The 237,098-nt window shown below is 40.8% G+C and overlaps 9 protein-coding genes across 36 annotated transcripts in view; 4 read left to right on the top strand and 5 right to left on the bottom strand.

The window, feature by feature from the left end:
- Positions 1-1,490: 1,490 nt before the first annotated feature.
- On the bottom strand, positions 1,491-37,863 carry tasora (transcription activation suppressor a). Of its 3 annotated transcripts, none has more exons than XM_074637644.1 (29): positions 37,581-37,863; positions 33,719-33,864; positions 32,842-32,934; positions 32,263-32,335; positions 32,040-32,131; positions 31,536-31,667; positions 30,310-30,440; positions 29,302-29,333; positions 29,102-29,207; positions 28,009-28,112; positions 27,620-27,723; positions 26,319-26,391; positions 25,962-26,036; positions 25,216-25,412; positions 24,819-25,109; positions 24,102-24,294; positions 22,051-22,179; positions 21,696-21,850; positions 20,590-20,779; positions 19,623-20,141; positions 17,072-18,498; positions 16,594-16,716; positions 15,063-15,222; positions 14,712-14,820; positions 12,736-12,914; positions 12,495-12,644; positions 10,566-11,379; positions 9,553-9,631; positions 1,491-4,601 (listed from the first exon to the last, which is right to left on the bottom strand). In XM_074637644.1, exons 1-29 carry the CDS (start codon positions 37,861-37,863, stop codon positions 4,203-4,205), a joined length of 6,558 nt encoding a protein of 2,185 aa, XP_074493745.1. In that variant the 3' UTR covers positions 1,491-4,202. The 3 variants fall into 3 exon arrangements, with proteins under 3 accessions (XP_074493745.1, XP_074493737.1, XP_074493753.1); XM_074637636.1 differs by lacking the exon at positions 1,491-4,601 and adding an exon at positions 4,757-5,816; XM_074637652.1 differs by lacking the exon at positions 1,491-4,601 and adding an exon at positions 5,673-7,662.
- Positions 37,864-41,096: 3,233 nt separating this feature from the next.
- LOC141769083 (ADP-ribosylation factor 4-like) lies at positions 41,097-165,771 on the bottom strand. 2 transcript variants are annotated; one of them, XR_012594258.1, is made up of 7 exons: positions 165,626-165,771; positions 164,319-164,399; positions 164,070-164,179; positions 163,872-163,943; positions 162,797-162,919; positions 160,776-161,699; positions 41,097-42,998 (listed from the first exon to the last, which is right to left on the bottom strand). XR_012594258.1 is itself a non-coding variant. In XM_074637792.1 (6 exons), exons 1-6 carry the CDS (start codon positions 165,690-165,692, stop codon positions 161,613-161,615), a joined length of 540 nt encoding a protein of 179 aa, XP_074493893.1. In that variant the 5' UTR covers positions 165,693-165,771; the 3' UTR covers positions 160,353-161,612. The 2 variants fall into 2 exon arrangements, 1 of the variants encoding a protein (XP_074493893.1); XM_074637792.1 differs by lacking the exon at positions 41,097-42,998 and having other exon boundaries at positions 160,353-161,699.
- arhgef3 (Rho guanine nucleotide exchange factor (GEF) 3) lies at positions 41,957-84,155 on the bottom strand. Of its 5 annotated transcripts, none has more exons than XM_074637723.1 (13): positions 83,854-84,155; positions 71,004-71,070; positions 68,056-68,649; positions 64,309-64,371; positions 51,201-51,308; positions 49,866-50,129; positions 48,613-48,675; positions 48,425-48,521; positions 48,177-48,253; positions 47,818-48,075; positions 46,637-46,807; positions 46,084-46,273; positions 41,957-45,444 (listed from the first exon to the last, which is right to left on the bottom strand). In XM_074637723.1, the coding sequence occupies exons 3-13, from the start codon at positions 68,086-68,088 to the stop codon at positions 44,654-44,656; spliced, it is 2,115 nt and encodes a 704-aa protein (XP_074493824.1). In that variant the 5' UTR covers positions 68,089-68,649; positions 71,004-71,070; positions 83,854-84,155; the 3' UTR covers positions 41,957-44,653. The 5 variants fall into 5 exon arrangements, with proteins under 5 accessions (XP_074493824.1, XP_074493834.1, XP_074493804.1 ...); XM_074637733.1 differs by having other exon boundaries at positions 64,309-64,368; XM_074637703.1 differs by lacking the exon at positions 68,056-68,649.
- On the bottom strand, positions 86,288-120,797 carry il17rd (interleukin 17 receptor D). Its single transcript, XM_074637626.1, has 16 exons — positions 120,581-120,797; positions 103,260-103,314; positions 99,723-99,845; positions 96,097-96,215; positions 95,783-95,903; positions 95,028-95,072; positions 94,265-94,416; positions 94,031-94,096; positions 93,703-93,757; positions 93,371-93,481; positions 92,282-92,466; positions 92,028-92,143; positions 91,173-91,442; positions 89,867-90,421; positions 89,221-89,498; positions 86,288-88,506 (listed from the first exon to the last, which is right to left on the bottom strand). Exons 1-16 carry the CDS (start codon positions 120,698-120,700, stop codon positions 88,391-88,393), a joined length of 2,487 nt encoding a protein of 828 aa, XP_074493727.1. The 5' UTR covers positions 120,701-120,797; the 3' UTR covers positions 86,288-88,390.
- On the top strand, positions 126,524-133,585 carry LOC141769002 (kelch-like protein 10). Its single transcript, XM_074637614.1, has 5 exons — positions 126,524-126,806; positions 127,968-128,457; positions 129,045-129,656; positions 131,399-131,548; positions 133,151-133,585. Exons 1-5 carry the CDS (start codon positions 126,610-126,612, stop codon positions 133,505-133,507), a joined length of 1,806 nt encoding a protein of 601 aa, XP_074493715.1. The 5' UTR covers positions 126,524-126,609; the 3' UTR covers positions 133,508-133,585.
- Positions 142,215-159,844, top strand: appl1 (adaptor protein, phosphotyrosine interaction, PH domain and leucine zipper containing 1). The gene is made up of 22 exons (XM_074637599.1): positions 142,215-142,405; positions 144,898-144,996; positions 145,175-145,234; positions 146,459-146,530; positions 146,735-146,822; positions 147,275-147,316; positions 147,956-148,014; positions 148,482-148,628; positions 149,150-149,232; positions 149,437-149,598; positions 149,798-149,986; positions 150,116-150,158; positions 150,254-150,310; positions 151,907-151,998; positions 152,626-152,805; positions 153,780-153,832; positions 154,824-154,998; positions 155,107-155,143; positions 155,267-155,407; positions 155,497-155,547; positions 155,660-155,749; positions 156,202-159,844. The coding sequence occupies exons 1-22, from the start codon at positions 142,352-142,354 to the stop codon at positions 156,352-156,354; spliced, it is 2,127 nt and encodes a 708-aa protein (XP_074493700.1). The 5' UTR covers positions 142,215-142,351; the 3' UTR covers positions 156,355-159,844.
- Positions 165,772-169,420: 3,649 nt separating the features above from the next.
- On the top strand, positions 169,421-186,307 carry LOC141769077 (uncharacterized). 2 transcript variants are annotated; one of them, XM_074637768.1, is made up of 6 exons: positions 169,421-169,724; positions 172,663-172,802; positions 182,834-183,083; positions 184,476-184,756; positions 185,549-185,676; positions 185,846-186,307. In XM_074637768.1, exons 1-6 carry the CDS (start codon positions 169,544-169,546, stop codon positions 186,042-186,044), a joined length of 1,179 nt encoding a protein of 392 aa, XP_074493869.1. In that variant the 5' UTR covers positions 169,421-169,543; the 3' UTR covers positions 186,045-186,307. The 2 variants fall into 2 exon arrangements, with proteins under 2 accessions (XP_074493869.1, XP_074493879.1); XM_074637778.1 differs by lacking the exons at positions 182,834-183,083; positions 184,476-184,756; positions 185,549-185,676; positions 185,846-186,307 and adding exons at positions 174,130-174,410; positions 176,062-176,189; positions 176,359-176,798 and having other exon boundaries at positions 169,422-169,724; positions 172,663-172,851.
- Positions 186,308-193,839: 7,532 nt separating this feature from the next.
- Positions 193,840-212,984, bottom strand: dennd6a (DENN/MADD domain containing 6A). Its single transcript, XM_074637755.1, has 19 exons — positions 212,530-212,984; positions 209,328-209,366; positions 209,029-209,071; positions 204,630-204,742; positions 204,449-204,529; positions 203,453-203,558; positions 202,951-203,030; positions 202,346-202,405; positions 202,183-202,238; positions 201,288-201,410; positions 200,118-200,213; positions 199,162-199,256; positions 198,741-198,806; positions 198,472-198,536; positions 197,943-198,032; positions 197,454-197,617; positions 196,946-197,048; positions 195,942-196,016; positions 193,840-195,144 (listed from the first exon to the last, which is right to left on the bottom strand). Exons 1-19 carry the CDS (start codon positions 212,764-212,766, stop codon positions 195,013-195,015), a joined length of 1,824 nt encoding a protein of 607 aa, XP_074493856.1. The 5' UTR covers positions 212,767-212,984; the 3' UTR covers positions 193,840-195,012.
- Positions 212,985-218,818: 5,834 nt separating this feature from the next.
- Positions 218,819-237,098, top strand: part of slmapa (sarcolemma associated protein a) — a 71,361-nt gene continuing 53,081 nt past the window's right edge. For 17 of the 20 annotated variants that reach the window (XM_074637500.1, XM_074637587.1, XM_074637450.1 and 14 more), the window contains exons 1-2: positions 218,819-219,258; positions 220,603-221,028. In XM_074637500.1, coding sequence (XP_074493601.1) covers positions 220,831-221,028 — 198 coding nt within the window. In that variant the 5' untranslated portion in view covers positions 218,819-219,258; positions 220,603-220,830. The remainder of the gene's footprint in view (positions 219,259-220,602; positions 221,029-237,098) is intronic. The other 3 variants (XM_074637526.1, XM_074637578.1, XM_074637415.1) reach the window with 2 other exon arrangements.

The following is a 237,098-nucleotide window of genomic DNA, read 5'->3' as shown; positions in this document are numbered from 1 at the left end:
GGCCAGGCCTTCTATTCATGGAGGAACCTTCGTTTGGTCAGCTAACATTACTGCCAAGCATATTAAATATGTAGTGATATTGTGGTTTTAGCTGGCTAATGTTGCTAACGTTAATCAACAGGATGCTGTTGTTGACTTAACGGCCATAGGTGTCACTGTTAACAAGCTATTTCTGATTCTTACAGAGTCCCTTTAAATGTTGTAAAACTTCCAAAAGGGACAGGATATGTTTTATAGGCATTGTATTTGCCTTTAGATGTGGTTGGATGCAGTTTGTAAAAACTGGCATCCCTGAGTGGGTACGGATGGAGGGGAGGGGAGTGGATTTGAGACGCATCATTGACAAGATATTGTGCGTACAGCATATAGTTGACGGGATAAAAAAAAATAAATCTTTCAGGATTTTTAGGACTCCGTATACGGTTAGATGACAGTAAACAATCACAAGAAGGCACACTGGTAAACATGGAAACCCTAACTGAATCAAACATACACACGTTTACAATTAATTTAGACCACGGCCCAATTTGAGTCCCTATCAGGTCTTGTTTATTAGGATCCAAAGCCGGGTTTCCACCAAAAGTTCCCAGGACTTTTAGTCGTCTGTTGTCTGCGTTTCAACCGTGGTCTAAAGACTTGCAAAGATTAGGCAAATTAGTCCGTTGACGTATGAAAAGGCAACATGACATGACGAGAGCCGCTGGTGGTCGCAGCAGTAAACACTTTTTCAGTGTTTCCACCCGTTTTATCTAAAAAACACATTAGAAAAAAATAAATGTTAGGGTTAGTCTCCCTGCGACGATATTTACTGCTGCATATATTTACTGATTCATGTTGGATGTGGAGGAAAATGATACTAACAGCGTCTGTCCACAGTAAATCATCTGTTAAGTGTTTGAGGGTTATTTATTTGTGCTTTTGAACATAACCGCCGTGAAACAAACAGAAAATAACTTCTCTCCTTCACAGTACCGTCGCGCTGCCTCTCTTCTAATGTTACTGCTCGCCCTTCATCTCTTTTCTTTTTTTTAATGAGTCGGGAAGCCGACAGCAGAGCCTAATTTTACTTTTAATGTTATCAAACAAAGAAAAATGTTCTTCCCTCGTCTTAAAAATGGTCCTAAATTGATACAAGAGTACTTCCTTGTTTTATGAATGAAGCGGTACAGTTGAAGCAGTGACGCTGTGTGTGTGTTTCACCAATCAGCGACGGTTCCTGTACTTTCAGAGAATACTACCCCCCGACCAGGGCCTTTTTGGGGGTAAAAAGGCCCTGGAACGTAATTTAGACCCTGGTCCCTGCGGTCGAAATGCAATGAGTTCCTCAAAAGGTTCTTAGTTCCGGGGGAAAGTTCCTGCAGTGAAAACGGGGCTCAAGTGGATCCGTGACTCAGACTTTTACCCTCCACTGTGCACTGCCTGTACAATGATTTCTCGTTACCATCATGCAGTAGCTCAATCTGAGGTCAAGAACATCTCGAGGCAAACTCGCCGGTTTACGCAGGCAACTTTTAATACAAAAAATGATGTAAATAGAAAACATAAAAAATGACTTAAGTTAAAACTGGTCTGTTACAGAGTCACCTCCTACTGTGCATACAACAGCATCTAAACAGAAACAGCTCCCAGGTTAGCAAACCAAACACTCAGTACAAAAAACTTTTTTTACAAGACATAAAGAGTCCACTGGAAGACAGTCCGTCCATCTTTCTTCTTCCTTTACAGGTTGGGTTTGAAGTTCTTTAATATTCTCAGAGTCCACTTTAAGAATCAAGGTGCATCTTGGTCTCTTCCACGAGAACAAATAAGCAGCTCACTGTAGAGATCGTCCTCAAGGGTTCTTTTTGAGAAATGAATTTGTTGGGTTGCTAGAATAGTTACTCGTCGACAGAAAACTGTCAAAACCGTCAAGCTGGTGGTGAGTTCAAGCCAGTCTTTTAACATTGTAGTCAATGCTCTTATTCAGAGCAGCGTACAGAAAGAAAACAGGTACATTTTTAGTCACTTTCCCATTCATTCATTTAGAAGATGATCTCTCTAAAGCACAGTTTAAAAGCACCTCCAGAAACTGACGTATGTACATGCCAGGTCAGGTCTGAGCGAGATTAAATAAAATCTCTGCAAACGTGTTGGAGAAACTTGAGATTTGCTCAACTGTTCTTTTCTTCTTTTTTGGGGGTGATATTCCATTAGTGTTTTTCTGACTTGTTCAGTACAAACAGGTCAACATGTAGTGGTTACAGTAGGTAGGAAACAGTCGGTTTCCACACCGAGGCCCAGCAGGCTGCAGGTTTCTATTCCAACAACTTCTTCTAGTCCACACTCTGCATACAGTACTACACAAGGGTCACTTTTTACTGCCATTAAATCCAAGTGATACCTATGTATCTTTGGGGCATTATCTACAGAGTTTCATAGGGAGTGAGAGTGTTTCTGAGCATCTGATGAAGAGCATGTGGGTGGGGAACATAAAATTAAAAGTTCATACAATTGGTTTCAGGAAGAATATTGAAAATTGGCAACAAATTCAAAAGGGTGATAGATGATCTTCTTAGTGACTTTAAAAAGGGTGGGAAAAAAGTGATGTCAGGAGAAAAGCACGGAGACGGGCGCCGGTCTGCATGAGCTGCCGGCGCTACGGTGTCGAGGAATCGGTCGGCAGAGTTTCACTTTGGGGGCATCATCAATCCACTTCACTCGAGCGGCTTCAACCACAGGTGCTTTCCCCTTGCGCATTTGTTTTTTATTCAGAGAAAATGACTTTTTTCCCGTTATGATATCAGTGTGCACACAGCAGAAGTATCCAGCCGGAAAGCAGACGGTCCGCGTGGCAAAGTATCAAGAAAGTAAAGTAAAAAGCAAAACAAAAATTTAATTAACGTTAGTTTAACATAGTTTTAAAATGTTTTTCCTTATGTTGTCATGTATGAAATGACCCAAAATGAACACTGTAAGCAGACTACTTGATTACTATAAGCAAATTATTTAAGCAGTATTTGTATGAGAATGATTCTGTCCCAAGCTTTTTGATCCATATAAGCGGTTGATCACTGTAACCTTGATCACTAAAAGTGGTTTCCACTGTAGAACTAAGAATGGTGCCTTCTATTAAAGTCATACAAATTAGGACTTTAGATGCTGGATGCTACACTAGCCACTATTAGCATTACACACTTGAATTTCCGAACAAACTGCCGGTCGCCGAGTTGCATTGTGGGTAATGTACGCAAAAAAAGAATGCGTACTAGCTTTCATCCAACATTTTATAGACCAAACAATTAATCTGCAGATTAATCTATAACGAAAATATTCGTTAGTTGCAGCCCTAGAATACGCATTACTTCTCTGATGGTTTGGTGTCGTAACTGTTCAGCGCAGAGAACAACAGTCCGAGTTCTGGGTAAGTCATCAATAGATCAAAGTGAGTATTTTCGGAAAAACTGTAGTTTGTATTCGCAAAAAAAGAAGCCCCAATACAAACCAGTGACTTTTAAGGTGGAAAAGAATCCATGTCAGGCAGGTTCAACACTATTCAGTAGTTACAAAGCTTCCGGTCATCAGTGGAAACACTGACTGCTGCTGAGCAGCAATCTTTGATTTTACATGATTTGTACTGCCTTTAATGGAAGACACCTTCCTGTCACAGTAAATCATGTTTTTGGTTACTTTACATCTGCCTGAAATCTATTTTTCTATTTTTGAAACATCAATTCTTTTCCAACCTAACATCACTAAGGGGGCATCTGTTGGCCTAGTGGTTGAGACGCCATGTAACAGCAGCGTTCCTGATTTGATTCCAGCCGGGGACCTCTTTTGCATGTTGTCTCTGCTGGCATTTCCTGCCTGTATCTCTACTGTCACTATCAACTAATGCAAAAACGTCAAAAAAAAAAAGAGATGAGTTTGTATTTTCCAACATTCTTCCTGTACCCGAGTTTATGAACCAGATGAAAAACGTCCAGATTCTTGGAGACGTGATTAGTATTATGACGGTTCCGGATCAGAGTCAGAAGTCACCCTGACTTTGTGATAAATAATGACCCTTGGGAGCTGCATACAGAGTGTGGTCACTCCTTCTTTCAGCCCAGCACCTGTTAATATTTGGGGTGTGCGTGTCACAACCTCCAATTATCTGGTAACAGGGTGGTAGTTTCTGGGAACATTACTTGGAGTTATTCAGCTGGTGCAGTTAAACCAGCTCTCTACATCCCATTAAAGCCTCCTCCTCTTTGCCCTCCTCTGTATCTGCTGCTGCCCTGACCTGCAGGGTTGTGGTACACCCCCAGCGGTCTAGGACCAGTGAAGTCCCTGCTGGCCTGTTGGAAGCCCCAGACCAGGGCAGCAGCACCTGCGGGGCCCAGGCCCCCTGGCCAAACAGGCATGGGCCCCAGGAGGCCACCCCCCAGGGCAGTCAGGGGCCCCAACATGGGGCCACGGGAGAAAGTCTGGTTCGGGAATCGAGGCAGGTGGGGGGTCTGCAGGTGGGGGGGCTGCAGGAAGCCGGCGCCCCACTGCTGCTGCTGGCTGTGTTGTAGATGTGACGAACTCGGCTGGAGCGGCTGGTTGTTCGGTTGCTGCAGATGTTGTTGGGGCTGCTGGATCTGTTGTAGACGGGGCAGAGCAGGATTTGGGTTGAGTTAGCCGGTTCTGATGGTTCTCTTGAGGGGCAAAGATTAGCATTTCTAACATTTCAGAGAATTGTAGAATACAAGGGGCCTTGGAAGAGAGGACGTAAGTGATCAACATAGACATCGTATTTGTCTTTCAGTAGACCAAGTGATCTACTTGGCTTTATTCACCGAAATAAAAAAGCATGTACAAAATCTCTTACAGAGTAAAAATAATACGCTCATTATATATATATTATATATTCATTGATTTAACAAGGTTTCCTGTGAAGGGTTCTCTCTTCTTCCATGTTCTTCTTTTCCTCTCTGGTACTTCTCCTGTTAAACAGTGGAGCTGAGGGGTTTCCATGCCTGCTGAAGGACATCTTATCTTATATATGGTTAAAAATTACTGAATGAATGAATAAATACAGGGCGTTTTATACTATACATTGTTTAAAAACTGAATACAAAGCTTCTCGTTGCGTGAGCAAGGTGAAGTTTCCCATTTTTGAGCAAAGCTAAGATAAGAGCATGTATTGTCAGCTGGTCAGTCTCTTAGGCGTGGTTTCCTTTTTGCTGGCTCATGTAGGGAGCACTGGCAGAATGCACTCTTGGCTCTCGCAACACACTCTCTTCTCCTGCATCCTGTCCCAGAGGTCTCTGCCTCATCTGAGCTGGGATCCGGGCGTTTGGCGGAGGGATGGCAAGGATACAGATCCTGGCACCATTCTGGGACTGGACCTCACACCAAGGGCCTTCTTCGTGGTTGTAACAGGTTACTCCACAGGCCATCCTCCTCTGACCTTTTCCATTTGGCGGTGCCATGCCAGTAAAGACAACCGTGCTGTTAGCCTTGAGCTCCAAATACTGGTTGCCAGGCTTGAGATATGGTATGTGGTCTGGTGTCCATCCTGGTCTGGCATAGGTGATATCCTTCCAGACAACGGGATTTGAAAGCTGTCTATAGCTGAATTTTTCACCGTTGCGGTTGTACAGCTGCAGACGTTGTTCATGGTTCTTGGCAGGGCCTAGTTGAGCAGTCCCCTGTATTTCCAGGTTGCTTTCTTCCCCCTTGTTTTCCGTCAGTGCCGGTGTGGTCGGTGAGACATGGTCGTGAAGAGTCAACTTCCTTCCGCAATCAGGTGGTAGAAGATGCACCTGGAAGAGGCTTTCCCTGTCGGGCCCGTCTTCCCCTCCGGTAATGGTCTAGAGGTAAGGCAGCACATTAGTGATCTGTGTAAACCAATTTCCTGTTCTATTGTTTTGAAACAATTGTGCATCCGAGTGGTGTAACCATGATACTTGGCATAACTTGGCCAATGACACTATGCCTATCAGTGTCCCATTTTGGCCCAGGTACCACTCCCCTGTTGATGGCTTTTCCCTTAGTATCCTCAAATCCTCTGGTTGTGGGCAGCAGTTGGGGCTTTTAGAGGAAAAACCTTGAGGGGTGTAAAGCTTTCTCCCATCACTTTTAAAAAGCCATCTGTTTGGTTCTGTTGTTCTTGGTCTTTGGCTTTTCTTTGCTCCCATTACTGCACAAGGTCAGATAATGCTTGGGTAAGGGGTAGTGAGGGACTTTCTTCTGGGGAATTGTTTGTTTTTGTTGGGGTGGAAGTCCCGAGGGACATCCATTACATCAGAGACCTGCTAACCACACTGCTCAATCACTCCTCGAGGGGAATGACAGTAATAAATATCCTGGTAGAAGCCCAGCACGATAAAACACCCGTTGGAAAACCTAGTAAGGCTGAGTATCCAAATAGCATTTCTTTGGGGCCGGCTGTGGCTCAGAGGTCGTCCATCAATCTAAAGGTCGGCGGTTCGATCCTCCGGTCAAATGTCGAAGTGTCCTCGAGCAAGATACTTAACCCCAAATTGCTCCTGAAGGCCGTGCCATCGGTGTATGAATGAGCATTTAGATTAAATCCTCATGGGCGGCACTTTGTCACTTTGCATGGCAGCCTCTGCCACCAGTGTATGAATGTGTGTGTGAATGGGTGAATGCTGACATGTAGTGTAAAGCGCTTTGAGTGGTCAGAAGACAAGAAAGGCTCTATATAAATGCAAATCCATTTACCATTTTCTGAGCACCAGTGTCTTTTTTCAATGGTTCCCAATGAGGAGAGAGCGCCCTGCCAGCGAAAAAAGCTATCTGGACACTCAGCTTAAAACAGACTCAGTCTCCCACCAGGGGTTGGGAGCTTGAAAAGAGACTCTTTCTCCACAGATGTGTCAGGGGTTTCATTTAGGCTGGTGGTGTTTCTGGTGAGCTCCAGAGTACAGATCATGGGTCACTTCCCGCTCATGGGGGTCCTTTCTGGTCATCCAGGATCTAATTGAGGCAAGGAGTAGCCTATTCCTCTATGGATAGAGGGGTTAAACATGCTTACGGTGGATTCCGTGATTTTAGTTCTCCATTAGGAGATGCTCCCGATTGAAAAAAAAATGTTTTCCCTTTCGGGGATAAATCTTTGATGTTTAATCCTGGCGGTTGGGGTATTTATTACGAGGGATGAGCTGGGTAGGGCGTCAGGCATCTCCCATATGAGGGTTGTTGAATCTTAATTTGCAAAAAACTCGTTAATAATTCAAGAGAACTTCAGAAGATGTAAAAAAGTGTCTACCCTATAAAACATATTAAAACAAAATGGAAAAAAAAGAAATAATAATAATGTAGTTTACGAGTTTTTTGCAAATTAAGATTTAAAGGACAAATAAATCACTTGATTTTAATATTTATTTATTTATTTTGGACCAAAAGTATTGGACTTTTAGATAACCTTTTTTGCAAGCCTTCCGATAATCAGAGAGCCGTACTGTTAAGGCCCAGACACACCAAGCCGACATCAAAGAACTGGCGGCGATGAAGGCCGACTCTTGCATCGCTTCAGGTCGCCTTTGTCTTGGCTGACAAGTTGCATTTGAACACACTGCAAAGACTACAGCCAGTTAGCACGTACGTTCTGCACCTGTGTGAGAGAAAATAACTCTCCACACCAGCAGGTGGCAGTAGTGTGTATTCGTCATTCAAAAAGGGAAACCGGAAGACCTAGGAAGGTGGATATACAAGCCGTTGTTATGATACGTACATGAAACAAAGTGGCGTTTGCCGACCTTTTTCACACCACTTTCACTCACCACTTAGCTTCATTCCAGATGGCAATGTCATTTTGAAAATATCCGTGTATCGGAATGATCAGAAGAGATGAAGATGAAAAATTAGAAGAGCCTTCTGTGTGTGCCCTCTTGACTTTACTCGTTTGCTTGCTTTTCTCACTTCCATTTCTCTTCTCATGCCGTGATTTCCTCACTTCCATTTTTCTTCTCGTGCGCTAATTTGTTTAAGCTGAACAGTCAGAGTGATTTCTCTCACCGACGAGCTCCGCCGCCGATTCAACACATTGAATCGGCCGAAAAACCTCAGGCATGTGCAGACTAGAGCCGACGGTGCAAGACACACCGCAAAAACTAGGCCGACTGATGCTCACTGACGGCACCAAACTGTCTGACGGCCGACTGTCAGCTTGGTGTGTCAGAGCCTTTATGTTTATTTTTGAAGAAGATATCTGTGTCTTAAGGTGGGGGTCCAATAAGGGTCAACTCTGAGGGCCCCTGTCTCCTGTCTCCTTGTAATTCTGGTTAATCAAACCATGTTCTAACACTCTTATACAGGTTAACGTGAAGAAAAATCATTCAAATCAAAAGGGGTGTGGTCAGAAAGTGATTTCTAATGGAATGCCCCATATACCGTTATGTCCGACTAGGTCGTAGTCGGGGGCTAGGCGTAAGTCTGTATTCCCTGATGGGGATTCCCCCCGCCGGTTCATTTTCCAGCCACTGTCTGCATTCTGCCTGGAGGTTCTCTCCTCCCTTTTCTCTTATGGCTAAAGCTACTCCATCTTCTTTGGTAAGATGGCTATTTGCTGGATTCAAAAGTATACCCTGTAGGGTGGGGGGGTTTGAAACTTTCCACCCGGCAGTTTAAGATATGGATTTCCCAGTTGCCTAGTTGGTATAGGCGTTCGTTGTCTCAAGGGGCTGACGTCTGTATGTACAGTCTGATCGTCGTCGCCTTCGCCAAGGCTATGTCTCCTTTTAGCTAATGCTTCATGCAACTCCTGAGTGAACTGACCTGCCTTCTCTCTCACAGCGCACGCTTTCTGTCCTCCTCTTTGGCTTGAATAAGCTACTCTGCTGGATACAATAATTTAGTCTGTACTCTGCGCTCTTTGAATACTTCCTAGCTGTGGTAATATCAGTTTAATGACTTCGGGTCAAACTAATTTTAGGACTTAAGATTTGTCGTTTGATAGAGTGCTATCGTGTTTTACCTCTAGGTTGGCCGACGGGTTTTAATCCCGCTTTGTACTAAGGTTTTGCTTGGATGGGCCTTACACTTGGTTACTAGTTACTTAACCATTAGTGGGGTCCCTGTTCGGGTGCCATGTTAGCCGGTTCTGATGGACTCCAAAATCCAACTCAAGAGTCAATATGGACACTGCTTAGGAGCCTAGGCCATGGTCCAATGAAGGATTGTGACTCTAACACATACTAATATTACTGATAATTATAATTACAGTTATCATTATTATATCCGGTGGTTAGAGACTGGAGTTTAGGTACCTGTGACTACTTCATGGTCATTTGTCCCGGGAATGAATGCCAATTGTAACCTTTCCAACTGAAGGCAAAAGCCAGATGCTAGTGGGTGTTGGTGGGTTTTTTGTCCAGTGGGAAAGGGGCTATAGTAACTCGACCCGCAAGGTAGTACTTGTGAACGGTTAAATATCACCAAACCAATAGAAATGGGACTACATTGGACCGTGGACTAGACTCCTAAGCAGTGCCCAGATTGACACCTGCGTTCGATTTTGGAGTCCATCAGAACCGGCAAACAGTTGCCGTCCTGCTCTGTTACTATAGTGATACTTCCTGTTACCTTGGTGCCACTGGCAGTGCTGTTGCCAGCTGGTGCTCCCTCTCCTCTTATTGGCAGTTCCTGGCCCAACTGTGTGTCTCTACAGGTAGAAAACAAGAAGAGGTTCAGCAGCAACATACAGGCAAACTGCAGGAAAGAAATCATGAAAGCAGTGTGTTTTGAAAACTCAAACAGTCAATATGGCTATATAGTCTTTTAAAAACAGACACCTCAGAAAAACAAAGACATTTCAAACATTTCATTTTCATGATTGAAAACTTTTGAACGGTTGTGTGCATCACAAGAGATACATAGATCAGGCTGGAGACTGTGGGTGTTGAAAATGACCAATGAAAGAGTGTTGAGCAGTTGCGAAAACGTAGAGACTAATTAAATACCATATGCATCCATCATGCACACACAAACGCACAGTTAAAAGGAACAGCGTGTAGGATCTGGCGCGGCATCTAGCGGTGAGTTTGAGATTGCAACCAACTGAAGCCTCTCCTGTGTGCAAAGCGTGTAGGAGAGCTTCGGTCGCCGATGCAGTGCATAGAGTGTGTGTGTGTACGAGGGAAGTGAGTGGTGAAGTAAGAGAGAGAGAGAGCGGCGACGGGAGCGAGTAACGTTATCGACTGTAGAAACATGGCGGTGCAACATGGCGGACTCCGTGGAGAGAGGACCCACTCCCTATGTAGATATAAACGGCTTATTCTAAGCTAACAAAAACAAAACAATTCTTATTTTCAAGTGCTTTACAACACAATCCAACATCATTAAAAGGAAATTCCCCCACTGCATATACGGACTAGTCTGTGCTGGTGGTCTTTTTATTAAGACTAAAACCAGTTCAGGTCCATTCACATTACATTGACCGAGAAGTTATGTACAGCGCGTCCCACAGTGCCCACATGAACCAGCATACATTATGTTTCAGGATGACAAAGAAACCTGCCGAGGGACAGTTTTAATGTTACAGATTCCATTATATTATAAACTAAACTGTAGACGAAGGGCAGTAATCATTTACTAACCTCAATCTGTCGCCATCTACAGGACAAGCTGTGGTACTGGAGGAGGCTGCAGCAGCAGCAGGTTCAGCTGCTTCTGGAAATACAGGTTCTCCTTGTTGGTCGGCTTTCTCTCTCCAGTCATTGGTTGAGTCTGTCTGTGTACTTGGTCCTGTCACTGCAGCTGTACTTTGACTGGGTGAAGGGGTGGATGTGTCACTATTACTGGGACCCCGGTTTCCTCCCAGTAACCCCACCACTCTTACTGGAGTACCATCTCTCTGATCTCCAGCCTCTCCTCCTCCTCTCCTCCGTCCCTCTGTGGGAGTCTTTGATCTGTCCTCCCTCCTTCTCTCCTCCACCGGCTCCTGTTGCAATGCTGAGTGAATCATCTCCAGAGTGGCTGCCACTGCATTCCTGTCATGAGTGACATTCACCAACTCGGTGGGACATCCTTGAGCTGAAAGAGGGGTGGTGTGACCGCTACCTGTACGAACGACTTCGGGAAGGAAGCTTTTGAGGGAGTTGATGCTCAACTCTGCCTGAGAGTCCAACTGCTGCTGCTGCTGCGCCTGACGCTCAGCCCGTAACTGTGAGATAGCCAGTCGAAGAACCTCAAAGTCTGTGTCTGAATGGTGCGGCACACCGTCCTTACAGGAGGCGTCCGGGACGAGCTGGTCGGACAGATGGGAGAGAGTGGGGAGGGTGGAGCCCGACTGCTGGAGGAGATGTTGGGGTTGGTCACAGGAGGAAAGGGGATGGATGTGTTCTGGGAAGATAGAGGGAGAGTGCTCAGAGCCTGACACAGAATCACTATGACTCAGCTGCCCCCCGAGACCTGAGGACAGAGGAGAGCACTGGTTAGAACACAAAGACAGTAAAACACAAAGACCACAGAACACAGGGAGAGACGGTAGAACACGGGGAGAGACGGTAGAACACGGGGAGAGACGGTAGAACACGGGGAGAGACGGTAGAACACGGGGAGAGACGGTAGAACACGGGGAGAGACGGTAGAACACGGGAGAGACGGTAGAACACGAGAGAGACAGTAGAACACGAGAGAGGGGAGAGACGGTAGGACACGGGGAGAGACGGTAGGACACGGGGAGAGACGGTAAAACACGGGGAGAGACGGTAGAACACGGGGAGAGACGGTAGAACACGGGGAGAGACGGTAGAACACGGGAGAGACGGAAGGACACGGGGAGAGACAGTAGAACACCGGGAGAGACGGTAGAACACGAGAGAGGTGAGAGACGGAAGGACACGGGGAGAGACGGTAGGACACGGGGAGAGACAGTAGGACACGGGAGAGACGGAAGGACACGGGGAGAGACGGTAAAACACGGGGAGAGACGGTAGAACACGGGGAGAGACGGTAGAACAAAGGGAGAGACGGTAGAACACGGGGAGAGACGGTAGAACACGGGAGAGACGGAAGGACACGGGGAGAGACAGTAGAACACCGGGAGAGACGGTAGAACACGAGAGAGGTGAGAGACGGAAGGACACGGGGAGAGATGGTAGGACACGGGGAGAGACAGTAGGACACGGGGAGAGACGGTAGGAAGGGGGTAGAAACCATAGAACGGAGCAGGAGTATCTACACCTTTCCTCTGAGAGCTAACTTGATAAAATGAAAGTGGCCGAGAGCTACTTATAGCACCAAGTAGTACATCACCAATAGCAGACAGAGGGCCCTATCTTAGACCCGGCGCAAAGCGGCCCACAGCGCAGCTAGTTTCAGACCGACGCAGTAGTCATTTTCACACCCAGCACCCACGTTTTGCGTGACCGCCGTGACCAGTGCACACACGCCTCTGTGGGATCTCCTCTCCTCATCCCTCTGTGTGTGCGAGTGTAGACATCACATTTCAAGCTTTTCATTTTTAACAGGATTTTTATATTTTCTAATCTAAATGAAAAGTTTGACATATTTCACATACTGACCTTTGGGAGCCAGCATGTCATCAATGATTGGCTGCCTGTCCTTGATGTCATGGTAACCGACCAATCTGGTGAAGTTTTGCAGAAGTTCTTCAAGTCTGGCCACGATGATGCCATTACTAGAGTGGGCAGGGAACTTCTCAAAATGATGCTCTGAGTAAAAAAAGACAAGTAACATCAGTACTACATCAGGTGGTATATGAAGTTTCCAAATCTCAGCAGCTAATTGGGTAATCACACGTACCGGTCAGGAAGACTGTGTGTCGGTACTGTGTGTATCGGACCTGGAGCTCCATAAGACAGTCTAGGTGAGGTGCCTCATGGTTCATCATGTCGCAGTGATGATATGGGAGGAACTCAACAACCTGCCGCTTCTGATAGGCTGACAGTACGTCCAGTAGGTTGGCTGCATCTCTCCTGAACCTGACGACCAAACGAACACACAACAAATGTTTAAAGACCTGCTTTCCTGTCTGTAATTCAAAACGGTCTGCAACGAATATGACCTGCATTCCATCTGCAGGATGTGGTAGCGAGTATGTTAACTGTGCTTCTGTTGGGTAAACAGGATACTGACTACGACTAAAAGTCAAACTCTCCAAGTTATGAATTAGTTGGAGAAAGTCACCTGGGCTTGTCGAGGTGGTGTCTATAGCCAGTTCCATAAGGTATGTGAGCTGACACTGGTTTTATTTCATCTACACTGTCTTGATCACTTCAGGGAGAGTCCATGTTTTAGGAGATCTTCAGCTTTGCCTGTGTGGGGCTGTAACCCTTTGAACACTGGTGACAATCACACCCCTTCTTCTCAAAGTCATAACACTGCTGGAAACATTGTATATCAGTGTCTCCATTGAGGAAAAATGGCCATAAATCCACTTGGAAGTCATATAAAATAGGCACTTATGACCTAAAATCTTGCCTCTTAATTATGTCAAAATGTTTTCCTCAACATCAAAGTAATCCAGTTGAAAGCTGTCTGTGTCCATGGTTATAGTGCAAACAGGAACTTGCTAGTGGCTAATTCAACATTACTTTTAATGGAGTAGATGTGCCAAAATGTAAAGAAATATGGGATTAGAAAAAACCCAGGGCTCTGGTGCAGCTAACAGACTGACTGCATAGCAAAAACCTATTCATTTTTATGACATTGAAAAGGCTCTGATCAACATACCAATATTTCTGGAACACTAATAAATAGATAAATAAATTAGGGCTGTCAATTGATTAAAATATTTAATTGCGATTAATCGCAAATTAATCACACCTTTTTATCTGTTCATTTACCTTAAAGGGAGATTTGTCAAGTATTTAATACTCTTATCAACATGGGAGTGGGCAAATATGCTGCTCTATGCAAACATATGTATATATTTATTATTGGAAATCAATTAACACAAAACAGTAACAAATATTGTCCAGTAACCCTCACAGGTACTGCATTTAGCATAAAAAATAGGCTCAAATCATAACATGGCAAACTCAACAGCTGTCAGTGTGTCAGTGTGCTGACTTGACTATGACTTGCCCCAAACTGCATGTGATCATCATCCCCTTTACAGCATGTCTGTAAAGGGGAGACTCGTGGGTACCCATAGAACCCATTTTCATTCACATATCTTGAGGTCAGAGGTCAAGGGTCCCCTTTGAAAATGGCCATGCCAGTTTTTCCTTACCTCTGTGTTTAGCCTCTTTCACAACAAGCTAGTATGACATGGATGGTACCAATGGATTCTTTAGGTTTTCTAATGTCATGTGCGTATCTTCACTCTAGCTTTAAAACTGAGCCCGCTATAACCTCTGAAAGATCGATTGAGTTAATGCATTAAAGAAATTAGTGGCATTAAAACGAATTTAACACGTTACCACAAAATGTGTAACTTTGACAGCCCTAATATAAATATGTTTTGTTTAGTGTTCTTTGAATAAAACTGTCTTACAACATGTATAGGACCACTGACATGCCAAATGATGCCTATGATGAGATATTCTGAAAATAACGATATGACATGCCTAGACATGCAGTGACCGACTACGCCTGTAAATCAAAGGAGAGAAAAACAAACAAAAACAGGCTACGCTTCTAAACTGTTGATAAATATTAATTCTCTATCAATCATAAATCCATTCAGCACAAGTCATTAAACATATTACAGTTTCATCTTGTGTGTGTTGTGCTACAGTGTGGGCCATTATACAGTGCAGACTCAGAATCAGTACCTGGCTTGTTCTCTTAATTTCTTGTGGGTTTTGCAGTGAATCTTCCACCTCCAGACGCTCTCTAGAGAGCTGTGCTGCTCCAGGAGCATCAGCAGTGCAGCCAGTCGCTCTGCAGAACAACATCGCATTAATCAGCACATCAGTTAAATGAATACAAACAACAAGTTCAATACAAGTGCTGCCTTTCACATGATAATACATTATTTTTCACTATGACAAAATTTATTTATATTTCCTGAAAGTAAGATTATCAATATTATGTGTTAAGTGGGATTAGTGTATGACTAGTTGCAGAAATGTTCCATTACAATGACCTAAAAAAATTAGTTGGATATGTAATCCCAGACTTACCGCAAGTGATGTAGTCTGGATTGAGGACGAACTCGTCTGAAACAATGCAGCCTCCAGAGACAAAAAGCTCGTTGTAGCTGTTGTTCCTGATGTCATCCAAAGTATCGATTCCCACAAACACCACAGAGGCTTGTCGCTTCAGAGACACCAGACCTGGGATCTGATGTGTACACAAACACATTAACACACCTCCTGTTACTCACCATCTATTTTTCACGCTGGACAGATTTACTGGATGGCTATGGTTATAATAGCGAAATGAGAAGAGTGGGGGGGGTCTCCCACTACAAGATGCAGGTTTACATGTCTGTGCACAAATGATGCATGTTTTGTTACAGGTGTGATTTCTCACTCTCTATTTATCCTCACAAAACACAAATAAATGCCTCGCTAAGTTTGAAAATAAGCAAGAGAGATAAATAGAGGAAGAAAAAAATGGGCACAAAGGGGAGAGGTGGACCAAAATAACTTGACTTGGTCCATATTTCATTGTGATTATTAAGCAAATACAAGAAAATACAGGTAAAGAAGCGGATGAAATGAGTTTCCCACGTAGGGTGGCTGGGCTCAGCCTTAGAGATAGGGTGAGGAACTCAGACATCCAGAGGTTACTCAGAGTACAGCGCTCCTTGGCGTCTAAAGGGGCTAGCTGAGGTGGTTCGGGCATCTGATCAGAATGTCTCCTGGACGCCTCCCTTTAATTTAAGTTCACACTATACGACTTTCAAAGTCTTCAGATCACAGTACTGTTCACACTACACAACTTGCTGTCTTGTAATCAGGAGTCTTTTCGTCGTTGTGGTTTTCACACTACATGACTGACCGGCTGCAGGGGGTCACGCACTACAGGATTTTTCACCGAGCGGAATCCCCCATGAGGTTTCCAAACTACGTTTTGTCATGAAAACACGCAAGAAATACACGGTAAATGATGAAATACCATAAACGAGGCACATTGCTATGTTGCTTTTGGCACGTGTTTACAAAATTGCATGTCTCAACACTCTTTTTTACTATTTATATCTCTAGGTTCAACAACAACTTTGCTCCATGTTGCAAATGCAGCACATACAGTAAGTTCCTATTGTTTCAGGCGACACAATTTCAACGCTTTGTCGGGGAGCTCCAAAAACTGTTGGGGAGTGGAAAATCCGGGCTAAAGTTGTGTAGTCTGAAGTAGGCATTAGAGGTTTTCCGTGCATGTCCAACTGGTAAGAGGCCCCGGGTAGACCCAGAACACGCTGGAGAGATTACAGTATATATCTTGTCTGGCCTGGAAACACTGCGGGGTCCCCCAGAAAGAGCTGGAAAACATTGCTGGGATGCCTTCAAACACTACTTTTCTACTGCATACAGAGTAAGAATTATATTTTCCAGTACAAGTGTTCAAAAAAAGAGGGTTGGATCACCTCTCATCTACTGCAGACCGCCGGTCAAGTCAGAGGAAGGTTGACAAAAAAATACTAAATTTAACCCTCCGTGGACCTGCAAGTGAAGCCAGTAGTTATTAAACTGATTATTCCTTAGGTACCTTGTGTATGTGTCCAGCTATGTCTTTGTTCTTAATGATGACCAGCAGTCTGTCTGTAGAGTTTTCTTGGTTCAGAAAAGCCTCAGGATTCTGCTCCGCATTTCCTTGCTTCAACAGGTATTCCTACAACATCAGAGCGCACACACACACACTGTATATACACAAATGTATAATAATTCAACATCAATAAAGTCTTACTTTTACACCATATTTTAAAAGAGCCTCTTGAAGAAAGCAAAACCAGATTTCAAATCTTCAAGTCTTTATGAAGCTCTGACATTCCATTCCATTTTTTAATCTTAATTACCTTTCTAACTTTTTAATCAGTGATTGTCTTTTCACCAGAATCTTCTAAATTATAAAGACATCGATATTTCACATTCATTGATGACAACTAAAACTAAAATATTAACATAGGTTTGGATGTGTTGAGGCATCAGCGCTCATCTATTTTCATTGCAACTGTACTGCCTATTACCTTGACGTCTTCATGGACCTGGTCCACTGACTCGGTGCTGTGGAGGTAGAACTGCAGGGAGTTCCTCTTGACGTCTTTGAATATCTCCACCAGGTTGTTGAACACTTCTGGCTGCAGCCGGCTGATCAGGGAGCTCAGGGCGGTGGCCGGGGAAGCGGTTTCTGTGGTGAGCACGGGGACGGACGCAGAGGCCTCACTGGAGACCGGCTCAGAGGGGTGTGACGGGTCTGTCGAGGGCTTAGAGACGCCACTGAACCCTGACAAAGTCACCTCAAAGTTTGCACCCGCAAAACTGCTCCCACCTTCTACACCAGGGGTAAAATGTACAGTCCTGGTGGTGCCATTGTCTTGTGTTTGTCTGATGTTATGCGCGACTGTTCTATTGATATCTGAAGTGTGACTTTGCTGGGGTTTCCAGTGGGACTGTGGGGACTTGTTAGGAGGAGGAATGAGGACGGAAGTGTTGGTAGGGTTGTAGACAGAATCAGACGCAGAGGTAGTAACAGATAAAGTGACATGAGACGTTGGGGGGCTCCTGTCATTTGTAGCATCAGTTACCTGTTTGGTGATTGTAAGTTGCTGCCACACTTCACCTCCTCTGTGGGGTGCAGGATTCTGACTGACTGACGTACCGACATCAGCAGCAGTCAGTTCATCACAGAGGCCGTCATCATCTTCGCCTGGTTTAGCATTAGCTGCTCGGATGCTGGACACAAAATCACTAACTCTGTTTGCCAGTGCGGCATCAACATCAGTCCGGTTGGTGCCAGGCTTGTGGCTCGGCCAGCTGTCATCAAAATCTGTTAGCATGCTGTCAATCCTGTCTTGTAGCGAGCTAACGTAGTCCTGGACTGGGGGGCAGGGGTTGTAGAAAGACACATACTGTGAAAACTGAGATATGGGGGTGTGTGGGAGTGTGTGTTGAGGTGCGGCGGTTTCTGTGTTTGAAGTGGAGTGTGGGGGCTGTGGGAAGCTGTAATGAACGCTCTGCTCCTGCAGGAGGAGCTGCATCTCAGAGGAGAAGTCGCCCAAATGTTTGTCCACAACGCTGTCAAGACGACAAGGAGGTAAGGAGATGGACGTTGAAAGCAAAGAGCCACTTACCAGTTCCTTCGATTCTCCTTTTTGCTCCTCATCACTAGCTAACACATGTATAATTTTCATCACCTCTTCTTCCCCTCGCTTTTGCACTCTCTCAACTGGCTGAGTTTCTTTTTCCTGCTCTAAAAGTTCTACCTGCACCTCCTTCACCTCCCCAGTTACCCCCTTTGCATCTTCCTTGTCTCGCTCAGTGGGTGGTGGTGGTGAGGGGCTCGTCCTCCTCTCTGCAGCTGGATGGATAGATGACTGGATGGATGCAGAAATGGATGGCTCTTCTTTCTTTTTTTCTTTCCACTGAGGTTTCTCTTCTCTGTACTTTGACACTCCTGCAGGAGGCACAATACACAACAGATGCATACTGAGTAAAGAAACAAACAAAGTCCTGACTGCTTTTTCATAGTGCAGAATGTGCTTAAGGCCTAACATGAATAATAATCTTAGTAGGTGAAGTGTAAAGGACTTGAGGCAAATTAAAGCTTGAGGTACTTTACTTACAGTCTTATTGTTGGTTTTCCCAATAAAGCTTTGTTTATACTCGCGCGAGACACTGTGGCGCGGGCCTCCGAGGCGTTTATGCTCAGGGCATTGTTCGTTGCAACATGCTCCGAAAAGCCAGGAGGCGCGCAAACAAAACCTTCTGTGGATAAGCAAGAAGTCAACGAGAGGCGTGCATACCGCACATAACATTGCACTTGTGTACTGTAATTATTACTATCGCTTACCTTCGAGTCAAAATTACTTTCTGTCTCAGCGCTTTTTTTTTTTTTTTTACTTTCACAAAACAATCTCTCATATTCTTTCACAGCCTGCAGCAAAAAGACCCTTCTTTCCTCAGTGTGTTGCCGATTTCTTTCTAAGTATTTAATGTCATGTGACTGTCCCTGTGGTCTCTCAATGAAATATTACAGTAGTTACATAATTTTTTTATATGCTACTTATTCAGTCTCTCTTTCAAACTCTCAAACCAGAGGTGGTGATTGTTGGAACAGTGGAAAGACTAACAAAGACAGTTTTTATTTATTTTGTTTCTATCGAGTTTGAAAGAAGTGTGTTTTACGATGATCGGTAAAATTACGGTTGTCTGACTGGAGTCTAGTGACTTTGAGGAGAGCATATTAAATTGTATGTTTGGATGTTAATAAGTTATTATAATTGTCCAAATCCCTGTTGGTTTCATTTATTATATATTCACTTCAACGCACGCCACAGCATATCGCCGGAAAAGTTCATGTTTCCATCAGTGCCGATCGGAGCTGGAGCCGATAAATATCCGTAACTACTGCAGAGTCATTTATTTATTTATTTAAATAACCGATGGACCGATTTTTAAATGTTCAAGTTCCAAACTCTGAAATGGCCAATATCCATCACATGGCAGTCCAAGCTCTAGGTGGCATTACAGTCTAAAACTTGAACAAATGCAACAAGTAGACCCAGAGGGTGAGGTTACCTGCAGACTCCCTGGAGGCTGTGGGGTCCAACTGCTCCTCGTTAGCACCACCGTGTTCCTTGTTTAACGAGCTGAGCTCATTAAGCTCCGCAGACTGGCACCGGGAGGAGAAGGGGGGGCGGCCAAGCAGAGGGTTTGGGCATTGGGAAGGAGAAGGAGAAGGGGAAAGGCTGGGCGGGGGAGACGGGCATTGGGAGGGAGATGGGGGAGGACTGGGCTCCGGGGACGGGCATTGAGACGGGGAAGCGGGCGGACTGGGCTCTGGAGACGGGCACTGGGAGGGTGAAGGTGGAGGGCTAGGGGGGGGTGATGGGCACTGGGAGGGGGAGTGAGGAGGGCTGGGCTCGGGGGATGGGCACTGGAGGGGGGAGGGTGGAGGGTTCCGCTCAGGAGAGGGGGTGGGGCTCTTCCTGGGAGGTTTGGTTGTTGTGGTGATGCTTGTTGCCATGGTGAGGTGCTGGAAGCGAGGGTCCTGAGGGATGTTTCTGTCTCTCTGGGTGTACCTCTGTGAACACACACCTGCATACAGAGTTAAGAGTTAACTTTAATTTTTCATTCTGGTCTGGAGCTACCACAAGTAGTATAGCAGCATATTTTTCTTGTTAAAGATTTAGAACCCTGTAATTTATGTCAGAGTTACATTGTGACCTGATGTTTGAATGCGGGCCAGAATACTGAGCTGCTCTGGTAATGGCTTTAGTGCAAAATGCATATTTGCTGCATCTTAAAGAAACTGGTTATAAAGCAGTGACATGCTCCTTATGCCTAATCCACTCCCATGTTGATAAGAGTATTAAATTGACAGATCATTCTGAACAGATAAAAAATTTGATTAATTTGCAATTAATCGCGATTAACTATGGACAATCATGCAATTAAATATTTTAATCGATTGACAGCCCTATAAAATACTTTAATACTGATGACAACTATTTGATGTACATCCTGACTGGGCAGACAGACAGACCTGTAATGGGGATTAGGATCCACGGGATCTCCCACCGGATCTCAGCTTCTTCCTCCTCCTCTTCGTATCCTCCTGCTTTCTTACCGAGCCCTCCTCCTCCTCTACCTGCTGCTGCGTGGTGATTCATCTCCCCGCTGTGGGAGCTGGGACTGAATCCCTCCAAACTACTGACGCTGCCCGCTGTCTGCTCCTACACACACAGAAAAGCACACTTTGTTAACCTTACCGGCTCCATTGCAAATATTTATGTGAGGAAATTCTGACTTACTATAAAAGAGGGTCTATAAAAGTGAAGAGGGTCAACTAGCAGAGGAACTCAGAGGACAAGAATTACCAAATTAACTACGTTCAATTGGAGATTTACAAAAAATGTATTAAGTAATGCAATAAATTCGGCTATTTATTTTCATGTAATGTCTTGTACAGTGTAGCTTCGTATACCAGCACCTGGACTTTTACAAGAAAATAATACAATATTCCCTCTGGGATAAAAAAATGAAGTGATATTAATAACATTATTAGCTTGCTTATGTTAGCTAAACTAACTTGCACAGATACATAAAAGGATAGGGGTGGGTCCTACGCCTCCACGATGACAATGTCGGTCGGGACAGCGTTATCAGCTGCAACCGCCGTATGAGAGCAGTGCAGAGTGGCGGCTGTGAGCTAGCCAGTGGGGCACGCTCACATGCACAAACATGCACAAACATGCACTAAAAGCATGCACGGCCGGCCTGGCTATGTCAACAAAGCATGGAGAAGCTCGGATTACAACACACACAGAGGGAGAGAGACTTCATTCTCTGCTCAGGTAGACATTACTCCGCTATATCTTCACATAGACAATAGTTGTTTGCTGCTATATTAATGCTCTGGATATCGTATAGAGCAACCTTTAAGTCTGTAGAATATGATGTGTAGGCCAGGACATCTCTGCAGCCTTTAACAAATATTGCGCCTCCTGCGATTTGAAAATTGCAGAAGGCCATATTGCAATTTCGATAAAATTTAGATTAATTGTGCAGCCCTGCTCTGTAAAATGATTTGCGGAAAAGACACCATGAAGCTAAAATATCACATATATTTACTTTAATCTTCACAGTTACCTCCAGCTCCTCCTGCTTCCTCAAGTCAATGTCACAGTTGGTGGGCAGACCCAGCTTGGTGGCCAACCTATCAAATGGACAGGATTCCCTTGGCCCCTCCTCTTGCACTTCACAGAGGCTCTGATTGGCCGTTCCCCTGGCAGCCTGGTTGAGGCCTGTCAGTGGAGAGGGAAACATTCATTTTCAAAGAGCTGTTTTCATGATGTCCTACGATCTCTGAGTGTTTTCATGCAACATGACCAACTGGAGTAAGATAACGTGAAAGAATAAAGGAGAAAAAGAATATGAATAAAAAGTTGAAGGCTCCACAGGTGGTGTAGTAGTTAAGTGTATGAAAGTCCCAATATCCAGTTACCTGTTAGCAGACTTAGAAGTTTAGCAGCTAGTTCAGATCCATCTTCCCTCAGATCAACATCCTTCAAACCCACAGAGCCAATCACAGACGCAAGAGAGCCAGGAGAGGCAGGGACTTGGCTTTCCTCAACTAGGAGCCAAATGCAGAGAAAAAACAGGTCAGTAAGCAGCACATCACCCTTTGATTGCAAGCTGAACAATAAATAAGACAAGTAAATGTGTTCAGACTGATAGCAAAGCAACAACAACAACAAAATGTAGAGGTGAAGCAAATGTCCACAAAGTTGATGAAAAGTCACAAATTGTGGCGAAGATGCGTCAGTACAAGTTGAAACGGATTCTCGACTTCACACTTAACCCAAAGGTTTATGGTAAGTTTTGAAATATTGAGTGGTCACACACATTCACAAGCAGACTCCTTTCATACAACAGCCAGAAAATTAGCAACACTTGCAGTCGGGCTGTAGAAAAATTATTTATGATTTTAAAAACACATATCAAATTCTGACTCCACTCACAGGCTTAATTATTTGTTCTGTAACATGTCTAAATTATTAAAAATTCCAGCCATCCATGGTAGAGAAGAGATTGTTTGGCTCAGGTTCTATCTGTTTGGAGTGTGATGGAAATTATTGTCTGCAATGGTATTGATATTAAGATGTTGGGAAACTATTAATAACCAACTCAGTGTGAAAGAGTTTTGACAGGAGAAGTGTTCCACTCCTCCTGTGTGTCTCTGTAAAAGAGGAAGTCAAGAAAAGACAGAAATACATATATCCCTGATACTGACATTTGTGGAAAGCAGAAGAACAATGAATACTATGTCAAAAGGTCATAAATCCTGTTATGCAGGGAGTTGATGGTGTATGTATCCTCAAGAGAATAAAAGCTGATCTATATAACTTTGTCATTTGGATTGTCTACACTGTAATTTTACTATGTTGGTCTATTCCTCCTCAGTTGCTCTTCCTGAGGATTCTTTAATTTTATTCCTTTTAAAGCTCATTTTTTGGGGTGTTTTTCCTTATTTGAATCAAGGGTCTAAGGACAGATAGTGTTGTATGATGTACAGATTGTAAAGCCCCTGGAGGCAAATTTGTGATAATGGGTATTATAAATAAAATTGACCTGACATCCATTTCTCACCAAATATCTGGGTCTGGGTCCCAGTGGCAAGTGGCAACAAGCTAAGCGAGGCAGTCAAGACTTCCTTTGCCCCGGCCAGGGATCCCCTGGTATTCACAGACTAGACCAGATATGTGGCCTCTCAAGCATATTCTGGGTCTGCCCGAGTCTCCACCGAGCAAGACGTGCCTTGGGTCCTTCCAAGGTGTCAGCCAGGCCAGTGCGCACATTGTTATGTACATATATTGGGAGTCTGAAACATCTTAAATCTCAATCAGAGGCCTGTACTAAGAAGCAGGATTTGAGGTTAGCGAGGGAACTTCAGGGTTAACCCTTGGTTTTCCGTCCTACGACTGTGGTTCAGTTCTTACCGAGGTAGATCGCTATGGTAACTTATGCTGCACACCTAACCTGCACCGCTCACTGACCAACCAGAGCTCGGTAAGGCAGATCGTAAGATAATATTACGCAAAGACAAAGAAGTTTAAGTCATAATCCAGGCTAAAAGCAACACAGTTTATACTGACAAATGCAGGAAGGACAGCTCGCTGTACGCTGTGGTTGCTTACCGCTTTGAATTATGTTTTTATATTTAGTTTTTACCGTTTCACACCGCCAGAGTCGGGGATGGTTCAAAGGATACTTGAACTCCTTTACTTGGGGCAGCAACTTGCTTGTGAGGGGAGCTCATTCCTGACTTCAGATGTTACATCCGAGCTAATTTCAAGTACTCAGGGATCAATCCACCAAAATTCCCTAACATTATAAGCCACTTGACTGGCAAAGAACAAAAGGGAAAGCAGTTGAATGTCTCTTATATATTCTATTCTTATCTTAGTGTTTCTTATAATGCAGTGAAAACACAGGCATTAAGCCCTCAATGAAGCACGTTGCTGGCAGGGGAAAAGAAGCCTCTAGTCTCCTCACCGGGAACTTTGCTGTGTCTTCCTGGTTCCTGTGATGCCTTCAGGAACTTCAGCGTCCTCTCTGCCGTCTCCTGTTCCAATTTCCGCTTCCTCCCTGGTACCTTCACCCCTCCTCCTCCTCCTCCTTCCTCCCTCCTCATCTCATTCTCTGCATTCCTCTTACAGGTCATAACCAGGTCTACCAGCTGCTGCATCTGAGCGACAAAGAGAACACATTTGAGTTCACTCTGGACTGAGAGGCCAAGATGACAAAATAAATCAATCACAAGAGAATAGTCTACATTACACCATACAGACACCATACTGGTGAAGAAATATTTGTCCACACTGTTATGTTTTGGTAGTCATTATGGCTTGAACAATACTATCTACCGATTCAGTACTATCACAATACTTGGGTGCCGATTCGATATGTATTGCGATTTTTAAGTATTGCGATCCTACAAGAATTGCGATTCGATATTACGATTTATTGCAATTTTTGTTAACTTTAACACTAACACTAAACTATGTGAAAAAGTTAAATCATACACTTCTAGGGACTTTTACTTTGGAAAATATCTAAATTGATACATTAAAAATGTTTGATTTTCAGCATGTATGTAGTCAGAGATGTCCTGAAGTCAAATATATCAGTCCAGCAACCCAAAAATAAAAGAATTAAAGAATTTTTTTCCCCACCCCTAGTGGTCATGGTTGACCAAATGTCAGTTTTCACCTTTTGACTGTTGGTCTGTCGGTCTCTAGAGTTGCTGGTCGCCTCCTTCCCCGCCGCTTCTCTCTGACCTCCACAGCTCTTCCTGAGTTTCACCTCCCGTTGCTCCTCGGGGCTACACAGCTCCTCCACCATCTGCTTGGCCCGGGCCACTGACAGCAGGTAGAGGGCTGGGTTGTACAGGTAGGAGCGCAGATAGCCGTCCATGATCACCCAGTGGTGTTTAGGAGCAGGAAACGGTTTTCCTGGCTCATCCTGTTTGGATTCGTACTCGCCCATGGGGTACTGCTGAACCTGGAGAGCAAAGACAGAAATATAGGCTTTAATCTGTTATGAGGAATGATTCAAGGAATAGACGCCTCTACAATTTAAATACATTTAAAATTACAATTGGTTGTACCTTGCAGTCGTTCAGGCCGTTGAGGTATTCCCGTGCCTGACGCTCCACACCGGCAGACAGTTGGAGAGGGGGGTCGGCACGGGCCTTGACTAAGGCATGGTGCAACGCTGGAATAAACTGGTTGAGCCGCGGCATCACCGTGCCACCAGACATCAACGACTCTGAGGCGTTGTGGGACGAGGAGGCACACCTTAATGCTACAGGGAAGAAATAAGAACGTGAATTTAAATGGCACTCAGAGCGCAGACCTCCGCCAAGGTGCGTGACTTTAAAAACAGATCACAGCTCACAGCTGGCGGTACCGTGAGGTGGTCGGCTTATTATAAACACGGTGTTTCCGTGTAACGTATCGGTGGATGCCTCTCTCATTCAGCAGCCTTGCTATGTCTGTATAACATTACACTACATTGTCTCATCTTGTCATCAGTTACACTGCACATGTGTTATACCCTGTAGTCTTAATGCTCAGGCTGATCAGAATTCTTAAAAAAAATCCTGAAACCGGATCATGATCGCCACCAAAATCAAATGGATTTTACATTGTCCTAAAACCCCATCCCTCCAAAAAATTTAATTCAAATTCATCGCGAACTTTTGGAGTAATCCTGCTAACAGACAGAGAGACAGACAGACAGACAGACAGACAAACAAACCAACGCCGGTGAAAACAATACATCCCTCACGGCCTTTGACCTTGGCGGAGGTAATGAATCACCCACACACCCAGCAGTCCCTGTGTTACTCACTGGATTTGGCCAGATCTCTGGACTCTGGGAAGACAAACAAGGCTTGAAGACACCTCTTCCAGCTCTCTCCTCTCTCTGAAAATACAAAAAACATCGCTAATCTCAGTATTATATGCTGTTGCACATTCGTCTATCTATTCATTTTATTATGCTTCATTTTATGTTACTACACATTATGTTGCATTGAATAACAATCATTTGAAGACTGCACTGTGGCAAGTGGCTGTGGTAAAAGTGGAACAATTCACACTACAAAGGCCTCAAAGGTTAATCTGCCTCACTGTTGTGCCTTATTTTTCAATAAACATGTGGCCTCTACCTAATTTGCCAGTACACCCTATCTGTCCCATGTCATACCAGAGGGTGTGGCCATCTGAACACTGGATATCAGCAAGAGAAAGCCTCTGTCTGGAAGTGGAGTCACCAGAACCTGAAGAGAGAACAGACCACTGTCATTCAACAATTATACTCTCATTTCCCATCTTTGCTTTCTTTACGCTCATTCCTTCATTGTTCTTGTCTTCCAGTTTTTCATAACAATCCTCCAACAGTTCATTGTCCTCCTGTTGCTTATGCTGTTACAGCTTAGCAAGCGCTAACTTTTAGCTTTCATCAATCACACACACATTCTCCATAAAAATACACTTGCACAAAAATGCACTTTCCTACTTTGTCATATTTTTTAGAAGCTCTTTGTTGAGGGAAATAATAGTCTTGTATTAACTGCTTATTATCATGCCTGTATTCATCTAATGTGTATTAGAGTTCTTATCTAAAGGCACAGTATTGACCTTGATGCTTCAGCATACTATCACAATGTAATTGCTAAATGTGAGAAGCTGTCTTGTGCATAATCAGCAAGGACAGAACTCGGTTTACCAAGCATATCAGAATATGTACCAAACATTTATTAAAACACAGCTGTGGACTGTCGGATAAGAATAATGAGATGAAGTCACCCACACTGGCCTTCATATCTGTATAAATAAATGACGATGAGTCAAAGACATTGCTCTCGCAGTCCAAAACCCTGTTCAAGGCTGTTGATTGGCCGCTTGCAAGTGTTAGACTAAAACTCAGAAAGGCCTCTGTTTGTGAGCCTTTAATACAGAAATTTCCACCACAGTCCCGATTATAGAGAGGCCAGATAAAAGACATTGAGCAGGGTAAAATTACCCACACTATAATGGATTACAAGGTAGAGTCTGTATAATGTGCATTTCCGCAACACTAACTCCATCAGTAAAACAACTGAGTCATGTCATACTCACCTCTCTGCTGCTCTTGCTTTCTCTTTTTAAACACTAATACTGCTTTCATTCACTAAATATTTCCAGTTGCTTCTACTTTGCTGATTTTTGAATCACTGTTAAGCTTCTCTCAGTTTTTCCACAATAAAAGCCTCATAAAACAGTAAAGATTATGGGATTATGCCCACTGAGCATAATATAATGGTTGTCTCTGCCATTGAGGAAAATAAAAGTCCTGACCGCTATTGTAAAATGTTTCACCACAATCATCACATTGTTGTTGAATGTCTTGTGCGTACTGTACATAAGATCCTCCTGTTATTCCTCTATAGTGCAGCTGTTCTGTAAATGTATCACCACTCTGCAAAAAACAAACCGATTTACAATATCAAAGCAAGCCAAACCCACCACTCTCTTCATCTCCAGTTCCTGCAGCAGTCTCGTCACGCTGGTCGTGGACCGACTTCTATCAGTCACCTCCAGAAGACTGCAGCAATGGCCGTTCTTCACAACTACACACACAAAAAATACAAAACCGTATGCAACTTCTGCTTTAGTTTGATGATATCAATAATACAGAAAAGGAATGCATATTCTGCTTTCACAAAAAAAGATGTGTGGAGTCCTGTGGTGGTGTAAATGCAGTTTCAGAAATGCTTATTTAAATCTGCAAAACCTGGATGTCAACACAAAATAAGGCCTATTTGTAACTCTGCAAATGTATGAGCCTTCAAAGTCCCATCAGCTGTATCCTGGTGTGTAATGTAACATCACTCTGAGGGTTAATTTGGCTTCACCTTCTTTGCTGCTGTTGTAGAGGTCGTAGGAGAGCAGGTCAGAGGGCAGGAGCTTGGTCAGCTGGTCAAGCCTCATCAACCAACCGATTTCCAATTTCTCTGGTCTGAAGGAGACACAAGGTGAGATGCACACAGAGTGAATCATTTTGAGGATGCATTTGTTTAACTCTGTTTAAACTGTATTAAAGAACATTAACTATTTCAACTGTTTATCCATTACTTTTAGCTGACGTTAACTTTTAGGTAACTATTTTAACTGTTTATGCCATATTCTTTTTTTTTTTTTTTAAAGTTATTTTTTGGGGGCATTTTTAAGCATTTATTGATAGGACAGTGGATAGAGTGTTGGAAAGGGGGAGAGAGAGAAATGACATGCGGAAAGGACCACAGGCCGGATTCGAACCCGGGTCCACCGCTGCTAGGACTGAGCCTTGGCGATACATGGGCGCTCGCTCTACCGACTGAGCTTACCAGCCGCCCTATGCCATATTCTTGAATTGTTTTTGAACATCTTTATTGGTTCTAATGACCGTTGGATTTATGAGGTTTACCTTTTCAGTTATTTTCTCCCATACTTGGTGTGGTGTTGCATCCACCATTTTTTCTCTTCTGTGAAGTGTCTTACCCATAATGCATTGTGTGACAGGCTATCTAAGTCAATGTTACATTAGTTACACATAAGGAAGCTTTATGCAACAGGTAAATTTAAGTCTCTATAGCAAGTCCGACTTAAAGTTTTATTTGAGACAATGACTAGGTCTATTTTTATGCAACTGGCCCCTGGTCTTATCAACACTTCCTGCAGCTCCTTCACAATGAAAGAAGATTGATGATGTAATTCAGTAGGTATTTCCTGAGCTAAACAAGGCAAAATTAGAGTTGGTTCACTTTAAATGGAGCAGACTAGCACTTTGTCCATTCTTTCTGATTTTGTGCCAAGCAAAAAAAAAAGATCCTGTTACTATCGCTCTACTGGACACAGATGAGTTTGATTTGATCCTGTCATCTAACTCTATGTAACACAGCAAACAGGCACATTTTGATAATATTACAAAGTTGCTTAAACGGTCAGAGAGGTCAGTTCATTACTCACAGTCTTTGGGGCAGGAAGGGAGGAAAGAAGGAGCGAAGGGAGATCTGGAAAAGAACCCGGTCACCTTTCACCAAATCTCCGGTCCACACTGTGAACTGAGAACGCTCTGAGAGAGAGAGAGAGAGACAACAGTTCATCAGCATTAGTGTGAACCATCTTATTCAAGACGTGGTGTGATTAAATGAAAAACAGGGACTCACCTTTACTCCCCTCTACTGACTGACTGCTCAACCTGTCCATCAAACACAACACACAAAGAACATGTGCAGGTATTTAGTGCTGAGATAAAGATTGTAACTCATACAGCATTTAGTGTCCGTCAGCTTCAACTTAAATTTGAAGGACCATCATTTGTAAGTTTGAGCACTTTTGTAACAAATTCTGTATCATTTCAATTACTGTTTTACAAATAATTCATAATAATCACCTTCCAGGTAACTGATTTATTTCAACACAGTAAAAATGTCTGCATTGCAAGGACACACAAAAATAATTTGACTCATATTTGCTGTGATTCAAGTCTTTACATATAAAATGAATTACATTCAATAATCAATGAAAAACTGTATGGCTATGTTTCATTTTATATATGGAAAATTTTATAAATTATTGTATTAAAACATGTGAAAATAACTGGCCAAAACATACATAGACACTGCGATTATCCTGTCAGACTTTAAGATCGTTTTAATGTAGAAAAAAAATCAATTGTTGACATGTCTTAAAAATGTCTGAGGTCTGCATGAGGTTCTCAACAGAGCAGCACACCAAGTCAACACAACACTTCCAAAGTTTAAGTTCAATTCTGAAGCTACTGTACATTGGCAGAATCATTTTATTTGAAAAGTTTTCTGGAGCTTGTTCCATTTTAATTACTATCCTGACCTACCAACTCTCTTGAACTTTGTTGGTGTGACATCACATAAATTTAGACTTCCATGAGAGCACAGGACAAAGAAAACTTGGCTTTCAGAGTTTGAAACATTACTATACAAACAATTTCAGTAACAACAAAAGAATGAAAAAAGAGCACCATAATGTCCTTGTAGAGCTCCACAATCCAGATGATAAACTTTTCAATGACCACCTCAGTTTAGTGTTTCTGGATGTCTTTATATTGAATCATTCAATCAGTTTTGGTGTTAGCTGCCGGGATTGTTCATCGGAATAACAGAGTTGAATTTTTGTACTTTAACCAGATATCCTACCTGATGGGGGCCAGAGGTTTGCTGGGAAGTGTAGAGTCTTTCCCTTTAAACTGGAAGGAGACGACGGCGTACGGATAAACCTGGCGAGGGCGCTGCCGCAGCTCGTCAAATGAATATTCGTAGAAGTATTGCTGAAATAAACAACAGAACAGCAGCATTCAAAACCATGCTTTACTTCTTTAAAGGATAACTCAACTTTAAATTATAGAAATATTTAAACAAAACAAAAAAATATAATTTTTTTCTAGGCACTTAAAGGTATAATATGTAAACGTTGTCGGTTTCTGTTTATAAACACACGGCATTCAAAGTTGGCCACTCCTCCACGGTTCAACGAGCAAGGGAGTGAGAGAGCAGCGATGGTTGAGTGAGCTACAGAGTGAATAAAGAGAGGGAGCGGTGTTAGTGAGAACAAAACAGTGAATTAGAGAAATAAAACTTTATTTTCTGATTGTTTCACGGCGGTTACGTTCTAAAGCACAAATAAACACAACCACAACTGTGCACAACTCTGCACAAGCCTGCAAGAAGGTGCCAAGTTGCCGGATTTTGAATTAATGCAGCCGAAAGGAAGGCTTCTGTCTGCTGGCTGCTCTCAGTCAAACTGACACACCGAGAGGAAGAGGAGTATGGGGGACACGGTGTCTCGGTATCAGACGTCGAGGGGCGTGACAACGCGGCGGTATTTCACAACCTGAACAGGCTGCACACCCTGCACGTTGTTATTGGCTGGGGGTTACACCCCCACGTGGGGCCCAAAGGTCTCTTCAGTCTATACATTATTTTTAAGGAAATTCTTGCATATTATACCTTTAAAGCTCTCACACACCAAGTCACCTGACCATCAGGCGTGTCATGTGACATGTGTGGCCTGGTCAGTGTGTTTCAGTGCTTTATGTCAGAAATAGAATGCTAACCTGACCCCCTGATGCAAACATGTTCTGTAAATAATATTTTTATAGATTTATATTTTGGTTTTATGACTTGACCCCAACATGAACCATACAACTAGAGCCTGATAACAACAACAACAATGGAAAAAGTTATGTTGATCACTAAAACAGCTTAAACCATTTAAAATAATGATTTTCTGTCCAACAGATAAAAATCTAAATAATTTCTTTCCAAGTGTGATGTCCAAGGATAACTGTATGTAATAATGGTTTCTGTAAGACTTGTTCCAAGCCTGCAGTTGCAAAGATGTTTTCCTGTGTTTGTGTGTTTACCTGTGTGAGTTCGAAGGCGCGGTAGGAGGTGAGAGATGTGACTTTGCTGGCGTTCTTGGAGATGTGGCTGTCGAAGCGAGGCGTTGGATCCAGAAGGTTCTTCATGTTTTCGTAGATGCTTTTCACTTTCCCCTGAAACCACATTTTAAATATAAACCATATATTATAAGCCATATTTCCATAGAATGCTACAGGGATAATGTATTTTTGTAGGCCAACCCAGAAGTTAGAAACGCACGGGTTCCCTCGACAAAAAGCCAATGGGATTTCCATTGGCTTTTCGACGGGGCTGTCAAAGCTAACGCGATATTAACGCACAGCCATATAATCCCTGTACTATAGTTAAAAGTAGCAAAAATAACATCTACATGAAAACAAAGCAGAGAGCAGAAGAAAACAGCATCTGTACTGCAACAAAGCAGGAAGCAGAAACTCTAGTTACATCAAATGTTTCCTGCCTCTGACAGGTGAGCATGTTAACAGGTGACCAACCAGCCGATTTACCTTCATCACTTTGAAGATGACGATCTCCCCCATGACTCCAGGGGTTATGGTACTGATCTGAAGCAGGTCTGAGTACCTGGACAGATGTACTCCTGAAGACACACACACAACAAAGGACGACAAAATTAAGAATGAACAATAAATAGATGAAAAAGGTAAAAAAAAAAATAATTTAAAAATGTAGTGCTATTGACTTTGTTTGTATTAGCATGTTCACTCCTACCTTTACTGGGGTTTCCCAGCACTGTGACCCAACTCGGACCCACATGCAGCCCCTTCTCACAGAGCAAAGGCAGCTACAACGGACAAACGATTCAGAAAAAAATGAGAAATTAGATTATAAATTGAGTAAAATATCAATCTTGAAGGACATGGCTCATTGACAGATATCAACTGATTCTGGTCCCAGTCTTAAAAGTTCATTACAATGGCAGTTCTTTGATTTTTTTCTTGAGAAAACCCAATCATTCTGTCCACAAGGCATAACAGAAATCGGTGACGTTGTCTTTTACTCCACGGCTCCAAAGTGCAAGCCAAAGTCAAGCAACGCCACGCCCCTCATTAGGACATAAACTCTGCAGTTTGGTTTCTTTTTCAAATAGAGCTATTGGTGCATTGATCCCTTTTTTCAGATCCAGGGAAGTCTTTCACTTAAGTACTGTAGATCAACTGGTACAAAATACCTATAGCACAGGATAAATGACAAAAAAAACAAGGATACTGCACAGTTAGTGCAGACTAAGACCTCTTCCTGTCCTCTTATACAGCAACAGTTAACAACACAACTCTGTATTAATCTCACTTTAACCGCATCAGCCAACAGGAAACAGTAGCTCTCCTCCAGCTCTTTGTCTGTCCTCATGTCTGCCTTCATCTCCTTCCTCTTCTCCACAAACTGAAACACACACACACACACAAACAAACACACACAAACACACACAAACACACACAAACAAACAAATAAATTCAGCTGGTCGTACAAAACATGGCCCCATAGTTAACATTTACAGCATATCCCAGTTTGTCTGAATGGCAATGGATTCTTAATTCCTTGGTTTAAAACAAATCATTCCTCCATAATCAGATTTTGTTTTTCTCTCAAAACACATTATATTCATCACCACTTCTCTATAATTAGATTCTAAATTCTTTGACATAAACTCCACAAACTCTTACATGTTGTGCAATTTAGATGACGGTGAAACATATCAACTTTGCTGGGATTTTCCAAACTTTGATGGCATTTCACTACATGAGTGTAAATTTGACCGTATATATGAGACCGATCAGCTGACAACTGTCCGGTTTCAACCAGTGGCCAATCGAACGGTGCATCTCTACCAAAGAACGTATACTGCGAAGAAGTGAAAGCCAATTGGTCGTTCCATTGCAACAGCAGCAAAGCTATGCTTCAGCCATTTTGGATTGAAAGCGACTGCTGGATGCCAGTATAACACTTGCCTACAAGGTGCCATACAAAAGTAAAACAAGATTATTTCTATTCTATTGTCATATTTAATGTCTTTCCCGAAATGAGAGAGAGAGAGAGATATGACATGCAACCAAGGCCTGAATCAAACTCAGGACTTTGCGGTTCTATGGCATGCACTGTAATCACTCGGCTACCAAGGCGCTCTGCAACAAGACATATTGAAATAGTCTCTACGTCCTTCTCTCACCTCTTTCTCCAGCAGCTCACTGTGGACGAGCCGAGGTTTGGAGTAGGTGAAGCAGCCAGCAGAGCCGGTGTCGATGTAGCTTGAGGTCAGGATGCTCATCATCTCTTCATACTCCCTGGACTCAATGGAGACATACTGAAACAGAGCTGAAAGAAAGACACAAAGGTCAGTATTTGTTTACACTCCCTGGACTCTGGGGGCTGACTAATAATCCCGTGACACTTTCTCAGTAATAATCTTTACTAATCACGAATAATTGTTTTCCCCTGAGCTCTCAGCATGTAAACAACACAACCAAACTGTTCAAGTTTGCTGTAGGATCAGTGATTCACTGGCTAACCTACATACACAGCAGGTTATGTTTTATCCGCCAGCAAGTGTCAAAAGCTTCTGACCAAGAAGCCTGATTCCAGAGCAAACGGCCACATACACTACATGGCCAAGAGTATATGGACCGCTGAACATAGCAGCCATATATGACTGTTGAACATGTCATTCCAAAACCATGGGCAATAATCATGCCAAAGGTGATGGATGGGGTTGAGGTCAGGACTTTGTGCAGACCAGTCATGTTCTTCCACACCAAACTGGGAAAACCATTTCTTTATGGAGCTGGCTTTGTGTACAGGGGACGTTGTCATGTTGAAACAGGAAAGGCCCTTCACCAAACTGTTGACTCAAAGTTGGAAGCAAATGTAATGCAAATTGTATGCTGTAGTGTTAAAGATGTCCCTTCCTTAGAACAAAGGGGGCCCAAACTTGGACAAACAGTGGACCAAAGTAAAGTAGTACCAGTAGTCAAAGCAACAGACCAAAAGTACAAACATACTTTTTATAGTGCATCCTCACTATTTGACCAAATCCATATCCTCAGCTTGTGAGAGTGAAAATCACAACATTCTTCGCCAAATAATGACAGTAACCATAAGCTCATTTACGATATTTCATTTTTTTAGTTGTTTAACAGATTTTATGTTTATCAAAAATCAGAAATAAATGTGCAATACATGTCCCAATAATGTCGACCTATTAACAAAGCTTCCAGGTGAGCCTCACCCACTCCCAAACAAAAGGTTTGGGCATCTGGGGAGCCGAAAAAAAATAGTTGTTAGCCCGCCTCAATTATAACAGGGCCATTGCAGCCTTTTTGTGCCAAATTCTCAGGAGACGAAAGAACCTGCAGCAGCTGTCTCCCCCGGCGTGGAGGAGGGGGTTCAGCTGGAGCGTCAAACACCTGAGAGAGGTGGGGTCAATGTGCAAACATATCCACTCATGACAGATTTAACAAAAGCACAGCAAAAGCACTTTTTCACAACCACTGGAACAACATTGGGCATCAAGAGCTGGTTCCACTTTAATAAAGACCAGTGATTTGTTTGTTTCACTTTGGTTTTCAGTGCCCGAAAGTAACAAATGGATTTTCCATCTACAATGGAGGTCACATAAGGCAACATATGTACAGTATGTAGTGTTTACAATATGGTGGACCCAAGATAGCCCTTACAGTGTGGCTTCGAAAAATTAGATTACAATATGAATAATGTTGTAAGATTACTTCTTATACCATGGGCTATTTGGGGATTTATACATTATTATATACTTTATATATAAACAAAAAACGAAGCATACTGATTTTGAGGTTGAATACCATGGCAACGATCGAAGCTTCGAAGCATTTGGGTCAGCCCTGCGCAAAATACAGATGTGATACAGCAAAACGCAATGATGATATTTCTGCCAATTTAATTTGATCTTGTAAGGGGGCCTTATATTACAGTTAATTTTATTCAACGACTGGTTGGGGATATGGGATAAGTTTGGCCTCAGGCTAATGTAAGGGGGAATATAGAGCGATGGGGAAACACACCTTTAACCTGAAGCTTAAAGGTCCCATATCGTGCTCATTTCCAGGTTCATACTTGTATTTTGTGTTTCTAATAGAACATGTTTACATGCTATAATGTTCAGAAAACACTTTATTTTCGTCATGCTGTCTGCCTGAATATACCTGTATTTACCCTCTGTCTGAAATGCTCTGTTTTAGTGCATTGCAACGGAATTGCGTTGCTAGGCAACAGTTTGGGTCCATTACTTACTGTCAGTTGATGTTATTTACATACACTGCAACAGGAAGTAAACTGGGACACATTTAGAATTTTAGGTTTAAAACCGTGTAATGGTCTAAATATTGTATATTTGTGACCTCACAAATAGACAGAAATCCTAACAGCTTGTTTCAAACGTGCAATTTACGTATTTACTGAATACGGGCTGTGTGTATTTCTCCGTATATATTGAGCGTTTCGATAGTTTAACAGTATTTATATAGCACTTAAAGGGACTGTTCGTAACTTTTTACACGTATAAATCTACCGGGTCGGTATCCCATGCGCGCTCGCATAGCGCTCGCGTGTGGCTACGCTGTTCAGACTCACACTCCAACACAAACTACACAGAAGCACCAAAACCGCAAAGTTATATCTAGTGAAGCCCGTCTGTTAAACAGTGTTGGCCGCGGTCGTAGTACGCGGGGGAGACCGTAGCTTTGGTCTCCAGGGCCGGAGTCTCTGCTGTACTCTGCTCCTCTGTCTGCTTGCCTTCACTCGCTCACCGCGCTCGTTCTCGTTCCACCTCACATTCATGCGCGCACACTACACACTGCAGAAGATCCCGTCGCTGACTTTCGTTGACTTAACGGCCACAGGTGTCGCTGTTAACAAGCATTTCTTAAAGTTACAAACAGTCCCTTTAAATCTGCTTTATAATGTAAAAGACCTGAAAATCTCACCTTTTTTTTTTTTACAATATGGGACCTTTAAACTACCTACAGTTCCCAAAACAACAGAACACACTTACAGCTAAACTTCATCTGAAACCTGTAACATTACATCAGACCAAACCTTTAACCCTCAACTATCCCAACACAGCTGACCATCCTGACTAGCTTAAAGGGGAAAGCAATGAAAACCTCCTCATTTAGTAGAAGCTTTCACTTCGTTCTGACAACATTCAACTACCCATAAACAAAAAGAGGCTGAAAGACACCCCACTGTGCATGTGCACCCACACACTCAGCTCACATAAATGTAAACAAACAGAGCAGACTTCCGCTTAAATGTACTCATTAACGTCACACTAACGTCAACATAAAGCTGCATTCAGACGGCAGAGCTGATTACACGGAGATTAACCGTCACTTGCTATCACAACTACAGTTGGCTGGTAACTAAGGTTAACTGAAAATAGACGTCAACGGGCACGTACATAACGTCAGCTAGCCAACTGCTAACGTTAGCATCCTTGACTTGAACGTTAGCCGCTCAGCTAGCTACCTCAAAACACACCACAGCTTGTATAAAGCTTGTTTAATGAATATATATATATATATGGCAGTTTAATTAAATATATGACATACACATTGGTGTATAGGATATGTGATTAATGCTTTGCCCTGTTACTAAGCTAACACAACAGAAACAGGTCAGACTTCAGATGTTGTCCGTTAAAAATACATTTTCAGTTAACGTTGCTAAGTTACCGACAGTTACTTGTCAGTTTCTAGCTTAGTTACCGACCGTTAAAAATATCTTGTCAGTTACTCGCTTAGTTACCGACCGTTCAAAATATCTTGTCAGTTACTTGCTTAGTTACCGACCGTTAAAAAGATATTGTCAGTTACTCGCTCAGTTACCGACCGTTAAAAATATATTTTCAGTTAACGTTGCTTAGTTACCGACGGTTAAAAGGGAACTTCAGACCAACGGCTGTAAAATAAACTAGTTAAAGTATAATGGTAAATACATTTATACAACTTCTGGTTGTTATATTGTGATGTAACTGAATAGCATGAAGACCAGCCCACCTCTCTTCTCCTTGGTCTTCCTCGGTATAGTCAACTTGAGAGGCTCCATGGGCATATGCCTCTTGTAGCCGGCTTGTGCTGCCGTGTTCCACCTCTCCATCCGCTCCATCCTCTCCATCCTGGCCGCAGCAGCGCTCGGTCTGTCCGGGCTCTCTGTGAGGTCGATGGGTTCCTCGCCATCTTGCAGCAGGCTAACGTTAGCGATAGACTCCGCGGCAGCAGCAGCAGACATCCTCCTCGGAGGACGAGCTGTCGTCTCCCTCCGACCCAGGATGTCCTCCATTTGTTGTCGGATTCTCAATCAAACCGTCTCTTCTTCTCTCTGAACCGTCAGTGTGTCTCTGTTTCTCGGCTAACAGCCCGCCGCGGTGACCCCGCTGTTACCTCCGGGTCGCTCCGCAGCAGCGCAGAGAGTCACACCAAAACACATCCTGATCCTGATGAGGCGCCATGCTCTCTCTTCCTGAAGCAGAGCTTCTTCTTCACTGAGGTTTAACTGCAGCTGGTGGTGATACCTACATGTTGCTCTACTGCCACCTGCTGGAGGTAACTAGCACATGCAGCCTCAATGTGGTTACTATGGAAGACGTTTTCTTCTGTCCCAGGGTCAGGGGTCAACCTGAGGCTCTTCAGCCCCTCTCCAGTTGCTCCCTGTGGATTTATAAACATGGAAATGAACAACTGTTTTTTGTTTACATTTTAATTTTTATTTATCAATTGTTGTAGGTCTATGGTACGACGGAGTATTAGGGCCACATTGAGGGAAAAAAAAAATCTGAGATTTCGAGAATAAAGTCATAACTTTACGAGAACAAAAGTCGTAATATTATGAGAATAAAGTCATAATATTATAAAGTACTAATTTTACGTGTTACGTGTCTTTTTTTCTCGTAAAGTTATGACTTTATTCTTGTAATATTACGACTTTCTTTTCTTGTAAAGGTATGACTTTATTCTCGTAAAACTACGATTTTTTTTCTCGTAATATTATGACTTTTTTTTCTCGTAAAGTTATGACTTTTTTCTCGTAAAGTTATGACTTTATTCTCGTAAAGTTATGACTTTATTTTTGTAAAGTTATGACTTTATTCTCGTAATATTACGACTTTTTTCTCTTAATATTATGACTTTATTCTGGAAATCTCCGATTTTTTTCCCCCTCAATGTGGCCTTAATACTCCGTCATACATTTGCACTTTGGCCCTCACTGCATTAGACTTATATACTATATACTTAGACTATAAACTGTGTTACCTTCATCACAATGATCAAATGTTTTGCGGCTCCAGACAGGTTTCTTTTTTTTTTCTTGCCTAAAATGGCTCTTTTGATAGTAAAGGTTGCTGACCCCTGTTCTAAAAAAAAAAAGATAAAATGTTAGGAGTGATAGAAATAAAAAATCAAAATAAATCAAAATTGTGAGATGGAAGGTTAAAATTAAATCAAACTAAATTATGACCTAGTAAATTATCTCCTAATTCCAGTGGTGGAAAAGTATTCAAATCAAGTCAATGCAATTGTATTTGTGCAGCACATTTTATACAGTGGAAAGCCTAATGTGCATTACAGTAAAACATTTCATCCAACCATACAACACACACATAGCTACATAAAAAAATACACATAAATATAATAATTTATTTGTAACCCCACTCCTAATCGTACTACTAGCACAAATTTAGCATAAGCAGAGCCTTTCCTGCCTTGTGATTACCTATTCTCTAAGGTGTTAGACAGGAGCCAAAGGCGGATATTCTGTTAAGTGCATTGAGGCCTCCCTGTGGACCTTCAAGGTAGTGAGTGTTTTTCTAAGTTTCACTTTCGTTTCTCCATGTTGTTTTCAGTGAACAAAGAGCCCACAGTGTGCATGCAAATGCAGTTCTCTCCCTTCATTTGAGCCTTGGAGTATATGTAAAGATGTGAATTATTGATAGATTGACTGTTTTGATGAAGAAATTGTCCTGTGGAAGGAAAATGTTATTTGATTGATTGTTATGAACTTACTCTAGACTACACATGTGGGTATGCTCACTTTTCAGATTGCTAGCTAACCAAGGGACATTTCAATGGAGGTCTTAGCTAATAACTGTACAACTTGTAAACTTACCTGAGTTACTTGCTTGCTGGATATGTTTGTGTCAATACTAACCTAAGTTACTTACCTGGTGGATATGTATGTTAGGTTAAAACACTTACCCGCCATGTTGTTACCTGTAAAAGAGAGGGGATGGAGCCGATCCCAGCTGACATTGAAGGCGGGGTACACCCTGGACAGGTCGCCAGACTATCACAGGGCTGACACATAGAGACAGACAACCATTCACACTCACATTCACACCTACGGGCAATTTAGAGTCAACAATTAACCTATCCTGCATGTCTTTAGACTGTAGGAAGAAACCGGAGAAAACCCACGCTAACATGAAAACTCCAAGTCAGATTCAAACTTGCAACCCTCTTGCTGTGAGGCGACAGTGCTAACCACTGCACCACCATACAGCCCTAACACCTTACATTCCTTTGATATTTTTTTTCACAGATGACAGTAATGATCAGTCGTTTTATATTCTGCGCTGAATCCTCACCTAAAAATGCATTTTAAATCACTTGCAATCTGATTTCAGACGTGGGTATTCAGTATTTCTGAGAAGGAATTTGATAGAATAGAACATTTCTTACATTACTTACAATCTTTAAAGAAACTGGCATTAATAACAGTACCTGTGACTGGTCAAGAAAATACCTGCAGATCAGATTTCAGTGTGTCGTAGTTGAGATGTACACTATGGTGTTTTTGACAACACGGGTGTTCCTCAGGGTTCAATCTTAGGTCCTCTCCTTCTCACAATCCACATTAACTCATTTGTGCCCACAACTGAAACTTTTGTTTTTGCTATAGACGCCATTATATTTCAGGACAAAACAGTAGTGCATGTGCCCAAATACTAGATATAGTATGATAAGAAAGTGTCTGTATCTCAGAAACTACAAGGAATACAATCAAGTATTTGGTATCTATGAACTCATAACAAGTATCAAAAATATGCACACATATGCAGTGAAAAATAAATTTCATACAGAAAACATTTAATAAACGCAATGCTCGCGTTTTTCCAAATTTTTCTAAAATCCTGACGTTGACTTAATAAAAGTGTGATTTTTCATGTGATCTAAAGATTTAAAAGTTTTACTGTTACTTTAGATACTTGCCCAAAGTATGTTCGTACCAAATTTCAAGACTTTTGACCAATCGGAACAAATATTGTGGCATTTTTCTTGATCATACTAAATATAGCCTTTGGGCACAAATGAGTTAATACTAATACTACGATTGCCACTACTACTACTAATAATAATACTACTAATAATAATGCTAATATAATTATTATATATATATATAATATATAAAAAATATCCCGGGGGTGTATGTTTATAACTATCATTTCTGTTCTGTCTTCATTTTAACATAGCTACATTTTCTTTGCAACCACCAGTAACCACACACTCACTGACGGCTTCTTTTATAACAATTTATTGATGCTTTGGTCTTGTGACAACCCACATATTAGTTGATACCTCAACTAAATATTAACGCTTTATTTTTTTACTCAACAGAATACAGAGCAACTGACAGAATCACAACTATCCTGACGAGGCTCATTTATAATATCAAACAGATTGTCTTGTACGTCATATTTCACGTGTAATGTGTAAGCACATATATAACAACCAGACGTGCTTGGCTTTGTTCCTACATTCATATACAAATAGACTTCATATACATTCTTTACATACATACAGTAAATACACAACAGGCTCCTCCTTCAGGGCTTCTCTGATTGTCATGACAAAACAATGAATATTTCAGCAGCTGCGAGCTGTTTCACTTTTACAGGATATTGTGGCAAGACTGTCGGGATAGATGGTCAAAACTGAAAAAATCCACTTAACATGCATTTAATGCATTTGGAATGCTTTAAGTTGCCTTCCTGCTAAAAGTACAATACTGCATCGGTAACCGTATCTCCCATGAATGCCTTCATGCACAACTATTTTGAATTAGCAAATAGAGTTGAGGGAAGTCATATTTTTCTTCATATAGTAAATGTCTGCAACGTTCACTAACAATATTTTTCAGTTATTTATTTTCAGCAATATTTGTGAGTAAACTATTGTAAACACTGCATTAATCAATTTTTGGCACACACCAAACAGGCTGACAGATACACAGCAACCGCCGTCTCATTTTATAAAGTTATCACTAACATGGTGGCAAACACAAAGCAACTCCATCCCACTGGAGTCATGTTTGTGTCCATCTGAAGACTGTAAGGACAATATCTGGCTTTTCAGTTGCGACATGTTCCATTTTCTTCACCAGCTAGTCTCTACTCTTATCCGCCTGCTGTTTGGTGCTGGGTAGGTAGTGTAAAGTGGGTTTATCAGAGCTTGTTTGATGAAAACAGCTTCCTGCTGCTGCTGGAAACACTGATATTGAATCATACAGTAAATGTGCCATAAACCAAAACAAGGTCCTAAAAGAGGCTGAAAAGGCTCAGTGGGTTAAAAAATCTAAAACTCTTTCACATTGTAGTTATTTGATTTAATGTTAATATTAAAGGACCAGTGTGTAACAATCAGGGGGATCTATTGGCAGAAATGGAATATAATATAATGAGTATGTTTTCATTAGTGTAATCTCCAGATAGTAAGAATCGTTGTGTTTTTGTTAGCTTAGAATGGGCCCTTCATTTCTACATAATAATAATAATTAATATTGATTAATGCAGGTTTGAGGCAATTGAAGCTGTTTTACAGAAAAATCATTGTCATGGTTACAAATGAGAGATAGAACAGGATCACTCCGGCCTGCATTGAAATTCAACACATACTATAACCACTGCAAACATTGCATTACTGCAGTATTACTGCATTACCTTTCACTAAAAATTTATTTGCTAATGCAGAGTAGTTGCATATGAATGTTGTCCGTAGGAGGCTGTGTTTGTTTAGGACACGCATTTTTTGGCAAATTCTTGGTGAATGTACATATACTTTCACATTCATTCATTCACACATCATTGTGAATGTAGACTGATAGGCTAATAAGTCATTTTTAAACTTTGATCATCCATCAGAACTGGGGCACAGCTCTGTTTTCTCCAGTGTTTTCAGACATTGCAACTGATTTTAAGACATTATTTAAAGGAATAGTGTGTAAAATTTCAGGGGATCTATTAGCAGAAATGGAATATAATATTCATAACAATGTTTTCATGAGTGTATAATCACCTGAAACTAAGAATTGTTGTGTTTTTTGTCAGCTTAGAATGAGTCCTTCATATCTACATAGGGAGCGGGTCCTCTTCAGGGAGTCCGCCATGTTTCTACAGTAGCCCAGAACGGACAAACCAAACACTGACTCTAGCGAGACCTTTCGCGTTTTTACCATACCTGAAGGCCACCGTAGTTCTCCGACACACTTGTGAAACAGTGGTTACGTGAGACGCAGAGTGCAAAACCGTGGTACCGCTGGCCGCCATCTGACTTCTGTTGCTCCTAAAGTAGTGTTATTATGGTAAGGATGGCGTCTGAGCGAGGCTAACGGCGTGACCGCGGTTTTGCACTTGGCAGTTCACGTTACCGCAGTCTTGGAAAGGGAGGAGTGAGCGGAGGGGTACTCAGTTGGTTGCATTCTGAAACCATACCACTAGATGCCGCCAATTCCTACACACTGTACCTTTAAAGAGTTTTAGAAACACAACAAGTCAGGAGACTTGCTGAGTAGCAAAGAATCCTTCAACTAACCTGAAGAACAAAAATCCCCAAAATTGTAGATTCAAGGTGCAAGGTTGAGATGATTACTGTTTAATTGGTTTTGGGAAGCTCTAGAAGGTTTACGCTCTGGACTCTGACTGACGTAGTTCTTGCCACATTCACCAAATCTGTACAACAGAGGTGGTAAGTGACCACTAGTCACAATACTGGAATCTTCCTTCAAGACATGAATATTCAGTTTTGTATTTTTCAATACTGCGTTAGAATTGAGTGATAGTTACAGCTGCAAGCATGATTCATTATCATTCATTGATAGCGTTTTAAATGCAAAAACTTGTTTTACTGTCTTCCATTGACCTGAATTCTGTGATGGGCTCACTCGGTCTACATGTTATAACAATTTGTGTATATTACCTGAGAATGCTGCTGATATTGTTGAAACAGAACTGTGGCTGTGAGGCTTTCTGAAAATCTTACATACCTGAAAATAGTTCATAAACAGAAAAAGTCCATAAGTGTCTTCTCTGCTTGTCAATTTAAAACTATTGGTAGAGCAGTGTTTTTAAAGGAGTTTTCTTGTAAACAAACAAGTCATGCAGGGAAACTTTAACAGCCCAAACAGCTGACACTTAATGAATAATAAAGAAGTGACAGCCGTGTGCAAAGGCCAAGACGATTGGCAGCAAACCAGTTTGTCCAAGGGCAGGTCAAGTGCAATATATAGGTACAGTAAGTGAGCTAATGTTACAAGCAAGGAAATGCTTTCCGACAAAAGGTAAAACCCCCTGGTACGGCGTTGGGCTGTGTGTGAGGTGATTTATGGCACAGTGGCCCCAGTTGGAACTGCAGCTCACGTGACAGCCACTGGCCCAAGAATACTTTTTCAATGGCAGTAAAACCATAATCATATTTTTCTGAGCATTACACACACTCAGAATTTGAGTCATTAGGTCTCGAGGAGCCGTATCAGTAAATCATTTTTGGCCATTTGTGTGTTGAGAAGTCCGCGGAAAGTTGTTCTACGGGCCCAAAAAGAAAAGGAGAGCCTGAGGAACCTTGAAAAACGTGAGCAGCTGGTGAGAAACGTTTACCGGAATGAGTGGGGCGCCATCTTTGAAATATGGTAATCCATCCGTGCAGTTAGTACAGTTACATGGGGCATGTTGTTTAACGTGTGTTGACAAGTTTGTCTGATGTTCATTTTGTCTGTCAGTGACATCATCATCAAGTCCCCGCTTTGATTGGCTGCCAGTCCCCTCAGTGCGCCATCCTCTGTTTGTTTGGTCCTAGCATCATCAGCACCTGAGGTTCAGCTCCTCGCTCTGCAGTGAGTCAACATCGCCGGTGTCCATGCCAGCATCTATGCCGGCGTCCATGCCGGCGTCCTCCCCCTCGTCAGCGCCACTCTGCTCCTCCTCCATCACCTCCCTCTCCTGCTCCTGCTCCTCTTGACAGGGAGAAGTAGAGGAGAGAAGGGAGGTGGGAACATCACTCAGAGTCTCTCCTCCTCCTCCATCCATCTTCCAGCCTGCTCTGGCTCCTGGCTCCACCCCCATCTCTCCACCGACACCCTGCCCTGTCTCCATCTCACCCGTCTCTGTCTCACTGGTTGTCTGCCTCGTCTCACCGTCCATCCCTGTTTCTCCATCTAATTCCAAACCCGTCCCACCACCCCCACCCTGCCCTGTCTCTATCTCCCTACCTGTCATTGTCTCTCGAGTCAAACCCACCCCAGCTTCTTCACCCAAACCCAGATCTTTCTCTCCTACCTCTCCTTCCACACCCAGCCCTGTTTCTATCTCCACCCACACCCCCTTGCCATCTTCATGCGCTGAATCGCCGCACAAACTCTGACCTGTCTCAATAAGCGGCCCTATCTGTCCACCCAGCGGCCCTATCTGTCCACCCAGCCCTGTCTCCAGGCATTGTCCTGTCTGTGGTGGCTGGTCTCCGGTCAGTGCTGCAGCTTCCTTGGCTTGTCTGATGCAGTTGATCCACTGCTGTTTGTTGAAGGCGTCGCTGGCCTGGAAGCAGTGGCTCTGCAGCTGACTGCCAGTACGGTCCGAAACCCGGAAGAAGTTCTTTGCTGTGAGGAGGAGAGAGAGACAGAAGGAGACATTGGTGGTTATTATGGCCAGACATCTGTGCCAATAGCTTTTTAATTTGTATTATAAGTTCAGAATCAGATTCAAATTTATTTGCCAAGTACATACATACAAGGAGTACAAATATTTGAGTCAGTCCACATCATCAAGTGACGCTAAGCCCAAACTAGCTAAATTGAGAAAACATGACGGGAGACCAAAATGCGTCATGTGTCTTCAGGTGCTAGCGAACAAAGCCATGATGCCAACCAAGCTAAAGCGACAAAGTGGTGTTAACATGATTTACATTGAAATGTGTTTCTGTTTGTCACTATCAAACAGGTCTGAAGTATTTAGGTTGAAACGTTTTAGAATACAAATAGCTCCAATGGCATTTACAAGTAAAAATGGTAGTAAGCATTATGCTTAATCTGTGTTACGATTATGAGGGGGTCCTTGGAACATTTTCTCCCTTTTAAGGGGTCCCTGGCCCAAAAAAGTTTGAGAACCCCTGCTATACAGTACTATAGTATGGTACTGGTACACAGCATTTGTTTTACAATGTAAAAAAGAAAAGTGATTTCATGCAAATGGAAACAATAAAATGTAAGGCATCTGTGTTCTGTTTGAGATCTACTGACTCCGCTCGTTGTTGCTGAAGGCTCCTCTGATGGACCCGCCCACTCTCATCTCTCCGTCTGATAGGTCCTCCAGGTCCAGCTGCCGGATGGGGATAGGCTGGCGGCAGAGCTGGTAGCTGACCGGATGGTCGTTCAGCGAGATGGACCTGGTGATGGCGAGGACGTCCTGGAACAGGAACACATGGAGCTTCTGGAGACAGAGAAAGAGAGCATATGAAAAAATGGTCAAATAATCAAAGCAGAAATGACTTTCTGTATGGAGAATTTTGAACGCAGGACTTTTACTTGTAACAGTATTTTCAGAGTGTGGCATTATTACTTTTACTTAGGTAAAGGATATGTGTACTACTACTTCTACTGCTGTGTAGTTCTCAGAGCGAGAGCTCCACAGGATCCAAACCATAACGTTTAACTTTTGGATTCATGGACTTTATAGACCACATGGGTTAAACAGAAGAACTGTGTCAGCTACAGATGAGGGAGAGTAGAACATGTATGTATAAGGGGGATTGGGAGGTTGTTGGTGGGTATAAAACTGTAGAAATCTACTGACGAGTCCTCTGTTGTTCTTCAGTACTCCATGGCAGCTGAGGGTCCTGGACCGGTCGATGAGTTTGTCCCTCCGTCCGTACTCTGTGTACAACAGACGGTCCTTGTAGTACTCGCACTCCGACTCCCCCGTCCGCCTGTTGATGTCCGCCACCACGCTCTGAACCATCAGCATCTGTAGACCAAACAGACGACACATTTTATATAATTTGATCTGTTGTCTCATCATTTAATGTAACAAATGTGGTCCACTGAGTTCAAAAAAAAAATCTCGTTCTGAAATCTGGCGAGGTGATGTGTCGCCGGGAGACAACGTTGGAATAGTGCAATACATCCATGATGGAAACGCGAGTGCCAGCCGGGCAGTTTGTTGTGTTAGAGTACAGAAAGCGTAGCTTAGTGTTACCTAAAATATTTTCAATGTCATGGCTTGTTAAGGCAAAAGCCAAAATGTTAAGATAATTGATTTTTATTTTTATTTTTCATATCTAAGTTGCCCTTTAAATATCATGTGTGTATTAGTAGGTCAATAATGAAATATTGCACAAAAGAGCGCTAAGCAGCTGAGTTCACCTGAGAAACATAACTGAATTTTACTGCTGGTGATTGGATGTTTCTCACTAAAATGCACCTTGGGAGTCGTAATTGACTTCAGTGGTTCAGTTTTTAAATCCTGGTAACTTTTAGTTTTTATTAAAGAACCAGATATTTTCTAACACAGTTGTTAATCTTTTGCGCTGACTATTCAACCACGAGTCTCATGGCCATCCAGGCCTTGACATGCTCCAACTGTCAATCACCTAAAGTTGTCTGAGAAAATGAATAGGACTTATAGAAGCAGAGGAGCCGGAAATAGATAGCGTCCTATTGGTCAACAGTGCAAGTTCACATGTCAAAGTCGAACTTGACGCAAAATTGGATTTACTGAAATTTTGCTGTTTTAAATGCTGTTGTGACCGAGTCATTATTCCATCATTTTTAAGGTTATCCCAGACTTTTTAAGGTTATTCTTGATATTGCAGGGTTAATACCAACTTTTTAAGGCTCTCTATGAATTTTCAGGGTTAGATCTGAGATTGATTCTAATAAATTCAAACACAAATCGTTTCATTTCCTACTACCTCAGTCTGACAGTGGGATGAGCCAGACCTTTGGGATGAAGTTGCACAGAATCTTAACACTTACAGCCTCGTCCAGGTGCTGCCGGTCCGGGTGGTCGTTGGCCGTGTGCTTCAGGATCTCCCTGAGCAGCAGCGGGTATTTCACCAGTCGGCTGCGGGGGATGTCAAGGAAGTTCCACAGGCCCAACTTCCTGCTAAAGGGTGACTGTCGACAGCGCTGCAAGAAGTCCTGGACCCGCCGATCCTGCTTCTTCTGGTCCAACAAGGACTTGGCCTTCACCTGGTTACTGCAGTACGAAGTGTAGGAGGAGAGACAGGGAAGCTACAGGGACACAGAAACAGACCTGGTTACTACACAGTGTCGGAGACAATGAAACTGTAATTATGCTCAATATGTTGTATTATGTTCAGAGAAACACTCACCCAGTCAGTCAGGATGGGTCCCACATTCTCCGTGGACCCGTCAGGTTTTCTGGCATCTCGGAGACGACTCAGCAGGTCTGAGGAGAGACGGACGGTTTTGAAATTATGAAACAATTTAAAGAGGTCAGGACCCAGAGCAGCATGGGAACATTGAAGACCACCCAGAGGCTGCTGCATGTCTGAAACTTTCCAGCATGTTGCACCTGGTGACCTTTGATGGACCCCTTCCATCAGATGCTCCCACCTACCTTCATGCGGGGGTATCAGCGAGTCCAGAGTGCCAAAGATCTGGTTCAGTTCCTGCTCAGTCATGATTTTCAGCTTCTGCATCGGGTCACGGTAGGCCTGCAGCGCACACAAACACACACAAGCACACTGTAGAACAAATATAGGAGGAAAGTCAGTTCTTCAAGGTAAAATAAAAGTTTTTATTTACCTTCTTTGCCAACTTGAGATCCTCCACCAAGTCTTGCTCGCCCTGAGCCAACTCAAATATAGCCTGCAGGGAGAGAGAGAGAGAGAGTTTGGGTTATCTTTAATTGTTAAGAGATGGACGAGTGAGTATCAGTGTTGTAGTACTCAAGGTTGGTCTTGGTCTCAACACTGCTTTTGAAGTTCTCAGTCTTGGTAGACAAAAAGGATTTTATTTCAAGACCGATCAAGGCCACGACTGCAGGGATATCACTAATTATAGATCAATTGGAGGAGTGTGTCTCGTTTGCATGTTTGACATTTTATCTTAAGTGTGTCATGTCGTGTGGAACTCGGGTCAGTAATTCTCAAAGTGGGGTCTGTGGTACTCTGTCACGATAAAATATAGCAAAATAATTTGCTATAAATTATAAAATTGTGCTGTATCAATAAAAAATACATATCTACAGATGGGGACCATTTGCACCAATAAAACAAGCATATTGTGTACCACCCACATTAGCTTTGGGCCAATAGACACTCATGAATCAGTCACTTCACTCATACAGTATACAGTAGCTTGAGTCAGTCCATATCGCCAAGTGACGCTAAGCCCACTCTAGCTAAATTGAGAAAATATGACGCAGTTAAATCGAGCGACAGCGATGGGAGACTAAAACGCGTCATGTGTCTTCAGGTGCAGGTGAACGAAGCCATGGCGCTGGCCAAGCTAAACTAACATCTGATTCAGGGCATAACAAATCAGTGTTAACATGATTCAACTTGAAATGTGTTTCTGTTTGTCACTATCAAACAGGTCTGAAGGATTTAGGTTGAAAAGTTTTAGAATACAAATAGTTTCGATGGCATCTAAGAGTACAAATGGGTCCCTGGTCCCAAAAAGATTGAGAAGCCCTGGTTTAGGTGGTTTTGACTACACTGATGAGTATGATGGGTTTTGAAAAATTTGTTTGATGAAACATGGAATTTGCTATTTTTTCACCCGCTGATGGATTCAGATGAAATATTGTTTTTGTCAAGTATATTCTCAAAAAGTTGGTTCTAATAATGTATGTTCTGTATTTATTGTCAGTTATATTTGTCTCGTAAATTTCTTTATCCATTATTCTAATAAGATGATGATACTGTGATACTGTTGTTTATAATTTTTTCTTAAATTACAACTGGACCATAAATAAGGAAACCAGAAACAGCCTCAGGCCTGATGAAAAAGAATAAAATCTAAATCTTTCAGGCCAGAAACAGTGCGTCTCTCACCTCTTGTCGTTTTATCTCTTTCGGGCTTAGAGGTTGCGTTGCTCCCAGTCGGACGTCGAACGTCTCACTCCAAAGCTTGCTGTCACGGCGCTTGGCGGCTGGGGCCGTTGCCGTGGAAACCCGTGGCGCAGTCATGGAGGAGGAAGGGTTGGAGACTGTCGCTGAGATAACGCGCATCTTCAATGTAGAGGAGGAGGAGGAGGAGGGAGGAGGAGGATGAGCTGCTCTCTCCGTCTGACTCACATTACGGGAACTGATGGAGCGCTGCAGAGACAGAGAGGTAGTGAAATACTAAAATAATAAATACACATTTCATTTCAGATATTTCACTGCTGGTTGTGAGGGCAACAAACTGTCTTATTTTCAGCATCTGTAGTGTTGTAAAGTGGGAAGAGCTAGTTTGGCCACCCCTTAGTTTAATGATTTTATCCACCATTTACACTTTGTTGTTCCAGAAGTAAAAGTCATTTTTCCCATAGACAATGTTACGTGACTAACAGATGGACACTTCTACAGCTTGGATTGGCAGGAAACTCTCCTGGTTGAATTATCAGTTCAACAGATGAGCAACTGTGTTAGAACATACAGTATGGGCATAAAAACTTCAGGTGAGAGGTTAATTACGACTCCCAAGGTACAGCACGCCACTAACGGCAGGCGGAAGCTGAAGTTTATGGTGATTTGAAAACTGATTTTACAATTTGCAGCTTAAATCACTTGATTTTGAATTCGGTGTCAATTTTGGATGAAGCCAGCAACAATGGCACTGTGTTTTATTCACAAATTCTACGACAAAGCTGCCTTTCTGATTTGCGACTCATGGGAATTTAAGTCTTTAGAGCTGTCTGCTATGCCAAACTGACTGAAGAAACAAAGTGGAAATCATTAATACTGCAGGTCATAACCTATTATCCTATAGAATTATAATATTATCCTAACAAGTCTCATGTTTCTTTGTTCAGTAACATGGAGAATATCGTAAAAGAAAAAAAACTGTAATGTGAATATAGATTAGGGAAAAACACTTCCAGAACCAGCGGCCCCTACCACTTAAAGCTGTGGTCGGCTACTTATTTTTATAAAACATCTGCAAGATTCCACCACGCCACGAAGGAAAACAACCAATCAGAGCCGAGCAGTCTCTACAGCACCAGTCTTGCAAATGCCATTAGGAAGATAAGGAGGAGGAACATGATTATCTGCCTCATGCACTACGGTCAGGATGTAGTGACAGTTTTATAAAAATATCTTTTTACCATATTTGCTCAAAGTTACAGACTGCAGCTTTAATAGACTTAAAGGAAAGAAACAGCGAAGACGTGATTGGAGGTTCACCTGCAGTGTTTCACCAATCCTCTTCAGCGGTGCGGTCTTGACGGGCGGCAGCAGGCTGACCAGAGACGTCACCCTGGATAAAAGTTTACTGCGCTTGGTGCTGGGCTCCTGGTGGAGAGAACAGAGTCAAACTATGTCAAACTACAACTACCAGAGGTGATGTTAACAGAGACAATCAGCAGCAGCCTGCAGCCGCTGGCTGAGCTTACAAAAGTCAGTTCAGGTCGGGGTCAAAGTTCCACAAAAAAAAGAAGCTATAACAAAGTTAAGTCCACAAAGTGACATATTCAAATTTTCTGATCAACCGTCCAACGTTAGTTAATAAGGAACTTCAATGTCTGTGGAAAAACTTCTTTGGTTTCACCACACAGTATTAAAAATAACATGACAATAAGACAATTAGCTGAGGATAGTCATCAAATATGAAACATCAACAAACATGACTTTAAAAGACACACAAACTCATTAAACCTTACAGAGAGGGACAATAGGAGCATTCAATGCTCTAGTTGCATTTGGCTGCAATGACTATACGTTATGCACGTTTAGAGGATCTTATTTTTCTACAGCGCCTCCCTAAAGGTAAAAGCACAAAGTGAGGAAGCAAAGGATGTGAAGGACAGAGTTAGATATTTGTTATATTAGCCTACTGATCATAAAATCATTTGACTTCCTAAGGAAATATAACCTCTACATGACTCGCTGAATGTACTGCAGCTGTCAATCACAGTTCCTAAATATTCAGTTTAAAAAGATATGAAAGAGAAAATCTGCAGATTCTCACATTGGAGAAGCTCCAACCAGAACATGTTTGGAGGTTTTAATTATTCAATAAAATTATACGATTAAAACAGTTTTCTGTCGATGGACTAATCGATCAATTGATGAAATGTGTCTGGAACAACTTGTCCATTGAGTCACAATGTTGTTCAGTCTGAGGTTTTTAAACAGCGGTGTGTGTGTGAAGATTGTTCTAGTGGTTTTCGGGAAAGTTTACTTTGGTATTGTTAATATACTGCAGGTTAAACAATAGTGTGACTCAAAGTCTTTTCCCTCTGTGCCAGACACACACACACACACACACACACACACACACACACACACACACACATCAGGCCTCCTTATTATCAGGGTCTCACTATGTATGTGAAAATGCCACCAGGCTGCTTGTCCTGGATACTGACTTACAATAAATCAATGTGTGTGTGTGTGTGTGTGTGTGTGTGTGTGTGTGTGTGTGTGTCTGTGTGTGTGTGTGTGTGTCGGTCAGCTGACCTACTGGAACACAGGAACCATCAAACTCTGTTTCCATCAACACGGTCAGGAACCAGTCGACCAAAAATAAATCAACCTCGGACTGTTTTCCTTTTTTCATCCAATCGCTCCGAAGTCACACAAAGATTTTCAATTTGAGTTCACGCCCCAAATCTGAAAACAGGTTTTCCACAGCTTTAAGATTTTTTTTTTCTTTTTCTTGTCTCTTGGAATGAACAGTAAAGACGAGACTAACAAGTTAAAGCTGTGACTTGGTGGCCTGTAAAGTTGCTGATGGAGGTCTGATGAGACTCTAAAATATCAAATGTAAGCACCAAAGTATGTAATTAAAATCTGTGTGTTTTCTCTCATTTAGTAAACAATACTTGTATTTATGAATAAATAATCGGTTAATTTGCTTTACACTTGAGAAGTTTCCATTGGACGTGTTGTAGCGGGTTTCTGTGTGTGATGGGGCTTCAGTTGATTCAATCTGACAAAGATCAATTCAGTGCAGTTGGTCAACAATAGACTGATTATCTGATTACAGCAGGTTTATAGAGTTTCAATTAAAACAAAACAAAACCAACTGTGGATGAGCTTTTTCACAGAGTCAAATAAATAAAAAAGTGTCCTACTCCAGGACTAAATATCGATGTTTTGAATCATCAGTCAAGAAGCCCAATCACTGTACTTTTTTGTTGGGTCATTTTACACAAAGCAATGCTGGATAACAGCATGGCAGGCTGTAAACCTTTACAAACAGAGTCTTGTCTCAAAAAAAACAACTACAAAACTAACTTTAATGTATTTTCACATCAAGGGATTGTAGGATAGTAGCCAATTTTCCCTCCAAATGTAGTGCAGAATTTAACAGAATTTTCAGAAAATCTACAAAAAGAAAATGCGAATTTATGCACGTTTCCATCCACTACTGTTATGCAAATATTAGGAGTTGGTTCAACCAGATAAACAGTAGGTGGTGGTAATTCTCCAGTCAGGTCTCATTAGACCTTTGCAGAAGAAGAGGGCACAATGAGATGACATCATTATTAATTAGGGCTGTCAAAGTTAATGATGCGTTAACACAAATTTCTTTTAATGCCACTATTTCTTTAACGCATTTATGCAACTTGCGATTTTAAGTTTAAACCTCTATTAGTACCAACCTTTCTGCTAATGGCATCAGGATCACAATCACAATTGGGATGATGATGATGATGATGATGTCATACTAGCTTGTCGCGAAGGAGCCTAAATAACACTCCGAACTTTTGCTAAATTTTGGCGAGGAAAACTGTCAGGCTCATTGACCTCTGACCTCAAGATATTTGAATGAAAATGGGTTCTATTGGTACCCACGAGTCTCCCCTTTACAGACATGCCCACTCTATGATAATCACATGCAGTTTAGGGGGAGGTCATAGTGAAGTCATTGTTGTCTGTTGGGCTGCAGTTTGCCATGTTATGATTTGAGCATATTTTTTATGCTAAATGCAGTACCTGTGAGGGTTTCTGGACAATATTTGTCATTGTTTTGTGTTGTTAATTGATTTCCAATAATAAATATATACTTACATTCATATAAAGAAAACATATTTGCCCACTCCCATGTTGATAAGAGTATTAAATACTTGACAAATCTCCCTTTAAGATAAAAAATGTGCAATTAATTAGCGATTAATCACGATTAAATATTTTAAATGATTGACAGCCCTATTAATTAATACATTAATTAATTCTTTTTTCATTGCATTTGGATTTTGCGTTTATCAATCCACCAACTTGCTCGAGGAAGTGAAGAACAGAGCTGAGAGGACACATGGAAAATCAACTTCACATCATGAAAAACAACATGAGGTTCCCTCACATGTCTCAGTATGAGACCTGCCACTTCACTGTTTTTATAGTTCAAGTTGGAGCAAATAGTCCCTGGGGACAAACAGCAGTGTCAGGCTGTTTTGAGGCCTTAAGCTGAATCTGTTTTGACAACCAATCCATATGTTGTCATCACAAAACAGTCAAGTGACCTTTTGAATAAAAAAGAGAAATGTATGAAAGAACTCACTAAATGCCATTTAGTCTTTAGCAATGATAATGAAGGACGTTAGCGGCATTAGGAATGTGGTGTACTGAAAACTAAATATGACAAGTGTTTCAGTTGAACATATTTCTACTGCCTTTAGTTTTCAAGTGTAATGTTAAAGCTTTAAAAGGTGCTAAATGCCAGATTGGGAGCATTCCTATTGCCTTCACACAACTCTCAACATGGCTGAGCCAGCGGCTAGCAGCTAACGGTGCTAACAGCGCTAACAGTGAAAACAACGAGCAGCAGTGCTGAGAGAGCTAATAGAGGTAACCTGGGGGGGAACGGGAGGGTAGGTGCTTCGCCTCTGTGACGGCGTTATCAGCTGTAACCACCCTATGAGAGCAGTGCAGAGCGGCGGCCGTGAGCTAGGCAGTGAGACATACTCATATGCACTAACATGCACTAAAAGCATGTGCGGTCGTCCCGGCTATTTAAACAAAGCACGGTGAAGCTCAGTTACAACACACACAGAGAGAGAGAGAGAGAGAGAGAGAGAGAGAGAGAGAGAGAGAGAGAGAGAGAGAGAGAGAGAGAGAGATAGACTTCATTCTCTGCTCAGGTAGACATTACTCTGGATATTGAATAGAGCACGGTTTGAAGGCAGAAATGTTAGTGGCAAAACCTCAGCAGATAAAACCAAAACTACCTGCATGGGTACTGACTACAGTATATCACCAAAGAGACGAGGTAAAGGATGTGATGCAGTAGATCGCAGAAAGTGCCAAAAATAATAATAACAGAAATCCTTCAGTAAATGCAAGAATATGAACTTCCATCAAAGTGAAACTATCCAAAAAGTCCAATAAGTTTAACATGAAATGTATAAACAGTATAATTGAAATACTACTAAAAGATACTTAAGATTACATTGATTAAAAAATACATAAAAACACAAGTACAACTAAATAATTCACAGAGTGCTGAGATTAGCAGTTCCATAGAGGATATTCCCTCCATCTTACCTCCACCCGTTTCCCCATGTTGTTGTTCCCCTTGACGAACTCCACAGAGCATCCAGACTTAGACCGGTGTACCAGCAGACAGAGGGGGCTCTGCCCCATCACCATACTGCTCAACACGAAGCCTAGCACAGGATCTGGACCTTTCCCAAATGAGCGTCAAGGAATAGTTTCAAACTGGTCCAGGAAGAGTTTAGTGGTGGAAGGGTATCCAGGTGTGAATGTTCAGAAGAGGTGTAACGCTGGTAAATAACTAAACTCCAGCGGAGTGACTAGAAAGAGTCTGGTACTGGTAGAGGGTACAGTAAGAGTTTGGAAACAGAAGAGGATCCAGAAAATGTCTGGAGAGATTGTGAGATGGCAACAGAAAGTGTGATACTGACAAAGAATGAGCACAATACCAGTAGTGAGTTCAGAGGGTGTGAAGATCCCAGTGTAGTATTGGTACTAGAGATACTGGTAAAGAATCCACATGGAAACCTGGAGAGTCTAGAAAGAGTCTGGTGCTGGTTTTGTGCCCAGAATATGTCTGGTTTTCAGTATTCAGTGCCTTAACAATGTCCAAGAAGAAGAATTTGGTACTAAACTTCCAGATTGAGCATCCACAAAGTCTTGAGTGCTTTTAGTATCCAAGAAGTGCCAGTAGAGAGCCAAGAAAGAAATGAGTACCAGTAGAGTTTCTAGTAAAAGTTTAGTTCTGGAAGAAACACCAGAAGAGTTTCCTAGTAGTGTCCTGAAAACGCCTGGTGGTCAGAGGATCGACAGGAGCAGAGTATCTGGATCCAGCTCGGTACCGGCAGTGTTGAGAAAGAGTCCAGTAAAGGTTTGATCCCACCAGAGTTCAGACAGCTTAGACCGTCTGGAGCTGTTATTCCATGTTTCTGTCTGACTGCTCTATTATGTAGTAGTGAGAGTCACTCTCAGTGATGGTTGCTCACTCGTCCCCCTCCTATTGAAATGAATGCTCTCTCTCACTTACTCACCTCACCCACTTTACTTCCTTCCTTTCTTTCTCCCTAGCCTCTATTTTTTTCATTTATACTATGAGCCTTTTCTACTAATGAAACCTTCTACATTTTCTTCATGTCAACAAATCCCATGAGAAGACCAAAAGTATCTACTAACAAGTACTGTGTGTGTGTGTATCAACGCCTGATCTATCTTCTTCCTCTGTGCCATAGAGCTCCATTGTTGTCCAAAAACACATCAATGAGCCACACTGTTACACTGGGTGACATGTTCCTTCATTACCATGAACACACTGTAGTTTATTTTGACTCAATCCAACAGATGCCATTCTGCTGCCCCAGATACTCACTAGAGCACCAAATGTTGATTAATCCGCCTCTGAAAATAGTCCCCAGCAAATGCTCTGTTTGCCCCTGTTTGAGTAACGTTTGTTAAAAGCTACAGTGACCAGCTGTTTTAGGAAATCATTGAGCCTCTTTTCTAGAAATCAAACTATATATTTGTGAGTTTTTAAAGATTTTACCAATGGCTGTGGAGCTGAGCGCCACAGACAACGTAGGAAAGTCTGAAAGTAACACATTGTTGGTTTTGGTCTTTTCATGAGACTTGTTGACAATGAGAAAAAACACAAAACATCATCAGCCTTATCATTTAAATAGAAGATATATATAAATCCATGACAAGTAAAAGTCCTGCAATCAAATTTTATTTGAGTAGAGTTAAAAGGCCTTAGTGGCAAAACATACTCAGGTATCTCAGGTAAAAGTACTAATTCATGACAGTGTTTTCATGTTGTTAATCCAGCTGCTGTTAGATTCAACAACTTTTTATCGTGTTTAATAGCTTAATCTACGGCAATGCATCATATTTACATCTCATCATATAATTACAAGGAAAATTAATTCTGCAAATAAACTTCAGTCATCTGGTACATGCAGTGAAGAAAAAACTAAATTGTAGTAAAGTAGACATAAAGTGGAGTATTTTCCTGTAAAATGTAGTATAGTAGATATATAAAGTACAGTATTTTCATGTAAAGTGTAAGTGCAGTATATATGTTCCTGTGAAATGTAGTAAAGTAGATATATAAAGTGCAGTATTTTCCTGTAAAATTTAGTAAAGTAGACATAAAGTGCAGTAATTTCCTGTAAAAAGTAGTAAAGTAGACATAAAGTGCCGTAATTTCCTATAAAAAGTAGTAAAGTAGACATAAAGTGCAGTATTTTCCTGTAAAATGTAGTAAAGTAGACATAAAGTGCAGTAATTTCCTGTAAAAAGTAGTAAAGTAGACATAAAGTGCCGTAATTTCCTATAAAAAGTAGTAAAGTAGACATAAAGTGCAGTAATTTCCTGTAAAATGTAGTAAAGTAGACATAAAGTGCAGTAATTTCCTGTAAAATGTAGTAAAGTAGACATAAAGTGCCGTAATTTCCTATAAAAAGTAGTAAAGTAGACATAAAGTGCAGTATTTTCCTGTAAAATCTAGTAAAGTAGACATAAAGTGCAGTATTTTCCTGTAAAATCTAGTAAAGTAGACATAAAGTGCCGTAATTTCCTATAAAAAGTAGTAAAGTAGACATAAAGTGCAGTAATTTCCTGTAAAATGTAGTAAAGTAGACATAAAGTGCAGTAATTTCCTGTAAAATCTAGTAAAGTAGACATAAAGTGCCGTAATTTCCTATAAAAAGTAGTAAAGTAGACATAAAGTGCAGTATTTTCCTGTAAAATGTAGTAGAGTAGATACATAAAGTGCAGTATTTTCATGTAAAGTGTAAGTGCAGTATGTTCCTGTAAATTGTAGTTGAGTAGACATGAACAAAGCAGTGAAAAAAAGAAATTTCAGATAAGGTACAAGAACCTCAAATTCTAACTTAAGTATCTTTACTCAACACTTTATCATCATGTGTTATTATGGCCTGAATATATCCAGTATACACACTGTCATGATGCTGACTGGAGCTGATACTGGAGCTACTGGTGGTGCTGGGACTGGGCTGTTTAGTTCAACACCAGTCGATGTCAATCTGAACTGTAATTACTAAAGAGAGAAAGAGAGAGTCGCCTGCAGGCAGCCAAAGCTCTGCCCTGGTTTTACAGCAGTTTTCAAGTCAATTACTGTATGTGTGTTTGTGTGTGTATACTTGTATCACTCATACATCTGTTTACAAAGCCAAACTATTGGGACAAAAACACTACACTTTAGAACTAAGATGCGATTGTTGGTTCAGGTTTGGTTAAAAGAGAGGCGGCCTACATTCGTAAGGGTTAGGATTAGGCTTTAGTTGATTGCGAGATTTGATTATCATTTAATCATTTCAGTCACTTTTCAAACAAAAATTCCAATAGTTTTCTGGTTCCAGCTTCTCAAATGGACGTTTAAACTGGATGTCTTTGGCTTTTGGGTGTCTGGACTGTTGTTTGGACCGACTGTGCCCAGACAAAACAAGACGTATGAAGACGTCATCTTGGGCCCTGGGAGATTAAAATGGGCATTTTTCACTATTTTCTGACATTTTAAAGACAAAACGACGGTGAAAGTTAGAGTTGGTCTCCGGGGAATGAATGTAAGCCGATGTAATGCCCACCTAAAGGTGCAGTGTGTAGGATTTTGTGGCATCTAGTGGTGTGATTGTAGATTGCAACCAACTGAGTACCCTTCCTTAACTCCTCCTTTTCCAAGACTGCAGTAACGTGAGCCGCCAAGTGCAAAACTGTGGCAATGCCGTTCACCTCACTCAGAGGCCATCATTACCATAATAACATTACTTTAGGAGCAACGGAAGTCAGACGATGGCTGGCGGTACCACGGTTTTGCACTCTACGGCTCACGTTACTACAGTTCCACAAACGTATCAGATAACTACGGTGGCCTTCAGGTAATGTAAAAACATGAAAGGCTCTCTTTAAATGCTGGGCTACTGTAGAAACATGGTGGACTCTGTGAAGAGGACCCGCTCCCTATGTAGATATGAAGGGCTCATTCTAAGCTAACGAAAACACAAAGATTCTTATTTTCAGGTGATTATACACTAATGAAAACATAGTTATGAATATTATATTCCATTTCTGCTAATAGTGCCCCTGAAATTATCTGGGTACATAAGCAGACTTGTTATAGCACTAGCCAAAATAAAGAAAGAGAGAAACTTCACATACACACACACACACACACACACACACACACACATCAGCTGTAGGTAATGAAGCATCAGAACAACATTGATCACTGTGTATCTATATAGAAATATTTCCAGGGTTTCCATTGAAAGCTGTGACTGGTATCACTGACGTCTGACCTGACATGAAACCCCCCTCATGTTGAGCTAACAAATGCTGCCCTTGAGATGCAGCTCCATTGTGTGTGAATACAACAGTTTGGTCGTGGACGCCCAGAGAGGAACAAATCAAATTAAATGTCTCTACTGACGCAGACGACCCCGCCTCATTTCAACTGTGACACATCGGCTCTACGCCCATAGAGAGTTTTTCTCTTTAATATCATCAAATGGGTAATAAACTTCATACGCACTTTTCCTAAGAAAAATATTTCAGGAGATTGACAGCCATCGTCACATTGGACACAATTATGAGAATAAGTTTCAACCCAGGTTGAAAAATACCAGAATTGTCTTTAAATTCCCTAAACTGGAACAAGATATGTCACTCAACAAGTAATGACTATTTCAGTGTATTTCAGGTGGGGCTGTCAAAGTTAAAGCGATAATAACGCGTTAACGCAAATTTGTTTTAACGCCACTAATTTCTTTAACGCATTAACCGCAACTTAAGATTTTTAGATTGTAGCTGGCTCAGTTTTAAATAATTAAATAACGCTCCAAACTTGCGCAAAATTTTGGCGAGGAAAAAATGGTATGGCCCTTCGGTCCCTTGATATCTGACCTCAAGATATGCGAATGACAATGTGTTCTATGGGTACCCACGAGTCTCCCCTTTACAGACATGCCCACTTTATGATAATCACATGCAGTTTGGGGCAAGTCATAGTCAAGTCAGCACACTGACACACTGACAGCTGTTGTTGCCTGTTGGGCTGCAGTTTGCCATGTTATGATTTGAGCATATTTTTATGCTAAACGCAGTACCTGTGAGGGTTTCTGGACAATATTTGTCATTGTTTTTTTGTGTTGTTAATTTATTTCCAATAATAAATATATACATACATTTGCATAAAGCAGCATATTTGCCCACTCCAATGTTGATAAGAGTATTAAATACTTGACAAATCTCCCTTTAAGGTACATTTTGATCAGATAAAAATGTGTGATTAATTTGCGATTAATCATAATTAACTATGGACAATCATGAGATTAATTGAGATTAAATATTTTAATCAATTGAGAGCCTTAATTTCAGGTAGACTAGGATTAGAGTAAAAAAAAAAACGCAACACTGAGTTTGTATGAGATGGGACGGAGAAAGGAGGACAACACGGCCCATGAACTGCAGAATCTATTGAATCTGCAGCTTGTAAAAAGTTTTTGTTCATTATTAATTTTTTTTGTGTCATAACTATGACTTATTCTCTTGTAATTTTTGTTAGTATCTCATAATTATGAATATCTTGTAATTATGAGATAATTCATAACTTTGTGTTAGTATCACATAATTAAAGTACCTCATTATTATGAGCCTTGATAATAAAAAAATATTGTGGTGGATTTATTTTTTTCTTTTCAAGGGGTGAACATTGGCTTCCTTAAAATCACATTACTTTAAAACTACCGGTATCTGAGAAAAAAAATAGGCAACTTTTATTCTGAAGGTCTTGTTGTTAAAAAAAGAAAACTCATCTTCCCTCACAGTTCACTAATCCCTGCCCTCGGTTCACTAAAGCACATCAATAACTGTTAATCTGCCATGTGAGCCTGAGGGCCTCAGCAGATATTAATTAACCAGTGAAAACGTCTATAACCACTCTGGTGCCAAACAGAGTCCTCCACAGTAAATGAGGTCCAGCTCTGAATGACAGCAGGAACATGAAATGCTTTTGCATGAAAAATGGCTTTAACAATCAACAAAATGCTTGACAACATATTTTCTGACTTTTGATTTAATCGTTTTAGCTGTTTATACTGCTGGGTAGTTTAATTTATAACACAATATCATAAATTATAAGCTCTTCATGTGTTTCTTAAGCAAAAATATTAACTTGTGAAGTAACTAAAGTTATCAAATAAATGTAGTGCAGTAAAAAGCACAGTATTTCCCTCAGAGGTGTTAAGTGGCATGAAAAGAAAATACTCAAGTAGAAGTACCTCCAATGTGTACTGAAGTAAAGTACTTGAATAATTGTATTCACATCCTTTACACTTAAGAGGTGCTGCTGTAGTTCTGTTCTGGAGTCCTTTATAATGTTTAATTGCTTTATCTTGTTTACGCTGCTGATGTTTTCATGATATTGAACTTTATTTTTCACCAGTAAGTTACACTGTCATGAGGAACCTATGATTTGGTAACTCTTTGTTTTGCAGGTTCCTATAATTTATATGTACAGGTTCTAGAAAGGACTGGAGACTCAGACTCTCCTGATTTCCAACTGATACACTTCAGATGGATTAATTGCAACTAATTTCGACTAATGTAGACAGTTTTTAGGCCAGTGAGGTCAGCTGAACAGGCAGAAATGTGAAATTTCTCTACAGACAAGCATAAAATGTAACATACACTCAGTGGTCACTTTATTAGGTACAGCTGTACAATCTGTTGCAAATCAGTACGACAGCTCTGCCATAAATAATTTGTTCATTACCATGTTGTTTATAATGTTCAGATTTTGTTGACATTGTTGGAAACTACAACCTCATTAATAAACATATAATTGAATTAACACATCTATGACAGTGACAAAACAATTGAACATTAAAAGTAGACTGACAGGTGTACCTAATACAGTGGCCTCGGAGTGTGTGTTGATAATAAGCTTTTCAGTAATAAATTAGTCATGAATTAATATTTATTTTGGTTTAAATTGAGCAGTTCTCTAAAAAACTCTACACAACTATCCATTATCCGTAACCGCTTATCCCATTCGGGTCGCGGGGGGGGTGCTGGAGCCGATCCCAGCTGACATTGAGCGAAGGCGGGTTACACCCTGGACAGATCGCCAGACTATCACAGGGCTGACACATAGAGACAGACTTATTCACACTCACATTCACACCAATATAGAATCAACAATGAACCTAACCTGCATGTCTTTGGACTGTTTGAGGAAGCCAGAGAACCTGGAGAAAACCCACGCTAACACGGGGAGAACATACAATCTCCACACAGAAGGGCCCCAAACCAGATTCGAACCTGCAACCCTCTAGCTGTGAGGCAACAGTGCTAACCACTGCAACTAATTAACTAAAGAAAAATTATCGACGCATAAAATGAAACTTAACTTTTGACTTGATTCTTATCCAGTCCAGACAAAGATAGTGCTGCTCGGAAAGTGAATATGTTGATATCAAATCTAAACCCCTATCTTGACCTTGACCTTTAAAGCGGTCTCCAGGTCTCCTGCAGTTTCACAATATGACTGTGTGTGGCTCACTGAGTGGCAGGGAGTAACAGTAGAGAAACAATAGAGTGTCATTTATTCCAGGTTCATTTATCTGCCAGCACTGGTGTGGGTCTGTTTGTCACACTGAGGTGTGTATCGACCGGGGTGGACATCCTGTGTTAGACTTAGCAGGGAGGGAAACGCCCGGGAAGGAACGGGCTGCTGGCAGAGGGCTAAAAATACAGACATGTTCATTAGGAGGACAATAATCCACAGTCAGAGCTGGAGATGACAAAGTACAACGTTCAAAAATCCCACTTACTGCCTGGTCTACTAATATCTACAGTGCTGTTAGCTGCTCTTACCAGGTGGTTGAAAGATGTAAATTTTTATTTAAAAGTAGAGGAAATCAAATTTTAGAAAAGTATGGACACCTTTCATATACTATTTTCCATCGTCACTGGGATAAAAAAATGTGTGTAACTAATAGTGCCGTGCTCGAACAGCGGTCTCCTGGTGAATAGTCCTGTGTTTGTTGGACCCATCCACCTCCCCTCCCCTCCCCACCCGCCGTAAGCATTCTTTCTCCCATTTTATTCTACGTCACTAGCCCTGAGCGTAGCATATTCACGTGGATGTATTTACATTGCAGTCAGTATCAGACTACATGGCGCATAAATGACACGCCAAATGCAAGAACGGCGTTCTTATTACACACTTTTGTCTTGCTCATTATCGTGTCATTCATACGCCTGTTCCTGTTCCTGTTCCTGGTTTCACAGTATCCCACTGATCTACAGGTGGCGATGATGAAATGCCACAATGCACCAATAAAGGCAGTGAAGAAGAAGACTGCTAGCTGGTAAATATGGATGTAAACAACGCAGGTTTCAAACTGTTCAAAAAGCGAATGTTTTATGAGGAAAGAGATGCGTTCAACACGTTGGTTAGACCTTGAGGATACACACAACGCATAACGCTGAATTTTAACAAGAGCAGCTTTAAGTCATAATCAAAACACAACATACAGGAGAAAAGAGCTGCCGTTAACATTCACCCATCATGACTAAATATGGACCAGGAACACTTGATCGTATGATAAAATGATAGCACATATATGTAACTTACTAACTCAACAAACTGCCACCACAGAAACAGCAAGTACTTTGCCTTGTCAAAGTAAAAGTCAACAGCTCTTAAGGACACCAAAACATTTCTGGCACATTTCACCACTTGAGACAAGAGCAGCTTTGTTCTGAAACCTTTTTTAGACCTCAGCTGGCACACTGAGCCACAACATAGACGTTAGTTTAGAGGAGCTGAACTTACGTTGATGTCCAGACTGCAGAGACTGAGGGAGTCTGCATCTCTGCTGGCCTGCTTCCTCTTCTTCTGCAACACAAAAGAAACACAGCAAACTTGATGTTAGAAGGATTCATTCGGTACAGTTACTGACTTTTACAGCTCTGTTAAATTATGATTTACTTTCACATTGAATTAAATGACTCAAATATAATGTGAAGGTTTAGTTTGTAGTTCCAAAATCCACTGACTATCAACACTAAACCTGCAGCTTTGAGCAGCTTTTAACTCACTGCTTTGGTTACTGATTGGGCAGTTTGCACAACTCTAGCAAGAAAACATACTCAGGTATCCAAAGTGCAGTATAAGTATTCATTGTTTTGCTTTCTGGTTAACAAAAAAGACACAATTTTCTCTTTCAATAATGTCTAAATCCATCTGTTTTTCAGAGTGAGAGGTTGACACCTTGGAGAAGATTTTTCCCCAACAACAGCAATATTTCATGATCTTATCTCATGTTCAGTAACTGCATCCATCAGATAAATGTAGTGGAGTAACAGTGGAAAGACTCAAATTGACAAAATATAAATTATTATTTAAATTAAGTACCGGAGACTGAAAACTGCTCTTAAGAACTTGAGTAAAAGTACTTATTAACTTTCTTCCTCTGAGTTGCAAGATAAATCTGAGTGATCACAAAATAATAAACGAGACAGGAAAAAGAAAAAAAAAATATTTCTGCTACACAAAATTAAGTTTATTTTTCTCTAATTTGTGCTTTTTTTTCTTATGAATTAGTGGATACCTTCAGGAGAAAACTATTCAAATAAAACAAGGAGAAACATTTCTGATTGGTTGAACTGGTAATTACTGGTAGACATGTTGAACAAGTGACGAGGGGTCGTATTGCTTTTGTTTTAAGGGGTCAGAAGCGGTCTCTTACCTGGACAAACTTGTTGTGAATCGCTAATTTCTGTGCTGAAATATGCCGATAAAAATCATAAAATCTAAAAAAAACTCACAAGCTGTGATGGTGATGATATGATGAGGAGAATCATTTTACGTCAAGTTTGTTTTATATTTCAGTTAATTTCAGTATCACATTTACAGTTCAAATGCTATGACTGTATTAGAATCAAAGTATTATAACAATATGATCATGATGACCAACATGTGAATGGTCACATATTCATTATTGATTCTGTTCAGGCCAGGTAACCTCTGTGGTAACTATGGCAACTATCATTCATCTGGTGGGAAACTACGCAGGTGTGCAGCTGTACTGAACCAAACAGTTCCTGTACGCTGCCATGACGACAAACAGGAAGACAACACAAAAACACCTGATTAGAAAGACGGGTCAATGAGGTCAAACAGCTGTATGTGTGAGGAGAGGAGGAGGAGGAGGAAGAGGAGGAGGAGGAGGAGGAAGAGGAGGAGGGGGAGAGAAGACGTAAAAGGAGACAGGGGAGGATATAGGAAGGGATGAGAGGAAAGAAGCGGGGAAAAGAGGGGGAAAGAAAGGAATGAAAAAAAGGAGAGAAAAGGAGAAGAGGAGGAATGTAGGATGTGAGAGGAGAAGTAACAAGAGAAGGAGAGGAGAGAGAAAAACAAAGAGAGAAAAAGGAAGTTCAATGACGAAGACAGGAGAGGAGGAGACAAGGAGAGGAGACAAGGAGAGGGGAGGAGAAAAGGAGAGGAAACGAGGAGAGAAGGAGGAGAAAAGGGGAGGAGATAAGGGGAGAGATGAGGAGAGGAGGAGACGAGGAGAGGGGAGGAGAGAAGGAGGAGGAGAAGAGGAGAGAAAAAAAACAAATAGAGAAAAAGGAGGTTCAAAGACGAAGACAGGAGAGGAGGAAACAAGGAGAGGAGACGAGGAGAGGGGAGGAGAGAAGGAGAGGAAACTAGGAGAGAAGGAGGAGAAAAGGGGAGGAGACAAGGGGAGAAATGAGGAGAGGAGGAGACAAGGAGAGGAGATGAGGAGAGAAGGAGGAGGAGATAAGGGGAGGAGACGAGGAGAGGGGATGAGAGAAGGAGAGGAGACGAGGAGAGGAGGAGGAGACAAGGAGAGAAGTCGAGGAGAGGAGGAGGAGGAGACAAGGAGAGGAGGAGAAGTGGGGGGTGAGGAGAGGAGAGGAAAGGAGGAGGAAGAAACAAGGAGAGGAGAAGAGAGGAGCGGAGGAGGAGTAAGAGACAAGGAGAGGAGAGGAGAGGAGAGGAGAGGAGAGGAGAGGAGAGGAGAGGAGAGGAGAGGAGAGGAGAGGAGGAGACAAGGCGAGGAGATGAGGAGAGGGGAGAAGACAAGGAAAGGAGAAGGAGGAGGAGACATGGCGAGGAGATGAGGAGAGGGGAGGTGAGGAGACGAGGAGAGGAGAAGGAGGAGGAGGAGGAGGAGGAGGTGGAGAAGGAGGAGGATGAGGAGGAGGAAGAGGAGGATGTTGGGATCAGTGCAGCAGAGTGTAACAATAGCAGGAAGTCTGCTGTTTGTTCACTATTGTGTTGAGACTTTGTTGTTGACCTGACGTTATATAACCTGGCAGACTTTACCTTTAACTCACTGTCGCTATAGAAACAAAGTAGGAGGGAGGAGTCTGGTCCTCCAGTCCATATAAGGTTAGTCCTCTAAACATCACTGCTACCTGTTAAGTGACTGAAACAAGCCTCAGTCAACTGGAGTGTGAATATAACAGCGATGTTTCTCCTACAGTTTTTCTTTTTCTTTGGCGGGTGGGGGGGCGGGATGTTGTTGCCGTGTTAACTGTAATGAATATTGGGAAGTGGTTTGTGTCATATTAGATAATGTCCCATGATGAAATGCAACTGGAGCAGAGTCTGTGATCACCAGGGCATCACATTGAACGTGAATCATGCTCTCTGCACAACATGTACTTTATATATTAAGTATTAAATATTTAATATTATTATATGAAGGTGTTCAGTGTCGATGAAGAACATTCATCCACATGAAAGAAAACCAATAACCAACGTACAGACAATTGCACAAAATTGCAATATGAAACATGTGTAGCCCAGTGGTGAAAGTACATTTACTCAAGTACTGTACTTAAGTACAAAATTGAGGTACTTGTGGTTTACTTGAGTATTTCCATTTTATGCAACTTTATATTTCTACTAAACACATGATGATCTTCTACAATATGATGCATCGCTTTAGATTAAACTAGCCAACAGCATGTAAACGAGTTCAAATGCATCACACACATTAATGCAGCAGTAATATTAATCCAGAAACATCAGATATAACAGTAAAACACTAACAGGGAACATTTTGCTGCACAATGAGTACTTCTACTTTTAATACTTGAAGTAAATTTTACTTCACAATATATAGTTTTATTTAAGTAAAGTTTTGAAAACAGGACTTTTACTTGTATTGGAGTATTTTCACAGTGTGGTATTAGTACTTTTACTGCAGTAAAGGATCTGAATACTTCTTCCACCACTGGTTGTAGACACACACTTAAACATGGATGGAGGAGTTGCATGGAGAATGACAGCAGTGTGTGTCACATTAACAAGAACACTGACACACACTTTGCTGTGAGTGTGATATTGACATGAAATGACTCAAACAGTAGAGGAAACTTCATGCAAATAAAGGCAACAGACAACAAGAGGATGACAGTTGTGTACGGTTTGTGTGATCGACCTGCAGCGTGTTAGTAAACCCTCATCGGTCCCTTTCAGGTTATCATTGAATGAAAGGCATTCTGGGATGCATTATCAATCACTCAAACAGACGCATCGACTCACCCGATAGTAAACAAACAGACAGCAGCCCATCATCAAGATTAGATCTGCTCCTCAAACACAGTTCAAGTGTCAATTAACTCTCTCTGCACACAGTCATCTGCTGCTCCTCTTCCTCCAACTTCTTCTTCTCCTCCTCTTCCTCCAGGCCACTTTGCTTTTACCCCAAAGTCACATCAGCTGTCCTTTCTTTTCTCCTCCTCACACGGCGTCTAAGATCACCTTCTTCACAGTCACATTGTTATTCTCCTTTTTTGTCTTCTTTCCTTTTCTGAACTTCACACTTCTTCTTCTTCTCTTCTTCCTCCAGTTTGTCTCTCTCTCCAAGAGCCACTTCTCCTCCTCCTCCTCCTCCTCTCTTTTCTCCTGCTCAGTCAGACTTTTAAAAGCTCTTTTCTCTCCTCTCTTCTCCTACTTCTATACCTCCTCACTCCCAGTCTAAACCTCCACAGCTTCACCACCTCTCTGAGTGGATCTGCAGACCCTCAGGAACAGGAACCCCTTCACAATGTGTGTGTGTGTGTGTCCACACAGTTCCCATTGGACAAACAGGAAGTGACGGTTGTCGGGGGGAAACAGGCCGTCTATAATTAGGAGCTACAGGAGACACGGAGACACCAGCAGTAGAGACACTGACACACAAAGAACACGAACTCAGGTTTATAAAGTCATGCAAAGAAAATAAGAAAAGTGAGAAGTTCGTTATGTTTTTGTCAGTTAACAATAAAGTTGCCAAAACACCTTAGTTTTTAAAACCATTATCTCATTCTAGGTTTGTTAATGGTTTCACTATTACCATACCACTTTGGTCCAGAAATATCTGTTCTATACAGTATATACATAGAGAGATCGATGTATCATAACTAGGACCGTCAAAGTTAACGCAATAATAACGCGTTAACGTAAATTAGTTTTAACGCCACTAATTTCTTTAAGACATTAATGCAACTTGTGGTTTGTTTGCTAGGATATAACAGGCTCAGTTTTAAAGCTAGAAGAAGATACTGGTATCATATGAAACTAGAATGGCACTCGGAGAGCGCAGACCTCCGCCGAGGTGCCTGACTTTAAAAACAGATCACAGCTCACAGCTGGCGGTTCCGTGAGGTGGTCGGCTTATTATTAACACGGCGTGTTTCCATGTAATGTATCAGCGGATGCCTTTAATCATTCAGCAGCCTTGTTATGTCTGTATAACGTTACACTACGCTGTCTCTCATCCCGTCATCTACCGTTTTTTTTCTTTCTCACCGCGGACGGCCAGCAGCTCCCGCCCACACTTCCACACACGTATCTCTCTGCTCAAAGAAGGAAGAAGGCGGGGTCATGTGTCATCAACGCGTCATCAGTTACACTGCACATGTGTTATGCCCTGTGGTCTTAATGCTCAGGCTGATCGGAATTCTTAAAGCAATTCCTGAATCCGGATCATGATCTTGATCACCACCAAAATCTAATGGATTGTTCATTGTGCTACACTCCACCCCCTCAAATATTTCATTCAAATCCATCGCAAACTTTTGGAGTAATCCTGCTAGCAGACAGACAAACAAACAAAGCAAAGCCGGTGAAAACATAACCTCCTTTGCCCAAGGCCTTTGGCCTTGGCGGAGGTAACTAGAGAACCTAAGGAATTAATTGGTACCAACCGTGTCATGCTAGCTTGTCGCGAAGGAGGTTAAATAATGTTCCAAACCTGCGCAAAATTTTAGCAAGGAAAAACTGGCATGGCCATTTTCAAAGGGGTCCCTTGACCTCTGACCTCAAGATATGTGAATGAAAATGGGTTCTATGGGTACCCACGAGTCTCCCCTTTACAGACATGCCCACTTTATGATAATCACATGACGTTTGGGGCAAAAACCATGCAGTTTTTTGCATGCAGTATAAATGTGTTATTTTTACCTAAAGCTGAGACTCTTGTGGATCACATGAGCCCAACTGTGTGATGATGTTAGTCCTCATAGTAGCCATTTCATATAGTGAGATTAATTTTTTTAAACTTGACCTCACTGTATAAAATGACCTGTGGTGACCTCTAAGGATAATCACAGCCTCATGAAACTTTACAACCACAAACTAGAGACCTAGAGCATTCAGAGGATGGATGGCTTTTCTAGGTAGACTGACAATAAGGGGGGGTTACTGAGCAGTTTCCAGAACAGAAGTGCTCGCCATCCAATTGCCCAAAAATGAAATTCTTACAGAAATCTCCAAATGTCAATGTCAGATCATTTTTGTCAATTCTTGAGTGGTAAAAATAGTTAAATTTAGCACCAAATCTGTGTAACAAATGGTATCAACTCAAAAATTGCTGCAACAACTTATGAGACAGAATAGAGCTTGGGGATGACCATCATATACTTCTATCATAATGTTCTAAACCCTTAAAAATGTTCACAATTCATTTGAAACAATTAATATATTTTTTATTTATGACTAGAACAACTTGACACACAGTGCTGACCTCAAATTAATCTTCAGGTTCCCAGCTTTCAGATACTGTACACCACTTATATGTGACATCTACTGCTGACCTGCTATCTCCCCCTAAAGACCCCCTGTACACCCCTAAAAAGATGAAATGGGTCTATGGTAAAGAGGAGTGGAGTGGAAAGGGTTAAATAAGATTTTGACTGCAGGACTTTTACTTGTAACAGAGTATTTCTACACTGTGGTATTGTTACTTTTATTAAAGTAAGTTATCTGAATACTTCTTCCACCACTGGAAAACATGAATAAAACAAAATGACAAACACATTTGAAAATCAGAATATGCTCTCCATAGTTATGTGATATTTGAGCCGTAACGCACTCTGACATGTTGAGGTTCTTCACTACTTTCTCATCCTTTATTATCTGTAATGGAGTCACCTTGTTGTGTATTATGTCTTAATAAAGTGTACAGTTGTCATAATACAGTGAATAATGTGAGTCAGATCTGTTCTTACCCCTCTGAGGGACCAGCTGTCAGGAGAGAGAAGAGAGAAAGTGGAAGTTGTCCTCTCGAGCTTCGGCCTGAAGGAAAAACAGACAGAACAAACATAAGAACCTTGTTCTGATGAAATGCTCCAGAAAGAAAACCTCAGTATACACACATTATCTCAGAGAGGAGTTACTACACTGTTTTCTTATTGTGAACTTCAAATAGGGAGATATGAATTATTGTGATCAATGAAAATTTATTTTGGAATCAAACCTGGCTGTGTCGAGATCAAATCAAAATTATTCAATTTTTATAAGCTTATTGGCTGTTTCGTAACCTTTTTAATTTGTTTGCACGTGTGTATTTATGTGTGTATGCAGGCTGGTATATGTAATACAGCTATTTGTATGTATGAACTGATCCAAAGTTTTTAGAGATGTAATCAATTAGTCGATTAATCAATTAGTTGATCGACAGAAAATTTATCGGAAACTATTTTGATAATCAATTCATTCTTTAAGTCATTTTTCAAGCAAAAATGCCAAACATGTAGCTTCTGAATTTTATTTTTTCTGTGTCTTATATGAAAGCAAACTGAATGAACAAGGGATTTGAGTATTTTTCATAATTTTTTTATAATTTAAAATGCTATTTTTTGACATTTCAAAGACAAAATGATCAATCATTTAATCAAGAAAATAATCAGCAGATTGATCAGTAATGAAAATAATCATTATTTGTAGCCCTAAAGTTTTTTAACTTATTTTTACACAAAACGAGGACTGAAGATCCATCTCCATACTGAAGGGATCAGTAGAAATGAATGAATGAATGAATAATTCATTTTCGTGTCTGGTCATTACCATAACCTATCCCTCATGGGATTATTCAGACACATTAACAAACAACAAATCAGACCTTCTGGCATGTTCGCCCACATCATCTAACAGCACAATACACCAGCATCATCCAAACATATAAACATAAACATCATCCAGACATAATCGTAAACATGAACTTCCCACAAATAATGCTCCAGGATACATCCCACAACAGGAATTCAACAAATATACAATCCCAGCCCCCTAAGCACAAGACACATACACACATCCAATCATGACAAAGAAAGGCATCAGAGTCGGAGGAATTTATCTATTGTATGTTGCTTTTCTTCTCCTGTCCCATGCTTTAGAAACTCAGAAAATACAAAAACATTATCAAAAAGATATTCAATTAAGGCTCCAGTCTCCATACCTATCAAATCTAAACCAGGGACATGAACTTTTTTAAATAATATTTGTCGTAAATCATGATACAAAGGACAAAAGAAATTCTCAACCTCATTTAGTTCACAATATTGGCAGTCTTTCGTTTTCAGTTGCACCTCTGTATCTTCCTGTTTCAACGTGTAGTGGTAATATAGCACATCTTAACTGTGCACAAATTGACCTCTGACTTTTAGGCAAATTATATTTAACATTTTTTTCACATTTGTAATCTTTCTTAAATGAAACAGTAAGTTGCTCAATTTTTGGTAAACCCAGCAACCTGTTCCACAGACTCACCATGCGGGCCTTCCATCTTACTTCACAGGAGTCCCGCCTCAAATCACAAATTAGCTGCCAAGACAGGCGCATATTTCTGAAGTCCCAAAAATAATCAAATTGCCCGATTATGGACCCATTCGTTTTTCTGAAATCTTTTGTAACCCCATATTCCTGACACATAGTCTGCTGTAAAACAGGACAAACACATGTTTGATACAGTTTGGAATATGTAGAATAACCCATATCTCTCATCATTTTAGTTTTACCTATAAACCCCTCAATGCTCTACTTGCTGAGTCTGCTAGAACTGATGCACCATTTAAAAAAGACATACTATCATCTAAAGAAAGCCAAGATACTTCTTTTTATCTGTAAACTCAAGTTGTTTCTCATCAACTCAAAAATGAAAACTACTCCTTTCTCTACCTGGAAAAGGCATAACTTTTTTTATTATTATTATTATTGATACAAAGAAATGATTACAACGATAGTAACTCTTTCATTGTACATATGGGCATGTAAGTATTCTATAAAGATCCAAACCTATCCTTTAAGGTGTATAAATCCTAAAGGAGGAGGTCCATCTGTATCTCGCAGTGAGCAAACAATCTGTTGCTTGTATATTGGAGGCAGTGAAGTTTAGGTTTGAGTTTCAGCTCCCCCTGATGGTATCTGTTGGTCAGTGCATGTAAAGCGTAAACTAAGAGGTCTGGGAGTCTACTTTACCCTGAAAGTTTTATTTTATTTCAAGGATTTGTTTTGGACGTCACTGCAGAGAATGTAGCAGATAGAGAGGAAACACAAAGGTAAAAAAAAACAGAGGTTGTGCAGTGGAACTCAACCCTCTAGCAGCCCTAATTGGAGCTGCTGATGAGGATGCACATCTGAACGCAACTAAGTGTGATGTTCTGGCTTTTTGCCACTCTTCACACTCAAACTAAACATGCAGTACTATACTGAGATGAAAGGAAGCTGCCCCACCCACACATTCTCAAAGGTTTAAGAACATAATGTCTTGCCTGAAGCTTGAGAAAATGTGCTACGCTGTACGAGGATCTGATCAAATATTTTACCATTTATGGGGGCCCTTTCTGACAGACTGTCAGGGCTCCAGCCATGTGGTATGAAAACATGATGTTGTCACTGACCTCTTACACTTGACTCCAAGACTCTGTATTTTTGATTTATTTAATAATTTATTCTCTTTTTTTCCTCTTATATCTATGGAAACTGCCATATTCACTGTCATCACACCTGTAACGTTGGGGAGGTTCATAGATTGGATGGTTGTGGTTTGTTCCTGACTGTCACAGAACATGACCTGCCCTTGTGAGAACATTAACATTTCTTGGCTGAAAATCAATAAAAAGATTTACAGAGGTCGCAAGACTCGTTCAGTCACAACACATGACGTCATCACACACACCCTGGTATGTGTGTGTGTGTGTGTGTGCGTGTGTGTGTGTGAGTGTGTGAGAGAGAGAGAGCAGTCCTGAACCTGTTCCTAAATTCAAACTTAGCCTAGTTATGTGTTTATGAAGTGGATATTTACTTTAGACTGTATATAAAGATGGACGACATGACAGCTCCCCAAAGCTGAAGCCAAAACATCTCCATTGCCCCCTGGTGGCTGGTTGCAGTATAGGTCATAAACCCCCTGCATGTTAGCGGATGGGGCACGGAACAAACTAAAACGTCAAAGTACACGTCAAATAAATGTTTCCCAAAGATCATTTTAGGTAGTTCTTATCACGCTGATGTATGCTCAAGTGTTCATTTTTCTGATAAGTTTGGTTTTAATGAGTTATTTGATGCTATAAAAAGGGGGTAGAGACACCATGATTGGCTCTGAGTGAAGTGGTCGTAGCCGGAGGCTCAAGAGGAGATGCAACTTTAACTTTCCATAACCTTCCCCGGTCTGTGTAATAGAACGTGTCCATTTGATCATAAATGTAGTTATAGAGATATTATTGTTAGTTGTTGTGTTTTTCAAGCCAAACAGCTACTGTGGTGCTAACGTAGCAGCTAGGTGGCTAACAAGCTGCAGCTGTGCTCGACCTGTGATTGGCTCGGGCGAGTGTGTGGGTGGGACCTCGATATAGCGGTTCCACCCCCTGATCACCACTGCGCAGATTCTGGCTCCAAATGTCGTCAAATCCGGGATATTTTGACTTCACCTTCACCACTACAGTGGGAGGAAGTGAAGACGTGTCGTCCATCTATATATACAGTCTGTGATATTTATACTAAATTAAAACAAGTTGCACCAAACAAACTAGTTCTTAAAACTGAAGTAGGTGAGATTGGAGCTAATCTGATTAAAAAAAGTTATTTTTATAAAACAGTCGCTATATCCTGACAGTAGTACATGAAACAGGTAACCTGAAAAAAAACATGTGCTTCTGTGTCCTTCGGTGTCCTCCGGTGTCATCCGGTGCTCCTAACGGCATCTGCAAGATTTCACAGGCAGGAGGAAAAGAACCCGTAAGTGCAGATCTGGAGTCTGCTGTCCAACTGCCGTCTACAGCCGGCTGTCAATCACTCACAAACTCCGACCAAACTGTCAAACTAGGCAGCGCTGATCAGATATGAATCAATATTCTGTTACTGTAATGCCTATTTCTTGTCTCAAATGTTTTCAGAAACATCTTGTAGTGTACTGTTTAGCTGTAAAATGAGAAAGTTTGTGACCCGGCAGCCATGTTGAGATCAGTTGAGGAAATACCAAGCACCTCTCACATGGCCGGAGCACAGCCAATAGGAATGCTCTCTCTCTGAAATGACCTGTGATCAAAGTCTCCCGTCACGGGCTAGATTTTTTAAAGCCTGAAAACAGAGCCATGAGGAGGTGCAGAAGTCTGGTTTTCTCTCAGAACACTTGAATTACAATATGCTGAAAGGTTATTATGGAATTTTTGCCCAATGATAACAAAAAATTGTTGCCTACTGAAGCTTTAAATAGAGATTAGTATTAAATATTTACACCTACTATCTGTCAGGTGTATCTGTCACATACGGTTGATGCTATTAAATAGGGCTGGGTTTAAAACAAAAGAGAGATTTTCCGATTCAAATCGATTTTCGTCATCCTGCAGCACTCTATTGAATCTAATTTGAAAGGCTGGCATACATTCTGTTTGTTTTGCTATCTGTTTTGATGAGAGGAAATAAAAACAGATAGCATGTTAACTCCACCTAAATGCATTTATAGGTCACATTTCTAAAGTATTTAACATGTGTATAATTTTTTTCCCGTGGATGCGTGAAACTTTGACCCGGTTAGCCTCTCGTGGCCAGCCTTTGGTTCTTCACGCAATGAGATCCAGCCATGAGAGAATCTCAGTTGTATCAAAACATGCGGGGAGCTGCTCCACTGAAAGCCCCGTCAACCCTAAAGGCAGATGTCTGGTTCACATTTCGGATTTAATTATGAAAACAGAGAAGAGCTGGACAAAAGCAAAGCCATGTGTAAGATATGCAAAATGTAGAATGATGTAACTGCTTTGGGGTCAATTGTTGATGTAAATATTACTATTTTTAATAATACACCAGGTTAGTTACAGCATTAGTTCTCTATGGATCGCATTCATATCCAAGCAAAACTGGTATTGTAACTGAAATATCCCTAATCAAATTATCTGGATATTAAATTGAATTGAATTGAATTGGAAATTGAACCAAATTGGGAAATCAGTGGCGATACCCAGCTGCACTAATAAATGACCCCTTTAGACTCTTTTAGGAGTGAAAGAGGTAATACCTGACACTTGATCAAATGTTGTCTAATAGTGATGTACACCGAGTTAATTAAAAAACACTATGCTAATAATGTAGACTGAATGACCAAATCAGATATTTCCCACTCACAGATTTCTACATGAATGTATAAATAAATAAATGCATAAATAAATAAAGCAAAGTCATATCCACATTTACAAATGATTGGCAGTTTAGTTTAATATCTAGGTTTGCACCAATACTGATACTGGATCAAATATCAAGCCGATACTGACTCAAATAGCTGAATCGGTTATCAGTGACAATCGGGCTGATCTATTAATTTCTATTCTATGTTTATATACTATATACATTATATACTGGATTTTTAATTCCTGTTAACTATTTGACCAATTTCTTGGAATTGTAATTTCTGTTAATTTTGAAGATTTTTTACTGTGAGTTTCTGGTGTGCAATTTATTATTTAAATAATGAATAACAATTCAGTAAATTTATAACTATGTATTTATTTGTTACATTTTGTTTTAAAAAGTTAGGGAAGCAATGTTCAAGTCAAGCCTGATGTTGCCTCACACATAAAAGTGAGGCATACAGCTTATTAATTAAACACTGGTATTGGATTGGTACTCAGTATCTGCAGATACCCAAAGCCCAGGTATCACTATGGGGACTGAAAAAGTCCATCATCATTATCATTAACAACAATCAACAATCATTTGGCCTCCTAAAACGTTGTTTCCTGTTTATATAGTTGATAGCTTTTGACTGGACAGTGCTACAGATGTTTTCCTAGCAACTGATTTACACATTACTAATGTCTTTACTATCTCAGATAATCCTTAAGTTTTACTGGTGCAACCTGATTCAGTAAATCACTTGTCTGACACTAGCAAGTAGTCACTAAGCACGTAGGAAGGACTTGGTGAAGGAATTACATTAGCTGGTGCAACACAGTCCTGTTCTGTTTCCTGCCCTCGGTCACCTTACCTACAGGAAACACACACACGCACACACACGCACACACACACACACACACACACAAACACACACACACACACACCTCTACAGAGTGCACCCTACAGCACTGTAGGGTCATGTGAGTCCACCATATAACCCATTAGATATGCTAACAGAAGGTCAACAAACCTGAAACCAAACAGAAACTCGTTCTGCATTCGTATCTGATCAAAACTTTTGTAGTCCGTTCTGTGTGTTCCTGTGTGTGTGTGTGTGTGTGTGTTCCTGTGTGTGTGCGTGTGTGTGTGTGGACATTACAAGTGTTTAAATATGTGTGTTTAAGTGTGTGACTCATTCATTCCTGGGAGTTGCAGTGCTTTTTCCAATAGCACAAATCATCCCACCCTGGATGTACACAAACCCACACAGACAGACACCCCCGCACACACACACTTACACACAGACACACACGTACACACACGTACACACACGTACACACACGTACACACTTGTAATCCAGATCAGAGGTGTATTTGGCTGTAGGCTCCTGCTTCTCTCTTTTCTCTTGTGGAAGCTTTTACCCCCCATCTGTTTTGAATTTCTCAGTAAACATTCAGTTTTCAGACTCAGACTGAGTGTGTGGTGTTCAGAGTGAGGAGAAGCTGTTGTTGTGAAGAGCCTGACTTTAGTAAGGGTTTTATACTTTGACCAAAAGTAACATCCAAGTATTCTGTGTGTATCTAAAGCCTGATCTATCTTCTTCCTCTGTGCCATAGAGCTCCACTACTGTCTAACAACTATCGAAAACAAATCAGTGAGCCACACTGTTGCACTGGGCGACATGTTCCTTCATCACCATGAACACACACACTGTAGTTTATTTTGACTCAATTCCACATACACCGTCCTGCTGCCACAAATACTCACTGGAGCAGTCATTCATAAAGACTGGGTCTGGACCCACAAGTGGGTGGCAGGAGATTTGATTTGGGTTGCCAAATAAATTAGCAGAATTTCTTCCATAGTCTTTTATTCAACATTTATATCTTCAGTACACCTTTGAGCCACATGAGAGAGCCTGAATGTTCGTATGTTTTGATAATTGTAGCCTACTTAAAACATAGAGTGCTACTCGAATGAGTCCTAAAATGCGGAGATGACTTGGCAGACTATAGAAGCAAAGAAACTCCGGTGTTTTTTTAACAACAGCTGCATTTTTGATTGAAAACGCTTATTATATTTATAATATTTTATTGTTCAACACAGGCCATTTCGGTAGAATATGACAATAGAATAGAAATAATTTTGTTATACTTTTGTACGGCACTTTTTAGGCGAAAATGTAACTGCCGTCCCGTAGGCACTTTCAGTCCAAAATGGCGGAAGCGTGGCTTTGCTGCTGGGCGCTGATGTTGCAATGGAACGAACAATTGACTTTCACTTCTTGGCATTACGTTCTTTGCTTCCAGTTCCCTTGTATCGAAGTCAACGAGTTTTTTTAATGGGTTTTTAGTCGAATGCCTTAAATAAGGTCTGTAGTTAACACAAGCTAGAGAGAGTTTAACATTTGGTTCTACGATATAAAATACATCAATAAATACCCCAATCGTGAATTTTGAAGCTCTTCTGTGTCTCAAAAAGGCAGTTGCCAACAAGTGGCTAAATGAGACTACTAAACGCCATCACGCCGACTCGTCCGCCTTTACAGCCTCGTTGTTTATATTCGTGCTCATGCGATCGTAGTCTAGTTCGTTTATAGCCTAAAGTTAGCTTTTTACTTCTGGTGATTGCATTCACACTTCAAAAATCATAAAAGTGGTGTTCATTTGTGGAGATTATCTTGCTGAACAAATTGTGTGAGTATCATGAACGTTTTTTTGCCACAGAGCTTATTTTCTGCAATAATCCAAAAACCAAGGGAAAAATCCCATTGTCTTTTAGTCGAGGGAACCAGGGCGATGCGAACTTCCTGGTTGACCTACAAAAATACGTCATCCTGCAGCACTCTATTAAATCTAATTTGAAAGGCTGGCATATATTCTGTTTGTTTTACTGATGAGAGGAAATAAAAACAGATAGCATGTTAACCACCTAAATGCATTTAAAGGTCTCATTTCTGAAGTATTTAACATGTGTATATGTTTTCAATAACACATGCGTAAAACAAAGTTGTGATTTATCGAATGTAAATCTCTTCGAAATGGCTGGTTTACCTATTCAAGATAATTTGAGGTGATGCAGAAATGACAGTCAAAATGGTCAGGAACGCTCATTTACGCACAAATTCGCTCATCTCACGATTTATAGATAAAGCCTATTGTGAATAGGGAGGGACGGGATGGTTTGTCATTTTTAAAAAGTGGGTCCCCTGAAAAGAAGATTTTGAAACAATGCACTAGAGCACCAAATGTGGATTAATCCGCTGCTGAAAATAGTCCCCCACAAATGCACTATTTATATTATATTCTTATTATATTTTTGAGAATGTTTCTAAAGAGTTACATCTTCAGTAGAAACCAATGGGCTTGGGAATGAGAGCCACAGACCGAGTAGAGAAGTCAGTAATGAGAGACAGACTGGTCTTTTAATGGGATTTGTTAAATATCACCAGCCCTATCATTAAATTGCTCATAAAAAATGGAAAGTTTGAACATCTGCCGTCCCATGACTTACTTACTCACTAAAACATTCTCTGCTCCAGAACAAACGAGTACGTGGACCTTTGGTGGATATGTTTTGTGAACTGCTGTTTCCAAGGTCAAGAGCAAACTGACAAGCTCAATGATTCTGTTGAAAGCTTCTCTGATCTTCTGGTATTCTGATATAAAACACCAACAAAACAAACCAAAGGTTGATGTAAAGAGATCGTAGCAGCACACTCTTATAACAGCATGGTCTTATCCTCCAGGCAGGTGGGATGACGACGTTTCCTGCTGAGGAAAAAGCTGAACATGAATGATGACATCGTTCAGGAAACAGCAGAGGAAACACTGCCCTGACCAGCTGATCCCAGGTCAGACCTACAGATCTCATCTCATGACCTAACCGGCTCCAAAAACTCAAATATTAAAATGTTCCATCCATCCATCCATCTGCAACCGCTTATCCCGTTAGGGGTCGCGGGGGGGCTAGAGCCGATCCCAGCCGACATTGGGCAAAGGCAGGGTACACCCTGGACAGGTCGCCAGTCCATCGCAGGGCTGACACATAGAGACAGACAACCATTCACGCTCACACTCACACCTACGGGCAATTTAGAGTCCACAATTAACCTAATCTGCATGTCTTTGGACTGTGGGAGGAAACCGGAGTACCCGGAGAAAACCCACGCTAACACAGGGAGAACATGCAAACTCCACACAGAAGGGTCCCAAGCCGGATTCAAACCTGCAACCCTCTAGCTGTGAGGCGCCAGTGCTAACCACTGCACCACCGTGCAATATTAAAATGTTTCCAATCACAATTATTATTAATTTTCTAAAACATTTCACGCAAATATTTAGTGCTCAAATGATTCGAGTGGTTGAGTAACTGGAAAATTAACCAACGACAATTTAAAAAAGTGATTCATCATTTAAGTCATTCATCGAGCAAAAATAGCAAATATTTTTCTGGTTCAAGCAAGCGTGATGATTTGCTGTTTTTCTCTATTTTATTTCTTTGAAAACAGATTGTATTTGTGCTTTTCAGTACTTGTGCTGATTTATAGTTTCATAATTAACTTTTTAACTCTTTTTTCCCATTTAATAGAAACGTCTCTAAACACGTGCAGCAGAACTTTGCCTAAAACATATAAATGTTAAAAAGGCCCAGCTGGCATCTGGTTCATGAAATTAATATAACTTAAAAATAATAATAAATATATTAAATCTTCCAGTAAGGGAGCACTTAAGACAAAACTATTTGCCAACACGGGACCGATGGTGAGCCACCACCGCGCACATCACTTGCTGGCTAGTTACTCTTTCAGTTTCCTGGCAGAAATTCCACTTTTATATATTTTTTTGGACATTTCTTCTGATTACAATGCAATAAATCAGGGAGTTTGATGATTTATAATCAGAAGCTCACAATTTTTGCTGGGTTTAATTTCTCCACACAGAACTTTAACATCCAGACTGTGGAGGTCGGATAGTAACCAGACATTAATGTCTGTCATGATTAACTTTAGTGCTTTTGAGACTGAATAATAACTTCCACGTTCACACAGATGTGACTTCATCTGTCCAACCGTGATTAACACAAACATCTCTGCCGTCACTGTCAGTGTGAATACGATCAGTTCACACATAAATCACCCAGCGGGTTTGTCTATAAATTTTTAAAAGTAAAGGCTGTAATGCAAACACTATACAGTATAATAAGAAAATCACTTCTTATTCATGATTTCAAAATGCAAAGGACAGAACAGTTTTGTTTTCAGTTTCTTGTTAAGAAAGCTGGTGACACTCTGGACTGCTGCTGATATTTGAACTAATCAAAACTGTTACACACACCCACACACACCCACACACACACACACACACACACACATCACGTACACACCTCCTGAAACCAGCCGGGCAGCATACTGCTGGTAGAAACGTGATGATTATAGCGACAGAACAAAGCAGCAGAACAAACATCTTGTCCCTCCAGAGCAGCAGAACCACATTCCTCCAGAGATCAGCGACTGCATCAGGTCACTCGTCTGTTATTACGGCTGTATGGTAGCATTCACATGTAGGACACATTACTACAGCTTTTATTATAAATGTTGGGAATGTATTCGGTTTATCGTAAATTCTGAGCGCCGTTCTGCTCTGCTCTCATATGGCGGGTACAGCTCATAACGCCGTCCCGGTGGAGGCAATAGAAACACTTTCAGTCTAGCATTTAACACCTTTAACAATAAATTGAATGACTCCGTGTCTCTGGTAGATCCTTTTTAGCCTCTTTTAGCAACCGGTTTTGTTTTTCTGGCACATTTACTGTTCACTATTTACATCATCAAACAAGCTCTAAAAACCCACTGTACGCTAACTGCCCAGCAGCAAACAGCAGATAGACACAGTTAGAGTCTAGCTGGTGAACGTAGAGGAGCATTTAGCAGCTAAAGAGACAGAGATTTCACTCAGGAGTTGGTGGAGACCAAAAATAGAGCTAAAAGAGAGAGAATATTGGACTGACATTCATCAGGTGACACAAACACGACTCCAAATGAATGAAGATGTTGAAGACGATGAAGATGCTCTGTAACTGCTGGATGTGATAATATGTCAGGGCTGTGTGTCGGCCATATTGTTAAGGAGTTCTTGTGCCCCCTAGTGGCCAAAACAAGTAATTTAATGCAACTTTTAAAAGTGAGTAAAAAGTTGTTTGTTTGTTTGTTTTTTACACAAAAATACCAAACATTTGGTATTAATCAAATGTGAGGGTTTTATGCTTTTCTTTGTCATACATGATATATAGACTGAATATCTTTGGGGTTTAAAAACTGTTATTTGAAGACATCTCCTTGGGCTGCGGGAAATTATAATGCCATTTTTAACTTTATTTCCTTTTAACAATTTAACGATTAATTGTGAAAATAACCGGCACCTTAGTCAATAATGAAAATAATCATTAGCTGCAGCCCTAATAGGGAACATGTAACACTATAATCTTTCACTTATTACACTATTTTGAGGGCTTCGGGTTTGTTTCCACATTTCTCTTCACTGGTGGTGTTTTCTGAGCCGACTTTGCAACAACAGGACCTCATTTACTGTAAACTGCTGTGAACAGCATCCTCCTGCAGCAGGAAACAGAACAACGTATGGATGTGCGAGGATCTGTTTAAACCGACCAGCCATAGCAGGGTTGGGAATTTGAAATTTGTCAAAGCGATACAGATTTTCAATACTGTTATTAGTATGATTTGTGGGCAATATTGCGCATTGAAGAGCAGATCAGGTTTATGGCCATATTAGATTTACAGGTAATTTGCTGGATTATCCCAAACATTTGTATTATACAACTGTCCATTAATTTTATGAGGAATTTACAATATCACAATATATTATATTGATATTGCAATTTAACATCCCATGAGTCTTATCCATAAAAGTGCTGTCCAAGCCTGCAGTTTTTTATATGTTGACAAAATAATCATTATTTTATCTTTTTGTTGTTTTAAGTTTGTTCACAATCAAACAGACTAGATACTTATTCAAAGTATCTCAAAGTACTTCTTCCACCTCTGGTAGTATCAGTGAGCTAAAAAACATCAAATAAACATCATTTTCCACACCAGGCTGCTATGATGAAACTGTTTACAGAGGTGTGTGTGTGTGTGTGTGTGTGTGTGTGTGCAGACTATAAGTCACTCTCAGGCTAACTTGTGACTCACAGAGCAGTGAGGACAGCAATAAAACCTCTTTTCTTCTTCTTCTCTCTCTTTCTCTCTTACACACAGTATGTTTCAGTGACCAGACTTTAACTTCTCCACACAGCTTTTATAATGTAACAGACAGACAGACAGACAGACAGACGGTCTTCCTGTCTGTCCTCCTCACATTCTTCTTCTCTTACACTAAGAAAACGCCCATTTTTTTTTAGCATATATTTGTATTACTTTTTTCTTTTCACCAAACAAACTTGAGTGAACTCACCTTTTCCGTTTCAGCTTCTGGTCACCATGGAGCCCGTTGACCTCCATCACCTGCCTTCATCAGCCTGCTGCAGCTCCTCCAACAGACCACGAACTCACCCACAATACACTGATACTGTTGATTATAAACAACTAAACACTGGTACCCAGCTGGTTCAGGCTGCTGTCGCGGTTCCGGTGAGTAAAAACACACTTTTCCTCTTCTATAATAACGTTTAAAGTCAGATTTGAGGCTGAAGATTGAAGCTGAACAACAAACTGAGAGTCGATGTAAAAAGATCCTCTCATGTAACCGTCAAGCGCGAGGAAGAGACACATGTCTCTCTTCCGGTGGCGCCTTCAAAATAAGAGCCACTAAATTAATTGAAAATGAACAGTGGTGGAAAGTAACGAAGTACATTAAAGGTCCCATATCGTGCTCATTTTCAGGTTCATACTTGTATTTTGTGTTTCTACTAGAACATGTTTACATAATGTAATGTTAAAAAAAACGTTTATTTTCCTCATACTGTCTGCTTGAATATACCTGTATTTACCCTCTGTCTGAAATGCTCCGTTTTAGTGCATTTCAACAGAATTGCATTGCCAGGCAACAGTTTGGGTCCATGTTTGCTTCCTGTCAGCTGATGTCATTAACATACACTGCAACCAGGAAAAACCTGTGACACATTTAGTATGTTTATGTTTAAAACTGTATTGGTCTAAATATTGTATATTTGTGACATCACAAATGGACAGAAATCCTGACATCTTGTTTCAAACGCACAATTTCTGAATACGGGCTGTGTGTATTTCCCTGTATATTTAGCGCTTCGATACTTTCACAGTATTTATATAGAATTTAAACCTGCTTTATAATATAAAAGACATGAAAATCTCACTTTTTACAATATGAGTCCTTTAACTCAAGTATTATACTTTACTTAAGAAATTCCATTTTCTACTGCTTTATACTTCGCCTGCATTACATTTCAAGGCAAATATTGTTGGCTACTTTTTCCTCCAGAACATTTATTTTAGAGATTTAATCACTTTGCAGATATTTAACTAATAAACTATGATGTATTATTATAGATTAATATAACTATTTTGATGCTAATACTTTTGTACTTTTCAATTAATTTGGTATGCAGGTCTTTTACTTGTTACAGAGTATTTCTACACTGTGGTATTTGGTACTTTAATTTTATTTGTAAAAGATCTGCGTACTTCTTCCACCACTTGTACTCAGATCCTTTACTCAAGTAAAAGTCCTGAATTAAAAATATTACTTATGGAAAAGCACAGAAGTATTAACGGCAAAATGTAGCCTACTTAAAAGAATCAAAAGTAAAAGTACCCATCATGGCAAATAGCTCTTTTCACAGTGTTATATTATTATAGAATATTATATTATTCCGTTTTTATCACTAACAAAAACATGTAAGAGCATTTTAATGTTGTATTTCGTCGATGTGGAACCAATTTTACTGCATCATGTGGTTTTTATTTTCTGTAAGTGTCAAATATATGTAAAAACTTCAATATTTCCCTCTGAAATGTAGTGGATCAGAAGTGTAGTATAGTAAGTAGCATAAAATAGAAATACTCAGCTAAAGTACAATTACGTCCAAATTGTACTTAAGTACAATACTTGAGTAAATGTACTTAACTGCATTCCACCACTGAAAATAACCGATTAATAAATATATAATAGACTATTAAAATCTTTTATACAGTATGTAAAAGAAATATGACGCAGTTGAGAAGAAATTGTCTCCCAACTAGTGCTGAAGCGATTAGTTGATAAAAATGAGTTTATCAAAAGAAAATGAATCAGCAAAATTCTTTAAATAGATTTCATCAAGTCATTCATGAAGCAAAAATAACTCATTAAATAGAATATATTATGGCATTTTCTCTTCTAGTACCGATACAGTACCTGAGTTGTGGAACAGCTTTAGATTTAAATCAGGAACGTTCTGATCACGTTGGATATCAGAATTAAGAATTAAGGTTGAGTACCCAGCCCAAAAAATATGATCAGATTAATAGATTATTATTAGTTGTAGCCCTACTCTGAACAGTGACAAGGCCTGTGCTTTTATTTTGAAGGTAGACATGTGCTGTCTGAGTTTTAGAAGCTTCTGTTGTTTCAAGCATTGACGCCTCACAGCTCACACACTATACAGCTGTCTGCTGCCTTTCATGTCAGTGACCTAAGTCTGTGTGTGTGTACTGTAAGAAACTAAAACTTGTTAGTCAGCTCGAAGCAAATGGGAAATGACTACCAGCCGTAAAGCACTATAAATACTTGTGGAGTATTAGTATTGTACTCAAGTATTTATCCTGCTGATAAACTGCTTTTTAAGACAGCTTAAAAACAAACAAAAAACAAAAACGGTTTGTTATTATAATCACAAACTCTTAACAGTCAAAGATTGAGCGAAAAGATGAAAAGACAAGTGTTTTATTAGATGGATTTATCTATTTCCTACATTACGGTACTATAAAACAGTACATTTCTATAAAAATGTAGAAAGAATAGTAATACAACAGTCTAACTATACAAAATTGAAGCAGACCAGACATTTCCAGGGGAAAAAAATAAAAATAAGAATACTATTTACAAGTAGGAAATGCTGAGTCTTCCCTTCCAACAAACTCAAACCTGCAGATGAACCAGAAGTCGTCACCCTGCCTGCAGCAGCAACTCAACATTTGAGTCAGGAAATAATAAAACTTTATAAAAATTTAAACAGTTTGCTCCTGAAGAAAAGAACAAAATGACTGCGGCTACTGATCATGAAATGATCAATCACTGACAGTCATAGCGTTCTTCTGCATGTGTCAGATATAAAAAATATGTTCATGGGATCAATAATTGAAATTGTATGGAAGCTCATTTGTGCCAGGAAATTTTAAAAAGAGGATTTTTAAAAATATTCTCAAATTAATTCACTATAATTTATAAATCACAATTATGAGATAATTAAATGTTTTTACGCCAAAATTATAGTAAGTCATAATCATGACCTACTTTCTCATAATTTTAAAATCAAAGTTCATAATGTTGACTTTCTTTTGAGGGACTCGTTATTTTTCGAAAATGTAACATAATTTCATTTGACAACATTTCATGTATTTCTCTCTGGTTCTGGCAGGAATGGGCTTCCATAGATGCATCTTTAAAGTGGTTTAGTAATTTTACAACGAAAGTGTCACATTTCATAATGCCCTCATCATCGCTGCTTCCTGCAACAATGTTAGAAAAGGATTACAAAGAAATACATGACGATAAATGTTACAATAATATTCAATACGTTAAAATATGTAACCACAGTATCCAAGGAGTGGCGTCACCCGCTGCGTGAGTTTGAGTTGTATGTTCTGAACTTGCGGAGAAAATCCCTAAATTTCAATTTAACACATACGTCACCAACTCTTGCACCATATTACATCACATTAGCAGGTTTTAGTAAAGTTTTAACAGTTTAGTTTGTCAGCATTATTTTACAGTTTAATGATATATGATTAGGCAGTGGTCATTGTGTTACTTGCTGCTTCAAGGATGAGTCATTGTCAGCAGATATTTAGAATACATATCTATGTTGAAAACATTTCAAAGGGATAGTTTGGGTGTTCTGAAGTGGGGTTGTATGAGGTACTTATCCATAGTCAGTGTATTACTTAAAGTAGATGACGGTTGGCATGCAAAATATTCAAAATATAGTGTACACTTAAACGGATATACATTTTTTTAGGTGGCTAAAATGTGTTTTTCCACCGTCCCCATCCACTATTGCTTTGCTCCGGTGCCGGTGCTCCTGTCTGTTTCTCAATGCTGGGGTCACACCGACCGATCTACTGTAAGTAATACACCTACTATGGATAAGTACCTCATACAACCCCACTTATAAACACATAAACTATCCCTTTAAATAAGGTATGATGTTAAAACATGAGTATAAAATCTTGCTCATTAATATCAAATGAATATTGATCAAATGTTCTATTACTATCTGTTTTACGGGAATTCTCCTTTATAATAAAAAATGCTCTTCCTAATATAAAAAGGACAGCATTCATTGATGAATATGTGGTTTCCCCCAAAGTATTTAGTTCGGTCTTGGTTTTGGTCCTAAATGTTGGAATGTTGCCACATTATGGACGTCCTGATGTTGTTGATACATTCAGCAGGCTTTTGGTAAAAAATCGTTGTAGATGACAAAAGCCTCAGAAGCTGCTTTGATCCTGTTAGATGTTGTTGTTTGTGGCGTTGTGTCTTCCTGCATTTCTGCATCAAAAAGCGCCTGAACATCAACTCAGTTAGCTGTCAATCAATCAATGTAGATGCAGAGCTGAGGCAGTCTTTGGTTTGAACTGGTCCGCTCTGCCAGCGTCTGGAGATCTAGTCCTTCAAAAATCATCCAGACAGGGCGAGCTAAGTACCTCAGTTAGATGACAGCACTTTTAAGAAAGGATTCAGGTCCAATACATTTTTGGCCCGGTGATGACATCACTGGGCTGGTCCTCTTTTGATTGGCAGGAGGCGTCTCCTACAATGACGCCACAGGAGCGAGTCCGTCGCTGTGCTCCAGGTGGTGCAGCTCGGCTTTACACACTGTGGCGGCGCTGCAGCGGAGCGACGTGACGGCAGGCGGCTCCTCGTCACCTGGAAGACACGCAGCCAGGTGGTGAGCATTTATTCTGTCTTTATTCAACAGTCACATGAGGAAGTGAGAACCACATACTATACTAACGGTACATACTGATTTGGCCAAAATGTAGCATGTAGATAGTATGCAGTATGCAAACAAATGAAAAATCTCCAGTATGTCAATAATACCCGGAGGTCATACTGAGTCAGAAAAAATCTCCAGTATGCATCAGACCAATTTACCTCGCCTACTGTATCCCACAATGCAAAGCGCTGGAACGGTACCGGTCTATGGTCATAACAACAGCAGCCAAAAACTGCTTTTTCTTTTTACGTTTCTCGTGGCTATTTCATCACGAAATTCACCTCTGAAATTTTTTTAGATGAGGACTCAACTGTGTAGATTTTGAATATTGGTAATTTTCCGATATTAGATAGCGACTCGAACATTTGCTCCAACGTTTTCGGAGTTTAGAAGCTCGACAAACTGCCGTGACGGCTAGCTAGCGCGATAATGTTACAATAGTGGTTCGAGTTTGTTTTTTGTCCAGTGGTTTAAGAGCTGGTTTAAAGTCTAAAGCCTGGTCTAGCATACTGCAAAATAAAAAACTTTAGCTGTTTCATAGTAGTCAGTAGTATACAGTAGGCGGTATCGAATACAGTCTAAATGAAATTATAACAACAATTCTAAAAAAGCTGTTGTATTTGCCACACCGCAGCCAGCCTTACCCAGCCCGGAAGAAGACGATTCGCTGTCTGCCAGGGAGGAGGAGTCAGCCTGGTCATGTGACAGTCCCTCCATGAGGGGAATGGAGAGCTCTGAGGACGGGACGGACGAATCATAGATGCCCGAATCTCGAGGGGGCGGGACCTCTTGATGGCCTTCTTCTGCCTGGGTGTGGACGGGGCACACCACATCCTGGAGGATGGAGGGAGCGGAGGACGAGGAGGAGGAGGAAGACGATGAAGATTCTTCAGGTAACAGTCCAGATATCCCAGGAGTGGACCTGAAGGAGCAGAAAAACAGCAGCAGTCAGATTGACGAGTGGTCTCATGTTTTCAGCTGTGGAGACCAAACTGTTTTCACTCTAACCAGCATGTGATGTCAGTGATGGAGCTTTAATGGGTTCAGTGCATTGAAATTGAGGGTCAGTCTAGAGATGGGGGTTTCATGACGAGTTAAAAAAAGTTCAATCATCATCAACAGCAGCAGCAAATAACTGTACAAATGTCCCTCTCTTACATTGGAGTCGTAGGGATCACTTTATGTCCAGTAGGGAACGGGCAACTCCGGGTCTGAAAACTGAAGCCAATGCAAAGTGCCTTAAAAGACCATAATATAAAACAACTACAGTGGTATGGCATCTTGCTTTACCTTGAAGTGGGTCCCAGCATGGACAGAGAGCAGTGTGGCAGGCCTGGACTGGGACAGAGACCGGGACTGGGACATGAACCGGGACTGGGACTAGAACTGTGGCCTGGGTTAAGGCTGGCACTGGAGCCAGGGGCCAACAGGAGCATGTTCCTCCTCGGCGCTCCCTCCCTGCCCTCCAGGGACGGCGTGTTCACCACCACCTCGTTGAGCACCAGGCCAGAGTCAAACTTCTGCTCAGGTTGAGACGAGGAGGAGGAGGAGGGGCAGGGAGGATTTGGAGGAGGGCTTGGACCCGGGACAGCAGGGACAGGAGGATGTTTGGAGGAGGAGGCTGAGGAACCTCCTGAAGGAGCCAGCTGCTGCTCAAACCAGTCGGGGTTCTGGCTGATGTGCTGATGCATGTTGCAGATGGAAACGTAGAGCGAGCGTCCCGACCTGCTTCTGAAGTAGTTCCTCCTGGAGACGTTGTGAGGCTGCGACTCTCGATCAGCCAGACTGGACTGACTGGAGTGGAGCCGACTGAAGAGCTGAGGCAGCTGGTCCATCAACTTAAACCTGAACACCGGAAATAAAAGGACTGAGTGATCAGGCTGAAGGGTTTGCAGACACCCACTGTCTCAACCAATGTTAACATTAAATTAATACCAGTTTTTCTGCTGCAGTACGATGTGGAGAAACTATGTGAAGTGTAATACATTTGTTAAATATTGTGATGCTGATATGAGATGCAATAAAATAAAGATTTAAGTGGACAAATTCACCACATCTTGTGATCGTACATGCTGCACAGAATATTCTTAAAAATGAACAGATTGACTGTTAATTCCAGTGGAAATGCACCAACTCTCACATTTGGCGGGAATTTGGGTGGAAGTGTCTTATTCGTTTCTTTATTACACCCTAGCAGAAAGCACATTTTGCTGGAGGGGATGCCAAATGTTGGAGACAGTGTGGGTTTCGGGAAGCCAATCACTGGCATACATTTTAGGAGTGTCTCAGTTTCACAAAGCACTAAAAAAACATACTTAACACTGATCTGACCTTCAATTTCCCACATTAGTTTTAGGAAATGTTGAGTTCAGGCAAGACATCCTGATGAATATATGTTTCCATTTTGATATCCGCTGGTTAAAAAGCACTCACAAGGTGCTGGTAACTTCCTGATCCAACAACTTAAATTGGTTAAAAAGTGTTTTTCTCTACTGCTGCAACTAACGATTATTTTTATTATCGATTAATCGTCCAATTACTTTCTAGTCTAAACTGGTCACCTGGACGGTGTCGGGCTGCTGAGTGTTCTATTTACCTGGGAGCCAGACTCAACATGGTGGGGATGTCGTTTTCTGTGGAATAGTCAAAGTAAACCGTCATGAAGCGGTTCAGCTCCTGAGCTCCGCCCCCCTCGCTCTGCTTCGCCAGCCGCAGCTTCTCAGCGATCATGGCCACGGCCACAATGAAAAGGTCACCGCCCGATCCACCAATTGGAGAGCTGCTGTTGCTGTTGCTGTTGCTGTTGCTGTTGCTACGGCGACTGACTGGCGTCTTTCCTCTGCGGCTCTTCTTCTCCACATAGTAGCTGTAGGAGGAGAACTGAGCCGGTTAGAAGAACATACAATAGAATATGAAGAAGTCAAAAACAAGATGATAATTCAACCACTTAATGACTAGATTCAATACTTCATCTGTGGATCAGTTAATACATTTTATACGGCTTGGGGAAGCCTATTTGAATAACTGGAGAAAGGATGGAAGGAAAGGAAAAAAGAAAAATAGGAAAGAAATAAGGACAGAATGAAGGAAGGATGGGATTCGAACGAAGGAGTGGAGCTGAGGAGGGACAGGTGAGCAGTAACAACCAAGGCTGAGTGTGACAGGTTGACTATAACATAAAGCTGTCACACAATAACTTCTAACTTCTTATGGAATTTAAAATATTCATATGTTTTCTTTGGAGAAGTTTAGGGATATTCACTACAAAGTGTTTTAGCAGCATCTAGTGGGCAATAGAGGAACTGCAGCTGAAGGCGCTTGAGATGAAAACACCACCAGTAGTTAGGACAGAAACACAGCAGACAGTAGAGAGAGAGAGAGAGAGAGAGAGAGACAGTAGAGAGAGAGAGAGAGAGAGAGAGAGAGAGATAGAGATAGAGTAGTAGAGTACCGTAGGCCTTTAGAGCAGATGGTGATGATGAAGTTGGCTTCGTCCAACTGTCTGCTAAGCCACGCCATCTGACCCTCTCTGCACATCTCCAGGTGTTCCCACAGGTCCAACACAACCTGAACATGAGCGAACAGGGATTTCAGAACCATACTCACTCTTCAAAAAGAAGCTTTGATTTGAATGGCCATTTAATTTGAAGATTTTACTACAATTATCCAGCCATTATCTGGTCTGTCTGTCTGTCTCTGTCTCACCTCACAGCTGCAGAAGTCCTGCAGGAAGTAGGCGAAGCTCTGGATGACACTGACGTGTTTGGGACAGTCTCTGTTGGAGTAACAGATGAAGACCTTGGGGCGGGGCCACGGCCGGTCCGTGTTCAATGCTGCACTGTGATTGGACGACTCACTGCTCTCCTCGTCCAGCTGGCTGTAGATATTTTCTAAGAGGACAGGAGACAAATGTATTAGAATAATGTTACACCTGTCCACTCTCGAATGTCGGAGCGTTTTTGAATGCACCATCAACAGTGGTGGAGGAAGTATTCAGATCCTTTACTTAAGTAAAAGTACTAATGCCACACTGTGAAAATACTTCACTTAAAGTACTGGATTCGAACTCTTAAGTAAAACTATGTATTATCAGCAAAATGTACTTATCAAGTATGAAAAGTAAAAGTACTCATTCAGCAGTAAAATGTTCCCTGTTAGTGTTTTACCGTTATATCTGATGTCCCTGGATTAATATTACTTCTACATTAATGTGCATGTTGCATTTTACAACTGTAGATGTGTTGAACTCATTTATATACTGTTGGCTAGTTTAATCTACAGCAATGCATCAAGGTCTATAAGATCATCATATGTTTGTAGCGTTGCTGTCCTGTGAGAACCACGTTATCTCTAAAAAGTCAGAAAAACAGCCTGTTTTCAGCTTTGTGACGATGAATTTTCCAGCTGATCCAAGAGGCCTTTTAAAGAGTTCATTTAGCTGGAAGTAGGAGAATTTTCTCAACACATAAAGGAAAACGTCATCCTTCAGTTTATCAGAAAAGTAACTAAAGCTGTCAGACAAAAGTAGTGGAGTAAAAAGTACAATATCTACCTCTGAGATGTAGCAGAGTAGAAATATAAAGATGCATAAAATGGAAATACACAAGAGCAAGCGCCTCGAATTTGTACTTAAGTATTTGAGTGAAAGTACTTCATAACTATATCACGACTTCATTAAACAGTGGAAATTGAGGTGTTCTTGAACTCTGCAGACTAAAAGCCCCATGAGGTGTGCAGGAGATTTAGAGATAGTGACCTGAAACAAGCAATATCACCAATAACTAGTGCTCTCACCTTGCTGTTTCTTGCGACACATGACAGTGAAGAGAGTGGCGAAGGCGGACATGATGACCAGTGGCACTGTGATGGCCATGGCACGGATAGGCCCCGCCCATGGGGAGTGGACTGGAGAGGAAACAAACGCACCCAGCATGAGACCAAAGAATCAGAAAACACTTTGGCTGTGTCCAAGAGTCCAAATATAAACTATAAATATTATCAATAAGGTGCAAAAAACAAATGTACACAATGTCAAAAGTCAGGATAGAGTTGGGTTTATGCATTACGTCAATGAGAGTATTCCAAAGATAGAAGTATAGGGATATGCATGTGTGTGTGTGTCTCACCCTGGCTGACGTGGTACTGAGTTTGCCTCCTGGTCGTGTTACTGTCGTCTCTCAGCTGACACAGAAAAGAGGAAAAGTAGTGAAAGAGAGGGAGGAAAAGTTATAAATTCAGTGTATGAACACATAAATATGAATTTTAAACTCAACATCTTTTTGTCTTTAAATCATGAAAGTGTTTTGCATTTAAATCCATGTATAAGGGTGAAAAGGAAGCTCCAGTAGAACCCAGTTTAACCAATTGAGAGCTGAAAGCTGATGATCATCAGTCTGGTGTCATTTACTGATGTGTTGTATAAATGAAGCTCAGCCCTGCGCTGCGTTCATGTACCTCTATAGTGTAGGTCCCTGGAGTGACGTCCTGGAGGATGCATGTAGTTCTGTGCTGGTTCACGTCCTAAAGAAATGACAAAAATCAAATGAACACTCCGCTACGCCTGCAGGTGGCATCACAGTCTTATCATAAGTAATTCCCACAATTTACAAATCACAAAGGGCTGAAATCTCCCTTTCTGACGGCAGAATCAGAAATCTTTTGTGACTTTCCAAACCCGACAAAACTTACTGGTTTGCAGCGTTGCTGTTTGAAGGGTCCGTCCTGCCGCAGTTTGTAGTACAGGAAGTAGAAGTGGAAGCCGAAGGAGGCCGGTGCCTGGTCGAACGCCACGTGGAGGTTGGACCCCAGCTGGGACACGTTCAGGGTCTTTGGCTTCCAAACTGCACAGACAGAAACAAAACTTAACCTCTTCTCTCTCGGACATGTACGTTTCACACTTTAATGATGCAATTCACAATTAGCGGTACAAAAGCATTAATTCAATATTCCAATTACCATCTATTTAGCAGAGGTCTCTGTCTATACATTTCAACCTGCTTTATACGTATATTTAATTATATGTTAGTAAGAAGCCTCCCTGTTTTCTGATCTCTTCCTGTTTTAATTTGCTGTTAATGTACCGGTTGTCTTGGTAAATTCAGTATATGTCAGTTTCTCTTTCTAACACTAACACTGTTTTCAGTTACTAATGAGTTTCGATTGGTGTTAAGCGACTCTCAAACTCAAACGCTTCCTGCAAAAGTGACAAAACATAATCCCTCTCTTTCCTGGTAGGCTTTTAATGTGAAACATCTGCACCAGAAATATAGAGCATATCATATCTCAAATAACAACAAACATCTTCATGGTGCTGATTGGATTAAAACCTTTTGTAAATTAAAATGAGTTTGAGGAAATGCTTTACTCACATCATGTATGTAAGACAATCAAACCCTGGTCTAACTCTGTCTACATGTGGCTCTGGTTATGACGACGACGCTGTGGAACTTACATGGTTTGCAAACCAGGTTGTCTGATCCCAGGAGGACTTCACACGCTGTAAGATGAACAGACACACACAGAAATGGTTAGTCAGCTTGTCCCCGTCTGTTTTTGTTCCCTCTCTGCAGCCTCATCTTCACTTCAGTGATCTGACCAATTTCAAGGGGCAATCTTTACATTTTGAATACAGTTTGTAAACGATGATGACGTACGTAAGTAAGCGACAAGCTAGTATGTGTAATGCACACGCATTTTGGTAACGGAAGTACGGCAGAGTGCAATAGCTTATCAAGTTATGCTTACACATTAAACCTGCAGTAGGCAGAATGTTTTTGGCATAATTGGGCAATAAATCCACAATAACCTTTCAGCATATTGTAATTCAAGTGTTCTGAGAGAAAACTAGACTACTACACCTCCTCATGGCTCTGTTTTCAGGCTTTAGAAAATCTAGCTTGTGACAGGAGACTTTGGCCAATCACAGGTCATTTCAGAGAGAGAGCGTTCCTATTGGCTGTTCATTCAACGGAGGCAGCTGTCAATCACTCGCAAACTCCGACCAAACGGTCAAACTAGGCAGCGCTGATCAAATATGAATTAATATTCTGTTACTGTAATGCCTATTTCTCGCCTCAAATGTTTTCAGAAACATCTTGTAGTGTACTGTTTAGCTGCCTCCAGTGTTTGTGCTAAGCTAAGCTAAACACATGACTGGGTACAACACAATAATCGATCCTGCTTGGATGAGAAGACTGCTGGACTCACAGTTGGTTCTGAGGAAGGACGGAGGGAAGAAGCTCTCGTTCATCAGAGTCGGGAAAGGAACAACACGAACCATGTAGTCGGTGTCGAAGGTCAAACCGCTGAACGGCTGACTGCTCAGCTTCTGCACGAGTCAAATAACAAGAAATCAACAATAAAGAATACAAAGAGTCTGTTAACAGTAAACTGGAGACATGAACAGGGTCCATGGAGCATCTTTGTGGTGAACATGGAAGGTCAAAACAAATAGCCTGTAGACTACACTTCCTGCTTCGCTGTGATTGGTTGGTTTGCGGCGTCATTAGTTTTGGTCCTACCGTGCTCTTGTAGGAGAAGTTGAGCTGTCGAGGTTCTTTGAGGATCAGATGTTGACACTGTTTCCCTTCTGGATTCTTGTCCTCCAGATAAACTCTGAAGCCTTTAATGTGTTCGATTCCTGCAGAGACACAACAGCAAGTTCAATGATCCACATCCAGCCTTCTCTCCTTGTATGCTTTCCTGTTCTCCTCCCCTCATCACCTCCTTCTGCTATCTATCTATCCTCTTTGTTTCCTTTCCTGACCTTGTTTCCTTTCCTTTCTTTTCCTTTTCTTCCTCACTCTCCTCTTCACATCTCCTCTCCTTGTTTCATTTCCTTTCCTCCTCTCATTGTTTTCTTTCTTCCCAACTTCCTCTCTACTTGTTTCCTTCCCTCCTTTCCTCTTCTCTTATTATGTCCTCCCCTTTGCTCCTTTTTTCTCCCCCTTCTCTCCTCCCCACCCATTCCCCGTGTAATGTCTTATCTCCACCTGTCCTTTCCTTGTTCCCTTTTCTCCCCTCCACTTTTTGTTTCCTTTCTTCTCCTCTCCACATCTCCTTCCCTTCACTCCCCTTGTGTCCTATCTACTGCTCTTGTCTCCTCTCTTAATTATATTTCTTCCTTTCCTCTCCTCGTTCCATTTCCTCCCATGTTCTCCTCTCCTTTTTTCCTTTCCCCACATTGTTTCCTTTCTTGTCCTCCGATCCTTGTTTTGTTTCCTTTCCTTCTTTCTTCTCTCAAATTTCCTCTCCATATCTCCTCTCTTTGTTCACTTTCTTCTCCTCCCTACTCCTCTCTGGGCTTCATTTCCTTTCTTCCCCTCCCTCAGGATTTTCTTTCCTCTCCCGTTCTTTTCTTCTTGTTTCCTTACCTCCTTTCCTCTTCTCTTATCATTCCCTCCTCCCCTCTCCTTTCCCCCCCCCCTTCTCTCATCATCTCCCCCCCCTTGTTTCCTCTTATCTCCACCTATCTTCTCCTTGTTCCCTTCCCTCCCCTCCCCTCTTTGTTTTCTTTCCTCTTCTGGATTCCTTCCTCCACCCATCTCTTCTCCTTGTTTCCTTTTACCCCTCTTATCCTCTCCTCCTTGTTTCCTCCCCCCCCTCCTCTCTGCTCTTTGAAAACATGTCTGTCTTGTAATTACACCTTTACATCCACCGGACATGTTTTTCCTATTAGCTCTGTGGGGAGTGGAGAGAGAGAGCAGTGGTAGAACAGGTTTCTCTGTCTTGAGGCAGATTCCTGAACATATCTCCCTCTCTCTTTCTCTCTCCTGCAGAGTCGACGACAGACGAGGAGGTTTTGCATTTTAACGACAGCTGCAGTGTGACGGCAGGTTTGTGCTTGTTTTTTTTTTTTACTTCCCTTCAGTATCATTTTTGGTTTGCTATATGTTTCAAACTTGATTAAAGATATTTGTTATTAGCCATCCTAGCGGCGTGGCTCTATGGACGGCAATATCAGTCTGTGGTGCTAAGTGGTGAGTGAGGGTGGTGTGAAAGTGATCGGCAAATGCCGCTTTGTGTCATGTATCATAACAACGGCTTATAAATCCGCAGTCCTCATTTTTCCGGCTTCCATTTTTTTTGGACAAATACAGACTACCGCCACCTGCTGGTGTGGAGAGTTATTTCCTCTCACGCAGGCGCAGAATGAACGTGGTAGTCGGCCGTAGTCTTTGCGGTGTGTTCAAGTGCATCTTTTTGGCCATGACAAAGGCGACGTCAGGCGTCTCAACGGTCGGCCTTTGTCGTCTCTATTTCTTATATGTTAGGTTGGTGTGTCTGGGCCTTTAGTCTTGTTTAAAATCAGTTCAGTTCAACTCAATCAGAGCAGTATTATCATGATTTCATTCCTCCATGATGTGTTTCATTTAAGATCTAAGCCCGGGGCCAGATTACATAATCACATAAGACTAGAAACAATGCATCAAACTCTACATGATGTTATTAAGACTCTCTTTCTTTCGTCCACCTGGTAAAAGCTCATGTCTGTACAGTATAACTGCTGAAGTGTAAAACACATGTGGCACGTTATGCGATTCCCCAGGTGTTAATATCAGGTGCTGCAGGACAGACTCAACTCAAGAGAACCTTCCGCCTTTCTGAAGCAAAGGACTGCAATTCTGATTCATAACTAATTCATAATGAAAGCAACATGTAATGGTTCCTCCACCTGCTGCTGCAGTCCAAAATCAAACCAGAAAAGAAACTTTTACTACCTACTGTGACAGGAAATTGACATAATTAGTAGGGCCGTCAATCGATTAAAATATCCAATCGGGATTAATCGCCTGATTGTTCATAATTAATCAAGATTAATTGCAAATTAATCGCACATTTTTTATCTGTTCAAAATGTACCTTAAAGGGAGATTTGTCAAGTATTTAATACTCCTATCAACATGGGAGTGGGCATATATGCTGCTTTATGCAAATGCATGTATACATTTATTATTGGAAATCAATTAACAACACAAAAGAAAATTACAAATATTGTCCAGAAACCCTCACAGGTACTTCATTTAGCATAAAAAATATGCTCAAATCATAACATGGCAAAGTTGAGGTCAGAGGTCAAGAGACCCCTTATGAAAATGGCCATGCCAGTTTTTCCTAGCCAAAACTTTGCATAAGTTCAGAGCGTTATTTCACCTCCTTCTTGACAAGCTAGTATGACATGGTTGGTACCAATGGATTCATTAGGTTTTTTGTAGTTTCATTAATACCAGTATCTACACCCTAGCTTTAAAAATGAGCCCGCTATAACTAAAAACAATGCAAGTTGTAATAATGTGTTAAAAAAAATTGTGGCGTTAAAACGAATTTGCGTTAACGAGTTATTATCGCGTTAACTTTGACAGCCCGAATAATTAGTGATAATCAATGTTTCAAGATATCTAATTTTAGTAAAAGAATATATATATATTTTTAGAAAAATCTGCAAATATCTTGAGAAATGTATGATAGAAGGTCAGCACAAACAACAATCACACTGGACCTGAAATTAAACCCCGTAAGATCCAGCTTTCGCTTTATACACATACAGATACATATGTGCTCCGGCTGCTGCAGGGTCCGCCAAACACTGGAAACAGACTGTGCAGAGGAAGAAACCACTTTGTTGTTTAACTTTGAGCTTTGAAGTTCTCAGCAGGAAGAAAGCAGCTGAGCAGGTTTTAAGGAGGACATTTGACAGATAGTGGGGGTTATTTTTCAGATGACAGATTCTGGCTGCTGCTCACATGCGACATGGAAGATTTCTGGAAGATTTCTGTCTCTCTGTGAGAAAACAACGAGCTGTATTGTCACAGAGAGAGAGGTTCACCTTACACTGAGCACACGCACACACACACACACACACACACACACACACACACGCACACACACACACATTCCTTCACGGTCAAATCGTGGTATTGTAGTGTGAGATGTGATCCTCTCTCTTATTCTCCGAGCCTGATCAAAGGGACACACACACACACACACACACACATACACACACAGTTGGGTAATCTTACGGATTTGAGCACTTTGAAGGTTTTTACTTCCCTGCTCCTCCTCCCTCACTTTCCCTCTTTTAAATGTCTCCCTTTGGAAACGCATGTAAAAAGAGAATGGACAGACAGGTAAACAGACAAGACGCGTACCTAGTGGACTGGCGGACCAGTGGACGACCACGGCGGCCTGATCCTCACAGGCCAGATGGCTGAAGGAGACGTTGGTGACTTCATGGATCACATGTTTCCCTAACGGGTAGTTTAATGAACAGTCTGTAGGGCGAGAGACAGAGAGATCAAAAACAGCACATAACTATTACATATTTTAACACCTATTACGGCATTGCTTAAAAACAATTCTACAAGTCACCCCACAGTGAAGATGATGACATCATTACCTACTCCTATACAGAAGATAAAAATACAAAATTATCATTATGAACGTAAATAAAGTCCGTCCAATAAGTTAATTTGAGCCGAATTAAACGCTACTGTAGAAGCATGGCGGCCGGCTCCATGAAGAGGACCCGCTCCCTATGTAGATACAAACGGCTCATTCTAGGTAACAAAAACACAACTATTCTTATTTTCAGGTGATTATACACTAATGAAAACATACTTATTAATATTATATTCCATTTCTGCCAATAGATCACCCTAAATGCTACACACTTTTCCTTTAAGGTAGGAAAAATAAAAGTACTCATTATGCAGAATGGCCCATTTCAGAATATTGTATAGAATAATATTGAATTCCAATTATTGATGCATTAATATGTACGTTAAGTATTGCAGCAGGTAAAGGTGGAGCTTATTTTAATTAATTCAAATTTAAATGATATGGATATACTCAAGTAAAGTACCTCAAAATTGTACTTAAGTGGAGTACTTGAGTAAAATGACTTAGTACTCTCAATGACAGTGTCCATCTGTTGGTGCATTTCAACACTGTGACAGACAGAAACCCTCGAGTTGAATCATTAATACAAATAATGAGACACAATGCAGTAAAAGTTGAATGCAGCGACAAAGAGTTGTTTTAATGAAGTAGTGAAATTAGGTGTTTTGGGAGGTTTCCATGGTTGCTGTAGTGAAAGTCACATAAAATGTTCTCATTGCTAATGTTAGGTGACTGACAGATGGACATGATAACTTTCCTTGTTGAATCATAAATGCAAAACATGAACAACTGTGTTAGAAAATATCTGCTTCTTTGATTAAAAGTACAAAAAGTACAAGCGTGTGGACATTCAATCTAAAAACATTAAGACTGGCAATAATTATATTTTTCTAATAGTTATCAATTTTCTATATAAATATATTACATTTATTAGCTAACACACTTAGCAACTGAAAATAGGAAACAAATTGTTAGCAGTAGCATCCCGCAGCAAGCATATTTCCCAGCTGTCAGAGCCACATCAGCACAGACCTGTCAGTCATATTCATAAACCCCACATTCACTCATTCATCACCATGTGCACACATCCTCCTGTTCCCAACATTTCTCTTGTTTTATCTCGTGAAGAACGAAGAAGGAGCGGCAGAGGAGGAGGAGGAGGAGCAGCCAGCCATGAACCTCCGATCCGGAGGAGAAAAGCTGGACTTAGGATGTAGAAAGAAAAGGGGCGTGAGCTCAGACACGACTGACTGCTCCTCTTTCCTCCTGCCAGCCACCTATTGACGAAGAGGATTGAGGTGAGGAAGAGGAGGAGGAAGAGGGGGCAGAGGAGAGGAGCTTAAAAAGGATGGAGATGACTGGGAGGAGGTTAGGAGAGCATGGGATGCGACACGAGTCACTGCTCCTCTTCCTCTCGTCCTCCTCAAAGCGGGGTCATGTTCAGGGCTAAAGGAGAAGGTCACGGCTGGTCGCTCCTCTTCCTCCTCTTCCTCCACCATAAAGCTTCTCTATGGGCTATAAGGACAAGGGGAAGGTTGTAGCTTTGCCTCCTCTTCCTCCTCTTTGTATTTAGAGTTTCTTTAAAAGACAAAAGGAGAGGAGGAAGAGGGGGATGAAAGAGGGATGTGAGGGCCAGAGGAGGAGTTCACTGCTGGAGGAAGAGGAAAACCGTCATCTTCCCCTCCCTGCTCCTCTTCCTCCTGTTTTCATTCTAGTTTAAGAAGCCAAGAAGAGGAGATGGAGGTTGTAGACCTCACATATCCTTCTTCTTCTCCTTCTCAAGAGGAAGTGTTTTCATCTTGTTTCATAATAAAACACCTTCAGATGAAGAGCTTCTCCTCATCATCCTTCAAGGTGTGATTCTGTCTCCTAAATCAATTAACTATATTCTAGCTTTACGTTATGACATCATATTTCATTCATTCTCTCTATGAATAGTTTTGTTTTTCTAAAAAACGACTCAGTAATTTCCTAAAACAGCTGGTCACTTTAGTTTTTATCAAACGTTACTCAAACAGGAGGCATACTGCATTTGTTGGGGATTATTTTCAGCAGCGGAGTAATCCACATTTGTTACATTTTGGTGCTAGTGAGTATTTGTGGCAGCAGGACGGTGTATGTGAGATTGAACCACAATAAATTACAGTGTGTGTGTTCATGGTGATGAAGGAACATGTCACTCAGTGCAACAGTGTGGCTCATTGATGTGTTTTTAATAGTTTTTGGAGCTCTATGGCACAGACGAAGACGATATATCAGTTTTAGATACCCACACAATACCTATTTGTAGATACAATCATTGTTGGTTATGGTCTTTTTATGGGATTTGGTGACAAAAATATTAAATATCAGCAGACTTAAGTGTTAAGATTTGCTGATTTCATCACCTTCAACTAGTGACCTCGTGGAGGTCAAAGGTCATCCTGATTTATATTCTCCATGACTTCGTTGCTAACAGAGTGAGAGAGAGAAGAAGAAGAATCTGACTCTCCTTCATCCTCCGTCATCCTCCAAAAGCTGGAGATTCAGAGCAAAGGAAGCAGTGAGGTGTGTCTCTGTTTGGCCGATCCAATCATAAACTAAAAGTTAAAAATACAGTCCTGAATGTATTATTACTAGAATACAAGTCAACCTAATGATAATTATTACTTTTCTACACTTATTTTATTTTGTTCTGTTTTCAGGAAGAGAACTTTACACGCGTGCACGCACACACACACGCACACACACACACACACACACACACACACACAAACACACACAAACAAAGAGTAATCTGAAAGTCCTTCTCGCTCATGGTCATGGACAAAGGCAGGAGGCAGGGATCGGCTACGGCTCAGGAACTTGACTTTTAGAGAGAAGAGAACAAAAGACGAAGAGGAGGAGGAGGAGGAGGATGGTGGAGGAGGAAGAGGATAAAGGGGGGTGGAGATGCGGGGTGTCGGGGGGGATTCAGATTTCCATGCTGGGTGATATGATGGAAAATTAAAAAAAATATATTTCAGGCCCTGATCAAATTGTGTCTTCTTATGACACTTACTGCAACTTAGATTTGGAGAGATTGTCGGGGACCTAAATGTTAATAAAAAGGGACTGAGTGACATCACAACCCTCACCGCCTGCAGGCAGATGAGTTCATGTTTAACTGAACATGTTTGATGCCAAAATATTATGTTATTTGAAATGGTCCCACCATCTGGGCAGTTACCTAAAGTAAAAAGGACTCATGGGGATTCAAGATAAACCAAAGTCATTGTCCAGATTTACAGAATCAAAGCGGCACTCACTGTCAGCTCTGAAGGTGACGGCCAACCTGCGATCTCCATCTGCACCAGACTGCACCTGAGAGAGAGAGAGAGAGAAAGAGAGAGAGAGAGAGAGAGAGAGAACCACACCACATTAAAATATGCATCCAACAGTATTCTTAACGTTCCTGTTGTTTGTAAAAATGTTCAGGCTCCTTTAAACATTCAAATCATATGTGGACTACCATTCCTATTCACAGATATGAATGGTAAATGGACTTGCATTTATATAGCACTTTTCTAGTCTTTCGACCAATCAAAGCGCTTTACACTACATATCAACATTCACCCTTTCACACACACATTCATACACTGATGGCAGAGGCTGCCATGTCATGCCAACCTGCCCATCAGGATCTAATCTAAATACTCAATCACACACCGATGGCACAGCCTTCGGGAACAATTTGGGGTTAAGTATCTTGCTCAAGGACACTTCGACATGTGACCAGAGGAGCCGGGGATTTAACCGCTGACTTTCCGATTCGTGGACGACCCGCTCTACCTCTGAGCCACAGCCGCCGAATATTGGATATTTAATTTTTTGGGCTGTCAGGACGCTACAGAGCCTGGACCTGTGGTCCCTCTGAATCAACACCCACATCTCTGATTCAAACAGCTCTGGTGTTGTGCTCATTGACAGCTGTGTGTCCAAGGTCGTTGAAGCACTCAACCAATCGGATCTTCGTAGGTGGGATTAAGAATGGGGACGTCAGCTTCCTGTGCCAGGGCCAGAAAAATAGGGACAGGAAAATTGGCACAAACAACGTAAAACAACCAGAACAAGCAGCTGAACAGGGTTGACGATCAATGCTCGACTAACTGCTCCAAGCAACTGCTACCACAGCTATGGGATTTTTCCATTGGGTTTTGTTGGATTATTGCAGAAAATAAGTTCTGTGGCAAACAAACATTAATGATTCTTACAAGTTTTGTTCCGCAAGATAATCTCCACAAACACCACTTTTAAGATTTTTGAAGTGTGACTGCAGTCAGCAGTTTAGTATATGGTGACCAGACGTCCCCCTTTGTCCCGGTTTCAAGCTGGGTGTCCAGAGTCACGACAAATATCTGTAAAACACTCAAATGTCCCGGTTTTCAACAGTCACTAACCAATTGTCCCGGTTTTCACCACAATTAAAAGAATGATTACAATATTATACTTAGATAGACGTTTATCTTGTCTGTCCCACTCATTAATTCATTTGTGCGCACCAGATAAGTATATATATGTATATATATACAGAGAGCCAGCACAGCGCACCCCGCTGCAGTCTTTAACTAGAGTGATGTTGCACGCCGTCAAGCAACAATTACACACGGGCGGCACGACAGATCTGCTGGTAACATTTTGTGCAACCAGCATCAGACTGTTGAGCCACAGGACCCCACAGGACTTCCAAACTGTCAGTGCGTCATGACGGGGGAGAGCCCTGTCATTAAACGGGGTGAAAGTAGTGAATGTGATGAGTCATGATTGTCACAACCTCTAATGCACCCCCCCTATAATAATGCCTTCTTTCTGATCCCACCCTGTGCTCACAGGTGCGCAAAGTTAGCCATCCTGATGAAAACGCCTATGGTGCGTGCATATTAGCGCGGGTACGTGCGTGCGCATGGACGTGCGTGTGCATGAACTTGCGGTACAGTTCCTGGGGTCCCGGTTTGCCGGTTTGAAAATATGGTCACCCTATTTTAGTAAGTAAAAAGCTAACGCTAGGCTATAAATGAACCACACCACAGTCACATGAGCGCAAGTATACACAACGAGGCTGTAAAGGCAGACGAGTTGGCGTGATGACGTTTAGTAGTCTCATTTAGCCACCTGTTAGCAACCGCCTTTTTAAGACACATTAAGGCTTCAAAATATATAAGTGGGTTATTTACTGACGTATTTCATATCATAGAACAAAACGTTAAAATCTCTTAAGCTTGTGCCAAACACAGACCTTATTTCAGGCATCTAACTAAAAACCCGTTGACCTCCAGACGAGGGAAACCAGAAGTGCTAAACTGCTTACTCTTTTCTGGGTTTTAGGACTCAATCCTGCAGCACTCTATTCAGTATTTGTAAGCACCTCAAAACACAGCCGCTAGCCTGTTGCTAATACTTCAGGCGCTCCTCTCTAACTGACTGAAGTATGAACGCCAACATCTAACTTCAGTTCCTGCTGCTGCAGTAACCCGACTGTAATTAGACACCGGCTAGGCTCCGTCAGCAGTGGAGATCTTCCAGAAACGTCACCTGGATTTGGTATTTCTAGAGTAAAAGTTGTCACCAAAAAACAAAGAAAGCTGTTTGGTTCTACTGGATATCCGTCCAAGCTCCACCCAGCAGCTCCGTTTAACACAAAGGACAGCAGGTACGGTGACACGCGATGAGATAAACTGAGGTGTGAACATCGACTCCCTTGTGAGCTACAGTTACCCAGAATTCCTTTCTCTGTGTCCCTATACAAAGACATGGAGTCTCATGAGGTATGTTTCAGCAGAGCAGTTTTACAGCTTTGACCTTGTTTTCATGTTGCCCTGCCACACGCACATACACGCACACACAACTTGTTACAGAGGTGTCAGACTATGGTCATACACAACAACCACAGACACACACCTGAAACCAATCAGACAGACTCCCTACTGTGTGTGTGTGTGTGTGTGTGTGTGTGTGTGTGTGTGTGTGTGTGTGGTAGAAAGTGTGCCATGCTTATTAGCAATCACTGTACTCCAACAACCCATCCACACACACACACACACGTTTGTAATTATGTACTTGTGAAGACCCTCATTGCCAGAAGGCATTCCCCAGACCTTCAAAGAAGCACTAATACAGACCCTTAAACCATCAACAGCCTTTTGAAGAAGTGAGGACCGGACAAAATGTCTTCACTTTATATAAAATGTCCTAAAAATAGCCCTTAGAAAGATAAAAAATACATACACAGTTTGATCCCATCATGTTCTTATTCATTATATATATTTCCTTCAGTCTGCCTCCACTGCTGACCTTTGACCTTTGCAGGTTTACATGCTGCTGTGTGCACAGATGTCCTGCTGGCAGCATGAAATGGGAAGCTAATTAAAATCAAGGGAAGGTTTTCACTAACTTCCTGATAGGTTGCACTGAGACAATACCCACTGGCCACTGGTTCTGGATTTAGTACTCAAAAAAACAAAAACAAAAAAGCCGTAAAAAACCCCTCAACATTCTGCATTGGTTTGGGCATCATGCTTCAGGTACTGGTGAAATAATAAAAGCATAGGCGCAGTTTGAACATTAAGATTGTGGGTTCACAAAAAACGGGTAAAATGCCTAACTCAAGGCTTCAAAACAGCCGTCCATAAACCAATGGGTGACGTCAAGGTGACTGCGTCCACTTCTTATATACAGTTTATGGTTACAGCTTATCAGACGCCAAAATACTGCAGTGGTTTATAAAACTACGAGACATCATTTTGCAATTCTGTAAAGTTATCCCGGCGGTAATTGATTGATCTTTTGTTGTGACGATCGTAAGGTAAATGGTAGAAATACGGCATTCACATTACAAAGTAGGAACATGCTCTTGCATGTATTTGATTGGCCAACGCTTTGCTTGCCGTATGACACCACATTGTGTTGCGAAAAAAGTTGGCCCAGGTTCCACTTTTTTGTAGGACATCTAAAACTTTTCTTTTGCTGGAGCCCTCTGTGTCTAGAGAGTTTCTCTGTGTCCCCACCACACCTTTCCAACACCAGAATGAGGGGCTGTATCCAACAACTTCTGTAACTTCCCGAAACAGACCATCGGGCTCACTTCATGCAGTGTCTGACCAGCTTTCTCTCTCTATTCTCTTCTTTTCATGTCAACAACACAACTAATGCCCTTCGGGAGAGACTGCTTCAAAGTTCGTGACTGTTATTCTCATATTTAAACAACAACTAGTTCTCGTTGAGGCCTCCATAATCTCACTGAAGAGGAGCAGTTTACTGAGCCTTTCTACAACATGCTTCATGTTGTCTTCACTATAAACAATTCAGATAAAATACAAGCAGCCCCGAGCTGACTAATCACAGTTACAGTATCTACATCTTCACCCTCTGTTCAAAACGCCCGTTTTAGCGCCTGTCTCTTTAAGACCTCCTCTTGAAAAAGCCCAGTCTGCCTCTGATTGGCTTGCGAGAAAAATATGGCAGTTCTCAAAGTTGCAAAGGTAGTTCTCAAGCCGTGGGTGGTATATTCTAATGAGCCTGCATGTGACATAGGAAGGGGAGCCAAATGTGAATGGCTTGTTGAATCACATGTTTTCTGATCTAGACAGCCCACAAATAAACTGACTGTGTTGTCTTATTTCAGTTTGTGAGCTTGTAGGCACTCCAGATACCCAAATGTATGTTCATAGGTGAGTTTTTCATGATGTGTCCCCTTAACCCTTTGAGACCCACAATAGACCCGTTTTTGTCTTTTTTAGGCAGGTATAGGGGATCTTTAGAGGAGATAGCAGGTCAACAGTAGATGTCACATAGAAGTCAGAAATAAACATTAATGAATGAATTAAAATAAATTGTGAAAGTGTATAAGGGCTTAGAACATTATGATAGCAGTATATAATGGTCTTCTCCATGCGCTATTGTGTCTCATAAGTTGTTGCAGCAATTTTTTGGTTGATACCAATTGTTACACAGATTCTGTGCTAAATTCAACCTTTTTTTACCACCGGAGAATTTATAAAAATGATCAATAATCCCTCCAAAATACCACATTAAGACACCAAGACCTTGAGGAACACCGTAGAAAAAGCCATGCTTTGATTTGGTATCAAAAACTTTTCACATTTTGAGATTTCTGTAAGAATTCCCCAAAACTGCATGTGATTATCATAAAGTGGGCATGTCTGTAAAGGGGAGACTCGTGGGTACCCATAGAACGCATTTCCATTCACATATCTTGACGTCAGAGGTCAAGAGACCCCTTTGAAAATGGCCATGCCAGTTTGTCTTTGTTAAAATTTAGCGCAATTTTGTAGCGTTATTTAGCCTCCTAAAGGATAGGATTCGTTGGGTTTTTCTAGTTTCATATGATATCTGTACCTTCACTCTAGCTCTAAAACTGAACCTGCTACAGCCTCTGAAAGACAGTAAGGTCGGTCGGGATCGCGGGTCTCAGAGGGTTAAAGCAATTTCTCTCCCACCGTACTCCGCCACTGACCCTGCTTATCGCCACGAGTCAAACCGTCATTCTTTACAACTGACAATTTTTCAAACAGGCAGACAGAAAGACACTTTCCTTCCTTCCTGTTGCCAGGTGTTTCTGACTAGTAATAATCATTATCCCACCGACACACACACACACACACACTCAAACACGCCCTGAGGCCTGAACAGACTGAGTCACATCAGTAAACAACAGACGAAAAGAAGTTAAAAAAAAAGAAGAAGAAAAGAGCAGTTCATTATAATTTATTAATAACAAAAGAAGATGTGAAAAGCAGCTGTTGGACATCCGACACACAGACGCTGGGAAATGTCGCAGGTTCGACTCCTGAGTGTGGTTCGCTTTTTAAAACGACTGCAAAGAACAGAGCTGAACTACAAATCTTTAAACACAGGGAAAACTTGAACCCTGACTAAAGCAGAATTTCCCTCGGGAATCCCCAGACACACACACACACACACACACACACACACACACACACACACACACACACACACACACACACACACACACACACACACACACACACACACACACACACACACACACACACACACACACACACACACACACACACACACACACACACACACACACACACACACACACACACACACACACACACACACACACACACACACACACACACACACACTGAATCAGTTCCTGTGGTAATCAGACAGCTAATTGCAGGCTCAGCTAGCTTCACATCAACAGCAATTAATCACATAGCCGGAGGTAAAGAAAGAGGGAGGCAGGAAAGGATGCAAGGAGAAAGGAAAGGAGGCCTTAGAAGATGAGAGGAAACAGAAAAGGAGGATTCAGAAGGGGGAGTGAAGGATGATGGGAGAAGTAATCACCGAGCCTGCAGAGAAGGAAGGAAGTGAGGAAGAAGAGATGGAGGAATCTGATTAAACAGGAACTCCTTCAATTACAGCTTTCAAGGTTCACGTAGCAGACTTCTCCCTCTCCCTCTTTTTGTTTGGGGCGACCAGACCAGTTCCAGATGTGGGACAGAGAACATGGGACACACTCACGAGCTGACCTTTAATCAGCATACTGCTCATGAGCTCAGGCACAAACGGTTCTGTTTGTGGAACCAGGATTAGAGCTGGGTATTGTTAGGTTTTTGGCAAAGACTGAAATCGTATCTGTATCACAGAAAGTCTCCGTTGAGAACCAAACGATTCATGATTTGGTTCACTTAAGTAAGCGGGGTTTGAACGTCTCTCTAAAGTTACCTTTTTTCATTGGTCACACAACTATTTCAGTCACTTTTCATGCAAACAACTGAGTGCACTAGATGTCTTCCGGGAGAAAGTGTGGCAGTTCTGAACAGCAATAAACACTTTTGATTTCCGACGTGGACGGGCAACACGATGTACGAACAAGTTCTTTTCCAGCATAACCCGGCCTTTAGCTCGCCAGCCACATTAGTTCTCCAACAATCCACGCTGGGTCAAAATTCTGCTTCGTAAAGACGTACAAATAGGGGTGTCATGATTTCAAGTCGAAATTGAAAACCGATTGAAATTAGCTTCTCTTATTAAAGAAGAATTTGAAAGTGTCAATGAAATGTTGTCAGGGCATAAAACCAATGATCTGTTGATCTTTACGAATCAAGACTCCATAGTCCAAAAATGGCATGTTTAAATCGGAAATCAAATTGAATTTGGAGAATCGTGACACCCCTACGTATAAATGAGTGTGTGTGTGTGTGTGTGTGTGTGTGTGTGTGTGTGTGTGTGTGATGTTGATGAGGGTCTTCATGCAAAGGCCTCAGGGCTAAAAAACTCAGCCCTGTTCCTCTTAATGTCTTCCTGTCTTTTACACACGCACCCACAAACAATACCATATGGGACGACATGGCTGCACTGGAATATCTGTATGTGTGTGTGTGTGTGTGTGTGTGTGTGTGTGTGTGTGTGTGTGGGTGTGTGTGGGTGTGTGTGGGTGCATTTTGGGGGGTTAACTTGCCTCTACAACACCACTTCCATGGGGTCCAATCGGCAGCTAGTAACCAAATCCCCGGGTCAAAGTTCTCTTCAGTCTAATCTGGTCTGGTAGGGTCTTGCTGTATTGCTGCTGGTCTCAATATATCAATATGTCTCATATCCAAGTGGATCCACACTGATTATTAGCTCTGATCACATATGTTTTTGAGGCAGACGTAGACCTGTAGTCCAAATTCATGAGTTAAAAAAAATGACGTCTCTCTTTCCTTCACTGTTAAAACCTGGTGTTTTCTAACCTGAGCCGCCAGATGGTTTGTTACACAAAAACATCTAAGAAGCCGTCATTGGAAACTGGGCAGGCAGGCACTTTCAAAAAATACTTGGCAGGTGGTTGGATGGACCATCTGTCAATCAAACTCGGCCAGTCAGACTCGGGAGGAAAGCGAAAACATCGTTTCCATCAAGAAAAGCCTTCAGTGGCGTTCTTTGCTCTTCTTTCAGTGAAGCAACACTCCAGTGCTGATATAACGGATGCTATTGCAGCATCTAGGCTAACCCCTTCAGCAGCCGCCCGTTGTTGTTTACTCACAGGACGCTGATTGGTCCATGATCTGGCTTCACGGACACAAACGCATTAATTGCAGCCTGACCAGATGGATTTTTGCGTGAGATGCGATCCCGCAATTCTCACGGGTTCTCGTGACATCGCGAGAATCCAGCTGCCGTGCAATGTTAGGTGTTTTCCACCACTTATTTCAGTTTTGTAAGTCAATATGAACACATGAACTGTGTGACAAAATAACACGTTACAGAAACAGAACAAAGCTTCATCCTGTTGAGACCAAACTAAGTGATAGGCAGCCCAAGTTTGTCTAAATCTATACAGCCAGGTGGTGGTGCTGCACGCTCGGTTTCGTTCTTTGATCAGAGCCACTAAACTAAAAGAGTGGTAGTATGTTTTTTATCTTATTGTTTTGGAGTTTGTAAAGAACAAGGATAGCTTCATCCCTGTGTGTCGAGCAGATCTGTAAATCATCTGAGATGCACACTGATGGGAAAACCAGATCCTGTTAGATCTGTTCAGCCATTGAGCCTGAAAATACATCAACCCAACAGAAGACGTGAGACTTTCCGTGTCTATAACGTAGACTCACAGTGTTCCAGACACTTAGCACAGTAAAGGTCCCTCTAGATATAAATGCGTGGAAAGATAATCTTGATTGGTATCCGTCTCTGGAGGCGGGTTTTACACACATACCAAAGTTTGATTGTCACATTTTGGGCCAATCGTTTGGGAGAAATTTTGAAAAGGCCGTCAGTAAACACAGTGTCCAAATTACCATGAGTGGCTCACGGTAATTTGGACAGCACTCATATTCACGATGGCCAAAGTGCCTCTATAAATGTGAGTATCCCTTCAAAAAAAGTCAAAGTACTGGTGGGTAATCATGTTTTAAAAGGGGTACTCTGCAGACGTTTGCCTCTCCCCGCTCCCTGTTGTCCTGAACGTTCATAGGCACACGCACATTGGAAACTCACTTTGACTTCTCCTAAATGACTGACTTCGGAAACTGTAAATGGTAAATGGACTTGCATTTATATGGCGCTTTTCTAGTCTTCCGACCACTCAAAGCGCTTCACACTACATGTCAGCATTCACCCATTTATACACACATTCATACACTGATCTAATCTAAATACTCATTCATACACCGATGGCTATGCCTTCGGGAGCAATTCGGGTTAAGTGTTCGGAGCAGCCGGGGATCAAACCACCGACCTTCCGATTGGTGGACGACCTGCTCTACCTTCTGAGCCACAGCCGCCTCAACTGTAGGTTGGTCAGAGTCGGAAGACCAGGAGAAAAGGATGACACAGATATACTGTATATATTGCCCATGACCTGTAAGTATTTAGGTATAGAATTTGAGAGAAAAGGTCAAGTGTCCGGAATACAGTGAGTCTACGCTACCAATTATTATATATATATATATACACTACAATGTGAATTTCTGAATATCTGAATCCTGAAACTGACTACAACCATCTCTCCTTTCAAAATGTTATATATATATATAATATATAAAAAACGTTACATAAATTAAGGATATCAATCGATTAAAATATTTAATCGTGATTAATTGCATGATTGTCCATAGTTAATCGCAAATTAATCACATTTTTTATCTGTTCAAAATGTACCTTAAAGGGAGATTTTTATAGTAGTATGTGTAGTATTTATTTAATACTCTTAGCAACCTGGGAGTGGAAAAATATGATTGCTTTATGCAAATATATGTATATATTTATTATTGGAAATCAATTAAAAACACAAAACAATGACAAGTATTGTCCAGAAACCCTCACAGGTACTGCATTTAGAATAAAAAAATATGCTCAAATCATAACATGGCAAACTGCAGCCCAACAGGCAACAACAGCTGTCAGTGAGTCAGTGTGCTGACTTGACTATGACTTGCCCCAAACTGCATGTGATTATCATAAAGTGGGCATGTCTATAAAGGGGAGACTCGTGGGTACCCATAGAACCCATTTTCATTCACATATCTTGAGGTCAGAGGTCAAGGGACCCCTTTGAACATGGCTATACTCGCCAAAATGTAGCGCAAGTTTGGAGCGTTATTTAGTCTCCTTGACGACAATGTAGTAGGACATTTTGGATTCATTATGCTTTCTAGTTTCATATGATGCCAGGATCTTCACTCTAGCTTTAACACTGAGCCTGGTACAACCTCAGGAAGATCAATTGCATTAATGCATTAAAGAAATTAGTTAAAACGAATTTGTGTTAACGTGTTATCACGTTAACTTTGACAGCCCTTATGTGAATGCATAAATGTTAATATGCAGCTCAATAAAAAAAAGAAAAAGAAAAAAATCCAGTAAGACCCTTTGTTCCCCACACAAAATAACATGTTTATATTATATTAAAACAATTTTAATTTCTCATTTGGAACATGAAAAAAAATAAACATAACGACCAAAATGAAGAACATCTGCCAGCCTGTCCTAAACTGCATTCATAAAATTGATCACTGAGAGTAAAATATTAAATGATCAGTAAACTGATAACTATAATATCTGTGATTATCAGGAATGCACCCATGGCAGTGTTGTTTTTCCTGCCGTTTATGTGTCTCAGGTGACCAGATCAGATTTTGTTTCTCTGCTTATTTCACTGTCAATTGATCTGCTGCTGGAAAAAAAAGGAACAAGTCCAGGAAGAAAAAGCTGGAAACACAAGTGAGGTGCAACAATGCAAACTCTGAGAGAAAAAACTCAGAGTGTGTGTGTGTTCGTGTGTGTGTGTGTGTGTGTTCGGGGGCAGCCAACCAGAGATTTCCCACCACAGGAACAAAACCTGCAGCTTCCTCCTCCTGCATGACTGCCCCTCAATGACCCCCCAGCCCTGTTCTTCATCACAACTCCTCCTCCTCACCCAGGAGGAGCTACTCCTCTCCTGCTGTGACAGTTTGTCCTTTAAAAAGACTCTGTCTCGTTACAGAGACAGGACCGGGACAAACCATGACTTTCTCTGAAAGGACACAAACCAACATCGGTCACCACCAGCAGCATAAATGAGAAGAAACCAGAGATTGAAGTCATGTGACCTGGACCTACCGTTACCAGCTGAGACACCAAGGAGTCACATGAGTGCGACCAAAGGGAGAGTGACTGTCCCAACATGCCACAAAAATCAAACTCTTTTCGCAAGATATACACCCAAAGTGATGTCTGCAATCAGCTGCTGCTAATATTGACATCACATACATAAAAAGAAGTACTATGGCTGGTTATTGTTTAAAATACCTGAGTGTTAGTACTTGATGATGTCTTACTTTGAGAAATATATTAACAACAATATAATAATATATGAACAAAAGAAGCCCAACTTCTGAAATGTTAAATTAACTAATTAAATCATGAATGAATAAAATACAATCTTCAGACCTTTACACACCAGGAGCATGATGAATGAATGGCACGAAAATGTGAAATACTCACTTGTGAATATAGCGCATCAAAACTATTAATACCGGCAGCGATGCAAATTTGCGACAGTTGCAACAGTTTTTCAATAAAAGGTTTGAATAGATTCGCTACTGTACGCTATTTTATTGAGTTTCCTTTTAGCAAAATGCTCTGAGTGAAATTTCCTCCAGTAAACAGTTACTCAGTGTATATGTCTAGGGCTTTTATTGTGAAAGGTAAGAACAGAAAGAGTGGATCTGGTCTTTGCTGCCTTTGTCAGGGTAGAAATGAAATAAAAGTTTGCCATCTTGGATTACGGGGCCTCCGTGTTGTTGTACACTATAGTGTACGTATTGAATATGTCCATTCCGCACAACGTGATTGGTTGATGCCTTTATTCGCGGTGCAAAAGCTCAGAAAAATCGACCTCGTTCCGAAAAGAAAATTGGTTTTAATTTAATAATATTTGCGTTCTGTGTGAATGTATTCATGACAACTGTTTGAAAAATATATTGATTGACGTGCAAATTAATCGCACAAAACAAACGCAAGATTAGTAACTGTCTGATCAAAGAATAAGTAAACAAGATTATGAACTTGACCTGTTATTTCAGGCCAGCTTTCAGTACTTACTACAGATACATTTCAGCCTTTACCAACAAAATATTGAAGTTGCTCTAGTTTTGAAAAATGTTGACGCTTTAGTTTTCCATTACTTTAATGGGCCTTTCACGCAGAACGAGTTTTGCGTGAACTGCTTCGCGAGATGTGCGCTCGAGCTTTGCTCTGCACAACGAAAAGCCGTTGTTGCGCCGCGCATGCCATTGCAAATAATGGGTTTCAGAGCGCAGCGGTAACATTGCCCTGTTCTGTGTGAAAGGCCCATAACACCCCTGTTCACTCATACAGACTCAAACACTGGGGAAGCAACACGATGCTATGACTTGTAAATTGAATATGCTGGAGCTTCCCACCATGGCTCAAAGACTCCAAAGTTGTTCAGCAGGGCTACATGGGGATGTTGAGAAAAAAATAAACTTCATGCAAATGTACTCTGACATGTGGGAGCGACAACCAGATATTAACTCATTACACTTATTTGGATTCCCTCATGACTGACAGTTGTCATCTATTTCACTCACCGCTGATCACTGCGGTCGACGGCTTCACAATTCAATATGATAAACAAGTCTGTCTGCTTGACTAACAAGCTGCCGGCACATCACTCTGCAAATAAACTACTTTCACATGCACCAGTTTTGTGCAATGTCAGAAAAATCTGAGCTGAATTTGTAAATCACATGCTCAATTTTTGTTGAAGTATTCCTTGAAGCAACAAATGTGGACAAAAACGTGGAGATAAAGACTCCACAAGGGTTTCTCTGTCTGTCTCCAAACTTCTGTCGTTTCTTCAGCTGGACACAGACTGTACCTGAAATCTCTTTCCTTATTTTGTTGGTGAAAGAAACAGATAATTTCTTTGAGCCTGAAACCATATTTAAGGTATTGTTTATCATTGAAGAGATATTCCCCCTGAGATGTTTTATGTAAGAGGTGAAGTTCCAGCATTGATCCTTCACCTTCTGCCTGATTCAGTCGCCAGAAAAACCAGAAGGCACACGTGTTTCATATCGGACGCCCGTCCAGCCGTGACGCTTCGTAAGGCCCTCTGATGCCAAAAACACACCGAGGCCCTGGAGGATGATGGGATACGTGACATGGTTAAAGCTTGGAAATGTGCTTTACAAATGATGGGAGGGTGAGAGAGAAAGAAGGAGATGAAGAATCCAGAGAAAAAGAGAGGACGAAAGCTGAATGATTTCCTAGTGCTTCTTCCTCCGCTGAGACAGATGTGATGGCTTCAGCAGATGTGAGAGAGTTTACATGGACCTAAATCATCTTTCACTCCTGCCTTCCTGCCTGCACTAACCTGATTTATGAAACATCCAGTAAAAAAAAGGAACCGTTTCTTTCACCAGGTTCAGGGATTAAGTGAATTCTGGTTTCAACACACCCGAAACCACAAAACAATGAACATGTGAAGGACAAAGAGCAATGACAGTAAGATGAAAAGGGAAGTGAGACAATGAGAATCCAATCCAGGAGGGCCGGTTTGAGTTGTAGATGGATTTTATAACTCTGTTAAGTTATCACATAGACAATCATTTTGTCTCCTGTAGCAACAATCACCAAGAAACAGTAGAAAATATGGTGTTTACGTTACTAATGCCGGGTACACACTAAGCGAGAATCAAGACAATTTTGGGCCCAATTCCCTCCTGACAATCGTCAGCAAAGCCCCGATTTTTGATGGTTCTAAAGATTATCTTTCCAGATATTCCTGTGGTGTGAGGTTGGAGAGTGTTTTTTACATCCCCGATTGGCTCGGAAGTCCGTCTTAGCCACACCGATCTCAAATCGTAAATATTAATCAATATTTACGATCGGATATCATGTTGTGTGCGGGGAACACTGAGGACAGCCGATGACGCAGTCACGTGGGAAAGAACGATTGAAGCCAATTGAGAACTGAGCTGACTGAAGAAAGAAGGACAACAAGAGAGAGTCACAGCCTTTGAGTAAGTGGCAAAAGGAAATAAATGACCTAAAAATCTCCCTAATAACTCCATCACCTATCACTCCAACAGAAAATAAACCTAAACTTAAAATAAAAAACTTCGTAGAAAAACGTTATGGTATCGTACTGAAACTTAGGTATGATGACATGGGCACTAGTATAACAAAAATGTCTAAATTAAGGCTGCAAGTAATGATTATTTATTTATCTCAATTAAATCAATTTATAATATGATCTACAAAATGTCAGAAAACAGTGAAAAATGCCCTTCACAAATTCTTAAAGATCTGGGTAACGTCTTCAGTCATCTTAACCAACAATCCAGCACCCAAAGACATACAGTTTACTATCACATCCGAGAAAGAAAGTCACCAGAACATCCCAAAGGAGAAACTAGAACCAGGGAATGTTTAGCGTTGTTGCTTGAAAAAAGAAAGATGATTAATCGATTAGAGATAAAGTAATCGGCTCCGTCTAAATATACCGAGGGCCCTTTGCAAACGTGACGCCGACATTTAAAACTAGCAGAGCATTTATGGGTCTCACGCACACGCACGGAGAGCTCTAATAACCTCACACCTGTAGAATAGCAGGTCCTCACACCCCCATCCAGCAGCCTTTGATGTGTGTGTTTCTGAAAAGAGAGGGGAAGCAGGAGAGAGGGGGGAGGTGGTGGAGAGAGAGACGAGTGTGTGTGTGTGTGTGTGTGTGTGCGTGTGTGTGTGTTTGGGGGTTGCAGGAAGGAATGTTTCAGTAGAGTAAACAGTGTGAAGCTTCCTGTAGAAAACACTTCAAAGCCAGGGAGAGGAAACCAGGATAATACACACTTACACGCACACACACACACACACACACGGCATCAAAGGCAGGTAGGAGTCATCTATCAACACAGGAAAATGAAAACCTGTAGAGCGCACATACACACACACAAAATCAGATACTTACAAACACGAAGAAGACGACTTTTCTCACTTTTTAAACACAAAAATCAAGATGGTCACAGAACTTTCTAAAAGTTTTGTCTTCGCTTCATTCTAGAGTTGAAAGGTTATTTAACAGAAATGAACATGGAGTTTTGATTCATAATGATGAACAGGAAAAGGACAGTGTGCACGTGAAATTAAAAGTATGAATTAACTTGTGCAAAAAAATGTGCCTACGCTAGCAATGATAAGATGTGCTGTGCCAGTCACCCAAATGTTACCAAAGAAAAAGGGTTTCACAAAAGTGTCGGCCTATGCCACGCCTCCTTGGAATATGATATAACCTTCTTTCCTCCTCAAATGGACACGTAACATCTTCAGTATTACAGAAATGTATCATGTGTTGGGCTTATGTTTTTTAATTTATGGCAAGAAAGCTTAAACAAAACGGAAATTCAAAAACTGTCCAAATCACACTTAATCCACACCAAGTCATTTTTCAACCAAAAAAAAGCCAAACATCATCTGGTTTCTCCAATGTGAGGATTTGCTGCTTTTCTTTGTCATATAATAAAGTGCATCTCTCTGGGTTTTTACATTTTTTTTAAATGTTGAAAAAGTTTTAAAAAAAATAATTGAACAATCAAATAAGCAAAAACATATCCAAATAAATTGATAATTAAAATAATATTTAATTGTGTGAAAAGGCACACAGGTGACCTCACTTGAGCTCAACACCACTCAGTTCAGCTTTGGTGTAAAAATGGTAAAAAAAAATTAAAAATAATAATAATATTGATGATAATAATAAAAATGTGTTACTAATCTGTAACCCTTCAGCAGCTACATGGCATCATCATCATCATCATCATCATCATCATATTGAATGGAGTGGAAAAGCTGACATTTTAGAGATTCAACATTTTCACCCAACAATCAAGACAAAGCAGCAAAAAAAATATATAGAAAAGTTATTGATAACTGTTCTTTATAATTCAGAAAAAATTATGATTTGCATGAGAATAAAAGAGTAAAGAATATCATGGCATCATGTTTTAGTTTTGAGGTATCTGAAGACACTTTGCCAACAGAAAAGTTTTCTTTTTGAGGCTAGAATCTTATTAAATCATTATTTTTCTTTCAGGCTAAACTTGTCTTTCAAAGTGCAAGCATTATGAAGTGAAATGATGGTTCAGTGCAGGCTGAATAGTGGTTCATTCATGTGCCGAAACAAAGCTGCTGTGAAGAGCATGTGTGGAGGCGGTGCATCAGTTCACTGTTTTCCACATCAAATGTTTTTAACAGAACACACAAAAGGCAGGAAACCAGATTTTACTACCTGTAATTCACTGAAACCACAAAACTCAAATGGAAATAAGTGGAAGCTCTGTGTTTCATCCTTCTGAAATATTTGTAATTCAGCACCAAGTGGAAGCTATTCCACTATCATTTCCTCTTTCTGACCATTCACTCTCTCAAAAATCACCCTCCACCTTGGCTGTAGAGTCATGGGTTTATCACAATGATGTGCTCTTTAGTGAATAATATATGCAGAATGTAACCAAATATACAGGCCTACTAGATAAAGACAACATATTTTAAGATATTAAGATTTCCTTCAAAGGGAGGAAACGTCCAATTATGCCTATACTATTATCTTCAAAGGAGTTTGGTTTAAAGCAGAGAACCAGCTCTACCTGTCCACAGATAGGACAGGTAGTGTCTGACTTCAGGGACATGGTTAACTACTGGCTTTTACCATATCTTATTACAGTTTAAACAAGTTGATACCTCAAAATGTATGCAATGTTTCCAAAGCCAATAAATCACACGTAAACATGAGCTTTGAGACGTTTTCAATTCAGCATGTATAGGTCAATATCACATATATTTCTGTAAAGTTTACCAGTCACTCTCATGCTGCCTTTTAGGCACTTACAGGATAAAAATGATATTATTGGATTAGAAGTCCTTTATAGTAGATTTAATTTGAGCCGAATTCAGCTGGACAAGAGACTTATTCAGAAAATGTTAAAAAATTCTGGTTTCTGAGGTCTGCAGATTTACAGTAGAGCGATTTATCTTTAAAATAGCACTTTTTAAATTGGAGTTTGGTCTCGATCGTTTACCAGTCACTCTCATGCTGACTTTTTGGCAGTAACAGTATACCATTTAGATATTATTGGATTCCTTTATAGTAGATTGCATTTGAGCCGAATTCAGCAAGACAAGAGACTTATTCAGAAAAAGTAAAAAAAATTCCGGTTTCTGAGGTCTGCAGATTTACAGTAGAGCGATTTAACTTAAAAATAGGACTTTTTAAAGTGGAGTTTGGTCTCGAACGTTACGTAAAAAAGGACCGAACAGCTCCGACCGACAGGTAAAGGTAGTGTGTGACTGACGCAACCTGACTTTAAAAACACTGCGAAGTTAACACTGTTTGAACTAAATTGAATCTTCAAACTTCAATCATTTTAATCTGCTAGTTTAAATAAACAAACCGTGTGTAAATACACAGAAAGAAGTGACAGAAAACCGAAACCCCTCTCTCTAAGAAAACTCAACCTTCTCGGACACTTGAGACGCAGCAGCAGCAGCAGCAGCTTTAACCAGCTTAAAAGTCCTTAAAACACGGTAAAAAAAGTATAATTTTGAGTTTTACCTTGTAACCGCATCGCTCCTGGTTTGCCTTCTTGTTTCCTGTGGTCGTAGATCCACAAGAGAAATATAAAAACAGAGATAAACCGGAGAGAGTGATGAGGAAACTCCGAGGGGCCGCCATTCCTCCCTCTGGTCTGAACCACACTGAGAGAGAGTGGAGAAGTGTGTGTGACTTCACTGTCTCTGTGAGGACCAGCAGAGAGGAGAGGTGTGTGTGTGTGTGTGTGTGTGTGTGTGTGTGTGTGTCTTCACTGTCTCTGTGAGGACCAGCAGAGAGGAGAGGTGTGTGTGTGTGTGTGTGTGTGTGTGTGTGTGTGTGTGTCTTCACTGTCTCTGTGAGGACCAGCAGAGAGGAGAGGTGTGTGTGTGTGTGTGTGTGTGTGTGTGTGTGTGTGTGTGTGTGTGTGTGTGTCTTCACTGTCTCTGTGAGGACCAGCAGAGAGGAGAGGTGTGTGTGTGTGTGTGTGTGTGTGTGTGTGTGTGCGTGTGTGTGTGTGTGTGTGTGTGTGTCTTCACTGTCTCTGTGAGGACCAGCAGAGAGGAGAGGTGTGTGTGTGTGTGTGTGTGTGTGTGTGTGTGTGTCTTCACTGTCTCTGTGAGGACCAGCGGAGAGGTGTGTGTGTGTGTGTGTGTGTGTGTGTGTGTGTGTGTGTGTGTCTTCACTGTCTCTGTGAGGACCAGCAGAGAGGAGAGGTGTGTGTGTGTGTGTGTGTGTGTGTGTGTGTGTGTGTCTTCACTGTCTCTGTGAGGACCAGCGGAGAGGTGTGTGTGTGTGTGTGTGTGTGTGTGTGTGTGTGTGTGTGTGTGTGTGTCTTCACTGTCTCTGTGAGGACCAGCAGAGAGGAGAGGTGTGTGTGTGTGTGTGTGTGTGTGTGTGTGTCTTCACTGTCTCTGTGAGGACCAGCGGAGAGGTGTGTGTGTGTGTGTGTGTGTGTGTGTGTCTTCACTGTATCTGTGAGGACCAGCAGAGAGGAGAAGTGTGTGTGTGTGTGTGTGTGTGTGTCTTCACTGTCTCTGTGAGGACCAGCAGAGAGGAGAGGTGTGTGTGTGTGTGTGTGTGTGTGTGTGTGTGTGCGTGTGTGTGTGTGTGTGTGTGTGTGTCTTCACTGTCTCTGTGAGGACCAGCAGAGAGGAGAGGTGTGTGTGTGTGTGTGTGTGTGTGTGTGTGTGTGTCTTCACTGTCTCTGTGAGGACCAGCGGAGAGGTGTGTGTGTGTGTGTGTGTGTGTGTGTGTGTGTGTGTGTGTGTCTTCACTGTCTCTGTGAGGACCAGCAGAGAGGAGAGGTGTGTGTGTGTGTGTGTGTGTGTGTGTGTGTGTGTCTTCACTGTCTCTGTGAGGACCAGCGGAGAGGTGTGTGTGTGTGTGTGTGTGTGTGTGTGTGTGTGTGTGTGTGTGTGTGTCTTCACTGTCTCTGTGAGGACCAGCAGAGAGGAGAGGTGTGTGTGTGTGTGTGTGTGTGTGTGTGTGTCTTCACTGTCTCTGTGAGGACCAGCGGAGAGGTGTGTGTGTGTGTGTGTGTGTGTGTCTTCACTGTATCTGTGAGGACCAGCAGAGAGGAGAAGTGTGTGTGTGTGTGTGTGTGTGTGTGTGTGTGTGTGTGTGTGTGTGTGTGTGTGTGTGTGTGTGTGTGTGTGTGTGTCTTCACTGTCTCTGTGAGGACCAGCAGAGAGGAGAGGTGTGTGTGTGTGTGTGTGTGTGTGTGTCTTCACTGTCTCTGTGAGGACCAGCTTGGGGTTTTAGGGTTTTAGACCGTAAAGGTGAGAACAATTTGTCCGGTCTTCACTTCTTCAAAAGGGTCTGTTTGAGGGTTATAATGACCTGCAGTGGTGAAAAGTACATTTTACTCAAGTACTGATCATAAAGCAGCAGTAGGTAGAATTGGAGCATATGATTAAAAAAAAGTTATTGTTATTAAAGGGACTGTTTGTAAGAATCAGAAATGCTTGTTAACAGCGACACCTGTGGCCGTTAAGTCAACGAAAGTCAGCGTCCTGTTGCTCGCGCTTGTGCTGGCTCTACATAAACATGAACGAGCATCGCTGAAAACAGTGAGGCGACACACGTCAGCTAAAACCACAATATCACTCTATATTTCAGCTGCTTGGCAGTAATGTTAGCTGACCAGACGAAGGTCTCTCCATGAATCAATGCTGATCCTAGTGTTGGCTTTTTCTGCCTCAGCCCCGCTGCTTCAGCTTCCGGGGCTGAAGCAGCGGGGCTCCGCAGTGAGTAACACTGAAGTGAAAGCCGGAGGGAACAGGGAAGACACCGGCACCCGGTTGGAGGCGATAACGTTACTCGTTGCGGAGCTCCATCACTTCACAAGACACGGGAAACCTCTGCTGGTCTGGAGGAGCTGCAGCATTTATTTCTGCACAAACGTTTACTAGATATTCTCAGAGCCTCTAACTCTTCTGTGTGTAGTTAGCGCGCATGAACTTGAGAGTGGAGCGAGAGACAGAGTACCTGTCTTTTTACCTGTCAACGCGCGCGTTGTGTGAATGAAGGCAAGCAGGCAGAGGAGCGGTCTGAACAGCGTAGCCACACGCGAGAACGCATATGCCAGCGCGCATATGCCAGCGCATATGGGACACCAGATTTATACCTGTAAAAAGATACAAACAGTCCCTTTAAGTACTGAACAAAGGTTAGCTAGCTCTACTACCAATTTTAAATCTCTTTTAAAAACCCATTTTTATAAAAAAAGGCTTTTTTAACTCTGTAAGGCAACAGCTTGATGCTCTTTTCCCCCCACACATTATATTGTCCTCTTTTGGCTTATGTGTAGTAACTTATGTTTTGATACCACTGGTTACAGGTTTAAATTTTCTCATTATTTGTTCTTTTATTTTTGTTTTTATTTTGTCTGTATTTCATTGTATCTGTGCAAGCACTTTGAAACTATGTTTAGAGAGGTGCTATACAAATAAAGATTATTATTATTAAAGCAGCAGTAGGTAGAATTGGTGCATATATGATTGAAAAAAGTTATTTTTATAAAATGGTCATATCCTGCAGCAGTGCATGAGACAGGTACTCTGAAAAAAATTAATGTGCCTCTGTGTCCTTTGGTGCATCTGCAAGATTTCACAGACTGGAGAAAAACAACCAATCAGAGCCGAGCTGGAGCCTTGCCGTCTCTGAGCAGCTGTCAATCACTCGTGAACTCCATTCAAACGGTCAAACTAAGCAGTGCTGATCAAATATGAACCAACATTCTGTTAAAGGTCCCATATTGTAAAAAGTGAAATATTCATGTCTTTTATATTATAAAGCAGGTTTAGGTTCTATATAAATACTGTTAAACTATCAAAATGCTCAATATACAGAGAAATACACATGGCCCATATTCAGAAATTGTGCGTTTGAAACAAGCCGTTAGGATTTCTGTCGATTTGTGATGTCACAAATATACAATATTTAGACCATTACATGGTTTTAAACATAAACATTCTAAATGTGTCCCAGTTTATTATCTGTTGCAGTGTATGTGAATAACATCAGCTGACAGGAAGTAAACATGGACCCAAGCTGTTGCCTAGCAACGCAATTCTGTTGAAATGCACTCAAACGGAGCGTTTCAGGCAGAGGGTAAATACAGGTATATTCAAGTAGACAGTATGAGGAAAATAAAGTGTTTTTTGAACATCACAGCATGTAAACATGTTCTAGTAGAAACACAAAATACAAGTATGAAACTGAAAATGAGCACAATATGGGACCTTTAATGTAATGCCTATTTCTCTCCTCAAATGTTTTCAGAAACATCTTGTAGTGTACTGTTTAGCTGTAAAATGAGAAAGTTTGTGACCCGGCACCCGTGTTGAGATCAGTTGAGGAAATACCAAGCACCGTCCAGCAGCCGGAGCACAGCCAATAGGAACGCTCAATCAATGAAATTACCTGTGATTGGCCAAAGTCTCCCGTCACGGGCTTGATTTTTTAAAGCCGGAAAACAGAGCCATGATGAGGTGAGGAAGTCTATTTTTTTCTCAGAACACTTGAATTACAATATGCTGAAAGGTTATTATGGAATTTTTGCTGAATTATGACAAAAATATTCTGCCTACTGCAGGTATAAGTTCAATTTTAAGTTACTTGCACTTCACTTGAGTGTTTCAATTTTCTGCTAGGCCTGTATACTTATAGGCTACTTCTACTTCATTACAATTCAGAGGGAAATATTGTACTTTTAACTCCACTAGCCTTATCTGATGACTTTAGTTAGCCTTTAGATTATGAATACAAAATATAATCAACAAATAAGTTGGGATTTATTATCATAGGTCAAGATAATATCATTAAAGTAATGTATACATTATGCACCATTAATTGTAATCCACTATAGCCTATATATTATTCTGAAATGGGCCATTCTGCATAATGACTACTTTTACTTTTTGTACTTTAAGTATATTTAGATGCTAATACATCTGTACATTACATTTTGAATGCAGGACTTACTTACAGAGTATTTCTTCACTGTAGTATTGCTAGATCTGAGTACTTCTTCCATCACCGGGAACCTGTATGGAAGCCCATATCTGCCAGGAAGAGAGAAAAAACAAATGTGGATGAAAAGATAGCAAATAAAAAAAATTAAAATCATAATTATTTTCACAATTATAAGATGGAAAGTTAAAATTTGACTTTTTATTTTACCACCTGGGAGTTGATAAAGCTGGATTCAGCCAGCTATGGTGGAAAGTAACTAAGTACATTTACCCCAGTACACTACTGTACTTATGTTGAGGTACTTTGAACTTGAAAATGTCCATTTCATGCTACTTTACTTACTTGTTCTTCATTACATTTCATAGTGAAATATTGTACTTTTTACTCTATGACTTAACTGATAATAAAACATGACAAAAACAAAAAAGGAATTTATATGTACTTGTGTATAAATATAATTGTTGTTACATTTATTGTTATAATGGTGCGTTTAAAACAAAAATTAAACAAATAGTACAAAGACACACTGAATTATGTTTTTCTTCTTTTACTGTGTTATTCTGCAAAAGTACTAAGAGTACATTACTGTTCATGATCAGTTTCTCAGGACTGCACTTCAATGTGTTTTAGACATTGACTGTATATAAAGATAGACGTAGCAAGGTGTGACATCAGTCAATGGTTTGAATTGGAGCCAGTACTTACTGGTACATTTTACTCCTGAAGGCGCTACACACCCTCTTGTGGTTAAAAGTTAGTAACACATACTCATCATTTCACACTGATTTGTTTAACATGCAGAGCTACAATTGTATGGAGACCCAAATGTCCAATATCAAATAAATAAATGAATAAGACATACTGAAATACATGATCCTATAAATGAATACAGACAATAATATACCCATTAAATTGTGACATAATCTGATATATTTTAAAAACTCATCATAAAATGCTATTTTATCCTGCTTCTTTTCATTATAACGAAGCATATTGCAGGTAATTTTTATCTAATTCCAGCTGTTATTAAGTTTGTTATATAGTTATATCACTCAAGACAAAGAAGGCTGTATCCAGCATCAGTGTGTGCATGGTTTGTGGAAATTTGATTAATTGCAAATATATTTTGTAATATGCACCACTGAATTATAATATCAACTGAAATTGAAATAGCAGGTCCTTCATTATTACTTAATCTTGAAGCCCTAACTTGTAGAAGGGCCGTGTGTCAAAAACTAGTTTTGATACTTGGTGATAATGCACATACAGTATACATATAGTTTCTTTTCTTGTTGCTAGTAAGGACCAGCATACTTTTCATAGTACACAGTAATGAGTGTGCTATTTATCTCCTGTAATCGTATTTCGAAGCAGTTGTATTATGCAAATGAGTTGTACTTGTGTAACAGTTCCTTCGGTTCCATTCTGTGATTCTGTTCAGAATCCATAATAAAACATTCTGGAAGACGGTTATGATGAATTCCGACACTTTATAACTGCCTGAGCAAAACCAAACATCTGACAAACTTTCTAAGGACCTACAGAGTCCAGTTGAGACTAACGTGTGGAAGAAAATGGGTGAGCAAGGACAAGCTTCCGCCACATTAAATTCTCACAGAAGTGAAGAGGAGAAAAAGATGCGTGACATGGAAACTGCAGCCTTAACTGACCTCCGTCTGCAGAGAAAACTTTGTGATGTGGTGATCAAAGTGGGTGACGTCGAGTTCGAAGCCCACAAGATCATCCTGTGTGGCTGCAGCACGTACTTTCGGTGAGTAGGTTATCTCAGCAGAGCCGGCCGATTAGACTGTTGTCACGCTGTAGGCTTTGGGTCAATAGGGCCCTACTACACCCACTAGCAGGTTTTCATCATCTTCACATGGTAGATCACCGAAAGAAGGTATAAAAGATTAGGACAGCAACCTCTAGTGACCATAGCAATTAGTAGTATAGACAGTGTGAAACTCCATAAGGGGTGGAGGTTGGGGACAATGGATGGGACACAGGGTTTTCACCCAGGAGATCGGAGTTTGCATCCCGTGTGAAACCAACAATGTGTAGTTGTCTCTGTGCTCATAGTTATTTTAACACCAAACACAGTGTTTTTCCCTAAATTTAACTGGCAAGTCATAGTCAAATCAGCACACTGACACACTGACAGCTGTTGTTGCCTGTTGGGCTTCAGTTTGCCAAATTATGACTTGAGCATATTTTTTATGCTAAATGCAGTAGCTGTGAGGGTTTCTGGACAATATTTATCATTGTTTTGTGTTGTTAATTTATTTCCAATAATTAAGATATACATACATTTGCATAAAGCAGCCTATTTGCCCACTCCCATGTTGATAAGAGTATTAAATACTTGACAAATCTCCCTTTAAGGTACATTTTGAACAGATAAAATATGTGTGATTAATTTGCAATTAATTGTGATTAACTATGGACAATCATGCGATTAATCGCGATTAAATATTTGAATCAATTGACAGCCCCAACTTTTACATTTATTACATACAAATAGAAAATTTGGCCCGATAGAGGCCTCAGAAGAAAATGATCAGGCTTGAGCTTCAGTGTGGATAAAATATTCTATCACCACATATATAATTGTATAATCATCAACATTTTGCTATTGGTTTATGGGTTTATCTTGAAAAGGCTTTGTCATGATTTAGCTGTGAACAAGCATGCACTGAGGTTTGGATTTAATGACTAGTTGCAGATACATTTTAAGCCAGCTTTGAAGAACTGAGAAATCCACGCTTGTCTCAAATGATCAATAATCAAATCAAGCTATTTCAGTTATCTACATGTGAAGAAAAGGCAAAGATTTCCTGGGACTGTTTGGTCCAAAAAGGTCCAGATGTTATGACAGTGTTATGTTCGGTTCCCTCTCTAAAACCCTGATGTCCTCTAAATCCTGATCCCACAGCGCTCTCTTCACCGGTGCCTGGGCGACCTCAAAGAGGCAGATGTACACTATCCCTGGGGTGTCGCCCGAGATGATGCTCCACATCATCAATTATGCCTACACCCAGTCTGTTCCCGTGACAAAGGATAATGTGCTGGAGGTTTTGGCAGCTGCAGACCAGTTCCTGGTCTCGGGGATTGTTCAGACCTGCAGCTTCTTCCTGGAGAACCAGCTGTGCCTGAGGAACTGCATCGGCATCTGGAAGCTGATAGACAACTACCACCTCCCTGAGCTGAGGCATAAGGTCTCCCACTTCATCCTGCACCGCTTTGAGGAGATACTCCGTGTCTCAAAGGAGTTCCTGGAGCTCTCAGTGCAGCAGCTGGCAGCTATCATTGAGAACGATCACCTCAATGTGAAACGAGAAGACACAGTGTTTGAGACCGTCCTCCGCTGGGTTAACCACCATCCAGTCCAAAGACGAGGCCACATCTCTGAGCTGTTGGGCAAGGTAACTAAACCTGGGTGTCAGAAGTGTTTTTTACTCTACATATCCACTCCTATTTTAATCTGTGCAGCAGCTGTCCGCACGTCTCCGTATCCACATTTTGCAATCGGCGGAGCAGAGTGTGCTGTGGATCTTTATTCAGTCATAATAAACCATCGTGTAGTCCATTCATGGACTGTCCTCTACAGTTTCATAATGAACCAAAAATCCAAGTCCAAATTTCACCTAGGGCACCAAACAGGCTAGAGCTGGCCCTGGTAGTCATCTTAACATAGCATAAACGACAGCACACTTACAGCGACCTATGATTTTGTTTTCCTGACAAGCAAACTTCAGTGGCTGCACAAAAAAAACCTTTCTCAGGAGAAGAAGTGGACCATGTGTGATGCTATTAAACTGACACACAATGTCTTAGTAGTAGGAGTAGGTCAGCGTGGATGGTTGGATGTAGGCCTATTGAACTTTGAACAGACAATTTACCTCAGCTTTCAGTCTTTATGCAATCACATCCTGACTCCAGACATAAGATTGATATCAGATTGATATCTAATTGGACTGTTTCTAACTGCTTGCTTCTTATATGTGCCCAGGTGCGGCTTGGCTTGATGGAGCCTTATGACCTCCACAATGCTGTGATGGACAATGCTGTGATAAAGGACAGCGCCGAATGTCAACCCATCATCAATAATGCACTGACAGCATCTGTGGATTTTAGGAATGGATACTCAACGTCTGTCTACAGTAACCTGCTGAGCCGCCCTCGCCTGCCTGCTACAATCTTACTGGCCACCGGAGGCGAAAATGAAAACATTGCTGTGACCAGCCTCGAGGCATACGATGCCCGAGCTGACTGCTGGGTCACTGTGAGCACTGGGGAAGTTTCTCGTGTTCACCATGGCACCGCTGTCCTCAACAGCTTTGTGTACTTGATCGGTGGCTGCAGCCACGGAGTTAACTTGAACACTGTGCAAAAGTTTGACCTCGTCACCTGCACGTGGCACCAGGTGGCACCCATGATCTCCCAACGCTGCGGTCTCAGCGTCGCTGTGCAGAATGGGTGCATTTACGCCATTGGAGGCTCCAGTGGACACGCGTACTACAACACCGTTGAGTGCTACAAGCCTGAGACTGACCAGTGGACCATGACGGCATCCATGCGTTCAAAGAGGTGTGCGGCCAGTGCCACGACTCTAAATGGGAAGGTGAGTGAAGGAAGATGACTGAAACAAGCCAGAGATTGTCAATTTATCTGGATAATCAGACTGAATTGCCACATTGTTTTCACTTCATTATTCAAACTGACAACATATTAGCCAATTTCTTCATGTTGTAGAGGGGGGTTACTTTGTGTTGTTTTGCCCTAACCAGTCAGTAGTGAGTGATGCATATGTCCCGTCGATGTCATTTTCATTTTACCCGGAAGTTGTGGTAGTGGTAGTGGTTGCAAAAGGCTGATTTGTGTACATAGACACAAATTTCCCTCTTTTTTCGTGACGTACAGCACAACTTACAACAATTATTTTTTGTGCCTTTCCTTCAAATCAGCAACATGTGACGCACGTGTCAATTTTCGCTCCAGTGTCAATTTTTGCTCCAGTCTTTTCAAAATAAAACTACGTAGTTAGGAAAAGATCGACTTGGTCAGGCTTAGGCAACAAAACTACTTAGTTAGGCTTAGGAAAAGATCGACTTGGTCAGGCTTAGGCGAAAAACTACTTAGTTAGCTTTAGGAAAAGATCGACTTGGTCAGGCTTACGCAACAAACTACTTAGTTAGCTTTAGGAAAAGATTGCGATTTGGGTTTAAATAACTCCGGAAGTGCCGTAACTTAAGTACGGAAGTTACGTGACAAATAAATTAACTTTGACTTCATGTTTCACACGAACACCGATCTCCTGGGTAAAAGTCCTGTGCTTTTTGACCCACCCGTCCACACTGACCACCTCCCTACACGGTGTTCGCCGCTCTTTATACTTCCCGGTTCACAATTACGTGGGTTACATGCGAATTCATTTTGTGCTGACCATCACAATTTTTTTTGGAAATTTGTGTTTATGTACACAAATCAATACATTACATTTCGTGACTATTTCACAAACAGCTGTGCGACTGGGCTGCCTCAGCTCAATACACTCAAGAGCTTTTGCCACTAGCCTTACTTTGTCTAGTATGACCAGTAGTTTAAAGTGACTAATGTAAACAAAATTAAGATAGATATTGATCTATTTGTTGACTTTATTGTGCTTCTGGTATGTTAAAACCATGGTTCAGGGGAGAAGCGACAAAAAGGAGGAAAGTTGGATGAACCAAATCAATCAAAATAAAGAACTCTAAGCATTCAGCATTTACAATTATCATTGTTGGCCACATTGGTCGCTATTCCCCACTATTTGTCGAACGTGATGAAAATTCAGTCCGTACTAATTTCCACTGGCATTGTCTGATATTCCTACAAAGAAAAATATATACCATCAAAATGGGAATTAAATATTATACACATTGTGTCTTTAAAAACATTTTTTTAATGAATTAAAAGCATACTCTCTGGGGTGCTCTGGTAGCTCACCTGGTAGAGCAGGCGCCCCATGTCAAAGGCTGAGTCCTTACCGCAGCCGCCCGTGGTTTGAATCCGACCTGTGGCCCTTTGCTATATGTCTTTCCCTCTCTCTCCCCCTTTCATAACTATCACTGTCTCTCTCTCCATTAAAGGCGTAAAACCCCAAAAATTATCTTAGAAAAAAAGCACACTCTCATTAGCATAAAAGTGTCTCTTTGTTTCTGACAAAGACAAAAGTATTTGATCACATTACTGACCTTGAGCAAGTTAAAAAGTCTGTTCATTTAATTTACTTAATTTTCATTTAATTTCATTTTCAAGCACTTCTTTTGCCTGTATCCGTAATGAAATCCATATGAAATGTAACTGTCCCAAACCTGTCTGTAGGTGTACATTTGCGGGGGCTACAACGGGAATCGCAGCCTCTCCACGGCTGAATGCTATGACCCGAACACCAACAAGTGGACCAGCATGCCCCCAATGAGGAGCTATCGAAGTGGCCTCGGGGTCATTGCCTACAGAGGCCACATCTATGCAGTAAGTGTGTGGCATTAATATGGAGCTCAGAGATTTGGCTGTACCATGTTAGTGGTGGCTGGGTTTTTGTGTGGCAACTTTGGCATAGCAACCACACTCTGTATTGCAATATCACATGACACACATTTCCCCCCCGAAAGCCTTTTTTCGCTATATACAATCATTAGAAAAGGAGCGGTAAAACGGTGAATACATACAAAATGACTCTTTCTATTATGCCGTTCTGTCCAATACAATTTTTGAAGTCTAGAGGACTTCATTAGACTGTTGTCAGGCTATTAAATAGGCACTATCGGTCGCTATAAGCATCATAGATGAGGGTCAATAGGGGCCTACTACACCCATTAGTAGGTTTTATCATCTATTCACATGGTAGATCACCTAAAGAAGGTATAAAATAACACGACAGCGACCTCTAGTGACCGTAGTAATTATGACAGGAGCAGAAGTCAGGCGCTGCAGTATAGACAGTGTGAAATTCAATAAGTGGTGGAGGTCGGGGACGACGGATGGGGCACAAAATACAGGGTTTTCATCCAGAAGAACGGGGCAGTAGGCATAATACAAAGAGTCATTTTGTATGTATTCACCCAGTAAACACAGGGTTTTCACCCAGTAGACCGGAGTTTGCATCCCATGTGAAACCAACGTGTAGTTGTCTTTGGGTTCGTAGTTATTTTAAGCCAAAACACAATGTTTTTCCCTGAACTTTAAGTTTAACTTCCAGTGTTCTGAGGGAAACCCAGACTTCTGCACCTCTTCATGGCTCTGTTTTCAGGCTTTAAAAAATCTACATAATAGGCATTACTCTAACAGAATATTGATTAATATTTGATCAGCGCTGCCTAGTTTGACCATTTGATCGGAGTTCACGAGTGATTGACAGCTGCTCAGAGACGGCAAGGCACCAGCTCGGCTCTGATTGGTTGTTTTCCTTCAGGTCTGTGAAATCTTGCAGATGCCATTAGGAGCACCGGAGGACACCGGAGGACACAGAGGCACATCATTTTTTTCAGATTACCTGTCTCATGCACTACTGTCAGGACATAGTGACCGTTTTATAAAAATAACTTTTTAAAATCATATTTGCTCCAATTCTACCCAATGCAGCTTTAAATAAGCTTTTTTTTGCCTAAACCTAAGGAAGTTGTAGCTTTGTTGCCTAAACTTAAAGTCTTTTTGTTTCTGTTCAAAACGTAACGTTTCATTCAGTTTTACATGTTAGAACATGTTGCTTCTAAGTTTCACTTTTACAACGTAGTATGTGTAGTAGGCCCCTATTGACCAACATACTGTATATGTTGCTTACAGTCACTGATAATGTACATTTAATGGCCTGACAACAGTCGAATCGGTTGCAACAGGAAACCAACAGGAAATCTCTAATCTCTCCTGTCAACCAGCTAGGCCATAGAAGGAGTCCAGTGTGCATACTCTATATACACTGGGGGTTCTTCTCTACTAGCTTTCTTGTGACTCTACATTTAAGAGTTTTAGTCAGCGTGTACTTAGGCTACTCTTTAACAGTAATAGTGTGAGACTTGCTCAGGGTGTCCTGACTTACTCTACTGAAACATTCACATTTCAACCTCTCTCTTCTAGGTTGGTGGCACCCTTCTAGGGAGCAGCCACCTGTGCAGTGTTGAGGTCTACAACCCTGGGTCCAACAGGTGGAGCCCTGCACCATTCATGTCAGTCCCCCGCAGCTACTTTGGCATTGAGGTGGTGGACGACCAGATCTTTGTGGTCGGAGGGCGCGACAGCTCCACCACTATGTTAGCTGTGGAGCGCTACGATGAGGACGCTGGTATGTGGTTCCAAGCCTCTAGCATTGAGGTGCCCCGCAGAGGCCTGAGCTGCTGTGTGTTGCATGGACTCCACGGCGTGGCGGAGAACTTGTTCCCTCGTGGTCCCATGACGCCCCCCAATGTGGAGGAGGCTGCAGGAGGATCCATCTGACTCTCAGCTCAGTCCAGACACATGTCATCCATTGTGGCATGACGACTGACATTGTCATTCTTAAATAATAAAAAAAACCCATTTTATCTGCATTCAAAAGAAGATGTGCTGTTATTATTCAATAATATAAATGCATATTTGTACTACTACGGCTATTATTATTACTTATACCTTTTAGCTATAATTTACATTATGGATACATACACTATTATATAGTTTTATATAAGTAGCTGTATGGTTTTATTTTATTTCATCTTATTCTATTCTAATTTAAATATTTGTGTTCTATGTGTTTGTAGCGTGAAGAGCATACTTACATTTCATTGTACAACCATGTGTTGTAAAATGTCAAATGATCATTGTAACTTTGTTACCTGTTTCTACATCAGTAGGCTATGACTAATAACAGGAGTTGCAGATGATTGAATGACTGGATTCATTATTGTTGCACACATATATTTGCACAAAAATATTTGCATTATTGATTTATATACTCTAAGGTATTATAATGCATATCATGTACATTGCTTTTTAGTGTCATTTTTGTTATTCTACCTCTTTATCCTGTAACCAGTTCACTGACTCTTGATTGAACGAATGAATGAATGAATGAACAAATACGTTTTCCTGTATAGAAAACTATGACTCTTTAACGAGTCCCAAAATGTTTAAAGGTAATTGATAATTGATTGGTAATCTTGAGAAACCGTAAATCGTAAATTTACGACTTTATTCTCGTAATAGTACGACTTTTTTCTCGTAAAATTCAGACTTTATTCTCGTAATATTACGGCTTTTTTTCTCGTAAATGTATGACTTTATTCTCTTAAAATTACGACTTTATTCTCGTAATATTACGACTTTATTCTCGTAACATTACGACTTTTTTCTCGTAAAATTACGACTTTATTCTCGTAAAATTACGGCTTTTTTTCTCGTAAATTTATGACTTTATTCTCTTAACATTACGACTTTATTCTCGAAATCTCTGATTTATTTTTTCCTCAATGTGGCCCTTAGACTCCGCCGTATAAACCCGATGGCAGCATCAAATTGATCAATAAATACAAGCTATAAACGAGAGCTGCACGCAGCTATGAAAGGGCCCTCGCCCCTGCTCGCGGGTCGGGGTTGCTGGCGGGACGCCGACCGACGCGAAACCGAAACTCTGACGAGCGCCACGACGCTTGCCGCAAGGCTCTACGACAAGCGGTTCACGAGTTATGAAGGGGGGCGTGGCTAATGTGTAGGGGGCGGGCATAACATTCACCAATGAAACATGAACTCTCTGCTGAGTGATATGACACTTCCCACAAGACTCTACTACAAACGGTTCATGAGATATGAAAGGGGGCGGGGCTAATGTGTAGGGGGCGGGCATAACATTTACCAATGAAACATGAACTCTCTGCTGAGTGATATGACACTTCCCACAAGACTCTACTACAAGCGGTTCACGAGTTATGAAGGGGGGCGTGGCTAATGTGTAGGGGGCGGGCATAACATTCACCAATGAAACAGGAACTCTCTGCTGAGTTATATGACACTTCCCACAAGACTCTACTACAAACGGTTCATGAGATATGAAAGGGGGCGGGGCTAATGTGTAGGGGGCGGGGATAACATTTACCAATGAAACAGGAACTCTCTGCTGAGTGATATGACACTTCCCACAAGACTCTACTACAAACGGATCATGAGTTATGAAAGGGGGCGGGGCTAATGTGTAGGGGGCGGGCATAACATTTACCAATGAAACAGGCACTCTCTGCTGAGTGATATGACACCTCCCGCAAGACTCTACGACAAATGGTTCATGAGTTATGAAAGGGGGCGGGGCTAATGTGTAGGGGGCGGGGCTACCCTTAACCAATAAAACAGGAACTCTCTGCTGAGTGATATAACACCTCCCATAAGCCTGTACGACAAACGGTTCATGAGATATGAAAGGGGGCGGGGCTAACGTCTTAGGGCGGGGCTATGAGTATAATTTTTCATATACATGTCCTCAAGACTGTACCACCATCATACCTGAGAAATCTGGGGCAGATCGGACTATGTACAGTTGAGTTACAATAACTCCCTGTTTCATGGCGAATGGCTCAAAATGGCCGCCACGCCACGGTCCGCTCGTTAAGTGAACACTCACCATTTTAATAACTTTTCATCCTCGAGGTCTTGAGATGGTCCTGACCAAATATCAACTCGATATGATCAAATCTGTAGGAGGAGATCGTTAAAGTACGCGGCCAATAAAACGAAAAAATTGGGAAAATCGTACATAAAATCCAATATGGCCGACTTCTGGGTGGGTGGGGCTAATGAAACCCAATGAGGAATATGTTTCAAATGATAATTTGGGGCAGATCGAACTATGTACAGTTGAGTTAGGGTTAACCCACTCTCTGCTGAGTGATATGACACATCCCACAAGACTCTACTATAAACGGTTCATGAGATATGAAAGGGGGCGGGGCTAACGTCTTAGGGCGGGGCTATGAGTATAATTTTTCATATACATGTCCTCAAGACTGTACCACCATCATACCTGAGAGATTTGGGGCAGATCGGACTATGTACAGTTGAGTTACAATAACTGCCTGTTTCATGGCGAATGGCTCAAAATGGACGCCACGCCACGTTCCGCTCGTTAAGTGAAAACTCACGATTTTAATAACTTTTCATCCTCAAGGTCTTAAGATGGTCCTGACCAAATTTCAAATCGATCTGATTAAATCTGTAGGAGGAGTTCGTTAAAGTACGCGGCCTATAAAACGCTAAAAGTGACATGAAATCCAATATGGCCGACTTCCGGGTGGGCGGAGCTAATGAAACCCAATGAGGAATATGTTTCAAATGATGAGTGGGATATGCATACCAAATTTCATGATTATCGGATCAACTTTGACAAAGTTAAAATTTCAACGCGTTAGGGGGCGCTATAGAGCCGAATAAAAACACACTGAGCCTAATGGCTATGCAGTTACATAAAGTTCACAGGTGTCTATCATTTTGCCAAATTTCATGAGTTTTCGAGTACCTAAAGGTATGTTCAAAATCTGAAAGACATAAGGGGGCGCTAGAGAGCCAACATGCCACGCCCAAGCAAAATTTCACCACTAAAATTAAGTAATTACTAGTTTGGATGTGCGTGTAAAGTTTCATACATTTTTGTGCATCCTAAAGTCTTCAAATATGCGTTCGTAAATTCTAAAATCACGCAGGAAGTCCAACATGGCTGACTTCCTGTTTGCCGAAAAAATCTCAAAATCATTTAATCCAGGTATGAGGGCGTGAGCAATGACATACTTGAATTTCGTGAAGATCGAAGAAACTTTCTCTGAAAAACTGCGTACGTTAGGGGGCGCCATGGAGCCCCCTGGAGACACCCGAGCCCAGTCACTCCAGAACATTGAATTTCCCACCAGTTCTGACGCATACTCCACTTTTCGTGAGTTTTGGGGATGGCTAAGGTCGTCAAAAACGCGATATTCCAGCAGAAAAAGAATAATACCCAGAAAAACAATAGGTTCCTTGCACTTCGTGCCAGGACACCGTTGGGTCCTGGCACTTTCGTGCTCGGGCCCTAATAATCTGCAGAAAAACAATAGGTTCCTTGCACTTCGTGCCAGGACACCGTTGGGTCCTGGCACTTTCGTGCTCGGGCCCTAATAATAATCTGCAGAAAAACAATAGGTTCCTTGCACTTCGTGCCAGGACACCGTTGGGTCCTGGCACTTTCGTGCTCGGGCCCTAATAATAATAATCTGCAGAAAAACAATAGGTTCCTTGCACTTCGTGCCAGGACACCGTTGGGTCCTGGCACTTTCGTGCTCGGGCCCTAATAATACTGACAAAAACAATAGGTTCCTTGCACTTCGTGCCAGGACACCGTTGGGTCCTGGCACTTTCGTGCTCGGGCCCTAATAATCTGCAGAAAAACAATAGGTTCCTTGCACTTCGTGCCAGGACACCGTTGGGTCCTGGCACTTTCGTGCTCGGGCCCTAAATATAGCTGCACGCAGCGATGAAAGGGCCCTCGCCCCTGCGTGCATGTTGGGGGAACGCGCACGTCCGAGAACCCGCTGTCGTGCATTCCCGTGAAAGTCGGAAACTGCACGCAACAGTTAGAGTGAATTTTCTGCTTGGAGCGTGTGGCGCTGTAAATGACGGTTCACGAGTTATGAAGGGGGGCGTGGCTAATGTGTAGGGGGCGGGCATAACATTCACCAATGAAACAGGAACTCTCTGCTGAGTTATATGACACTTCCCACAAGACTCTACGACAAACGGATCATGAATTATGAAAGGGGGCGGGGCTAATGTGTAGGGGGCGGGCATAACCTTCACCAATGAAACAGGCACTCTCTGCTGAGTGATATGACACATCCCACAAGACTCTACTACAAACGGTTCATGACATATGAAAGGGGGCGGGGCTAATGTGTAGGGGGCGGGCATAACATTTACCAATGAAACATGAACTCTCTGCTGAGTGATATGACACTTCCCACAAGACTCTACTACAAACGGTTCATGAGATATGAAAGGGGGCGGGGCTAATGTGTAGGGGGCGGGCATAACATTTACCAATGAAACAGGCACTCTCTGCTGAGTGATATGACACCTCCCGCAAGACTCTACGACAAACGGTTCATGAGTTATGAAAGGGGGCGGGGCTATGACTATATTTTTGCATTTACATATAATCAGGACTGGACCCTTATCATACCTGAGAAATTTGGGGCAGATCGAACTATGTACAGTTGAGTTAGGGTTTACCCACTCTCTGCTGAGTGATATGACACATCCCACAAGACTCTACTATAAACGGTTCATGAGATATGAAAGGGGGCGGGGCTAACGTCTTAGGGCGGGGCTATGAGTATAATTTTTCATATACATGTCCTCAAGACTGTACCACCATCATACCTGAGAAATCTGGGGCAGATCGGACTATGTACAGTTGAGTTACAATAACTCCCTGTTTCATGGCGAATGGCTCAAAATGGCCGCCACGCCACGGTCCGCTCGTTAAGTGAACACTCACCATTTTAATAACTTTTCATCCTCAAGGTCTTGAGATGGTCCTGACCAAATTTCAAATCGATATGATCAAATCTGAAGGAGGAGTTCGTTAAAGTACGCGGCCAATAAAACGCAAAAATTGGGAAAATCGTACATAAAATCCAATATGGCCGACTTCTGGGTGGGCGGAGCTAATGAAACCCAATGAGGAATATGTTTCAAATGATAATTTGGGGCAGATCGAACTCTGTACAGTTGAGTTAGGGTTAACCCACTCTCTGCTGAGTGATATGACACATCCCACAAGACTCTACTATAAACGGTTCATGAGATATGAAAGGGGGCGGGGCTAACGTCTTGGGGCGGGGCTATGAGTATATTTTTTCATATACATGTCATCAGTACTGGAGCAACATCATACCTGAGAGATTTGGGGCAGATCGGACTATGTTCAGTTGAGTTACAATAACTGCCTGTTTCATGGCGAATGGCTCAAAATGGCCGCCACGCCACGGTCAGGTCGTTAAGTGAAAACTCACGATTTTAATAACTTTTCATCCTCAAGGTCCTAAGATGGTCCTGACCAAATATCAACTCGATCTGATTAAATCTGTAGGAGGAGTTCGTTAAAGTACGCGTCCTATAAAACGCTAAAAGTTACATGAAATCCAATATGGCCGACTTCTGGGTGGGCGGAGCTAATGAAACCCAATGAGGAATATGTTTCAAATGATGAGTGGGATATGCATACCAAATTTCATGAATATCGGATCAACTTTAGATTTCGACGCGTTAGGGGGCGCTATAGAGCCCGCTGGCGACGCCCGTTCCCAATCACTACAGAACATTGCAATTTTCGCCACCCCCGACTCATGTTCCAATTTTGGTGAGTTTTGGGGATGGCTAAGGTCGTCAAAAACGCGTTCTTGCAGCAGAAAAATAACGAGAGCTGCACGCAGCTATGAAAGGGCCCTCGCCCCTGCTTGCGGGTCGGGGTTGCTGGCGGGACGCCGACCGACGCGGCCGGGCACCGCGAAACCGAAACTCTGACGAGCGCCACGACGCCTGCCGCAAGGCTCTACGACAAGCGGTTCGCAAGTTATGAAGGGGGGCGTGGCTAATGTGTAGGGGGCGGGCATAACATTCACCAATGAAACAGGAACTCTCTGCTGAGTGATATGACACATCCCACAAGACTCTACTATAAACGGTTCATGAGTTATGAAAGGGGGCGGGGCTAATGTGTAGGGGGCGGGCATAACCTTCACCAATGAAACAGGCACTCTCTGCTGAGTGATATGACACTTCCCGCAAGACTCTACTACAAACGGATCATGAGTTATGAAAGGGTGCTGGGCTAATGTGTAGGGGGCGGGCATAACATTTACCAATGAAACAGGCACTCTCTGCTGAGTGATATGACACTTCCCGCAAGACTCTACGACAAACGGATCATGAGTTATGAAAGGGGGCGGGGCTAATGTGTAGGGGGCGGGCATAACATTTACCAATGAAACAGGCACTCTCTGCTGAGTGATATGACACTTCCCGCAAGACTCTACTACAAACGGATCATGAGTTATGAAAGGGGGCGGGGCTAATGTGTAGGGGGCGGGCATAACATTTACCAATGAAACAGGCACTCTCTGCTGAGTGATATGACACTTCCCGCAAGACTCTACTACAAACGGATCATGAGTAATGAAAGGGGGCGGGGCTAATGTGTAGGGGGCGGGCATAACATTTACCAATGAAACATGAACTCTCTGCTGAGTGATATGACACTTCCCACAAGACTCTACGACAAACGGATCATGAGTTATGAAAGGGGGCGGGGCTAATGTGTAGGGGGCGGGGCTACCCTTAACCAATAAAACAGGAACTCTCTGCTGAGTGATATGACACCTCCCATAAGCCTGTACGACAAACGGTTCATGAGATATGAAAGGGGGCGGGGCTAACGTCTTAGGGCGGGGCTATGAGTATAATTTTTCATATACATGTCCTCAAGACTGTACCACCATCATACTTGAGAAATCTGGGGCAGATCGGACTATGTACAGTTGAGTTACAATAACTCCCTGTTTCATGGCGAATGGCTCAAAATGGCCGCCACACCACGGTCCGCTCGTTAAGTGAACACTCACCATTTTAATAACTTTTCATCCTCAAGGTCTTGAGATGGTCCTGACCAAATATCAAATCGATATGATCAAATCTGTAGGAGGAGTTCGTTAGAGTACGCGGCCAATAAAACGCAAAAATTGGGAAAATCGTACATAAAATCCAATATGGCCGACTTCTGGGTGGGCGGAGCTCATTGAGTATGAATATATTTTTTCATATACATGTCATCAGTACTGGAGCAACATCATACCTGAGAGATTTGGGGCAGATCGGACTATGTACAGTTGAGTTACAATAACTGGCGAATGGCTCAAAATGGCCGCCACGCCACGGTCCGCTCGTTAAGTGAACGCTCACCATTTTAATAACTTTTCATCCTCGAGGTCTTGAGATGGTCCTGACCAAATATCAACTCGATCTGATCAAATCTGTAGGAGGAGTTCGTTAAAGTACGCGGCCAATAAAACGCAAAAATGACATAAAAATCCAATATGGCCGACTTCTGGGTGGGCGGGGCTAATGAAACCCAATGAGGAATATGTTTCAAATGATGAGTGGGATATGCATACCAAATTTCATGAATATCGGATCAACTTTGACAAAGTTAAAATTTCAACGCGTTAGGGGGCGCTAGAGAGCCGGCTAAACACACTGAGCCTAATGGCTATGCAGTTACACAAAGTTCACAGGTGTCTATCATTTTGCCAAATTTTATGAGATTCCGAGTACCTAAAGGTATGTTCAAAATCTGAAAGACATAAGGGGGCGCTAGAGAGCCAACATGCCACGCCCAAGCAAAATTTCACCACTAAAATTAAGTAATTACTAGTTTGGATGTGTGTGTAAAGTTTCATAAATTTTTGTGCATCCTAAAGTCTTCAAATATGCGTTCGTAAATTCTAAAATCACGCAGGAAGTCCAACATGGCTGACTTCCTGTTGGCCGAAGAAATCTCAAAATCATTTAATCCAGGTATGAGGGCGTGAGCAACGACATACTTGAATTTCGTGAAGATCGAAGAAACTTTCTCGGAAAAACTGCGTACGTTAGGGGGCGCTATGGAGCCCCCTGGAGAAACCCGAGCCCAGTCACTCCAGAACATTGAATTTCCCACCAGTTCTGACGCATACTCCACTTTTCGTGAGTTTTGGGGATGGCTAAGGTCGTCAAAAACGCGATCTAGTGGCAGAAAAAGAATAATAATCTGCAGAAAAACAATAGGTTCCTTGCACTTCGTGCCAGGACACCGTTGGGTCCTGGCACTTTCGTGCTCGGGCCCTAATAATCTGCAGAAAAACAATAGGTTCCTTGCACTTCGTGCCAGGACACCGTTGGGTCCTGGCACTTTCGTGCTCGGGCCCTAATAACGTTTTTCTCAAGCAAACTACCAGCACGGCCGCCATTATGGCTCTAAGTTGCACACGGGTATACTGAAAGGGCGATCCTATAGTCAGAGCCAAAATGGCACCGTTTCCCCTTTAAACAAGCAACCAATCAAATTCGTGGATTTCTCTCCCTGTCCAATCAGAATCCACCAGGAGGGCGGGACCAACGGGACCGGGAGGAGCTATTTCTGGGTGTTGTGAATTCGTTTAGTGAAGAAATCTGTGAGTGGGAGTTGTCGGGACCGATTTGTTGTGCGTTTTATCCTTCTATTCGTACCGATTATCACCGCGTCCAGCCGCAGCCATGCCCGGGATAGAGAAGCTGCCGATAGAGGAGACTCTGGAGGACAGTCCTCAGGTAACAGTCCTCTTCAGCTAGCATGCTAACGGTAGCCACCAGGCTAACTGTCTTTGTAGAGCTCAGTGTTGTCATGACAAGTTCAAGCTAACGGCTAACTAACGGCCCAGAGAACTCACCACAGCTGCAACGGGACACACCAGCTGTGTGTCGGCTTCAGACTGTGGCGGCTATACGTCAAGATGCGAGGTTAAAATGACAAGTGGTGGCACAACATTCAGTGTGTCTTTACCCTCAAATGAACTGGTTAAATGAGCAGGTAGCCGGCTATACTTCCCTAGCCACTTGGCTAGCTGCTTCCTCTCCTTCCATAGATGTTAATCTGTTGGGGCTACTAGCAGTAGTATCATGCTGCTGCTGCTTTATGCTATTGGTAGATGTGATAGTCACACACACAGGGCACAAAGCTGCAGCTGCAGATGAGTTGAAACACCACCCACCAAAATCAGTGATGAGTCCTGCAGGAAATCCTGGGCAAAAACACCTGCTGTGACATCACTGATTTATACCTTTATTTATTCAGGGGGAGGTTCACTGAGAGCAATGCTCTCTCTTTTTCAGGAACGCCCTGATCACATTCACACAGTTACACATTCACACCTGGAAGCTGCCCAGTACAACCACAGTCTGATCTGCTGGTCACTGAGCAGCTCCACTGGAGCAGCTGGGGTTAAGTGCCTTGCTCAAGTGGTGGTAATGAGGGAGTGGCAAGCGCTGCTTTTCACTTTCCCCGCACAGATTTATCCTGCCAGTCCGACCTTCTGGTCTCAAGCTCGCTTCTCTAACCTTTAGGCCATCACAGGCCCCAATGCGATTGGGGTGTGGCCATAGAGTGATGATACCCCTGAAGATATGGCAGGTGTAATTTATGATGTTTTAATTTAGTGCATCTCTAAACAGTTTGCATAGAAAAACCAAGGGGTCTGTATCATTGAGGCCAGTACCACTTTTAGTCTGTCTTTCTTCACTGAAGTGGAGATCTGGATAACCAATGGTGGGGATGTAACTAAGTACATTTACTCAATTACTGTACTTAAAGGGACTGTTTGTAAGAATCAGAAATGCTTGTTAACAGCGACACCTGTGGCCGTTAAGTCAACGAAAGTCAGCGTCGGGCTCGCGCTTGTGCTCGCTCTACATAGCCATGAACGAGCATTGCTCAAAACAGTGAGGCGACAGACGTCAGCTAAAACCACAATATCACTCTATATTTCACCTGCTTGGCAGTAATGTTAGCTGACCAGACGAAGGTCTCTCCATGAATCACTGCTGATCCTAGTGTTGGCTTTTCTTGCTTCAGCCTCCCGACCGCGGTTGGAGGGAGACACCGGCACCCGGTCAGAGACGATAACGGTTCTCGCTGCGGAGCCCCGTCACTTCACAAGACACGGAAAACCTCTGTTGTTCTGGAGGAGCTGCAGCATTTAATTCTGCCAAACATCCACTGTACATTCACTAGATATTCTCAGAGTTACGAAGTCTTCTGCAGTGTGTAGTGTGCGCGCATGCACGTGAGGTGGAGCGAGCTGAGTGAAGGCAAGCAGTCAGAGGAGCAGAGTACAGTTGAGACTCCGGCCCTGGAGACCAAAGCTACGGTCTCCTCCGCGTCCTCCGACCGCGTCAACACCGTTTTGCAAGACGGGCTTCACTAGATATAACTTTGCGGTTTTGGTGCTTCCGTGTAGTTTGTGTTGGAGTCTGAGTCTGAACAGCGTAGCCACACGGTACACCGACCCGGGTGATTTATACGTGTAAGAAGTTACAAACAGTCCCTTTAAGTACAATTTTGTACTTTACGTGAATATCTCCATTTTCTGCTACTTTATACTTCTACTCAACTACAATTCAGAGGCAAATATTGTCAGTCCTCTACATTTATCTGATACCTTAAGTTACTTTGCAGATTCAGAATAATAACACAAAATATAATAAATAAATAGATTATAATGTATACTTTATTGATCCCTTGGTGAAATTCACAAGCTACGTACAAGTACATATAGTCAAAAATGTTCCCTACCTTCACCAGCTGCAACAGAAAAGTGATAATATACAATAATATAATACATACAGTATGATGGGCCATTCTGCATAAAGAGTACTTTTACTTTTGGCATGTTAAGTATATTTTGATGCTAATACTTTTACACTTTTATTTAAGCAAATTGTTGACTGCAGGACTTTTACTTGTAACAGAGTATTACCTACAGTGCACTGTGGTATTTGCTACTTTTACTTAAACAACAGATCTGAGTGCTACAGTTGAGCTTGGTGGCAAACTAAAGGCAAAAAGTGCAGTTGAGACACACCTTGAAAACAGTATCGCACTGCGTGGACAGGTAACAGGTTTACATAGATAGGTGTGTGGGTTTGTTTATTGGCAGTTGCACAAGGGATCATTTGGGGCCATAGTGTCCTGTGGTTTTATGGATCGGTCAAATGATTAACACCGACTTCATTTTCACCTGTTTTATTTTGCGTTTTGCATGCAGACGCGCTCTCTGCTGGGAGTGTTTGAGGAGGACACTGCAGCGATGTCCAACTACTGCACACAGCTCTATCAGGCCATGCAAAGGATTTATGATGCACAGGTACACGCACACACACACAGACACGCACACGCACACGCACGCGCACACGCACACACACAATTCACAGGTGGAGTGCCTCTGGCTTTGCAGGTATAAACAGAGCATACCTGAGCGTTAAAAAGTGGCACCTGATTGGAAAGTGTGTCTCTAGCTGCGTCTGTCCTGTTTTCTCTTTCAGAATGAGCTCAGTGCTGCGACACACCTGACCTCCAGACTGCTGAAAGAGTACGACAAACAGGTAGGCCAAGCCATACCAGCCGCCAACCTCATTGAACTAGCCACCAGCCCTGTAACACTCGCCTAACCACGGTAAAACACTAGACATTAGCCTGATAATGCCACCAACTGGCCATTCAACACTTGCCACTAACCTTTAAACACCAGCCATCAGCCTTATAACAGAATCCACTTATGTTTAAACTAGGGCTCATCCACATTTTGAACAGATGAAAAATATGCAATTAATTTGCGATTAATCGGATTAAATATTTTAATCTGATTAATCGCAAATTAATTGCATATTTTTCATCTGTTCAAAATGTACCTTAAAGGGAGATTTAAAGTAATTAACCCTTTTATCAACATGGGGGTGGACAAATATGCTGCTTTATGCAAATGTATGTATATATTTATTATTGGAAATCAATTAACAACACAAACCATGACAGATATTGTCCAGAAACCCTCACAGGTACTGCATTTAGCATAAGAAATATGCTCAAATCCTAACATGGCAAACTCAAGCCCAACAGGCAACAACAGCTGTCAGTGTGTCAGTGTGCTGACTTGACTATGACTTGCCCCAAACTGCATGTGATTATCATAAAGTGGGCATGTCTGTAAAGGGGAGACTCGTGGGTACCCATAGAACCCATTTTCATTCACATATCTTGAGGTCAGAGGTCAAGGGACCCCTTTGAAAATGGCCATGCCAGTTTTTCCTCGCCAAAATTTTGCACAGGTTTGGAGCATTATTTAACCTCATTCATAACAAGCTAGTATGACATGGTTGGTACCAATGGATTCCTTAGGTTCTAGTTTCATATGATGCCAGTATCTCCACTCTGGCTTTAAAACTGAGCTTGCTACAACCTGCGGATGTGTGAAAGAAACTTAACGCTAGCCACCAACCCTAAAACGGAAGCCACGAACGTTAAATCACCAGACGTCAACTTTAAAACACTATCATCATCCTTATGAACCTGACGGCTTATAAAACTAGCCACTGGTCTTATCTGTTACCTCACTACACCTCTGGTTATATGTTACACTGTTATATTTTAAGATTGAAGAAGATCGTGGTCATTATTTTGATGACCCCTGACCTTTCCTCTAGAGACAACATTCGTTCTGCGACGAGGAATTCACAGATTCCTCTTCTGTGCGTTTCATGTTAATTTGCTGCTGCAGCGACACAGATTCAATCTAATCCATTCCTCTATCTTGTTGCTGTCGTCTGCAGCGTTTTCCTCTAGGTGGCGATGACGAGGTGATGAGCTCCACTCTGCAGCAGTTTGCAAAAGTCATCGATGAGGTGAGAGAGGGTACAAACACACTAGAGCTCTGTCTGCTGCTGTTTTATCCTTCTGGATGGGCCATACTGTACAGGCAGACTTTACCTGACAGGATATGACATATGACATATGACAACTTCCTCTTTCTCTCTCCCTCTCTCTCCCTCTCTCTCCCTCTCTCTCCCTCTCTCTCCCTCTCTCTCTCTCTCTCTCTCTCCCTGTAGTTGAGTTCCTGTCATGCTGTCTTGTCCACCCAGCTTGCAGATGCCATGATGTTTCCCATCACTCAGTTTAAAGAGAGAGACCTGAAGGGTAAGAAACACACATGCAGTACACTAATAATCCGACCCTGCCACACCTCTGGCACAAACAAGACAAGCACACACACTACATGGCCAAAAGTAGTCCACTGATGTTGGGTGATCAGGTCTGGCTCGCAGTTGGTGTTACAGTTCTTCCCAAAGGTGTTTGATGGGGTTGAGGTCAGCGCTCTATGAAGAGCAGTCAAGTTCTTCCACACCAAACTGGTCAAACCACTTCTTTATGGACCTGGCTTTGTGCACGGGGGCATTGTCATGTTGAAACCCAAACTGACTGTTCTCACACAATTGGAAGCACTCTCTTGTCTAAGATATAAGATTTCCTTTCAGTTGTGCTAAGGGGCCCAAACTGGGAAAACCGAGGTGTACCGAAAAAGTACACTTGTACTACCAGCAAAAATATGCTTCGCACTATAACTTGCGGTTCTTTTTGTCTCTCTCCAGAGATCCTCACTCTGAAAGAAGTCTTCCAAATATCCAGTGATGGTAAGTTTGAATTAATATTCTGTATCAATTTTTCATGTTTTTTTATTCAAAGGATAAATGTTCATCACAAGTTTCCAGAGCTCCAAGGAGTCATCTTACAATTAGGGCTGTCAATCGATTAAAAGATTTAATCGCGATTATTGTCATTGTTGACAATATTGTCATTGTTGATTAATCACATGATTGTCCATAGTTAATCATGTTTAATCACAAATTAATCACACATCTTTTATCGGTTCAAAATATTAAGTTAAGTATTTAATACTCTAATCAACATGGGAGTGGGAAAATATACTTGCTTTATGCAAATATGGGTATATAATTATTATTGGAAATCAATTAACAACATAAAACAATGACAAATATTGTTCAGAAACCCTCACAGGTACTGCATTTAGCATAAAAAAAATCCTTAGGTTTTCTAGTTTCGTATGATACCAGTATCTTCACTTTAAAACTGACAACCTACCGCTACAACCTAAAAATCACAAGTTGTGTTAATGCGTTAAATAAAATAGTGGCGTTAAAGCAAATTTGCGTTAACGTGTTATCGCGTCAACTTTTACAATTGAAAAAATAAATGATAAAGAAAATACGTTTTATGACCAAAAAGACTTACCTACCTGTTTCTGTGTGCAGATCACGACGTAGCCAATAACCGATACAGCCGCCTGTCCAAGAGGAGGGACAACGACAAGGTAAGAAACACTCCTCACATCAGGTTTATCATTCAGCACTTTAAAACGAAAATATAATAATAAGCTTCTAGATAATTCTTTATTTTACGAGTAATTTCTGAACATTTTCCTGGGAAATTTCCTCAAACGAACAAGAGGGAAAAAACAGATAAAGCTCTGAAACTTTGATTTGAGTTTGCTACGGTAGTTGTTTTGAGTTTATAAGAAGTTATAGAGGAAATTCCTTGAAAGAACTGCTCCATTTAAATTGAAGTAAAGCATCCATTCAACTGCCGGTATGGCTGTGTTGTGAATGAAAGCAGTAACATTGCAGGGACAAGCGTGTAAAGGGTTATGTCTGTCTGACGAAATAAGTTATTATGAACATTTCACAATACGACTATCTTGACCGAAAGTATATGATATATTATCTCAGTATATGATATTATTTTGATACTGAAGTAAGAGGAAAGTCTTGTGCGTTGCAGTTGCGGGCGGAGGCCGTGGAGGACGTCTATACCTCCCGCAAGAAACAACACCAGACCATGATGCACTACTTCTGCTCGCTTAACACTCTGCAGTACAAGAAGAAGACAGCTCTGCTGGAGCCGCTGCTGGGCTACATGCAGGCCCAGGTAGACACACACACACACACACACACACACACACACACACAGGCACACACAGGCACACACAGGCACATACACACACACAGGCATGCACGTGCAAGGGTATTCTAGGAATTCCTAGACGAAAGGGCAAAATCTTTGGTCTTTGATCCAAAACGCTGGTCCTAGGTTTCACCGTGTGAAACATGACCGCAAACAGACGATCCAGAGTTATAATAAAACTCAATCAATTAAGCAGGTGCAGTTACAGCGTTCTACTTCAATACTGGACCAATTTAGACGAAAAAACATGGGCAGATAGGGTCCAGGTTGAAAAATATTGAAGTTACCCTTTATTGAGTTTGTCCTTGAGTTAACTAGTCCCAGTTAATTTCACCATAGAACTGTTTATAATATACAGTACATGTATGTAAAGCTAACACTGTTAATAGGGAGAACCATTAGGCTGCTGTGAAGTGGAGCAGACAGTGGTTCAGAGCTGTCTCCAAACCTGCTGATGTGTCTTTATCTCTGTTTGTTCCGTGCAGATCAGTTTCTTTAAGCTGGGATCAGAAAATCTCACCCAGCAGTGGGAGGAGTTCCTGGGAACCATAGGAACCAGCGTCCAGAAGTAAGAACCCCTAAACCCCCCCAAACATGACATCATTTTTTCTTCTTCTTTTGTTTGTTCTGCATTCAAGGTCTTAAATACTGTTTACTTCCTTAAACTCAGTTTCAAAGTTTGAGGAAATTGCAAACGGATGGAAACTTGATAACAATATGACGACACGAGGGGGAGCATTTTAATTCAGTGTGTGTGTGTGTGTGTTTGCAGTGTGCGTCGGGAGATGGAAGTGGAGGTCGGGCAGATGCAGGAGACCATTCTGGAGATGGAGAGAACATGTGACCCTCTGTATGCACCGTGTGACCCTGACCCCGCCCACTCACCTGTCTGTCGCAACCTGACCAGGAAACAGGGCTACCTGTACATCCGAAAGTAGGACACACACACTAATACCTTTATTAAATGTTCACATTAAAGCTCCCAGATGTGGAATTGATTGATTGATTGAAATCATTCTCATGTCATAAGTTTTTGGTCATAAAAAAATTAAACAAAACATCAAATCTTTGCATATTATTTGTTGTCTTGTGTCTTCCAAGGAGTTAAAGTAGCTCTTCTGTGTGTCCCTCAGTAAGACGGGGCTGGTGTCGTCGTCCTGGGAGCGTCAGTACTTCTTCACGCAGGGCGGTAATCTGATGCAGCAGGGCCGCGGCGAGGTGGCGGGCGGGCTGGTTACAGACTTAGACAACTGCTCCGTCATGGCGGTCGACTCTGACGACCGCCGCTTCTGCTTACAGGTCACGTCCTTCGATGGCAAGAAGTGAGAGGGCTCCCGCTTTTTAACATTTCTCTTTCATGAATAAGCCATAACTCCTCACTTTCTTTCTCCATGTTTACGGAGCGTCATTGCCACTTTATTCAACTTTTTTCTCGTTTTGTGTTCTGTCAGAGTGGTGACGCTGCAGTCGGAGAGCAGGAAGGACTGCGAGGAGGTAAAATGTTTTTCTGTCATGTGACCTGCTCTGTATTGACTGTCAGCCATTCTGTTGTCCCCTCATGCCGTCTCCTCTGCTGCTTCCTCCTCCAGTGGATCTCCACCATCAACAACATCTCCAAAAGGATCTACCTGAGTGAGAACGCCGAGGTCTGTGTCCTACTTCCCTCATTAACTTTTATTTAGCTGGTCACAGATCTTGGTGGAGATTTAGTCTAGTCTGGTTTCAGACCTCTGATTTGTCCAGTGATTCAAAAATAAAACGGTCGACCACTCTGAGCAAAATACACGTCCACATTTATGGGGACCTCTTATGGCCTGGCACTACCGCAGCCACCTCAGATCCACCATAACTATTGACTATAATAACTAGTGCTGTCAACATTAACGCGATAACTAGCTTGTCACGAGGGAGGTTAAATAACGCTCCAAACTTGCGCTAAATTTTGACGAGAAAAAACTGTCATGGCCATTTTCAAAGTGGTCCCTTGACCTCTGACGTCCAGATATGTGAATGAAAATGTGTTCTATGGGTACCCACGAGTCTCCCCTTTACAGACATGCCCACTTTATGATAATCACATGCAGTTTTGGGGCAAGTCATAGTCAAGTCAGCACACTGACACACTGACAGCTGTTGTTGCCTGTTGGGCTGCAGTTTGCCATGTTATGATTTGAGCATATTTTTTATGCTAAATGCAGTACCTGTGAGGGTTTCTGGACACTATTTGTCATTGATTTGTGTTGTTAATTGATTTCCAATAATAAATATATACAGACATTTGCATAAAGCAGCATATTTGCCCACTCCCATGTTGATAAGAGTATTTAATACTTGAAAAATCTCCCTTTAAGGTACATTTTGAACAGATAAAAAATGTGTGATTAATTGCAATTAATCGCGATTAAATATTTTAATCAATTGACAGCCCTAATAATAACATGACTAGCTGGTCCTGACACTGTGCAGGAGAACTGATCAATTCCTCTCTTATTGGTAGAAAGGTCAGAGTGTTTGTCAGAGTGTCCCTCTGTTGACATTCTTGGGTTGGAGTCCTGTCTAGAGGAGCCACCGTTATCTGTACAGCTGTGCCTGTAGTGGAGACCGTAGAGCCAGTCGCTAGGGCAACCAGGGTCAGAGATGCCAGAGGAACGAAGTAAGTCATAACATGATAAGGGGTAAGACACTGAGCACCAGGGAGGAAGGACAGAGTTGTGAGGCCTTCACACAGAGAGCATCTATTGTGGAGACCTGTCAATTCTCCTTGGCCAAGCTTCAATAAACCTTCTTTTGTAAGACATCATCAGCTCCGGACCTCTTCCTTCCAAAGATAACTTGTATATCAATTATTCCATCACAATTATCATCTCAACCACCGTTAATAGAAAGTCAAAGTTTGTGAGACTACCGTGGAAGAAAGTCTCTCATCTTCCTACAGCTAAGGCAGTCTTTAACATTGTACGTTATTTTGTAAGACTGGTCAAATATTTGCTAAAATGCAGCCACAAGGTGGTCACAAGCAGCAGATGACTCACAAAAATGCGTCACATTCTCACTTCCAGTGTAGACAGGAAGTTAAAAGATGAAATGTCTTGATTGTAGAGAGCTGGCAGAGAATAAGAGGAGATCCATGTAGTGTATCTTAATCTAGTATCAATAGCTGTACAATATAAAATAATAGTGAGACACTCAAAACATAATTTCCTATTGGTTAATGCTGACAGTCCTATCATCCTGTTGAACAGGAGCTGGCAGCCAGAGTGAACCAATCGGCTCTTGAAGCTGTGACGCCGTCGCCATCCTTCCAGCAGAGACACGAGAGCATGAGGCCCAGCAGGTGTGTGTGTGTGTGTGTCTCACATGATGTTAAAGGAACAGTGTGTAACATTTCAGGGGATCTATTAGCAGAAATGGAGTATAATATTCATAACTATGTTCTCATTAGTGTATAATCACCTGAAACTAAGGTTGCGTTAGCTTAGAATGAGCCCTTCATATCTACATAGGAAGCAGGTCCTCATTCAGTCTGCCATGTTTCCACCGTAGTTCTCCGACATGCTTGTGAAACTGTGGTAACGTGAGCTGCAGAGTGCAAAACTGTGATACCACCAGCCTCCGTCTGACTTCCGTTGCTCCTAATGTAGTGTTATTTTGCTGATGATGACCACTGAGCAAAACGAACGGCGTAACCACGGTTTTACACTCGGCGGCTCACGTTACCGCAGTCTTGGAAAGGGAGGAATGAGTGGAGGGGTACTCAGTTGGTTGCAATCTGCAACCACACCACTAGATTGCGCCAAATCCTACACACTGTCCCTTTAAAAGACCACCTGTGTCTTTATTACAATGTTATAACCAATCAGCTGCCGGATATAATGAAGATGGACTTTTGGTGGCCAATCAGATGTCTGTGGGAGAACTGGATCTCCACCAGTAAAACCATCCATCTCTCTCTCCATTCCAGTAAAGGGCGTGTGGGCCGAGCGAGCAGCATCAGCTCTGTGGGCTCTGAGCCGTCGCCTGCCCTCTCTGTGCTCTCATTGGATGCCCTGGTTGCCCCGGAAACACCCATCCAGTTTGACATCATTTCCCCCGTCAGTGAGGAGAACTCAGGACAGAGCAAGACGGCAGCACAGTCCGGCAGGTAGGTGTGTGTGTGTGTGTGTGTGTGTGTGTGTGTGTGTGTGTGTGTGTGTACGGCAGGATGCTAGAGCTACCTCATGTCTCACCTTTTATTTAAAGTTCACCCAAATTCTGAAAATGTTCTGTCTTGCATCTCTTGGCATCTCTCCAAGCAGATAAATGAATTTGTTTTTTTTGTCCAGATTTTGAAATATCTTGAGGTGAATGAAATTTTGTTTGTGACACTCACAGCTTTGAAAAATGATTCAACAGCAACATCTCTTTCCAGAAAGAGGCTATGTCCGATATCACTCCCTATTTACTATATATTTACTGTATTTACGTCCGCCAGTAGTTGTCATTGTTTTGTGCTGTTACAGTGTTGTTACAATTTCCAATAATAAATATATACATACATTTGCATAAAACAAGCATATTTACCCACTCCCATGTTGATAAGAGTATTAAATACTTGACAAATCTTCCTTTTAGGTACATTTTGAACAGATGGAAAATGTGCGATTAATCACGATTAACTATGGATTAAATATTTGAATTGATTGACAGCCCTAATATACGTATACAAAATTCCAGAAATGTGCCAACCCCACTATATAGAGTCTTCAAAAATGTCCATGGCATGTACACTACTCTCTGCTTACAATCCCACAGTACAATGCTTCACATTTGTACAGATGCAAAAAATACTGTTGAGCGGCTCCATGATGAACACACTGGACAGTTTTCATTTGAACTACTACAACCAAAGTAATTGTCTCTAGGAAACTGTTGACAGAGACTAATCAATGATAAATACTGACTGATTCTAATCAGATCACCTGATCGATCAAAGTATCCCTATCTTTGTGTGAGTGAGAGTGAGAGTTTGTATTTGGGGTAGAAAGCGTGTGTAACGCTGTAATATAGCAGCTGCTGGTTAGTGTTCAATACTCTGTGTGTGTGTGTGTGTGTGTGTGTGTGTGTGTGTGTTCACAGAAGGAGTAATCCATTTGGAGAGTCAGGAGACAGCACATCAGAAGACAGCGAAGGTACTGTGTGTTTGTCTCCTCTTATTTCTGTCATGTTATCAATATCTTATATTAAAAATTTTAAATAATTTTTCATGATTTATATTACAGTCAGTTACAATTTTGTCACTATTTCGATTAATGAAAATGTCTTAGTAAGTTATCTTGTGCGGTGTCTTCTTTGTCCTGTTCTTGTGCGCTAAATCTTAATTGTCTGAGTACTGCCCCCTTGTGGATGGAGGGCAGAAAACATCCACTGTAACTACGGTCAAACAGTATAGAAGCAAAGAGACAAAACTCTGGTGCTTTTTTTGACAACAGCCACTAGATGGCGCCACGGTAGCATTGCTGCTGCCATTTTGGACTGAAAACGCCAATGAGTCCATAGCCATAGATGTATAGAGTTAAGGTTTTTTTCCGAGGTAAATCAACTTCCCAGTACGAACACTTAAATAACCCTCATTTAAATCATTATGTCCTAAAAGTTGTAAAATTCTCTAATAGCTGAATCCAGAGTTATTTTCCTCGGCATAATGAACGTGCATCAGACTCACAGGACTACACCGCCCTGCACGCTCATATGACATATCCGGTTCTGCCGGCTTCCTGCTAGCTGTATGTAGCTCTGCTGCTGGGCGCTGACGTTACAATCGAAGGATCCATTGACTTTCACTTCTTATCAATATATGTTCTTTGCTACGGTTGGCGGTTATAGTGGATGTTATTTCCCTCATCAGCTACAGGGGGCAGCACTGAGACCATTTCACACTCAAAAACACTCAACAAACTTTATAAAAAGGTGAGAATTATACTTTATTAGATGTGTCAAACACCGTGTTTTGGTTTTATAAGAACAAATGCTTCATGGATGAGGACGACCTGGTTGTCAGGTTAAAATCCCCGCTTCGGCATTAAAGCAGCTCACTGTCTCCTCCCTGAGCTTTTCAGTGGAAACGATCTGTGTGTCTCACACTACACAGTGGATGACGGATATATTGTTTCTGTTGTCCAGACTCGATCCTCCACCAGCTCTTCATCGTTCGCTTCCTGGGCTCCATGGAGGTGAAGAATGCTGAGTCAGCGGACGTCATCTCTGAGACCATGAGGCAGATCCTGGCAGCCAGAGCCATCCACAACATCTTCAGGATGACCGAATCACACCTGCTGGTCACCTGTGACTGCCTTAAGTAGGAACCACAGAGTTTGTGTGTGTGTGTGTGTGTGTGTGTTATGGATCATTTCACACTTCTTTCTGTGCAGTAAAAAGTCTTTAGCATTGATGTTTTTCATTCCAGGCTCATTGATCCTCAGACACAAGTCACTCGACTCAGGGTGAGATGATCTCTGTTTCTCTGCTCAGATGGTTTTAGTCTCAGACACGTTTCCAATGATTTCTCATCTCTTTCTCCTCCTCTATTCACTTCCCTTGTGTCCTCCTCGTCCCTCCTCCCGTAGTTCCCTCTCTCCAGTGTGCTTCAGTGTTCATCCCATCAGGACAACAAGAGGCTGTTTGGTTTCGTTTTGCAGTCGGCGGGCGAGGAAGGCGACAGCCGAGCCGTCTGCTACATCTTTGAGTCCAACAACGACGGAGAGAAGGTCGTCCGTCTGTCCATCTGTTAGTCTCACTGTCCAACGCTCTGTTTGATCCGTCCGTCTGACCTGTGTGTCTCCTTCATGTGTTTCAGATCTGCGACAGCGTCGGTCTGGCCAAGCAGATAGCCTTCCACTCTGAGATGGTGAGACGGATTTGACACTGAAGCTAATGCTAACTGACTCAACATGTTGGTGATGGTGCCTTCAGGTGTTGTTTTAGATGTGAATTATTTGTGTTGTCTTGTTATTGTGTAGGACCGTAAGGCCGTGGAGAAGAGGAGGGAGAACGACAAGGCCAAAGAGAAACAGCAGGAAGAACTCAGCAAACAAAGACAGATAGAGAAGGTGACCTTTAACCTTTAACCCCACACTTTAAGCACCTAGACTGCATTCCAATACCCATACTACTGTTTTATTTAGTATGCCAGAAATATATTTAGTATGTCAAATGCAGTATGCCAAAAACACCAGGATGTCCTACTACATCCGGTCGCATTCTGCAGTCTGCACGCCAGCCTGCTTTTCTGACCCACAGTCCTCTGCGCAGCAGATATGTCACATCGCCTGAGCCGCCGAGAGAGCGCAATGTTATGGCAAAGTAGTATGCCCCAAGTGCACTGCATCTGTGTCTGAAGCGATTTAAGAGACTTTGAGAGGCTCCTACATGGTAAATGTGGAGCTGCAGGATGATGGTGGATTTGTACAAATCAGTGACAGAAAGAATAAAAACAACAGTGCAACATAATTAACTTGATATTTAACTTGAGTGCTGTACTTTTTCTTGGTTTTGTCTCCAGGATCTGGAGGAGCAGAGCCGTTTGATCGCCGCCTCGAGTCGCCCCCCTAACCCACCTGCCGCTGACGGACAATTCCTAGTGCTTAGCAACAGCCAATCAGAGGACAGCGATGCCGGGGAGGAGGGGAAGAAGAAAGGCGAGTCTGAAGCCTAACAAAGCTAACGGAGGATGCATGTTTTAGCAACCAGGCGAGTCCCAGCTGGTACTGTCAAAGCTCAGGAATCAGAGGAGGGGAACACCAACCGCCCGTCCGCCCGGGCTGCCTGCGACACAGAAACATGTGCTCCCTCTCTTGCTGGACTCTGTTTGTAGGTTGTGGTGGAGCCGGTCACTCTGAGAACGGAGGATAAACTAAACGCACCCTCACTATAAGAGGAGGAGGGGAAACGTCTCGTCACAGACTTGTGTTTTATTCTGTGTGTAAAAACGCTGCTTTTTCATAATCGGCTCCACTCTCCAGAAAAGGACGCAAATATCGATTTAACCTGCAAGTTTCTGTTTTCTTTTATGTTTATTTTATAGAGAGAGCTAACAGCATTGACAGAGGATTTAAAGCAAAACAACGTGAGGAATAATGAACAAGGATCAGTGTCAGCTCTTTGGCTGGAGGGGAAGGTTTCCCTGAGATCCCAGAGGGCGCAGATACAGATACACTGTTATAAAACAAAAAGAGAAGACGAAGGAGGGAGAGAGAGCAGGAGTCTTATTTTGAAGAGTCCTTCCTGTTGTACCTGACCATTATGTTAAGGCATCCTGACTTTGCTTCCTTCCAGGCAGTCACTGGTTTTCACTCATTCATTTCACGGCAGGATTCAACATGTAAAGTCTCGAAACACCATCACAGTAGAGCTTCAAGCGATTAGTCGATGAATCAATCAGCTGATCAACAGAAAATTAATCTGCAAATATTTTAATAATCGATCACTCATTTATGGTAATTTGACTGATTTCCGATGTTGTATAGACAAATCGATTCATGAAAAAATCGGCAGATTAAACCAACAATAATAATAATTGTTAGTTGAGTAACACTTTATATGGCGCCCATGTCAATAATGCATTATAAACATACTTATAATGCATTATAATATGCTTATAACACTGTATAATCATAATTATAAGCACTCCTACTGCTTTATAACAATAGTTATAACACATAAATCATTTTATAATGACTTATAAGGTCAAGTATCATTATACTTCATAATTACTGGTCAATCACTGACATTATTTTGCAAGGATAGTGTATTATAATTCCCATAGTTGTAATACATTATTATCTTTTTATAATGCATTATAATGTGATTATAAGTCACTCTTAAGTGGTCATTGTTTGCTTTAAGTGCAGTGAAAAATATCAAATCTATGCAAGAACATTGTATAATACATTTTTACTTTCTTAAAGAGAGTAACTTATACTCAATTCTGATGCATTATAAAAAAGATTATAATGTATTACAGCTATGCAAATTATAATCCTTGCAATAAAAAAAAAAGTAAAGATAGATATCAGTGAGTGACCAGTAATTATGAAGTATTATGATACTTGACCTTATAAGTCATAGGTCATAAAGCATTATGAAAATTGAATATTATAAGCAGATTATAACACATGAGTATGTTTATAATGCATTATAGACATGGCCGTCTTATAGAAAGTGTTACCGTTAGTTGCAGCCCTACATCTCAGTGAACATCATGACTACTTTAACTGAGTGATGAAGAGTGATGTCATCATCATTGTTGGGTAAAGCAGCTGTATGTCTAGACTAATTGCAAAAGTCACATCACAACAACAGACACATCTCTGTTTATTGTGGATTAAACAGAATGCAGTGAACGCAGCGGCTGCATGGAAGGTGAAGAGAAACACATTCAGAGGTCTACAACATCACCCGGTCGGCATGGATTTGTTGATTTGCAGGTTAAAAGGTTTTCTAGACGTCTTCGGTTAAAATTTGGCCGAGTTTGGTTGAAAAGAAAACTTTTTTTAGACGCTTGTTTGCCGACACGTTCTTAAAACTAAATAACAAAATATCTTTGTTGCCGTTGCTTTATCAAATGTCTCATATTAACATTACTACAACATGATATAAATACTTACATGGATAAAGAAATGTTTGAAATACAAAACAAGGAGGAATCTCAATTATCCTTTTTTCCTATTAAACTTTAATACACAGCACTGTTGTAACATTTAAATTCTTTATGAAAATTACAAAAATTTAGTTTTGAATTTGACCATTTAGGAAAAATTTTATTCTGGGTAAAAGTATAAGTTAAGTATTAAACCTACTGTGCATTAAGCCCAGTTTGGACCAGATGTTCGACTTATTGACCTGGAAATCATTAAATCAGTGAGTGTGTTGTGCCTTGGAAACACAGATACTGTTGGCAGTAATTGTTGTGATTTTATGCAAAACCAACATTATTGAAGACAAAATTATCTGCCAGCACCTGGCATAGTAGGTCAAATTCTGCTCCTCTGGGGTCAAAGGTCAGCTCTGCTTCATCCACAATGAAAATATTTTGGTCCCAACCCACTTTTGGTGTTTAAGAAAATGAGAAAAAAAACACCTTCAACAACCTCCAGTGCCAATATTATTTTTTATTATGTTTCGTAATTCACCTTTTTCTGTATTTGTTGAGGTAATTGTAGAAATACATAGATATCATTAGCCACGCTTTGCATCTCAAGCTGTGTGTCTGCAGTGTGCATTAGCATGTTGTCAGGACCGGAGCCAACACGGTTGCCACAGGAGACCCTGAAGGTGTGAAACTAGAAAATTAGATATTAAACCCTTCTCATGTGAAGATTTATTTTGCAAAAAATACACGTCTGCAACTTCTGCCTCTTATAAAATAAATAGTTGCATGAAAGTAGTGCTCATTAATAATAATAATCATTTACTGTTTTTAGGCCACAAAAGAGCCAAAGATGGTTCGCTCTCCTTTCTTGTCTGTCAACACAAGCACAAATCGGATCAAACCATGTCCTCACTTTTACAGTGTCCATTGTGAAAACTGACAGAAAAAAAGTTTGAGGCTCAACTTTAGTCTTCTCTGATACGCTGGTACATTTTATTAATTCAGAAAAACTTTGAAGAGATTTAACAGTTTTTAACACAAACTTTTTGCCAAATAATCAGCTGAGTCAGCATGTTTCTTGCATCCTGACGTCACAATATTTATCTGTGCTTTTACAAAATGTTTATCTGTGTTTGTTTGGGGCCTTTTTCTGTTTTTCACAGGTTTTGTTCATTCATTAATCTGCATTTTATCCACAGTGACTGACACAGTGATTATCTGTAGAAAAACAACTGATTAAGCTTCAGTTCCAACATCTATGGATCTTATATGTAGGGATGTCAAAGGTCAGAGGTCACAGCCTCCTGTGGGTAAGACGTTTCTAGAAGCCTAAAATCAACAGTTACTGATGATGATTTAATTTTTTGGGAGGATGTTTTCTTGCTGTAACCCGGTGAAGAACTCGTGTTGAAGTGGTGCTGCACTTTACTGACGCAGGAAAACAGCATCGATGATGGTGAACTGTAAATATGTTTCAGTGATAATTGTTTCAGTGTCATGAATAATAATAATAATAAAAAATGCTTTTCAGTGATAAATAAAAGCACTAACTCCACCCGCCCGAGTCAGTGTCCTGATGTTTTCAAATCAAACGAATCTCCACGAGCTGTGAGAGCTTCAGGAAACGTTTCACAGGTTGTGATTTAAAAACACAACTAAGTGGATTTTTTGTATTTATTTTCATGTTTGCATCGGTGGCGCCGCCAAGGGGTGGGTCACGGCCACCCTGATAACTTGCTGGACCACAAGTGCACTCCAATCAAGGTGTAGAAACATCTCAGAGATGATCAAGAGAAATGGGAGGCACCTGAGCTAAATGTCAAGTCTCAATGTTTGTTTCTTTTTAATAATTTAATTTTTTTTAATCCTGTTTTGGCTTTGTCATTATGGGGTATTGAGGAGATTGATGAGGGAAAATGTATTTTAAAAAAATTGTATATAAAGCTGCAAAATAACAAAATGGGAAAAAAAGGTGAAGGGGTGTGAACACTTTCTAACTGCACTGTATTAAATTATAGTAATTAAAAAAAAGGTCTATTTAAAATAAAACAAACACAAACTGGCCACCTTAACATCTTTATTATAGAATAAATATAAATTCAAAAATATAAAAATATTCAAAAATACTTATTATATTATACATGTGAAAAATAGGATAGCCCATAATGTTGCAGAAACTCCTGAACTGATTACTTAAATAGCAACACAAAAATGACACTTACAGTCCAAAGTACAGTATGTATAACTTTACCCAACAAAAACAGCAAGACATTAAAGGACCACTGTGTAAGATTTTGGGGGATCTATTAGCTGAAATGGAATATAATATTCATAACTATGTTTTCATTAGTGTAAAATCACCTGAAACTAAGAATCTTTGTGTTTTGTTAGCTTAGAATGAGCCGTTCATATCTACATAGAGAGCAGGTCCTCTTCACGGAGTCCGCCATGTTGCTACAGTAGCCCAGAACGAACAAACCAAACACCGGCTCTAGAGAGAGGCCAATGTAGTTTTCCGACACGCTTGTGAAACTGCGGTAACGTGAGCCGCCGAGTGCAAAACCGTGCTACCGCCAGCCGCCGTCTGACGTCCGTTGTTCCTAAAGTAGTACGGCGTTACCACGGTTTTACACTTGGCGGCTCACGTTATATAGTCTTGGAAAGGGAGGAATGAGCGGAGGGGTACTCAGTTGGTTGCAATCTGCAACCACACCACTAGATGATGCCAAGTCCAACACACTGTCCCTTTAACTAGAAACATATCGTTGACCTGCAAAAGTATATAAGAAGATACATTTATTTCAAGTGTAAAATCGCTGTTGACAGATGACAGGTAAACTGAATATTAACGTCTGAGGTAGAATAATTCTAAAACAGATGAAAAGATGAAATGAATCAGTGCAGTTAAACCTGTTCTCCATACAAATAATCCACCTGGTTGTCTGAAACGATGGCTCCCAACATCACCAGATACTTCTGTTACACAAAACAATGTAGACTCTTGGTCACTGATCAGCATTTAAACGCTCTTATTTTAGAGATGAACCATTTGACTTCAGTGTTGCAGTGTTGTTTTATGAACTGCAATCAATGAATTATCGATAATTTTTGATGTTTGTTTCATCGACTCTTTTCTACACTTTCCTTTCTGTTGACATCAGAGACATTGGCTCGACATGTGTCGAAGATCAAAGTGTTTTTAACAAGTCAAAGCTATATGAGGGATCCTTCATGATGCTCCTGGATTCACCCGCTCGACTCAGGTCACACCTGCCAGCCTGACGCATTTTGGAGATTCAGCAGGAACAGCATCACACCAATGTCTACTGTTTTAGGATCTGGTCAGAGAGCCAGTCCAGACCCTCGACCAGACCTGTCCCGCTGACGGCACAGGACGCCTGGACAGACCACTGCACAGACACACAGAGGGACAAAGACGTAAGCTTAGCTGCAGTTTGAAATCAATTTGATTGTCCTAAAAAACAAAATCATTGTGTCCTGTTGTTTAGTCCAAACCCAGCTGCTGTGTCTCTCTGCCACTAGAGGGCGCTGTATGTGAGCTTTATAATAAAGTTGCTATAAATATGAAGTTTTACTCTGTTTAATGGAGATTTATGATCATTTTAATAACAATTTTAACAATAAAGTTAGTTGAATGATGACGTTGACATTCTGAACATTTTACTTTCAATATATTTAAAATCATATAGAGTGCTCCAGGGTTGATGTACTTTTGTAGGCCAACCAGAAAGTCAGCATCGCCCTGGTTCTGTCCACAGTAAGCGAATGGGATTGTTCCATTGGCTTATTGCAGAAAATAAGCTCTGTGGCAAACACACATTTATGATACTTATACGTTTTGTTCAGCAAGATAATCTTTACAAATGAACACTACTTTTATGATTTTTTGAAGCAATCGTTAGATGTAAAAAAGCTAACATTAGGCTAAAAGCGAACTACACCACGGTCGCAAGAGTGCGAGTAAACACAACGAGGCTGTAAAGGCGGACGAGTCGGCGTGATGACGTTTAGTAGTCTCATTTAGCCACTTGTTAGCAACCGCCTTTTTAAAGACACATTAAGGCTTCAACGTTCACAAGTGGGATATACACTGACGTATTTTATATCGTAGAACAAAACGTTAAAATCTCTTCAGCTTGTGTTAACCACAGACCTTATTTCAGGCATCTAACTAAAAACCCATTGACTTCCAGACGAGGGAACCGGAAGTGCTAAATGTTAACTTTTAGGACTCCTTCCTGTAGCTCTATTACAGGTTAATATCACATTTTTGATTAAAAGTTTACATTTTACAAATGTTGTTGTAACTGTATATTTTGTATTAATAATCTGAATTTGCAAAGTAACTACAGCTGTCAGATAAATGAAGTGCAGTAAAAAGTATAAAGTATAATATGGAAATACTCAAGTACTTGAGTAAATGTACTCAGCTACACTTCACCACTGCATTGCATTGTGGGATTGGGTACATGCCATGGACACTTACTGGCTGTGAGACTCCTGATAGGCCCAGGGCCTCGGTGATGTCACTGACGGACATGGCTCTGGGCAAATCCTGTTTGTTGGCGAACACCAGTAAGGCCACGCCCCTCAGCTCGTCCTCCTCCAACTGCAACACAGAAAAAGATGAGTTTGTTCATTTAAAATTCAGATATTACCGTCTCCTGGTTGAAGTGAAGCCCCCCTCAGTAACACAATGGAGGGAGAAGGTTAAAGAGGTTTACTACATGGAAAACATCACTGCAAGGTTACAACTAAAGACAGATGTATTCTTAACTACGTGGTCCACAATAACTTCATTTTTCCTAATTGATGTGAACTAAATTAATATGTAAGAACTTGGGGATTTTTATTTTTATTCTTCTATTCATTTTTGTTGGTATTTATTTATTTTCATTTTCATTTATTTTTCTTTAATTATTTTTCATTCATTTTTGTTTATTATTATTCCTATTCTATTTTTTTATTTCTATTTTCTAACTTTATCTCTCATTTTTATTTTATTTTTTATTTATTTATCTATTTATTTATTATTTTTCAATCCCTTTTCTATACTTATCTTCTCTTCTCTCCTAATATAAGTATAAATAAACATGTTATTTTTCCTCCCTGTACATTTATGTATTCTCTGGGCCTATGGACAAAAATATTACTCATTCCTACTTAATGGAACAATGTATGGACATTGTGGAGATGCCGAAGCTGAAGCTCACACTTATGACCCTGTTGTGTCATGTCAAAACATGTGATTGTGCTGTATGACTGTACCGGTTAAAAAGGAAATCAGATATCAACCAATCAGTGACGTCCTCCTCTGATGTAATTCAGTTTAATTCGTCGAACTGATCGATGTCTCTTTCCTATCGGGAATGAAGATCTTAACCTGAACTGATTCTGTTTCATTTTGACATTCAAAACAAGTTTCCATCTTTTGTATACTGCAACTGTCGCAGTATTATTAGTACTATACTGCTGTTGTAATTAGAGAGCTCTGCACTAATCAATTGAAATAACAAATTCTCATCAAGGTGTGTTGAAAAGTGAAGAGGTAAAGCAGTTACCATCCTGTGCAGCTCATTAGCAGCCTCTTTGATCCTCTCGGGGTCGTTGCTGTCGACCACAAATATCAGCCCCTGAAGACAGACGGACAGAATCAACCCAACTGCTTCATAAAAATACTTTCAGTGAGTCTTTCTGTCATAATAGTAGTAGCAATAGTAGTAGTAGTAGTGCTGTGGTAGTCGCAGCAGTAGTATTACCTGTGTGTTAGTGAAGTAATGTCTCCACAGAGGTCTGATGATAGTCTGACCACCAACATCCCAAACTGTGAAATTGATGTTCTTATACTCCACTGTCTCCACGTTAAAACCTGCACTCACACACAGAGAGGGAGCAGTTTATTTTATCATATATTATATTATATTATATTATATTATATTATATTATATTATTTTGATTTGTATTATTTTATATTTCTATTAAATGTGTGCATTAATGTAAACACTGACCGATAGTTGGGATGGTGGTGACGACCTCGGCCAGCTTCAGTCTGTACAACAGAGTGGTTTTACCTGCTGCATCCAGACCCACTGCAGCATCAACACACACACACACACACACACACACACACACACACACACACACACACACACACACACACAAACACACACAAAATGTCAGAAAATACTGATAAATGCTCATAACACCTTCTCAGCATACAAAGATCAATTCAGAATAGTTAACTTTTTTTTTACAGAACCTTTACTTACTGTAAGTAAAAAAATACAGTATGAAAATACTCCATTACAAGTAAAAGTTACACATTGAAAATGTCACCTAAGTCTACAAGTCTACTTAGTACAAAGTCTACTATAATAATGATGATGATGATAATGATGATAATAATGATAATAATAATGATGATGACGTTGATGATAATAATAATAATAACAATAAAAATAATAATAATAAAAACAATAATAATAATAATAATAATAATAATAACAATAATGATGATGATGATAATAATAATAATAATAACAACAACAATAATAACAATAATAATAATGATGATGATGAAAATTATGATAATAATAATAATAATAACAATAATAATAATAATAATGATGATGATATTAATAATAATAATAAAAAACAATAATAATAATAATAATAATAACAATAATAATAATAATAATAACAATAATAATAATAATAATAACAATGATGATGATGATGATGATGATATTAATAATAATAATAATAATAACAATAATAACAATAATAATAATGATGATGATGATGATGAGGATGATAATAATAATAATAATAACAATAATAATAATAATGATGATGATAAAATAATAATAATAATAATAAAAACACAATAATAATAATAACAATAATAATAATAATAATAATAATAATAATAATAATGATGATGATATTAATAATAATAATAATAATAAACAATAATAATAATAATAATAATAATAATAACAATAATAATAATAATAATAACAATAATAATAATAATAATAACGATGATGATGATGATGATGATATTAATAATAATAATAATAATAATAATAACAATAATAACAATAATAATAATGATGATGATGATGATGATGATGAGGATGATAATAATAATAACAATAATAATAATAATGATGATGATAAAATAATAATAATAATAATAATAATAAAAACACAATAATAATAATAACAATAACAATAATAATAATAATAATAATAATAATAATAATAATAATGAAAACATAAATACAAATCAAAATAATAATAATGATCTCACCCATTAGGATCCTGACAGGTGTCTTGGAGGTGAACCTGGAGAAGATGTGTGAGATGATGACGCCCATTGTTCAGGTAGAGAGTTCCACGCAGCTCGTTGTGTCTCTGTCGGTGGTTTTATAGAGCAGCGGTGTGTGTGTGTGTGTGTGTGTGTGTGTGTGTGTGTGTGGTTGTTATCCCCGGTGTCATCCCGGCTGCTGTCATCCCGGTACACGGTGGCAGCAGCTGCATCACCGCTGTCATGGCAACACACCGGAAAACACTACTTCCACTCACACGCGCCTTCAAAATAAAGGCACGTGCGCCATTGTTGTCCAAAAACTATTAAAACACAACAATGAGCCACACTGCTGCACTGGGTGACATGTTCCTTCATCACCATCAACACACACACACACTGTAGTTTATTATTATACGCCATCCTGCTGCCCAAATAGTCCCACACAAATATACTATTTACTCATGTTTGTTAAAAACTACAGTGACCAGCTGTTTTAAGAAAATACTAAGCACTTTAAAAAAAAAAAATCAAACTATATTATATATTTGTGATCTGTTTTTAACGATTTGCGTCTTCAGTAGGAACAAATGGGTGGAAGTCAGAAAGAGAGGCGGACTCACAAATTGTTGGTTTTGGTCTTTTCATGGGACATTTTGACAAAAAGAAAAATATAGAATAACTGATTTATCCGTTGAGTGCAGTGTTATACAAAGTTTTCAGTGTAATAGTTAAGAATGTAGGAAAACAAATGGTTTACAATTGCTACACTATATACACTATGAATCACATAATATACTCCAAGTACATTACTGTACTACAAAGTACACTTTGATCAAAGTAGGACAAATCTTTTTTAAATCTCTGCAGAGCGGAAATATATTAGATGATCTTTTTATATGTTTTTTTTTTTTTAAATATGTGTACTAAATAAGCCACTCCTTACATTTTCTTTAATACTGAAACTCTAATACATATTTTTGGTTTGTAATATAAGATATTGTGGCTAATATAAGTTAATGTGACTGCTATGTAAAGGAAAACATATTATATTCTGTCATAATGTTCCCAAATTGAATTAAAAATAACAAAAAAAAGAAAAATAGCAAGCTAATAAGATCAGATATAATAGAACTATGTAATGTAATATCATTGGTGAGAATCTGAGGAAAAAAACTTAAAGAGGAGTTGCTGCCTTAATGTCAGTGTCAGTTTTATATATAGTAAATATTGAATTTAGTTTTGGTCACCAGTATGAGTGTTGAACTATTGTTTGAGTTTTATTTTGGTAGTAAGGCCTTGTTTCCTGCAGAATAGCAGGAAGTGCTGCTCTGTCTCTTCCTCTTGTTGCTGTTGGCAGAACTGACACAGTCTGTTTTCTGTGTTGGCAGGTGTGTCTGTGTTCACCTGTTGAATTGTTACAAGTTTACTGATATGTTGATTTGTTAGGTGCATTACACACATAGGCCTATTCAAACACACTTATTTAGCATTTACAAGCAGTGTATTAACAACAATACAGGGTTTATAACACACTAAAATCTTATTATTAGCAGATATGAAGACATTTTAAAGTGTTTATTAATGTCAACAACTGTAACTCCTCTTGTGAACCATCCATAATGATACAGATGATGAATGATATATAAAACATGTCTTCATATTTAAATGATGTACTTATTTATTATATCTAGTAATTATATTGTTATAATGTATTCATTCTATTTATTAATGAACTATATATCTTTTTATAAAAACTTCCCTCTTCAACTTCATGAAAACTAAGCAAACTCCATCTGCTGGACCTTAAGTTCAGTAGTAACCTTAAAGCTCAATGTCTATTCATGAGACTTAAACAGTTCCAAACTGTTTATTAACTGCCTACGTACTGTCTACTACTTATAAATGCTAAATAAGGGAAGTGCTACCAAACATGATGGTATTAAGTTACACCAGAGGTTTACGTAAAAGTAAAAATGATAATGAAGAGAAGACAATTTAAAAAGATCAAAAACAAACAGCAAAACCATAGAATACAGGTTTAATAACAAACAAGCAAACGTGGGACTCTTGAGTTCATTAGCATTGTTTAGTGATGTTACAGCAAATGAAAATACTACAAGTACCTAAAAACTGAACATTTGTTTGGTAACATTTCAAGCCAGCAATGGGTTCTTTTTTTGGGGGGAAATGCGCTTATTCACTTTCTTGCAGAGAGTTATTTGAGAAAATTGGTACCACTGTATCAATCTTTATAGCTTTATAAGGTTTTAGGAACTGAAAGACTGAGACTAACTGACACAGCCAGTTGTTTATATAATGTTATTCTTAGTTCTGGTTTTCAGCGGTTTGTTAATGTGTGTGGTGTCTGTAGATGTCTGTGAAAAGAGAAGTTCACAAGCAGTGCCGTAAACAGGAGGTCATTAATCAAAACCATCCCAAACCCCAACAACTAAGTCTCTGCATGTTTTATCATTTGAATTTGTCCTATTTTATTTATTCTTTTAACTGTTCAATAATATTTTCTGGACGCTTCATTTTCCAACATGAAAGTCTAAAAGCTGTTTCAAATTCCTCTCTGCAACGCAAGGAATACAGCTGAATTGTTCTGTTGTGAAAACACTGAATCCTTTATTTGTATGTGAGTCTAAAGACACTGAGATTACAGTATTTATACCGAAACTGCCAGAGAAAACACGGAGGACATGTCCACATAGAGCAGCCCGTGGTGTGTTTGTGCCTCAGGGAAATTCCAGCAGACTGAGTCATCATGTGGTCCATCACTCCGGCTGAGCTGGATTCCTCCACGTAGATTATTACAACACTGTCAGTGCTGATTGTACAATACTCCATGAAATACATCTGAACTGTCTATTTCAAAACTGTGTCTGGTTTATTGATGGATCATTTCTCTTTTTTTGTTTAGTTTGTTTTGTCTTTTTGAAAAGATCTTTGAGCTGCATATTTTCATGATTTATGTTCATTATTATTATTATAAAACTCTCTGTTTTGTCTGATAAGCCTTTAATGTTACTCAAACTGAACTTCCTGGATCATATTACATTATCTCACTGGAGCCAACGCAGCCGGCTACGCTGTTTTAACTGAGATTGTTTTTGGTGGAAGAAATATTCAGATCCTTTAATTAAAGGTCCAGTGTGTAACATTAGGGGGGATCTAATGGCAGAGGTGGAATATAATATCAAAAAGTTTGTTTTCTTTAGTGTATAATCACCTGAAAATAAGAATCGTAGTGTTTTTGTTACCTTGAGCCGTTTATATCATAGGGAGCAGGTCCTCTTCATGGAGCCGCCATGTTGCAACAGTAGCCCAGAATGGACAAACCAAACAATGGCTCTAGATAGGGACATTCTTCTTTTCACATTGGCCACCGTAGATCTCCGACACACGCTTGGCACACGGGAGAGGCTTCAGTTGGTTGCAATCTGCAAATTCAGCCCACCAGATCCTGCACACTGCACCTTTAAGTAAAGCCACTAATACCACACTGGGAAAATATTCCACTTCAAGTAAAAGTCCTGTTTTCAAAACCTTACTTAACTAAAAGTATGTATCAGCAAAATGGCAAAATTGAAAGGTGCAGTGTGTAGGATCTGGTGGTATCTAGCGGTGAAGTGAGGTTGCAGATTGCAGATTGCAACCAACTGAAGCCTTCAAGGCTGTGAGTGAGCATTTTGGTGTCAAATTGAACAGCACTGGTGTGAGAGGAGAGGAGAGTGGGGCTGCATCAGTGGGAGTTTCTGTGAACAGAAACGAGACTTACAGTGGCTGCTGAAGTCTTAACCAGGAAGTGAAAGTGAACGAGCTGCAGTCTCAGAGAGACGACACACAGATAAACACATCCACACAGCGAGGACACACAGACGCTTCACTGCAGAGACTCTGGTCAACCGGCTGAGGATGAAGATGAAGAGCAAGCTGCTTTATATTCCCATGGTGATGGCAGTAATGTCAGCATTGGTCGTCACAGCGACGACTTTTACTGACTCTACTACTACAAAAAAACCGACTACTACTACAACTGCACAAACCACGACTCCACGGACCACGACTATTACTACAACTGCACGGACCACAACAGGTACACACACACGCGCACACACACACACATGTTGTGTTTCCGTCACTTTAGAGGATATTACATTGATTTACATTAATTTCCTGGAGACCTACCCTAACTGTAACCCTAACCACTACTTGCCTAATCCTAATCCCAATCCCAATCCTAACCCAACCTTAACCTAAATCTAACTCTTACTCTAACCTTAAACCAAGCCTTCACCCTAATATGTAATGATTCACATTTGCATTGCATTTTGTCTCCAAAAGGAAGGCGAGTCCCCACAATGTGACTGTGTAAACAGATTTATGTCCCCACAACAGGAGTAATACACACACACACACACACACACACACACATGCATATTTTTAAATGACTTCCTGGTTAAATACAGGTTATATAAACCAAACCAAATCACATTTAGAAGACACTTTTATTCAGAGGAACTCACACTGTGCAACATGTCCAACAGTAAAATAAATTAATATTACTCCAGCAGTAAGATAACAAGTGTGTGTGTGTGTGTGTGTGTGTGTGTGTGTGTGTGTGTGTGTGTGTGTGTGTGTGTGTGTTCAAGATTCAAGATTCAAGATTCAAGATGTTTATTGTCACGCCGGTTATACAAGTACAATCGTGTGAAATGCTTTTTGCTGGGAAGCGCCATTAAAAATAATAAGTTATATTACACTTTGTACAAGGCTTATTAAGAACATCTACAGTATATACAGTATAAGATATATGATTGAGGTATTGCACTTGTTTATTGCACTTTTTGTGTGAGAAAGTGTCGTATGAATTATCTAACCTAATGTGTGTGTGTGTGTGTGTGTGTGTGTGTGTGTGTGGGTGTGGGTGTGGGTGTGTGTGCGTGTGCGTGTGCGTGTGGGTGTGCGTATGCGTGTGCCCGTGTGTGGGTCTGTGTGTGTGTTGGGTAAACAGAGGAAACAAACACTGGTTCAGGTCAGGTGTCAAAGTACAAGTTTTATTGTCTTGGTGAGACCGAAGCTTTGTCCCTTTTCCAGACTTCATACTGAGCTCTCAGCACGTTTTTGTTGAGTATGTTGTGAAAATGATGTTTTCCATGAGCACCACATCACTGCCTTCTTATCCATTATGGACTAAATAAGTATTTCCACTAAATTGACATGTAGGCTACATCCAGCCTTCTTTCTTTCTTTCTATATAAATAATGGTCGTAATAGGGCAGACCATGCACAATTCCTGCTGTGCTAATTAATATGTGTTTTAAACAATTTAAAAACTGTCAGATGTCTGTAGGCATACAGCACACACTTAAAAAGGCAAATATAGTTTTGCAGAGGTGATTTATTTAAAAAGAGTCAATGTCTAAAACAAAAACAAACAAAAAAAACGGCAGGACTTGGACCGAGATATGGAGATAAAAAGAAAGAGAAGAAAGTGATCATTCTGATGCACACTGTAAGCATGTATGTAAAATAATGTATTAATCATTATATATATATATATATATATATATATATATATATATATATATATATATATATTATTCTAGCATTGTGAATCAGTGATTGTAATTATTCTTCACGGTAAATTTCCGCTCACTTTTAAGGCAAAGTGACAAGTAACTCCTTGAATGGTTTAATTATGACGGTTTCAGTTCACAGCAGTGGTGAATGATTATTGGCTATTTCTTTTAGCTTACTTACGCATTGAGTCGGTCCGCCATTGTCTGCCACGTTTTTTTCTTTTATCACAGCAGCCGATGGCCGTTTCTCCTTTTTACATATTATGTGCTTTACTTCCTCATAATCTTCCATTAAAAGCTGTTGCTCACTGGGTTTAAACTACACGGAGCGCGTTTACTCCATTTCAGCATCAGTAAATCTGTTTTCGACCTCGTGGTCTGTTGCAGAAAGTCGTGACCGCGCATCTATCTGAATTACTTACACCTGGCTCAACTTAGTTGAACCTCCTCAGCCCGGATTAACCTTCGTGAAACGCATTAAGCCAGGTTGAACTGACTAGACTAGGTCAAGCCTCGCTTTCTCTCTTATCCTGGATTTCTTTATTCTGCTTTTGTGAAACAGGCCCCAGATCTGCAGACCTCTTGGAGGGTAATCAGCGACATGGGACACACCTGGGCCCGGTGTGCCTGTGCATATCCTCTCACATCTCTGTGTTGTGGCTTCTGTTTCCTTTTCTTTGCTTTTACAGCACAGTATCCATACATTGTCACTCATCCATTACTTACACTATTGACCTTACCGACCTAATTGTTTCCCTTATTCTGATTATTTTGTGGTAAATAAATGACTTTATTATTTAGTACACCCATGTGTCTCTGTGACACCTGATATATCTTCTTCCTCTGTGCCATAGAGCTCCATTGTTGTCCAAAAACTATTACAAACACATCAATGAGCCACACTGTTGCACTGGGTGACATATTCCTTCATCACCATGAACACACACACTGTAGGTTATTTTGACTCAATCACACAGACACCGTCCTGCTGCCACAAAATACTCACTGGAGCACCAAATGTAGATTAATCCGTCACTGAAAATAGTCCCCAACAAAAGCGCCATTTCCTCCTGTTTGAGTAACGTTTGCTAAGAACTACAGTGACCAGCTGCACTAAGGATCCTTTTAAAAAATGGAACTATATATTTGTGAGTCGTTTTTAAACATTTACGTCTTCAGTAGGAACCAGTAGTCTTGGAGCTGAGAGCCACAAACAGGGTAGAGAAGTCAGAAAGTGTTCGGAGATGAACATTGTTGTTTTTCTATTGGTTTTGTTGACGTAACAAAAATGTTGTCTATCACCAAACGTATCCCTTAACGATGTTACGAGACAATCAACTCCAATTAGCACTGTATACTGTATTGTATGATATAAGGATGCATGAGTAAAAAGATTTTAATATTATGCTGACAACTTGTTCGTGTGGTTTCTTTTCCTCTTTCTTTCTCTAGGACCGCCTGGACTCAATTTAAGCGGGAAGATGTTCACTTTGTCTGTTAATGGAGGAGGAATAGCCTTCTATCCACCTTATTTTTCTCCTACCCCTCCCCCTACTCCCAACCCAACCCGTCACTACACCACCCGTCCCTACACCACCCGTCCCTACTACACCACCACCCCCACAGCACCTCCTACTAGAGGTGAGTACATCCACAAACTACATAACCAAACAGGAACACAGTGTCAGGGTACGAAACCCAACAATGTTACTTTAATGTACAGATTTTCTCTTGTGTTTTTCTCCTGGTAAGAGGTGATGATGTTAAATGAAACAGTTTTGATTCTGTTGTGGGAAAGAGGCTGAACAGGAACAGAATCCAGCACATTGTTCCCACGTCAATCCATTTTACATGCTTGTTTGTGAATGATGTTCTTCATTATGTTTTGCAGATAAAGCTGCATTAAGTGATTTCTTTTTAAGTGAACACAAGGGGGAAGATAAACTTGAGTAACTTAAAACTAAATCTACTTTTAAACTTTGGCAGTTCTTTGCCTTTTTCCAGAGAAAATCAATTAATTATGTCCTTCAGACCGAAATAACTGTGAAATACTATAGGGCTGGGCAATATGGTCATGAATTTTTAAGAATTTTCTGAGATTTTAATATATTTTTCCCCTGCAGCTGTGCCAAAACAGTTGAGCAAGAATAATAAAACCCAAAACCCACGAGGATGCATATTTAAAATGTATAAAGCAAAGAACTATCAGCACCAGCGATATATGCTGTTGTTTTGTGTGTCATTGTGGTTGGTTTGTGTGAATTTGTGGTTCTCTTGTGTCTCTTTGGAGTTGTTTTGGGTCTTTTAGTGGTCATTGTGCGTCTCTTTGTGGTTGATTTTTGTGTCTTTGTGGTTGTTTTGTGTGTATTTGTGGTTATTTGTGTCTCTTTTTGGCTGTGTTGTGTCTCTTTGTGGTCATTTTGTGTGTCTTTGCGGTTGTTTAGTGTCTCTCTGTGGTCATTTTGTGTCTCTTTTGCTGTGTTGCTTTGTAGTAATTTTGTCTTTGTAGACAACAGACAACATACAGTGAGCATTTGTTAGCTTCTACACTGTGCGGACAGCATACGGTTAGCTTTGGTTAGCTTCTGTGATTTGTACAGTTATCAGGTGTTAGTTCCTGTGGTCGTAGCAGGTGCCTACAATTCAAATTCTGTTCCTAATGCAACTAACTTACATTGGCTACACTTTGAAGGAAACATTTTGTATCAAGATAACAATAAAACATTTATATTTAAATCCAAAAATGTCACATTGAACATATCTGCGAAACCTAGGACTATTTTTAATGTCTGCACTATTTATTGTGTATTTTAGGCTGTTTCGGTTTTAATTCATGCAACAACAACCAAACAACTGTTCATTTGACTTAACTTTGTAAACTATATTTGTCAATCAATACTTCCCACGTGACTCCTGCAGGTGTGTCCGTGTGTCTACGTTACCTGACCGACAACGTCTACTCACTCTTCACACTCAGTCCATCCAGCAGAAACCCTCTGAATCTGGCAGTCAGTAATGTTGGGGAGTATACACTGAACGTGGGCGGATACAGTCAGTACATGAAACCTAACGTACGGTTGTGGTCAAACGTTGGACCGGACATCTGGACCAGAGTCTGCCTCACCATGGACAGCGTGAAGAATGTGGCCCAGGTGTTTAGCGGCTCGAACATTAGCGTCAGGAAGATGCTGCCTATTCAGGTGAGAACAAAGTAGCACATAAAGCACATTTTACTTTTACTTACGTTTAAAATGTGGGCAGCGGTTCTGAGGTCTGGGACCAGGCAAAGGCCTCGCACAGCCCGACAGACCTCTGCAACAAAATGCAGTCCTCTCTTTCATTTGAATAGGGAGCTAGTCCATTGGTGCAGCAGGGAGCAATGCTTGCGGCTCCGGCAAAACAATGTAGGGTGACAAAAGTTGAACCAGGATCAACTTTTTCTGCAAAGCAACTTTATCAATCAATGCATGCAAGCGCACATTCCTGGTAGATTACTGTAAACCTTGTGATCATCACAACAAGAGATGGCCGCCATGATAACTTTCCAGAGTCGTAAAAAATCTTGTCAGACCGGATTAAATCTGTTTCTCCAACTGGATTAAATCAGATTTCACCTCTCACCAGTGCCTTAAACAACACGTCCCCACCAACACAGCTTACAGTGATGTTTTAGGGCTGTTATTGGTCTTAATTCCCTCTAAAACTAAAACAAAACTAGGCACAAAGACAGAAATATAAAAAATGGTTCTGTTTTATAAACCTCAATACTTGTGGAGCCGGGGAAATGCGCATGAGCCTGATTTCCACTCCTACAGTTATTCACAATAGAATGTAGACACGCCCTGAATCACCAGTTTGCATACGCTATGTATATTTGTATATTAAGGTCTCAGTAAAATATAATCAGTTTATTAAACAACAAATCCCAGTGAAGGAGCCAATTTGAAGTTGTTGAGGAAATTCTTTTTGTATCAGATCAGTCTATAAAAGTGTTTTTTTTCTTCCTCGCGGTGCAGAGAAAAAGAGATAAAAACAATAATCACAATAATAATGTTGCACGAACCATCCTGTCCTGTCTGAATAAAACTAAAAGGGAACATAAACCTAATCAGCCCGTTCGCAGGAAAAGGCGTATGAATCCCACGATAATGTGCAAGGCATTTAGCGTGCAGTAAGAACGCCTTTCTTGCTTTTGACATCATGTGTACGCCATGTAGTCTGTGCTGACTGCAATGTAAACACATCCGCATAAATATGCTACGCTCAGAGCTGGTGACGTAGAATAAAAAGCAAAAAAAGACTGCTTATGGCGGGCGGGTCCAACAAACACAGGACTTTCAACCAGGAGACCGCTGTTCCATACCGGCGTTTTGTATTGTAAGTTACGTTAGTGACGTATTTTCCGTACTTGTGTTCCCATACATATTTTACATATACCAAACATGACGTTTTTCCAAAACCTAACTAAGTGGTTTTGTTGCCTAAACCTAACTGCAGACGTCAACGTAGTTTTGTTGCGTGGCGTACAAATGATACGCAAAAAAAACCAAAATGCATCTTAGTGACACGAGGAATGTCCATGTAATGTCGTGCTATTTATACGCCTTCCCGTGAGACTAGGTTGACCTAACAGACACTGTAACAGATAGCCTAAATGAAGCCTGCAGTGTTCCATACTCCATGTCTGAAAAGGGCTTTAACACTTTGACTCAAGGACTACAAACACTTGAACAACTTGTTGGATTTTGTATGTAATCATCTTTAATCTTCATCAATATTTCTAATATTATCTGTCTTCTGTTTGTGTGTGTGTGTGTGTGTGTGTGTGTGTGTGTGTGTGTGTGTGTTCAGTATGCCTGGTCAGGTGAGCCTGTGATTGAGTTTTCAGGTTTGGATGGTCAGGTGACAGACATCCAGATTTGGGATTATCCTCTCCGCTACAAAGAAGTCTTCAACTACATGACCAGTGGTGTCTACGGGTATGTGTGCGTGTGTTTGAAATACGTAATCTTTTTTTAGGACTGACACTAAAAACCAGGGTTATTTTAACATTAATTGTCCTGTCATGTACATACATTTTTATTATTATAGTTAGTTAGTAGTTAACTTGATTTAAATCCACCATTTGAAATGCAATTGTGTTTTTAGGCAGTACAGTGGCTCAGTCCTCAGCTGGTCCCACATCAGCTACTCCCCCAGAGGAAACATACTATTGGAGGACACCTATGAGTGGCAGGCAAGACAGCCAATCAACAGCATCAGGGGGAGGAAAGGGCGTCGAGTAAAGGGAGGGATGAAGATCATGGAGTTCTTCAATGTGGAGGAGAGCCAGAGAGAGCTTTAATGAAACACACAGGGGCATGTGTACAAAAAGCTGTATCCTCTGCTCTTCATTTCAGAATAATCAATCAAGCAACAATTATTAAAAAATATTCACAAGATGACAAACTAGTCTCAGTAACAGAATAAAAAGATAATTCTTTAAATTTGTACTAACATGTTTGACTTTATATTGTTCTCTTTTTACATGTATTTGCTTCCTTAATTTTGTATGTTATTATAAAACAATAAAGAGAAGGCTGACACAATATTGTTATTGTACATTTTATATAACATGCAGCTCAGAGGTCAGACCCCATTTTGCCTTAAAGGGACTGTTTGTAAGAATCAGAAATGCTTGTTAACAGCGACACCTGTGGCCGTTAAGTCAACGAAAGTCAGCGTCGGGTATCATGTGCTCGCTCTACATAGCCATGAACGAGCATCGCTCAACACAGTGAGGTGACACATGTCAGCTAAAACCACAATATCACTCTATATTTCAGCTGCTTGGCAGTAATGTTAGCTGACCAGACGAAGGTCTCTCCATGAATCAATGCTGATCCTAGTGCGTTTCCTGCCTCAGCCTCAGCCTCCCGACCGCGGCCGGAGGGAAAAGGGGAGACACTGGAGTTTTGGTTGGAGACGATAACGTTACTCGCTGCGGAGCCTCTTCACTTCACAAGACACGGGAAACCTCTGTTGGTCTGGAGGAGCTGCGGCATTTATTTCTGAACAAACGTCCACTGTACATTCACTAGATATTCTCAGAGCTAAACTAACTCTTCTGCAGTGTGGAGTGTGCGTGAATGCACGTCAGAGTGGAGCGAAATAGCGAAAACGAGCGCGGTGTGTGACTGAAGGCAAGCAGGCAGAGGAGCAGAGGAGCAGAGACTCCGGCCCTGGAGACCAAAGCTACGGTCTCCCCCGCGTCCTCCGACCGTGGCCAACACTGTTTTGCAAGACGGGCTTCACTAGATATAACTTTGCGGTTTTGGTGCTTCCGTGTAGTTTGTGTTGGAGTCTGAGTCTGAACAGCGTAGCCACACGCGAGCGCGCATGGGACACCCACCCGGGTGATTTATACGTGTAAGAAGTTACAAACAGTCCCTTTAAAGGTCACCTATTATGCAAAATGCACTTTTCCATGTCTTTTAAACATCAATATCTGTCCCCAGTGTGTCTACAGGCCACCATAGTATCATAAAAGACCATCCTCTCTCTTTTTCTCCTGCTCCGTTTGTCCGGAAATGGGTGTAGAAAATCACTTCGCTTTTTTTCCTTCTCTTCTGACGTCATTAGAGAAATGCAAGCCATATAAGGGTTTCCTGGTCGAACCAGAGAGAACCTTCAGTAGCTGACCCCGCCCCACAGCGCGTCACTGTCTCTCCTCCTCAACCGAACTTGAGCAAAGTAGCTCCTCCTGTTAGTCTGCAAGAACCAGCAGAACCGTCTTCATGTACTCCCATCATCTAAATATAACATGTTCTTTCACAAAGGCTTTATGTAATTACACTGTTTAAACAGCTGACATTTATATATTATATATATTTGATGTCATGCATGTAGAAGTATACAGGTAGTAAATAGTGACTTGTAACCAACACAACACATTTCTGTTTCACTGTCAAACTTTATTTGAGTTGACAGATGACAATATTAATTATTCAAAGCATTTGTAATCATCCCACCTGTTAATTAGTTATGATGACATGGTACAGGAGAAAGTCTTCAGCTCTGGTAAACTATGGTAAGCTAAGCTCCGGTGGTCTGTAGTCATGGTAACACAGAGACAGCTCCTACTGTAAATAATATACCATTACTCTGATCTTCCATACATTTATCAGGTGTCTTTTACCAGAAATAATGAACTGACTACTGTTTCACATCTTCTATTTTCCACCCTGGTGGTCGCTGTGTTTACACACCGTCTCATAGCGGTAGCATGTAGCTAACCCCTAACGGGTTAGCTCTGTATCTCCCATCTGATCACAGCTATCTGCTCTCAGCTGTCTGCTCTCAGTCTGCTCTCAGCTGTCTGCTCTCAGCTGTCTGCTCTCAGTCTGCTCTCAGCTATCTGCTCTCAGCTGTCTGCTCTCAGCTGTCTGCTCTCCTCTGGGATGATTCTGTCGGTCATTTCTCACAGATGGATCTGTAAAGACAGACGTAAAACAGAGTGTATGTTTACGGTTTACAGAGTTGATGCATGAGGTAAACACTGAGCTAACTAACAGAGCTATAAATAGCATTATTTACCTGAGAGAAACCGTCAGGAAAACCTGGAATCTGGACCGCAGATGTTCATCATTTGTCGCCGATTTCTGATCAGATTCCTCCGGTCACGTGCGCTGGGTGAAGTTTCTGGTTTATAAACTTTAAAGTGGTTTATAAGCTCTATTCTAGCTGCTTACAGTCAGAGCTACAGGTTGCTCTCTCTCTCTATCCGTGACGTTGTGTTGTTGAGGACGTTTGATTGACAGAAATGCTGACCAATCAGAGCAGAGTGGGAGGAGACAGGCTGTGAATCAGGATCTCTCAGACAGAGGCTAAATGCAGGCAGAGTGAGAGAGACACTATGAGAAGAATAAAGGTTTTTTTGAACATTGCAGTATGTAAACATGTTCTAGTGCAACATTAAAATACATCTATGAACCTGGAAATGAGCACAATATGAGACCTTTAATGTTACTCAAACTGAACTTCCTGGATCGTATTACATTATCTCACTGGAGCCAACGCAGCCGGCTACGCTGTTTTAACTGGGATTGTTTTTGGTGGAAGAAATATTCAGATCCTTTAATTAAAGGTCCAGTGTGTAACATTAGGGGGGATCTAATGGCAGAGGTGGAATATAATATCAAAGTTTGTTTTCTTTAGTGTATAATCACCTGAAAATAAGAATTGTTGTGTTTTTGTTACCTTAGAATGAGCCGTTTATATCATAGGGAGCGGGTCCTCTTCATGGAGCCGCCATGTTGCAACAGTAGTCCAGAATGGACAAACCAAACAATGGCTCTAGATAGGGACATTCGTGTTTTCACATTGGCCACCATAGATCTCCGACACACGCTTGGCACACAGGAGAGGCTTCAGTTGGTTGCAATCTGCAACCTCACCACCAGATCCTACACACTGCACCTTTAAGTAAAGCCACTAATACCACACTGGGAAAATATTCCACTACAAATAAAAGTCCTGTTTTCAAAACCTTACTTAACTAAAAGTATGTATCAGCAAAATGGAAAAACTTAAAGGTGCAGTGTGTAGGATCTGGTGGTATCTAGCGGTGAAGTGAGGTTGCAGATTGCAACCAACTGAAGCCTTCAAGGCTGTGAGTGAGCATTTTGGTGTCAAATTGAACAGCACTGGTGTGAGAGGAGAGGAGAGTGGGGCTGCATCAGTGGGAGTTTCTGTGAACAGAAACGAAACTTACAGTGGCTGCTGAAGTCTTAACCAGGAAGTGAAAGTGAACGAGCTGCAGTCTCAGAGAGACGACACACAGATAAACACATCCACACAGCGAGGACACACAGACGCTTCACTGCAGAGACTCTGGTCAACCGGCTGAGGATGAAGATGAAGAGCAAGCTGCTTTATATTCCCATGGTGATGGCAGTAATGTCAGCATTGGTCTTCACAGCGATGATTTTTACTGACTCTACTACTACAAAAAAACCGACTACTACAACTGCACGAACCACGACTCCACGGACCACGACTATTACTACAACTGCACGGACCACAACAGGTACACACACACACACACACGCGCACACACACACACATGTTGTGTTTCCGTCACTTTAGAGGATATTACATTGATTTACATTAATTTCCTGGAGACCTACCCTAACTGTAACCCTAACCACTACTTGCCTAATCCTAATCCCAATCCCAATCCTAACCCAACCTTAACCTAAATCTAACTCTTACTCTAACCTTAAACCAAGCCGTCACCCTAATATGTATGATATCTGATTCACATTTGCATTGCATTTTGTCTCCAAAAGGAAGGCGAGTCCCCACAATGTGACTGTGTAAACAGATTTATGTCCCCACAACAGGAGTAATACACACACACACACACACACACACACACACACACACACACACACACGCATATTTTTAAATGACTTCCTGGTTAAATACAGGTTATATAAACCAAACCAAATCACATTTAGAAGACACTTTTATTCAGAGGAACTCACACTGTGCAACATGTCCAACAGTAAAATAAATTAATATTACTCCAGCAGTAAGATAACAAGTGTGTGTGTGTGTGTGTTTGTGTGGGTGTGTGTGTGTGTGTGCGTGTGTTTGTGTTTGTGTGGGTGTGTGTGTGTGTGTGTGTGTGTGTGTGTGTGTGTGTGTTCAAGATTCAAGATTCAAGATTCAAGATGTTTATTGTCACGCCGGTTATACAAGTACAATTGTGTGAAATGCTTTTTGCTGGGAAGCGCCATTAAAAATAATAAGTTATATTACACTTTGTACAAGGCTTATTAAGAACATCTACAGTATATACAGTATAAGATATATGATTGAGGTATTGCACTTGTTTATTGCACTTTTTGTGTGAGAAAGTGTCATATGAATTATCTAACCTAATGTGTGTGTGTGTGTGTGTGTGTGTGTGTGGGTGTGGGTGTGGGTGTGTATGCGTGTGCGTGTGCATGTGCGTGTGCGTATATATATATATATATATATATATTATTCTAGCATTGTGAATCAGTGGTTGTAATTATTCTTCACGGTAAATTTCCTAAATAACATTAACTTCTACCGCTCACTTTTAAGGCAAAGTGACAAGTAACTCCTTGAATGGTTTAATTATGACGGTTTCAGTTCACAGCAGTGGTGAATGATTATTGGCTATTTCTTTTAGCTTACTTACGCATTGAGTCGGTCCGCCATTGTCTGCCACGTTTTTTTCTTTTATCACAGCAGCCGATGGCCGTTTCTCCTTTTTACATATTATGTGCTTTACTTCCTCATAATCTTCCATTAAAAGCTGTTGCTCACTGGGTTTAAACTACACGGAGCGCGTTTACTCCATTTCAGCATCAGTAAATCTGTTTTCGACCTCGTGGTCTGTTGCAGAAAGTCGTGACCGCGCATCTATCTGAATTACTTACACCTGGCTCAACTTAGTTGAACCTCCTCAGCCCGGATTAACCTTCGTGAAACGCATTAAGCCAGGTTGAACTGACTAGACTAGGTCAAGCCTCGCTTTCTCTCTTATCCTGGATTTCTTTATTCTGCTTTTGTGAAACAGGCCCCAGATCTGCAGACCTCTTGGGGGGTAATCAGCGACATGGGACACACCTGGGCCCGGTGTGCCTGTGCATATCCTCTCACATCTCTGTGTTGTGGCTTCTGTTTCCTTTTCTTTGCTTTTACAGCACAGTATCCATACATTGTCACTCATCCATTACTTACACTATTGACCTTACCGACCTAATTGTTTCCCTTATTCTGATTATTTTGTGGTAAATAAATGACTTTATTATTTAGTACACCCATGTGTCTCTGTGACACCTGATATATCTTCTTCCTCTGTGCCATAGAGCTCCATTGTGTTAAAAACACATCAATGAGCCACACTGTCGCACTGGGTGACATATTCCTTCATCACCATGAACACACACACTGTAGGTTATTTTGACTCAATCACACAGACACCGTCCTGCTGCCACAAATACTCACTGGGGCACCAAATGTAGATTAATCCGTCACTGAAAATAGTCCCCAACAAAAGCGCCATTCCCTCCGGTTTGAGTAACGTTTGCTAAGAACTACAGCGACCAGTTGCACTCAGAATCCTTTAAAAAAATTGAACTATATATTTGTGAGTCGTTTTTAAACATTTACGTCTTCAGTAGGAACCAGTAGTCTTGGAGCTGAGAGCCACAAACAGGGTAGAGAAGTCAGAAAGTGTTCGGAGATGAACATTGTTGTTTTTCTATTGGTTTTGTTGACGTAACAAAAATGTTGTCTATCACCAAACGTATCCCTTAACGATGTTACGAGACAATCAACTCCAATTAGCACTGTATACTGTTTTGTATGATATAAGGATGCATGAGTAAAAAGATTTTAATATTATACTGACAACTTGTTCGTGTGGTTTCTTTTCCTCTTTCTTTCTCTAGGACCGCCTGGACTCAATTTAAACGGGAAGATGTTCACTTTGTCTAACAATGGAGGAGGAATAGCCTTCTATCCACCTTATTTTTCTCCTACCTCACCCCCCTGGCCTTCTTCTACTCCCTACCCAACCCGTAGATACACCACCCGTCCCTACTACACCACCACCCGTCCCTACACCAGCCGTCCCTACTACACCACTACCCGTCCCTACACCACCCGTCCCTCCACCACCCGTCCCTACTACACCACCACCCGTCCCTACACCAGCCGTCCCTACTACACCACCACCCGTCCCTACACCACCCGTCCCTACTACACCACCACCCGTCCCTACACCACCCGTCCCTACTACACCACCACCCGTCCCTACTACACCACCACCCCCACAGCACCTCCTACTAGAGGTGAGTACATCCACAAACTACATAACCAAACAGAAACACAGTGTCAGGGTACGAATCCCAACAATGTTACTTTAATGTACAGATTTTCTCTTGTGTTTTTCTCCTGGTAAGAGGTGATGATGTTAAATGAAACAGTTTTGATTCTGTTGTGGGAAAGAGGCTGAACAGGAACAGAATCCAGCACATTGTTCCCACGTCAATCCATTTTACATGCTTGTTTGTGAATGATGTTCTTCATTATGTTTTGCAGATAAAGCTGCATTAAGTGATTTATTTTTAAGTGAACACAAGGGAGAAGATAAACTTGAGTAACTTAAAACTAAATCTACTTTTAAACTTTGGCAGTTCTTTGCCTTTCAATTAATTATGTCCTTCAGACTGAAAAAACTGTGAAATACTATAGGGCTGGGCAATATGGTCATGAATTTTTAAGAATTTTCTGAGATTTTAATATATTTTTCCCTGCAAATTGCAGCTGTGCCAAAACAGTTGAGCAAGAATAATAAAACCCAAAACCCACGAGGATGCATATTTAAAATGTATATAGCTATGGACTATCAGCACCAGTGATATATGATGTTGTTTTGTGTGTCATTGTGGTTGTTTTGTGTTTCTTTGTGGTTGGTTTGTGTGTATTTGTGGTTCTTTTGTGTCTCTTTGTGGTCATTTTGTGTGTCTTTGTGGTTGTTTAGTATCTCTGTGTTCATTATGCGTCTCTTTATGGTTGATTTGTGTGTCTTTGTGTTTGTTTTGTGTGTATTTGTGGTCATTTGTGTCTCTTTTTGGTTGTGTTGTGTCTCTTTGTGGTCATTTTGTTTGTCTTTGTGGTTGTTTTGTGTCTCTTTGGGGTTTGTTTTGTGTGTCTTTGTGGTTGATTTGTGTGTATTTGTGGTTATTTGTGTCTCTTCGGTTGTGTAGTGTCTCTGTGTGGTCATTTTGTGTCTCTTTTGCTGTGTTGCTTTGTAGTAATTTTGTCTTTGTAGACAACAGACAACATACAGTGAGCATTTGTTAGCTTCTGCACTGTGCGGACATCATACGGTTAGCTTTGGTTAGCTTCTGTGATTTGTACAGTTATCAGGTGTTAGTTCCTGTGGTCGTAGCAGGTGCCTACAATTCAAATTCTGTTCTTAATGCAACTAACTTACATTGGCTACACTTTGAAGGAAACATTTTGTATCAACATAACAATAAAACATTTATATTTAAATCCAAAAATGTCACATTGAACATATCTGAAAACCTAGGCCTATTTTTAATGTCTGCACTATTTATTGTGTATTTTAGGCTGTTTCGGTTTTAATTCATGCAACAACAACCAAACAACTGTTCATTTGACTTAACTTTGTCAACTATATTTGTCAATCAATACTTCCCACGTGACTCCTGCAGGTGTGTCCGTGTGTCTACGTTACCTGGCCGACAGCGTCTACTCACTCTTCACACTCAGTCCATCCAGCAGAAACCCTCTGAATCTGGCAGTCAGTAATGTTGGGGCGTATACACTGAACGTGGGCGGATACAGTCAGTACATGAAACCTAACGTACGGTTCTGGTCAAACGTTGGACCGGACATCTGGACCAGAGTCTGCCTCACCATGGACAGCGTGAAGAATGTGGCCCAGGTGTTTAGCGGCTCGAACATTAGCGTCAGGAAGATGCTGCCTATTCGGGTGAGAACAAAATAGCAAATAAAGCACATTTTACTTTTACTTACGTTTAAAATGTGGGCAGCGGTTCTGAGGTCTGGGACCAGGCAAAGGCCTCGCACAGCCCGACAGACCTCTGCAACAAAATGCAGTCCTCTCTTTCATTTGAATATGGAGCTAGTCCATTGGTGCAGCAGGGAGCAATGCTTGGGGCTCCGGGATCTGGATTAAATCAGATTTCACCTCTCACCAGTGCCTTAAACAACACGTCCCCACCAACATAGCTTCCAGTGATGTTTTAGGGTCTGAATTCCCTCTAAAACTAAAACAAAACTAGGCACAAAGACAGAAATATCAAAAATGGTTCTGTTTTATAAACCTCAATAATTGTAATTTTACATATACCAACCATGACGTTTTTCCAAAACCTCACCAAGTGGTTTTGTTGCCTAAACCTAACTGCAGACGTCAATGTTGTTTTGTTGCGTGGCGTACAAATGATATGCAAAAAGCCCAAAATGCATCCTCGTGAGACGAGGAATGTCCATGTAATGTCGTGCTATTTACACTCCTTCCCGTGAGACTGGGTTGACCTAACAGACACTTTAACAGATAGCGTAAATGAAGCCTGCAGTGTTCTGTACTCCATGTCTGAAAAGGGCTTTAACACTTTGACTCAAGGACTACAAACACTTGAACAACTTGTTGGATTTTGTATGTAATCATCTTTAATCTTCATCAATATCTCTAATATGATCTGTCTTCTGTTTGTTTGTGTGTGTGTGTGTGTGTGTGTGTGTGTGTGTGTGTGTTCAGTATGCCTGGTCAGGTGAGCCTGTGATTGATTTTTCAGGTTTTGATGGTCAGGTGACAGACATCCAGATTTGGGATTATCCTCTCCGCTACAGAGAAGTCTTCAACTACATGACCAGTGGTGTCTACGGGTATGTGTGCGTGTGTTTGAAATATGTGATCTTTTTCTAGGACTGACATTAAAAAACAGGGTTATTTTAACATTAATTGTCCTGTCATGTACATACATTTTTATTATTATAGTTAGTTAGTAGTTAACTTGATTTAAATCCACCATTTGAAATGCAATTGTGTTTTTAGGCAGTACAGTGGCTCAGTCCTCAGCTGGTCCCACATCAGCTACTCCCCCAGAGGAAACATACTATTGGAGGACACCTATGAGTGGCAGGCAAGACAGCCAATCAACAGCATCAGGGGGAGGAAAGGGCGTCGAGTAAAGGGAGGGATGAAGATCATGGAGTTCTTCAATGTGGAGGAGAGCCAGAGAGAACAGCTTTAATGAAACACACAGGGGCATGTGTACAAAAAGCTGTATCCTCTGCTCTTCATTTCAGAATAATCAATCAAGCAACAATTATAAAAAATAATATGTGTGATTACCGTATATTCACAAGACGACAAACTAGTCTCAGTAACAGAATATAAAGATAATTCTTAAAATTTTTACTAACATGTTTGACTTTATATTGTTCTCTTTTTACATGTATTTGCTTTCTTAATTTTGTATGTTATTATTAAACAATAAAGAGAAGGCTGACACAACATTGTTATTGTACATTTTATATAACATGCAGCTCAGAGGTCAGACCCCATTGTGCCTTAAAGGGACTGTTTGTAAGAATCAGAAATGCTTGTTAACGGCGACACCTGTCGCCGTTAAGTCAACGAAAGTCAGCGTCGGGTATCATGTGCTCGCTCTACATAGACATGAATGAGCATCGCTCAACACACGTCAGCTAAAACCACAATATCACTCTATATTTCAGCAGCTTGGCAGTAATGTTAGCTGACCAGACGAAAGTCTCTCCATGAATCACTGCTGATCCTAGTGCGTTTCCTACTTCAGCCTCCCGACCGCGGCCGGAGGGAACAGGGGAGACACCGGAGTTTTGGTCGGAGACGATAACGTTTCTTGCTGCGGAGCCCCGTCACTTCACAAGACACGGAAAACCTTTGTTGGTCTGGAGGAGCTGCAGCATTTATTTCTGCACAAACGTCCACTGTACATTCACTAGATATTCTCAGAGCTAAACTAACTCTTCTGCAGTGTGTAGTGTGCGTGAATGCACGTCAGAGTGGAGCGAAATAGCGAGAACGAGCGCGGTGTGTGACTGAAGGCAAGCAGGCAGAGGAGCAGAGGAGCAGAGACTCCGGCCCTGGAGACCAAAGCTACGGTCTCCCCCGCATCCTCCGACCGCGGCCAACACTGTTTTGCAAGACGGGCTTCACTAGATATAACTTTGCGGTTTTGGTGCTTCCGTGTAGTTTGTGTTGGAGTCTGAGTCTGAACAGTTTAGCCACACGCGAGCGCGCATGAGACACCGACCCGGATTGATTTATACATGTAGACAGAACTATCAGCTGAATCTTCATAGTGAGTTTCAAGTCATTGTTGATCACTCCGGCCCAAAACATTACTGTTTTGGTTCACTCTCGCCGTTCCCATAGCGTCATTTTTGGCAGCAACAGGCAGCTGTTTTCATCAAAGCTCTACTGAGACTAGCTAGTAAACATAGTGGAGCATTTAACAGCTAAAGAGACATATTTCCCTCAGGAATTGGTGGAGACCAAAATCAGAGCTAAAAGAGAGAGAAAATTGGACTTATATTCATCAGGTGGAAGAAATGCGACTCCAAATGAATGATAATGTTGCTCCATAATTGCTGGATGTGTAAATAAGCAACTTCTATCAAGAAGTTCACCATATCAATGTAAAAGGTTATGATATAACAATGTGTACAAACTTGCTTCAGCTGCCCTTAAACCTGCAGTAGGCAGAATATTTTTGGCATCATTGGGCAAAAATTCAATAACCTTTCAGCATATTATAATTCAAGTGTTCTGAGAGGTAACTAGACTTCTGTACCTCCTCATGGCTCTGTTTTCAGGCTTTAAAAAGTCTAGCTCGTGACGGGAGACTTTGGCCAATCACAGGTCATTTCAGAGAGAGCGTTCCTATTGGCTGTTCATTCAACGGAGGCAGCTGTCAATCACTCGTCAAACTCTAAGTTTGCTCCGGCTGATGGGCGGTGCTTGATATTTCCTCAACTAATCTCAACATGGCGGCTGGGTCATTCTCATTTTACAGCTAAACAGTACACTACAAGATGTTTCTGAAAACAGTTGAGGCGAGAAATAGGCATTACAGTAATAGAATAGCGCTGCCTAGTTTGACAGTTTGATCAGAGTCCGCGAGTGATTAACAGCCGGCTCTCACAGACGGCAGCTGGACGGCTGACTCCAGATCAGCTCTGACTGATTGTTTTCCTCCGGTCTGTGAAATCTTGCAGATGCCGTCAGGAGCACCAGAGGACACGGAGGCACATGATTTTTTTCAGATTACCTGTTTCATGCACTGCTGTCAGGATATGGTGACCGTTTTAGGAAAATAACATTTTTTAATCATATTTCTTCCAATTCTACGCACTGCAGCTTTAAGTGGCAAAAACAAAAATCAGTTATTGCAGGTTTACAATTATACAATTATACAGTATCTTATAACCATCCAGTGCTCTCCGTAGAAAACAGGCAAGAGAATCCATTAAAACTGAAGCTGTCTGTTTAATGACAAAAGTAACCACCGAGAGTTGAAGCAAACAATGTCATGAAATATAGCAGTGAGTATTCCAACAGGGTTCAAGCTACAATAAAGTGAACATACAACTCTGATAAACATCTTTTAATATGCTTGCAAAAACAAACTGTAGGCTATCATGTGAAAACAAGAGCAATTTCATAACTTTCCTTGTAACGCTTGTTATCAATACTTTTATTAAAACTGTAGTCCTTCAGTCCGTCAGAGTGGTTTTTATTTTAGTGGTTATATGGCTTCAATAAAAACAAAAACACTGACAATGTCAATGGAGCAAAATGTGTAGCTATGCAACATAATGGGCTTGTAGTAGCGGACGTTGACATTTTGAATTTGTAGCGTCTTATTATTTTGATTTAACAATGGGTCCAAATTTAAGTATTAAATGTTGAAGACAGCTAAAAGCTAACTTAGCTAGACAGTTATATGACTGTTCCTCTGTCCACATTAGCTGGCTGTTAGCTTTTACTCACAAAGCTAACATACTAGCAACTGTTCGTACTCAAAGGAACCAACAAAATAACAATATATTATCGATAGTGTTCACTGGCAAAGTTGAAGACTAGCTACATGTAAGGAAAAAATTGAACTGTCCTTTGATTTGAAAATAGATGATACCTATTTTCTTACTCATATGTATGTCACAGATTACACATTAGAAATCTTAATTTGTATTTGGTCCTCAGCACACTGAACTGCAAAACCCTCCTCCTCGCCCCGACTACGCCTCCATATCCTGTCCATGAATATCACGAACAGGATTGGTGACAAAGCGCAGCCCTGGCGGAGGCCAACCCCCACCGGAAACGAGTCCGACTTACTGAACACAGCTCTAAATACAGTAAATACAGTAATTCAAATTAGCTCCACCTTTACCGGCTGAAACATTAAAGTAATGAACACAAATTTAATGCATCAATAATTATAATATCATAATATACATTATTCTGAGCCATTCTATATAATGAGTATTTTTAATTTTGGTACTTTGAGTATATTTTGAAGCTTATACTTTTGTAAAATTTTGAATGCAGGACTTTTACTTGTAACAGAGTATTTCTACACTATTACTACTTTTACTTAAGTAAAAGATCTGAGTATGTCTTCCACCATTGCTTTCAAGACAATATCTTAGCCATAGTTTATTTGGCATAAACAAATCTTTTTTTTTTTTACCTTAACCATACCATAGGTGACATGATCGGATATTGTAAATTGTAATCTGGGGTTTTGCTTAATTGTAACATTTTTCGTGTCTCTTAGCAAATAAACTACAAATTCAAAATGTCAAGGTGTCTCAGTAAGATTGTAATTAGCCTAGGAAAGGTAAATGAACATTACATGGAGCAATTCTTATTTATATCTCTGTATTTAGTAATACATCTGTTGTAATAGCAAAATAATTATTGTACATCATCATATCTGGGCCATCATTTCACTTTACACCATTATGTACAAAACTCTTAATTCTCTACAGAGTGGAATTTGAGAATAGCCCTCCGTTAAAAAAATTAAAAATTGTTAAAATAAGTTTTTTTTTTTACAAATATAAAACTTACATGGTTGCCCAACAACCAGATGTCACAGGTTTTTACAACCAGCAGATATTTTTGTTATTTTTCTTTACAATTATCTGCTTTACAAAGTATTTATACAACACGTGTTACATGATGGCTTAAAGGAAAAAAATAACAACACAATCCATAAGTTTGACAAGAGGTCCATTTAAAGGGGACATATCATGAAAAACTCACTTCTTCAGTGCTTGTACACAAACGTTTGGGTATCTGGAGTGCCTTCCAACCTACAAACTGTGAAATAAGACAACCCAGTCAGTTTTGTGTGGGCTGCCTAGATCAGAAAACATGTGATTCAACAAGCCATACACATTTGGCTCCCCTTCCTATGTCACATGCAGGCTCATTAGAATAACAGCAGACTGGGCTTTTTCTGGAGGGGGTCTTAAAGAGACAGGTGCTAAAATGGAGCGTTTCAGAAAGACAGTGAATACAGCTATATTCAGACAGAGAGTATGAGAAACATAATGTGTTTTTGATCATTACATCATGTAAACATGTTCTAGTAAAAACCCAAAATGCAAGTATGAACCTTAAAATGAGCACGATATGTCCCCTTTAACATTTTCAAACAGGTGATATTTTGAAATGCAAATATCAAATAACTATGTGCAGTTATGTGTAACAACTAACTACACTTTTAGAAAATGCTAGTAAGTCATTATCATTTACACTCTGAAAATACAAATTACCGAAATAAATGAAATGAAATGTTATTGCTGTCATAATAGATGGTTTTGTTATTTTCTTTACATTGTCAGGTGTCTAGGAATTTTCATGAATTCAAATGAATCAGAAGCTTTGAGTTGAATTATTTTAATTTCAAGGACCTAACTGATTAATTTGCATGTTTTGGCCCTTTCACTTCCAAATTCTGAATTTTAGCCAGCTGCTAAAACAGTTTTAACAATTTTAATAAATGACCGTTTTATTATTCTTTTTCTCAATGTTTAATTATTGTTTTTGAAAAGGATTTGACTCTGGCACCCTAGCTCAAAGTCATCTGAGACACTGAAATTACCTGATTCCCGTGAAAAAATCAATCCTAAAATGTATAGTCTGAACACAATTAGTAGTTAATGGGCTAAAACATGCAGCGGAATTGATGCTTTGATAGACAGCAGTACTAATTATCCCTTTATTAGAACTGATGTTGTTGTATTATGTTGTATTTTCTCTTGGTGATTTTTAGTTTAGACAATGCATCACTTGTTCATAAGAAAACACTTAAAACAGACTTCAGCCATATTTTTTTGGTCTGAAGGCAACATAGAGGATCCTGAGCAGGATGATCATCAGAGTTCAGTGTTTGTCAGAAGTTGTTCTTCAGGAGAGTAAATTTAGTTTAGTGTAAGAACAAACGTTGAGCCTTGAGCTGCAGCTACAGAAGCACAACTCTTATTATCTTTACAGGAACCAGATTGAGGCGAACTCATCGAGTCTTTGGTTCTGCTCTCACTCCTGTAAGGCACCAGCATCGTTTCAACCCAAAGCAATGCTAGCTGTAGTGTTTGTTTAATGCACTCAAGCAACCATGTAGTTTACTAAACGCTGCAGTCACCAATCATCTAAAGAACCTTTCCTTAAAGCATGCTGGGTAAAAATGTGTCTCTACATCTCTGACAGTATCTAATGCAGGTGTGTGGAGGCGGGACTCAAGTGAGATCACTAGATGATGGAAGCACATTTCTGCCAGATAAATAGTTTAGAATGATAGGAATAAAAATGGTAAATAAAAATCGTGACATACTGAGTCATCGTTAGGACTTAGTAAATAATTTTGACTTGCTATATCAAAATTAGGATGTAGACAATATGACAGAAGTCAAAATTATGGCTTTTTAGGTCTTGACAAAATTATCTCAAGATTTGAATGTACTGTACCAAGTCCAAATTGCAAGATTTACATAGTAAAATTACAGGACACCAAACTCAAAATGATGGTTATTTTAGTAAAAATTATGACTCACTAAATCAAAATTATGAGATACTAAGTCAAAATTATGAGACATTTAAAGTCAAAATTTAAATATTTACTGAGTCAAATTTGTGATACAATATCAAAATAACAAGATACTAACTTGAAATAGTGACTTTTAAGGTCTTATTTAAAACAAATATACATATATTCTTGTAAAGCACATTGTGATCTTGTTCTATGAAAGGTGCTATCCTACATAAACTTTACTTTCTTATTTTTAAAGTCAAAATTCCAAAATAACAAGAGTCAAATCTAATAATTTGGATTTACCATAGATATTATTTTTATCATTCCTTTTTTCTTTTTATTCCCCCCGGCAGAAATGGGGCTTCCATATTTAACTCCATATTTGGGTTTACAATAGGGCTGCACAATTACTTATATTGAAATTTGATCAAAATCGCAATATGGCCTCCTGCAATATCAAATAGCAGGAGGTGCAATATTTGTTAGAGTGGAGATGTGTGACAAAATACCACTTTAACTTAAATATTGTGGCGCTGCAGAGATGTCCTCGCCTACATAGATCCTGGCAAAAATCTCACCATATAATATGTTTTCAAATGAAAATGAGAATAATGATGTAAAAATGATCGTTCCCTCATTTCGCAATTGCAATATCAGTCAAAATAATTGTAATTACATATTATTTCAAAATCGTTCAGCCCTAGTTTACAATTATTGCCTAGATCTTTTTTTTTTTTTTATGTCTGTGAATACGTCAGTTAACCTGCTGCCAGGAACGTTCTGAGCAAGAGTCTCATCACAACTGAACAACAGGAAAAAGGTTGTCATGTTAAATATCTAGCAGTGCAACGCTAAACTGGGATCACTGCTGCAGGTTTTGTCACTTGATCAAATTATTATATTGCGAAACAAGAGTGAAACAGTTCGATAGCTTCTGAAAAACTTTAAGGCTTAATTAAATGTGCTATTTTTTTACATTCAGAGAAATAAATCCCAGCACATGAGACATTTTATCATCGTCTGTTTTCTCACCAGGTTTTCTGTCGCTGACACTCACAAAGTGTGAATCTAAAGTTACAACTTTGAAATGTGTACTTTTACTGTCTTACGCTGTACAGTACATGTCAGCTGAGTGTGAAAGAGCAGCTTGTGAAGTGTTGAGTTCAGATTCATCTGTGTGTATATGGAGATATTATTATATTACAGCTGGAGCCACTGAGGAAGTTTGATTATCATCATATGATCTTCCTGTTTATGTATGTATTATTATTACTTATTATTATTTTTCCCATAATGTGGTTTATGTGATAATTCTGCTCTTCATTTGACTTTTATTCATTCATTTTATTCTTTATTTGTTCTTACAAACTTACTATTTAAAAGTAAATTTAAAAAATATACGAAATGACTTTAGATTCTAATGAATTCAATTAGATGATTTTTGCACCGTGGACTGGCCAGATTTAGTCATTTAAAAGGTATATTTCCTAAATGTATTTCTTGTGTCACTGCTGCTCAGTGAAAACTTTCCATTAAAAAAGGAAAGCAGGATTGTGTTAATCAAAGACGTTTTTATAAAAGCACATCTCTGCCAGGAAAGGAACAACAAAAGATGAAATATATTAGAAATGACAAAAATGAAAATATTCCAAGTCAAAATGATTAAATACAAAGTCAAACCTATCACATTGTTAAGTCAAAATTGTGTCTTAATGTCTCATCATTTTGATTTAGTCACAATTATGACATCATTTTAACACAGTCAGAATTTTGACTCATTATCTCTTAATAGTTATTTATTACCTTGAAGTTTTTAATTAAGAAGCCAAAATGTGGACTTAATACCTCATAATTAAAAATATTAAACTTATGAACTAATTTTTTAAAGTAAATTTGACTTACTGTCTCATAATTGTGACTTAAAAAGGCAACAATTTGAGCTAATTTTGACTTAATATCTCATAATTGTGATTTACGGAGAGTATTTTTAACATTTCTAACTTTTCATCCGTTTCTTTTTTCTTCCTTGGCGAACATGGCTCTTCACAGTCCGACGGGTCAAACACTTTGTTTGACCCTCAGAGGAGCTCAGAATCAGCTGAAATAAAAACAGGTTTAACACGTTTTGGATTCAGTCTTCAGAAAATTACAAATCTAATAATTTTCTGAACATTACAGGACAATTTTGAATATTTCCCTCAGAGTGTTATGATAGGCTACACAAAGATCATGTGACATGGATACAGGGTTGTGATTGGCTCCTGAGCACACGAGACAAGAGTCGTTTTACTGCATTGACAGTTATAACAGGGTCGCTGGTGCTTAATGCTGAGTGCTTTTGTAATGGACTATATTGTAGTAAAATCTAATTCTAAAGCACTGTTTGGCTCTGAACGGCTCAGTTTGTTTGCATAAAAGCGCGTGTGTGTGTGTGTGTGTGTGAAGGGCACACCGGTCCAGTTAGTAATGAAGTGCACTTCTTTTAAAACATTTTTTGTTTTTTAAATGGATGAAAAACTCCAAAGTCAGTTCCGCCGGACTGCAGCAGTCCATCGTCAAAAGTTAAAAAAGTAAAAATAAAAACATCAAGAGGTAAAAATACTGAGGGTCAAAGGTCAACTGGGTTCATCTTCCTGCTCTTACCTTCACGGTGATGACAAATCAGTCTGCACACAGGCCAGACACTCTGGTACTGAGCAGGATGTCGCAAGAGCAAAGCTGTCATGAATCAAGCGCTCCGTCTCTGACGAAAAACCTCCTCAGAATTTTGAAATGCTGATTCACCTCCTGAAAACTCTTCAGTGTCGCTCAGCTGCGTCCTGGTCCGGCTGGTCCTTTGAACGCCACGCGATCACTGAGACGTGAGCGGCACGTTTAGTGTGAATCCCACTGAGTCAGTTCGGGGAGAAAAAGAAAGTAAATACAACTGCAGTTGGATGTATATTTTGGGAAACGAAAATACGCTGTGTGCTTTCCATGTTAGACCAGAAGAGGTCCTCACATTGGGGCCCAGTCTGAGTAAACGGGGGGTCTCTCCACGTGGAAGCCAACTGGGAGGAGAACCACTACCCCCCCGAACTTTAAAACAAGCTCAGACTGGGGTTAGAGTTGCAGACCGAGGGGTTAGAGGTCAGGGTGTGGAAGGCTTGTGGAGGATGCCCTGCAGGTCCTCTGGTAAGGCCAGGATGACGGCCTCAATGTGGTCCCTCAGCTTGGACACAGTCCCCGGACGCACCGGGAGCTGCTCCCTCTCCGCCTGACCCTGCAGCACATTAAGACATTTTTATTAGTACAAATCATCAGTTGTTATTTTAAATCCACAGTGACACATTCATATGAAAGGATACCAAGTAGATTTAAAGGATAATTCTGTTTTATTGTTATAACTTGTGTCTTATTTTTGTACTTCTTTCTATCATTTTCTATCATTAATAACAACATCAATTGTGATGAATCTGAATTATCCTTTAACAGCTGGAGTATTAGTTGTATCAGCTGTACTGTACTGGTACCAGTATTCAGGTTTACTACTAGCAATAGTTATAGTAGTAATCCGAATCATATGAGTAGCAGCAGAAGTAATAGTAGTCCTTGTTTTAGCATTAGCAGTGGCTGTGCTAGCAGTGAAAGTAATAGAAGTATTAGTCTATTAGTAGTTGTGGTACTAACAGTAGGGACAGCAGTATGAGCAGTAGTAGTAATACTGGAAATAGTAAAGGCAACTTAGCAGTAGCAGTACAGGTAGTAATAGCAATGGAAGCAGTACTAGTACCGTATTAGCCTGAATATAAGACAACATTTTTTTCTGGAAATAATGTTATTGTAATGTGAGTGATGTATAATATATATTATATAATATAATATATAATGTATTATTTGTACTAGAGGGATTTAACCACTGCAGTAGTACTAATAGCTGCTATAGATAAACGTAGTATTAGCAGAGGTAATATCAGTATTATTATCAGCAGTGGTGATGTCCATCCATCCATAGTAGCAGTATAAGCAGTGATATTTGTATTAATGATGTTTATGAGCCTTGGATGAGTTTCTACTGACCAGTTTATCTTTCAGCTTCAGAACCAGATCAACTGTCTCCACCTCCGAGTGCTGCTGGACTCTCTGCTGCAGATCCTACAGACAGACAGACACAGAGAGGCAGAGAGACAGAAAGAAGGAAAGACAGAAAGACACATAAAGACAGACAGACAGATACAGAGAGACACATAAAGACAGAGAGACAGACAAAGGATGAGATATTTCTAAGCCTAAATAAATGATAAAGACACCCTTCATTCATTAACATTGTCTTACCCCTGGTTTCCACCTGGTGGCGCTGCGCCGCGTTCTGGCTGTGACCCGGTTTTGTTCTTTCCTCCCCATTAGTTTCATACCACACCGGAAGCGTTTCAGAAGCATAGTGTTTTGCCTGCCCAATTTTGTTGATTTGGTCATTTTGCCTGGATATCTGTGCTTCTACCATAACTAAGTAAGTAGTCTACGTAGTTAAATGGTTTCTGTTTTAATTCTGTTTATTGTTGTTATTTCCTACTTTGTTGTGCTGTACAGTAATATAATACCGTTAAAAGTCCAATTATGAGCGACATGGATCAAAGCTTTGTGGCTGTGTTTTAGAAAAATACATTCATTCTCATAATTATTTCGTATCTATATTTCACATACAGTGCCTATTAGTTCTATTGCTGCCCGGCTCGATCTGCTCTGTGCCATGCGCTGTGGCGCCGTCAAAAATAGACTAGGCGCGCATTTTTAGCGGAGCGGAGCGGAGAGCTGCTTCTGGGATAAGCTGCGGCACATCTGGTGGAGTCACAAGCATTGTCTAGAGTGGCCAGGATCAGCTCCAGCAGCCGCGTGCGTCACAGCCGGAACGTGGCGCAGCTGCGCCCGGTGGAATCCAAGGGTTACAGTACAATTGTGTACGGCTGATTTAGTCAGGTGGGCTTCAACAACTTGAAAAGTCTGAAAAAAGGTTTACAGAATCACTCTGACTGTACCTGATCTTCACCCTCCTTCCCTCCCTCCCTACCTCCCTCCCTCCTCACCTCCTCACACAGCGCCTCAAGGTGCAGAGCCTCCAGTTTCTGGGTCATCTCTCTCCTCCTGTTGCGGAACCAGCCGTCAAAGTTGGGAGACTTGAGGAAATGCCTTCAGACGCAGAGAAAAGCACACATGATGAGTCCACATGATGAGTCCACATGATGCTCAGGATGATGTGCATTACTGTGTTACTCTGCTATCAATTACTCCATTGCCAACACTCCCTGCTTCATATTAAAAGCCTGTCATTTGAGCCTATGCTTCAACAGTAAGGCGATTTACTGAATTAATATACTTGTAAATATAAATAACTTTAGTATGAGTCTGTTTCAAATAAAAGTCTTTCAGCAGTTCCCCGACCACCATTTCAAAAGTCATGATATCTACAGTATATATTGTGTAGAATAGTGTTATAATACATCAGGAGACACAAGGTTACAGAACAGAAAATACAAGCTGGGTTTTGTGTGTGTGTGTGTGTGTGTGTGTGTGTTTGTGTGTGTTTGTGTGTACCTGTAAAGTCCGATCCAGTCTCCCTTCAGTCTGGATGTGAGCTGAGGTCCAGCTTTCTCCAGCGTCTTCATGAAGTCCTGCTGGATGAACGGTCGTAGTTGAGGAGGACTCTTCCACGGACTGATGGACTTCTGGAGAGGCATCAGACTGGCCACGTACCGCTCCTGTAACACGCACACACACACACACACACACACACACACAGTTAAACCTTTTCCCGATCAGGTTTATTGTCAAGTAGGTTTTCACACACAGTGAGAGGAATTTCCCTTAGTATTTTGGTGCATAACCTTAAACATAGTAAGAGAAAAGAAAGAGAAAGAAAAAATAGAAATATTTACAAAATAAATATGTAAAATATAATCTATATATAATACATAAATAATCTATTCTAAAAACCTATTTTTGACAAAAACTAAGCAGCACGATGTCACGTAACAAAACCATATTGAGACACGTAAAGATAAAATAAAGATCCTGGGTTGTTACCAGTGGAATGATGAAGCTCTGTGTCAGTTCTAAGAAGTAGCGTCGAAGAATTGCATTCTGGGCTGCTGAGGGTCTCTTCTGTTGAACACCCTGAAAAACACACACAAAAAAATCATAATCAAAGTAGTAAACATTAAGCTGCCCCCACAATAGTGGGTGAACATTTCTACATATTGTAGCAGTCATCAAGCAACGTTGGAAAGTAGTGATGTTACTAGTTTAGTTCATTTCTCAGTAGAAGTTTGGTAATATAGCTATTTTCAAAACCAAGTATTGTTGCAGTAGCGAGATATATATTTTTTTTAATAGTAAGTATCTGAAGAACAAATCACTGACAAGGTCCAAAGACGGACATCCAGTCTGAGGTCTCTAGCCTGGATAAAGGACGACTATTATTTGTTCAAACCACTATAAATGTTGTCCTTTAAAGCAATGTGGGCCGGAGGACTGGAGAGCGTGGCTCCAATCAGTCAATCAATAAAACAAGCACAGACGTGTGCAGCACATTGAGGAGAAGACCCCGTCTCACCTTCTGAAGCTGTTTGATGATGTCTTCATCTTTGTTGACATACGGCTTATATGCAGTGTACACACCTGCAACATACACACACAGATCAAGAAACTGAGTGATCAGCTGGTCTGACGGTGACCGGACAGCTCCCCCTAGTGGAGGATCTGCTGCCTCATAACTGTGAATGTGTGTTTGTGAGTGAATTGCTGGTCAGTTCTGTGAGGTGCTTCACATAAAAAAAAAAGAACAATATTTAAAACTAAACATGGAGAGTATGACGCATTTACCAGGTTTAGAGTCCAGAGTTTTGAGGTTTTTCAGTTTCTTGACTTTCATCTGCTTGGCCATCTCTCCTGAGAGGAGCAGACAGATGGAAAGAGGAAAGATCAGACAGGGTTTTCCTGTGTAATACTCAACGTCTGACTTACGGCTGTACATTAATTCAACACAGGGGTGGGCAGCACATGCTGCCATTTATATCATATCATATCAATACCACACTGTGAAAATACTCCACTACAAGTGAAAGTCTCCTGCACTTAAGTAAAGTAGATGTTTTTAACTAAAAATAAGTTCTTCAGACATCTCACTACATCTCTGAGGTCATTTCTGAGGCCGACGTTGCTGTTGTAGTGGACTGCATCGCATTGCAAGGTCATGTCTTTTATTAATTAAAGACAAACATCACATTTGACTAGTATCATCTACCTGCTTGCTTCATGTCTCCGATGCGGATGATGTGCGGCCAGTGCTGCAGGGTTTTAGCAAAGAAGGGATTGGTCACTCCCAGAATGACTGACGGCCTGTAGAGAGACAGAGATCAGATGACTCTATAGGTATCAGCTTTGGCAAACACTAACAAATCTCTATGCACAGTTACAGGAACAAAGGAGCCGGATTCAAAACAGCTAACCTCCTGTTTTGAGATTACATGAGCAACACGCTGAATTCACCTTAAACCTTTCAGGGGGCAGAGAGCAATTATGACTACAGAGAGAGGGCAGATCTTTACAAAGTGTTTACCTTTCTGGAAGTTTAATTTCTGACTGTTGAAACATTTCAACACTGCGGTGAACACAAAACTCTCCTGGCTGAATCATCGGTACAAACGGTGAGTCACTGAACTGAAAATAATCTGCTTCATAATAAATGGAAGGTAAACTCAGCAGCCACCAGAACACAACAGTGCAGATGCAGATGGGAAGTCAGCGACTACGTTTACTTGCACATTAATATTCCATTATTCCAAATGTAGCAATATTCCAAATTTGATACGGGTCATGTAAACAGCATATTCCCTTTGGATAGTCTGAATTAGGCCTTATTCCAAATAGAGCATTTCCTGATCAAGACATGTGGGATATGTTGATATTATTCAGGTTTTAGGAGCATTCTTTGGACGTGTATACAGCTCATTCAGAATATGCGTCTCAGTTGGTTTTTTTACTGCAGTTTGCGACACACAGCCTCTTGTATGCACGGCTGCATGTAAACAGGAATATTAGTGGAATATTCATTTTCATTAGCCATGTCAACAGCTTAGTGGGAATATTGTCTTTTTCGGAATAAGGTCAGAAAACGGAATATTTTGTACATGTAAATGCTGTCAGTGACTTGCTCTAGGGCGACATGGTAACATGTTGTGCTGGATCGCCTTTACTCACGGAGCCTGCGTCCTTGTGGTGTACTCCTTGAACTCGCTGTCGTGGATGGTGAAGTACGGCCGGAAGTCACTGCAGTAACGCAGAGGAGAGATGCAGCTGCAGAGAGAGAGAGAGAGAGAGAGAGAGAGAGAGAAATCTTAATGTTAGAAGTCAAAGTTAACATGATAATAACGTGTTAATGCAAATTAGTTTTAACACCACTAATTTCTTTAACGCATTAATGCCCTTGTGATTTTCAGGTTGTAGCAGGCTCAGTTTTAAAGCTAAAGTGAAGTAGTGATACTGGTATCATATGTAACTAAAAAACCTAAAGAATCCATTGGTACCAACCATGTCATACTAGCCTGTCGTGAAGGAGATAAATAACGCTCCAAACTTACGCTAAATTTTGGCGAGGAAAAACTGTCGTGGCCATTTTCAAAGGGGTCCCTTGACCTCTGACCTCAAGATATGGGAATGAAAATGGGTTCTATGGGTACCCACGAGTCTCCCCTTTACAGACATGCCCACTTTATGATAATCACATGCAGTTTGGGGCAAGTCATAGTCAAGTCAGCACACTGACACACTGACACACTGACAGCAGTTGTTGCCTGTTGGGCTGCAGTTTGCCATGTTATGATTTAAGCATATTTTTTATGCTAAATGCAGTACCTGTGAGGGTTTCTGGACAATATCTGTCATGGTTTGTGTTGTTAATTGATTTCCAATAATAAATATATACATACATTTGCATAAAGCAAGCATATTTACCCACTCCCATGTTAATGAGTGTATTAAATACTTGACAAATCTCCCTTTAAGGTACATTTTGAACAGATAAAAAATGTGCGATTAATGGCGATTACATATTTGAATCGACTGACAGCCCTAATTAGAAGCCTGAATGACTTCAGAGTTCATGGGCCTCCTGTGAGCAGAGAGCTGCAGCTTAATTAAATACAACTAATGTCATCATTGAAAGAAAATAATCAAATAAAACATATGACATGTAACCAGTCTGTATCTAGGTCATTTCCTACCAAACAGTTCACCAAGAAACCAAAAGACGTTCAAGACCTTTAAAACTGAACTTTAAATGTGAAATGCTACATTTTACGTCATTTCCAGACAAATTGAATTTGATCAGTTGCTGGCACGATGACCTGCCCCTAACCCTCTCCAACTCACCTGACCAATGCCAGTACTGTATCCGATGACTCCGCTGGCGACGGCGCCATGACGACGAGTGCCTCCCCCAGCAACACCAACTCCCACAGCATCTGGATGTGGAAGAAGACCGGGTAGAAACATCTGCAGAGGGAGAGATAAGGAGTGTGTAGTAAAGGTTTAGAGGATATATAGTTTCCTGCCATACCAGAAAGTGTTACGGCGACATTACAGTGGTTATTAGTACAGATATAGTCCTCTTTCTTGAGCAAGACTCGTCCTCTCGGGTTGATTTTCACAAAGTATTGAAATTACTTGAAACACACAATTGCCTGAAAGTAGAGCTGCAACGATTAGTATTATTAAACAGAGCATGTGGTGTTTTTTGTTTCCAAATTGTCCTTGTTGCATCTAGTTTTATTCTTTTTCTGCCTGTGATAAAGGGGCAAAATAATCAAAGGAACCTGAATGTGAGCAGGAGGTGGTTATTGTTCTTTTTTTGACCTGAATACAGAATATTCACATTAACACAACAGGGTGACGATGCCGCAACAAAAACAGCAAAACTGACCTTTTCACAATCACCGTGACTATTCATGCTTGTTGCACTGACCCTGTGGGTGAGTTCTGTGAATAAGGGCACTAACTGTGTAAGTGAGCAATCATGTTTCAGAAACCCAAACTGAATATTGCAATGAAGACGTTCTAGGAAAGATCAATCTCTATTTTGTCCCATAAAAACTGTTTTTGACAGGTCATATTTTGGGTTAGAAGGTGGTTTAGTTCACCAGGTGTCAGCAGGTAAAAAAAAACAGGAAAACTGCTGCAGTTCCACCGTAAACAGCAGGCGGTGACAGAGTGTGACACAAGCGTGTGTATTGTGGAGTAGAAAAACACAGTGACCTGCAGGTCTCACCTGAAGAGGTCGACTTCATGGATGGTTGGGAGCACGATGGACACCTGACTGTCACTCTGAAACACAGACACGCTCTCTTTCAGCTGAAATAATCACATGTTCAGTGTATGTTCACACACTTCATGCAAAAATATTGTGTGTGTGTGTGTTTGTGTGTGATCACCTGGGCGGACTGGACCAGCTGTGAGGTTCCTGGTTTGTCGTAACAGGTCGGGATGCGAACCTTCAGTAGCACACGGATCCAACACAGTCAATCAATCATCATCAATTTTACACAGAAAATTAATCAGAATATCAACTCTACACTGTTTCTGATGGATTTAATCAAACATATATATCACTTGTTTTGCACTCTAAAACATCGTTGTGTACACAACAATTAATGTGAAGCAGTCGTTGGCAATGAAATTCTTAGATCTCAGGCCAACTCCACCCCAACTGTGCTCTTACAAATATCTATATATATATATCTTGATCGATAGATCGATCGAATGATAGATAGGTAGATATGTATAAAGAAAAATCATGTAACTACTTGTTATTATAATTAATTATATATATATATGGACATGTTGACTTGTCAAACACAGGTGTAACTAACATCATGAATAATGGCTGCTTCCCATTGAAGTTGCAGGGCCCTGCTGCACCACGTATGCTTTACCTGCTGTGACAAGTCACACTGAAAAGCCTACTGGTCTCCACCCATTGAGTGTGTGTGTGTGTGTGTGTGTGTGTGTGTGTGTGTGTGTGGGTGTGTGTGTGTACCTTGATGACCACGCCCATGATGGGAAGCGTGAGGATTCGTCCAGGATGGGGCGTCGGCCAGCGGTCTATGTCATTACAAGCTGTCAATCAAATACACAAACAACAGCGATCTGAGTCAGAATTCACTTTAAACAGATACACCTGTTCCCCCTGTGGCCACGCAGAGCTCAACTGAGAGTAGGTAAGTAAATGAAGGTTATCTGCACTCAGTTTATTGGATACACTCAAAGTACTGCAGTCTAATACAGCTGCCCTGCTTCATGAAGTTCTAATGTTTACTTAACTGGGACAATACAGATTCAGTTCTAGTTGAAACCCTTTTAGAGACGTGTTGAGTGAGAAGTTTATATATCACTTCGGAAAACTGTAGTTACAAAGTAGTTTAAAAGGAGAGAGAAAAGAAGAGATGGGCAAGATGATGTAGAAAAACATTCACTCACACAGACAGACAGACAGGTAGGTAGAGAGAGAGACAGAGAGACAGACAGGTAATGAGACTGACCAGCCTCCAGACAGGGTTCCTGTTTCTCAAAGTATTCTGGTGCCATGATCTTCAACAGGGAGTGGAAGAAGGTCACATAGGGCAGCTTACTGATCAGGACCAGAGACTGGTGGAGAGACAGAGACACAGAGAGAGAGAGAGAGGATTCATATCAATAAATATATACGTATTTAATATATCATCAGGGTTTATTACAAGGTTTTGTTGAATACTCAATTCTGATTGGTCAATCACGGTAGTCTGTTATTTCTTTATAGCAGACCTTTGCTATGCATCACAGACCGTTGCTACGGACACAGTTCTGATGTCAGACTCTGGCGGACCGTTTTTGTGTCAAATTATTGATTTCTTAAGTAAATAGTAATAGTAAAAGTAAATAGCCGTGTAATAAGCGGGATAATGTACAGCTAGCAGGTCATTGTCGTGAAATAAACCACGCTTCGCATCGCCGTACTGCATCTTCCTGTCGGGGTTTATTTCACAACAATGACTTGCTCGTTGTACATTATCCTTACATAACTATGAGTTTGAAGGGCTTTTGGAAATACCTCAAATATGATTTTGTTAGGAATATACTGCTGCTGGGGATGTAACTGATTATTATATTTCAATATTGATTAATCTCTCAATTATTATTTCATTCAATTAACCATTTAGTATATAAAACGTCCAAGTCGACGCCTTCAAATGTCTTGTTTTGTCCAACCAACAGTTCAAAACCCAAATATATTCAGTTTACAGTGATATAAAACAAAGAAAAGCAGCAAAACTTCCCATTTGTTTGACATTTTTACCTGATAAATGACTTTAATGATGAAGCGATTCTAAAAATTGTTATCAATTAATGCTGTCGACTTGACAAAGATCTTTACATATAATAATAGTAATATAATATTTTACATATTGGCGACTAATGTCTTATTCTACATCGGTGGTTCTTATTGTATGTTGGTGAGTTTTTGGTGCGTTGAAGCTGAACAGCAGTCAGACACTGACCTTCTGGAAGTATCCTCTCTTCAGGGATTTGTCTCGCACCTGACGGAAGTACACGTAACCATAGTAATGGCCCTGTTCCCTCTGCAACACACACAAACACAATCAGAAGCAAGTTTTATATCACTGTGTGTGTGTGTGTGTGTGTGTGTGTACGTGTACGTGTACACGTGCGTGTCCCAACCTTTAGACAGGGCGGTGCGTCCCGGTCGGTGGTTTCCAGGAAGCAGCCGAGCGACGACTTCCTGTTTGAACCCTGACGAAAGCGGAAGCAGAACTGGGTGTCGCCAAGGCAACCTGGGAACACAGCAGAGTGATGTGGTGTGGTTACCATGGGAACAAACTGCCTGGTTTAGAGTGGGATCAGGAACTTTTTGTCAGTTACATAATCTATGTGCTTTGCATGTATTTTAATACATTTATGTTATCATTCATTTGAGTCTACATATATTCCTCCAAGATCAGTTCAATTTGATCCCGTAGAAATCTAGAGACTGTCATACATGCTTTTATTTCATTTTGTTTGGACTACTGTAACTCTTTACATGTCTCAGTCAACCGAGTTTACACAAATTACAGCTTACGCAGTAGGATGTGAGATCCAGAAACACACCTGCAATTACTGCTTATCACCATAGGTGGCACCAAAGAGAACGAAACAGAGATCTTAGAGTTTGTAACTTTAAACTAAAATGACCTTGAACTCTCTGAAGTCTGTGGGTTAAATATGAAGCAAACTATTTCACTAACCCTAACAATAGTAAATTAAGAACAGGATTTCATAATCTAACCTTTTATAATGTTTTACAAATGTTTTATATGCAAATTTATACCTATGTATGATTTTACAATTTATTTGCAGCATTCAACGGCTGCAACTTTGTAAACTACATCAATGACAACCGTCAATAAATTTAATGGTTATTACTGCTACTCAACATGTCTGTAAGCAAAACTGAAGCTCTGCTACTGACTCAATCCAAGCTACTCGGGCTGAAAATGTAACTGTAGAAAATGTGATTTCAACAAATGAATTTCAAAAAGTGTAAGTTTTAGAAAACTGTTGATATTTTGCTTTGATTTAGATGTATTTTTGTATTTTTCTGTGATTTTAAATGTGCACCAGTAGGCCCTTGTCAGTGTCTTCCTGGTTTCCTCCTGATTTTTGAACAAACAGGAAGAGGAAACAGAAAAAAAATAGGAAATAGGAACTGCCCGATAAGTCACTGACTGGCCTTTAACCCCAACATGACCTCCACACATCCTTCAACAGACACTCCAGAAGAGTGTGAGAGGGAAAATTAGAGTTCAAATATTCCAAATACAACACACACACACACACACACACACACACACACACACACACACACTTCAGCTCACACTCTGTCAGACTTTAAAGCGTTCCACTTCATAGGACACACACACACACACCAAACACACTCTTCCTCTAGCTCAGCCAAGACTCCATGACATCATGCAGTCGGGTTGCGTTCGAGACCACCCAGCGTGAAACAAGCCATCAGCAGCAACAGCTTTGATTCTCAGTCCGAATTGACTTCACAGCCTCCAGCTTCTCTTCATTTTATTTGTGTGTTTCTATTCACTTTAATCAGAGTGTGTGAGTCACTGCATCTGAACCTGTGACCCTGCCGGCCCCGTCTGTATGTGATGTGAAGAAGAATTGACTTCATCATCACAGAAGGAAAAGTATAAAGTAGGGAATGCTTTAGGGCGTGGCTACCTTGTGATTGACAGGTCGCTACCACAGCGTTGTCCAGTCTGGGAGTTGTCCGTGTTTATGTCTTACAACTTTATACTTTCTCACAGTGTATCATAATCATAACCTTTTTGGTCGCCTAAAAAATGTCTTATTCAGCGTTCAGTTGTGCTCCAACCTCTCGGGTCACTTCTGGTTCCAAAAGAACAAGATGGCGAGGGCCAAAATGCTGAATTCAAAGCTTCAAAACGGCAGTCCACAAACCAATGGGTGACGTCACGGTGACTGCATCCACTTCTTCTATATAGTCTATGGTTTCAGCCAAATTTAAAGACCTGATCAAAACTGTAAAAATAGTGAAAGTCTTTAGTTTTTTTATTCTAATTCTGTCGCTATCCCTACCTCTAACACAGGTGCTACAGTTCCTCCACTCTCTGTCTGATGTGGATATAAACACCCTGAGATTAAAGCTGAGAGTCAGCACTTTAACCTCAGTCCCCGTTTCACTTGAAATCCTGTGAGCTGGAGTACAACACAACACAACAAACCATGTGCCACTACTCCTTTCTGAATACACGGATACACTTTCTTGATCCTGTCCCCACAGTAACAAGAGTCATTGACTGAAGACGAATGATGCCAGCTCTGATCAAGACGTGAGACTGAATTATGGGAGACACAGAGAGAGAGAGAGCTGCAGTGTAATGTCTCTCTCTCTCTTTCTGACACACACACACACCTACAGTGTATATTTAGAAGCCCGGTAAGCATTTTGTCCTAATCCTGTCGTCATTCTGAGAGCAGGAGGTTCGTCAGCTCTACCGCCTGCTGACTCACAACAAAAGCACACACCTGCAGACACACGCACACACACACTTGACTCACACAGGCGGTTCCACAGAGGTGTTTGTGCACACACGTGTGTGCGTGTAAACCAATCCCTAACCCACTTTATCTCCAGTCTAGTGTTACACTAATGACAAGGACAATTTTCAAATGGTCCCTGACTGTAGCTGCAGGGCCAAATAATTAAACAAAAATTAGAGGTGACTACTGAAACCAGAGCTTCGAGATCATGTTCCAGAAACAAGACAATCTCATTCAGAATCACATTTGTTATATTAAAAATGACTAAAAACCCAGCCCTACAACATAATCTTGGTCAATAGTATGTTGTGTAGTTCGCTCTATTTGACTGGACAGGTGCCACCAAGGGTTAAAGGTCACCAGCATCGGTAATCAAGACGGGTGGTGAGTCTGTGTCCGTGGGGAAAAGAAGGTTCTGCTGTGTTTATTTATAGAGAGACCAGAGATCTAGATGCTGATTGGTAGAGAGTGCACTCGCGGCGAAATACTTCCTGAGTTTTGGTCTTAAAAATTCAAATCGCCACCTCTGATGTAGAAAAGATAAGAACAGAGTAGAAGAGAATAGAGACCTTTTGATGCTGCTGCACTGTTTATTCATGTATATGTGCATGCTGCAAATATGGGTACTGTATTTAATATTATTATTATTATTATTATTCAGTGGGTTTTATTTTCCATCTTATGCTATGCATTCTATTTCGTCTTATTTTAATTTTTAAGTGCGTTTTATTTTCTCATTTTCCCTGTTTTTATGTTTGGTTTTTATTAGGGCTGTCAAAGTTAACGTTAATACGCGTTAACACTAAATCGTTTTAACGTCACTAATTTCTTTAACGCATTAATGCAACTTGCAACTTTTAGATTGTAGCGGGCTCAGTTTTAAAGCTAGAGTGAAGATACTGGTATCATCTGAAACTTTAAAACCCAATCCATTGGTACCCATCATGTCATACTAGCGTGTCGCGAAGGAGGCTAAATAACGCTCCAAATTTACGCAAAATTTGGGAAAAACTGTCGTGGCCATTTTCAAAGGGGTCCCTTGACCTCTGACCTCAAGATATATGAATGAAAATGGGTTCTATGGGTACCCACGAGTCTCCCCTTTACAGACATGCCCACTTTATGATAATCACATGCAGTTTGGGGCAAGTCATAGTCAAGTCAGCACACTGACACACTGACAGCTGTTGTTGCCTGTTGGGCTGCAGTTTGCCATGTTATGATTTGAGAGCATATTTCTTATGTTAAATGCAGTACCTGTGAGGGTTTCCGGACAATATTTGTCATTGTTTTGTGTTGTTAATTGAGTTACAAAAATAAATATATACATACATTTGCATAAGACAGCATATTTGCCCACTCCCATGTTGATGACGAGAGAATTAAATACTTGACAAATCACCCTTTAAGGTACATTTTGAACAGATAAACAATACGCAATTAATTTGTGATTAATCGCGATTAACTATGGACAATCATGTGACTAATTGCTATTAAATATTTGAATTGATTGACAGCCCTAGTTTTTATATGATGTTTAGTTTATTATTATTGTTATTACCATCATTACCTTGATGTCAAAACCAACAATCCAAAATCTGCACCCCCTTAACGCACTACTATTACCCCTACTTGGCCAGAGCTGAGGAGGTGAGACAGTAAGCAGGGTTTGAACTTTTCTCTCAAGCTCTCTTTTTTGACTACACAACAACTGTTTCTGTCACTTTTCGTGCAACACTATGGAGAGAATGTCTGAAATTTCCACCATTATCCCCATGTTTAAACAATTATTGCTTCTCTCCCGTCTCTACGACGGCCAGCTTTTCATTCCACCTTTGAGCATGGCTGTTCTCAACAGCTGTCATAGGACACGTACAGTTCTTTTCCAGCATGAACCGGCCCTTAATCTGACACATCACCATAAAGTTAAGTCAAAGTCTCCATAGTGGTCTGACTGTTCCGCTGCGTTCAGAGACAAAAGGCTAAAACAGAAACTCACCTGAGTTGGAGTCAGGAAAGGAAAGGTAGCAGATGCTCGTTTTCTGAAAGAGAAAAGATTTTGTTTGTTTTAGTCCTCTTTATCATGTCATCTCAGGTTGATTCAAGGACACACAACACATAGGAGATCAATGATTATCATTACGATGAACAAACGTGAAAAATATTACAAATAATCAACCAAACGTGTAGGATCTTCTAGGATTTAGCGTACATCGTTTATCAGCATGTGATTAACTTTATTTACAAAAAGAATGTTACATATCTCATTCAAAATCACAGCCGGTCAGTCGGACTCACCTCTTTCTCCGACAGTTTGGAATGATGAGGATAAATAACCTGAAAGACAACATGAGCAGAGTTACCACACAGTAGGAGCTCATCAACCCGCATCTAAAAACTGTTCAGCTTCTGCGAGACAAAACATCAGCACGTTTTCAGCACGTTTTTTAAACTTGGACGTCTTTACCAACCTTTATTTGCCTCTGTTATGTCTCTGGGTCCATTACTTTCTGTAACTGCTATCTGCCATATTGTTGCACTTGATTTATCTTTAGCTTATCTAGTCTTCTGACCACTCATAGTGCTTTACACTACATGTCAGCATTCACCTTTCACACACACATTCATTCATACACTGATGACAGAGGCTGCCATGCAAAGTGCCAACCTGCCCATCAGGATCTATTCTAAATACTTATTCACACTCCAACATGGGGACTGGAGGAGCCGGGGATCGAATCACCGATCTTCTGATTAGTGGACGACCCGCTCTACCTCTGAGCCACAGCCGGCAGGCACCATATAACAATATACCACATTTATTAATTTTATAATAACGGATTTTATTAGCCGTGTAATAAGCGGGATAATGTGTACAGCAAGCGGGTCATTGTTGTGAAATAAATCCCTTCAGGGCGTTGCAAGACCTGATCGCCCTGTCGGGGTTTATTTCACAACAATGGCTGGCTCTCTGTACATTATCCTTTACATATAATATAATATCTACAGCATCAGTAGTAATATCTACAGATTGTTGATTGTGTCCAAAGCACAGAGTATCAAAAGCTGTGAAGTACTAAAAGTTCAAACGTCTGGTCAGTTTTGTAGTCTTGTTTACTTCACTCTTTAATCAGATTTTTGGTCATGGTAATAATAAGTTGATTAATTGATTATTCTACAGAAAATTAATCAGCAAGAATTTTGATAAGTGTATAAACTAAATATCTTTGGGGGTTTTGACCCAAGACAAAGTCATGGCCTCTGGGATCTTTGTTGACATTTTATAGAATAAAGACAAACTGATCTGCCTGCACATTCTATGCACAGACTGATGCATATCCAAAGAATCAAAAGACACAGGACGTGGTGTTAAAATCTGTCCCTTGTGCCAATAGGTGGTGGTGAGCACTTCCACGAAATTCACCTTGTTGTTTGGAGTGGTTGACAATTGACAGGTGGGGGTTCTCAGAGTTTGTGGGAGGGTTGCCTGGGTTGTGACATTTCAGGACAATTGGGCACAGGACGCATCATCAGTAGTGTACCCTTGTATCATCAGATGTTTCGGCCTTTTAACACTATACACCCTCCACAAAGGCGGCCTACTGCAGGGTGATCAATCCTCAGCTTGTGTACTGTGCCCAAGTGTCCCGAAATTCACCTTGCTGCTGGGAATGGCAGACGGCTGAAAGGCTGACAGGTGGGGGTTCTCCAATGGGTTATACGGATGTATTTGGAGCCCTGCCCGGTTCATTATAATATCAAAATAACCGGATCAAAATAACTATAAGAAAATAAAAATGGCAAACTGTTCAAATGAAAAAAAATAAAAAGAAGTTGTTCAGGCTTTGTGTTGCTCAGTTCATTAGAGAAAGTGAAACAGAAAGACTTGCAGAAGCCTGAACCCTGATCACTGTATGTATATAACCTTAATAACTCATGCAGTGTATTGTGTTGCTACTGCATCACAAACACCTGTGGGGACAACGGGTGTTTGTTGTGTTGGATCCAAATCCTTTCATGCATTTGATTCCTTGCTCAACTCCCCGAGTTTAAGGCCTGAAAAAGTTAAATGTGTTTGTCTGTCAGAGGAAGAGTTTCAGCAACCACCATGTGAGATAGTATCTGAGCTGATGCTGTGGCTGTGTTGAAACAGACTAACTCCAGGGAAGAAAGCACACACAATACACCGTGGCTAACCATATCAGCAGGTAATGAGATTGTTATCCTAGAATAACTTGTTCTACGGTCTCTACATTTGTGTGTACAAATGTCAGCATTGTTAGACCAAAGAATAACTTAACAGGGAACCAAACAAACAGTTGTTATTATATTATTTTTTATATATTAAAAGGGACTGTTTGTAACTTTTTAAGCGTATAAATGTACCGGGTCGGGACACATGCGCGCACGCATATGCGCGCTCGCGTGTGGCCGGAGTCTCTGCTCCTTCGCCTGCTTGCCTTCACTCAGACAGCACGCGCGTTCTCGCTGTCACGCTCCACCTCTAGACGTGAACGCTCGCTCACTACACACTGCAGAAGAGTTAGTTTAGCTCTGAGAATATCTGGTGAATGTACAGTGGACGTTTGTGCAGAAATAAATGCTGCAGCTCCTCCAGACCAACAGAGGTTTTCCGTGTCTTGTGAAGAGACGGGGCTCCGCAGCGAGAAAAGTTATCGTGTCCGACCGGGTGCCTGTGTCTTCCTGCCCCCTTTCCGGCTGCGGTCGGGAGACGATAACGTTACTTGCTGCAGAGCCCCGCTGCTTCAGAGCCCTGGCACCGACGCTGAGGCAGAAAAAGCCAACACTAGGATCAGCATTGATTCATGGAGAGACCTTCGTCTGGTCAGCTAACATTACTGCTTTAGCTGACGTGTGTCGCCTCACTGTTTTGAGCGATGCTCATTCATTTCTATGTAGAGCGAGCACAAGCGCGAGCCTGACGCTGACTTTCGTAGACTTCACGGCCACAGGTGTCGCTGTTAACAAGCATTTCTGAATCTTACAAACAGACCCTTTAAGTTATCTTTCCTATCCAATTGTGCCTTGTATGTTAGAAGTATTGAGTTTAGATTGAAATGCCTTAATGTTTGTTAATTAATTATCTTCAATAAAAAAATAAAAAAATTAAAAAAAGTTCATTAGAGAAAGTGAAACACTGAAGTTTCAGCACCTCCATGTGAGATAGTATCTGAGCTGATGCTGTGGCTGTGTTGGAACAGACTAACTCCAGGGAAGAAAGCACACACAATACACCTTGGCTATACGATAAACCACATCAGCAGGTAATGAGATCTTTATCCTAGAGTACTACATGTGTGTGTACAAATGTCAGCATTGTTAGACCAAAGAATAACTAAACAAACAGCTCCAGGGAGAGCCTTGTGTTGCTCCAGTCCAGGAAGTAGTCTGAGCCTTTCATGACTGCTAACTTGGGCATGTTTTAGCTTAGAGGAGGTTTAACATGACTTTCCCCTGGTGGATCATTCTGCTGCCTCACCTCCACCGCCTGTCCCAGCTCCAGGTCGAAGCCCACCACACAGATGCAGTGCAGCCAGGAGGAGAAGCGGTCCCAGGGCAGCAGCAGAGCCTCCTCCGGGTCCTGGTCGTCTCCTCCTCCGGGCCCGGCCGGCAGAGTGATCTCCTCGGCCGGGGAGATGCTACTAGCGTCCTGGTCGTCCAGGTCCTCCGGCTCTTCGACCTGCTCGCCCAGCTCCTCCGGGCCTTGCAGCGCCATGGCAACGGGCCCCGACACGGACACTCAGACGGAGCGCTCCGGTGACTGGTAACGGTTCTTAACTGACGAAGTTGACCGGTATTTCTAGTTAGTCTCTCTGACAACAACAGGAGGCACGCAGAGCTACGGAGCTACAGATAGCACTTAGCATAGGAGACGTACGTACGACGCGGTGACGAACCGTGCGACGTCATCGCGTAAAGGCCGTCCCTGGCACTGAGTTGTGTTCAAGTCAACTCATTGATGTTAACAGTGTACACCAGACTAATATAGAATATGAATGGCATATGAATATAGAGGTGTAATGTAAATATAATATCGAATAGGATGCAAAAATCGGAATATATTAACATAATAGAGTATAATATGGTATATTATGATACGGGATATGACATATAGTATAAAAAACAGTAGTATATATTGGGTATGATACAGTATATTGTAGTATAATACTATATAATATAAATATTGTATAATATATAACAGAATGTACAAACATATATAGTGAATAATGAGACAAGTCAAACAATTAAACTCAGACAGTAGTCATTTCATGTGGGATTTTGTTATTGACAGTTCCCTTCCATGATAATCATGTTACAATGTCTATTTATTATCTATTTGTTTTCTCTTTTTATCTATTTTAATGCTATTTATTAACTTATTTGCTGTCCTTACCGACCTCTGATTGTCAGTTTTACTGACCTGTGATTGATGTCATTTTGGATGTCTGTCTGGATGTTGTCTGTGTGTGTTTGTGATGGGGTAAGCTGTGAATTGAATTGCCCTTTTTGTGATCAATAAAGTTGTCTGAATCTGAATCTGAATCTGAATTGTGAGTCAAATTACTTTTTTTTAAGTCAACATTATGATATTAGGTTATTATGATATATAAAACCAAATTATGAGATGTTTATTAATTATGAGATACAAGTTTGGGATTTTAAGTAAAAAAAACTGAGCTAGTAAATAAAAATGTTGCCTTTCTTAATCAAAATCATGATTATCATCATCATTCAAGTCAAAAAATCTAGTTGCTCTGTTAATGTCATACAAAATTTTGCCTAAGCATCACATACCAATGGACTGAAACTCCATCCACTGAGGAAGACCTGAGGAAGACCATGATATTCAGTTGAAAGCACTGCAAAAAGCCCATAAATGGACCTTTTGTCCAACTAGCCTACATAGATCAGAGCGAGAAACTAGAATTCATAAGAAACTGTTAAACCTTTACTGAGAAATGTGCTTAATTTTTTTAAACAATGTTATAACTTTGAAATCTATTTATTGTAAAGTCCCTTGTGTTTCCTCACCAACCTTTTGGTCATATTTGAAGATATTAAGATATTATATTCTGCTGGATCTGCATTGTTCACATCCTCAACACTGAGTGTAACTCACATCATTGAATTAATTACTTCTTCAATTACAGCCCGACTCTCAGTCTGAGTCAGGAGCAAGGCAGTAAATCAGCTTTATCTTAATCCTTTCATAGCTTCATCATTGAACAAACAGATGGATGAAACAGAGTGGGGGTGCTCCTTGAAGGAAGGAGTACAACCCCTTGTTGACCCAAGCTGTGACACAAATCCACCTCATTATAGTTAAACAGATTGTCTGAGTATCCGTAAATGTAATTAATATTTGCTAAATGACTAATACTGTATTACAATATACTAATAGTAAATATAATACTAACTAATAATAAACTAAGTCTGTATCTATCTATATGTTCTGTGTGGTTTTGGTGGTTTTTATACCCTGATCCTAAGAGACACAATATTTAATTTATGGTTGAAATGACTAAATAAACTTGAACATACAGTACACATACAAATATAATGTATGCATATATTAATGTATTTTAAGCAAATATGTTAAAAAAGTAATATATAAATAGATAAACAAATCAATTAATACAATACTCAACAATGAATATCTTGATATTAGAGACAACAATCTCACATCAAGCTCAATATTAAATGCAATATAACACAACTGCCCATTGCTATAGTAATACACTCAAAAACAATGTTACAAAGTGCTTCACATGAAACTGAAGTAGATGATTAAATAATAGGAGTGAGATTAGGAAACAGAACAATAGAAAAGAAACCACAGCATTTATAAAAATGTGTCTCAATACAGTTTTTAATGGAGTTTATCTTTTAGTGACGTGCTTGTTACCAACAAGCAGCTTCCTGTATAACTGGACGCTGTGATGTCAAACGGGGCTAAGAAGTTAAACACAGTAAGATGCTGTTAAATCTCAAATAATAGTCAGGCTGTTAGCACAGTGACAGCTGGTCCCTTGCTCGCTCTGCAGGAGGGCTGGGCATGGCTGCAGGGAGGACCAGGATCTATACCATGACCAAGACCAGGACCAGATTACAGTAAAACTGCAAAACTTGTGATCCGGACACAAAGAGAGGCAACCTGAGGTTGTATGACAAACCTCTAGTAGATCTTGACAGTCTATTAGTTGCTCAGTCCTTGTCCCGTCCTTCACTCTGGTATATTTGGAACGGAGTGATAATCAGTGTGATCCCGAAGTGAAGCCTGCATCGACCCCTCAGGCCTCTCAGACCTGGCAAAACCTCCTCCAGGAGTACATGCTTGTATGTGCAATCTTAAATGCTAAAAGGTTGTTGGCACATAAATTGTGATTATATTACGCCAAACATCAGCGACATGTGCGAATAACATAAAGGGACACAGAAAAGAAGGAGAATTATAAAAGCGCAAAGGAGGGTTAAAAGGAATAATTTGACATTTTGGAAAATTAGGTTATTTGTTTTTTTGACGAGAGGCTTGATATCACGCTCATGTGTGCTGTGTAAATGCGAAGCAACAGGCAGCATCCAGAAAGACTGGAAACAGCAAGCCTAGCTCAGGTCAAACATAACAAAATCTACCTATACAAGTAGTTCTAAAGCTGCAAAATGTCTTTTACAGACAACTCTGCTTAATATGCATGGGAAAAGTACAAAACCTTGCAGATAGGTCCAGTCACTGCCATGATTGTGGAAACTCTTTTCCCAATGGTGGTGCTGAAGCAACCATCTGAATCCTAAAACTATGAGGGTGAATTATTTCAAATGTAACCGTCAATCAGTGAATTCTGAACAAAACTGCAAAAATATTTGTATCCTTTTTTTACTAATTTGAAAGACTGACCCACAGTTCAGCGGCTTCAGCTATAAGGATAATTTCTTTGTTCATGCACCTAAAAATCTGAATAGTTGATTTATTCTTATTCCATCACATAATTGTGAGGCAGAAGGGAAACTCACTTTATGAACTTTGCTTCGACTGTGCCAAAACAAGGGTTGAGAACAGCTTTTGTTTTAGATGCACAAAACTGGAAACATTAATAATTAATTATGAATGTTCTTTGTTTTATCTCCTGTTCAAAATGACTGAATTAAACCAAAATGAGCAGCAAAGTGATGCCTTGTGGTGTTTTATCCTCCCATAGTTAACTGCCTTACTGTCTCCTCCAGCATTGATTTGGTCTCAGCTGTCGGTTCACCAGAACACAGCGGGGATGTTTCTGGAGCCATAAGCAGAATTTGATCTCCTCACACGTCACCCCACCCCACCCTGCTGCCCCAGGCCATAAATCAAGTCACCCGGATACAACCTTATGATGGAACTGTAAAATCATGTAATTTGGTGTTCTTATGAATATACTGTAAGAGATGCTGGAAAGCTACAGTAGTTGAATTACAAATATGAAAAAGCACCGTAACACAACAACAGGTACTTCAGATAGAAAACAAGTTTAAAAGTCCCTGAGTTTTGTGAAGCACCCAGTGGAGCCCCAACTCCCCAAATGTAATTTCCTTTTAAATCCAACTGTAACTAAATCACAGAATTGTGGCATCCCAATTGGAAAAACTTGTAGAAACCGTTTTAATATTTGACTGTAAATTATATCAAACAGATGAAAAAACAGGACAAAAAACCTTGTTTTATTGCCATAGTAGTGAAATATTCACTCTGACCACGCCACAGTCAGGTGGCTCAGAGAAAAGAAATTAATATTTTTTTCTGACTGAATAATTTGCTTTTGCTTATTTGGTAAAATCACAATAATATTCCTGTAATATTATAGTATTGCTTTGACATTTGTAATACCTCTAAATAGTTTAGATATGTTTAAACAAACTTTACATTGTTATTGTTGTTATAAAAAAATTAAAAAACATTATGTATGCATACTTACAAATTTACAGTATTATAATGATATAAACATATCATATATTCATAGATACATACATATTCATGAACATGTTAGGTTTGTTTTTTCTATAATAACTGAAAATATTACTGATTTTGACTCATAAGTATTTTTTTTTACATCATTGGCAACTTTTCATTTACTTTTTCTTGTGCAGAAATGGGCTTCCATACATATGTGCAAATAAATAAAAAAAAAAAGTCTAAAAAGTCATCGTTTTGACATAATATCTAGAAATCTTGATTTAGTAAATCCAAATTATGACTCATAAGTATTATTTTCTTTTCATCATTGGCAACTGTTCATTCACTTTTTACTCTTGTGCAGAAATGGGTTTCCATATTATCCGTTTAAATCAAATTAGATGCATATATTTAAATTTAAAAGGAAGACTATGTTATTTTCAGATGTTGTTGTTTAACGTTTGTTGTATTTTTAAAATTATGTTAGTTTAGATCTTTCTTTCTTTTTTGTTATTGACTTTGGCTTCTTGACCTCTCCTGACACATTTCTTGTTTTTTTTTCATTGACTGGATATCGTGCAGTTTTATATATGTGCAAATAAATAAATAAAAAAAGTCTAAAAAGTCACCGTATTGATATAATATCTAGAAATCTTGATTTAGTAAATCAACATCATGACTCATAAGTATTTTTTTTTCATAATTGGCAACTTTTCACACTATCCGTTTAAAGGTCCCATATTTTAATAAGTGCGATTTTCAAGTCTTTTATGTTATAAAGCAGATTTAAGTGATATATAAATACTGTTAAACTATTAAAACACTCAATATATACGGAGAAATACACACAGCCCGTATTCAGAAATTGCGCGTTTGAAACAAGCTGTTAGGATTTCTGCCCATTTGTGATGTCACAAATATACAATATTTAGATCATGACACAGTTTTAAACATAAACATTCTAAATGTGTCCCAGTTTATTTACTGTTGCAGTGTATGTGAATGTCATCAGCTGACAGGAAGTAAACATGGACCCAAACTGTTGCCTAGAAACACAATTCTATTGCAATTCCTTTGAAATGCACTAAAACGGATTGTTTCAGACAGGGGGTAAATACAGGTAAATTCAGACAGACAGTATGAGGAAAATAAAGTGTTTTTTTTAACATTACAGCATGTAAACATGTTCTAGTAGAAACCTAAAACACAAGTATGAACCTGAAAATGAGTATGATATGGGACCTTTAAATCAAATAAGCTGCATATATTTAAATGTAAAAGGAAGACTATGTTATTTTCAGATGTTGTTGTTTAACGTTTGTTGTATTTTTAAAATTATGTTAGTTTAGATCTTTCTTTCTTTTTTGTTATTGACTGTGGCTTCTTGACTTCTCCTGACACATTTCTTTTTTTCATTGACTGGATATCGTGCAGTTTTATATATGTGTAAATAAATAAATAAATAAATAAAGTGTAAATAAGTGTTTTTTTAACATTACAGCATTACAACATGTTCTAGTAGAAACACAAAACACAAGTATGAACCTGAAAATGAGCATGATATGGGACCTTTAAATCAAATAAGCTGCATATACTTAAATGTAAAATGAAGACTAAAAGCTGTATGTCTTGTTGATCTTGTGCAGTTTTATATATGTGCAAATAAATAAATAAAAGCAGAAATGAGTTTCCACACTATCCTTTTAAATCAAATTATCTGCATATATTTAAATGTAAAATAAAGACTCATATGTTATTTTCATAGTCGTCCCTCAGCGGTGTGAGTGGAGTTGCTGTGTGACTCGGGGTCCCTGAACGCACCCCAGCAGGCCGTGAACGCACCACCCCAGTCTGTGTTCTCTAGTTACAGTATGGCGGCGGCGACTTGCGGAGGAGGAGGACAACTTCTAGATTCCTCTCTAAAAACTGTAGGAAGACGACGGCTTTAACTTCAAACACCCGCCTCGACAAAACACAAACACGGCCGACGACGACAGGCGCAACTTGGACTTTTTTCCCCTGGAAGATAATCTTGTTATTCCGCTTGTGATGCGCGAGGAGAGGAGAAGACCTGCAGTCACAGGAACTCCCCTGATCTGATTTAACTAACTGCTCCAACTGACGGACTGACTGACTGTCAGTTAGCCGGCTAGCTGCTAGCTGCTAGCCCCATGCTAACAGCTCGCTTTGCAGTTGGGCTCCGTAGTAGCAGCCAAAAGGCGGGCTAGCTTTGCTGCTTGTATTTGCTCCAGGAGAACAGGGATGGCATTTCGCCTCCACCCGGTAAGCGAACTGGTTGAGATGGGTGTGGGAGGAAACATTTGAGGACGTGGTTGATGAAGTTTTTGTCATTAGCCTAGCCTAGCCTAGCTTAGCTTACTGTGTGCCTGTCCACTAGCGAGCTAGTAGCCAATTAGCATTTTAGTTGCACAAGAAGAAGAGCTGCTGCTAATCCCAAAACTAAATCCAGACGAAGAGTGGAGACTGAAGTGCTTTAGCTGGCCTGATTGATGGTTAATGTTTATCATAACTCAGGGTGGTGTTTTCAGTCCTGCTAGGTGTCGTTAGAGACCATATAGGTGTTTCTGTGGAGGGAGTGGTAATTTAGGTAGCTAGCTAAGGCTTCTCCTGGATCAGGGGCTACAATGTCACTCAGATTATTGTCTGTAGATGTCGACTAGATTACTAGATATGATACAACTTTATTGTCAGTTTGCACTGAGATTCATTTAGCATCCATAGGCAGCTTAGTTTGAGAAAAAGTACACATACAATAGACATACTGTTACCATAGATAGACAGACAGACAGACAAGTGAGACCCATCAGACAAAAAACAACACACATCACCATTATTCATACATAACCCATTACAAAATTACCATCTGTCCTCTGGATTTACATGTCTTTAGCAGCACATTAATTATAATTTAGCAACAAGATGGACTGATGGACAAAAGCCTGTTCTTTAGCCTGATGCAGGTTAAATGTAAGGGACTCTGAATCGCCTCTTGGAGGGCAGGAGTTGATATTCCCCTTGATGACACATTACTAAACCTGTGTAAACCGACTGGCACATTGGGGTGTGTACCCCTGTTTGTTTAGCTTGCTGCAAGACAAGGCTTAACACAGCTTGCTGCAAGACAAGACTTAACACAATAGTATTGTTAATTGTTCCAGATATACATTACAGCTTGCTGCAAGAGAAGACTTTAACACAGCAATAAAAGGGTGCAATACTATTGTTAACTGTTCACCCATATACATTAAGATAGATAGATTCCTTGATTGATAGCTCATTCAATTAGTAGTCACAGTTACCAGCTGTTGCTATCTGGAAGGGTACTGAACATCAAGTCTGTGGTGGCTCTGACTGGCTTCCTCTCAGCCTGCTTCAGTGCTGGAATAGTTTGATGGACGTGGGAGGCTGTTTTCCAGGCTGTCAGTGCTATACTCAGTCATGTATGTCTTGACACATGGCACAACGTGGTCTGTACATAGTGCCTGCTGTCAGATATATAAGTATCGTTATGTAGCTTTGGTGGACAGTCAGTGAGCAGTGAGGGGAATGTCTTGTCTTTTTTATACCTGTTGGTTTGTTTTTTATTTTCATTTTTTTCAAACACAGGAGAGTCTTGTTGAATCGAGGTGGGAAAGCGGTGCAGCCTGGGCTGGGCACAGTGGACAATGTTTATTAGTTAGTGCCTAGGAACTTAGAGGACTAACTGTTCGGCCTACATATAGGCCACGGATATTGTAGATTATTCATTGGGGATTGCAACAGAAGACTGCCACTCTGGATCAAGAAAACTTGTCCCTCGTGTCTGGTTGGAGTAACACTCTTAAGCCAAAATCAATGCCGTCGGCGCTGGCTGTGTTCGCCTGCCGACCCAACTCGCACCCATTCCAGGAGCGACATGTGTACCTGGATGAGCCAGTCAAGATCGGCAGGTCGGTGGCTCGGTGTCGGCCGGCCCAGAACAATGCCACCTTTGACTGCAAGGTGCTGTCCAGGAATCATGCCCTGGTTTGGTTCGACCACAAGACCGGCAAGGTAAGAGAAGATCATAATGACTAAGCTGACAAGTTGTTACTGTATTTTCCCCACAGGAGTGACTTCCTTCTAGCTTTTCAGAAGAATTTGGTGTAAATCTTCAAGTGTGAACTCTGCTCAGGCCTGAACACATTCAGTTTGTTTAAGGGTGAGTTCACATCAAGTATGCTTGGAGGGAAACATCAAACTTTGGAGTGTTTCCTCCGATAGACGTATCCAACACTGTACTTGGGAGGGGGTAATACATAATCCCAATTGAGTACAGGAAATGATCCCAAAACTCAAGGGATTACGGGTAGAAAGACACAGATGCTGTTCCTCATGCGAGGAAAGCTGAAAAAACCCCAGAAAAAAATAAAGTCTAGATCGATTCTGGCTTTATTTTCCACCCACTTTAAATATCCATCCTACTTGAACATAGTCTAGCGAAACCCTGTCCAATTGACAAGCTACCTGTGAGACTTAAATATGAGCTATTCTAAAACCAATATATGTTGTCTGTTGGGGATATTTTCACATTTTAAACAAAAAGATACAGTAAATATTACGTTGGACATCTGGCTCCCATTTGTTTAAAAATAAGGTCCTATTTTTTTTCTGCCCAGATTAGTGAAACACGTCTTCATCTCATCCTCATCTGCACCATTTAATTTCACAAATAACTTGAAAATAAAATTTATATTTTTGGAAACACTAAAGGCAAAATCTTTTTTTATTTATTAAAGATAATTTTTTTTTGGCATTTTCTCCTTTATTTGATAGTGGACAGTGTAGAAATGAGGGAGAGAGAGAAAGGGGTATGACATGCAACAAAGACCCCAAGGCCGGACATTGTGGTTACATGACACGCGCTATAACCAGCTGCTAAAGGCAAAATCTTAAACTAACCCTGCTCATCCTCATTGTTGTGTGGTTGTGATTGTTGGCTCATTTCCCAGGCAGGGGTTAAACTTAGTCCTGGATTAAACAAAATTCAATGCAGATATCCACTGAAGAATGTCTTTAGTCCAGTCCAGGACTAGACTTAATCCTTATCTGGGAAACCAGCCTGTAATTTCTTTAAAATCCACAGGTCTGAGATGTGAAGCAGACGGATCAGATCTGTGCGTTGTAGCATCTGTCGTTGTGTAGCTTCAGTGTGTCTGCAGTTTCTCTGTAGAACAGGTTGAACAGGCCGAGACAACCACAGGATTAACCCAACTATGTGTCATTCAGGGACTTTGAAATACCCTGTGTGTGTTTGTGTGTGTGTGTGTGTGTGTGTGCACACACAGCACACGCTATTTATAATGACACCAGCAGCGTCATCCTTCCTCTCTTCAGGGATAAATACACACAAGCATAGATTCACCAACACTGATTTATTGGCACTTAGGATTCAAAGAGGATACATTATTTTTGTTATTATCACCAGAGGTCATTTTGCCTCAGTAAAGGGCTGAGCGTGCACTTTTGTATAATGAACCTTGCTCTGAATAACTTGCAGTGTTAAAGAAGCCCAATCATATAAGAAAGACTTCACAAGTGTTGAATGAATAGACACTAGGAACTCTGTTGGCCCAAGTACTAAAGGACCCTCTTCTGCAACACCTGTTTTTGGATAAAGACTTTTTAAATGTGTGAAACACTTTACAATGTGAGCAGATTAAACCATATTTAACATATTTTTAATTATTTGTCACGTTTAGATAAGGATTCAGTAAATCTGGGTGCTTTGTGACCGAGGGGTTAAATTGCCAATCTTGAACCTCACCGTCCTCCCTAGTCACAACGAGCTTAAGCCTATGGCATTTTACACTGCATAGATCAGCCTAGCGGCTAGCAGACTTTTACTTACTCATAGCTCTTTTACTCTTACTTGGCGCTACTGTTGCACACTACTGAGGTCGCTCCCCTTTTTGGGACTAACTGCTCCACCGTGGAGCCGGTAGCAATTTCGCTCTCAGTCATACTTGCTGCTGTGCGTACTGCGTAAATGTATGACATCATTACGTCAACAGGTAGTAATATTGGCATCATCACAATTTCTTTTAGCATATTATATATTTATTATACCGGCATTATCATGAAAAATATGGCACACCCCTAACATCAGCCAAACTTTAAATGTGTCACAAGACTTTGGACTTGATTTACATCAGGTTTTTGATATATGTGATACTTTTTGATGTACAGATAGATTGTTAAAGGAACATGGCTCAGTATTCACTCTTTCTCTTTCTCACACACACACATGCACACGCACACAGAAAGATAAGCACATAGACCTGGCTTGCCTAACCAATACCTCATTACCATAGCTTCCTCTTGTAGTAAGAACGTTTTTTGTCACATGAGTCTGCAGTTTGTTCAGAAACCAGACAACAGTTTCACTTTGCTCTAATATATTGAAACAGTTTGTTGCTTTCACCTGAATTGTTCTGCGCTGTGACTGAGAGCTTGGTGATCTGAATACCACGCAGGATCCAAAAGTAGAATAAGGTAAAATGTCAATGGAAACTGTTGCAACATGTCTTTTACTGCACATATTGACACTTTGTGATGGCGTTTGTGCGTAGCAGTTTTCACCTCCATCTTGACTTTGTGTGATAAGTGTGCGCTGGAGAGAAACAGATGTGATTGGTCGCATCCTGTGATTGATGAACCAATCAGTCGGCTCAGTGATCCAGCAGATTGCTTTATTATTGATGTTATCTGTCTGTACATCAGAGCAGGGTCTACTCCTACTGTAAGACTGGGAGAGATCCCACTAAGGTCTCTGAGAAACTCTGAGATCACTGAATCATGCTCACTTCTCAGACTCAACTGGAGCTGCTGGAAAAATCACAACATGATGACATCATGTCTTTTATATTTGCTCAGTTTTATTGTTCTGCAGCCAGACTGAATTGTGATTAAGGATTGAGACCTATAACACTGTGATTACATGTTATGTACTGTAGCTTGCTGATGTCACAGCCTCCCTGTGCGACCGTTGCCTTGACACCGACTACTGTGAAGGAAGGAAGGATGAACTAATTGACATGAGCACAGCTGGTGGGATGAATATCTGAAGGGCTTTTAGAGGAAATAATGAAGTGTGTTCTTATTTAAGCAGCAGTCATCATGGGAAGGTCAGATCAGACCCAGCTGCTTCTCTCTTAACCCCGGAGGTCCTGGGACCTCCGTTTTGGAACTACTGTGCTAGAGGAGCTGAGATCCAGCCAATCAGACAGGCTGCAGTCCAACCAGAGGACCAGTCAGGCAGTTTCTCAGACAGACAGACAGTCAGATGAGATGTCAGTGCTGTGTCATTTATGGTCGCTTACTTCTTCCTTCCTCCGTAACTTTGAGATTGAAATGTGATAAACAATGGTATGTAGTTTTTGTCGATAAGACTCCAGAAGTTGGGTTTTTTTACAGACCGGCCATATGTCAAACCCAGCTGAAGTCTGTTTACATTCCATGAAAACAAGACAAGACAAAAACGATATAACCATGACCAAAACTTTTAGACAACTTTATCAACATGGAGATCAACATGTAGATGTTGAATGCACAGTAAGGCTGCGATTATCACGATTATTTTAATCAATATTGAGACCACGATTATTTATCACGATTATTCATTGATTTTGGGGACAAAATATTTTCATTGCACTTTCACATTTAAACAAACAGAGCACTGCTTTCACTTACACGTTGTGCTACATTCCTGCTAAATAACAGATCTTTGCAGCCGTTCGCACATCGGCGCTCAAGTGTCATTGTGAACTGCTCAAAGACACGAGCCAAGAGGCTTGCCGATGCCCCGCAGACACATTCCAGATATCTTACATGCTCAATATGGACCTGTTGGGGACTCTGGCCACGAGCTACACAGCCAATGAGAGCGTGAGATACGGGTTGAGGAGAAACCTGGGGGAGGAGGGGTCGCCTGTACCAGTAGGAACTTACTGTATGTGTTACATTTGCAACATGGAGCAAAGTTGTTGTTGCACCTAGAGGAATAAATAGTAAAAAAGAGTGTGGAAACTGGTGGAAACGAGGCTATTTTGTGAACACATGTGGCAACGACAACATCAGCAATGTGTCTCCCGTATGGTATCACGTCATTTACCGTGTATTTCTCACGTGTGTTTTCATGACAAAACGTAGTTTGGAGACCTCATCGGGGATTCCTCCTGGTGAAAGATCTTGTAGTGTGTCAGCGGTCAGTCATGTAGTGGGAAAACCACAACGACTTAAAGACTCACAATTAAAAGACAGAAAGTTGTGTAGTGTGAACAGTACAGCGATCTGACGACTCTGAAACTCTCGTAGCGTGAACTTACCATAATGGATCTGAGCCATCCCTATGTTAACACCTGTGCTTTTCCTGTAATGACCGGATACAGTGTCTTGTTATGGTAACTCAAGGTTACATCACAAACATCACAAAAAAAACGCATTAAATAAGAACACATATGCAAACAACTGCGGAAAGGACTTGAAATGCTAAATAAGAAGCTTCGTTCTTGCATCATACTTGAGACAGGGCATTTTTGTAGCTGTCAGTAATTGTCATTAAAAGAACCAACCAGCCTGTCGGTAAGACCACTCAGAAACCTCTAAACAGCAGTAAGTCGGTGGTGTGCTCAGGCAGATACGTAGCAGATTAAACCAGATTTGTACTTACTGTGGAGATCTCTGTGATACAGCTGTATCACTTAAGTTATCCAGTCATTCATCCATCCATCCAGAGAGGGTGTTTACCCTGAATCTTAACATGCGCCAGTTGACCGGATCAGACCAGGTTTATCGTTCTGGAGGACATACTGTAGTTTTAACACGTTAGAACTACGGAGCCCTGACACTGATCTGTAAAACAGACACTTTTGTTATTACCTATAACCATGGTTAAGCGAATGTTACAAGAAAAAGTCAAAATTCTGGTTTTGGTGAAGCGTATTGCTGATGAGTTTATTTATACTAGCAGGTTAGTGTCTGATAGTTGGAAGGTAAAATGTTGAATCATGCCTCTTCCTGCTTCATTAATACTCTACTAGCAAGTGTACATTCTGCTGCATCAGTGTTGCAGCTCTGTGTGAGACTGTTGGAGCTAAATTTGTCTTTTCTTGTCCTGCTTGTTTCCCTGCTGGCGGCCTACACGCCGTACAATACCTCACATCAGGGTCTGCAGCATTGTTCTGCAGGCCAATGTCACGTTTGGTCAGCCCTCTGTCGAGGATTTAGAGTCGAGAAGTGAAAAGAATGCAGGGGAAACCCAGACTTTAATTATAGGATGAATAAATGGTTTAAGAAGCCTTATCAGCTTGAAGCCTCATGGTTTGAACAGGTGTAAATACCAGTCAGCAGGTAGACGCCTGTGTTGGGCTCCACAGAGGGAATATCCCTCCTGCCAGGTGAAAACAAACCTTGTCATTTTATATTTCTAGTGTTTTTTTGTACTTTATAAAGGTTCCATGGTCAGTTATGTACAGTTTAGCTCTGTGCCTGTTAAAGGGACTGTTTGAAAGAATCAAAAATGCTTGTTAACAGGGACACCTGTGGCCGTTAAGTCAACAAAAGTCAGCGTCGGGCTCGCGCTTGCTCGCTCTAAATAGACATGAACAAGCATCGCTCAAAACAGTGAGGCGACACACGTCAACTAAAACCACAATATCACTCTATATTTCACCTGCTTGGCAGTAATGTTAGCTGACCAGATGGAGGTCTCTCCATGAATCAATGCTGATCCTAGTGTTGGCTTTTCCTGCTTCAGCCTCCCTGCCGCGGTGGGAGGGAGACACCGGCACCCGGTCGGAGACGATAACGTTTCTCGCTGCGGAGCCCCGTCACTTCACAAGACACAGAAAACCTCTGTTGGTCTGGAGGAGCTGCAGCATTTGTTTCTGCACAAAAGTCCACTGTACATTCACTAGATATTCTCAGAGCTACAAAGTCTTCTGCAGTGTGTAGTGTGCGCGCATGCACGTGAGAGTGGAGCGAGCTGAGTGAAGGCAGGCATGCAGGCAGAGGAGCTGAGTACAGCAGAGACTCCGGCTCTGGAGACCAAAGCTACGGTCTCCCCCGCGTCCCCCGACCGCGGCCAACACTGTTTTACAAGACGGGCTTCACTAGATAGAACTTTGCGGTTTTGGTGCTTCCGTGTAGTTTGTGTTGGAGTCTTGTCTGAACAGCGTAGCCACACGCGAGCGCACATGGGACACCCACCCGGGTGATTTATACATGTAAGAAGTTACAAACAGTACCTTTTATGGAGAACATTCCAATGTGATGGGAATTAAATGCAATGTAAGTAAAACTATGGTTAATATCATATGTTTACGCTTTTTTAAAGATTTAAATTTCAGCAAGGCAGTTAGACATAAAGCAAGTGTGAAGAATGTTGATGGATGATTCAGGCTTACATTTTATTTTTTTTGGTCAGTGATGTATGCAAGCATGTGTTACTAATACTTAGCATGTTGATTAAAGCTGTCAAGTTTTATGAAATACAAACTACTATTTGCACCTTCTGGAAAAATTTAAATATTTGATCTGTAAAGATCTGTCCCAACTCAAAATTCTTTGTATAGGAGCAACGGGCCGTGCCTTGTACTCCTGCGGGAGTTTTTGTAAAATGTCACTCTGATCTGCATGCCCCGTTGCCCTCAGCCAGCCCTCAGCTCTATATGCAAATAAACATGTAGTAAACACATGGCTAATACAGCAGACGTTGCGACGTAATATTACATGAATGTCAGTGGTAATATCCTACATATTCATGAATTTTATTAACATCAAAATACAAGGTTATTGTACCGACGTTCCCCGGGGACCTCCGTGCCGCCGGCACCGCTGCCTTTTCCAGGCAACAGCGGGGCACATAGCTTCAGAGAATCGGGAATGAGAGAGAGCGAGTGGGCGGGCGTCACTTCCGTACAGAGCACTGGAACAAAAAACACCAACACATCTCCTACAGTTTGATAATAATGCTCTTTGCGTGCCTAGTCTGTAGATTATGTAGCCTATAGATAAGATATATTTTAATAAAATATAGTTGTACCGACAGAATACAGCAGAGCACAGGGGCCGTTTCCATGCTGCGAGGCAGCCCAGCGCTCGCGTCTGCCCGTCAATTGACATGAGGAGCACAGTGAGACCCCGCGGATCCCAGCGGGACATCAGTTGAGTAGGCGGTCCTTAATGTGGCCCAGGACACATTCACGTACACACTGCTAGAAGAATGTGGCCATATGTGACCCAGACCACCTCTGAATGTGGTCTGAAAGATCCAATCTCAATGCATCCTCAATGCGCCTTGAGCGCGTTCACACCTGTACTTAGAGCTGTCCACTTGCGATCAGAGCACTGAGGATGAGGATCTCTGAAAAGGGCCTTTCTCTATCATCATGCTCGCATTGATTTGAAGCGGAGGCTGGTGTTTGTTAAAAATACATTCATAACGAATTGCAACTTGTTAATCAAAACTATTTTATTAGAACCAAAAATTTATATAATAAAGTAACTGGCTGGACTTAAATGAGCAGTCGGCTGTTTGGCCGACGCTTATGGAAAGCTCTGCAATGTTATTTAGGATTAGGCTACGTGGGTTGCTTTTAAAATAATTTGGACAAGTTATGTATTGGTTTTCATTCGTTCAAACTTCATTTGTTGGAAAGCACTTGGCATGTTTTAATCCTGAAACATTTTGGCGGACATGTTTGCGGTTTTGCTTTTTCCCCTTCTTCTTACTTAATTGGTGTTGATTTAAGTAAAAGTAAAGGATTTAAGTACTTGAATGGCATTTCATGCAGCTGTCAGACCTGGGTGTTACGATCTTGTTACAACAACTACTCATTTTCCTGATCTTTCATCATATACTGTAGATGCTCATCAAGTGTTTGTGCTGGGTGAAAGATTATGTTATAGCCAGTGTATTTCAGTGTTATTAGCTTCTAATGAGAACACACACACATACACACACACACACACACACACACACACACACACACACACACACACACACCCCATACGGTAGATAAGTCATTAGATTGCTGAAGGCCTCAGGTGGAGCCATATATACTCTGAATTACAACCATTTTTCCACTCCTCTTAACACTCACTGTCAGTCAGTGAGCACAAAATTACTGACTATGAGTGGATCAGCATATAGCTGTATGACTAGAATGGCAATTCATGCAGCTATCAGCCCAGGGTGTTATTGGAAGTGCTTCAGTCCTACTGCCGTCCCAAGCCGCTGCTGCAAAACATACATCTTCACTGCTACAGGCTCACTGCAACAGAGTGCCATCACTACTGTAAGACACAGGCCACATTCAGGGGGTTTATCAGTTTGATCAACTTTCGTTATGAAGCCTATGCTCTCTACACATATTGAGCATCATTTTCTTGTAAAGAGGGGGAGAGATTGGCGATGCCAAGACAATGAACTGCAGCGTTTTTAATGACATCGTATCTTACGCAGTTTTATGGCAGGTTGAAAATATTTTGGCTGGTACATTTTTTCAGTTTACCAGCCGTGGGCAGATCGACCAAAAAGTAAATCTGGGACCCTGATCATTCACCAGCCTCTTTAGTCTGTTTTTGCAGGGAGGGTAGCTGATGTGTGATATAGACAACCAGAGAGCTAATCAGTCAGTCAACCAGGCAGCCGGTGGAGAGCAGTGCTGACAGCAGAGCAGAGCTGTTGTCTGGTATCAGTATTCCATGGTATGGTAATGGCCTCAATCTGAATACCAACACAGCACAGGAACGCTGTTCCACACAGACAGGACACAGCTCTGTAACTCTCTTTATATCTGTGCGAGTGTGAAGGAATAAGACACTGTTGGCAAGAAAAGGCACCCTGGCAAACTCCACTCTGGCATTGTGCTCATGTGTGTTCAGTGATAGGAATACTGCATCCAGACACCGCAGCCGGACACCAGGATGGAGCATTAGAGGAAAAGGATGGGAATCTGTGGGAATCTCATGATTCATTTCTTGGTGTCACATTAAGATTGATTGATTCAGTAAATGTAAAAGGATGGCGCTATTTCTGTGCTCTTACTCCAGTGCACTGTGTGCCAAACCATTCACTTGTGTCCTTTTGTCCGCTGAACTGCAATATTAAACATAACTGACAGGTAAGACAACTGGTCTTGATGAATGTTGCCGTCTGACGAACAGGAAAAAAGCAGAGAAAAGTGTGATAGTATGCAGCTTTTTTATAAAAAAAAAAAAAAAAAAACGTGAACTGCATTAATTTTGAAGCATCTTACAATCTTCTGCCACACAGTTGACACCTTTTTTGCTCCGTCATCATAATGTTATTACAAAAATCATTTTTTGGCGTCGCAATTCTTGTGTGAATCTATTTTTTTTTCACCCACCCCTAATTAGAAGTTAAACGAGTACAGTCGACTAATTTCCATTTGTTTATTCTTTTAGCTAAATGTGCTGTTAACTCTGTGATTTGCAGTGAAATCACTGATGGTGTGCTTCAGTTCCTACATTACAAGCAGCCACTGGTAAGGATGTCAAGGGTCAGAGGTCACAGTGCCTGGCCAAGAGTTGGAGATGGAGGTATATCACTTATTTTTGTAGTATTGAAGTTCAATACCCAGCCCTATAGATTACAGAAGGGAAAGAATTAGAGCTGGTCCGATGCTGGATTTTTGGCGTTGATACAAAACATGCAAGTTTAAGATTTTGTTGTTTTCTTACGGAAAACATCAACATTTTTTAATCCACACGTCTGCCCTCAAGCAGAAACCTTTTTTCATCAGGTCACCATAAAACTTCAGTCTCATGTAATGTGGAAAAATCTATACAATTTTTCTTCCATTTTCTATGTCTTCATTTCCACCTTTTTCCACCTATTTTCTATTGGAGGTGTGAGTATTTGACAGGTGACACTTTAACTATCTGGAACATTATACTCAAGCGTCCTGAGCTAGAGGCAAGTTTCATAACTTGTTCGTGCACGATGCAAGCCGTTAGAAGCAATGCTCTTTTAAGAGTACAGGAGGTGTTAAAGCCTCCCATCACTCTTTTCTCCACCAACCATAAAGTGGAGCTCTATTCCTACATATCTTATTGGTTTCTAAATCAGTGAAAGTATCCTGTGAACCTAGAACCTAGAACAGATTAACATACCAACCACAACTGACCATTATCCAGCCTGGTAGGAAGGTTGTCGTCAAAAAGCCAGAAGAACATGTTGACCAGAATAAACTCCAGTCGACAGGTGAACCAGGTTTATTCTACTATCTGGTGAAGCAACTCATCCTGAGTCTTCAACTTCAACTTTTTCAACACTTCCTCAGACAGGAAGGAGGATGCTGTCGACACAGTCTGCCTTCACGAGCTTGTTGTAAAAAGTCACCACAAGCCACCAGAACACATGATGCTAAATCCTGGCCCGTGGCTTATCAATTTAGATTAACTGGTTAAATCACAGCAAAATGACTTCTCCAGACACTGCAGCAGTTTCACAAAGCTATAGGAATATAATTTGTGTTGAATTTACCTCCTTTTGTAATTGATTAGAAAGTATTTCAAAAAGGCAATTTATAACAAAGGAAGAGGTTCAAAACCGTTGCCTCATTTAATAATACACGATTTAACCTTGGAAGGGATTAACATACCAACCTGCCAAATATTATTCAGCCTGGTAAGAAGGTTGTTGTCAAAAGGACAGAAGAACATGTTGACCAGAATAAACTCCAGCTTCTAAATAAGGACTCATATTTTATTCATAAAAAATACAGATTCGATTGAAATAGCAGATGACAGACAAACTTTATGCCAAGATTTGAGACACAGCAGAGGGACATGTCCTAGAAAAAGACATTTTATGGCATTTTGCCTTCATTGGATACCTTCTATTGAGAGTAAAAGGAAACATTAATCCTGTATTAATTAAAAAAAAAAAAAATTCAATAAAGATGTCACGATACCAGAAATTTAGTAGTCAATACCAATACCAGTGAAATTCCACAATAAAAAACAAAAGTAAAACAATAAATCCCGTATACGTCATCATACACATATATTCAAGTTTCTTGCCAAAAACTTCATTTTGCAAGATTACATTTGAACACATCATGATAACTTTTAGGCCTGTCCTGAATACCATTTTTTGGGCTTCGAAGCTTCGGTGAGAAATATTCGAAGGTAAAAGCTTTGCAGGGCGGCGCAGCAGGCTGTCATGTTCTTCTGTCTGTGTGTCTCCATCTCCCCCGTTTCAGTGCCTGGGACAGCGCCGCTGCTGCACTACTGTACACACACACACACACCCCTACACACAACAAACATCAATATCCGTCAGAGAATAATAAATAATAATTGATGTTGAATATGAATAACGAATAATGAGCTATTTTTGGATTTATACTATTATTACATACTTACATTACATACTATATATATATATATATATATATATATATATATATAAAAACCAAAGCATTCGAATACTGATTTGGAGGCTGATTACCATGGCAACTGCTGAAGCTTTGAGGCTTCGAAGCATTCGGGTCAGCCCTAATAACGTTAGAATTTACCTTCGCCCAATACTCATTGTTACTGCTTGTTAATAAAGCCTGAATGTGTTCAATGGCAGCTCCCGTGTTAAAATCGGCAGGACGAGAGCTAGTTAACGTTGGCTGTTAGCAGCCGATAAGCAGCACAGTCCTGCACAGAGCTAACAGCTAATGTAAACTAGCTCTCGTCCTGCCGATTTCCAGATGGACTTGTTGTACACAATGTAGCATTATCAGGGAAAAATTGGGTGCCTCTCCTGGATGCATCGATAGTGATTTTTACTGCGTCCCAAACACCTTTTCTTTCGTCCCCGGGACGACGTTAGTTTTAAGCTCCGATGTACCTGCGGTACTGTAGAAAAATGAGTACCGTCATGTTTTCAGAATTCTTTTTTTTAAATTAATTAATTTTTATTTTTTTTGACTTTTATTTAGTGAAGCATGACAAAACAGTGGACATTTGACAAGACAAACAGAAACAAACAAAAGAGAAAAATAAAATGCGTTGTGATGTTAGTCCATTGGTGGTGATGGTGGCCATTGGTGAAGTGTACAAAATCCTAACCCAGTGTATAAATGATTCACCGAAACCAAACGTTTTTAATGTAGAAAATACAATTTTCCAATTTATCTTGTCAAATGCTTTTTTGGCGTCTAAAGAAACTATTGTTGTTGGTGTATTTGTGTGTGGTGTGTAATGGATTAAATTAAAAAGTCTACGTAAATTATTGGATGAGTGTCTTTCTTTGATAAAGCCAGTTTGGTCTGAGTGGATGAGAGATGGAGTAACTGTTTCAATGCGTGATGCTAATGCTTTGCTAATGATTTTTGTGTCTGCCTGTGTTGATGAGATAAGGGGCGGTAACTTGATGGGGAGGGGTGGGTCTTTATCGGGTTTGAGTAAAAGAGAGATTATGGCAGTGTTCATGTCGATGGGAAGTTTGGAATTTTGTTTAATTTCAGTAGTTAGTCTGTTGAAAATGGGGACTATAGTGTTCCAGAAGTGTTTGTAGAACTCAGCAGGGAAGCCATCGGGTCCTGGTGATTTATTGTTGGGCATGAGTTTGAGTGCGTTATAGAATTCTGTTATTGTAAATGGTTTGTCAGGTGTATTTGCTTGGTCTTTGGAAAGTTTGGGTAAATCAATATTGTTGAGGAATGAGTTAATATCTTCTTGGCTTGGTTTATGTATTGATGAGTATAAATTTGTATAAAAATCTTGAAAGGTCTTATTTATTTCTGCAGGTGTTTGTACGGTCTTCCCTGCTGAGTTCACTGTTGTTGAAATTGTTGTTTTTTCTTTGTTTCTTTTGATTTGGTTGGCCAGATATTTTCCTGATTCATTACTGTATTCAAAATGTTCATGTCTGAGTCTGTGTAGGAGGAATTGCGTTTTCTTGTTTATGTGATCATTCAGTCGGAGTTTGTATGTTCGTAAATCATTTAGAATTTGTGCTGTAGGATTATTTGCGTTTATGTTCTGTAGTTCTTTAATCTTTTGTTCTAAGTATATTTCCTGTTCCCTGTCTTTCTTTTTCTTGTGTGTGTGGAATATGATATAATTTGTCCTCGTAATACTGCTTTCCCTGTTTCCCAAAGTAGTGATGGTGCTATTTCCGGTGATTCATTTATGTCAAGGAAGGAGGCTCTTGATGTAATTGTCAAAATCGGGGTCATCCAGCAGAGATGTGTTAAATCGCCATCTGTTGGATGGTTTGTGAGGATGGTCAAAATTCCAGGTGAGGGAGACGGGAGTGTGGTCGCTGATGGTAATGGGGTGTATTAGTATGTCTGGGATTTGGGAAATAATTGAGTTGCTGGTTAAAAAGAAGTCAATACGGGAGTAGGAGTGAAGAACTGATGAGAAGAATGAAAACTCTCTAGCGGCCGGGTGTTTTAATCGCCAACCATCGCCAAGACCAAAATCACTCATGAACTGTTTAATGGTTTCTGTAGTTTGGCAGTTACGTGTGCTGTTTGAATTGTTAGACCTGTCGAGTGATGGGTTTATGACTGTATTGAAGTCTCCTCCGATTATTATTGGAGAGTCTGACAGATCGGAGAGAGAGGTAAAGAAGTTATGGAAAAAGGATGAGTCGTCAGTATTTGGTCCGTAGATGCATGCAATACTGATAGAGCTGTTGTGTATGGTTTATTATGATGAATCGTCCTTCAGGATCTGTGATGGTGTTTTTGTGTGTAAATGATATATTTTTGTGTATTAAAATGGCTAACCCTCTTTGTCAAGAGTTGAAATGTGCGGAGAAGATTTGATTGAATTGTGGTGTTCTTAATTTATGAAAGTCAGATTCAGATGTGAGTTTCTTGAAGGAGGCCTATATCTGCTTGTAATGTGTTTATATTTGAGGCGAGTGGTCATGAAGTCCTTTATCAGCTGCTCTGGGTTGTCGTCCTGTGTGTGTTCTGGGATTCCGGAAATTATGAGATTGTCTCTCATGCTGCGTGACTGTAGATCGAGTATGCTTTCTTTCATGTCCTGTTTTTCTTCTGTAACGGTGGCGAGCTGAGTTGTGAGTGAAGTGATGGAGTGGTGGAGGGATTTGTTTTCTGTTGTGAGTGAGGATATTTGATCTTGGCTGAATTCCAGGCTTTTGCGGAGCTGCTGGAATTCGCGATGTAAAACTTCGATGAGTGATAATCTTGCGTCCAGTCCAGATAGTTTATTGTCAATTGATATTAAAATGTCACTGACCTCTGAGCAGCATGTTTTGTCCGGGGAGTTGTGAGTGGAATCGGATTGACGTGATCTCTTGTCGGGTCGGGATGGTGTGGAAGCGGCGTTGTCCTTGTGTTGTCCAGATTTAGTGTCGGCCATGGTGCAATATTGGTTGTAATATATGTCGATGTTGAGAAACTAGCAAGAGTACACTAGAGTCTTAAAAATGATCCAGCCGAAAAAACGAGCCCAGTGTTGCCAATTCTTTTCCAATGAAAGTATCTAGCAGCATTAGCTTCTAACCATGCAATGATTGGACGGGTTTATTACAATCCTGTGACCACTTAAATCATTAATTGATAATGAAAATTGTTGAGGATTAATTTTCTGTCTATTGACTAATTCATCATCAATTTTTCCTGGAGCTCTAATAATTACATATTTGACATGGTAAAATCAATGATATTTTGTTGACAAGCAAGCTACTTGTTCAAGTATTAAATAAATAATAGATACTGGAAGAAGAGAGTTACTGTCTGTTGTGCACTCTCTCTCTTCCATATAGACCACGAAAGAGACAGAGCTGAAAATAGGCAGCTGAAAATAGGCAGCTGAAATCTGTAGCCGAAACACTGTAGCTCACCAACACTCACCTTTCAAGGAAGCGCACGCACTGTTCTGCAGGAATAAGCTCACGTGCTGACTGATAAAACCCACTTTCTGTTTGCCAGTAGCAGCAAACCGCCTCTTTTGGAAACGGTGGCAGGAGTCCAGACTTCAGTCAGCTGGCTCTCTGCACACACCAGGATCAACAAACTCTCCCTGCTCTCTCCATCTACAGCCTCTTTCAGACATGCACTGTAACCTGGAAATGCTCTGCCAGTTTTACAAAGCAGCCCGAGTTAACTTTGAGTACTAAATCAAAGACCTGCTCTTACTGCATGTCGATGATACGATAACAAGACAGCTTAACAACATGTTGTACCAAACAATCTCTCACCACGTACATTATACATAACTTCTTGTTCTGGCTCAGCTCATGTGGAAGTTGCCAACTATGTCGTGAGCACTGCGGCAATATCAAAAATGGTTTCATTATGTTTGAACTGGAGATGTCCAAGAATCGGTATCAATGCTGATCCAGGCATATTTTAATGGAGCGGTATCGGCTAAAATAAAACCGATCAAAATCTGACCCTGTCTTAAATCACTCTACTGTGTTTAGTCCACCTCAGCCTGCTGTTGCAGCACTGCGCTTGAGTAGGCTGCAGTTCTTTTAATGCGTTGGATAAATACATCATTCTAAAGTTTGGAATCAACTGATATATTTATGTTTTTCTTCTTTCCTTCAATAGTGGCTATTTTAACAGAAAAAAAAATTGTATAATTCAGACACCAAATTTACTATTTACATTTGAGTTTTGGCTCTAAAAGAAGAATAATTAAATGATTAAAACTTCCATTTCATCGATGTCCCCACAGTGTTGCATTACAGGGAGAATACTGTTGTAACCATTTTATTCCCCAAATACCCTTCGATTTTGATATTTGTTTTCTAGCCCAGAAAAGCGTAAGTGACTAAGAAAAGTGATTTCTTACAGGTCTATTCTTATGAACTGTTGCTCAGAGGTATCTTTGTCTCTTTCTTCCCTTTCAATTGTCAGCCCGGTTAAACCATTGTACAGCATTTTGTTCTCAACGTACAAAACAAACCCTAAAAAATAACATCTATTGTAAAGAGGACTTTCTAATAGGGATTTCACAATTCCAGAAATTTAGTAGTAGAAACCAGTACTAGTATTTCCACGATTCTTGATAACAATTCGATACCACGGTAAAAAACAAAAGTAAAACAATAAACATCTGTTATTAACGTATGC

This window comes from Sebastes fasciatus, chromosome 1 (assembly GCF_043250625.1).
Source record: "Sebastes fasciatus isolate fSebFas1 chromosome 1, fSebFas1.pri, whole genome shotgun sequence".
NCBI classification, from domain to species: Eukaryota; Metazoa; Chordata; class Actinopteri; order Perciformes; family Sebastidae; genus Sebastes; species Sebastes fasciatus.
The sequence above is the reverse complement of the archived record's forward strand: the minus strand, read 5'-3'. Positions and strand labels throughout refer to the sequence as shown.

Excerpts from the sequence above, each read along its gene's own strand:
- tasora (XM_074637636.1), bottom strand. The coding sequence starts at position 37,863 with ATGGAGGACATCCTGGGTCGGAGGGAGACGACAGCTCGTCCTCCGAGG. Across the intron at positions 26,037-26,318 it reads TCAGATGGCCACACCCTCTG|AGAGAGGAGAGAGCTGGAAG; the intron begins GTATGACATGGG and ends TTGTATTTTCAG. Across the intron at positions 25,413-25,961 it reads CAGAGATCTGGCCAAATCCA|CATTAAGGTGTGCCTCCTCG; the intron begins GTGAGTAACACA and ends TCTTCCCTGTAG.
- arhgef3 (XM_074637703.1), bottom strand. The coding sequence starts at position 83,900 with ATGGAGGTCAACGGGCTCCATGGTGACCAGAAGCTGAAACGGAAAAG. Across the intron at positions 46,274-46,636 it reads TGAAGAACAACAGAGGACTC|AAGCTCCATGTGTTCCTGTT; the intron begins GTCAGTAGATTT and ends CTCTGTCTCCAG. Across the intron at positions 45,445-46,083 it reads CTTCAGCAACAACGAGCGGA|CAAAGAACTTCTTCCGGGTT; the intron begins GTCAGTAGATCT and ends TCCTCCTCACAG.
- il17rd (XM_074637626.1), bottom strand. The coding sequence starts at position 120,700 with ATGGCGGCCCCTCGGAGTTTCCTCATCACTCTCTCCGGTTTATCTCTG. Across the intron at positions 96,216-99,722 it reads CTGGTCCGCCAGTCCACTAG|GAATCGAACACATTAAAGGC; the intron begins GTACGCGTCTTG and ends GTGTCTCTGCAG. Across the intron at positions 90,422-91,172 it reads ATGTTGAGTCTGGCTCCCAG|GTTTAAGTTGATGGACCAGC; the intron begins GTAAATAGAACA and ends TCCGGTGTTCAG.
- LOC141769002 (XM_074637614.1), top strand. The coding sequence starts at position 126,610 with ATGGGTGAGCAAGGACAAGCTTCCGCCACATTAAATTCTCACAGAAGT. Across the intron at positions 128,458-129,044 it reads TCTCTGAGCTGTTGGGCAAG|GTGCGGCTTGGCTTGATGGA; the intron begins GTAACTAAACCT and ends ATATGTGCCCAG. Across the intron at positions 131,549-133,150 it reads ACAGAGGCCACATCTATGCA|GTTGGTGGCACCCTTCTAGG; the intron begins GTAAGTGTGTGG and ends TCTCTCTTCTAG.
- appl1 (XM_074637599.1), top strand. The coding sequence starts at position 142,352 with ATGCCCGGGATAGAGAAGCTGCCGATAGAGGAGACTCTGGAGGACAGT. Across the intron at positions 148,015-148,481 it reads AGAGGAGGGACAACGACAAG|TTGCGGGCGGAGGCCGTGGA; the intron begins GTAAGAAACACT and ends TGTGCGTTGCAG. Across the intron at positions 155,144-155,266 it reads CACAAGTCACTCGACTCAGG|TTCCCTCTCTCCAGTGTGCT; the intron begins GTGAGATGATCT and ends CTCCTCCCGTAG.
- LOC141769083 (XM_074637792.1), bottom strand. The coding sequence starts at position 165,692 with ATGGGCGTCATCATCTCACACATCTTCTCCAGGTTCACCTCCAAGACA. Across the intron at positions 164,400-165,625 it reads ACCTGTCAGGATCCTAATGG|TGGGTCTGGATGCAGCAGGT; the intron begins GTGAGATCATTA and ends TTGATGCTGCAG. Across the intron at positions 163,944-164,069 it reads ATTACTTCACTAACACACAG|GGGCTGATATTTGTGGTCGA; the intron begins GTAATACTACTG and ends GTCTGTCTTCAG.
- LOC141769077 (XM_074637768.1), top strand. The coding sequence starts at position 169,544 with ATGAAGATGAAGAGCAAGCTGCTTTATATTCCCATGGTGATGGCAGTA. Across the intron at positions 172,803-182,833 it reads ACTACACCACCCGTCCCTAC|TACACCACCACCCGTCCCTA; the intron begins ACCACCCGTCCC and ends ACCCGTCCCTAC. Across the intron at positions 183,084-184,475 it reads CACAGCACCTCCTACTAGAG|GTGTGTCCGTGTGTCTACGT; the intron begins GTGAGTACATCC and ends TGACTCCTGCAG.
- dennd6a (XM_074637755.1), bottom strand. The coding sequence starts at position 212,766 with ATGGCGCTGCAAGGCCCGGAGGAGCTGGGCGAGCAGGTCGAAGAGCCG. Across the intron at positions 209,367-212,529 it reads AGCTGGGACAGGCGGTGGAG|GTTATTTATCCTCATCATTC; the intron begins GTGAGGCAGCAG and ends GTTGTCTTTCAG. Across the intron at positions 196,017-196,945 it reads TTGAGGCGCTGTGTGAGGAG|GATCTGCAGCAGAGAGTCCA; the intron begins GTGAGGAGGGAG and ends GTCTGTCTGTAG.